Source organism: Excalfactoria chinensis, chromosome 1 (assembly GCF_039878825.1).
Source record: "Excalfactoria chinensis isolate bCotChi1 chromosome 1, bCotChi1.hap2, whole genome shotgun sequence".
Taxonomy (NCBI): domain Eukaryota; kingdom Metazoa; phylum Chordata; class Aves; order Galliformes; family Phasianidae; genus Excalfactoria; species Excalfactoria chinensis.
This window is the reverse complement of record NC_092825.1, coordinates 5,737,239-5,982,267: the sequence shown is the minus strand read 5'-3', so window position 1 is coordinate 5,982,267 and position 245,029 is coordinate 5,737,239. Positions and strand designations below refer to the sequence as shown.

Genomic DNA, 245,029 nt, shown 5'->3' with positions numbered 1-245,029 from the left:
AAGGCTGTACAGGCAGGAAACACGAGTACAAAGAAGAATTCATGTTATTTCCACATAGTTTGGTACATCACACATAGCTTGTCAGAGATGCTAATTTTTAGACCCCATCTTAAGCTGTTTTGGGGACCAATTAATCTTGAAACCCATAAAAGGAACACAAATCCATACCATTTTCAAATTCCTGCAAAGGGCATAGTTGAGTATGCCCATGTTAAAGAACTGCCTTGGTGACACTGGTGAGGGGGCAGAAGTGTAGAGGTGGTGGGCAAACTTAAACAAGATATAAGGGGATGGTATGGAAAATCAATAAAACACCTTGGGGAATAAAAATGGAAACAAACAAACAAGCAGAAAATAGAAGACAGAGAGAGCAGATGTTGTAGAATCATCGTAGAATCACTGAGGTTGGAAAAGACCTCTAAGGTCATTCTATCCAGCCATCAACCCATCCCTACCATGCCCACTGCCATGTTCCTCAGCGCCACATCCACATGTTTCTTGAACATCTCCAGGGACAGTGCCTCCATGGGCAGCCTGTTCCATCTGTGCTCAGGTGAGGAAAACAATTGGTCAGAAACAACACCAAATGAGGCACATTCCTATCAGAAGTTCAGAGATGCTCTACAAATGAGTTACATTTGCTTTTGCAAATACATCAGGGGCTTGAAGAGTGCCAGAGTCTCAGCAGAGTTGGTGCTGATGTTTTCAAGAGGCCACAGAGCAAATGAGTAGCAACAGTAATGAAATACAGAATTAGCTGGGTGATACTGGATGACTAACAACAAAAATAAATGAAATGCAATGCAGGTAATGTAAAAGGACAAGAAAAATTTTCATATCTTTTCACATGAAATGAGATGCTCTACATCCATATTAGGTCCCTTCCAACTCACACGATACTGTGATACTGTGATATTAAAGAGTCCATATTAAAGAGTATTCTGTGACACTGGGTTCAGCCACCCAGCATCATTAGATACAGTCCATCTGTTGGATCATTATTAAATGAAGATAGAGAATTCACATCATATCATTCAATGAAAACACTGGCTGAACACTCAGTTGTAATCAAAAAAGCAGTTGAAGGGGTGGAAATCATTAGGAAGAGAATAAAGGGGAGTGATGGATTCACGGTCCCTGGAGACATTCAAGAAACATGTAGATGTGGCACACAGAGGTACATGGGTTAGTGGGCATGGTGATGGTGGGTTGATGGTTGGACTTAGCAGTCTGGTTGATCTTAGCGGTTGATGGTTGATCTTAGTGGTCTTTTCCAGCCTTTATTATGCTATGATGAGCAACCCTACCCACCAGGACTGCAAGAAGAGATGAACTGAGAGAGAAGGATGACAGAGGATAACAAGGCAGAGGAAATCTTAGGATTTTCTTCTTGGCGTCACCACCACCACCATGCTGCACTTTTTCAGTCACGGGTTAAAATTTTTGTACTGCTCTGCATCCAGGAAGCACTTTATGCCCTCATACATCACAACAGGAAGGACTCATCTGTGTTTCTGTTTGTTTGTTTGTCTGTTTGCTTTTTTTTCCCCTTAATTTAAAGCAGATATCTATAGAACAAAGTGCAGTGAATAAGCTGAGTTATTCTCTCATTAATCACAAGCTACCACTGATGGGAGAATCATATAGTAAAGGCTTTACGGACAGCAGGCAACATTAGCAGCTTTCTCTGATTCTCAACACCAAAACCACTGAGAAAAGAATTAATTCCATATGTTATTCTGTTTGTGTTTTAGCAGAAAAGGTTTTTGGAGAAGAAGAGCACATCAGTGGTTCAGAGCCACATCAGTAAGACTTTTCCTATACACAAGTCTTCTTGCCAAGCTAGGTAATCTCTCATTAATGAGGCAAAGGAGCCCAAACTAATTTCTAAAAGGGGAGAAAAAAAAACAAAAAACATACAAGGAAAACTATGGAGAGTAGATAAAACTGACAAGATATGTCACTCATTCGTACAATAAATCTAAGTAATTGCAAGGAAATTTCATTTTCCTCCCCATTTAACCCCAATTATTTTCATTTAATCATAGAAACATTGCTAGTTCCCTCCAAACCAGACTGCATTGCGTGTGAAACGCCGTTTCCAACATGCACTTGGGTTTAAGCATGTTCCTAATCCCGTAAAACAAACACAGCAAGTGGGACAGTGTGTTCCAGTATACGTGGCTCTGTGCTGGGAGGACTCCTTGGCTTTGGTCGCCTTAGCTGTCTGAGGAATATGGCCAAGTCACACCAGTGGGGATTTCCCAGATGGCACTGGATCTCACACTCAGTGAGGCAGGCAAACGATGCTGTAGTAGAGCAGGAGTGATGGCTCCTTACCAAAGAAACACCTCTTGCTGGGCTGAGATTTGGTGTCTTGGTTGGTTTTCAGTTAAATGGGCTTGGAGGCATCACAGCACTGTTGGGGGTTTCTCCTTATGGCAGAGTCTTAGCAACTACTTTCTGATGTAGTTAGCATTAATTTTGTACAGTGACATTTCTCTTTGGTTTTGTGTCTCAGGAAGAATTCCTTTCCTTTTCACTGAATTTTTCCACAAACAAACAGCTATTTATCACAACAAGTTTGTTGTGGGGAGCAATTGTTTTGCAATTGCAAAATACAACCAGTGAAGTGACATTTTCTTTGGCAAACTCCCATGGTTTGGAGTCATAACAAAATCTGGCAGAAGTCCCTTCATATCCTTATGATCCCTCCCAAACAAAAATCAGCAGGAAGTCTTTGAAATATTTCACTTTTGCAATGCAATGTATTCTCTCAGTAAAACCTTCACAGTGCTTTGTGGCTAAAACTGCAGTGAATGCCCTCACTGAGCCTTCTTGAGCCTCTCTTGGGTCTTCATCCCAACTGGACAACTGAAGTGCCAAAGAAGGCAACACAGACAATTAAAAACTGTCCCAGCTTGTAAGGGACCCACAAGGACCATCAAATCCAACTCTTGGCTCCACACAGGACTACTCAAAAATCAAACCCTATGTCAATGAAACTCACTACTTGGTATGGTATAGTGGTAGGTGTGAGATGCTACAAGTACTGCAGTAGAGAGACTGAGCAAAAGCCAGAGTGTTTAACCTGCTGACATGGTTGAGCACTTGACCTGGCTCACAAAAACCTCATGCTTCTCTGAAAGTATGTCCAAACACCAGGCGTAGCTATAGTGCAATTTCAAAGCTTAACTTGGAATGACACGGAAAAATCTGTTCCTTTAGTAAGAATGGAACCAAGATGTGGTGATAACAGCACAAAACTACTGTAGCTCAAGGAAAATCCTCTAACCAAGAGCAGGGAAAAGCTCTGGGATTTGGTTGGTGCTACACTCACAGATCAGTCCACAAACACTACCAGAAAACTATATGTTAGCTCAGGCAAGAAGGTGTGCAGCTTCCAACACTCTTGACTCATCTGGCTTGCAAGGAAAGCAGTCAGATCCATCAGGCTGATCTGTGGCCGTCCATGTTGGCAGGCACCTGGAATCCCCCTGTGCCCCTTGATGGGCTTTGTTTCGTGATGTTGGAAAACAGTGCAGAAGAACTCCAGTTCTGCATGCAGTACCAAGATCTGAGCCTAAACGGGAACTGAATAGAAAGTTTCCTATAAATGCGAATCTTTCAAAGTGTTATACAGGTATTTGATAATGGCATCCTCTGAAAACAAGATTTATCAACTCCATGCCCTCCTAATCCATTACAGCATGTTGACCAGAATCCTGCCATCTCTGGAAACTGGACTCAGTTTGCGTTTCAGATAGCAGGAACAGTGATGATATTCATTGGTGATACTGCTGACAAACTGATTTTCCCAGGATTTTGGCACATTAAAGGTTTTGGCTCTGCAGAGAAGGACCTTGGGTATACAGGTTGGCCATGAGCTAGCAGTGTGTCCTTGCAACCAATGGTACCTGGGGTGCATTAAAAAAGCCAGCAAGGAAGAGGAGAGGAAGGTGATCCTCTCCCTCTACTCTGACCTGGTGATGCCACATCTGAAATACTGTTATGGGTTCCTGAGCTAAAAAAGAAAGACAGGGAACATCTAGAGAGTCCAGCAGAAGGTGAAGAATACAGGTGAGCTAAACTCAACGCTGCCAGCATCTGCAGCGTATGAAGAGGACTGGCTTCTTTTCTGTGTTTCTAATTGATCTTACAGACTCCTGGGATCTTTTCCTCAAGGGAAGCAGATAAAGAAACAAACAACCTGCAAAGTTTTGGAGGGCCACCAGATACCCATATATCACAGTCTGGGAACAACTTCAGCCTTCCACTGAGTTCTTAAGATGCTCAGAGACCTTTAAGCAAAGCTTTGCATGATGTTTTTCCACTCAGTCAGTTCAAAGCACCAAGACACATATAAGTCACTGAAGGCTACACAATAGTTGAGTGGCAAATCTCACATCTCATCCTTAGCATCAAGAAATCTTTCAACAGCCTCCAATTACTGCAAGTCTCCACACAGCCCCCACACAGAGACTTCCATAGTGACTGCAGAGATCTGGGACTTCTACTGCACAGTCTGACTCTGGAGGCAAATGGGGGAATCCTTCATGGTAGGAGCCTTTGTTATAGCTATGCACAGAGGACAACAAGGGATAAACTTGATAAACTCCCACCTACAGCCCTCTCCCAGTACTCTCCATAAAGGAGGAGCTGGAAACTCATTGCTTTCTCTCAGAGTTTCCTTAAAGGCTAGGCAAACTCTTTGGAGAATGATGAGAACTTACAACACTTCTCTCTTTTCTTTTTCTTTTTTCTTTTTTCTTTTTTCTTTTTTCTTTTTTCTTTTTTCTTTTTTCTTTTTTCTTTTTTCTTTTTTCTTTTTTCTTTTTTCTTTTTTCTTTTTTCTTTTTTCTTTTTTCTTTTTTCTTTTTTCTTTTTTCTTTTTATTACCATTCAGTTCTGTTTATTCTAGCAGATAGGCCATAATCCAAACCCTCACTTTTACAAGACCCTGTCAAAATCCCCCTGTGACATTTACAAGCACCTCCTCTGTCATCTACTCGGCTCCTTCACCCAGTGCACATATTGCTTAGGCTCCAAAGGAAATGTTTTCTTGTGCCAGTGTTTTGCTCAGCTGGGTCAGTGCTGGCTGACACTCTCAGGATTTTCCTCTGCCCGGAGCCTCCTCAGCAGCTGGAAGGTCTCTAAATTGATGGTTGTTCAGTAGGGTAAATCTGCTCCGTAGGTGTGAGGAAAGCAGTGAAAGGGAAGAAAAGCTGTTGTCAGGAGCACTTCATTCCCTTCCTGAAGTGTTCAAAGGAGAGCTACAAAGACGGCAGAAGGTCTGGAGGGCAAGGTGTGTGAGGAGCAGCTGAGGGCCCTGGGTTTGCTCAGCCCAGAGCAGCAGGTTCATAGAATGGCTTTGGGTTGGAAAGGGCCTTGACGATAGTCTATTTTCAATCCATTTTCAATCCTGCCATGGGCAGGGCTGCAACCCAGCAGATCAAGCTGCCCAGGCCTCATCCAACCTGGTCTAGAACACCTGCAGAGATGGGGGCATCCACACCTTCTCTGGGCAGTCTGGAGCCCCAGGTTGCCCCAGCCACCTGCTTATGTCTTGGATGATGTTTCTGTTTCACTTATTTCTCACAGAGAAAAGCAGAGAACCCAAGGACAAAAGGGATTTCATCTTCCATGCCAGTCATACCCCACAGGCAATAGAGAGGATGAGATGCCTGATCTCTGCTTGCTGCCTGAGGACAAATACATGACTGCATTGCAAAGTGATGCTCACTTGAACTGTTCCCATACACTTCCATGGGAACAGAGCAGCTGTTGTGGTTATTTCTTTTTAATATTACTTTTAAGATTATTTCTCAAATACCCTGTTAGCTGGAGACTTGGCCTCAGGAGATAAGGAAAAGGAAATTTCACAGACTGTTGTCAATAAATTATTTTTCCCATTTCTTGATGCCAGGAAAAGCAGCTCCCGCTGGAGAAAAAACATCATGGGCTACATTATCTTCAAATTATTGCTTTTAGATATGTTAGAAATTGCAGAAGTACCAATAGATATAGAGTGTTAGTTAGAAGCTAGCAGCAGTGAAAATATTTTCTGTAGCAGGAGAAAAAAAAGTCTTAAAATTCAGTCTCTCTACTCTTGTCTATATAATGGTGACTCAGGCTAGTTTTGGGTTTACAATCAGTTCTTCCTCACATGCTTAACACGAGGGCTCCATTTCGATCCCCATGAGTACATAGTGAGGACTTAATTCCTGCCTCAAGATCATTTAATTGGATCTGGAACCTGTGCTTCTTGTTTAGAGAGCAGAACAGATCTGATTTATTCCATTCTCAGTAGCTGTATTTATACTTTTCAAACTGAAAGTTCCCTTGCTGGTGCCTCTCTCTGCTGCAGTGCATGGAAAAAAAGTTTCCAAATTGTCTGCAACTGAAAAAAAAAAATACATTTTTCTCTAAATATTTTTTGCTGATTTTTTTATTTTTATTTATTTTTTTACCATCACCATCTCCTGGGCAAGGACCTGGAGTCTAATGAAGATGTTTATATATCAAGCCTATTGTTTTTGCAGAAAACCCACCTAGATTCAGGCACTTTGTAATGAATGGCTAAGAACTCTTCAGCCAAGACTCCTTCAATAGTTCTGCTGGTCTGGTTTTAAGAACCACACTAGTTCTGGCCACTAATAGAATCCACAGCATTGTACCACAGCTAGGTAGTATAGAATCATAGAATGGTTTGTGGTGGAAGGGACTTCAAATACCATTTAGTTTCAATCCCCCTGCTGCAGGCGGGGCTGCTGATCATTACATCAAGTGCTAGATCAGGCTGCCCAGTGCCCCATCCAACCTGACCTTGAACATTTCCAGGGACGAGGCATCCACAGCCCCACTAGGCAGCCTCTTCCAATATGGTGCAATATGATGGCCCAAGTGGCGCCACTTGCTAAAAGCATCTGCCAGGAAGCATTTCAGTAGTTACATTCTCATGCCAGGATGACCATCTTTTGACCGTGTTTGCTACCTGGTCCTATGGAGAAGAAACAATGTCACCCATCTGGAATTGTTCCATGATGGATAGTCTATTCTGGTAAAATGAATAACAATACAAATTTTAAGGAAATAACTAATATAATAACTGGTAGTAAAAACTGATAGTATACATCACAAAAAATATCCACAAAGGTGGAGACAGACAGCAGCCTACGTTAGTGACAGTATCAGCTTTTAATATAAAATAATGGAACCATAGAATCATTAAGGTTGGAAAAGACCGCTAAGATCATCTGGTTCAGCAGTCGGCCCTTCACCACCAGACTCACTAACTACACTCGCTGCCACATCCGCCTTTTTCTTGAACATCTCCAGGGAAAGCGACCCCACCACTTCCTAGGTGAGATACAGCTTGATCTCCCCAAGGCCTACATCCACCTGGACCAAACATCCCAGCACCAGCTCTGAGGAATGTGGCATTGAGGCCTGATGATACCAACACCACAGCAGAGGGACACCTTCTTTCCAAAGCCTGATCCAAGCGCTTACCTTGTGTTTTTATCCAAGAGCAATTTAACATGAAAGGAACAAGCAGGGCGTAGGCAGGACTTGCAGATTCCAGGTGAGTGCATGTAATCAGGTGAAAATCCTAAAGGTGCCAGACCTGGAGGTTAACACACACCAATGTGCTGCAACATGCATGAATGCTTCAGCAGTTTTTATACTCAGTATACCTTAAACAAGCAAAGACAGCAAATACCCAACCTGATGAGGTACAGCCAGAGGCAGAAGACATCAGCACCACTAATGAGATTCTTGACATGTGTCATGAGCCTTCAAAACCTCTGCACAATTACACAGGTGAGTGTACGGAGTAGATAACAAATTGATTGTGGCTTCACGTGGACCTATTTAACCTTAAACACCAGGTGCAGGGCTGCTGTCTTTGCAGTCTTGTGTATTACCCAAGGTCAGGGTGCTTGGGAAGAGATTAACTACCACACATTCTCTTGCATTGAATCTGCATGCTTCACTCCTGCAGGTCTCTTCCTAGCAAAATCATCTTCCTCTTAGCAAAACCGGAACACTACATGTTAGCTTTGCAATAACAACATATCTCCAGATTAGGTGGGTCTGACCTGACTTGAGGGGTTTTTGTACCAGGCTATCTAGGTGCCAGATCCAGCCCTGATTACTGCTGTACTCAGACCACCTGCACCTAATACTAAGCAGTGAGTCAGGGTCTGTGCAGGCTGCAGAAAGGAAAACGTAATCACACTGTTTTAATTAAAGACAATGGAAATTTTCCAGCCACGTTGCTATAGTCCATGCGGAGACAAAAATCCCTCTTCTGCTAAACGGATAAAATAAAATGCATTTTCATGCTGGGGGATCAAGCTGGTCTGAACTTTATATCCTCATCTGTTGTGTGCTTAATTCTCGTCATTTTTAATTAACTGCAGATTTTCTTTGGTTTCACAACTTTATCTTCGGAACAGACTCTTTGTACTCTTTACAGAAACAGTCTTTGGGGTGTATGAATAGGGCTGGTTGAGGGGGTTTGCACTGCTGGTAAGTAATGGTATTTTCTCTGCAGCAGGAACCACCATCAAGTGAGACGTAATGTATGGTCTTCACTGGCAGAGTGGGAGGAAGCAGTGTATTTCCAGCAATAAAACTGCAGGCATTAAGCTGTAAGAAGTTACAGGCAGCCTGGGCAACACAGACCTCATTACTTAGGGGTAGAAATGCAATCCAGTTGCAGCAGCGTGCAGGAAAAAAAAATGCAGGGGAGACATTGCAAAGACCTGTGCAGTATCCAGCAGTTATGGAGGCAGCCACAATGGCCAAGGATGGATATCAGGTCACACTTCAGAGAGACATTGATCCTTCTTGAACTTGAGAAAACAAAAAAGTAATATTGTTAGAAGAAAGTGTGGGGAAAAATACACTCTCTTTAATTATAATTAATGAAAGTGAGGGGATGATACGAACATTTATCGTGATTGAGGATCGATCAGAAAATCTTATGCCCCTTCAGTTTAGCAGCCTAAGATTTGAGCTTCTCTTTCCCAAACAGGGACCAAAATCCCGAGTGTCCAAGGAAAAGATGGAGGCCCACGGGGTTGGTCAGAAAACTGTGCTTGTTAGAAAACTGTGCTTTCCCCAGGGAGGTGGTTGAATCACCATCCCTGGATGTGTTTAAGAGCCATTGGGATACGGTGCTCAGGGATATGATTTAGCAGAGTGTTGTTAGAGTTAGGGAACTATGGTTAGGCTGCGGTTGGACTTGATGATCTTCAAGGTCTTTTCCAACCTGGGTAATTCTATGATTCTATGAATTCTATGATTCTTCTCAGAGTGCATCTAAGTCCTCCACTTATAATGTTCATCAGGACACCAAAAGACCAGAAAAGAGAATGAGAAAATCTTTTGGGGACATGCCAGAAGACCTCAAAAAGCCACAAAGATTTGGAATTCCAGGGCAGGAGAGATTCTCAGGATGCATTCTAGTCATGGGCCACAGTTCAGTTTGGGAATTTTAAGTATTTTCTGAGATATTCTAAACAACTTGCATGAAAAGTCAAAGGAAGTCCAGAAAGCAGGAAATGGAACCCATTTCCATCCATGCCTTTACTGTGGGGATCTTTGCTGCAGTGCTAAGATTTCTCCTTCTGAGGATGTATATTTGTAGGAACATAAAAGGGTACCTCAGACTGACTGAGTTTCAGACCCTGCAGCACAAGTGGCAATTCAGTAGCCATTCCTTTTTTAACTTTCTATGGATTTCATTAAGCAACATGAACAGGCAAAAATCCCTCTAAACAGGCATATTACCAGCCTAATTTACTAGAATTTCACTATAGCAATTAAAGACAGAATGATGCGAAGACCCAATTCAGAACCCAATTAAGACCTAATCAGTAAATCAGTAATTTTAAAACACCTCCTTAAGACCACAAATAATTGTAACAAGTTATAAGGCTGATGCTAAACAAAATTACCGTATTAACATTGCCACGGGAGAATCTAAAGAATGAAATCCTTTCCAGATGATGTCCCAGGCTTGTCTTATTACCATGAAGATGGTAATAAGATGTGATGAGCCCACATATAGGTCCATCAGTGAAGAGCCTCAACTGATGATCACCTAATTCCAATCAGTCCCTGCCATGGGCAGGGGACACTTTCTGGTAGAACATGTTGATTGAAGTCCTGGCCTTGAACACTTTGGGGTGAGGCATCCAACACTTCTCTGGATAACCTGTTTATCCAGCAGCTTCCATTGTTAAGTCACTAAATACAACTTTAGTGGCACAGTTTTTCCCTGGATCAAGGATTTGATTTACTTTGGTGCAGTTTCAAGCTGCGCTGCATCAGTGTAAACAGGAAAGAAAGTTACATTCCAGGTGTTATTTTGAGCAAATGCAAACCTGAAATAGCTCAAGTATAAACACGATATGTGTCTCTTCAGAATTGAAGATACCTAACCAGCTGGCCTCCAGAATAATGAAGCATTTGTTTGAGATTGTGAAGCATTTCTGGTCACTGCTAGTCTGAAAGCTGAGGCAAGGATGTGAACAAAGCACTTGCTTCTGCCCTATAGAATGAAAATGAAAAACATACTAGAGCCTCTATGGCGCCAAAGAAAGCATAAAGCTCGTGAGTTAGATGGGAAGAACAACTTACCTCTCAACTATATTATCAATTTCCTTAAACAAAACACTGCATAGAGAAGGTAAATGGATCATTAATTGACTGTAACTGTATCAGAATCTTGCAGAGGAAAAAAAAAAAAAAAAAAAAGGAAAAAAAAAAGGAAAAAAAAGAAGAAATGTGGAATTCAGGCTAAATAAACAGAGTTTGGATGTCAGGAATTTACCTCAGTGTAATCCAGAAAGCCCAAGTGCCAAACAATCTGGAAGTACTCAGTTTTGGAGTGCTGAGGCAGATGGTCCTTCTTCCCGCTTTTGCAGTTATCAAAAATGGTTGTTATCCCTTTTGAGAGGCTCCACCATACTAAGAACATAAATGTGCTGGGCAGGGCACATAACCACCATAAAGGGTATGGACCCTCTCCTCAAGGGATGTCCAGAGCTGAGAGGAAGCATAATGTGATGGGAACAGCATGAGTCCCTCTCACTATGGCAGCTTACTTGACTTAGGATTGTTGTGGTACAGTGCAAGTTCATATTCTGTCCTCACAGAGTCTCCAAAGGGATCCTTATGAGCCCATATCTCAACACATTATTCTGTCCTTGCACAGGTAAGCTGAGAGGTAAGTGTGTCCAGAAGGAGGAAATTTGGTGTAGGTGTAACTGGACAAAGGGTAGGGCTATCCACACTGCAAGGATGCAAGTGCTGTGGCTGAAAACACTGTGCTGACTGCCTTTTCCTCAGTATCACCCAACTGGGGGGGATCCTGAACCACAAGGGATCCATCCCTGCTCAAGCTGGGTGGTATTCAAAGTTGGTCCTGTGCCCTGCAAAACTCCTTTTGACTGTGAATGAAGACATGTCCATAGCCTAGTGTTGCCCATTAGACCCCAAATTACACTGAGGGACAGTGCTGAAGAGCAAAGGAGTTGAGAAATGGACTTGTTATAGCACAAAGGAAGATAGATGTATGTCATATACCAGACACCCAGTGCATACCAACACTTAGAAAGCCTTCAAAATAGGGACAGACCCCTCCTCTCTGGTATGAACTTAGCTGTGGATCTTGGAAAGGTCTCAAGCATAATGTTTTCTATAGCCTCATCTCTGTCATGCCCCTCTCTCTTCTCTGTACTGACATTTTATCTCATTTGATGCAAGCAGACAAGAATTCACTGTAGCAACAGTGAAGAAAATAAACAAAAGTCAAGTAAATACTGACATGACATCAAGAGGCCATCTTACAGTGTCAGCATTTCAGTGGTCCTGTTGTGATCTTCTGCCCTGTCTCACTGGACACTAGAGAAAGCTTCATGCACACGAAGTGACCACTGTGACTATGGAGGAAGCCATGATTTTAAACCTAAGACACGAGAAATTTTTCCCAAGCTAAAATTTTCTTTTCATGATGAAATCCGGGATTGGCCTTCAGATAACATAAATCTGCTGAATTCAGGAGAAACCAGGAGAGACTGAAGTGCAGCGCTAAATATGGAGGCATCCCTCCATATGTATTAGAGATGACTCAGGCTAGAGATGACTGACCATGGGTCGGTCAGTCTTGCCCAGCCTTCAAACAGTCCTTTCAAAACCAGTGTTCAGAAGCAGTCAGATGTTTCTACTTTTTCTAGTTTGAACTCAGTGTCTTTCAACAGGATTTGCTGATCCTCCTGAATATGTGAATGTATCCCATTCTCTGTCACCATTTTTTCAAAACATGGATATATTTTTCCAAAGATGTACCTTCCCATGAGTGTGTTTTTCCAAAGCCCAAATGGCAGATTGTCTCGTCTTTCCTGGCGCAGTCCAGCATCTAATCCCAGTTCCGTGGCCATAATCACATACCAAAGATTTGAAATAGTAATCACACGGGTTCTGGTGTTTGTTTCTTCCCTGGCAATGATTCTCACCACAGGCTGCATAAACCACAAGGACCTACTTACGTGTGCATCTGTCTCTAACAAGTGCTTCTCCTTTGCACATGGGTACTCTCAGCCCCATACACTTCTCCCTGCGTTGCCATACAGCATCAACTCCAATAGCAATTTCAGGAAAAAACAGACGTCAGATTGACTCTTCTGATTCATTTTCTTAAGGATTGAATTGGGGATGGAAAAAAAAAAAGTTTCACTGTCCACCTTTGGAAATCATCACATAAAACAGTGGAGCCACCATAGAAATTATTTGCTCCCTTTTGTGAACATTGGTTGAACATAGGAGACTCGTGCACTCAAAAACATCACACTTCACATCAGGGAGATTAAACTGGATTTATTGGAGGAAAACAATCATCCCTTTAAATTCTCATTATGATAGAAATCTCGATATGTATACATGATTGTCAAGGCAGAGAACCACTTGCGACGTAGCCCCATTAACAATTTGCAGTATTGCAAACTCATTATGCAGATAAAACTTTTGCGATGCCTTAATACATGCATGGAGTAAATACACATTCTCCCTTCTTTTTGGACATGGATGCTGTTATGAACTTGTATCAATCACAAGACCTGCAATATTAGGCACACTGACATTCCTTGATTAAGATTTAAGCAGTTGTAGAAAACATGCTTGCATTTTCATTAAAAATCGGCCAAGAGATGTTTTGCAGTTGAGGATATTGGGGAGGCACTGCTCTGGACAGACTGGGCTTCTTTTGGTTATTCGCTGACCCAAAACAAATATCTGTATTTAAAAAAGGCCCAAATGGACCAAAATGCTGCTTCTTAACTAGAGGTGAATGAGACATTGCGCTGTCGAGAAACGAGAGTCACAACATATCTCCCACTGAGCCATGACATTCCATGTTCTTCACTTTGAGGGTGAAGCTATGCCTTGACCTGGTAAGAGATAGAATGCACAGCAGCAAGCTGGTCGTGTGGGATGCAGATGAAAGATAGAAAAGCTTAGAGCTGCCCTGAGCATCTTCTACGATCTCCCACCCACTGGGAACCACAGCACATGTCCACTTCCTCATGGAGCCTTGCACCACATGCTGCCATAGCAACCTGAGATAGGGTGACTTACAACTACTGCTCATGATGACTTTTACACTGTAGGCAGCTTCTAGGAGATGGCACAGCATGATAGCTGGGCATCATCCTCAAAGGTAGGCTCAAGCCTTCTTGGTTCTTTCAGTTACCATGGAGTTGTTTGTGACATAACTTCCAAGGAGGGCTACCTTCTCCCTACACCACCAACACAGTGCTTTCTCTGAATCCATTTGGCATGCTGGTATCAGAAGACCACTTCTCAACCTTTCAAGGTGACTGTTTTGAGTTTTGGGAAGATGAACATCTTCCATATGAAAGCAATGACTGTTGAGGAGCTGGAACTATTGACCAGCCAACTCTCAAAAAAAGGACTGGACCAGGTGTGCTAAAAACACCATATGACCATCCTGTGTACTGCTCTGCCATAGAAAGACCAGCACAAATGAAAATGGGTCAATGGTTGAGGGAAGAAAAGGCAAAGCTATGATTTCCATGAAGAAGTACTGCTCCAAACTCCTCTATGGATAAATGGTGCTGCTACATGGAGATGATGAAGGACTGACAGCAAGTATTTAGGTGGTGATACTGGGGAAGATGCTTTGATACTTGATGTTTTGAAAATGATGAGATAATTAGCTCAACTTGCTGCCTTAATTAGTTCAGGCAAATAATCACAGCATCTTGGTCCGCACAATGCAATTCATTCTGCAACAGGCAAGAAAGAAATATCTCATGGGAAGAGAAAAAAATACTAAGAATTGAGTAAACCAGCCAAAGATTTGACTAAGAAAGAGGAACAAAAAGCCCAAACCCAACCCACAACCCTGAAGAGACACACTGACATACTTCTCGGCAGGCCTGAGCATTGACAACCCAGGAAGGTATTTTAGATGCAGATCAAACTTTGTGACATCATATTCAGAGGGACCCTCCCCGACTCCCTGTTTCTAGACGTGTGTACGTGACTGCTGCATAGTTTTAAGCTACTCTGGATGGAGACTCTTCCTGTGCATGCTGTGTACATGCAGAGCATTCCACGGAAAGACAAAATACATTATCAGGTTTTGCAGTATCTTGTTTACAAAACATCAGCTTTTGCATTTACTCAAACTTAACAATGGCTTTCAAGTTACAGGTACACCGAGTCATTTGAAAGCAAAACCTAGAAGAAAACCCATGAAAAAAGGGCTGGATTGAATGTGCATGAAGAAAAGGCTCAGGAAATACAAAAGTAGTGAATAGTAGTTTAATACATGCAGTGCAGTAACATGCATCTATTGGACATTTTGATGTCACCATTAGCTCAGCAGTGTTTTTTCACAGCGCTCGTGAGCATACATGCCCTGATTCCATGCTGGGACATGGAAAAATGTAAGAGCCACTCTTCTGACCTTATAATTTATGAAGAGGAGGAAAAAATAGCTAACTGGACAGTGCAGTGGCCCATTTCAAGGTGGGGAAGGAGTCTCAAAAATCAGCCTGGATAAAGAGTCTCTATCCTTGGCTTTAAACACTATTTACACAGCTTTGACCCAACAGCATGAAGTCAGGCCAAAAAACCTGAACCAGCTCCTGGCTTCCCACCAGTGGGAGCTGTGATCCCTGGGGCTGTAACATGCACACACACACCTGCACAGGGATGGACAGACAGGACCCAGTTTCAGGGAAGGGTGGTGTTGGGGGAAATGAAAGGGGCCGTGTAAAATCGCTGCTGGGCAAGAAGTTAGGGATGAGCAATGTACCAGGGGAAACTGTACAGTGCTTGTGAGCAGGTTCCTCAGTTGTTGCCAATTCATCCTCTGTGCTTGATTTTGATGCTGTTTTCGTTGGATGCAGTCATCTTTGTGTGTGTGTTTCTGCTCTTTGCTTGAATTAGTGTAATTCCTAGCATCAAGTTTCTAGTGCAAATAAGCGTGATAACGAAAGCAAAACTCCCTTCCCATGAATAATTTCAGGGATGCATTCAGGCTCTAGTTCAACCAGATAAACATGCAAGAACAAAAGTAATCTCAGTAAATGGGAACATCCATGGAAGATACCCTGGGGCTTAGTCTAGAAACTGATACTTTGCAAGTATATGAATTCTTCAGGTCTTTAGAAGGAGAAAAAGCAACTCTCTACAGTGTGCATGAACTGACTGGCAAAATCAATCTGGTGTTTTTATGTAGGATTCAACCAGGTAGCACTGCTCATACCTAGAGTTCTTACTCAGTGGGGAGGTTTTAGCAGAGCTTTTTCTATAGCTGATCTCCACATTCACACTGAAGGACAATACCCTCCTTCCTTGTTGATGGCTAAAAGCTGTCTGGATTTCTCTGAGAGCTGTTTTGATAAATTAAGGGTCGTGACTAAGGAGGGGCAGCCATGGGGATGGCTGCAATTTTATCTCTTGAGCTTTGACTTGCAGAGGATATGGAGAGAAAAGCCCGAGGTCAGGGGCTGTGCTGGCTCCCAGGGCTGGTAAATGCTTTGGGCAAGCTCCAAAGCTGCTTGGGGCTAAGCAGGAAGAAACACTGATTATAGAAAAAATACCATCAGTATCCATGGAGGAATGCAGGGAACATGCACAGAGCAAAATCCATTCTAATGCCTACTGCAGATAGAACTACATAAGGATGTCTACCAAGTGGGCAAACAGTCGAATTCTGTGGTTCATTTCCCTATCATTGCTTGGTTTTATTTCAGCACCAAAACAGACACACATGGAGTAGGTCAAATCCTATTTGTCTTTTGGAGCCCACTACTCTACGTTTGCACCTGTACAAAAGCAACCGGAACAAAAAAGAAATCACCAGCAGGGTAACACAGTCTCAGGAAAGCATCACTGCCATGTTTCCCTGTTCCCCTGCTCCAGTGTCCACTCTGTGCTGCACAGGGGGTGATCCATCAGGAAGTTAGGATGCACTGGGAATGAAGTCACATGCAAAATCAGCAGTGTAAGCCCCTGCCACTGCAACACTGACTTTCATCTCACAGAGTTCACGGGAAGCCTGTCTTCACACTTCTTCTGCATGCTAAGGGCCAGCTGAAGGTTTTCTGTATTTTTAGGTATTTTTTTTTTTCCCCAGCAAGAGCAATGCTGTTGGCATCAAAGATGGCCTCCATGACTCTGGAGGTAAAAATCAACAATCAAAGCTGCAAGCAAAGAAAAAGAAGGGGAAGGAGTTGAGGAAAACAAGTTACAAATGAAAAACACATTAGTGCCAGTCAAGTATAGCAGAAAAGAGTAAGAGATGGGCCAGTCCAGGCTGAAGTCCTCATGCAAGGAGTAAATCACACCACATTTAGTAAGACAGCCCATTGTAAAAGAGCCCAGAAGAATTTTTCTACCTACTCTGCATGGCGAGATCTGGATTTGTTTTGAATCTTTTACTTTTGGGCTATTAGCCCCTTCCACACATGCACACACTATTACTGGAGAGATGCTGGACTGTTTGCTGTGCCAGTCTGCTGCCAAAGGACAAATGACTGCAGCCCCAACACTTCTTGTCTGGGAGCTGCTAAGTTATCCTGGTAACCAGATTTGGTCAGGTTAAAACTAAGAAGTTTTAGACAAGGGATACTTTGGGACTCAATTTTGAGTATCTCTGTGCATTTGGCAGACCTGGTCAGGTCTCCAGCTGTGTTTTACTAGTGCAAAAGAAGAGCTTCCCACCACCCAAAACTGTATCATACAGAAACAGTTTTGCCTCTAAGTGCTCATGGTAAGATCCCAGTGGTTAATAACGAGCCTATGAGCATGAGGATAAATTACTTAACCACTCCAGAACATCAGGTACAAAAACCCAATTGCACGTTTGGAAGGAAGAAATGTTCCTGCAGTAGAAAACAAAGAAAGGTTGAGCATGGAGGGCCAGCTGGTGTATGGGAACTCCACAACCGCAGGGTATGGGACAACATGTCTGCTTTCACTCCCATCACTGATCCTTGGTTTGCAGATGGAAATCCATTTGCTTTTCCCTTTTTCTTTCTTTCTTTTTCTTTCTTTTCTTTCTTTCCTGCAAGATACATTTGGATGCTGCATTTTGCACAGTGACTTCAGCAACTACACTTAGCTCAAAGCTCAGGCTTCAGGAGAGAACGTGAAGAGGAAGCATGGAGCCCCAACTGTCTTTGTCCAACCACAACTGGACAAAGACAAGAATACTCTTTAACCAAATCCTGCTTTTGGTTGCACAAGAGTAAATGCAGGGAACTCCACTGACTTCTGATCTGGGGACTGACCATGTACATACATAGAACCGAAACACAGTTGAGCTTATGAAAGCATGTGTGTTCAAAATAGCTCAAATTTGTGTGATAGGAGTCTCTCTCCTAAACTAAGGCTTACTTACTCATTCTGGCAAAATAATAAAGCAGCCTTGGCAAGAGTGAAAATTCTATTTTACCAATTATAGAATCCTTTAGAGTTGGAAGGGACCGAAAACGCTTTATCAGTGGGGCAGGAGTACCTGGTGGCAATGGTCTGGACATGACTTGCAGCAAGGACACCCTCTGCCATTTGGTTTGCCCAAATCTTGGTCAGAGGTTCTCAGAGGGGAAGTTATATGAAGTTTTGCTACCAGAATGTGTCAGCTTTCCTAAAACAAGGACACTGCGTCTTTCTGATTTTGCAGACTGGGCATGTCCATGATTGATCATATGCAATCCAAAGGGCTTTGCTAGTCCCTGCAGGCACTGATAGCTGTCCCAGACATGGAGACTCACTCAAATATGCTACAGTCCTCTGAAAATGTAGAATAGCTTAACAGAAAGGAAACCGGAGCCCTAACAAGTGCCACCAAAAGAGCTGCCTCTTCAAACAGGTTTGGTGCTCATTGCCACCTGCTTTTCCAGCATCTACAACACAAAATATGATGGATGAAATCTCAGTTCTGCAGATCAAAACCAACCAAGTGAAGTTAAAGCAAGATTTTGAAGTCTCAGTGATGAATAAGTATCTTATGGCTTTTCACAGCATGGTCACTATTGCCTGATACATTCAGTCTGTGACTGGCTTCCACAATTTTTTGTTCAGGATAAATGCAAGCATGGTGAATGAGCACAAGGCTTGTGCCTCTGGTAGAGGATGGACCTGTCTGCAGTCATGTGAAGCAGTTGGGTAAACAATGGCAGATTTGCTCTTCTATTTCGAGTTGCTCTAATGTATGACTACACAACATTAATGGTGGCTGTTCCTAGATGATGCACCAGGATTTGTAGCCTAGAAGATGCATGCATTTAGTAATTAAAAATAATTGAAATTGAATTAACTCTTGTATATGAGCTTTATGGAGGGGTGCAAGCATCTCTCCTCTTCAACAGAGAGAAACTGAGATACAGAGAAATTAAAGCCCAAACATTTTCAATCTGGTACCTGATCCTCATTTATGGCTGGTGACCCTGGCAGGTGCTGAGCATCAGCAACAGTGGGCAAAGCTCCATGAAGCTGTGGGTGTTCAGCAGCTGTGGTGCAGGGAGCACGGGCTGGGTGTGCTCCCAGTACAAAGCTGGGCTGGGAGGATGGGAACTAAATGTCCTCCACAAGGGCGGCACAGTGAGTTGGTGGCAGAGGACAACTACTACTCTGGGCCCCAGGTCTTCCTTTTCTTTTGCTCTGCCCAGAATGCACAGTGGAAGGGATTATCAAGGGGGAAACTGCTGGAGTATGAAACTCTGTTGTTTTGTTTGCTCAGCTCCGGGCTGCTCCTCAAAGGCACCGTGTGCCAACATCTCCTCTCAAACAAAAGTACCGCAGGCTCACACCTCTGCAGGAATCAGGCTGGTGGCAACTGAGCTCTGCCCGTGGCTTTCAAGAAGGAGGGGGTAGGGGGGGGAAAGCAGCAGTTTCTTACTCTGAGCAACAGCAGCTCTGCTGAAGCCAGACCGACTTGCAGTCCAGTCTGAGGAGCGAGGAATGGCACAACGTCGCAATCCTCGTGTGCTGCAAAGTCAACGCCAACTCCTACCAACCAAAACAGCATATTCCCCCACAAACTGGGAGGAGGGACATTACTGGAAGTACTTCTTAAAAGAAAAAATATATATAATGCTCAGAAAAGTTTCTCTATTTAAATAATCCAGTTGAGATGTTTGTAGTTAATGGAAAAACAAAAACAAAAACAAAAAAACCCAACAACATTTACTGTTACCTACACTGAGAAAAGAGTAAATCACTGGGGATAAGAATGCGTGTTCATCAGTTAGAACATTGCTAGACTCACATATATATATATATATTTATATATATGTATATATATGTACAGCACCAGAGACTGTTAGATCCATTCCCCCTGGAGTCATTGCAGTTTGTGATAAATGAAATATTTCAGAATTGCAGTATAAAATATGGCCATAAAAAAATCTTCTTTCTTCTAGTCCTTCGTTGAGTATGCGGGGCAGGGCGAGGGGTGGCTCGGAGGAATCCACAGCCCTGTGCCTGCCTTTTCCTGGCCACCTGGGCTCTCACTTGCCCCCTGTGTGCACTGTGGTCACTGTGGTGGGTCTGGGTCTTCGGTCCCCTCCTACCGCTGAAACGCCTGAAGAAGCAGATGAAACAAAACTACAGAGAGTGGATGGAGACATACCTAAAAGGAAAGCCAGAAACACAGTTAGAAATGTTAATTTTGGAGGGGATGTGGGCAAAGTTGCTTTTTGAGCAGGTGGTGTTTCCACAGCATGCTCCAGAGAGGAGGGGACCACAGCTGGAGACAGTGCTCTTTCTGCAGCGATGGGTTGGCTGTGTATATCCACAGGGATCTTCTGCCCCCCTGGCCCACGGCCACCAGCAATTGCACACACATGTCACAATGAATAAACGTCCGGCTTTGCTATGTGTTCAGCCAGACCAAATCCACATTTCTGGGGCTGAAGACAAAGAGTTGTGGGATTAGAAAACCCCTCCAGCATTGTATTTGCTCAAAGTAATTTTTCTCAAAGATGATTAAACTTCTCATCATGGACATCTAGCTAAATGAACAGACTGTGCACCTGGGCTAAAAGCATTTCCCCAGGCATCCTGCAAAGCTACTGATAAAGAAGCATAGTGGGTAAAAGCCATTGGTGAGTTCCTTTAAATTTAGAGGAAACATAAGTTTGTGTGACTTGGACATCATTCTAACAACACCTTATGTTGCTCCAGGCCTTGCCAGTATGTCTCCAGGACTTCCAGTTAAGAGACATAAACTGATATAGTTGAAGTGTCTGGACACAATTTTTTACCCAGAAGCTGCTTTTGAACTAAAGACTTCTCACAGATACTATTTTTTATGAAAAGAATGAGATTTCAGCTAAGTAGAAAAGTTTATAGAATGTGTCCACTTCCAGTCAACCCTCCAGCACAGCTCTAAAAAGCTCAGCGCTCCCTGAAGAACACAAAGAGGGCTGAGTGTTGAATGACTGATTCTAGATTTTGCTATTCCAGCACAACCTTGGCTGCTCCAATGGAAAGCATTCATGACAAGCAATAAAATCTGTCCTCAGCAGAGCTTTCCACTCAGGATGTGCCCCCCTCCCAGAGACCTTGAAGACTCTGCAGGGGAGCTGCTTGGATTTTGTCATCCCATGGGGCTCTGTGTCACTTAGAGCTGAATGGGAACCCAGCAGCACCAAGTGGCACCTAGCTCTGAAAAGATGTAAGCTTGATGTGATGAGAAATACAGTTCATTTTCCAGCCTGGTAAGTAAAGGATGAATTAAAACCATATTAACATATCTCATTCTAGAGTCTGATGTGGCCTCTTGGGTCTTTTTGATGCTTGTTATGACTTTTGCCTCTTTCCTGTGCCTGAAGGTGATGTTTCAGCCTCAGGTATAACTATGCTGAACCTCAGTCACATCCCATTTCCCATCAATACTGACATTTGACAGAGATCTAGACTCTGCAATTAATCTAGACAGCCAAATCACATCTAAATAAAACAAATCAGGCACAGAAGACTGAAAATCAGACCAATGCACTGCAGAAATCCCAACTGATTCACCTAGTCAAGCAGTCTAACCATCCTCATGTATCTTCTTGCCCTGGCCTAACACAGCAAAAGAATCAGGATGCAGCCTGACATAATCTCTCAGGCTAGGGCTGTATTTCATTATCTTCAGTGATGTGAAATTGCTGCATTTGAAACTGTCCAGAGAGCTCATTAAACATATTACAAATAGCATTAGGCAGGATTGTATTTTATAATGGTGTCACAGATGGTTCATGTAACTTGCTGCATGGGATCTTTTCTGTGCAAGAAATCTGACCCCAGAGAAAAACACTGAGGAAGAAGGAGACAGGACAGAGACCTCCAAGGTCTCCTTCTTCCCAGCAGGATGCATTTGGTGGACTGTATCAAATACATCAGTTGCCTCTTAATGTCACTCCCTGCGTTTGCTCCTGACTCTCCTCACCAGTTCCCTGGGGCTCCAACATCTCCTTACTCTTCTCTTTAGTAAACTTTGAGAAAGGAAAAGCTCTTCAGTATTTTCTGGCAAGCTCTTCTGTTGAACTTAACCTGGGATTCCTGGAAATGAATACTTCTCTGCCTTCTATATCTGACATGAAAAAAAAAATCACCTATCAATGCATCTTGTTTTATCCTTCATACACAGGCTGACTTATGCACTGAAAATTATGACTGAACTCTGCCCAGAGACCTTTGGGATGCTGTAGCCATTAAACAGACTTTGATCTCTTCCCTCCTGTTTGATGGACAGATGTTTTCCCATTACTCTCCAGACTACACAGAGCCATTAATTATCACCTTTTGATACTGCTGATCTATCAACTGGATGGACGGACATTAATCACTCATCAGTTATACCAGCAGAAGCTACAGACATAACAAAATTAAGATGCATTTCTCCACTGAAAGGGTTTTCAACATTTTTGCGTTGTCAGCATGTGTTTAAAGTGCTTTGCTACTGGTCAGTGCTGCATCAGTCCTTTGCAGATGCCAGAGGCATGCCAAGAACACAGGAATGCTTTTCTTTTTTGGCAGCAGCCGTAGGGTTTGGCACTGGGCAAAAATAAAAATCTCTATAGATGGACAGAAGGGAATAAAATAAATGCCCTGAAGTCAGAGATTAAATAGGCTTCACTGCAAAGGAAACATTTCTGCCTTCCAAGTGTTGCCTCCCCTGCCATGTCTTCTCTCCTGGCATTCAGAACAAATACACACCCCAAGCATCTGACTCCTTTGTGCAGCCTGAATACCTCCACTGCTGCCTAAAACAAACAGGGCAGGGGCCAGGTCTTGTGACAGTGTGCAGAGCCCGAGCCCTTCTTATACAGCTGAACTGCCCCGTGCAGGAGCTTCACCTGGCTCAAGTTGGGTTGGACTGGAAGGATCAGTCTCCCTCATGGAAAATGAAAAGCAGGACCGTTTTTACAGGAAAAGGTAAAAAGAAAAAAAAAAAAAAAGTTTTACCTCAAAAGTGGAAATCAAACATAAACAGCTGGACTAAACTCTGCCAGCTTTCAGACAAATATACAGCTATTTGCTGAGCAGCATCTGGGTCCTTTTCCCACCTGAAAGTCCTTATTCTGCGTAAGAAAGCTACTCTCCCAGAAACCAGACTGAACTGAAAGTCAGGCTGGATGTGGCTCTGGGCAGCTGGGTTGGCGACCCTGTAAATAGCTGGGGGGTTGAAACTATACGATCATTACGGTCCTTTTCAACCCAGACCATTCTATGATTCCATGATTCTATGATAGATTTGCTCCCATTACTCACAGTCTTTCCTGGTGGTTGCATCGGGCAGCGGTGTGGCAAGGCTGAGTGTGCCGGAGACACTGGCACTTGTGTTGTCCAGGCTGCTGCCGAGGTGTAACCGCCGCATGTGTCGCACAACCGCTGTGGCGTTAAATGCTTGCTGGGGAAAGAAATAAAAGCAAACACACACAAAAGAAGGAAAGAAAAATAAAAATTTGGAGGTAGAAGGGCAATTTCTGCCTTTGTCTTGGTTACTCAACCAAGATGAGTCCATCGTTATCCCAGCTTTTCCTAATTCTTGTTTTCTAAGCTAGAAGTCCTGCTCCCCATCCTTACTCCTTCTAAAACTCAGCTGGGATGTGGCAGCCCACAAGGGAGGCTGTGCTGGACACATCCTTCCTTACAGAGCTCACTGGTGTACAAGTCGCTTCACGTCCTCTCCCCAAGGCTGACCCCATAGCCTTGTAATATATAATCACAGCTGGTGCTTTAGACCTGGTCCCACCTGTTACACTCCTGGATGCAGCACCCTCTATAAACAGCCCTGTGAAGCTATGTTACCTAAGACGGGACAAACTATGGTGCACAAAAAGTTGAACCACAAAAGCAGCTTTATATTGGAGCATTAACGTGCTGAAAGGGCTGTGCAGCTGCTGCGTTAACACGCCTGAGTGTCATCCCTGAAGACGGGTCACTTACTCTCCATTTGCTTTTCGCAAAGTTCTTCCGGATCTGAGCGCTGACAGACTCGTGGATGTTCTTGTTGAGTGCTGTATCACCTGCAATCCTGAAACAGGAAGACATGTTTTAAGGCATCTTTTGCTCTCCTCGAATACTCCTTCTCCTCAACAGATAAGTCAGGTCCAAGGTGCAAGTGCTCCTGCAGACATGCTGACTGCATTCACACGAGGCCTCAAACTTCCCACCACTGTCTCTGCTGGCAGCAGCGATGGAAAATATGGAGCAACAAAAGCAAGCACAGATAAGGCTTGCAGGTCTGGCAGCTACAAAGAGGTACAACCTTTTGTTGGTGTGCGACTGCTTTCTATCACAATTACAGCCCTGGATGAAAACACTACCTTTTTTTTTGTTTCCCCTTTTCATCTAAGGATTTAACATCAACAGGCTGAGACTACTTTTAGCCTCAACCATGCAGTCTCTTCCAGAGCCACTCCAACCTGTCTGATTTTTGTTTGCACTGGAGATTTTCTTGCCACGCTGCAATGTACATAGCCATTCATCATGATTAATGGAGATTTACAGTAAAGCAGATGCATGGACTCTTACTACATTAGCAGTGCCTGCACGAATAGCTTAAGCTGAACAACACTTGACTGAGAAGCTTCATTGATATCTTGAGTAGATTGTCACATCCCAATCTCTGGTAAACATACCTGTTTCAAGAGAATTTTGTTGATTCATTTAACTCACAAGGCACAAGATCTTTTGGAAACATAGGCACATTCATGAATTAATGTTGGGTCATGTGCTAGGGCTATTAATGCTACCTGATGTAGGTGAAGCCAGGAAGCAAAGACTACCTCCTGTATTGTATGTGACATGTTTTATCCCTGGTGTAGAAGTGTTATGTCCATTAGTAACAGAAAATGGTAAGAAATCAAAAGAAATGGGATGTGTCAGACTCAGAACCTCCCAGTCTGGGGACCTCCAATACCAGAATTGGAATCTGGGAGACACGATGGTCATCTAGCCCATTCCGTACCCCAGCTTTGTTGAAGTTACTTGGACAGGTATTCAGCTAACCTATCCTTAAATATTTCCAAAAGATGCAGACTCCTCAGACAACCTATTCCAGTGCCCCACTGACTCTCACAAGACATGGAAACTAGTTTATTCCCTTTGTCTTTGAAGCATCCTTTCACATATTTGAAGACTGATATCATGCCTTCACTCCATCTTCTCTTCTCTAGACTAAACAAACTGATTCCTTCACTGCTTCCTCATAACTCATATTTTCTAATCCTCTGATCTGGTGAGCTTCTCTGGACTTTCTCCAACAAGCCCACATCTTCCTTAGAGGGCGGTCCACAAACTGCTCACTGTTTTCCAACTAAGGCAGCAGAACGGCAGCATTGCTTTGCTTACATACCCCAGCCTGCTGTTTCCATTTATGCATCTCATGAGTTGAAGGCATTTCTTTCATTTTGCCCAGATCGTTTTGAACTGAATCTCTGTTCTTCAAAGGACATGCAGCAATTTCTACTTTCATGTCAACGGCATGCGTAATTAGTGGATCATTCTTCTCCAAGCTGCTCCCCTCTTTCTTGCTGGTAACATGTACTCAAGATGTGAGAGGTGAGAGACACTACTTTCAGAAGGAAAAATGAGGAACTAAAACCTTATTGCCCAAAAAAGGACAGGAAACAGTGCCAGCCTGTTGCAACTGGCCTAATCCATACTGAGTTATTTGAGAGAGTACTGGAGCCAGCAGAAGTGTGATCAGGGTTCCCATTGCTCACCCCCATCTGGGAAGAGCACTTCGCTGACTATCACTGCCACATCACTGCCATCTAAACTAGGCAGAATAGGTGCCACAAACAAAACATGGCTCTCAAATGACACCTGACACCCCCTCCTGGGCCCTGTCTTGTTAGCAAAAAAGCAGAGGTTTTGAGAACTGGAAGACCTTCAGATCTTTCTCTGAAGAGGGCTCCTCCTGATCACTTCTCTCACTGGTAGAGAGGTGGTTGTTCTTGATTTCCATTATGTTCAGTCTGCTGTAAGCCCTTTAGGCAGCATCTATGACGGCTAAGCCTTTTGTTACAGATGCTCTCTAGAAGAGTTTCGTGGTGGGAGAGCACATTTCTAGTCAGAGTCACTCCAAAATGTCAGAAACACTCTGCTCCATCCAAGAATACCTCCTCAGTGGAGGCACGTGCCCTCAACATGCAGTAGCTGGGAGCAGGGGATGTCATAGCACAGATCTGCAGAAGAAAACCAAATCATTTAGCCAGACACTTTGTATGTGAACAACTGTAAGCCAAAGTGTCTGTTCAGTAACTGATCAAAAAGACCAAGCTGCAGAGACATTACTTACATTTGCAAAGAACACTTTTTCCTCCCAGGCTAATGAAGCATTCTTCTTTATGAAGGAGCTTGTTGAGAAGCTCTATAAGCACAGACTGCATTTCCCACTTGCCAAATTTTACTTTGGAAACACAGGCAGAACACAATCCTAGGGGATGATACCCTTGCCAACTATCCCAGATCTTACTTATCATTCTCCACAAGGACCTGCAAATGTATTTTTGCTATATGGAAGTTTTCATCAGGCATGTAGCTCAAATACAAGCCATATACATTTATGTATATATTTAGTTTATGGATCACTTTCTGAAAAATACAGTGATTTCAGTAAGAAGCTGCTGGTCCCAGAAGTTCACAAACTGCCTTCTACTACCACAAACCCTGTGTTGAACATGCAATTCTGATAAGCTCTGAAAAACAGCCTTAGTGCCTGGATGTTTCCCAAGTCAGAGTAACACTTGTTAACCTCACAATGGGGGGGGACAGACACCCTGTGAAGCTCTCAAGCGTTGTATCAGTGAGGATCATTCTATATCCAAGTTCTCTCCAGCAGCATTAGGTCTTTTTATGTTCTGATTTTTTAAACAGCAGTCCTGGGGCTAATTTAGCACAGCAGGAGACGTTCAAACATGTGCTGGAACGTTGAATGCTGTGGCCCAAAACACAGATCCAGATGCCAAAGCTGGCTGTGGGATTGTTCTCCATGAGGTCTCTGAAGAATTATTCTGTTAATAATGCAATGCTGTAATATGAGGACTGTGCATTTATACTGCATTTTGCACTTGGAGAATCTTCAGACTTTCATAAAATACCCAGAGTGCTACTGTGTTTATAGTATAGTTTTACTGATAGACAGCTGAAGGAAACATTAACATCCTTCCTCTGGTGCTGGTTTGCTGTAGTTGTAGTGGTTTACGTATGCAGGCAAGTGAGGTGGGGGTTAGCAGGTAGAAGTCCTGTCTTTTACACAGTCAACATGATGAGTTTTGGACACTCAAACTCACTCTAAGGTGGGTATTGTGAGCATCATCATATGTACACAGAACTGTTCGATCACAAACCTTAATTCCCATACTAAGATGATGCATGAGGTCTAATGAAGTGATTGCTTTTAGGGAATGCTACAATCTCCCTCCTACCTTTCTCTAACTCTCCATATCCAAAGGCTTTAAACCATCTTATTTTTCCTTTCATGATGGAAATACTTTAATATTTTTTCTTCTTTCTTCACCACAGCACATCCTTCTACAGGAATCAGCTCCTCTCTTCCTGAAAAGGAACCATCTGCTCTTTCAGAGATGGTCACACTGATGCTTTTTTAGCCAAATTTGCAGTTAACTTTGAAGTTAGCTATGACAGCACTGAAACTTCTTTGTTTTTAACAACTCTTGACTCAGTAAAAGATATTACTTCTAGTTACCACATTTGCAGAAGAAGAAAACAAAACAAACCTGAACAATGCGTGATCTATTATCAAACAGCATCACCCAGCACTGAGCAAGGAGTCACTACCCCAACAGGTACCCAGTTTTCTCTTGGAGCTCCTATTCTGCATCTGCATCCTGACTGCCCTTTGGGGAGTTTTGTGTTGAAGCTGTTCTTATATCCAAGTTGAAAATCTTTGAATAGTGTGTCAACACAAAGAATTAAACACCAATGACCACAATCAGACTACTCTCCATCACAAATACCTCCACTGAAGCTATCAAGGACAGTGCTTATGAACACCATTGAAAATCTGGTCCTGCAGGTAAAAGGAATCTCATCTAGTGATCATTTATTATTTCATTGTATCCGATTTATTTTAGCTCTCTATTTCTCTAGCAATAGCACTTTTAAACTTTGAAAGGAGCCTCCAAGAAAGAAATAAAGAATGAGTCTACTTTTGGATGGTTCTTTGCATGGCATGCAAGCATATATCTCTTTCATGCCATTTCTCCCCTGCTCATGATAGCAGGCAGAGTCTTTCACCTAGCACTATTTTCTGAACCTTCCTACCCACTGAAAGCAGCCAACTTAAATGCTGTGCTGGCCAAGCAGTGCTTGGAAATGCTCTTGAGTATGATGACAGGAAATGCAGAGTTAGCTGTAATGGATAACACTGAAGGATCATAACTCTTCTGTACATACACACATACACACACGCATGTGTATAAATATGGATACACACATACAATGTCAGTGATGCTCCAAAATAAATAGAGTGTGGGGATGAACTAGATAAGAGTTTGATTTAATGCTGTAAACATCAGCAGTTCTCTTCAGGGAGCCCTTTTCACACTTCAAACAACATTGTCAGAGAACTGAGCTCTTTGTAAACTGTGTTCTTTCCTTGGGTGGAAATTATTATCTGGCTCATGCTCTCTGGCACATAATAAACACTCAGGGTCATGGTCATAATCTGCAAAAGCTTAGTCCTTGCCAAAGCTTTACAGTCTTCAGCGTAGGTGGGGATGAATGTTGGCATGTTCCAGCTGTCCACCCCTCCTCTCCATGTGCAGTGCGGAAAGGTGAAGGCCATGCTCATATCTGCTAACACAGGTGTCACAACATTTTATGTGCCACAGCCTTCTTCCCTCCTATACAGTTGATACAGGGAGGGGATAGAAACATCACCCTTCAATGCAGATGTTCCAACTTGCCTATGATGCCAGAACCAGCTTCAGCACACAGCTCTAAATCCCATTTAAGGTCACTTGGGAAACGCAGGACAAAGCAAATAAATTTATGATACTTCTTTCAGCTCCCACATCAGCTTCTTAACTGCTAGACCTTCTCCTGTCCAGCTGAGGTCTCTTTCCTTCCCCTCTGTGCCCAGGCTGGAGACTGAATTTGGGGCCAGACATGGGGCTGCAGAACCCAGATTGACCCAATGGAGAGTGCAGTGTGGTCCTACAGCTGAAAGAAAAACAACTTCTTGGGTTTCTGCTTCTCACCCTTAATTACGGCAGCCTGAACTGCTGCCTTGAACAGGATGTGGGTCCTGACGTGGCAGTATATTTAATAAATTTAACTGCTGTCATTAATATGAGCTTGGGAAACATTAAGACGTATCAAGCTGCAACAAAATTACCCTGCTCTTCTGTTACCTTTGTTTTCCACGTCCTTTTTGAAAAGTCACAACGGAATAACGAAGCAGAACATTGCACCTTTGCAACACATCATAAACAGTGAAAAGTTCAGTGAAAGATACTCTACGAAACAAATCATTTTTCCAATGGGAAGCATAAGTCACCTGTACGTTAAACTGGAGAAATCTGTATAAACGCACAGCTTGTATAGGCTAGGGTGTAACCATTATACCAACAAGGCTTACATATTGTACTGCTTCTGCTACCATACTTCACTGCAATTATTAGCCTCCTTTTCTGCCAGTTCCAAGTTTAACATACCGTCCTCCTGCCAAGGCCATTTGATTATAAATAGCAAAACATCACGTAAATGCAGGCATGTGGGGAGCAGATACAGCACAGAAAAAATGGGCCATTGGGAAGAAGTGTTTACTTTTTTTAGGGCCTGATCCTGTACAAACATTTAGGCATGTGAACAGCCGGCTATTCTTCAGCAGTTTCCTAAAATTCCAAGAGATTACTAACTTTAAAGGCACAAATGTCATACTTGGAAAGATCCAGTTCTTGAAATTTACTTGATAGAAAGTTTTTGATTGAAACACAGTCACTGAAACTAGTGGAATGTTTTCAAACCAGTTTGTTCTTCGTGAGTATTATATACTGAAACAACACAATCACCCAACAAGGCAGCCATCTCATTCACAGGTATATATTTTTATCATAATTAGATTATAATATCTGCGTTAAGTATTCATGATTTGACAGATTTCTTCCTAACTTTTAGATGACAATAAAGATCTACCACTGCAGGAAAAGATTTCACAGGAGAAAGAAAAGAGAAAGCTGGAAAAGGTCATTACATAGAGCCACTTCACTGTTTATACTGCTCTGCTTCATTCTCTTCTCTGGCAAAGCCAGGAGACTTATGAACTTGCACTAGTTTTCATCACACAATGAAGACAATACTATACAGACACTGCGGAAGGTGAGGTTGCAAGAGGGATATATGCTGAAAAGGTGAGAAGATGGGATGGGATGTCCCCATTGTAATAATCATGATAGTCTGTCTCTGTTGGCTAAATACTTGCACCCGTATCATAGAATGGCCTGGGCTGAAAAGGACCACAATGATCATCCAGTTTCAACCCCCCTGCCAAGTGCAGGGTCACCAGCCACCAGACCAGGCTGCCCAGAGCCACATCCAGCCTGGCCTGAATGCCTCCAGCAACCAAAAGGCAAAAGAACTCAAGCTGGGACTTACTGGAAGTCTATGTCCAGGCTGTGGGAAGGATACCTTTCCTCCTTCAAAGGGGAGGCGAGGATGCCACCGCAACAGATAGCAGCAGATAGCAATGCAGATAGCAGATAGCAACAGATAGCAACAGATAGCATGGCCAGGAACAGTAAAAACTCATGATTTTCTGGCATGAGCAATCTGTGTGGAAAGTGCCTCTTGAGCAATGGATTGGCAAAAGGAGATCCTAGCACTAGCTCTGAAATAACAGATAACATGCGGGTGAGTGTCCTTGACTATCCAAAACCGCAACTGAGTAGTGTTTACCACTGCAGGATCCAAACCCTCCAAAAACCACTGCAACTATCTCCAGAGAGAGCCGTAACAGCAACATTTCTGTTACAGGAAGGTTTCCAGAGCAAGGGGAAATAACACATTGATTCAACTGCTCAAGAACACGATGGGGAAGAGAAAGGCAGACCTGAAGACAGCTCTATGGATATCTTCATGCATTGCTTTTGCTGCAAAACCCTCCTTAAAACACTGGCATGTACTGCCATTGCCATCTGCTGTGGTCTGCAGATCACACAGGGCAGAGGTGGATTTCGGGTAGTATGGGGATAGCACAGTGAGTATTTTAAGCTTCTCCACTTATACACTGCCATTTGTACCTTGAAGGATGGTGCAGGGGAGGCAGCCCTGCAAAAGAACCACTGCCTTGCAAAGTGAGACTGGCAGAGAAAGACCCCCGCCACAGAGATGGAAGAAATCCCTTTCTGGGATTGGTTTTTCAAAGGAAGATTGGATTCTGTAGGAATACCAAACACAGTGGAGCAGTCTGTGAGTTTCCATCGGCTGCTGATCAAAACATGCCAAAAAGAAAGAAAGAAAGAAGGAAAGAAGGAAAGAAAGAAGGAAAGAAAGAAAGAAAGAAAGAAAGAAAGAAAGAAAGAAAGAAAGAAAGAAAGAAAGAAAGAAAGAAAGAAAGAAAGAAAGAGAGAGAGAGAAAGAAAAGAAAGAAAGAAAGAAAGAAAGAAAGAAAGAAAGAAAGAAAGAAAGAAAGAAAGAAAGAAAGAAAGAAAGAAAGAAAGAAAGAAAGAAAGAAAGAAAGACGAAAATACTTCTAATCGTTTTGAATCATTCAGTTCCTTTAGGAGGGCCCAGAAGCTGTGTGTGTTACAAGTGCCACGTTTCTTTGTTACACTCCAGCAACCAACACAGATGAAGCAGGGCCAACAGCTGGATGCTCACACTTTGTGTATTTTGGATCTAGGGCTTTGGAAAATCTGCATCTCAGTTATACAAATGGTCACCTCATTCTCTGCTGGGAGTTGCATTCCCATTGTTTATTCTGTATTTCTAATACTGGCTTTTGTAACTTGTTTAATTTCCTGAGGTTCAGGTTAGTATCATTTGGGATTATATATTTTTTTCATCTTGTAGGATCTGGATTTCACTTGTCAAGTTTTGTTTCTGTCACACAGACAGAACTTATTGATGGGAAACACAATTACTGATGGGCCACTGGATGAAGGGCAGACCCAGGTGTTGACTTCTCCCCATCTCCTATTCTCACTGATGCCAGACACTGACCCAGCTAATATCCACCTGTAAAAAGTTCTTCACTGTCATAGAGAAGCTGAAAAAGAACCTTGGTGGCTTTGGGTTTTGCTTTTTTTTGATGACGATTTATATTTCCTCCCTCCCATCCCAAACTTCTCCTACAACTTTTTAATTGCCTCAATCTTATCTTCAGCCTAATCTGATATCACAGCGACCAACAGCCAGATATCAGTACCTCACTCCTACCATGGAGAAATCAGTGCCTACTTTTATGATCATAACTTACTACTGCTTCTACTGCTTCACAAGTGCCAAATTATTCATTAATGATATGGGTAATTCATCAGGGTATTGGTAAAAAAAACAACAAACTACAACATAAGTAAGCAAGCCAGAATGGTATTTTTCCCTCTGTAAAAACCTTTTGAAGCATTTACCATCTATGTAGTCCCAGGAATGGGGGCAGCAGTGAAATGAGGCCAACCATCGAGTGTCAGAGAGGAGCATGAACACAGGAAGCTGAAACTACTCTGAAAAACACCAGTAGCATCTCTGCCTGTGCTTTTGCTAGCATGCTTTATACCCTCAGCTCCACTACTTGAGGCTGATCACTGGGTGCAGATTGCATCACCAGGATGGTTTTAAGATCCATCAAGCTATTGAGCTAGCCATAGTGACTCAGTGGCTTTTCTTAGGGGGGGCTAAGGACACTCGGGACAAAATTCTTTTCCCTGAGAAATGCACAACTTTAAGCTCTTATTCAGCCAGCACTCCAGCAAATGCGAAAGGAAACAGTATTTGTGGTAATCGTGATGACAAAAAAGCACAGTCTAATGTGCACCTGGGGTGAAAACATCCTGTAATTGACTCCTTTCTCTTGCAGCTGTTGTAACAATCAACAATAATATCTTGACTCATATAAAATAACCCCAACACAGAAGACTTGTGTCTAAAAGCCCATTTCTGGGTGCAGCTGGTAGTGCAGGGTAGCATAAAGCTACTCAGAGTTGATCAAAGGACATGAGCCATCCCTGTTTCAGCCACATAATCCTTAGGTATCGTTGGTCATGTCATCCATGTGCAAAGTTATCACCTCATGTAAAGCACTTCGTGGAGGGCTAAATTACAAACACAGGCAGCCCAAGTCCTGCAGTCACTGCAGAGAAGCTGCAGTGCCAATTGCTGGAGCCAGTGCAGTGTCAGTTTATCCCACTTTATAGTTTCCTGCCTCTCCCATTCAACAAGAGAGGGCAAACAGCATGAAAAACCAGGCCCTTACTGTAAGCACAAAGTGAAGATGCAGGCTATCATCTGTGAAGCACAGGAGAGGATTTCCTACTTCCTGAGGTGCTCTTAAGTGCTCTGATATCACCTTGGCAATGACCAAATGAGCAGGCTGATGCCCATCCATACACCTGCAGAATTTGATCTTTTGCCTATTAGATGTGTTTCCTGGGTAAGGTAATTTCGGTGCATCCCATTGCTGCACTCTGGTCAACGTAACACATTTTCACTAAACCCTTACACAGATACTGAACGGGTTGCTGTAAGAGATTAAAGTCCATCATGTTTTTCCAGGAAAATCTGGAAAATAAAGGCAGGGGTTATTTAGTGGAGACCAGTAAGACACATGGCATAAAAATGTTTCCACCTATGAGCATTAAATGATATCTTCTGTACAGAGTGTTTCACACAGCGGTGACTGTTGCTTACCAAGGATGTCGTGCTGCTTGCTCACAGGTGTATCTTTTATTAGGGTCCTTCTCCATCAAATTCCGAATGAAGTCTTTAGCTATAAAGAAAAAAAAAAATAATAAAGAAAGAATAATTCAAAGCAATAGGTTTGATGCTCAGTTCTTCAGGTTGGTCAGATTCCTCATAGCTACGGAACACATTGCTCAGATTATGCAAAGACTGTGCCTGAGCCAGAAAATGAAACAGTGTCAGGGTCTGCTGTGATAGGACAAGGAGAAATGGTTTCAAACTAAAAAAGGGGAGATTTAGACTGGATAAAAGGAAGAAGTTTTTTATGATAAGAGAGGGGAGGCACTGGCATGGGTTGCCCAGAAGAGTGGTGGATGTCCCATCCCTAAAAACTCTCAAAGTTAGGCTGGATTGGGCACTGCACACCCAATCCAGCTGTAGAATGACCCCTATTCATTGCAAGGGAGTTGGACTTTAATGATTGATATCTAAAAATGTTAATCTTTAAAGGTCTCTTCCAACTCAAAAGTTTCTATGATTCTATGATATTCTTCACAGCTGGTGGGAAGCCACCATTTACTTTTATGAGTTGTCCTTGGTAAAACTGTCATTTAGATCAAGCAGCTCCTTCCCAGATATCTTTTGGGAACTAGCATGGCCTGTTTCCTTTAAGCAGGATGCTTGCAGCTGCCTTGCTCTGAAGGCAAAAGTAGACTTAACATATGAACCAGGCCACCAAGTGCTACCAGAGTCAGAAAATAGCCCTAGCTCTTTTGTCAATTAGTAATAAAGATGTAAACAAAATGACTCAGGACCAATCCAAGCTATTTAATGTTGCTTTGAAGCAATGTGGATAATTTGGAGTGAGCAGAGTTCAAGATGGCTAGCTCTGTGTTCCCTAGTCAGCCAAGCACTTGAGTGGTCTGAATATGGCCATATCTGTTGAAGATGGTGGTAAGTTGAAAGAGAAAGATAAGAAGAAGGTCAGCACTGCAGCAAGAGGAGACTTTCATTGCTCATTCCAAGCAACCATGCATGTGGGCAGTGGTGAGGATATATGATGTATTCAAAAACAAGTTACTGAGGAAAAGGGAGTCTCCTGGGCAAGAAGCAGTTTGTTTATAATTGGTGCTAGAGGACATCATAGCATGGCGTGCATTCAGCAATTTCAGGAGAGAACAGCTGAAGGGGCCCAGCAAAACCAAATATGGCAGGAAAATCTTTGTGCTTCTTTAGGTGATGGGACTTTCTCCCTGGAAATGCAAAGGGGTCTGCCAGCAGACCTCCATATTTTCTCAGAAAACTATTATGGGTTTAAAAAAAAAACACTCATCACATATATTTTAAGCAATCCCACACAGTGATATCTAGACCACAGATGTTAGCAGCATGTAACGTTGTTTTATGAGGAGATAGCAGGATATATAATTAAACTTAAAATGTTTCTTTTTATGTCTTAAGCAGCGCCACAAAGAAATCAGAACCATGTATTTCTAGAGATATCTTCATAGGGTAAAATTTTCCTAAACTTTATTTCTCTTGCTCTGTGAAATGGCAGGCATTTCCAGGTTGGTCAGAGCAAGGAAACTGAGCTTGTGTGACCTCCTGAAGGCCACAGCCCAACAGTGGCTCCCACAGGGTGCAATGCTGGCCATGCCTCTGCAGGTCCAGGCAGTGGGTTAAATGTCTTCCCACTGGGTGAGGAACTGGGTGAGCACAGAGGCAGCTATCTGGGATCAACCACATGGATAGCAGACCCAGTGAGCAAATCTGATTATCATCCTCATTTAGAAGCTATTGATTTCACAGAACTGCAGAATGGCCCTGGTTGGAAGGGGCCTCAAGGATCATGAAGCTCCAACCCCCCCACCACAAGCAGGGCCAGCAACCTCCACATTTAATACCAGACCAGGCTTCCCAGGGCCCCACCAACCTGGCACTGAATGCCTCCAGGGACGGAGGGGATTTCTTGTGTTTCTTTCTGCTGTATGCACTTCATTCTCACTTTGGACCCATAGTGCAGTTTTAGAGCCAAAATAGTTTTTCTATTATTAGTGACACACAAATATCTGCATTTTATTTGGATTTTATAGAGATATTGGAGTACTTTGTCTCCTTGAGACAGTTTTCTGCTATCTTCACTTTTTGTCCCAGACACATTGAATGTGTTCTGGATGAAATGGTACTTCTTAATTTTCTCTCCTGAAAAAATAACATTCTGTAATTACTTAGCTTAAAAAATCCCACACACATTCCCAGTGACTTTCAGATTAAAGAAGGTCCACACACAACAGAGGGTGTACTCTCACACATGATGGAAGATATCTACAACAGGCACTGCTGTGTGCATGCCTTGTTACGGTAAATAAATGAGCTTCTTACCAGACTCAGAGATGTCATCCCAATATGGAGAGTCGAACTCATACTCTGCCTTGAGGATCTGCTCAAAGAGTTTGGAGTCATTTTCATCGTAGAAAGGAGGATACCCACAGAGCCTAATGGAGAAGAAGACAAGTGACACTTAGACCCATCTTTGCCAAGAAGGTGAGAAAGAAGAGGGAGGAGAAACTTGTTTGAGACTTGCCCCATTAGGTTTTCAAGCAAGCAAGTACTACCTTAAGAGCACTGTTCAAGAACATATTAAAAAACACAAACACTTCTGAAGATCAGCACAAATAGGAATTCTTCAAGGAAACCTGGCGCAACTGATGCTACACTGACTCATACAGATATCCTGGCTCCTCTCTGTATGCTTGTGTGTGTGTAGGCAGAATAATAATTGCATGATATAGCCATGAACCCTTCCATCCTCTCCTCTACTTGTGGTAAAGGGAGCTCTCATGGGATGTAAAAGCAGCAGCGTCTATATGGGCTGAATACTGACCTGCTGCTGCACCAGCAGAATCGCTCTTTTTCTCATTACTGCAAGTAATCTTGCTGGCCACATCAAACTGCCTACCTTGACTAAGGTTAGCAGCAGTCCTGGCCTTAGTACTTAGAAAACCAAGCCTCAAGACAAGTAGGACACAGAATGTTATTTGTGTACTTCGAATAAAAAGAATTCAGGAAGCACCCCACTTGTGCTGCAGGAGGCAGGACATTCACTCTGTCAAAGCATGGCTCCTCCAGCCCTGCAAATGCTGGGCATGGGAATGGCACCTCCAGCACTGCACTGAGGAAATACAGCCTCAAAGCTTGTGTTTCAGAGACTCCAGTCTGGGTGATGCTGTATGCTATAGCTTGTTTCTGTCCAAGCAGACACGTCTCCAAGAACATACCTTCTTCAGTTTTAACACCAGTTCTGTAGCATCAGATTTACTCCAGAGGCTGGTCCAAAGTTGTGGTAAACCCATCCTGCTTACTGTTACACAGAGCTTTCTAGTTCTATCTGCACAGAGATGTCTCACTTTCTTGTCTTATCTCTGTTTAGAGTAAAAATTATTTTTTTTCTTCCCTGATAGTGAAATTATCTTTTTTACTACAATTCCCTTAAACCCTGAGTCAGTACACCTCAACAAAGTATTTATCTGGAGAGAGTCAGCTGTTATAAACAGACCAAAGATCTGGCTGAAACATTACACTGCAGCAAAAACAGAGCGAGGGGGGAAAACTGTAAGAAATGAAATACTCAAGTTATTTATAACCCAAAGCCAGCCAGCTGCCCTGGAGGTCATTTGACCCAACTCAACACTTGAGGGTGAAAAGAGCAATGTTTTGTTAGCTCCAAAGAGTCAGTGTGCTTGATAAATAATTTAAATGGGGAGTGAGATGCTGATCTGCGTCAGATCCATATTGATCTGGAAGAATTCTACTGAAATCCGCAGCATTGTAATGAATCCACTGTGGTTTGACTGAATCAGGCATCTCTCTCTTTATCTTTCAAAGCAGATGAGACAGTTCTCATTTGTTTCCCACTGGATGACTGCCACTATCAGAAGCAAGTAAGATGACCTCATGCCAGACAAGAAATTACATTTGAAGTAGCGCCACAGACCTACTTGATGGGCATGTCCTTGTGGATGGGAATTGATGCAGCAATTCCCATAACATGCATAGATGCCTATAATATACTGGAAATGACGTACAAAAGGGCCATTGGAAATGGTATATTTAAACAAAAGCCCCTAAAGCTGCTATCCACATGGATAAAAGATTAAAAAGGGGCAGAAGTGTTCAGGGTGGAGAACAACTCCTCCAAAGGTGCTCAGAGCTGGCCCTGTGCTCCTCATCCCTGAGGAGTCCGTAGGCTCTGTACAAGAAGCCTGACAGCCCTTCATTAACTTCTTGCCTTCCTCAGCACTTTCCTTAGAAGAAAATCAAACTGCTCTGATACAAGCATCTGAAGGTGAGCAGACAGCGCTGTGCATGCCGAGGTGCTGTCAGGCTGCTCCAGAGAGAGAAATAACTCTCTTAAAATGTGCACTGTGCTAATTACCTTGGCAAAGGTACAAGAGCACAAGTTAGGGCTGCTATGATTTATGTATGTGCTTGTGGCAGCAAAACATAGGAGCAAAGTGCTGAGCGGCACAGAGCTGGAGGCTGCAGCACTGCCTGGGGCAGAGCTAAGCCGTACATGTCCTAGCAAGAGCTCCAGCCCTCTCAGAGCCTTCCACTTTCACTAAACACTTCCAGCTCTTCCAAGCCCTTCCATAAGTCTGGTCTGTGAATCTACATGTTTGATTATCTATCCCTGGGATGTCCCCACAGGTTTCAGGAGGGGTCTTCCAGAAGGTGCTGAGTCCCTTATCTCTGGTCCTATGATTACCCTTTGTGTTTCACTCCTAGTCTTCCATCTCTTCAGTGATGAATGAAGAGCTTGAGAAGGGTTAGTTAGTATTCCTAATTGTGGACAGGGACATCCCTGCCTGAGAGAAGGCTGAGCACAGAGAAGGGTCCTGGCTCTGGTGAGGACAATGAGGGGACAGATATTGCACAAAGAAGGACCCAGTGATTTTCCTCCAGGAGAGGAACCACTGAGGACATGGAAGAAGGAAGCAAGCTACGTAGGACTGAGGAGATGGCAAGCAAGAGGAAAACAGGTGGGCGTTCTGCCAGAGGTATGGATTGGGAGCCAAAATATAGAATGTGTTGATGTCCTTTTCTTTGACACCAGGGTTTGGGAAGGCACAGAGGTTTTAGCATAACTTAGAGCCAGCTCGGGCTTTGCAGCAAAGGATGGGAAAGCCCCAGTAAATTAGCTTAACGCACATTTATGTCTGGAGGAAGTTTTGCTGGACTTCCAACTACTGGGCCACCTTCCAAAGCTTATAATAAGTTTTGTTTAATTCTGACAGAATCAAAATCCCACCAAGTTCATTTCCATCTGCTGGGACATTTCTGTGTGGAAAATAAAAATGACCTCACTACCAGAGGTTCTGCTGCATTTCTTTGGATATGCAGAGATACAAAAATAACCCCTCTTGTCTCCAATGTGAAAGAAATCTGCATTGTCCTGGGGGAGTTTCAGTCAGCCTTTAGTTGTCATTATTTTCTTGTAGATTCACCAAATAAAAGATTTTTTTTTTTAAATAATTATTTAGCAATTATATCACATCAGCAACAGATTTAACCTCCTATTCCCAGACTTGTCTTACAAAGGAATGGGATGTAAGGAAGAAAACCACAAGTGGATGCACAAAAGAAAGATATTGCCAAAAGTCATCTCGAGAAGCCATAGTAGAGCACAGTAAGAATGCCAGATGCCTTCTCAACAAGTAGAGCAAGCACATCCATGCACGCTCCCACTGCATATTGTGGATGATACTGAAGGCTAAATAACCCATTTGTGAGGTCAGCGTACAATCTGCAACACAAGAAGCATGGGGTTAGTTTTACAAGCAATTTTTTAGTGAGATCAGAGCAAAGAACTCAGTAAGTGCTCAGAGATCTGAGATATATGGTTCTGAAAGTCACCCAAGTGCTGCTTTTATGGTTAAACAAGAGTATATCTTATTTTGAGGATAAATCTCCATGCCGGCCGATGCTACTGCCCTCATGAAGCTGTGGACAAGGACATATTACCACAGGGAGTAAAAAGTAAACTAAGAAGCAAGCAGTGAAGAGAAATCATTTCAGGCTGTTTTCCTAGTCTTTGAATGTGGTATCCTGAGCAATCCAACATACCCATGTTAATGTCTTCCCTCCACTCATTCTCTTTTCAGTAATTTATCACTCAGTTTCCCAATGAGACTCATGTTTGATGATGAGAGACCGAGATCTCTGACAGTCTTCTCAATGCATGACTGCAGGTCAGCAGTAAAAACTTTTTCTGAAATACCATGCTGTGTGCTGACCATGGCTAATTCTCTTATTCAAACAGCTCACACATGGTTGTATGCACATCTGCTTGAAAATCAAAAGCAACTCAGCACCAAAATAAATAAATAAATAAATAAATAAATAGATAAAAATGTCCAGGCAAGAGTATGACTCAAGATTTATCTCCACACACCCTTGCTTTATAAACAATATTAGGCAACTGGTAATTCCTTTGTCCTACCTATGAACAAAGTCAGAAGAAAATCCAAACCAAAATGCCGAAGCAATGGGATATGTTGAGTATGAATAGGTCATCACAGAATCATAGAATCACAAGGTTGGAAAGGACCTACAAGATCATCCAGTCCAACCATCCTCCCATTACCATTACTACCACAAGCCACTAAACCATCTCTTGTAGCTCCTCATCCAGATGCCTCTTGTACACTGCCAGGGATGGCGACTCTACCACCTCCCTGGGCAGCCAATCCAGTGCCTGACCACTCTCTGAGAGAAAAAGTTTTTCCTTATGTCTGATCTAAACCTCCTCTGGTACAAAAACCTCTTCTGGTAGCAGCTGAGGCAAAGCATTCTGTGGCCCCATGCTCTTTTCCAGCTTTGGAACATGTTTTTCTACTATTTCTTTGCACCAGCTAACTTAATCTGTATCAGGCATGCACACAATCATCTTAGCTTCCCAGGCTTTATAACCTTTCACGTGATTCATGCAGGTCCAAAATCCAGCTACTGGGAGCCCAGGGAGGTCTCCCACTCTTCTCATCTTTTATGTTTTGAAGCTGAACAAATACCAAAACTATCTTGCGATATGTAAAAACCTGAACTCAACAAGGAGGTTATTTCAAACTGAGAAATATTGCAATAATGGAATAACAGGAAATTTCAAGCTGCTAAAATTAGTTCCTGTGAATAATGACTTTTCATGCCAAACAGGTCTTGATAAAAACTCTGCTGGTTCAGCCTCTACAATCTGGATGCCATTAATGAGAAGTATTAGAAACTGGCACTGAAACAAAGGTATTGTTTCCTAAGACATCCTTCACCTTGCCTACTACAGAAACAAATAGCTGTCAAAAGTGTCAGTGCCCCAGGAACTGTTTGTTCTTCCAGTGTCGTAAACTGAAGGCTTTCATATGAGTCTGGGCTTGTGTCTGGAGGCACTCAAGCCACTTCTGATAATAAGAGCTCAAAACATCCTTAATATATGCTTGGCTTCTGTGTTGGATTCCCCTGTGTTCCCATCTTCTTACATGACAACAGTCTGTTCAGAGAGGCTGTGAGAGACGTGGGAGAGGTGTGGAGACAATAAAAGGGTGATGTGCTTGGATTGCCTTATGCATAAATACATCTCCACCTGGTTTGGTGGTGCGGCACTAATCTAGATATTAAACCTGTGCCCATCACTGTGGTGTCAGACACTCAAGAAGTGGTACTTCCTTCCTAATTAGGGAAGAACCTCTCTTTTTCTCTATCTTCAGTGCTCCCCTGAAATTCACTTTCCAACAAAGGCACATCTATTGCTTCTGGCTGTTCCTAGAAGAAAAGGGGAGATCCAGTTCAAGATTAGGACACATAAGTGTGGGCTGTGTTTCTAAGCTCCCATTACAGTCACGAGAGATGATGTAAATGAAGAATAACCCAAAGGCACTATTAAAGCAAATGAAATTCTTCCATGAAGGTGGAGGGCTGGGGATGGGGAAGGGAGTGATTCAGTGCCCTAAGCACAAGCATCTGGTGCTATCCCACGTGGTCCACTGTATCCTGCTTGGCCTCCATCTGCCACTCCAGAAGAAAGGTCTCAGCAGCATGATACATCTGTGAAATCCATGTGTCTGTCCTGGAGCCACCCCACTGTGGCTCTAAATGCAGATTTTAGGTAACTGAACATCACATTCTGATGAAGTGACTGCATCAACACAGGCTTCAGATGTCCACATACGGAGTTCAGTGTCATAGGAGAAGCTCTGGGACAACCATAACACTGAAGCACAGGAAACACCTGTGTCTGACTACCAGTACAGTGCAGGGCTGTGGGGATTGTATCAGTGGCAGTGGCAGCTTGAGTCCAGGTGGGACTTGGTGGATGGCTCAGATATCACTAAGCATCTACGTGAGGGTAGCTGATGGGTCCTGGAGTGCTGCTGATTCTATCAGGAGCTGGAAGAAGCAGCCTGCATGCAAAAACATTCCAGGAGGCAGTTTGATCTCAGACCTAATCCCACCCAAGCAGTATGAGTTACAGCCTGTGAACACATTACCACACTCCTACGGCAACACATCATTGCCGTTAATTTTGACTGTATACAATACAAATCAGGACCTTATTACATGAAGCACTGAAACCCTGCAAAGGTTTCCTTGTCCTGCAAACAGGAATTCATAGGAATTCATTCTTACTGAGATGATTTAAGCCTTCAGGGCTGAGAATTCCTTGTAAAGCAAATGCAAAATTGTCTGAAAAGCCCAGAATGTGTTGATTTTGAAAGCAGAGCAAGAAATGACTGAGGTGGACCTGATAGAAAGAGCAGCCTCACATGATTTATGGAAAAGGTTTAAACCTTTCCCTTATTGAAGATGTTTTCTTTAGCAGGATACAATGTTGCACTGTGCTGTCTCATTCCTCAGCAAAACACATTAGAAGCAGCAAATGAAATCACATCAAATCTGCCAGTAGCAAAAACCTTTGGTGCATGAACCATAGTTGAATGGAACTGAAAAGTTGGAGGAAAGAAAAGATAAATTTATGTCCATGTAGCCAGCTTGCCTATCCTGCAGGCTGTCAGGTGGGCACATATTTTCATAGTGAATATTTGATGTTAAACTGAACCTGGGCAGTAGTCAGGCCTGGAAGTGAGAAAGAGTAGAGTACTGCCTAGTGTCTTCCACCTGCATCCTCCTCTCTCTACATTTTAAAGCTGGTGCTCAGCAAAGAACAATGAAAGCAAAAGGAACAACAATATCTGTCCACTAAAGGGTAACGAGGACCAAAAGTACCAAGAAAATATCTAGGTCTCCCGTTTTCAGATTTGCTTGTGCTAGATAGCCAGTTTGGGTCAACACACTCCACCTTCATCTAAAAGAACATTAGGAAGTGATGTACAAAGCAGTCTTTGAGGTATTTTGGTATGTTTGGCCCCTTCCTTGCCGCTGTCTGGCTGCTTCCTTGCCCCTGCTGGGTTTTGACAAAAAAAAAAGTCAGTGTCAGCACTGTTGATTTTTGCTTTGTTATACAAACATTTTTTGAACCCATCTGCTGATGGTTGCTCCAGGTTAAATCCATCCCCCTGCAAAGTTTTGTACTCAAGTAATGTTCAAATATTCGTGTAGAATGGCAAAGCCATCTATAAGGCTGATGCTTGTAGGCAGAGCTCTTAAATAGAAAAACATACAAGGAAATAAACAAAATGTTCTCATACTATTTTATGTATAAAAGCTATTTTGAGTTATATACAGTTTATGTTCAAGACTAAATGAAAATGTAAAGAATGAAGGTTGCACAGAGTGGGTAACAGAGCAAAGAGGGGCGTCCTGGCACAATTGGACCTACTACATCAAAAAGTTATTCATGTTGACAGGCCAAGAAATGTTTGTATAAGGAAAAAGGGAACAAAACAGGAATGCTTTAATGCTGCATCCTCATTGGAATCTTTTTTCCCTTCAGTTTTGTGTAACTCTGACAGTGGTAAAAAAAAATTAAATGTAAAAATAAAAAGATAAGAAAGGAAAGCATTGGCAGTTCTGGCACGAACAGGACAGGAATGGAATAAGCTCGTCTTCTCCTATGGGGCCCAAAGGTTGGAGATGCTGGAGGTGTTAAAGAAAATGATCCACCATTTTCAGAAGAAATCTCATTTTATATTAAGCTTTGATGAAAATAATTCACTGTACTATGTGAAAAGCTCTTGTTCCCTTGACTGCCTCCTCAAGGAGAGAAGTGCCATGGGTACTTCACTGATGTCCCTTCCAATCCAAGCCATTCTATGATTCTGTGATATCTCAGGATACACCTATAGGCATGATGCTGTGCCCTTTGCAAACTTGTGCAGAGAAGGGAATAGCTTCACTAATATCATGACCTGAAGAAGCCCATACTACTGTACAACATGTAATTCAGTCAGCAGCAGGGATTTTCACTTTTTGAAGGGTTCTCGTTCATTTACTATTGTTTCTGCCTTATGTAACTGGGAGGTATCCAAAGCTCATTTTATCCTGGCTCACCAGCATCAGAGATGAATTTTCTTGGACCAAACAAAGAGGGTGAATATATGGTGGAAGAATATACTGCAGGTTCTTTTAGCTGCCTGCGATTGAAAACCCAGTGGATACTCACAGGATATATGCGATGACCCCGATGGACCAGCAGTCCACGGCTTTGCTGTAGGGTTTCTGGGCCAGCACTTCAGGAGCTGAAATCAAAAAGCCAAACAATCACAGGTTACAAGACCGACCATCCAAATGTTGCTAAGCAGGAGTTGATGGTGCTCCCTGAAAGAAGCAGGACTTCTGAAGGGGAACAAATTCCCTATTTTCTGCCACCAAAGAAAGAAATGAAAAACAAAGATGGAAAAACACATAAAAATTTAAGTGCATCAAGTCCATCAGCTGCCTCCCAGAGGAAGTTTAGGACATTTGGGGCTGAGCTCTGGAGCAGTGCTGAAATGCTCTTTCACCCTGGCAGCTCCAGTGTCTCACTCTGCCAAACAAGGGACTTCAAGAAACAACTTATAAAGTATGAAGTGTCAGGGAAGTGATAAGCTTGGTCTGCAGGAGAGGAAGGAGAGCTGTCACTGTGCTACCACCTGCTGACTAATGAAGCCTCCTGGGTGTAAGGGGATCATTTGTCCTCCTGCCTCTTAGAGTAAGAAACATAAAGCAGCAGGAATTGGACACAGAGAAACAGAGCCCTCTCTTTTTCTGTATTGCTTTCCACTACCATAGCTTGAACTTTGCTAGAAGTGACAGCATGGCCATTTACTGCAACTCTTTGCAAATCTGCTTTCCTTTCTTAGACCACTGAGAGCTGAAAAGGTGTTTTTTGATTGTTATTGTGTTCCTATGCTTTCAGTTGAAAATGCACAAAGCCAGTTTTTAAAAGCCCACGACTCTAATCTTTCCAATGTAAAGAAGCTTTAGCATGTTCAAAGCATTTCCAAAGCAAAACGTCCACAGTAATGCAGCAAATCACCATTTGTGGCATTCCTAAAGCAGACTCACCACGCGGGGTCTTCAAAAGCACATTATTCCCTCTGAATACTCTAGAGTTCAAATGCTCAAGAAAACCCCAAAACCAAACAAAACAAAAACCCTAAAGCAGCAGAGGCTAAATCCCAGCAAATATAATTCTTTGGTATTACACCTTGCTGTGCTAGGAATCTTAACAGCCACAAATTGGTTATTTATAGAACAAAGAAGAAAACTTTGAAGAACACATTAAAACTCAAGCCTCACACTTATTTGCTGTATAATCTTTTGGGGTACTGGTAGGAGTTCTAAGAGCAGTCTTCCCAAGCTAGACAAATCAGTAACACTAAGGTCAAAAGTGACAGCAAGCAATGAAGCAGCAGGCATTAATGAGAAACTGAAAAGTCTTTCTGGTGCTTGGAGCATGTATTTCTGGGCATGGGAGCTTAAAGAAGAGACCAACAGGTCTCTTAAAGAAGAGATCCAACTGACGTGCACAAAGCAGATGAGAGAAAGCATTCAGGTTGCATTTCCAAAAGTAGCGGAAAGGTAGAATGGGTCAAGTTAATGGGTAGACATTGCAGAAAGGAAAATAAAATTCCAAGGGAACATAAGATATAGGTGGTAGGGGGATTATGAAGGCTTTTGAGGATGGGTTTGCTTTAATCTGAAGCACAGTCTCACCCCAATCTTTTTAAATCATCCTACAAACTGGAACTCCTGCATGATGAAGAAATATAAATGATATTTCTTTCTATTCGCATGCTGTTCATCATCATACAATGCTGCCATGTGTGAGTACTACAATACCAATCTGCTGGCATGCCAAAGGATATTTCTCTCCACTGCACATAGCAGGAAGTTCTCCTGACCTGGCAATGTGTGTTTTGCAGAAACCTGCATCCCAATTCCTGAGAAGTCCATTACTCCTTCCAGGACACTGAAATACTGCTGTAGTCTATCAGGTCAAAGGATGAAATGCTCTTACTGCAAAAGGAGATGAAGCTGTACAACAAACAAGGCTTGTAAGACTCAGTTTTCATTTTTGTCCAGTCTCTTGTGACCGAGTTTTGTGAGAAAGGGGTGTCTGTTTTCCCCTGTGCTTTGGTGGTCAGATGTCTTCCATTCCTAAACTTCCAGTATTCTATTCACATATCTCTTCTTCCCTCGACTGTCAGTTCCAGTTTGCACCATTTTCAAGATTGGTAAATATTATACACTGTATATTCCCCAAAGGAAATATTATGCAAATTGCTCCCGAACGCCACAGATACAAGTGAGCTCCTGACGTTATACAGATATGCCACATTAACATAATAGAAAACAAATCTGAGATGAGGGGATGTGAACTAAACAAAGATTCTCTCTCTTAAATATCAAAGCTGCGCTGGAGTGTTTCTTTCTGCTTTACAGGAGAGCAGAGCATTGATAACAGGCAATTGATGCTATAGACAGTGGCTGTGAAGCAGGTAAGGACACTGCAGGATCAAGCCAAAGTAAATATAAGTCTATCACCTCACCTTTGGTAAACTATAATGAAGGAAGACAGGAGCTTTAAATAACTATTTTATGGCCATATTTTTCTTTTCTTTTCTTTTCTTTTCTTTTCTTTTCTTTTCTTTTCTTTTCTTTTCTTTTCTTTTCTTTTCTTTTCTTTTCTTTTCTTTTCTTTTCTTTTCTTTTCTTTTCTTTTCTTTTCTTTTCTCTTCTCTTCTCTTCTCTTCTCTTCTCTTCTCTTCTCTTCTCTTCTCTTCTCTTCTCTTCTCTTCTCTTCTCTTCTCTTCTCTTCTCTTCTTTTCTTTTCTTTTTTTTTTTTCTTTTTCTCCAAAAAACAAACAAGTAATGGAAGCTTAAGCTAAGCATCATCTGTCTGTGATACACAAAAAAGATGGAAATATTTAATGAGCTGAAAAACAAGTGATAGGACCCTTTAGAAATGACAACAGATCAATGCCTGAGAAAGCAGGAGACAATGCAGAAGAAAAACAAGAGCTGTCAGTGTTAAAGGATCAACACAGTTGACTGAAGAAGCAAAACAGCAGCAAGGAGAATGGAAAAGTCAAAACTCACATTTCTGGTGCCAGGAAAACGCATATGAGCAGAAAGAAAAAGGCATTCAGATCTCTCTTTCTGAACCTTGAAGCCAAAGCAACCAGAAGGACACGAAAACCAGTCCTGAATGAGTTATATCTTTCTTTGGATAATGAGGACACTTCACTTCCAGTCCAGACAATCTGCTGGCTTACAGTTTAGGTGCTTATTTGTTTTTTAATAAGTTAAAAATTGATGGGCTTATTTCAAATGCAGGGTTTAAGAAAGAGTTCAGAATAAAAAGATTTGGAAACCTTTCAGAGCACAGTGCCATTACCCCCAGTGGGCGCAGCTCCCAATAAGCTCCCTAAAAATGCAGCTGTTGGATGCCAAAGCCAGCAATCCATGTTCTTGCAAAGGGCTCAGCTGATGCGGATTGCTCCGGTAGTTTAAGCCTGTTGAAGTCATGAGGGTGCCTGCCCTTCATTCCAGTTTCATAGTTAAGAGTGGTTCTCCTTCACTCTCAAGATGTTACTACTCCTACCAGACTTTGCTGTCTCACAGGAACTCAGTCTAATGCTATTTTCTATGGTTTATATGGCTTCCCATGTATGGAGTGCCAGAAAGAACGATGCATTTGATCAAAAGGTGATAGTTTTGATGGCTCCCCATAGGGCTGACAAGTTAGAAGGGTGCTGTAAATGTAGAAGGAATGAAAATATCTAAATACAATTAAAAAAATAAGGGACCTGATTACACTGGGAAGAGAAACAACTCAGCTGTCCTAGCAAATTAGCCTTTCAAAACCCAGGACTAATTATTCAGCTAGTAACTACTCAGGGCCATGCAGACTGGTCTTTTAAGGAAAGATGGGAAAATGTGAAGGAGTTGTGCTAGTGGAAGATGGTAATGAAATTCAAAATGAAAGGTGAGTATTGGGCAGGGTTTGTAAGGGATACTAAAGGGAAGTGCTGTTAGACCCACTGCTTAGGAGTCTTGAGGGTACCACCTTAAGAGGATGGATAGAAAGGAACTCCACACCACTAAGTAGATGCTTGGTTGCTCTAAGAACCTACCCAAGGATAGTGCAAGAGCAGCTTGAGCTCTGCTTCCATCATACAAAATGTCCTCTTCACAGTGCAAACAGGCTGAGACACACAAAACAGCTTCATCAGAAGCCAGAAGCCTGTCTTTTCCACTGACTCCCGGGATTAAAACCACTTGTTCCCTTCTCTCACAAAGTCTTCCAGTGTTCAGCTTGTTCTGGTTGGCCCAGACCTTGAAGTTTGGTACTGTTTCGTAAGGGCAATGGTGTTTTGGTGTAGCCCGGATGGTTTCTTATGGTCCACTTGTCCTTGTGTCATGTTTCTGAGTCAGATATAAGTAGCTCTCATGGGATTTAACACAGCTACAACCACAGCCTAGTGGAGTCCATTTCCCAGAGTTGAGTGACTGCACTGTCACCACTCTGTGCTTTGATCAGAGTAATCATAGAATCATAGAATCATAGAATGACCCGGGTTGGAAGGGACCTCAAGGATCATGTAGTTCCAACCCCCCTGCCTAGCAGGGCCACCAAACATTCCCATGTAATGTCCCAGTAATTCCCATGCTTTATTTTTACTTTATTACTCACATTACTGCCTAAACAACTCCTGGGGTTGCTTTTTGCTAATAAGGATATTCCAAAGGCTTACTGAATATTTTCAAGCATTTTGCTCAAAGGATACCAAGTAAAGTCAAAAGTAAACATGGAAATCTATTGTTTACTTGAGTGCTTCAGTCTTGCACAGGGCTAAGAGAAACACGTGGCTTTGATAAGATCTAGACTTTATACTGGATTTCTGGCAGAGCTGAAAGGTGTGAGATGACCTTTTCTATAGCCATTACAGAGAATAAAACCAGTAAGTAATGGTAGGTGTTCGGGGATCAGTCACAAACCCAGGGTCCAGCCCAATCCTTAAGACAGGGAAATATGACAGAATTTTGCTTGAAGTTGCTTTGGGCCCCAAACAAGAATTTTAAATCTCAGTAGGATTAAGATATTAGCCAGCCACAAACACAGCTAATAATTCAGTGTCTCTGCAAATGGAGATCAGATTGCTGAGACAGACTTTCCAACATATTTTCCAAGCTTTCCAGTTTTTGTAAGCATCTTGTGAGTCTAAGTCCCATCTGCAGAAGTAACCAAAGCTTTTGAGAGATCAAATCTCTCGGTCAGTGAGACCTAGTTTCCAAGCAGCCAAAATCTCTTCAGAGGAATTTGTTGAGTGACTGGAGAGTCACTCACTAAGAGCCCAACTTGACACACCTCAACGACAACTCATTTTCATGCAGTTTTAAACACCTCCTCCATCAAAACCAAGCTTTTATAAATGGTCTCCAAGCAGTCCACATCTGTGATGTTTAAATCAACGTATCACTAATGGCTTATACAGATCTTGCCCATAGTCCCGTAGATCATTCAGAGAATTTGGAAAACACTGCTTCTTCTCCAGTCTAGAAGATGGGTGGGATCCATGCAAACCAATCCACACACCTAATTTACATAGAGTTAAATCACACAAGCCAACTTATTTTACCTCATTTATGTTGTTATCTAGAAGTTGGGTATCTAGTCCCAGCTCATCACCGGGGCTCTCTTTACAGGAAATGGAAAGAGATAAGAGTGGAAAACAGATAAGAAAATGGAAGGTCTTTTCATTAGAAAAGGCTGTGTTATCAGACCTTCTTATCTGCTATAAGTAAACGTTTAGATTTGCATCTTAATAGAAGTACCCCCAGCTAAATCTAATTGGTGAAAATACTCTCACAGTCATCTTTTCAGCATAGGACCAAAAACTTTTGACAAGAATCCTGAAAGAATAAGGTCTCTGAACTGTCGACAGTAATTTAATCTGTAAAGCAGAGCCTTTAAAGCTAAGCCAATGTGTTCATGCGTTACTAGCTATGCACAATGTAGACATCCTCCAATTCAGTAAGCAACAATTTGATTTTCAGAAAGAAAGCTGATATTCCTGAAGAAGCTAAATTATAACTTCACCTTCCTCTATTTGCTGAACTTCTGAACCACACAGAAAGGAATTTGATGTCTCAGATACCATCATTCCTTAGAGCTAAAACTAAAAAAGATTAACTAAACTAAAAAACTGAATCATAGAAAGGCAAAAGTATATATTATTCATGGAAATTAGGCAGAAATGGTATGGGGCCTTGCATATTTGCAAATATGAGGGACAGCAAACCTGAGTTAAGATCATGTCTGGTGCAAAGTCAGAAGCTCATGGAGCACTTTGCACAATGGGATCCAACTGGATCCATTTTATGAGATGAAGTATAAAGAGTAGTTGACATTAAAGATTTCTTAACTGAGTCCTGGTGCCTTTGGCATGTGATATTTGCCTATTTTTTCCCCAGAAATTTAAAAGCAAAATTTGACAAAAGTATTAATTTCTCATTAAATCTTAGAAAATGGGATGATCTATTTATCTTTAAAGAAAACTGTCAGAAATTATGTTGTAAGCTAAGAATCCTTGAGCGTTATTTCAGGGCTGATTAAAATAGCTGGAAGGTAAACAAAAATACTTGGTAGGAGGGTGTGGAGGTTGACTGTATTCGTGTTGTGCCATTAGAGGGAAGATCTGTTGCATTTACTGAGGGCACTGGAGTGAGATTGGAAGGCATGAAAGCTTTAAGATGCAGACAAATTGCAGAGTATGTATGCAGAAGACACTTAATTGGGTGTAACACCAACAGAAAACCATTTGTCAGCATTATTGTGATGAATGGCAACAAAAACATTCACTACCTGGAAAATGTTGTCCAGGCAACCAATTATTAAAAAAAAAAAAAAAAAAAAAAAAAAAAAAAAAAAAAAAAAAGGAATAGAGTAAATATTTAAAGAGATTTTCTTTGTGTGAGAGGTGAAAAACTCCTGTCAGCACTTCTGAAATAAGTGGCCATGACTTCTTGAACAACAGTCAGTAAATCCTGTGTTCAGTGAAGAACCTGAAGGCACTTCTGTAGCTATCAGCATCCAGATCATGAGCAATGAGAGCTCTGAAACATCTGTCCAAATACAACAATTGATAGGATGCCATCCAGAGAGACCTAGTCAGGCTTGAACAGTGGGTTCAGGAGAACTTAGTAGAATCATAGAATTGTTAAGGTTGGAAAAGACCTCTATGAATGATCATAAATCCATAATTCCCACCTGTGAACCCTGTAGACCAAACTAAGAATTAAGATAATGCTGAGGCTTAATCCTCAGGTAATGCCATGTCTTACTGCATGTGCCTTAGGATCCTTGTGCTCCAGTGCCCATCGCAAAGCAGCACTTCCTCCTGTCAAGTAATGTAGAAGATAACCCTGGGATTAAATGCTGGTTGGCAACCATGGACCTATGCAATTTACCTTATGAGGTTCAACATATCCAAGTGCAAGGTCTTGCAGATGGGTGACAGTAACCCCCACTATCAATACAAGCCAGGGGACCAAATTAGTGAGCACAGTCCTGCTGAAGGAGCCTTGGGGGTACTGGTGGACGGCAAGTTGGACATGAGCAATGTGCTCCAACAGCCCAGAAAGCCAATTGCATCCTGGGTTGCATCAACAGAAGTGTGGCCAGCAGGTCGAGAAAGGTGATTCTGGCTTTCTGCTCTGTGCTGGTGAGACCTCATTTGGATCACTGCATCTGGATATAGAGTTCTCAGTACAGGAGAGGCATGGACCTGTTGGAGTGCTCCCAGAGGAGGGCCACAAAAATGATCCAAAAGATGGGACACCTCTCCTATGAGGACAGAGAGCTGGAGCTGTTCAGCCTGCAGAAGAGAAGGTCCTGGGGAGACCTGAGAACAGCCTTTCAGTATCTAAAACAGGGCTATAAGAAAGAAGGGGACAGAAAAAAGATTTTAGCAGGGTTTGTTGTGATAGGACAAGGAGAAATGTTTTCAAAGTAAAAGAGGGGAGATTTAGATTGGACATAAGGACTTTTTTTACAATAAGGATAGTGAGGCACTGGAACAGGTTGCACAGAGAAGTGGTGGATGTCCTGACCCTGGACACATTCAAGGTCAGATTGGATGGGTCTGTGAGCAACCTGATCTAGCTGTAGCTGTTCCTGTTCACTGCAGGGAAGTTGGATCAGATGACCTTTTTAAAGGTTACTTCCAACTCGAAGGTTTCTATGATCATTCCATGATGACAATTCATGTTGCATGTTTTGAGAGCTTCCTTTCGAAAACAGAATTTCTTAAATGGATGAGAAGCTGCGTGAGATGATATAGTGCCAGAGCAGGGTTGCACTCCTTAATTTCTATCAGCACTTCAGCAAACCTAACATTCAAGTTACACGTATCTTGCAGATGTATTTTAGTCAGTGCCCATTTCAGAACGAAACAAAAACTGTTAACTAGAGACAGAAGAGCTGATAATAAAAATTATGAAAATTGCTGTCTAAGCTCAGATCTTGCTAAGGCTTTGGAAAAAAGACTTCCAGTCTGGTGTGATTACACCAGACAGTTATTCAGGCTGTATGGAGGGCATCTTGACTCGTGAACCTATGATCTGATGTCATCTCAATGGTATAAGAAAGACATCGCTTCTTTTTTTTTTCCTGATGTTATCAACATGAAGTGTGCCTGTGTACCATGAAAATGATGCCTGGAAAAAGGTATTCCTGGGATAAATCTGGATCACTGTGTCATAACCTCATAATCTGGGTTCTTATACCAGGATATCATCTGAGGTGAGATGGCAGCTGCAAAGCAAAAGAAGCCTCTCTGTGACCGGTAGAAAACATGTCTGTCCTACTAGATAGAAAATCTATCCTTGGAAAAGACAATATCATTTTAGTTTCATGGATGTAATCACAAGTTAACCCCAGACGTTAATTTTGCCCTCTCACCTGGCTAGCTAGGTAGCATAAGAAGTACTTGCTGGATGTCCCATGCATGAAGTAAACCTTTCAAATAGTGTTTTCTCATGGATCCTGTTATCATCTGCCATGTTTTTCTCATATCCAGTTGCTTTAGCTTTTTTAGAGGGATACTGGTAAATGCACTTCTAATCAGTAGCCTGGTAAAATCACTAACGAATGGATAAAATATTGAGGAATATTTGATAGGTAACAATTTCCTACCACCTAGGAAGGCTCAGGGATCTAAAGAGTTTTTAAATACTTAAACAAGTCAGTAACTTAATGTAATTGCAATATAGGATTACTGAACTTGTTTGGATAAACTTAGCTCTTTCATTTTACTGTCTTCTGCCAAAGGATTCCAGGAAGCACTGTTCTTAGCAATTAAAGTAATATGTTACATTATGTAAAGTGTCTTGGTATTATAGGTGCTTGCACATGCTTGCTTTTGAGTATATTCTTTCTAATTTAGCTACAGGCAGAGGATTTGACAAAAATCCTTTTGCAGAGAAATATAATCATGAAAGCTAATCCCACAACCCCCGAGCTGGATTGCAGGATTGTTATCCAAGGGAGAAGAGCACAGAGGACACAACATCAGCAACTTCTGATATCTCTGGTTCTAACAAACACATGCAAAATCTCCTGTGCACTATGTAGTGAACCTAGAAAATCCTGTATTGCAATTGAGACGATTGAAATGATAGTATAACCAAACCACTTACCAACATAGCCAGGAGTTCCGCAGGCTGTGGACATCACATCTCCTTTACCCTCCATCTTAGACAATCCAAAATCACTGATCATGATTTTTGACTCTTCATCCTGGCTGTAGTAAAGCAAGTTCTCAGGCTAGAAAGAAGAACAAGTAAAGTGGAGTATGAATGTGTCAGCCTAACAACAAGGTTGGTCATTGCTTATATTTAACACAATTCTTAGTCATATCATGTACTAACATTATTTTGTTCCCCTAAATCTTAAAGAGTTGCTCTTACAACCTGTATGGAGAATATCTCCAGACTCCTCTATGGTGGCTACTGGAAGAAGTTGACACCTTGAGCTTTAGGTAACTTATCTGCAGTCATGAATTTCTCCGGCACCTCAAATATGAACTAATCTTCATCTTTTACTTGGGAGATGTGCCCAATATACCATTGTTTCCAAGAGATAAAACAAGGAATCATTTGAAAGCAGATAAATATGGCAAATCCAGGTAGTGTAACATTATTTATTTATTTTTTTAAACAGCTCTAGTCAGAGTTATACAGGAAGAAAGGAAGAAAGGAAGAAAGGAAGAAAGGAAGAAAGGAAGAAAGGAAGAAAGGAAGAAAGGAAGAAAGAAGAAGAAAGAAAGAAAGAAAGAAAGAAAGAAAGAAAGAAAGAAAGAAAGAAAGAAAGAAAGAAAGAAAGAAAGAAAGAAAGAAAGAAAGAAAGAAAGAAAGAGAAAGAAAGAAGGAAAGAAAGAAAAGAAAAAGGGAGGAAGGGAGGAAGGGAGGAAGGGAGGAAGGGAGGAAGGGAGGAAGGAAGGAAGGAAGGAAGGAAGGAAGGAAGGAAGGAAGGAAGGAAGGAAGGAAGGAAGGAAGGAAGGAAGGAAGGAAGGAAGGAAGGAAGGAAGGAAGGAAGGAAGGAAGGAAGGAAGGAAGGAAGGAAGGAAGGAAGGAAGGAAGGAAGGAAGGAAGGGGAAAACAGTAGGCATTAGAGAATTTTTGTATCTTCTCTATTGGGAATCAACTGTTACAAGAGAGAAAATGACTTTAAAATCAACAGAATTATTCAGTGATGTTTTAGCTATGGCTGATTAGGAAAAAATTCTGCGGTACTGAGCACAGCAACTTCTTTATGCTGAAAGAAAACAAGAGTCGTTCCATAAAGCCTTCACACCAAAGTCAGCAGGTTGGAATGTCCAACCAGCTCCTAGATGCCAATCCTCAAATCCTCCATCTAGAAGCTATGAATACCCTACAGCAAAGCTCTTACTAGATGCTGTGAAGAGCCTTTTCCCATTCATAATATCTTGGTTTGCAAAAAGGTCCAGCTAGCACCCTGACAACCCAGCAATAACGATGTGCTATTGCACCACTTGGACCGTGAGGTCTTCATCTGAAAGAGCAATCCAGTGTGGACTTCTTGCCTAGAAACTAGTACAAATGCCTACCCACATACAACACATTTTGTCTATCAGGCTGTTATGTGCCTCAGCTGTGGGCTTCCAGGAAATGATGAGAAGCAGATGGGACCACGCAACATCATTAAATTCCCTGGGACACATCCAATTTTGGATGTGTAAGGAGAAACAGTTGTACTGCAGCAGCTCTGGCATCTGTCCTCCCTTCTTCACCATAAACTCCTACTCTGAGGAAAGAGGTGGATGAAGAAACAATGGAAGATGACATTACCTTCACCCTATTCTGGGGTTCCTGCTCAACCTCAAGCGGACATTAAAGTACTTTGTGTCTGCCTGGTTCCAGCATAAAATCACATAGTGATGGCTTCATCCGTGTGACATGATGACCACAAAGGATTTACAGACTAAGGGAAAACTGTAACTGTAGCTGTGAATCAACTAGATCTGAAGCAAAAGAAGGAAACGGTTCTGTTCATTGAAATAAAAATAACATTCATAGAATCATAGAATTGTTTGGGTTGGAAGAGACCTTTAAGACCATCTAGTTCCAACCCCCTGCTATAGATAAGGACATCTCCCTCTAGACCCAGTTACTCAAAGCTACATTCAGCTTGGCCTTGAGTGCTTCCAGGGAGGGGGCATCTACAGCCTTGCTGGTTCCTGTGTCTCATGGCTCTCACAGTAAAGAATTTATTCCTAATATCTAGTGTAAACCTACACACTCTCCCAGTTCAAAGACATTTCTCCTTGTCCTGTCACTACCTGCCCTTCTGAAAAGTACCTCTTCAGCATTTCTGTAGGCTCTTTTAGGTACCACAAGGCTGCTATAAGGTCCCCCTGGAGCCTTCTTTTCTCCAGGCTGAAGAATCTCAACTCTCTCAGACCATCCTCATAGGGGAGGTGCTCCAGCCCTCTGATCACCTTTGTGGCCTACCTCTGGACCCACTCCAACAGCTTGATATCTTTCTTGTGTTGGGGGCCCCACAATTAGATGCAATAATTCAGGTGGGTTCTCACCAGAGCAGAGTAATGGGGCAGAATCACCTCCTTCAACCTCCTGGTCACATTTGTCTTGATGCAACACAGGATATTGGTTGGTCTTCTGGGCTGCTAGTGAACACCGCTAGCTCATCTTGAATCTTCCCTTAACTGACACTCTCAAATCCTCATTTGGGCTGCTCTCAAATCATTCTCCACCCAGTCTGTAACTGTGCTTGGGATTGCCCTGACCCAGGTGCAGGACTTCACACTTGGTCCTGTTGAACTTCACAAGGTTGGCATGGGCCCACCTCTCAAGCCTCTCCCTCTGGATGTCATGCTTTCCCTCTAGGGAGTCAATTTTACCACTCAGCTTCATATAATCTGCAAACTTGCCGAGGGTGAAAGTGATCTCATTGTCCTTGTCACCTACAAAGATGCTAACACCGGTCCCAGCATTGATCCCTGAGGGATGCCACTCATCACTAGTCTACACTTGGAGACTGAGCCATTGACTGCAATTCCCTGTGTGTGACCATGCAGCCTATTCCTAATCCAGTGAGTGGTCCATGCACCAAATCCATTTTTCTCCAATTTGGCAACCAGGACCAACCTGGCAACCAATTTGGCAACCAATTTGTCATGCGTAACAGAGTCAAACACTTTGCACAAGTCCAGGTTGCTCTTCCATTATTCACTGACACAGTAATTCTATCATAAAAGGCCACGAAGCCACGTTGGTTACCACCAATCACCTCATCTTTATTTTTCATTTGCCTTAATAGGGCTTTAGGGAGGATCTGCTCCATGGTCTTGCCAGAGAGGTGAGATTGACTGGCCTGTAGTTCCCTGGATCTTAATTTTTTTTCTCTTCTTGAAAATGGGGGTTCTGTTTTCACTTTTCCAGTCAGTAGGAACTTTACCAGACTGCCGAGACCTTTCAAAAATAATGGATAGCAGCTTGGGAACTTCATTTGCCAGTTCCCCCAGAACTCATGGATGGATCTCATGGAGTCCTGTGGTCTTGTACACGTTCACATTCTTTAGTTGGTCTCAAACCTGATCTTCTCATACAAAGGACAGATCTTTCTTCTCCCAGTTCTTACCTTCGCTTTCTGCAGCTTGGGCAGTGTGACAAGAGCCCTTGCTGGTGAAGACTGAGGCAAAGAAGCCACTGAGCACCTCAGCTTTCTCCATATCCCTCATGACCAGGTCTGAAATTTTCTTCCAGAGTAGGCTCACATCTTCCTTGGCCTTCCTTTTATCACTGATATACACATAGAATTTCTTCTTGTTCCCCTACATGTCTGTGGTTAGATTTAATTCTGTCTGTGTTTTCGCTTTCCCAACCTGATCCCTGGATGCTTGGATAACTCCTCCCTGGTAGTCCATTCCTGCTTCCACTCCCTATAAGCTTTCTTTTTGTGCTTAAGTAAGTGCAGGAGTTAATGCTTGCTATGCATGCTCTTTTACACCCTAAGGTCTTGAACTCCACTTCATGCTACTCACCAGACCCTTCTCATTGCCTAGCACTTTTTTTTGTGGGTTCCTGTACCACTTAGACAAGGAAGTTGTATCATTAATGTTTTTATCATGATACTTCTTAAGTCCAGTGCTTTAAATGGCCTTTATAATGCCTTTCTGACTGACATGACATTCTAACAATTTCTACTGACTCATCTCAGATCCCTCATTTATTCATCTTTAGCAATGTCAATAAATCCAGCCATTTAAAACTTAAACCTGCTTACAACTTATTTAAAGCAATTCCACTTTTTATAAAGTGAGCTGGTTAATTCAAGAAACATGAACAAGATGGCTCTGTATCAAGCAGAGCTGCTCCATCCTCTCACTCCTTTTGCCAATCCTGGACTTCACTGGATTTCATCTGCTGCCATCTCTTGTTAGTTTCTACTGTGTTATTGATATGAGAGACTTGGAGCACAGATCTGCTTTTCCTGACTACAGCAAGTACTATTTTGGTATCTGAATAACGCATAATTGCAATAAATAATTGTTAGAGATATTTCAAGGGTTGTATTTTTACAGAGAGGATTCTTTCCCAGAGTTTCATTTAGGGGATCACAATTTGAAACTTGCACTTATCTTGATAGCTGGTAACCAAAAAAAAGCCTTATTATATTTTTATTTTAGCCATCATGGTATGTTTGTGCTAATAGATATTTCACAGCAGGTGTTACTCATATACCGAATCTTATGAGTCACTTTAACAACAGATAAGCTACTGACAAATACTTGCAAACAAAAAGACAGAAAAAGAGCTAGTCTTTGCCCCAAAATACTGCTGAGGAAGGATATTTGTTTGATTTAAATTAATCATATCCTTCAATAAACTACTGAAGCAATTTGTAGATTAATCTACTTTCCAATTACAATATGTCATGTTTTATTATGGGAACAGCCCCCACACAGCAAAAAGATTCACGCTGGGAGTAAATAATGCATTAAATTTAGAAGTGCATTCAAAATTAAATATATATCTGTACATCTTTGTGGCTCATGACTCCTTTGATGTTCGTTTAGCCTTTATATATAGTTTGTCCTACTTTGCCAAATCCCAGTATCATTATATGAGGACCGCTCGATGCTACAGCATCAGCACTCAAAGCAACTCCTGTTTCTGCCATCTTTCTCAAAATTAAACCAAAAATGTTGTTTCACTCACCATTTTTTTTTTTTTAGTTTAATTTTTAGCTTTCTTTTGACATTAGTGGGTTGTTTTTTTTCTAATGTCTCCTACTGATTTATTATTTAAGATGGCTAAAGACAGAATGGTTTAGCTGTATAGTATGAAAGACAGGCCTTTCTGCTTATCCTAATGACATTTTAAAATATGAAAAGAAAACAATTCAGAAATGATGCTTGCTTGTTTTCACTTTAATTGTTGTGGTGGTGTGTTGGTTTTGTTGGTTCTTTGTTGTTGTTGTTTTTTAACCAGAAAAGCTGAGGGCTTCTGATATAATAACACGGTGCAGTTGAAAGGATGACTATCTGAAAATCACATCGGCACACAATGTTCCTTAGAAGGATTCTTGCTGTGAAAAAGGTCTCCAGAAACACTGGACTAAATAGCAAGACGGGAAATCATTCAACTCTTCCATACAGTTTATTTCTATTAATAATTTTTAAGTAAGAGTAAATGTAGAGGAGCAAACCTGCAAGATAATGTGCAACAGTAAGCACTTACATCCCAGCTGAGATGAGTTTTTTGTCTTAATGTAATGTTCCAGACTTTAATGAATGACTTCTTTTCCCAAATCATATGTGCAAAACACCTGTTGACTTTAACAGCATTGACTGCAAGAGTTCTTATTAAAATCAATTACAATGGAAGGATATGTAACCCTCAGAGTATCCTTATGGTAAATCCTTACAGAAACATCCATCCCCAGGGGAAGCTGAATTTGCATGCATTACACTTGCCTAATTACACAACCTTCATTAGCGCTGATTGGAAGACAAGATCGAGTTGTGGTCATACCTTGAGGTCCCTGTGGACAATGCCCATTCGGTGCAGGTAGTAGACAGCGTCCAGGACCTGCCGGATCAGGGTGCTGGCATCCTTCTCGGTGTAGAACCCTTTCTCAACAATACGGTCAAAAAGCTCTCCCCCAGATACCCTAGAAAACACAACAGCATGTAGAAACATGAGGATGTGCTTTGTAATATACTTTATATCTCCCCAAAGAATGGTCACGGACATGCAGTATCCACAGGCAGTCCAAACACGTCTGGAGCTCAGGATGCTCTCCCACTGTTCCAATAAGGATTTGCTTCCTCAAAATATAAGGGCAGGTTTCTACCCCAAAGACCAGTGGAGTAGCAAAGGAAAAAAAAGGAGAGGAGAAAACAGAGGAACTTGGGAGGGAAGGGTGAATAAGTAGTGTTGGTGAATTCAGCTTGTCCTTGCCCACAGGTGCCCACTGAAGACTGTGAGGCTTCCTTCTAGCATGAGCCCTTGGAAGTCATTTTGAATTGCAGAACGTGGCCTGGCTTTTGTCCTGGAGGAAAGGCCCTTTATCCATACCTGTGTGAAATGTATATCGTATCACTACTAATATGTATACAGCATTAACAAATTAGCATTTATCCATACATAGAATCATAGGCTAATGGAATGTCCTGAGTAGGAAGACACACACAGGAATCATTGAGTCCAACTCCTGTCTCCACCCCAAATTCAAATCCTACATCTTGAGAGCATTGTGCAAACGTTCCCAGAGCTCTGGCAGCTCAGGGCCATGCTCACTGCCCTGGGCAGCGTGTTCTATACCCACTGCCATCAGAGCAGGACAGTCTCTTCCCTCACCTGGTGCACCCCAGGGTACAGTTGGCCCTTTTGCCTCCAGAGCACACTGCTGACTCAGATTCATTTTGCCATCATCCAGAAGCCTCAGATCCCCTTCTGTGGGGCTGCTCTCCAATATCTCATCCTCCAGGTTGTACATATACCCAGGGTTGCCCCAGATGCAGCATCCAGCACTTGCTCTTGTTGAACTTTATGTGATTGGCCATTACCTGGCCCTCTAATTTGTCAAGATCTCTCTGCAAGACCTATAGAATACATGTATGTTCATTTATCAGTAGCCACAAATCCTTTAATCAAATGAGTCTTACTTGAGCACAGCCTCTGCCTGGCACTGATAGCAGGCAGTTATTGATGAAGGAGAACAGATTATGAGCACAATTAATCACCAGATGACACAGAAGGGAAAAGGATTCCACTACTCAAAGAAGAAAGAAAATAAAACCTTGACATCCCACTATTTAATGTCTTCTATATTATGCTTTTCCTTTGCCCTGCTAGAAATAACACATTATGAACCCAATCTTAAATAAAGAATGGACACATTAAAATTCCCCGGAGGAATATTGGGGGAAACAAAAGAGGAAAGAAATGTCTGAGTAATTGAAATAATAAAACTGTCAGCAAAAAACCTGCCCTACTAGGGTAAATGAAATATTTCCATTTTAACAAGCAAAACCTATTAAAAATAAGATGAATGTGATGCGTTTTTTTCAGCAGGTTGCACTACTTAGCATATCATAAATAGCACTGTAAAACTTTCTTTTAAAAAAAAACAAACCAATAAAGGGAAGTAATAAATGACTGCAGTCATTAAATACATATGGACTGGGAGTTTGCCATTATACAAATAATAGGTAATTCAGCCACAGCCACTCCAGGCAATAATTTGCTTGAATAATGCTATGAAGTCACTTCCTAGGGAAGTCTGGAACCTGAATGAAGGAGAAAATTACCACTAAAAATGAGCGAGTTCAACCTCTAAAATGAAGAACAATCTGGAAAGGAGAAAAAAAAAAAAAGCACTTAACAACAGATAATCCCCCTATTAAGTACTAGGCAAACAAACCGAATAGTCTGCTAAAATACTGACATTAAGCTGAAGTTCTGCTGCAAAGGTGAAGTTCCCCACAACCTGAAGTTCCCCCAGCAGACGGATGGCATTTTCAGCGGGGCTTGATGCCCGCTGCTTGCAGAGAAGGGCCAATGTAGTTATGCCAGGCTGACAGTGGGGCTAGGAAAGCCCTGGTATCATACCAAATTTGAGAGCCTGCAAGTCTCAGCAGAGCAGAGTCACTGCAAGTAGAGGATGCTTCAAGTGCCATCACATAACAGATTGCTCTAAGAGCACATCCTGAACCCCACACAGAAAACCTTGAACTAGAAACCCATCTTACCTAGTTTCATGGAGTCACCGAGGTTGGAAAAGACAACTGGAATCATCTAATCCCAATCATCAGCCCATCCCTGCTATGCCCATTAAGTCATGTCCCTCAGTGCCATATTTACCCTTTTCCTAAACACTTGCAGAGAAGGTGACTCCACCACCTCCCTGGGTTTCTCACAAAAGGAGTTGTACCATGCATACACAGATACATATATACCTACATAGATGGACAGGATGTTGCTACAAGTCCCTCTTAGCCCTACACCCTTTGCATGCCCCATGGCAACATGATGGGCCTTGCCAGAGGAGAACAATCACAATCTGTACCTCACCATTCAGGGAAGACAAATAGTGTTATTGAATCTGGCTTCCATTAGCTGGCTGTCTTTTTATATTTCCTCCACAGCTCTTTTGTTTCCCACGGATTGACTGCACTGAAAATTGGGCCCACGCAGTAATTGATATGACTGAACACAGCACATATCCCAGTGAAAATGCCATGCCTGATGTCTTACTATTTCATGGAGTTGCTTTGGTTGTATTTGAAAGGGATGCTGTAGTAGATACTGATTTATTTCAGGTGTTTTCTGCTCAAAGACTCTCTTTCCATGTTTGGAGAGTATGCTTCTGTACACATTTTTCCATTAAAATGACCAAATTTCCCTCCATCCCAGCCCCCTCTCCATTCTCCTCATGCTTCATTCTTTAATCAAAAGCTTTTCTTAGTAAAATTGAGCTCAGTGGATCTACTGTACCCAGGCTCAATCTGTTTATAATTTCCTTTAAACACGCGGAAAATATTTTCAATCTCTTAAATGATGCATTGCAAACCAGAATGTAACCCAATCTACGACACTATGATGACTCGATGAACCACTGGTGAGCTTGCTTAATCAGAGTGTTAACAGCACCCCAGGTACACGCAGTGAGTTGAGGGACTCATGCTCCCATTTACTTGTGTAGTGACTCTATGCTATGGTGCGCTGGATTTGCATTATATTTGCTCTCACCTATAAAGTCTCCCTTGATGTGGACGAGTATCGTGGTTGGAGCTCACCTCCCAGGGATGCTCTGTAACACAGCGCCCAAAGCCATGGGTGCTCTTTTCCATATGGAGCTTTTGTCCATAGGGCTGTCCTTCAAAATCAAGTTAACTCAGTCATGCCGCTGGGAATGCAGCTCCCTGCATGGTGCCCAAGGACCGCCATGTCAGGAGTAAGCCAGCAAGACGCAGCTGTGGGAGAGCATCTTAGCTCATGGTAGAATTGTGTCCTGTGGTCTAAAGCTACTCTTGATCCCAACCCCTTCTGTCTTGCTGAGACTGGACTTGGCATCCTGTTCTGAACAGATCTGGGCACTTGCAAAGCACTGCTGTAATTTTGTTGCTTCAGCCTTTATTATTATTATGGGATACATTTCTGTTTTTCAGTGGCAGGACTAGCTTTGCAATTTTGAGCAGTGCACAGGAGGTAGGGTTGAAATTGCAAGCAGCAAGAGCAGAATTAGGTCTTTGTCTCGAAGAAATTCAAGACAAAGTTTTCTGAGCAGAAAGAGAGGGGAGGAGGAATTTCTTGCTGCTGGAAGAGGATTGCTCCCATCCTGAGGCTGGCACTGACTCATGTAGCTGGACACACTGTCCCAAACACCAGCACAAGGAACCTTTTTCCCCTGCTGATTTTGATCTTGGTTCCCTACAAACTAAAAATCAAAAGAGGAGGAGCAGCCAAGTGCAGTTACTTAAAAAACAATGAACTCTGCAAACAGCTCAAGTGTCATGCTGAGATCCAGAACACCATTACAACCACCCAGAGACTTGGGCAAAAATCAGCAGAGCAGCTGCCCTTGCATCTTATGTATAGGCAACTGCTGGAACTGCCAATGTATGCTGCTTGCCCACCATGCAGCAACATTCCCATGGTTCACCAGAAGGCATGACAAAAGCCAGGTGCATGGAGAAGGAGATAAGCTGGGCATCCATGTCCCACAGGGGCACCCGGAGCATCTGCCCTGAACTGCATAAATATCAGTACTTCTCACATCTACTACAACTTTCACCTGAAGCTATTTCCTGCAATGAGAAAATGAAAACAATGTTTCTGCTGACTATAAGCACACATCACAGACTATCAAGATGAAGGAGGCCAGAAATACAAATACTTCAATACAACTGCAGGAAATAAAGATAGAAAGCCTCAGATTTGTCTCAATGAAACAACCAGAACATATAGTAATGTTCCACAAGCCCCACCCTGTTAAGCAAGATGTATTACCATTAAAACCCAGAGCTCTGAAGTGGAGGACACAGCCTGATTACATCAAACAAGAGACAGTGCTTGCAATTCCAATGGGGATACATAAATGGCACTCTGCTTCACGGAATCATAGAATCATAAAGGTTGGAAAAGACCTTTAAGATCATCAAGTATAACTGTCAACCCTCACCATGACAGTGTGATGAACCCATCACCACGACATTGTGAACCCTGTTCTCAGGGTTTCCTGAGATAAAAACTTTTGGACATAGGGTTTTGACAAGGAGACCTCAGGTACTAACCATGGAGACAACACAAATCTTTTAGGAAACCCAGACAGGTGCTGGAGTCTACAACAGACTTCTAAGGTTCTCTGGAATGGGATTAACGACAGAAAGTCTGCATAGCTCTAATGGAGGTAAATGAGGGAACAGAGAAAACAGGCCCAGCATCTGTTGTTACATTTCCTTTGCTTGTTTGTGTCTTTGCTTTTCTGTCTGCATTTGGGGATTGTGTCTGTTGTTTATTCTATATTTGGCATTTAAATGTTAGCCGAAATCACCAGCACCGGTTAGGACTGGATTCAAGCAACTTTATGGACGCAAATGGTTTTGTACCTCAAAGGAGCTATGTGGTTATTTGGGCACTGTTGGCTAACACCCTATGCAAATCCCAAAAGATGTCACAGTCCCTATTAGAGAGGAAGGAGAAGCCATCCTAACAATGTCCTAATAATTATTGAGGCTCTTTCCAAACGTTGGTGGCCATCGGTGTCACAAGGCAATTTCAGTATTTTTGTAATTTCTAATTTACAGACGTGTCTGAGGGAGAGTTAAGGGGACATTTCAGCATTAGTCATTTGCCTTCAATTTACGTTAATCCATTTCACCATCAAGTTCATCAAGAAAGAACCAAAGTGACAAATGAAAACAACAAGCACTGCATGTAAGGAGGAATGATGTGATCAAGCTTTTTGTGAAGCAACCAATTCCTTATCAGTGTTACCAGGAAAGCTGAACATGCAAAGTTTCAAAGAAACTCTTCAGCATCAAGCTTTATACCTTATAATTTAAGGCTCCCAAACTCATAAACATAAACCAAGAGCAAAAAAAAAGTATGAAAAAAGTAAAAATAGATAAAAAATCTCATCAAAGCCATTCAGTTTCCAGGTGGTTCTCTATCAAAGTACATGAAGTTCGCCAGGCTCTTCACAACAGCTCAAGCCATGATCTAGCCACTGGTGGACAAATTACTGAAGCCCCATCAGGCTGGGTTAGAAGAACTAGTGCAGATAGGCAAAGATATTCCTAGGGACTCACCAGCATAGTTTATAAATGCAGATCAGGGTTGTGAATGTAAGAAGGATGATCTCTGAAATTGGGAGCGAGAGGGATCTGAGGTCAGTAGGAAAAATAAGTAAAATATGAGCATTACCCAACAACAGTGAATAGCTTACTGGTCAGAAGTTAAACATTCACAGCTTCCTACAATGTAAGTCAGGAAAAGCACATACCTCAGCCTCTGGGCATGAAGCTGGGAGTGTGAGGTGAGATAAGAAAGACCTAAGGGAATGTTTCTAGGAAGTTCTGCCTTTGAGTATTAGTTTTCTCTAATGAAGGAATTCTTATTAATACAAATATTTCCATTTTTTTTAAAATTATTTTGCTTTTAATGGAGGGGTTTTCTGTTTGACTTTAAACTTCCTCTGCATTGTGAAAATGCATGAGAACCAGAAAGCAAACCTTTCTATTTCACCATCTGAAAGGAAAGAGAAATTGGCTGCCCTCATCTCATTGTTCAAACGATGTAATGCATAAAAAGAAAATGGGTAAACAGATTAATAGATTTTAGACCCAGGAAGGAACATTAAGGTTATTCAACCTGACCTCTCACAAATGTAAGTATGTAATTAAAATTCTCCTTGAGGCCATATCCTATGGTGTTAATCAGTCAAGGGTATATATTACTAAAGCAATACTCTGTCCTGAAGAATCTTGCTTTATCCAGTATATATCTCAGAAAACTGCACCAGCTTTCACATTTTCAGCACATCATAAAAATGTTCAGCTTGACTGATGCAAGGACTTTTCCTAAGTGTAGCTTTGAATCATCCCTCCTTAAAATCTAATGGTAACATAAATATATGCTACAAGGCCACCAAAGAAAGGATGCAGGATTAGCTTTAGCTTATTTTTCTAGAATATTCTTGTGTGCATATGGTAGAAAGGAACGGATGAGTGTTGGCATGCTCTCCTTCGACAGCACTATTCAAAACAACATTGTTTTGGAGTTTATTCTGGTGTCAGCTCTTCATCACTTCTACAGTGATGGCTATACCAGAGGCAGTGCCTGTACCAACACTTGCCCATATATTTTCCCTGCACTGTTCAGGATGTGAGCCGGAACATTATCACATACAACGGTGCCAACCAGCAGTCACCTGGAACACTGGTTGGGGGCAGTGGCACAGGGTTCTCCCCACCCTTAGATTCTTTTGCAGAAAACTTTGGGTAGGAGTGATTTGTGAGCTGCAAGATTTTTCTTCACAGAATCTCTACTATGGAGCTCTTTTAAACTCCATGATTTCTTGAGTTGATTGCTATCTTGTGTTATTCAAAATTTTACTCTGCAGTCAAGTACTCAACACTGAGATAAAAATTTCCCCAGTTCCATCAATGGTAATGAGTGGAACAGCACTAAGAGTAGGCAAATGACAAATAACAGGTTTTTAAGACTCTTGTAGTTAAATCTTACTGAACAACAGTTTACAGCAGCCCTCCAAAAGTCATCAGCTGCTATTGCTGTTTATGAAACACGTACCAGTAGCAAAGCAACCTGCATTGATAAACCCTCGTATTACTTAATCCTAAGGAATACTGTAGCAAACTTTGACATCTCTACCACTCCTCTGAGGTATCATATCATCATAGTATCATAGTATCGTGCGAGTTGGAAGGGACCTTAGAGATCATCGAGTCCAACTCCCGGGATTCGAGCCCTCTAGTGTAGCAGAGCGGCAGTTTTACCCCTTGTGCCACAAGGGGGATTCGAACCCGGGCCCTCTGGTGTTGCAAGCGGCGGTCTGCAACCTCTATGAAGGGCAGAAGATGGGGGCAGTGTTAGCAGCTTGATTACACTGGGGTGTGCTCCTTGCCATTTAAGAAAAGGTCTATGGATGTTACATCAGGGGGGTTGGAACCAGATGATATTTGAGGTCCCTTCTAACCCAAGCCATTCTATGACTCTATGATTCCATGAATCCTTATGAATGTTGGATGCAACGTGAGTTTCACTGTTAAAAAAAAAAAAAAAAAAAAAAAGGCATTTAAAGATATTTTGTTAGAATGTGCACAGTATGCACTAAATCAATCAAAAATTCAATGTTGAAGAAGCAATTACTCCTTGCTTCCTGTATTTCCTTATGTAGGATGTCAGTAAATCAGCCCACGCACAATCACCTTGCTCACTGTATGCATATATTCACATGTATGTGATTTTGTTGCCTCAGTCTTTCTCACTTTGCTTCTGAAAAAACAGAAGAGTAGAGCTCTGCAGAAAAACCACATAAAATATGTTTTCCAGTGTCTGGAACAATGTATTTCCTAACTGCCGTCATGTTGCTCAAGTTCTCCATAAAATAAATGGATGGTAAAAATCTGGAGGATATTCCTCACCTGACAGCAATTTAAAAGTAGGTCAGGTTTCAGCACTAATAGGTTGGGTTTGTTTTCCTTTTGACTTGTTTTCCAGTGGAAACCAACCTCAATGTCCTGACAGCATTAACTAGGAGGAACAGACCTAAAAATAATGAGAACCAATCTTACTGAAAATGGATGCCATAAATTATGCAACGTACAGTAAACAATTACGAAATATAAGATGAATGCATTAGGAAGAATTTCTCTAAATACCACAAAAGACCACAGAAAATATACTAGAGCTACTGTCAGCCAGTGCTTAAGCAGTCCAGCTTTTCTGTGAATAACACACAGAAATTTTCTTTCTCACAAGTAAGTCTGCAGGCACACATCATTTGTGGAAAGAGATTATGTTAAAATAGCACTGACTGATACTTGTCTCAGTGCAGAAATTGCTCTGAAGCCCCTTCTACCACGTGTACCTCATGCAAATTCTATTTTTACCTAGTTTTTTTCTATTGGATACATAGACTATGAGTTGTTCCACTGTTCTAGAAGAGCACAACAGAAGAAAATCTAATTTGAAACAAAGAAATGCAGTCAACTGGTCAGGATGCATTGTTGCAAAAATTAACTTTACAAGCAGCGAATCAAAACAATACACAGGAAGCTATATATTAAACCAAAATGACCAGCATAATACAAAATTATATAGGCATTATTTTATCAAGCTGTTAAAACTGTGTTTATGTACATTAAAAAGTTATTAACGTGCTCTTCAGCTTTTGAGAAAGTGTGAAGAAACTTAAATGGTGAATCAATAAAGAAAAACACACGATTCTGGTTGGTTACAATGAAGTGTTAAAAAATCTGCCAGTAACTGAAAGTAATACAAGGAAAACCCCCTACCATTGCACATACACAACTTTGGGGTATACAATAATAAAAATCAGGAAACTAGCTCTTTGAAATGCTCTGTGACCACAAGAAAGCTTGTTTGGAAGAAAATTAAGTGTAAAGAAGAAAATAATTTCTTCCTGTAATACCCACAAGTTCAATGTTTTGCCAAATTTCATCACCCACGTCTACAGAATAAACACCTGTAAGTGAGCTAACACCCTTGGCTCCTTCAGCCAATGCAAAGGAAGAATTTCTATGGTGTGATGCTGCTGAGTTCACACTCTAGGATGTGACAAAAAGAAACGTCCATCTCTGTGTCCATTTGCATAAACCTCAATTTGATGATCTTTAGGGAAAAAAAAGTCCTAAAGATACTTTGGTCGTCTTATCAAGGAAAAGTATAGTCAAAATAGGAAAAGTAGAGAGAAGAAATAACATGGGGCCAGCCTACATCTCCATGAAAAGATAGGACAAATTCACAAAGAGATGACAGAGGAAACAGGATAGAACTCTACCAAACAAAGGAATGGAAGACGAAAAAGAGAAATATCAGGAATTATTTCACAGCATATATGAGAAATGGCAGACCTGGCGGAATTAGCATGTAGCGGACTTAAGGCAGAAACCTTAATCATCAGGGGAGTAATTCTGGAACAGATAAATCTTCGGTATGACCCAATAAAAGAGCATTCATGTTCTTATGTTTGTGCTCATCAAATTAATTATTGAATTATTCAGTCAACTTTGGCCTGAATGTGCATACCTACATTAAGGGAGTCTTTTGATTCACTCATTTAAAATCAAGTATGACAGATTCATAGATTTTAAAGCCATTATGATAATCCAATCTGAACTCAGACAAAACAAAGACAGTACAATTTTTTGCCTTAGACGGCTGGACAAAAGACTATCATTTAGCAGAGTATCCAGGCTTGACTTGGAAGATACCATTAATCCTTTGTCTGCTTTATCCAGCAGTTAATTACACACACTGACTAATTACATTAAGTTTCTTTCCAATTATGATTTCTGATGTGCTGTCACTGGAACTATTTCAACATGGACTAACAGCTCTTTAGACATATTAAAGCAACCTTACTCTTTTTAGGTTTTCCTACTCCTCTCTGATATTTCTGTCCAAAAATGATCTTCAGCAGCTGCTTTCACAGCCTCTGCAAAGTGCTGCTGGGAAGCACAGTGTATACATAGTGATGCTGGTTCTCCATTTGGAAATATACAATACCATGCTGAATATCTTCACTTACATCTGTGTCAGTAATGCTCTGACCATTCCTGGACAGGATACAGAGCAGCACTAAGTATCTGTATTTCAATACTGCACTGAGTATTACTAAATAAAATATATATGTCTGCAATTGCAACTCTCTTCTGAGCATCATTTGTTCAGTCCTACACCTTACTATATACCTCATGATGTTTATCTCACTGCTGTACAATCTAAATACCCCAATTTTCTAGAACAGATAATGAATTTTTCCAATTTTGAGTGAGATTCCAAACTGAATCCATAAACTCCATCTTTATTTGCATCTTGACAGCTGCCTCCTCCCATTAAAACTGTATTTCCAAGCTGTGCCCTTTGCACAGATAAGGCACAGTAGGGGCCAGGAGGACCTGCTGATTTATTGTGGTTTGGTTGGTGGGTGGGCAGCTCAGATATTCTCTCAGAGCCTCGTGGAAAGATTTATGATGCAGATGCACAAGAAATGTTTTCTCAAAAACAAAACAAACAAAAAAGCATCTGGTCCTAATTCCTTGATAGACCTAAAAAAAAAACCCCACTCTGCCAAAAAAAAACCCTTAAGTTGGTCATGTGTGCCACCAGGGAGCTATTTCTGCTCTTCAGTTACTCCAGGGTGAGCTCCTTAAGGAGACTCTTGACCATGGTGTCTCCCACAGGGGATGGCAGAAAGGAAGTGCCGTCAGTGGCTAACAAAGCCTTGGGCAAAACTGGCCAACAAGCAGAAAGGATGGCCTTCAGAATTCTGGGAAACCACCAAGGGAAAACAGCTGTGCATGAAGAAGGAAGGACAGTTATTGGAACAGGCTGCCCAGAGAGGTGCAGTCACCATCTCTGGAGGTTTTGGTTGATGGTTGGATTAGATGATCTTAGTGGTATTTCCAACCTTCATGACTCTATGAATCTGTCAACATCCTGTGCCTGCTCAGTCCATTCTGGCTGCTCAGCACTGCAGACCCAAACCAGATGACATAGCCACAAATTCACTGTTTTTATCCTGTGCAATCGCTGAATTTACTACCTTCTGAAAGTCTACTCCTGTCAGAAAAGCATCTGTTGGAAAATACAGTAGGAGCCCAGTACACAAAAGAGAAAGTTTCCAGAATGTTCTACATAAAACAAATGTGCCCTGGGCTTATTTTAATAATTCTTCAATTATTGCCTTACTGGTGGCTGATTTAGCCCAGGCCATTGAGATGCTTCTAATGGAAATCATCAATTTATCACAGAGATGAATTCCAAGAATCTAATCATACAAATGAAAACAGACACATGTTCGTGCTAACAATGAAGACTCCAGCAACAGAGTGAGGATTTAAATATCTGTTATTTTTAAAGGTAGATGTTTGCTTCTGCTTCTTAATGACTTGGGCTGGCCTGCTTCCAGGCCTTCTGGTTTTTACTGGGACTGTCCCATGGCCTTGGAAGAGACTGTAAATATCCGCTTCTACATTATTGCTCCAAGGCTGCTCTCCATTCTCACACTTCCCAGTTGCCTTGACACAGAAAACAAGAGTGTCTGGCTAGTCTTCATTAATCAACATGAGTGGCCCCACAGTAATTCTATTTTCAAGCCAGGAAAGCAAATCAATGCCAATAAGCAAATCCTTATACTTCATGCTCGATGTTTTAGGAGTTTGTATTACTTTGTTTACTTCCCTAATACGTTTCAATAGGTACATTTGTGGTAAGAGGTAAAATCTGATGGTTGAAAGAAACTAAGCTGTAACTGATAAAAAAAAATAAGCTATGATGGAAAAAAAAACAAACAACAACAAGGTTGTAGGAGCTGCAGAAGAAACATCCAGCACTCAAAGCCCAGTACAGAACAGTTCCAAGCCTCTTCTCTGCCTTACAGCAAGTCCCTGGGCCATCTTCTCAAGATCCAACCACCAGCACAGCACACCAGTGGGGCTGCAGCAGGTCACAGTTGACACGTGTCCATCTCACATAAAAATCCCTCCCTCAGATGCAATGTTCCAAAACCTGCGAAACACCATATCAAAGCAGAGTGGGTGAAGAGTGAGGACCTAAACTACTTCTCCCACCCAGGCAGACAGGGCTATCCCAAAAGCTCAGAAAAGCTTGCTGTTCTCTGTTCTGTTGTGTCCCATGCAGTTCTGCCTTGAACTCTATCTCCTAAGCACCATAAAGAATATAATTCCCTCATATTCCATGTCTCATACTTAAAATGCCTTATAAAATCCCATTCATGAACAAGCTCCAAGCAACAGCAAAAGCACAAGCTGTAAAACTGCATCAACTTCAAATTACAAACATGGAACTGTCCTCTCTGCAAGCCTTGCTGCTTACTCTATGGCAGGCTATGATCCAAGAACATGCTTTCTGCCAGCCATGTTGGCCACAGATCAGGTGTAAGCCAATACATGCAGTTTGGAATCTCTTCCCATCTGTGGGGACACAACTGTGCCAAGGGGGACTGAGCTGCTTCAATAGGATGAGAGGTAATGGCTTTAAGTTGCACTGTGAGAGTTTCAGGTTGGACATTAGGAAAAAATTCCCCTCAGAAACAGTGGTGATATTTGGAACAGGCTGCCTAGTGAGGTGGTGGAGTCACCGTTCCTCACGGTGTTCAAGAAAAGGGCAGATATAACATGGCTTATGATGGGCATGGTAGAGTTGGGTTGATGGTTGGACTGGATGATCTTAGTGGTCTTTTCCAAACTTAACGTTTCTATTATTCTCAGTGCACTTAAGTATCATCACAACAGCTCAGGGCATTTCATATTTCATACTTGCTGTCTACTTAGTTTGGCCAGCATAAGGTCTGATAATGATAATGTAAAGATCTAATAATGTACATTCCTGCTGGAATGCCAGAATAACCACGTCGTATCACGTATTTAGCCATGATTTAAAAAATAGGGCTTAATCTTCCTTCTCTGTTCTGTAGTCATACTCCTAAGTGTCAATCCAGGTTCCTTAGCATCTTTTGCATATACTATAAAGCACAATTTTGTGAAAATTAAATCAAAATTTCCTCCTCCACCCCAAGCCAAAACTAAACAAATTAAAATCAGGAGTTCCTCCATTGTCCCAAGCCAAAACTAAACTAATCATTAGATCAAATCAAATCCAAACAATAATATAGCAAATATAGCTCTCACTGTGCTCCAAGGCTGTGTGATATATAGACAGACCGAGAATGCCAGGAAGCTGAGAGAACAGCTGGATATTTACATTCTTCTTTGCTAATATGGTAGTCAGAGAGCATTACAAAGACAAAATGAAGCAGAGACTGCAACCACAGGTCTCACAAGTCCTGTACAGCAATCCTGAGTGTTCAGTATTCAGCAACAGACATGGACAAACGTTGAGTAAAACAGGCACAGAGGTGCCACTAGGGTTGCACTGATTACAATAATGGAGTTAATGTGGGGCATGACAAGGAAGTAAGTCTGCAGCCTGTGCGACCACAATGAGGGAAGGGACAAGGCATGGCAGTGATAAAATCGACAATTAGTTAATTCGCAGTTAGTAAAATTACTCAATATGGTACAAAGTGTATCTATAGGAAGCTGATCTTGTAGTAGCTACTCTAGTTACTGTCTCATACAGACAAGACTGGGAATCATGGGGCTAAAAACCCAATGCACTAAGCCAGTGCTAATGAATTATGCTGTTTTAGCTTTTAAAGAGCCTTTGCTTCATGCATGCATATTATGCAAGGGAAAGCCTTTTCCACAATTGCCTCCCTGCACCTAGGAGCCTGTGTGATGATGCATGTGTATGAGGGAAAGTGTAACTGCGTAACTTGTTATCTGCAATTCTGAGGCTGAGGAAATCATAACAAAAATCAGGACACTGCATCCCAGGCAATGCCAGGGAAGTTCTGTGTCCCCATGAGCTGATGCAGTCAAATCAATAAACTGCTGTTACGCTGGCCTGAAGGAAAAGACCAAAGAAAAGTGCTGAAAGGCCCAATATCCACCATCTGATGATCTGACCACTTGGCTGATCTTCGAGATGCCTATTAAGAAAGCATCACAGAATCACAGGATGGCTGATGTTGGAAAGGACCTCTGCGTCCATCTGGTCCAACCCCATGACAGTTTTTCACCTCAGTTTCTGTGGGCAGGGAGGTGCAGGATGTACAGGACCACCATGCTACCACATGAACCCAAGAGCATGGCAAGGCAAGAATCACAGAATTATAGGATGGCTTGGGTTTGAAGAGACCTCGAAGATCAACTTATTCCAACCCCCTGCTGTGAGCAGGGCTGCCAACCACTAAACCAGGCACTAGATCAGAGCTCCAAGCCAGAGGCCTGGGCAATTAGCTTTGCTCTGCCACTGATTTCTAGTGTGACCTTGGGCAAGTCACAGAAGGATGAGTCTAAAAAGGGACTTAGGTGCCTCAAGGGGAATGGGGCATCTGTGGTCACACGTGGTTCAAATAATCTGGGTACTTCTGTTCCCAACAGGTCAACATGCAGCTAACCACAAGAATTGATGCTCTTGGGACATGGGGCACAAACTCCATTCCCTGTTCCAACTGGAAGGGAGGAGAGGCGGCTTCAAGCCAATGTCTCCAGCTTCTGGAAAGCACTCCAAACCACAGGGTGTTTTCCATACCTCCATTTGAAAATGTTCCACTTCTCAGAAACTAACTCAAGACTCCCCCAGTGCCGTAACACTTACTCAGCATTGCCACTGCATTATTGATGCTAAAGTCACGGAGCGGTAACAAAGCCCATTAAAATGAATGTCAGTTGTTCTCTTTACTTTATCATGGAGCCAAATTCATTCTATTTAGAAACATGTTAGTCCTGTTGTGCTTTCAGTAATGGTAAAGATGGTAATCTTATCCCATGTCTTCCACTAACTCAGAAATCCCCAAGCCAAGGTTGGTCTTGCAGAGACAGTGCATCCACCCCTCCAGCAGGCAAACAGGTGTACTTACGCGCTGGAAGAAGCTATTCGTTTTTATTCATTTGCTATAGACAGGCATGGAAAATAGATTTCATGCTGATGATTTATAAAGTGCTTTTAGAAAATCTTTAAATATTAAGTTATAACTAGGTACGAACATTCAGAGCCACTGCTGCAAATGCTCTCCTGCTCTCACAGCGTTACTTACATTACTCCAGTTGCAAGAATGCAGCTCCCTGCTCTGGCTGCACAGCCTCATGCCAGGGCTGACCCGTCTCAGCATCACAGATGTCTGTTTTCTATTTGCCTGTGGTATTCCCTGTGCAATATTAAAATGTCATCAATCCAGTCTAACAGGGCAGGGAAAGGCCTTAGTCAACCATTTAACAGCTAAGTAAAACATATGGCAAATGCATAGTGGTCCAGGGACTGCATTAAAAGTTTAAGGGTTCAATTAAGAAGAATCTTTCTGGTGTGTTCTCTGGAGGTTAGGAAAACAGAATTGCCAAATGTTTCCCCCTGGCCTCGTGGATGTTATACACCAGTCTGAACCCCTTGTTAAAGTGCTTTTTGTTAAACTGCCATGCCAGTATGTAAAAGCACCTCTGTATAACACCCAGTTAAAATAAACTACTTCTTGGGTAAGTGGAGTCGACGTTTTTATGATTTAGGTCCTTCTTTACAGTTGTTATCGTTGTGCTGCTCTCATGATTGGGGTCAGCACCTGAACGTTGAAGGTGCCCAATACCCATGGACACATCTGATGTCCCAGTGCTCCCCACACAGAATCCTCAGGCACAAAATCACCTGGACTTGACTTGCGCAACTGACCAAGGCCCTTAGGGAGATACAAAGCCACATGCCAGGATTACAAAGTGCGTTATTGGGATTATTTATTGTGGTTCCTTTCCTCTAGGTCAGTCTGAAGATATAACATGTAAATCAAGTGGCACATCCTGTGCACGCTGATGTCTCTGGATTCAAGCTGGTGAGGGGAGTGGAGCACGAATCTTATGTGGAGTGGTTGAGGGAATTGGGATTGTTCAGTATGGAGAAAAGGAGGCCCAGGGGAAACTTTATTGCTCTGCACAGCTGCCTGAAGGAGGCTGTGGCGAGGTGGAGTCAGCCTCTGTTCCCAGGTAACAGCGATAGAGGCAATGGCCTTAAGTTGCGCCAGGGGAGGATGAGGCTGAGTATTAGGAACAATTTCTGCTCAGAAAGAGTGGTGAGGAATTGGCACAGGCTGCCCAGGGAGGTGGTGGAGTCACCATCCCTGGAGGTGTTCAAGAAAAGGGCAGATGTGGCACTGAGAGACATGGTTAGTGGGCATGGTGGGGATGGATTGACAGCTGGACTCAATGATGTTATTGGTCTTTTCCAACCTTAGTGGATCTACAATTCTATCTGCAGTACAGTGGATGGATAGCACTGCAGTAGAATAATTAACATACACTAAAACATCTCTGCTTGCAAGAACAGTGCTCCCATCTCCTTAGGGTCTCACACAGAAGACTACAGAAGCTGAATCACCTGCTCTGTGACAGTCCAGTGTGTCTTTTGATGGTATGTATGTCCCATTCAGATGCTGTAGACACCTGGCCAAGTGATACTGAAGGAGTAATGGCACTGCAGCTGCAATCGATCGTCCCTGCAGTGCAGGACTCTCCAGAATACAACCTACAGCACCTCTCTTGGCCACCCTGACACCAGAAAGCCGAGTAGCACAAAGCAGGAGGTCAGGCTACAATGCACTATACAGGCAGTGTGCAAAAGAACACGTGGCTGCAGAGCAGACGGCACTAAAACACTCACAATTTCTTGATGCTGTTGTTATTTATAGGCACAAAAATGTAGATCATTTAGAAACTTGGAGGAAGATGCCAAGCCAGATACAGCAGCTGAACCCACTGCTGACAGACAGATGTGGTTTAGGCTATCCCTTCCTGTGGCAGCAGATGTAGCCCTGTAGGGCAGCAGCTCTGGGGCAGGAAGACACAGTTCTCCCAGCACATGGGCCATGCTGGCACATGAGCCACCAACTCATGGTGAGATGGCAAATTTTCATATGCTTATTGAAAATAGCAGTAAGATCAGTGAGGTCTGGATGCAGACAAGAGACACTGGCTCCCCTAACTTCAAACAGGCTTTGAATTTGACCCTATGGCCCTCAGGTGACAGGACATGGGAGAAAGCCATGGTCCCACAAGTGCTCTGCCGTTCCAAGGGGAGCCTATAAAACACACAGCACGTGGTTCAGACCCAAAGTGCCACTGCTGAGAACAGATCATGGCACATGCTGCAAAATCCACTGATGATTCAGCAATCAGTGCTTTATATTAAACAAATAAAACACTCCAGTGTACAAATTCTTCTCACAGCTATGCAAAATTACTTTATGTTTTAGCTTTGGGGCATTGTTTAAAATTCAGCACCGTTTCGAAGGAAAATCGATTTATTGCACCCAAGTGGAGATTTAAGACATCAGGGAGCCACCTGGTGGTTTGATTGCCTCCTAATTAAAACTCATCCCTTGGGCTCTCAACTTCCTCTGATTCTGAGCTAAACTGGCCAACCCACAGCACAAATACAGAGAAACTGGGCATCGAAAGATGTGTGAAAATAAAATGTGTGACAAATTTCAGACAGGATTTTCCCACTCTGTAAATGTGACCTCTCCCAAAGAACAACCAACCAAGCAAAAAAAAAACCAACCCCATGTTTTAAGTAAGTAAATTTATACTGCATTTCTATGTAACCAGTAGGTTTTGTTATGAAGGAAACTTCAACATCTTTCTTCAGGATGTCACATATTTTAGTAAGAGAAAAATATCTGGGAAAGAAAGACAGGAAGGGAGGAAGGAAGGCAGGCAGGAAGGAAGGAAGAAAGGAAGGAAAAAGCAGATTCTGCAGTAAGCCATTCCAGCTGGCTGAAGCGTTGCCCAGTCATTTCTTCTAGGAGGGAATCAAAGTATCAGCACCCACTGATGGGGTAACTACCTGAAAACTGCTATGGAAGGAGAGGAGGTAGCAGTCTGGCACCACCTCCTGGGGCAGGGGTATGAAAACAGCTCCCTAAAGAGTGAAAGTCATCACCATGGTAGCTTTGGAAGTCACTGCATTTCAGCTAAGCATGATTCTGGGTGTCCACGTCTCTCTATGCATTTGGGACATTTCTCCATCCATCCATAGATTTCATGCATTGTTCAGTTTGTTTGTTTGTTTTTCTTTCAGGTTTTATCCCAGAACCTGAACCACTTAGATAAAGATCAGAAAGGGTCAGATTTGATGTTCTTGTTCCATCCCACCTCCAGCACATGATATTCTTCCTCCCCACTTAAACTCATTCATCTCCATACAGTACAGGGCATGTGCTCTGTCCCTAGAGGTTCTCAGGGCCAGGTTGGATGGGGCCCTGGGCAGCCTGACCTGGTCCTTGATCTAGTGGTAGGCAATCCTGCCCATAGCAGTGGGGTTGGAATTAGCTGATCCTCGAGGTCCCTTCCAATTCAACCCATTCTATGACTCTGTGCAGAGGCCACATGCCATATGGAGTTTTTTGGGGAAGAAAAGCCAATTTTACTTCATTGCAAGGGTCTCATCGATACTTGCGAAGGACTTCACTTGGACTATGGAGATGTAGTAATTAGGAGTGAGGAAAGCTGGTGACTAGACAGTATATCCTTCATTGTAGAATGATATTCCCAGAACAAGCAGCAAGAGTCACACTGGAGCCTCAGCAGAGTGATGGTGCACAACTTTATGGAAGGTGGCAAAAGCTGAACCCTGGGATGTCAGGGCTTTCCTACAGCTTAAACAGCATCGTTAACTTGCTTGGGTTTCCCTGAAGGAAAATCCCACAGGTTTCTGATTTCAGCTGGAACAGGTGCCAACACTTCCAGCAACAAACTCAGAGGAGGAGCTCAGAAACACAACAGCAACCTCTGATGTTCTGTAGGAAGGGGAGGACAGACAATGGTTTTATTTTATACTTCTACCACTGTACAATTCACTGCTAACACTTTCATCCCTCATCAGTCAGCATCTCTCCTCCAGTCTTTCTACACATTTCCAGTACTTTCATCATTTGTATTTCTCCGTGATCCCCCCAGGAGGAGCCTCAGCACCACACTAGCAAGCAGAGCTTGAGAGCTGCAAGGAGTGCTTGCAGTTTCCTTCTGTATGCACAGCTGTCTCTTCAGTTACTAACCAGGAAATCTCTCTCTCTCTGTATATATATATATATATATATATATATGTTAAATGACTCTGAAGGAGCATATTGATCAATCTGGAAAGAGTTTCTTGGGATATTTTCTGCAGACTGAGATCCCCGGAGTTGGAGGCACCTGCCATGTCAGCAGCTATAATTGGAGCACTTGATTCTCAAATCCCTGCAGAGGGGATTATTTATTTGGGTAAAGTTTCTTTCTGCTATTTGCCTTATCTACAAAGCTCCAGGGCAATGTACTCATGCCATTTCTCACTGAGCTGTGCACCGCAGCATCCCCACTAACACAGCTGGGAGCATGGACAAATCCTTCCTTACCCATATGCTCAGGTTTTCCAGTCTATATAGGATGGGATGCATTGCACCACCAGCCAGAAGACACCCAGAACCCATAGCTGGGACCAAGATATTAGGTTCCCACCTTGCACACAGCCTTTGTCCTCAGCACAGTCTCTGTTGGCCTCTGGTCTCTGTTCTTGCACAGAAAAATAATCACATTGTATTTCTGTGACTAAAATTTGCTGGTTGTAGCAGCAGTTGCTGGAGGAATGGCTTCTCCGTGCTCTGAGGCTGGTTAATTAGAAATCTATAGGTGGGCATAATGTGAGAAATAGTAGATCTTTTATTTTTCAAGTGTTTAATTATTAATAAATTAATGAGATGGAAACTGAATTGCAAGGAAAAATGGTACTTAGTCTGAAGGAGGTTAATATAAAATCTAAAATACATTCTATTCCAGCTTATTGAGTTTGAGATTGATGTAATAACCTCTAGAGGTTTTATTTCTTCTTACTTTTCCTCTTCCCTTAAATTTATATTCACATTTGCACATAAGGAGTTTCTTTATTCAAATTAAATCTTTTAAGCATTTTCTTTTATGGCATGAGTTTTCCTATTTGAAAAAAAGAGAACTAAAGCATTTACAGAGTGTGGTAAAACCTGAAGATAAACATTACACAGAAATTCTCAATCTTCAGAGAAGAATCAATCCAAGCCCTGTTTTTCCTCACTAAAATACAGAATGTACTCTGCAAATGTTTAGGAGTGAATTCATTATAAGGCCCTTCATTGACTAAGTGTGACCATACCCAATGCTTCTGCAGTAATGCCTGTTTCTGTTCTGATTTTCCTGGCACTAGAAGCAATTTCAAACTGCAGAAGTATGGAAGAAGCTTCAGAATCATTTTGTCCATCTATCTTTCGATAACTTCCTCTGGATTTGCAGGATTGCTCCCAACTTCTCATCGTGTTCAGCTTTGAGTGACAGATCAGTTCACGCTTCATTCAGGGGGTAACCATCTATTGGAACAGTGTTTCATAAAACCACAGAATCATTAAGGTTGGAAAAGACCACTAAGATCATCCAGTCCAACCACCAACCCACCTCCACTGTGCCCACTAACCATGGCCCTCAGTGCCACATCTCCACAGCTCTTGAACTCCTTGAGGGATAATGACTCCACCGCCTCCCTGAGCAGCCTGTGCCAATGCATCACCACTCTTTCTGAGAAGAAATGTTCCCTAATATCCAACCTGAACCTCCCTGGTGCTACTTAAAGCCATTACCTTTAGTGGCTTTAAAATGTTAATAAATAGTTTTCTGTCACTCATCATAAATGTTTCCTTGTCTTTCATTCTTCCCTTGCATTCATTGCATTGCTACCTTCTCTGATACATATGTCCCAAAGCGAGTAACACCACGGAAACCTCAGGTTGGACATTCCTGGGGCAGGCATCTCTTCCCTAGAGTCTTGTACCAAAAGAGACCCTTCTGAAATTCTGCACTTCCTCTGTGAGCCACTGTTGGAATCACCACTGCTACAACATAAGCCATGTGAGGATCTCCTCCTCCTGAGGGTATGTGGAAACCCCACTGCTCGTACCAGTCACACACCTCTCTTTTCTACCAGTGAGAAACATGGAGCTGTTTGTGGACTGCGTGCCACACTTTTAGAATCTAAAGGAATATGTTAAAATTACCATAACTGAATGTCACAGAAAAGATGGACTCCAAGGTTTTCTTTGGAATCTCTTGCTGAACATAAGTTTCTGCAGATGGTATTTGCTTTTCCCTAAAGAAAAAAAAAAAAAAAGGGATCCATCTTTTCCCCCACTTTAGCAAGAGCCTGATTCATAGCTCACCTAGCATACGGAAAAGCTCACAGTGACTTCAAAGGTTCTGAGCAGTATTCCACATGCACACATAAGCTATGAACCCAAATGTCCTTCTAGGCCATAGTTTATCCAACATTGGCTGCCTCCTGATGTCCTTCTCCAGAAATAGGGAGGTTTAAAAAGATCTATACTTGCTGAAGCAAGTTAACCCATCTCCAGAACTGATCTTTAAAACCTGCAGTCAGAATGAATAATCTCAAAAGGACCTGCCCCACGTTCCCAACTGCAGTTCATTACTCTCTTCTATCAGCCTGTATGCATCAGATACCATGCTTCATATATCCCTTGTTAATCATCGCTTGGTCAAACTAAAGTCTCAAGCTCTTTTAAACTCTTCCCTGGCATTCCTGCCAGCCTCTTAAATCATTTCTGTACTTCTTGTCATAGATAGTCTCAATATCCTAATGCTTTTTCAAACATCGTGGGTGATGCATGAAACTCCACATTCCCCTGTCAAGCCCTCAAAATAATCTCTCTATACTTAGAAAAGGAAACACCTCCCTGCTTCAGCCACGGGGAAATGCTGAGCTGTTTATGGGGCACGTACTATCACTTTCAAAACTCACAAGAATATGCATTTCCTTCTTTTGGAGGCACTTATAGGCTCTCTTTACCGGGAAGATATCTTCACAAGACTCAATGGGATCTATTTATACACAAGAATTCTACTCCACTATCAAATACACATCAAACTGGCAAGTGTTTCAAAAATTATTAGGAAAGATGTGGGGAAGGAACAGAACGACTCATGTTTCACTCTTGGAAATCAGCTTGAAATGGATGCTGTAAGTAACATATGCAAATATCATCTTTTGTATGTGACAATTTACTTTAGCCTTTAATTGCTTAACTGAATCACTTTCAAATTGCGCAGTAAAATAAAAGCCTGCAGAAGTCTAAATGTACAATTATAAATACCTTTTCAAACATCTTGAATTTTTCAGACAGTGAATCAAAAAAATACCAGAATGATGCAGTCGTATTTTTACTCATTTTCCTACTTCTGAAATTATAAGCAACAATGAAATCCCTCATAAGAGACATCTTGAGATATTTTGGCATGCTGTTAAACTGAAATTCAATGGCTTGACATGTTATCTTGGCTAATTTGACTTTGAAGTCCTTGCTAATTCTTCTCTGGATTATTGCTCAATATAAGCTTGATTTCAAAGCTCACCATGCTTAGCTTTGCACATCTGAACTAAGAACAATATGAAACACTTTAAGCAGTTCCAGGAGAACTTAGCAAAACTGCTTTTGATCAGAACATTATTTGTGTGTGCTGGTATAGCAACGTGAATGCTGTTGAGTCTATGATATGAAAGCAAAAAAGAAGAGAGGAAGGGAAACTCACTGGATGCTGTGGTGAAGACCTCACTACTCTGCACTTTTCATAAACTCATAGAATGTTTTAGGCTGGAAGGGACATTAAAGGTCATTAAGCTGTAACCTTCTGCCATGGACAGGGATTCCACCCACCCGATGAGGCTGCCCAGGGCCCATCCAACCTGGCCTTGGGCACCTTCAAGGATAAGTCATCCACAGACTGTATCAGTGTCTCACCATTCTCTGAGTAAACATTTTTTCCTAACATCTAACCTAAATCTCCCCTCTTTTAGTTTAAAGCCATTCCTCCTTATCCTATCACTATCAGACCATTGATGCCTCTCCTGCTTGTGAGCTCCCTCCAAGTACTGGAACATCACAGTGGGGTCACCCAGAGCCTTCTCTTCTCCAAGCTAACCAGCCCAACTCCCTCAGTCTTTCTTCATTTGCTCTTAGCAGCTTGACTGTAGTGACTTGGTCCATGCTGAAGGCTGAGCCTCCCAAAGCCCATCTGATGGTGATTGCCAGCCACTAGTGGTAACCAACACAAAGGGTGCTCACCTTGAAAATCAGACTTCATTACACAAGACCAACTATCTCCTGCTTCTGAAAAGCCTTCTAGAATGGAAACCATTGTTCTCTACCACAGCAGAACTGGACCAGTGGTGGAAAAGACAAAGTCCCCACAGAGGGATGGCCTTTTAATATGCAACAAGTGTGCATAGTTACCCAGGTGATACAGATTGAAAAGGAAGGCTACGGATAGTCCTCCTCATCCCTGTCCACTCTATAACCTCAGGCAGTCCTTCAGCTTTTTGGTTCTTAGATTGCAGAGAAGGTCCCGTAGGTTCTCTCCTCCATGTAAGCCCTTTTGTTGATGTGAGTGTGGACTTTCCTCATGTCTCGCCTTTCCCGCCAGCTCTGACTCAGACAGCGTAGGCCTGTGAGCAGCAATGAGAGGCAGATCTGTGACAGTTTCCTCCCAGCATACTCCCTCTTCTCCTCCCTCAGTGCCAAGCAGCTCTTCACACCACCAGGGAAGCACAGGATGCTGCCTTAGCACTGACTCCTACCCACCAGCTGCTACACTTAACTTGGGATCAGCTATGGCCTCTACTGTGCTAGGGTAGCAAGTAGGACTGCCTCTGGGATGGGAGACAAGACCAGCCTCAACACCCCAATCCCAACATAGGCTGGGATGGGAAACACAAAGGTTTCCCAGAGAAGCTGTGGATGCCCCATCCGTGGAACCTTTCAAGGCTCTATTAGATGGGGCCTTGGGCAGTGTGACCTAACGGGTGGCAACTAGCCCATGTCAGGGGCTTGGAATTTGATGGGCTTTAATGTCCTTTCCAACCCAAGCTGTTCTATGATTCTATGGTTCTACAAAGCACTGAATGTCTGAGATCTATGGATCCCCTCTCATCCCCCTCCTGGATCACTGCAACAAAAGGCCTCTCCAGCACCTTCCAACTTCCAACTTCCCATGCTGGTCCAACTCACATCCCCCGTGTCATGCTACAAAAGCACCATCATGGAGGATTCCACCATAGTTATTCACATCCACTGAGACACTCTGAACTGAAAAAAGCCCCTTACCCTCTTTATTTAGCAAACCAATCCAGCCAGAAGGACCATGCAAAATTTTTTACTGTATCAGGTTGATTGCTGCTTATATAGGTTTTATCTAGATGTGGAATCTGGGAATCCTGTTTGCCAAATGTTTGTAGTCCCCTAGCTTATCACAAGCATTTCACTGTCCCATGCAATGCTAAAATTGCTTCAATTACTTACTGCTCTGCTCAGAGGTTAAACTTAGTCTGTTACCGGTGGAAGAGATCCTATCAAAGTTAGCAGAATTCTGGCTGACAACAGCAGCAGTGCGGATGTGAGCATGGGTACACTTCATCTCTGCACTCCATGAGGTTCAGAAACAACTGAGGAAGCCCCAGAGAAGATAGCTGATAGCTACTCCAAAGCTGGGGGATGAAAAGCAGATCTGTGTTGCTCACACCCATCCTCATCCCACTAGTACTGCTTCTCTTCTGCCTTGCTTCAAACCCCTCCGTGCAGCCCTTGAAAATCCCTTTGATGCATCTGGTTCGTACAGTAAAAGTAGGAGGACATTCCTTTTTGAATGAGATTATCTAATGCTCCCAGCTGATTTGATGGTTGGTAATTTTCATCAGTCCATGGCTTAATGCTGTTTTGACAGGAGAGGCAAGCCCTTGCTCAAAGCAACTAAATTCAGGAAACAGATCGAGCCAGAAATCACTGAGTCTACAGGGTTTCAAAATATAATTGCAAACCCTCTTAAAACAGGTAGCAAGTTCTGGATCATTGCAGTCACAAAACAGCCTAACAAAACAACCATTCCATAGTTTATGAGGGAAAAATCTACAATTATGTACATACAGGGCCCCTCTAATGCACCACACCGTGTGTGTGACCACTTGTGCTGCTCACTTAAGAGATGAGATTCCCACTACAGCAATTACTATTAGACTGAATTTACCTACCAAGGTTTTTCTCCTGATCTTTCTGACCACAGCTACATAATTCTCTGACTTGTTTGTAACTCACTTGAGAAGGAGCAGACTTAAAGGGAAACAAAGCAAATGCAGGCAAATGCAGCTCAAAATGGTCCTCAAAATACCCAACGTTGAAATTCACAGTCCTCCAGATCAATTTCAGACATAGTTATTTGATCTGAAGGGTCTGTAGTATCTGTCCTGTATCTATCCTACAACTACAGAAGTGTGTTTGACTTGCAATTACACCAAGTCTTGCCCAGGAAGGTGGTGGAATCACCGTCCCTGGAGGTGTTCAAGAAACACGTAGATGTGGCACTGAAGGACATGGTTAGTGGGCATGGTGGGGATGGGTTGAAGGTCAGACTAGATGATCCTAGGGGTCTTTTCCAACCTTAATGATTTCATTATTCTAAGAGTCTCAACATGGCCTTCATTTATTTCTACACTGCGACATGGCTATAAACAGCTTTCTTGCCAAAATCATACCCAGGGTATTATGAATCTTGACAATCTATGACTCTTTGAATCTATGATCAATGAGTCTGTGGGAGTGAGTCTTTCTTCTTGGACATATACTTCTACATATGTTGTTTTGACTTAATAATATTCACTCTAGAAACAGGGCTATTCACTATGGCTTAGTCTTGTAAAGGACTCATTGAAATGATAAGTGAAATGTTTGAAAAACTGCTGAAGAAAACAAACCCATCAAAATCCCATTTAATTAGCATTAGCAACTGCAGGAATAAATGAATTAAGCTTTTTTTTAAAATTTATTTTCATTTTTCTTTTTTTTTTTTTTCTTTTCTTTTTGCTTTAGGTAAAGATTAAGAATATTAAGAAGAGTTCAATTTAAGGCAGTTTTCAAGTTGCTAAGGATTATGTGAACAATACGAACTATTTTCAGCTCACCACAGAGAGTGAATCAAGTGCAAGAGCCCAACCTTTCAAGACCAGCCCTTCAGATAATTAATCTACAGGAGGCAAGTTGGAATGCCCTGTGAGGCTGACACCATGGCACTGCCTCTTTACAAGAGCCAAGGCAAAGACCTCCCAGACTCCTGAACATGTAATGAAGAGATGGGGCTTATGAGGGAAATACTGTACACGTCATACATATCAGAGGGACACAAAGAGCAAGCAGATCCATCGCACAGTCAGAATGCAAACGCAGTGGTGAACAAAATACCCAACAAAAGAACTTTGGACAAGTCTAATTATGCCTAATTTAGCTGCTGATTCTTTGAGTCTAAACCAGACTATCTCTATTAAAACTTTGATTAAATATTATTTATTATTAACTGTTTAAATTTTCAAAATAAACTCTAAATACATAGTGAAAAGTAAAATGTCACAACCAACTGTGTCTGCTTTCCATCTGTCTGGCCCAGTGCATTTTGCAAGGTGACGTCTTTGGGACTTTTTCTTCACAGGTTTATTAAACAAGACAGAACTGCACCACAGTGTTATGCTATCTACATTCAAGATTCAAGATGAAGGAAAGTAGGACACCTTTTACTTTATGAATTTCTCCAAGAAACATAAATAATGCCACATTCTTTAAAATAGGTCATTACATGAGAAGTAACTGCTTAGAAATAAAATGTGTTTTCCAAAAGCAATGTTAATATTCACATTCTAAAGGGCACCTGCGTGTTCTGACTGAAAATATTTTATACATTCAAAGTTTAAATAGAAGAAAAACAGTACACATTTCCTTTGCTTTGCAAATAGCTGTTCAACAGGACTAGAGCCTGGAGGCATGAAAGTAATTTACTGCCAAGAGGATGTCAACAGCAAAGAGCAAAAAAGAAATGTTGTGCTAATAGCCACATGGCATGGTGCATGTGTGACCAAGGGTGTCTTGAATTCAGAGTCAATTCTGGTGCTGATAATAGTTTCCTTGTTTCTGCTTCCCGTGTCCCGCAGTTGGGAAAGATCAGCACAAGAGGGTCTGGCTGTATAAGGGCTGTAGGATGCTTCTAGAGGTCTTCAATACTTAAAGCTCTCCAATACTTACAGGGGGGTTACAAGAAAGAAGGGAAGATGCTCTTTAATAAGGTGGTGCACCCTGAAAAGGCAAAAGGTAATGGCTTTGAATTAAAGGAGAGAAGATTTCGATTGGTTACAACAAAGAAATTCACCACTTAGAGAGTGGTGAGGCACTGGCACAGACTGCCCAGAGAAGCTGTGGATGCCCCATCACTGTAAGTATTGTAGGTCAGATCAACTGGGGCCCTAGGCAACATAGTCTATTGGAAGGTGTCCCTATCCATCTGGAACCAGATGATTTTTAAATGTCCTATCCAACCCAAACTATCCTGTGATTCTATGATTACAAAGGACTATGTCCTGAAGAAGCCCTTGGAACAGTGATTTGTGCTGCAGGGTACTGAACAGTCGTACCACTGCCAGACCAACAAAGCTCAGTAGATGAACTGGTGTGTGCTTCTCAGATATGGAAAGCCAGACCAGGAGAAATCATCTGAGCACTTTGCTCTGCTTTTCTTCTTTAATGAAGAAATTGCTTTTTTGTGACATTGTTTCATTTTCTTTTCTTTTTTCCTATTTTTTTTTTTTCCAGAGGAATGATTATCCCCAGAAACCCTTTGAAATCAAACTAAACTTCCCTTTAAGCAGTTTCACTGTGCCAAAAGTTGCGCTTTCAGCCACTTGGCACTTGCACGCAAGATTTGTTGGAGGCACTTGCATACCAAAAACTGATATTATTATCTCAAGACATTGCTGAGTTTAATATATTTATCCCTCAACAGCTCTTGTACGTAGCAGAAAGAGCTGCTATTCTCACTTCTCAGATGGGAGCAGAGGCACAGAGGTGATGCTCCCCTGTGTCCATCCATACTTCTGAGAGCACCTGAGCAGATGTAATCAAAAAGGTTACTGTTATCCAGATCTGCATTCATATCTTTTCCCCAGAGTGGGATGAAGATGCCCAACAACAACTTATCAGCAGGTAACTTGCCCTGTAGGGTCAGTGGGTCTGAAGGCATGTATCAAGTCTAAGAGTCTTATGCTCCCAAGGATCTTTTCCTGTAGGTCTCTTTCAGTAATTTTTTGTCTATTGAGTGCAATAAGCATTTCAGATGTAGGGTCAAAGACCAGCTACCTTGTTATTGTAATGCTTCCTGGGCACCCATCACTTTAATCCAGCCCACTGTACCATGTCCTTGCACACAGTGCTCCTTCATCTCCTAATTTGCAATAACCATTTCCACCCACCCGCAACATAAAGAAATGGATATTCAAATTCTGGATACTGCTGTTCAGTCTTTAACCAGCCTGGATTTAAATTGCTTTTTTATAGCTCTCCCTTACTGAAGCTTTTAATGATGCCTGTCTTTGTTGCCCTCCATCACCAATATGATGCATTTGGCTGCATCCACTTCTGCACACAGTAAGTGACTTCCTGGATTTATTTAAGCAGATTTTTTTAATGTTGGGATGTCATATTGCTGCTGTTTTAGATTTCCATGTAGCTATACCATAAGGATAAATAAATCTATGAGATCACGATGGCCATCGCTGATCATACTTCTATACCTACCCACTGTAGGCAGACTAGGTTATGAGCTGTATAGGTTATACTGATCTTGTATAGCACTTAGTACCTGTGGGGAAAAAAATGGAGTTGATCAAGGCATTATTGAACATGTTTTTCAAAATAATCACAGATCCTGGCAAAGGAGCCTGCTGGTTTTCATTCATCCCCACAGGTCCCCTCTGGCGGAAAAGGCCAGAGGCCAGTTTGCACACCCTTATTTCTTGTAACAACTAGCTATAGTAAGAATAGCACTGACGTGAGGGGAAAAAAAATAATACATATTACCCAGAATTAATGAGGAAAGTATTGCCTTTCTGTGGGTGTTGTATTAGGCGAAATATGGGGATATCGGGCTGTCATGCGACAGGCCCTCCCTAATCTCTGGAAGGATCGATGACGTGTACAAGAGAGGCGTACACGAAGAGCGTAGTTTATATAAGTGTGTGTTTGCTTTAAGAAATCGCCATTTTGCCGTTCATCCTCTTGGTGTTACTTCGGTAATTGGTCCAGCTGTGGACTTCTAGGGTCTTAAAGTCTTCATGTGGGCAAGGAAATTAGAAGGCAAAATGGCATGAGACCTCAACATGAATCAATGACAAAGTAAAACAAGAGCCTGGAATTTCAGACCTGTGTGCTCTAACCACAGAAACATGCTCATAAGACTCTGGAGGCAAGCAGCCTCTGGTTCTTGTTGTACATTGTGGGTAAACAGCTAGAATATTTTTCCACAGATAAAAGTGATCTGTCCATTACCCACTCTGCATTGCTGCATCTTTTAGTTCATAGCCCTCTAGTAGAACCACCGCCACCTTTCCAGTTCATCACAAGCAGTCTACTATTCTGTCTGTCCTACTTTTGGTACCACACGGTCCAGCATCTTCTTTTTCCTCCTCCTCTCTCAAGCCACGAGTTGTCTCCTCTGCTCCTGCCCATGCGTCGAAATTCAGAGCCAACAGTGGATGGGTATTGCAATGGTCCTTCAAGATGTTAATAGCAACCTACTAAATGACTACCTTGATCACATTTAAAAGCACTCTACAGAAAAGGGTATTTAGAGCAGATCTAGACCTTCAACTAAATCCACAGATGCTCACTATGCTATATATCTTATATCACTTTATATATTTTTTTAATATTATTTTTCTTTTTTTTTTTTTTTTCTACTCTTTTTTTGTCTGTACTGTTGCATAAATTGTCTTTTTGCATTAAACATTTAAACCATGTAAAAGCTCCAGGCCAAAAAAAAAGAGTGAAAGATAAAATAGTTTTCCCCAGGATATCAGCTTTTAAAAATATATTTCACTTCATCTGGAGCAGTCTGAAGGATTACCTAATCTCCAGCGACAGAAATCTCACCTACATTTCCCTCGCCACCCTTCAAACAAGGCAAGACAGCACCAAGGTGAAGCAGACCCTCCATACAGCACATCCAGCTGTGAAACTGTCTGAAAAGAGCGCATTTAAAAGCTTCTGGCAGAGGGTTTCTAGCCCTGAGAGGCAAAATGTCTGCAGTGCTTTCTGTGGATAGCACTTCCCCATGCTTGCACAGAACCTGACATGAGTCAATGGAAGAGACCCTGGACTGAGATGAGACAAATATTGCTGCAGATAACACTGGTGGAAAATCAGAATGAGGTCATTTTCCTCTCCTCTGTACTTCCTATCCCTAAGTTATGTTTGCACTTCTTGTTGGAGACACTGGGAAGCATCCAGCAATGGAGTGACCACGACCCATAGGACATAACAAGGAGCTTCACCCTGACAGTAGGACTGTTGCTTGGTCCTGGTCCCCTTTTTCTGGGGATGTAAGAGAATCATGGCAGAATTTTAGTGGTAGAAGTCCTAAGGTAGAAATGAATATTTGGATCATTTTTATTTTGTTAACTGACATTTAAGGCAAGAACTTAAACCACAGCTCTTAATAATGCTCTTTGTGTGCTTAATCATGAAATCACAGAATGACTTACATTGGAAGACACCTTAAAGATCATTGAATTTTAACCTCTCTGCTGTGAGCTGGTTGCATCCCATCAGATCAGGCTGCCCAGAGCCTGATCCAACACCTCCAGGAATGGGGCACCCACAACTTCTCTGAGTAACCTGTGCCAGTATCTCCCTCCTTAAGTTGGTCTTAACATATCAACTCTCTTTCAGTTGCTCCCGGGATGGGTTTCTGACTTCTTTTTCCTTGCATTTTTGGAAGAGTTATCTTCTTTCCATGGACATCTAAGGGCTGCACTAATCCAAGGATGGTAGCATTCCTTGGAGTATTATCAATTGGGGATTAAAAAATTAGAACTACAGAGTTCTATTTTCTTCTAACTAAGGAAAATGAAATAGAATAAACACCCATGTCCTCCAATGCATTTTCAGCAATCCAGAACAGAAATCCTCTTACAGTTAGGCCAGGGTCACTCAGATCTAAAAGGAGATTTTGTCTAAGAGAAGAAGGAACAAGGAGACAAAAGGATCTTGGTCTCTGAACAGTTTTCCTTCAATTAAACAGAAAAACAACCTTTACAGGCTGAGAAATAACCATGTGGCATGAATCAGAATAAAATGAGCAGATGTTCTATAAATGCATCAAAGTAAGGCTTCATCGGCTGTAGTATTCTCTTTTTCTACAAAATAATTTAAAAAGTAAAAGTTTGGCTATGGCAGACTGCTTCAGGGGAAAAAAAAAATACCGATTTGTTTTTTTCCACTGAGTAATTTTCCACTGGGGAATGCTGAGAGAAGAAAACCATGGCAAGAACTTTCTTCAGTTCTTTGAAAACAGTTTCTGCAAGAAGAGGTAACCACAGCACTACAAAGAAAGTCAAAACAGGATTTGAGTTAGGAACCAGTATTTCCATTAAAAATTCTGCTTTTTTACATAATCTTGTTTACAGTCCTGGCCCCGGCGTGGCCACGGAAAACTGCATGAATCATGGAATCATAGAATTGCATGAGTTGGAGGGGACCATTAAAGATCATCTAGCCCAGCTTACCTGCAATGAACAGGGATGCCCACAGCTAGATCAGGTGCTCAAAGCCCTGTCCAGCCTGACCTTGAGTGTCTCCAGGGGTGGGGGCATCCACCATCTCTCTGGGCAACCTGTGCCAGTGCTTCACCACCTTATCATAAGCAAATGTTTTCCTTATATACGATTTAAATTTCCCCTCTTTTTGTTTGCAACCATTTCTCCTTGTCGGATCTCCCTGACCTTGAAAAGATGTGCTACGCAGAGTTCTGGGGGCAGGTTTCAAACCAAATGTAAAACAAGAGATTTTCTCTTTCATTGTGAACATAGAATACTTCTGTATGTGATCCTGATGCTCCGTCACTAACTTGCCTGTTGATAAGTCAAGAGAAATAGAACTGCAAGACAGCACAACACCAACTCACTTACAGACCTTGGAACAGAATAACCTATCTGACAATATTACTGAGAAGCTGCAGATGGAATATGAACATGCTTGTAAAATTAGGCATTTTTGGGGCCACAAATCTATTACATGTCTTCTGCTGCACACTGACATTCCTCCAGAAGATAACACAGAGGAAAAAAACAACTTTTAATAACAGTATCACAGTGTAAAAGAACAGGCCTGTGAGTGCTGATTTTCTTTTTGCATCTTGCCCCTATACCACATTACTTCTCTTCAAAGCTTTCCATGCTGTTAAGAAAGCTCTTCTCAGTTTAAAGACGTGCAACCATTCAGTCAGAATGCCTCCATGTGGTATCAAAAAGGGATCCTACTATCCCATAATGAATCCTCATGCTGGGGCATATATGGATTTAACATTTATTACCTACCTTGCTCCAAAGCCCTTTTCTCCCAAAGCCAGCACCAGTTATTTAACTGATTTTAGTGCATGCAGTAAGTGCACTGCAGCGTAAATTACCAGGTACTGAGAGATGCAGAACGAAATGTGCAAGAGCAAATCAGTAACTACGCAAACATCAAGCAACCAGTGATGCAACACGTGGGCAAGGCATGAAAGGAAATGAATCTAAATTGCCACCTGCCTGCTGCTCAGAAAGGCCCCACTGCTGCTCTCAGGGAAGCAGTGGTATTACACAGGGCCGCTGGCAGATATATATTGCTGCTCCATGAACCACCTACGCCAGCTTGAGCTATACAATAGGGGCACAGGCAATTAGGAAGGGAGCTGCTGGGGATCTACTTATGGAAGAGAATTGTACTGATGCTGCCAACAGTTTACTGTTGTAAAAAATACAATCAACTCACATATTTTGCCTTAAAGATTTGGTGTCAGACCTTGCTGGAGACTGGACATAACCCCCAAACAAGTCTTCTGCTGCATGCAGGGTTCATCCCCTTCTTTCAGCAATGTGTTTGCAGTGAGGAGGAGGAATGGCCCAGAGTGAGTACCCTCAGAGAAGACTCCTTCACTGTGTGCACCAGAAAACAGTCACGTATGCCTGTCTGATTTATGAGTCCTCCCAGTCTTCCTGCAACTCTTAGGAATAACTGTTTAGAACAAGGTTTACTGGGAAGTTTGGACAAACCTCTTCTTTTCTTTACTGACAATAGCAGCTTCACAACAATAGATCACATAAAGCAAAGAGACATTTTCTTTGGAACCGTTCACATTTCTATAAAAGCAAACTACATTACAAAGGTGTCTGTTCAAGGAAATGTTTCTCCATTATCTCTCAATTCTCAAGGCTGCAGAGCACTCTCCATACGAAGTAGCACAGTGCTTTGATTCAAGATAAAAAAAAAAATCGTTGTCACATTGCTAATGTGTCAGAGTCCATAGTGGGATCCTTCAGACTAAGCTAACAATAACGAGTGCAAGTTTAGGAGCAAGGACATTGGCATTCTTCTACACATTTTGAAGGTGACTGCCTGTAAACGGCTTTGGAAATCATCGTGAGAAACAGTCCCAAAACAAAGAAGATTCTCACATTTTTTGTCACTCTGTAGGAAGGCTGCATTGATTTGCAGGGATTGTAAAAAGTCCTGTTCCTAGTCGGGGAAGGAAGGAATATAGCGGTTGTTCAGTGCCATTCCAGAGCTGCTTTACTTAGAGAGGACAGAAAGTAGAAGCTAAGAAGCCCTGCCAGGTCCACAAAAAAGCAGAAGAAAAATCGAAGTTAAAGGCAGATAGGACCGTACAATGAGTGTATACTGTGTTTTTGGGATCATACACAGTCCAGACAATTGCAGGTGTATAGAAGTTATTCTGGAGACAACTGTGTGGTCCGTCAGTCCATTACCAACAAATCTGCTCATTTCCTGATCTCTGCCAGCACTGATCTTTGCTATCAGCCACTGGAAAAGGAAAGACACTCCTTCATGTCCAACACTTATCAGTATAACTCAACTGATGCAATAATCTCCAAAGAAAAATATGTGCAATTGATGCTGAATTAATAGTTGCCACCCAGATCCCATGCGCATGATGCAGCTGTTGAGTCAGCAGCTGTTGTGCCATGGGTTGCTTGCCCCCCACCAGCTCAGGCTGCCCAGGGCCCCATCCAACCTGGCCCTGAGCAACTCCAGGGATGGGGCACCCACAGCTCCACTGGAAGCTGTGCCAGCACCTCAGCACACTCTGAGTAAAGAATTTCCACCTAATTATGTAATCTAAATATCCCCTTTAAAACTGTTCCCAAACACTGCAAGCCCGTACATGCCCAAATAGTCAGTGTGATTTCAAAATCTCAAATCCCAGCTCTGCAGTTTGGCACACACCTACAATTTGCCCACATCAAAGGCTGTGATTAACCCAGGATTCATTTTTTCTGAGCTCTTCTCCCAGAATTGTGCTTCATGCACCCAATTGCGTTATGCACACTTAACCCTGTTGCTGCTGTCCCATTTCATTTTAAACTTTGCCCAGCTGCATCCGTCACTGGGGAGCTGCTCCTTATATTGCACTCACAAAACTCTTGTCCATAGAAACACCAAAAAGCCTTTTTTCAATCACAGGACACAGCTAGTCCCATTTCTTGTTCCACTGCAGACTCCCGGAGGCCGTTCTGCCCACATCAGTGATGTGACCCCACAGGGAATGACAAAGTGAAGTTTTGCCCAACTAGAGCCCCTCAATCTCTGCTTAAATGTGTCAAAATCCACACAAAGCTTCCTTAGCACTCACAGTCTCCCTCCCTGGCATGTGTGGAACATCCTTCTTCATGTTGTAGTTCATAGGCAACATTTGCTCAAAAATATATACTAAAAAAAGTAAAATGTGTAAAAATTTACTTGACCAGAAACTGAGAGCAAGGGTTAGCAAGTGTTTTAACCAGTAAAACCTTTGACAGCCAACTACCACATAAATTTACCATCTCGTTCTCATGCAGCATGATGAGGTATCAGCAGCACGATGAGGTATCAGCAGCATGTGTTCAGTCCTTTTGACATAGACCGAGTGTATTTTCAATGTGTGTCAGGGCCCAATTTGCCCCATGTGAGTCAGGACTATAGAATATAAAGAACAGAGTTTATGGGTGCACAGCTGATCTCCCAGTCTGTACCACAGACCAACCAAACCCCTTGGCCAATGTTCATCAACTCCAGTGTTCTCCTTTACTAGAACTGTTTTCCCTTACTACCATTAATGATAATGATAACACACCATCCATGGAAAAGAGTGATGTGAGGGGCTTCTCTTAGCTGCCTGGACAAGAATTTTCTGCAGGTAAAGAACCCAAATGGCTTTTCTAGATCATATCAATTGTGAATGAAGGGATATTTCCTTCTGCCTTATGCATAATGCTTTGCAGGCAAAAAAACAAGTACAGAAATAAATCCCATCTAAGGAATTCAGTGCAGCAGAACTATGTTTTGCTTTAATTAGCATCCTGATGTGATGGTGGCTTGGCATGTGGATTGCTCTTTTGTAACACCGTGTGTCCTTGCTAGACTCCTTAAGGAACCTGGCAAACAAGGCACTTCCCTCAATTGTATCTTGTTTTTCTTGGAGGCTGAATATTTTCATTGTAATGTCACTTGCAAAGCCTGTCCATGCTCCACTGCTCTTGGAGTGTGCGTAAGCACTGATCTTACAAAAAAGAACCAAAAGGAATTCAGCACTTAATCCCAGCTTAGCACTCCACTTGCTTATTTACAAAGCATACAGGTGAGAGGCAAAATCCCAGGTGGTGTGGGTTCCAGTAACAGTAAAAACTTCTGCGCATTTTACTGCAGGTAGTTGCATGCCAGTCCAAGCTGACTCCCAGGCCCTCGCAGGGTTACAACATGCTTATGTGTGGCAGGGGAGAGTTAACAGCAGAAATGGTGCACCGAAACTCTGAATCTGCAAAATACTCTGATGTATGTATAGGGATATCACAGCCTCAAAAGGACCTCATCTGGGGGAAATGCTCTGGCTTCTTCAGCCCATCAGCAACACAGACTGACATGATCTAGGTTAAACAGCCCCTCTACAGAGAACTACTATCGTGCTGCACAGCCACCAAAGAGGCCACTGGTTAGGCTTTAAGTCACTGGGTCCTGAAGACAAAGTTCTCAACTAGAACATATTCCTGCCTCCCTTTCTTCTCAGCTCTGAGGTTTAGTTCTGCTATAAAAATCCTGTGTTCTTCTGAAACACCTCAAAAGTTAGTCCCAGCACTGCAGAGCTTCGTGGGAGCATGCCCCAAGTACTTGACATCAGTAGAAATTTCTCTGGATTTGGCACTCTTCTTGACCAAGGTGGGTGTTTAGTTTTAATCATTACCTAGCCATGTGCCTTCCAAGGCCTGCTGGTGTCACCTTTACAGTCTCATTACCTTCATGAGGAATTAGAGAAATAAGACTTTCAGCCCCAGTTTAAATTGCAACCCAAAAGACATAATTTTATTAGGAAATGCTCCATATCCATAAGGCTGTCCAACAGTGACGTGGATTCCTTGGAGAACGTGTGTCTGGAGACTTTTAGGAACAGGCTGGATGAATTTCATAAGCTTTGGAGGTGCCTGTTAGACCTATTTCCAGCCTGTTTTCCATAAGAAGTGAGGCACATGTGGTCACCGTCTGTCCATTCCAGTTTGTCAAGCCTTAGAAACTTCTGACCCATTGGGCATACTGAGAATCGTAGAATATCCTGAGTTGGAAGGGACTCATAAGGGTTGTCAGAAGACTGGAGATACCAAAAACTTGCAGTTCTTACATATTTAAAGCAAATTGATGAATAAGGGAGAATACAGAAATGAACACTGTTGTTGACTTTTAACACAGCCCGTATCCTTCTGGAGAGTCAACAGCAGAAGCAGTGAGAAACACATCTCCAAAGAGGTGCATGGCCTGTGACTAATGGAAGGTGCGTGCAGGTCTTTGGGAGATCAAACTTTGCTGCTTCGTGCTCTGATGTAGATAAATGATGGAGATGAAGTCAGTGATGAGCATTGGAGACCTGCTCTGACCTGCACAGGCAGCGCCTTCTGAAACACCGCATCCAAACAGTCCCATAACACTTAGATGGAAAATACGTGTTTATGTAAATCAATTTTTACACATGACTTTCTGGCACGTAGAGAATGAATCATCAATATCCAAAGAGGCCGTTTATGGCAATGAAACATTAGTATCTGACAATACAAACTACAGCTGGATATTTCCCTGCACGGGCAAGATAAGGCGAGGCAGATGGCTTAGGTAGGGTAATTCTTACCATGCAGCCCCAGTAGCAACCTATAATTGCTCGTTAATGATGTTTACTGTAATTCATACTATCATCCCAAGATACGCATCAATAAAACTTTCCTTTTTGAAATCATTTTCCCCTATCTTCTCTGGGGAAAAAGAATGACACTTCTTCAAATATTTTGGTGATCATCTTCGTTCTCGGGTTGGAATATCCTGCACTTTGGGGAAACAAATGAAGAAATAATGGGCCAGCCATTTCTAAGGAATAGGATAATGCTTTGAGACTGCACATGAAACTCTGAGCTGTCAGATTCAGATACCTCCAACTCTGGAGTACCTTGCAGTCACAGGGCTGTGACAGATTGAACTGTTTTATGATGGCTCACATACACTGTACATAAAAATAAGGGGATGAAACCAAATCTGGAAATCAGATTTCCACAAGAACATACCAGGAAACACACAGGACATTCACCAACAGCTAAATAACCCCGGGAAATGCTCCCAGAGGGACTTGCAGGAATTAATTGTCAAGTAGACACAGCCAGCCACCTCTTCACCTCCTTTTCTACAAGCTCCAGGACAGATGCTGCTACATATTCCTGCTCTTTGACAGAGTAAATGAGATGCAATATCTATCCTTCAGGATAACCAGCTAACAAGCATAGCTTTCAATAGCAGATGTACCAAAGGGTGAACACATAGGGGTATGAACAGGGGTATGGAGTGATTCCCACACTTTCTCCCACTGTGAGCTATGAGATGCTCAGGGGCTGTGATGTGGATTTTCCACATAACTGCAACAAGTGCTCTGAAGGCTGGTGATGAAAATGCTGCCCATGCAACAAAAAATCTCCCACAGCAATCACGAGTAAGTGCTCACTTAGAAAGTAATGAATCAGGAGAAGGGCATGTGGATTTGAGATCTGCTGTGCCCATGGTACTGCTCTTTGAGTGGTCCTAATATTACTCTATTTTCTATTTGTCTAAATGTGGCTTCTGGGAACCTGCTTGATCACAATCACTTCTAAATTCACACTAAACTCAAATTTTAAACGCACACAACCATTGCCTTGTTTAGGAGAATTATACAAGAATCTCAAGCTAAACCACATAAGGAATCTAATAATATTACACAGGGAAGAGATGCAAACAAATAGATACCTCATGCCATGCAGTGCTTCAGAGCTACTGTATCAATAAGTTGGTGTTACTCTGGAAACAAGATTATTCCTGCATGCATTCTTCCCGACTGAAAGAAAGAAAGGAAGCATGCAGAATTGATTTTAAGTCTTCTAAACTTTGTGGAAATGCAGCCTTGAATCCCAGCTCTTGAAAATCCAGATCAGAAAGGCAGCGCAGATGCAAAGTGCATGGTGATGGGGGATGTGCATGCTGACCTCTTCATTTTGTCATAGCACGAATACAGAATACACCTTGTGCAGATCTCAGTACAGCAGGGCCTTATTTTAATTTGCAGCAGTGAAGAGGGCTGACAACCACAGCCTGGCACAACATGAACAGTCTTCAATAAAATAACCTAATGTGTTTTACTCCATAGCTGAAGCTGACTAAGTGCAGGACATGCACGAGTTTTGTCACACTGGCTTTCTGCATGAGTAGGAGTTTACATTGCTGTTTCTAGATCACACACAAGTATGTGCCCAAATTCAAATAAAATGATCCCATAGTTTTGAAGGATTCCTCATCCTGGCTGAAAAGAGCTCAGGCCCACAGCCCTGATCATTCGAGATGGGGTCCCAGCTTCTGCCTTCAGCCAGACATCCCACCACCATGTGGGCTTTGGTGAAGCAGTGTCCCTTTACAGCAGCTAAATTCTTGGTCCTTGGGAAGTCAATCAGCTCAGTTTAAAAATGCAGCTATGATAAAAAGAATAATTTCCTAGTTAAGTGTTCAATTATAAACAAGTAGAATTTCAACAAAGGAAAATGCTGGGTGCTGCCCCTGGGATGGAGCAATGCTGAAGTGGTCCAGCAGTTGAATTAGATGATCTTCAAAGGTCTCCTCTCCTCTCCTCTCCTCTCCTCTCCTCTCCTCTCCTCTCCTCTCCTCTCCTCTCCTCTCCTCTCCTCTCCTCTCCTCTCCTCTCCTCTCCTCTCCTCTCCTCTCCTCTCCTCTCCTCTCCTCTCCTCTCCTCTCCTCTCCTCTCCTCTCCTCTCCTCTCCTCTCCTCTCCTCTCCTCTCCTCTCCCTTTCTTTCTTTCTGTGCTATGCTATTCCACTCCATTCCACTCCATTCCATTCCATGATAGGTTGACAGTCAGATAAATAAGATGGTCTTAGTGGTATTTTTCAATGCTAATGATTCTATGATTCTGTCTGTACTAACACATTCGGTCTCACCTATGATTACAGCCCTACATTTTAGATAAGCCAATGATATGGACACAAGAAACCTGGAAAAGTGAGGGTTAAACCACAATAAGTTAGGTAGCAATAAACACTGATTTTTCTTCTCCACAGAGATTAAACAAAAATAAGGATTTGTAAATCAACTGGTAATGAAACTGGTACTTCCCACAATCCAGATGGTATGTTGAAATTTGTATGATGCTGAGGTGCCTGTGCAAATCATTTTACAGCATTTTGGGCAGAAATGTAGGACTACAAACACAAACTAAAAATGTACAAGGCTTCATTCTTCCCACACAACCAGCAGGACGGCTACTAATGACATCTGCTTCCCTGGATGTTACCAACAGATCAGGGCCCAGCATGGTCCCCAGTGGCTTCCCGTCAGATATTAAACCCCAGATCTACCTCCATCAGAAGCTCCAAGCTCCCCTGTGGCACATCTGTCTCTTCACAGCAGCGCTTTATCTCTCTGCCCCATCTGTCTGCACTGCTCATGTTTCAGGTAATCTCATCAGTGAAGAAGCGGGAGACCAGAGACAATAAGAAATTTTAACTGCACATCAGGTTGGTTTGGTTCTTTTAAATTGATTTCAGAAAGAAAAAAAGAAAAAAAGAAAGAAAGAAAAAAGAAAAATACCCCAAAGCACTATGATCATCACTTCCTCCTTGCCAGGTGGATGTGGCAAGAGGGCCAGGTCAGCCACAACACATCACATGTCTGATGAGATATTGATCTTCTTAAGCTCAGAGTAGGGAGGAAAAAGGAAGTAGAGTGGCTCTGATGGGAGACACATGAAGGAACAGTGCAGTGAGATGGTCCTACTTCTGAGACAAGCAAGATGCTTTCTTGCAAATCCACCACCCATCCACTCCCTCTCACTGCAGACCTGTTGGGTCACAGGGAGCTACATGGATGGCAATTCAGGGTCATTTCTAGTCCCCTTAACAGAAAATCCCCTGTTAACTTTGCTTTGATTTTGGAAGACTGTTCACAAAAGACTTGAGCTCCCAGTTTCACAGCAATCCAGCCCACCACATCTGAAGGTCCATTTTAACCACCAGCCAAGGATTTTGGACACAAGACAAATACCTCTCAGTTATTCCATCATTTGAGTTAAAAATCAAGATTAGAACAAGAAGAGTTGGCAATTTTGACACAGAAATTTAGTTGGGTTCAGTACTTACAATTGCATGACCAAGTATAAATGGTTTGGGCTCTCATAGATGTCTTCCAGAGCAACTATATTCTCATGCTTGATCCTGGAAAAACAGAAGACAAATAAAAGATGAAGTAGTCTTCTTTTAGAAAGTGGCTGCAAAAGAAAAGAAAGTTATTTTTAGTTAGGCACTAATTGTCAGTGCTTCCATTCATTGTGACAAAATACGATCTTGACTGAAGTAAATAGTTACAAACATTTTACAGCCCAGAAAATGCTCAATAGTTAAGTATCTGGGGCAGTAGAAGCTTGGAGTCTCTCGGTCAGATGAATGGAGATGGTTGCCTGGAGGTTGAATCTCAAGACAGCAGCAAACTGGGTGCAATGGGATGGAGGCAGACTGTAGGTTGGAGGGATTTGTCTCCATGCAGACAGAAGCTGGAGAACAGATAGAACAGACACACAATGGCCCCATGTTCCTATCCACTGAATTTCCCCAGTCCAATGTCACACCAGGTCTGGATGCCCAAATTTCCCTGCAGTTTGCTGCATGCTTTCCATCCAAATGCTCCCACCGTATTCATGAATTTTCTACACCTTCATGATACGGGACCAAGAAATCCTTGAAATCATCACTACAAAAAACTGCCTCCGTCTCCATCGTGCTGCTTTCTTCTCACTGTGAACACAGTTACATAAACACAGAGTTTCTAAAAAGTGACTGCATTTGGTGATCTGCCATGTGGATTTTCTGTGTCTCCTAAGGGGTGAGCCTGCTCTCACACTTCTCCCCAGGGATGGGAACAGGCAGATTGTGCAATGACATAAACCTCACTTCGAAAAGAAACCAGATTTCATACTGCACAGCAGGTGGCTGGAGGGCATGGATCATTCCCACCAAGCCTCCAGGACCTCTGGTTTGTCAAAATGCTGTGTTTAAAGAGAAAAATAATCTCTATAAACACACGTCTAATTAACTACTTAGAGCAATGCCTCTGTGGGTTTGCTACTTAAAAAACAATTTCCAAAAGATACATTTAACTTGTGCAAACTCTAAAGAGACAACAGTACAACCCCAGGGGCAGAATATTAATTACACCAATTACAGACAATTGTTTTAAGAGCAAGAGAAAGCTGGGAAATGCCATGCACAGACTGCTCATCGAACAACATAGAGACACATTCAGAACATAAAAGTGCATAATCAGCACATGCAGAGCTCTCTACAAGTCTCAAGGTTCAAGCAGATTAATTAGGATGCTTAATTATCTGTCAAGACCTCATCCTCAGCATTCCCGAGTGTCCCAGTGTCTGTGTGATGATGATGAGAGCAGAAGGTCCCATGCACATGGCAGGGTCATTCCCCTAGGAACAGAGACTAATCCAGTTTCCTCTGAGTTCACTAGGTAGATTATGACTGACCTGAATTTACACCCATAATCTGCCATCAAAAGTTGCATCCATATAGGGACCTTTATGTAGAGGAAATTTTACATCAACAATAAGTGAGACCAAATGCCATGTGCTACAGGAGGTCAGTGCAACAGATACATGAGTAGGCTCTTCACTAGAAGGTACCCTAGAATTCCAAATGGCATTTCAAGCAAACAGTCACTTTTAATGGAAATTATTCCATGTGTAGGCCCACTCTCCTTTATGCACATACATAGTTGTGCAACTGGCACCATCATAACCAAGAAAGTAGCAATAACACAAATAGTGATACAGGTTTAAAGCCTGTAATGTAGTCTGCGTTACAGTTCTCACTGTGTGCAAATTAATTCTTTGCATTTTTATTTTTTAGATTTCGAGAACATCGTTTTAATTTTATTTATCTGCTGATCTTTGAAATCAGGAGCAGGTCACGAACACTAGGAATTTCTCAGTGAAAGACAGGGGAAGTGAAAAGAGAGCAGATGAAGGAGTGAGACAGGGGATGTGAAACCCAAGAGGGAAAGAAGGCAGTAGATGCTGAATCAACCCATAGGGATGAAGGCATTTGGAAAAAGATGTCCTGGGAAGTGATACCTGCAAACCATTGCTACCAGATGTTGCTGCGTTAGAGGAGTTGGTTGTGATAGGATGGAGACATTCTGATTCTATGATTTACTTCTGCTCTGGCTCAGCCTCCTTAAGGCCAGCAAGGCACGTTCCTGTGTGGAGCCAGGAGTTGGACTCAATTACCCTTATGGGTCCCTTTCTATAACTTGGGATATTGTATCAACCAATAGGCTACTTAAAGGAAAACCAAATCCAAAATTAAAATAAAGAAATAAATAAATCATAATGCTCATTAGAGACAGCTTGGGTGGAAGCCCATGGGTTCAACCAAGGTGCAGGTTCTGCTGGTGAACCCGAACAGCTGCGTGCCTCCCAGCAGAGGTCACTGCAGCCAGCAGCTGTGATGAGATGTACTCCACCTGCAGAAATACATGTGCTCCTTCTCTTACTTTAAAGCATACAAGCGCAATCACCAAGAGATCAGAAACCTTCTTAACTGACTGCTGTTCACTGCAAAAACACTCTGAGACTGAGAAGATTGAGCTGTTTTTTTCTGGTGTCCTATACAAAAAGGAAGAAGATTCCTTAAAACCAGGGTAGCATCCTAACCAATGGGCCATATTATTCCAGACCCCTCTCCTGGAGGGGCAGGGGCACTGTATTGACTACAGCCTTAGTGAATTGTTTCTCAGTTTTAAAAAAGCTCCCAAAATAAACATGAAAACCTGGGTCTGGTTGATATATTTGAGATCAGTTTACATAAATTGTTAAAACAAGGAAACATCCAGCTAAGGACATCTCCCTTTTAACCTGCCCTTCATCTTGATGCTTTCTTCGATTCAGTCTCTCCTTCCTGGCAAATCCCAGGGCTTCTTCCATCTTCTGTGCCTCCATGCTGTGTCCCCATCTCTCCATTTGTGACATGAAAGGAAGGTGTGACCTCACAGCACTGTTGCTATGTTCATTGCTAGAAACATTCTGAGGCCATTCAGTTTCTGGGATTGTTCATTCTGGAGAAGAGGAGGCTCAGGGGAGACCTTATTGCCCTCTACAACTGCATGAAAGGAGGTCGTAGAGAGGTGGGTATCGGCCTCTGATCCTAGGTAGCAGCGATAGAGAGAGAGTGGCCTTCATTTGCACCAGGGGAGGTTCAGGTTGGATGTTAGGAAATATTTCTTCTCAGAAAGAGTGGTAAGGAGTCAAAGTAGAGGAAAATACATCTGGAAGTGAGAATCGGTGAAATTTAAGTATAAAATATATATATATATATATATGAAATATATGAAGAGTATTGATCCTGGTGAGAAACAATGAAAAGAAAGAACGGATTCATCAAAATCACAGCATCACTTGTTTAAAAGCTGTGCAGACAGATGTGAGCCACAAGTCACAGTGCAGATGTAACCAAGTGAAATTATAGAAATTCCCCCCTGGCCTTTTCAGTCTGCTCATAAGCTTCTACGGAGGTGTCAGCAACACAAATGAACAGAGACACTTCTGTACCCGGGCAATGTAACACGTAAACTAATGATCTATAAATTACAGATGAGATAGAATATAAAGATCTGATAATAAATATGTTTTGATAACCCAATGTATAGATAAAAATTTAATAATCAAATAGCTGTTGTGTGTGAATACAGCCTAATGAAGTATAGCATATATAAACCAATAATCTAGTTGCCAGGTATGACGCTGGGGAGCAAACTGAGCCAGGCAACTGAGGACTGTGTGTGACTTTTCCAAGCACAGCAGCTGTGCAAACAAGGGCCTGCAGAGAGTATTTGATCTGCTGCACAGCATCAAGCATGGATAGGTTCCCTTTGTCTGCTGTAGAGCTGTTGTGCAAGAGCCTTACTTGGGGACTTATCATTGTTCCCTGCCTGCTACAGCATCCAGTGCTGCTGAAACACAGAACTGTCATCCTCTGAAGGAGCTGATAACCTGTCCCTAAAACAAGACCTGGCTTGACCAGAAGTGGCATTTAGCCATGGGACCATTCCCACGACCATGCCAAACTGGGTGTTCTGTGATGAGTGATGAGTTCATGGTGTGGAGCTCCACTGGTGCTGAAAATCACCCTTAGAACTTGGCAACACAGCCTCCACATTCTGCCCACTGCCACCAGAAGGGCAGAAGTCCCACAGGGTTAGAACTAGCCCCACTGAGTAAAGATCACTTCAACATTCACCAATAAATAGATTAATGAAATACATGGGGTTGGGTTGAAGGTTGCTATGAAGAATCAAAGGGTTTAAATATGGACAGTGATGTACAATAAGGGAAGCTGAATCCTTTCATGGCTGAGCTTCTGTACATCTCTGCTGGTTCCCCACCATCCCAGAGACCAAGAAAATGAAAGTATATGAGTTGCATATTCCCATGGATCATTAATTAGAGGAGCAATAGGGATGAAAACAGAGGACCTGTTAGCTGCTGAGCTGGCAGAACGGTGTGCTAAAATTCCAAGCTGCAAACGTGTGCAATAAACTATGACTGAATCACTCATACTAGCATCTATCATATGCAACACTGAAAATGAGGATCAGCTAGAAGAATACAGCACATAAACCCTGGGCAAACATGAGAGCCTTTTAAGTAGGGCAGGTTCCCTACGTAACAACTCTTTTTGAGTCAGAGCGTTACAGTTCCAAGCCATGACATTTAATTCTGCACCTCCACGAACAGCACGCGTCAGTGATAAAATGCCACAAGAAAGCACAAATAATTTTGCAAAAGCCAAAAATAACAAACGCCCAAGTCTGTAAGGATTTGTGTCTTTGTGTAATGAAACATCTTTGCAAATAAATGCTCAGTTCTTTCCACAGGTGCCCTGCAGTGGGTTTTTCCAGCAGCACGGTGTTATAGATTTGTCAAGTCCACCGCTGGGCTAAGGGAGTTGTTTAAATAGGATGTGAGGGAATGAGCTCAAGTTGCACCAGAGAGGTTGGATGTTAGGAAGAACTTCTCAGGAAGAGTGGTGAGGCATTGGAACAGGCTCAACAGGAACTACCTTGGGGGTAGGTGGATGGTTGGACTAGACTATCTTAGTGGTCTTTTTCAATGTTAATGAGTCTAGGACTCCATGAAATCAAGGCTCCTGCTCTGGGAGAGAGTGTCAGGATTTGTGATTTGTCCTCTCCATGTGAGGCCACTTACAATTTGGACTTTTGACAACTAAACAGACATGCACGATGGGAGAAGTCAAGTCTCTAGTTCTGTTCCCTCCCTTTCTTATCCCACAGCCCCCAAATGTCCTCCAAGGTGGGTATTTTGCAGATGGATATTCCCCATATAGCTGCACTGATAATCGCATGAGCAGAGTTCAGCATGACACTCCTCCCATCGTCCAGGTTTCCCACCCACGTGGACTTTCTGGTGTGAAAAGAAGAAACGTAAGCTCCAGTCCAGGCTTTTTCATATAGCTGATAGTTACCAGGTCTCTCTCTTCCATAGATTCTCTGGTATCTTATAAAAGTCATAGCAGCCCTACTCCCTCCAACAAGATGCAAACTTTTCTTCATGATGATTTCAGTCTATTCAATCTTTTATACCACCATTGCTTGGTTTGAAAACAGCCTATGGACAGCATTATACAATGACGTCAACCATCCATGAGAAGTGGCCCCAGTATCTGCTTTTCTACCCTACAGCATCTAGATTACTGCCTGGTGTCTTTATTTATTTATTTATTAAGCTCTATTCTTAATTTTCTTATTACAAAGACCAGGAGGAGTTTTATTGGATTTAGTGTTGAATATTCTCTTGCATTAAAAACAAAAGGGAGCTTGTAGTTATGGGCAGAAATAAAGGAATGCTGCTCACTGCGTCTCACAGCCAGATGGCATTTTTGACCTCTTCTGATCTCCTTCCACAACAAAACCTTTTGTTCTCACAACCACTGCCCACCTTGCCTTGCTGGATCTAATGACTAGGCAAGGGAGAGCTAATTCCAGCTCAAGGCCAGATGGTTCCATCCCCATATGCTGAATGCCTGGTCAGATTAACTAAACTTTTGACTGGCAGGCCAAAGAGTTTAACTTAGAGGGCAGATGTGGTCTCCAAACCACAGCCTTCTGACTACACATGGAGGGCATTAATATTTTTCACTATTACCTTTAAGATGTCTATGCTTCTATGGGATTAACTGAAGACAGAAACTGTTATCATACAGTCCTGCCTGCTTTAGAAACCCTGCCAAAAGAGAATGATCCTGGATACCTTGGAATGGAACTCAAAAGCCAATGTGGTGGGATCAATCTGTTCGTAAACCTGCCTTCAGTCATGACAGAAGATGAGACTGTGATAAAGAGCCCCAGTGCTGGTAGGAAGCAGCCAGCAGCCCAGCATTCAGAGGAAGCAGGAGCAGACAGAATTCAGGAGACAGATGCCCACTGAAAAGCCCCTCCCTTAAGAGCATGGTGATGATTTTCAAACTAGTTTTTCAAACTGACTAGTTTAACTAGTTTAACTATTCCACAGTTTTAACACCTCAGTTTGGACTCAATTTTTCTGTATGCCAATAAATGAGCCTGGATGGGATTTGTCCCAGTGCAGTGTCCCAGCACAGAGCTGAGTGTTTCTGGTGCCCGTGGAGCTGCCTTCCACAGGGCTTGCATGAGGGCATCACTGAATGTACAGAGGAAGGAGGGTGGGCATGCAGCAGGCCTTTCTTGCCTAGTGCTGCACTTGTCCCATCTCAAGTGCTACAACATGCCTCATGTGTTTTTGCTGTGATAATGTCAGCTTGGAGACACTTCACAGCTAGAAACCTGAGCTGTGTAATTCAGCAGCTGTAGCACTAACTGGCTGTGACAAAACCCACCCACGTGCACCTCACCACTTCTGATCTGTGCCCTACCTCGTGTCGCACGCCCTAACTGTAATCCTTCTATTTTCACTAGATCCTGTGAGCAGAGGTCTGGCTTCTTTACTGCCCAAGGCATCTACTGATGCTTTTTATGATGGCATCCTTCCTCCTGCACTGAGCTTTGCAGTGCAGCTTGAAGGGACCTTTCACTCAGCTCAAAAAATAGCTTGTTTACCTTCTGGGAAGAGAGTTGTATGAACCTCGCGAGGCCCACAACACATGTATTCTCATTTTGGAGACACTTTCTAGCCATCAAGCATGATGCAAAAGACATGCTTGAGGGTGAAATCCCGAAGCTTTCTGAAACAATAGCTGGCTCCAGCTGTTGTGCTGCTGTGCGTATTAAGCATGCAAGGCGTGAGCCCACAGGGGACTCAGGCTGAGGTTATGGCCTGTTCTGCCTCATCTCCAGATCATAACAAAACTCAGACAAAGGCTGAACATCCCTGGCACAGACATGTGGGTTTTCATTAAGCAACAAATATCCTAAAAAGGCTCTGTGTGCATTATTAGTCAACAGCTGGCTGAACGTGAGCCAGCAGTATGTCCAGGTGGCCAAGAAAGCCAGTGGCATCCTGGCTTGTATCAGACACAGTGCAGTCAACAGGAGAAGAGAGGTGATTGTTCCCCTCTATTTAGCACTGGTGAGCCTGCATCTCAAATGCTGTGTTTTGGGCCCCTCACTACAAGAAAGGCATTGAGGCTCTGGAGTGTGTTCAGAGTTGGAGCAATTAAGCTGTGAAGGGTCTGGAGCACAAGGTCTTATGGGGAGCAGCTGAAGGAACCAGGACTGTTCAGCCAGGAGAAGAGGGTATTCAGAGGAGACCTTACAACTCTACGACTGCCTGAAAGGAGGTTGTGGTGAGGTGGATGTCAGCCTCTTCTCCTGGGTAACAGGGATAGGATGAGAGGCAATGGCTTTAAGTTGTGTTTGGGAGATTCAGGTTGGATATTAGGACAAATTTTTTCTCAGGAAGAGTGGTGAGGCATTGGCACAGCCTTCTGACTGGCCTTCTGACCAGGGAGAGCAGAGAAATCCCCAAGCCAGGGCTATCCCTGATTCCAAGAATATCACGTATTGCCATGAGATGCAGACTGAGCCATCAGAACAAGGGTTTCAAAGCAGATCACAATTGGCAGTAGTCAGAAATGCTTGAAAAGCATGAGTAAAAACCTCCAGACTGTTTAATTTGAAACACATCAAAACAAATATTAATGATGAATTAATCATTAAAGGTGAAAAAGATAGAACTAGTCGCTGCAAGGATTTATCTCAGCCAAAAACAGTGAACCATCTTCTAGCTAGTTGGCATCAGTGCTGTTTTTCCAGTGTGGAGGAGTGTGGATTTACATGTGCAGCCAGGAATTATAGCTGATTGCCACTCCCTTGCCCAGGAGACACGAGACCTATATGCCAATAGAGGGGGTGAGCAGCGCCTGGGCTGGAGTAGTTTGTTCTGCAGGAGTTTCATGCAATGACAGATGAACAAAAGGAGACTAGTTTTGCAAAATCCCTAAAAGAAAGACAGGCAATCTTGGGAGCATGATTTGGCTGCAGGCTGAGCAACTATCCCAATACCTTGTCTCACAAAATTAAAAGCTCTTATTTAGTTTACAGCAAATGAAGTGCTGAATAACAGGTATAATCCTCTTTTCACATCCTCCTGGCTCTTGGATGAGTGCAGTATGTATGCATACATTCAGCTGTACCTGAAACCTGACAACAGATTCTATACTTCCGAAGAAAAAGATCTGCCATCTGTGAAATATCCATTTGACACGGACATGGGGATATTGTTGTCTACTATTATCTCTTTCATTGGTTTGAATATTTATGAACGAGGTGTGAATGTCATACCACCCACACACCTGTGCAGAGAAGAGATAGCAGAGCAGTGACTCCAGGCTGTAGATTGCATAGAATCTTTAGTTATTGGGCTGTCCTAAAAGCTAGTGCGTGTGAATGAGGTGGACCCCTACTGCTAATGACAAAGCCAAGGATTGGCACAATGATGAACGTTGTTTATGTGCTCAGAAGACAGCCATGTAGCCATAAGGACACTTTGGTTCCAAGAACAAAGCAGGGCTGTGCCCTACAGTTATATCCAAAGAGGTCTACTCCTCAAAACTATACTTTTTTAACAAGCAAATCTAAAAAACAAACAGATGACCAAATACAAATAACATTCACATCATACATCCAGATACATGTTTTGCTTCCCTGTGAACTTGATGAATTGCTTGCACACTCAGCTCTGCAAATGGGGCCATCAAGCATTGTTGCTGGGCAGCCTGGTACGTCACAAAACTTTATTGAATCTGTCAGCTTAAGTGTGCATATAATAATAATTAAAGCCCATTGCAGTTCCTTGGTGCCATGCTGGAGGACAGCACTGCCAGATTTGTCTATCTGCAGTTCTTTCCTACGGTGTGAAACAGCAAATGCTCTCTAAAAAGCAGTAGGAGTGTCCATGGGTGCAGAAGGGGACTCTGCTTCTCCTAGCATGTTTGCTTTCAAGTCGTGATCTCACATAGCTGTGTCATTAGGACTGCTGTGCACCAGCTGTGCTGCTTACACCCTGCATACCCAGCTGGCCCCACGACCTCGTGCCCATGGAGCAGTGAAGTTCTACAGCACATGGTGCTGGAGCACAGCTCCCTGCAGGCTCCCATGCAATCCCTAGCTGGCATCTCACCAGCAGTCTGACTCAAACACTCAAACAAATCACATGGCAAACCCATCAGTAGCAACCTGCCAACCACCCCCCCCCCCCCCCCCTTCTCCCCACCAAGCTACTGGGAAGCCAATTTGTTTTATTTATTGAGAAAGACAGAAGGATAAGTAAGTGGCTAGGCAGGTTTCCACATTTCATCACTGCTGTATTAGGACACTCCTACACAGAAGGCTGCTCCCCCAGTTGCCTGTGGGAAGTGCCAATAGCCCTGGGGTGAGTCATATATGCTCTATACCACAAGAAATAAGTGGAAAAGCTCTTCACAGCAGGGGACGGATCTCAGACAACCATCGCACTGCTTTGTGTCCATTACGAGTGACTGTCCTTAATCATGGTGTAGAAAAAGCCAAACTCAAGGGTAGATTTACATCTATCCCCTGGCATCAGTATGAAAGCTGTGGGACTACTCTATGTCCTGGAGTCGCTGCTCTGCTCAGCATGCAATGAGGGAGGATAGCACAGCCCTCTGCAACTGAGCTTGCCATTTCAAATGAATCCTCCCAAATAGTGGAGGCAAAAATAAATCTTCTACTGCTGTTTGGCTTGTTTTGCACCTGGCTGTCAGAAAAGAAGCAGATGGATGGAAGAGAAAGGAAACTTCCAGAGTGCTTTTAAGAACCCAGTGGGCAAATTTAATCATAGTAACCCATCAGCTGGGGCAAATCTTACAGAATCACAAAATTATTTGAGTTGGGAGGGACCCTTAAAGACCATTTGCTCCAACTCCCCTGCAATGAACAGGGACACCTGCAGCTTGATCAGGTTGCTCAGAGGCCCCATCTAGACTGAACTTGAGTGTCTTCAGGGATGGGGCATCCACCACCAATCTGGGCAGTCTTTACCAGTGCCTCACCACCCTTATTGTAAATAACGTCGTTCTCTCCCCTATTTTAATTTGACACCATTTCCCCTTGTACTGTCACAACAGATTCTGCTAAAGTGTCCATACCCTTCTTTCTTACAGCCCCCATTTAGATACCAAAAGGCTGCAATCAGGTGTACATAGTCTTCCCCCTTCAAGAGCCGCAGTTCTTGAAATTCTTAATCAGGCAAGACCACTCTGGAGTCCCACTTGGCTGGTTTCAGATCTTGGCAACATCACCAAGGAGTTAAAGTAGACCTGAACTTGATGTGCCAAATGGCAGAAAAGTTATTTAGCAAGAACGATGCAATTAGCAGAAATTATTGCTAATAAGGATGCATTTGGCTTGTGTATGAGAGCTAATTGTTTTATAACCAGGTGAGAACAGGCCTGCAAAAGCTAATTTCCCCAGTTTTACAAAGGATATGATTAAAGGGATCCAATTAAAAATTAAATAGTGTTGAAGTTCATTTGTTCCTGCTACTTGTCTCACTGTGGTGTACAGGGACCCTCTGTATAAAGTTTCTATTTTCAATAGAGAGAAACCTGGATTCAAATGTCCCCAGAAGTGCCTTTGAGAGTTAGCAGAGCAGGTTGAACCAGGAGTCAGGTCTATACTTCAGCCAGACACCTGGAAACAAGCACTTTAAATTGCAGTTCCCCCTATTGCCCATGGCACAGATGTATGAATTTCAAAAACATCCACTTAGTAAAGGACTAGATTTTTAAAGATTATTAGGCACCTTATGATGCAAGTAACTTCCTACAGTAACTAAGCATCAAAGCACTGCCAAACTACCTCACGAGTATCCTCAGATAGCTAAATATCTTTTAAATGCATCTCCATGTGAGTGCTGAAGGTGGTATAGGCAATGAGCTGGATCCCACGAGTCTTTCCATACTTTGAGCCCTAATAATCACTGCACATGGAACTGATGTTTGCTTTTCTAAGATGTCACTGCAGCACTGTTCTTCTTAGAACATGGAGGGTAACAGTGGCACTGTCTGAAGCAGAATGCAACAAGCAGAACGCTAAAGTCATAATCAGTAACTAATGTTAAACGACCACCAATACCTCCTGCAGAACAAGTCAAACTGTAGAAAAGCAGGCCTAAGGAAAAACATTGCAATGACATATGAATTATTTTTTCCATTATTCTAGGTTTTATCACTGCCCATTGATCCTTTGTAAGCCACGAGGAAGCAGAAAGGGGAACGAACATGATTGGAAAATAAGAACTCATAAATATATTTCAAAGGATAATGACAGCAGATTAATCTTTGTCAATTCCTTGTTTCCATTCACTCGACTCAGAAGACATCAGTTTGAAAAAGTGGGCTGTTCCATGGCATTTAAGAGAATGTTTTCCAACTGACTTATTAACTGCAGTGCTATAGATTTCTAATATTTTATGCAGCCAAGTCACACGTACAAGTCATACACAGTGACTCATTTTTTTTCCTAAGCAATACATCTAATTAATTCAAGGTATTTAGAATGAAAGGTAGCTATTAGATGAAGTCTAAAATAAATGGTACTAAATGCAGTCTTAGAGCTGATGGACACGTGGGGCATTCTGGTAACATCACCCTCTCCTCTATGTGGCACACCACAAAAAACACCAAGTTAATACATTTAAATTGCGTTCTTTTTAAAGTGTGTCTGCCAATAGAGCTTGTCAAAGTGACATAAGAGGACCCCCAAAACAATAAATCTTGCTTAACAAAGGGCACAACAACTGGATGCTGGGCAGAGGGTGTGTTTGGGAAGAAGGCGTTTCCCAGCTCAGCCTTTGCTTGGCTTGTCCCACAAAGAGAAAAGTGGTTATAAAGCAAGGGGTGTGATTTTCTAGCACCCACTCCTGCTCACTGTACGCTTGACTGGGGCAATGCATTAGTTTATGGCACTTCATGAAACAGTCATGGAAGTGACCTCTGTTTTATCATTGCCTCAGCTTTACGTAGCTCCAATAAACATATTGCTTTGTTACAAATCGTCAGTACATTAGCGCTTCATTAATGCTAAGCACTGTAAGTAACAAAACAGTGGGGAAAATAACCGGTGATGTGATTAGCACCGCAAACTGTAGAGGTTAGATGTGCATTTCTAAATCAATGTACACATTCTCACGGGTCTTATAATCTGTGAGCGGGTGATCTCCCAAGAGCTGGATTTGAAATTAAATTTACAGAACGTTTCAGCTCCAGATGTGATACAAATACACGTGCAGATGCTCTTATACAACTCCTAATTTGTGGCGAACCTTAAAACCCAGAATTGCACAGGTCCATGTCAGTTATGTACCTGCTCACGTTTCACACTCTCCTGTAAAATGCTTTTTCCAGATTAACTTTGAATTACTTGAATATCAAAACTTGTTGTCAATCCTGACACATTTCTATTAACACATCCCCTCCTAATCTTTTTATCTTGTTTTATTACTATATCCACCTACTTAGACTTCAGTTGAAATATGACTGCATTACCACATTATTGTGTGTTCTGATGGGATTCTAAAATAACAACCTGTTTGATGCAAATAATTATTTCCTCCAGTCAGGAGGACATTTGTGGGTTTTCAATAGGACTGTAAGAGGGAGGAAGCTACCTGCTGTGTTAATGCCTGCAGCTCTGAGTTTCCATTAACCCCCTAACTTTGTCCATTCTACATTATGAAATCATGACCTAGCGTATGGAATAAAGTACATTTCTCCCCACTCACAGAGCTCTGAAGTGTGGCTGGAAACACTGTTCTCACACTTCAAAATAAAATCCACCTTAGAGCTAGGACCAAAAATAAAAACTTGCAAAGCCAATGGAACCTGTTCAAGAAGTCAGGAGCATTTCAAAGGGATCTGGAGTTGGCATGGAAATGTGCTTGGGCTTCAAACTGGCACTGGTAAACACTATAAAAACACTCTGGAAATGGTTAGGAAAAAAGATCATACATCCACATGTCCAGAATATGTTCTCTTTGGGCTTAAATGTGTCGCTTCACGCCAACTAGCAGGCATGTGGAGAGGCACGAACAGTAGTCAAGAAACCAGCTGGAAACCTGCTGCGATACTGGACACCAAGGAATGTTTACATGTCACCTCATATATCTTTCTGACATTACCATGTGAGACCAGTCAGACAGGATGAGAAGAAGAATGCCAGCTCTTATCCCAAGGACACACTCTTGCACATATCAAAAGTTTGATGTCAGGTTGCCCAAACCTCATGTCCTCATTCACCCTTGGTCTGGTTAGATCACATAGTCACAATCCCATGTACAACCTCCTCTGAGCAATTAAGACCGTGTCAGTCATGTATGTGTTTAATTCACACACAATTGCTGATATATTAATACGGACTGTTCAGTTATACTCTACAAATTCCATACCAGATCCAAGTGGGAAAGGTGAAGATCTATTTCTAAAACGTCATTTTACTTCTGACAGGCATAAATATACTTCTGAGAAGATAATCAGAGTTGTCAAATCTCACAGTACTTAATCTCTCAGCACGAACTGCTAAAACATTACAAAATTAATCTTGCATTAGCCTAATTGTTACTTAGTGCCTTCCACGGTGTTTGCATTTTGGGTTTGTTTTTGCCTCTTATTTTCTCCTCTGGTTTCAGCTGCCTCCTCCCCACCTATTTACTCTTTGTCAGAAGTTTGCCTGAAGGTGGGAAGCTCTCTCCTGCTCTGTGGCACTCTGTGCAGTGCCTGTGGCTGGACTTCGTGCTGGTTGTGCTGTGTAACGACAAGGCTTCCAAGGGCTTGTGCTTCATTCATTTCACCTGAGAGGAACCAGAGTTATGTGCTAAGAGCAAAGTAAGCGAGGAGTCACAGACATGCATATTTCAGTTACTGCAGTCTTCTCTTTGGTCAGCTTCAAATACTGCAGCAAAGCATATCTCTCAGTCCATGTTTCTTACTGCACAATACCTGTTGGCTCTATGACTGGCTATTCCCTGAAATGTAATGCATTTATCTCCATCTTCAAGGACCTTGCTACCCTATCCCTTTCTTAACTAACTCACCGAATGCTCATTCCTCACCTCCAACAAGGAGGTGGTATCCATCAAGAAAAGAACAAGACTTTCAAAAAAGTACCTTTATTCTGCTTGTCCAAAGAAGGGTATCAAAGCTGTGAAGGACCTGGAACACAAGTCTTATGGGGGGCAGCTGAGGGAACTGGGACTGTTCAGTATGGAGAAGAGGAGGAATTGTGACTCTCTACAGCTGCCTGAAAGGAGGTTGGCCTTTTCTCCCAGGCAACAGTGATAAGTTGAGAGGAAATGGCCTTAAGTTGTGCTGTGTAGGTTCAGGTTGGATATTAGGAACAATTTCTTCTCAGAAAGAGTGGTGAGGCATTGGCACAGACTGCCCAGGGAAGTGGTGGAGTCACTATTCCTGGAGGTGTTCAAGAAAAGGGCAGATGTGGCACTGAGGGACACAGCTAGAGGGCATGATGGGGGTGGGCTGATAAATGGACTTAATGATCCTAGTGATCTTTCCAGCTTTAACAATTCCATGATTCTGCTCACTGGTTGCCCACACATTTTGGAGCAGCTCCTTACATTCAGAGTGACCGTTCCTGAAGGCTCCTAAAAGCCTCTGTTAAAAGGGAGAGATTCCAGCACATCTCCCTGATTCCTTGTGCTCTGTCATCTGCCTGCATCAGTCTCTCATGCCACGTTCCCCTGCAGCATGAACAATTTTTGTTCCACGTTTGAACAGCTTCTAGCTATCAGCAACCTGACAGAAACTCAGGCATCACCTCTGTTTAATTCTGGGAAAACCTCCACCCAGCATTTTAACTTTCTGGAAGGCTGCTCCGAGGCTTTTAGCTCTATGGATCATTTCCACAGACTTTGGACCACACTAAAGCAATCTGAGTCCCACTCTGGCTCTCAGTGTTTCCTTTTCCTTCCAAATAACAATGCTACAGTTTGCAGGCGGGATTTGGCCAAAGATCTCTGCAGATAAACAACCTCCACTTCTTTTTCTCTAGAATAGCAACCCACTTGGGAGGAAGAACAAAGATATCTAATGGTCCAAAGAAACTCAACTTCCAGTTGATTAAAGTAGAAATGGCCCTGGAAAGTGGAAAAATTCACCTAGGGAGGGAAGTACAGGCATAGAAATGAGCTGAGACTTCTCTCTTAGCACGCTTTGAGAAGTTTGCTTGCGTATGTGTCTGCTGCTGGGGACATTAGCTAGGAAAAGCATTTCTAAAGGTGGTTAAAGAAAGCCAGAACACAGCCCTCTGGCAAATATGTCTAACTCCTTCCCAGACTAAAACATCTATCCACTTTCTTGTTGCACCACAAAAAAAAAACCAAAAAATGTCAGAAAGAAACTTTAAACATAGAAATGTAAAATTAACTACATAACATCGTGTTTATGAACTGCATTTAATAAGGACAAAAGCAAGATGAACAGCACCTCCATTATGTTTAGCAAAAGGCCTAGACATTTCTAATCTACCTGGTGCGTTACCCAGATGTTGCGGTGATGTTTTGCAGCATACAGCAAGAGAAAAGACAAATATGTGTGCACCCTCTCTGCTCTCTCCAGCCTCTTGACAATATTAATCCTCCATTTCAAACAGGATTAACTTTTCATACTGTTATAAACAGGCTGATGGGGCTGTTTGAGGATGAAGTATTGTAGCTGGGATCAAGACCAACAGCTGAAATCAAGAAGCCATGTTCTTTACTGAGTTTCATATCATGGTCCAGAACCAATGCAAGGCTCCTGCCTCCCTGGCATGACCATCTGCTCCCAGCTATACTGAGAAATCTCACCTACGGTCTGTATTTTTTCAGTTAAATATGTAAGGATTTCCATCTGATTGCCCCTGAATGGAGCATTTCTAAACATCAGTTAATTTAGGACTAAGAGATATTTTAAACTTAACTAACCTTTAAGTATTCAGTATGATTAAATGGACTTTGTGATAAAGAGGATTCCTCCCATGCTGGGTCAGGCCCAGTCTCATCCCTCATCCAATGAGAAAATATCCATCCCTTTAGGGATGCCAGGCTCATGTGTACCTGATAAGATGAAACAACTGCTCTCTGGCATTTGAACTGAGAACAGGCCATTGTCTCACACAACTGTGAGTTTCCACAGACTCTGGCTGATCCACAAAAAAAGCCCCTTCCACATCCCACCAGTACTGTTTGCAAGCTGCTCATGCTAATAGCTAGTAGCATAACCACGCTACGTCCAGTTAGATTTTAATTCAGAAACAACCTTGTTGAAGTCAAAGAACTTAAACCAGCACAAAACAAATGTTAGTAGGAAGAGATTTAGAGCCTAATTCTCCAAACAAACAAGTTATTAGATAACTTGAAGGGAATGGTAGCCAGCATTTCCTAGTGGTAGCATTTATTTTTTGTTTAACTAAAGGTCAGGTATAATAATAAAAATCTGTTGCCTCATTCACTTCAAAGACAGATTTCAGGGCTGGGAACCTGTCCAGATTTAGAAGAAATTAATTCACGTCAACAGCCAGCACACTTTGCCAAGCATTTCTTCTACCTCTCCCTGAGCTGAACACCATTGGCCAAACCCTCTTGCCCAACATTGCCAATGGGCAGACTCCACTGTCAGACAAATGGTCCATCTATGTTTGGCACCTCTCAGAGTCTTTTCCTTTTAAGCCAACTCACCGTTTATTCCCCAGAAGGTCTGTAGAAAGCAAAGGCTGAAGCCTGGATCTAACCGACCTTGCAGTCTTGATGGAGATTTCTTGTCAACACGATTCCCCCAGAAATCTGTTCCCTCACTTCTCCAAGCCAGATCTCTTGGTAGCAGCTTCTGTGGTTCCCATTTCAGTTTTGAGCATTGCTGATCTATTTGGAGCTGAGGAAATCTGTATTTCTCCACTAAGAGCTCCCTCCACTCCCTGTTTATTCTAGGACATTTTCTCCCATAAGGCCTTATCTCTGCCATTGTTCCACGGCCTAATTACTTCCTTTCTGAGAACTTAATTTCATTTATCTCCTTGGAGTCAAACAGGACCGTATCAAATATGTAAACTCAGCTGTGCACAACATTCACACAAACAATGGCTACATCCCTCGGCCTGCATGCAATTCTTGATCTTTCACAAGCAATCACACTAAGAAAAGGGAACACACATTTGTTAAAGTCACTATTTACTGCCAAGACAGGCTACAATATTTTACTGAGCAAATTCAAGTTATTGCTAGCTGGAGCATGCTACAGCTCCTTCTGATGAAACTGAAATATTTTTGGATGAAGAATAAATAACCACCTCAGAAGAGTCTGAACGAAGAAGCCTCTGAATCCTAATGGCAGGAAATTGTTTAAACAAGTGTTTGTTTTCTGAAATTGAAGCAGGCTTTTGGTGGTGAGCTGTACTGATCCAGATAGTGTCATGCAGCTAAGAATGCCATTTTTCTCCTTCTCTGCTCTTGATATCCCCGTGCTTTTTACTGATGATCTGTCTGGGTATTATCTTAAGTGTTGCTACATGTGTCCCATTACTGAACACTTTGATACAACGTGCAGCTGCTGTCAGTGGTAATATCCCATGTGTGATATGAGCTGAGCGTGGACTGATTAGATAAACCAAATCTTTAAATAATGATGGGCTGCAGTGTTTCTGTATGCTGGGGTGTTTTCTATTGGGTTGGTTTTTTTTCAGGTACACTGTTTACCTCTCAGTCTGTGAGGAAGAGTAATTTTTATTATGCAAAATGTGTAATAGAAATGACAGAAAAGCCTTGTGCAAATAAGAGGGAAACAACCTCAAGCTAAATAACCAGGAGATAAGGCAATCTCTTTGACTAACATAATTGATTTTTGATTTAATAATTTCAGATTTTTTTTACAGAAGTGATAGCATAAAGAGCTTTGGGGAATCCTTAGGGAGACTTAAAATAGAGTAATTATATACCTGTCATCTCCAACGTGCTGCATAGAAGATCTGACTTTGTCAGTCAATGCATGAGATAAAAAGTAAACTCAAATGGAAGCTGCTGTCACTACTATCCCATATAAAGAAGAGGAGCGAATGATGTTGCCCAAGGACCATAACTCACTCATCATGACTGCTGGTGAGACTGTAAGGGTAAGGGATGAAAACTTCAAAAGATCTTGTTGAAGTATTCAACAAATGCCAACTTGTCTCATGGTCTATCATTAAAATGGAATTGGATTAATTTCCTTTTCACTCCACAGAAATCAAAGTAACCTATTCCAAAACAAATATGTCATCTTTGAGGTCAATTAAGCTTTGCAAGTCATGACCAGGGGGAGAAGAGAGGATCAAAAGTTGGGCATCCTAATGAAAGTTGACTACAGTCTTAATTACTGTGAGACTTTGGCTTGTCATGCTTGCATATTCTTCAAAGTGTAACTCTTTGATGACTGCCTGTTCTGCATCTCCCTCTTTTCCCTATTTGCAGTTCTTAAGACTCCATAGCAACCTCAGAGATGGGTTCTTCTGTCTGTAACAATATGTCTGTCCATACTACAGGAGACCCCAGTTTAGTCACCAGCTGAACTTACAAGCGCTCACCTACTAAGATACATATGGGGAAAAAAAAAGAAACAATGAAAGCAAAATCATAAAGCAGAGATAAATGAATGAGAAAAAGATGTTTTCTGCAGTTGGGACAGACACTGATCCTTGAGATAGCAATCCTTCCTAAGAAATATCACCCACTATTTCCTTAGATTCGGGATATAGGCAAAGCAGCATGCCAAACATAAAGACAAGTTGTTACAACTTCAAGACAACCTCTTTCACTCCAGTGCCAGTTTGACGTGTCCCACCCCACAGAACTATTTGCTATTACTTCTTACTATGTGAGATCATCTTTAAAACTGTAATTAGGAGATGTGTTTGTTTAGAGCAACGCAAATGACTGCCTTGCTTCAGGGCCTGCTCACCTTGTCACGTTTGCTTGGAACCACACCTTGCTTCAGAATAAAATCATCAGTGAAAAATAGATAGGCCGTGTACAGAATGTAACACTTCCCTCCAACAGGGCTCATGCATCATTTAGTGCTTAACACGTTCCCCTGAAGAGGGAAACATCTCAGACAAGCTTCAGCACTTAACCATTTGAGCACAGGCATCCTACAGCAACAATGTCTTGAGGAAGGTGGGCCCATTTCGAGTTCCCAGAAGGGAAACAAAAGGGCTTGATCACTGCCTCGACTTCCACTTGGCATATTTACCTTGCCTGCCTCTGACCTAAGAGTCGGCTAAGAAACTGGGCTGGCTGCCGAGTTTCATTCTCCCTATGGGTCGATCAAACATCCATGTGCTGCAACACAGCACAGTATTTCAGCCTGTGCCAGTGCCCTGCTCTGTCTACAAGAACAGCTCCTGGTACTAATCTAAAAAGCTCTTACAGTAAATTAAGCTTATACTATCCCAGGGAGCAGCTACATTTCTACCAGACTCAGTTACCTCAGCAATAGCTGTCAGACATTGTATGTTTAACATGCCCAAGGAGAAATGAGGGAAGACATCTCAGAAGTGGAGCCAACACTCTAGGTGATCTTTCTGAAGGAGAGCAGGACAGAATGTGTCTTGGTGCTATCTCGGAGGAGTCATGTTTTGTTTTCCTATAGGAATCGCTATTACAAGACTTTCAACCTGAAGTATTACCACAACCCAAATGATTTCTACAAATTTTGGGTCATCCTGTGTGGATCTGGGAGCTGAACTCAATGATCCTTGTGAGACCCTTAAAGGATGCTCCTCTGGGGCTAACAGTTGCAACAGAGACATTAGCAATCTCACGACAAACAAATGGGTTTGTGATATCATCCACACCACAGTGTACATCACATCAGTTATGGCTTGCACCTTACTTCTCACAGGAGACAGGTTATTTGTGTTAGAGTAACCTCATTGACTCTGACCACAGGAAACAGCAAAAATACATTGGGAGCACTGTGCCCTACACATCTGTCCCTACTGAAATAATTTGGCTTACACAGCATTATCAGAGAGCTGGGCAAGAAGGTGTTAATGTATCTGGTGGGAAGCCACAGCAAGGAAATGGCTTAGCCTTTCCCAAGTCAGAAATACCACATACAAATGAGAGAGATCAGAGTGTTGACTTCTCAGTGGAATATGTCTCCTCAGGCTGTTCTTTTCAAGCAGACCGTACCATGGCAGTAAAGGTCAGCATTGTTTACAGACAAATCTATTTTGTATTACATGGTGCACACTGTGCCCTGCATGAGATGACTTATACACAAAGCCAGCTCTCCTGAGTTGACACAAATCCTCGTGGGCATCTCACTGCAGAACACAGAGGACTGGGAAGTGCTGGTTCAAGTCATGCGCACATGATGTACATGGGGTTAGCCCAGGCATGTCCAATCTGCAGCCCATAGGCTATGTGCAGCCCAACTCATCCTATGGCTGCCCTCTGCCCCGTGCTGTAAGGGCAACAGCTCTTCCCCAGCAAGCAGCCTGGCTCAGCCCAAGGCATGCAACCATCACTCACAACAACTAAACAGCACTCTGCTATCTGGAAGGGAACCAGAGCACAAGGAGGGTGCAGTACAGTCCTAATTCAAGTTATGGTAAATAATTGTATGCATTTCAATACACTGGCTAAAGAAAATCCCATGAACAGTGAAAAACGCACAGTCTTGCCTTCTGTTTTGATAAAGGAATTTGAGAACAGGTTTCAAAATTGCTGAAAAACTCATCAGTTTTGTTGTTTGTATATTTGTAAGTCTATTTTCAGTTGGCATAAATACATTACCTGCAAATTTCCAAAAGGAATGCATAAGGTTTCAGTCAGATATTCAACCCCATAACTGATGATGCCTGGACTTCTATAAGACCTGTCTTACCATAGAAAAACATCCCTCACTTCACAATCCCAGTTTATTCATGTCATTGCTAGTTGGCAGTACGCACATTTGTAAACAACTATTTTCAGTGATGAAGTATTGGAAGAATAAAATACCATCAAAAACATGTGATGAGCATCGCTATGTTCTCAATGGAACTCATTAAGAATTTGCAACCACTTACATAGAACAAGACTGATGCATTAGTTTCACAAAAAAAATGGTCAAATAACCGACTAGTTTCATGGCTTTGTTGTCCTCTTACTGTAGATTTTAAGACAGAAAAGAAAAGATGTTTTGTTACTTATATACATTAACTATGCTACACATTTATATGTGGTCCAAGACAATTCTTCTTGACAGGCAAGCCAGAAGGCTGGACACCCATGGGTTAGCCAGTGACACGCAGGCTTGAAGCCCCATTTTTCTGCAGCCTTATGTGCTTATTGATCCCTGTTTGGTTTTGCTTGGATTCTGGTAGTAAACACAAGTGGAAAATAAATATATTTATTATTTAGAGTAATGGTGCACATGAATTTTGCCTTGTTGGGAAGGGTGGAATACTACAAGTGTAGTGATCCCAAGGAAGAAGCATTTCTGTTTTGTTACATGGCAAGTCATAGAATCACAGCATGGCTTGGGTTGGAAGTGACCTTAAAGATCATCAAGCTCCAGCTCCTAAGTCCTACTGACAGAGCTGTAGAAAAGCTTCTAGTCCCACCATAACAGACACTGGGCAACTTCTTTGATCAGCAGCAATTCCTCAACATTATCCAATTTTAAGAGGAGAAAGTAAGAGGAACACTGCTTACCAACTTGACTGCCTACTCACCAATGCTCCACTTCTGTTTCAATACAAAGAGACGCACAGCACTGCAAAGCAGTTTCTAACTAACCCTTCTCTCCCAACACTGCTTTTAGCTCTAGCTAACAGTGAGTTATTTATGTAACTCAGCAATACTGATGATTTTGCTTCAGAAATGCTATTTCACCTGGGCTCTGCAACAACTCAGCAGGAGTAGGCTCAGGGAAGAGATGCTCTTCTAGCACCCTTCAAAAGCAAAGCTTAGTCTGGAAGAGGCTGAGAGAAGTCTTGTTTGCTCATGCTTTCGCCCCATGCAGGAGGAACAAGCTGCCTCATTGCCTTTTCTTCCTTCTTTTTTTTGTCAGCTTACCTTCACTGTGATTCTTAGGAAAGCCACAGTGCAGGAACAGGCAAAGATTGGTTGTGGTTCCTGCAAGCCTGATGAATAATGCTGTGGGCTCAGGTACTTACAAGGAAAAAAAATACACATAGAGATTTCCTGAAAGCTATATCTAACATTAACTCAGCAACTGCACTGATACTAGAGGTACCCAGAATCATGCTCCATATTAGTTTTAACTTGTCAGGGCTAGCTTCTGCTTTCTCTGGAACTGCTTTTCTGTTTGCTTGTTTTAATTTCCTTTTCATCCCCCCATGCTTCAGAGAAGTGGTTTCCAGCCTGGGGGTGTGCAAAACACTGGGGAAAAAAATTAGAAGTACCTGCCTGTTCAGACAGTTGGAAGCTACTTTCTAGAAAGCCATTTCTAGAAAAAGCTCTTAGAATCATAGAATGGCCTGGGCTGAAAAGGACCATAATGATCATCTAGTTTCAACTTGGGCTTTCACTCTCCTAAATACTCTCCTAAATAAATTGCCCTCAGCAGTCAAGAAGCTGATTCCCCCACCAGAATCCCTCTTTTTGCCCAGTTTCCTGGTACTTCATGTTCTTAACTGTGGGTCTTTATCATATTTCACCCCCACAGCTTCACTGTCCTCCCAGATCAGCTCTCTGTACCTCTCAGTTACTCAAACCTCACAGGAGCACTTACTTAATAAATGAAGATAAAATGCAGCTGAGGTTTATCAACAAATCAAGTGCTCTTTTCAGGATTACACTGCTCTGCAAATGCATTTTTCCTCCTGTCACTCTTCTCATAAATCACAATGTGCCATGAGAACACTTCTAGCTGCAGAATACACATGGGGGAGGACTCCAAGCACCAGCCAGCATCTATAAAGAAGAGCTCTACTCAACTCTGCTTATTTGAAATAGATAGATTACATAAAACAAGCACCCATGTCTGGAGGAAATTAAACTAAGATTTATTTATTTATGTTTAAATACATCAAGAAACACACAGAGAAAAGAAGTCAGGAAGGAAGTTAAATCCAAACAAGTGGGAATTGGAAGGGTGTTTTTAAAATTAGGAGTATAGAAGATGTCTTCACAGTCCCAGTGAATAAAAGGAGGGGAAAAAAAAAGTATATTTCTCTTTTACAAAAGAGTCTTTAATAGGTTTCCAATGTAGTACTAAACATGTTCTGACATGCAATTAGGGTGAGAAATACAAAAATACAATCCATACCAATGAGACCGTAAACTCTGTACTTTTGAGATGCTTCAGGGTGTGCCCAGCCTCTGAGCTGTTGCTTTCAGGGGTGCAGAAAGCCAGGGACCATGCCAGGAGGGATCACAGTGCTAAGGGACTCCCATGACCAGGTCCTGAGAGTTAGGGCTGATTTTTTGGCTTACTGCCCAAAGTAAAGCCCAAAAACAGAGTGGTTGTATCCTACATGGATATAATGGGCATGAATATGGTATAGGAAATTTTATAGCTGAATATCATAACTAACATCCTCAGTCCAGTTTTCAATTGGATCCAGATGTGTGACATAGTCTGTATATGACCCATGACCCAGGTCTTTACAGTTCATAAGACTTCCCTGTATGTAAACTGATGCAAAGCATAACCTTCTACAGTCATCAACATACCCTTTCTACAAAATACTCCACCAGTTTTACTGCTAATACTTTTATCAGCTACGCTAGGAGCTTATTCAGCATTAAAACGAAACAAATCAAATCATGTTCAGAAAGAAGTGGTGTAGGTATTCCCAGCTTGAATAGTTGTTTAACACTCATTTACAGGGAAAAAAAGGTAGTGAAAAACTGCCAGAAATATTGACATTAATCTTCCATTTCAAGAGCAATTCAAAGTGATTCCAAATATAGTTGGTCCTATTAAGAAGACAGCTCTTGGGTAAGAGTGCAAACTGTCACCATAAGAAAGAAAATCAGAAGCATATGCTTTCAATGAAAGAAGGAATTTTAAACCAAGTCAGCAACTCAGAGACACCACAGTAATTCAGAGCCAAGAGGAGAAAACTTCTACGTGCCATTTCCATCTTTTCAGGGTGAAGTTTGGTGGTGAACTCTGTGCCTGGAATTTTCATTTCTAGAAGGAAAACTATTTCATTACCAGCAGCAAAACTGTGGAGGAGAAAACCCCTTTTTGTAAGATGGAGACCACATTCCTGTTATACAAGCATCTTTTTTGATCTCCTTGTTCCAGATCTACAGCTATGTGGAGGGAAGACAGGAAAGAGGACATGGCAAGTCCCTGGTAGGTTCTTCCTCTGCAGGGTGAAGTCAGGACTCAGTCACAGCAGCATACATCAGCTGCAACACCACAAAACACCACTGTACTCATCCATAACCCAGAGGTGGTGGAGAGCTATGTCAATGGGGAAGCCATGTTCCTGTGTTGGCTGAGCTGTGCTGCAGTTGCATGTGCTTGGAGATGGGATAACTACCTTTGGAACAGTAAAGCCACATTGATTTATGAAATACTGGGAAGAAGGAACTGATTATTTGGAGATAGTAGTTTAAGAAACACTGGAAGCAAGAATGGATACTGTGCAGCAACACCTGCTTTGTTATAAGGCCTATGTGCTTGCTGTGGGACTACAGAAAGTAAAAGCCTGAAACCCTGAGCTTAGGGCATCTTTCCACTTTTGCTTTGAGCTGAAATTCTCAAGGGAGACTCAACGAGTCATGTAACCAAGTTCAACAGCTTTGAATTTTCCTATTGACCAGAATAGCATTAGCTCATATTACCCACGTCTATTTGTTAACGACAAGCGCTCATTTACCCAAGCTGATGCCTCGCAGCCTGGATGCAGGCTTTGTGCACCATATAAGGGAAGGACAATGCCTTCAAGATCTAAATGCTGCAGGGCACACAGCAGCTCTACCCGCAAGAAATGTTCTCACGTACCCAAGGAAAACAGAAGGAAAAGTTCATCATAAAGTTTTCTGCTTCCCTCCCAGCAGCCATGCACAGGAAAGCTAAAAGCAGACAGCCATCATAGTTACAGGGAGATTTTATCTTTAGGATGGGAAAAACGAGCATTTCTGTATAAATGCAGATTAAGGCTGCGTGTGGATCATGCCATATTCACATATTTGTTATGAATCACAGGGAGTGTTTAAAAACAAACACAAAGCCCTTTCCCCCTTGTTTGCAGTTAGAAATCCTGTATTGTCCCTTTTAAGAGAAAAGTTGTGAACAGCTGCTGTTTTCTGTTCTAATTACCAAGTTTACAGCAGACATGGGATAACCAGATTGCATTGCTCCACAGCATGTCTCAGCAAAGCATATCATGCCAAATACAGCTTCTGCATGTGGACTCCTCTGCTTTTGGTGGATGGAGGGGGAAAAAAAAGGGTAAACAATGAAAAAATAAGCATACGTTCAAATAGGAGTCAGCTCTTGTGCCCAGTGTCCAGTCCACCATGGCCTGAATCAGCAGAGGATGCACAGACACATATGTGTAAATCCAAAAGGGTCCCTGTTTAATCCCTGGTGCGTCAGTCAAGACAGCAGATATCACAAAGGTATGAAGATATTTGAAGCAGGCTGTTATTCCATTTGGTGGAACCCAAATGGAGTATATATAGAAATTTTGCACTAATCTCAGGAGGAGTCAGTGCTGGCGTGCAAAAGTATACCTGGCATTTGCTTTGCATTTGTTGGTTGTTTCTGACTCAGTGTGGAGCTCTAAAACACCCTAGATTATTTGCTAATGCTTCTTGCTGGTGTTTCAAAAGTTCTGAACAAATTTGGACAACAAAGAAATCAGTTCTGTTAAGACAGCTTAGACACATTCAAAAAGATGGCTTTGCTTCTAAGAATTCACCTGTATCTATTCCCTTGGAGGATAAGAAAAAGCAGTAATAAGAAACTAAAGGAGGTAACAGCACCCCTATTTAATGTAATGCCCAGTAACTTTAATTTGATAAAATATCTGGCCAAGTAAGAGCTGCCATACGTTCTTGGGGAAATGATTTTGTAGTCAAAACAAAAAAGCAAAACAACCCCTACAGTTTTGAGCACTTACAAGGATTAAGAGCTGAGCAAAGTATCCGATAACCAGAGACACAGAAACATGAATGCAAAGAAGAAGAATAGTAGGCTTTACTTTGAAAACTGATTTGATTAATAGGTTTAAAGTCCTGTAGCTGCAGCAGCATGACCCCATAGCATGGCCAGTCTTACCTCAGGGTAAAACAAATCTATTCTGTTTAAGCTGATGTCATATGAATATAAGGTATGTAAAAAAAAAAAAAAAAAAAAAAAAATCTGATACGTAAATTTAATTAATTAATAACAAAACAATCATCTTTTTTTTCCCCTTGGTCAAAAATGAAATCCATAGCTGCATATATCTTATTTTACTTTTTTCTGCAAAACTCCTAGTGAGCACAAACTAAGTGTTGTCTGAGTAAGCATTTTAAGACTGAATCAATATGTGGTACAGATGACAACTGCAGGCTCAGTTGGCAAAATACCAATTAATTTATGCAACTGTCAACCCAGGATGTATTGAAAACACAGAGGCGGCTCCTAGGTTTAACGTGGTGCAGCTGAATATGGCATGGAGTGCAAGTATTTTCCCATTTTCTTTTGGTCAGAGCCAGCTTCTTGTGCCAAACTCTGGTTCCAAACATGCGGAATCATGACCTTAACAAGAGAGAAAATGTAATTATGATGCATCTTCTATAAATGAAAATGGAGGGCAGAATCTTAGAATGGCTTGGGTTCAAAGGGACCTCGGAGCCCACCCATTTTCAATCCCTGCTGAAGGCTGGGTGCCCCCACCAGCTCAGACTGCCCAGGGCCCATCCAACCTGACCTTGAGCACCTTCAGGGATGGGGCACCTACAGCTTCTCTGACAGCTGTGCCAGCATCTCATCACACTCTGAGTAAAGAATTTCTTCCTAATGTTAAAATTAAATCTCCTCTCCTTTAGTTTAAAGCCATTCCCTCTTGTCCTATTGCTATCAGAATGTGTAAAAAGTTGATCTCCCTAATGTTTATAAACTCCCCTCGTGTTTATTGGGAGGCTGCAACAAGGTCTCCCCAGAACCTTCTCTTCTCCAAGCTAAACAAGCCCGACTCCCTCACCCTCTCTTCATAAGAGAGGTGCTCCAACCCTCTGAACAAATTAGTGTCCCCCTTCTTGATCTGCTCCAACAGCTCTGCATCCTTACTGTGCTGGGAGGCTGAGACCTGGACACAGTACTCCCAAATGGGGACACCCGAGGGCAGAGCACAGGGGGACAGTCCCCTCCTTCTCCCTGCTCTGTTGATGTAGCCCAGGATACAGTTGGCCTCGCAGTCTCTAAGAGCACACAGCTGGCTCATGTCCTGCTTTTCATCCACCAGAACCCCAAGTCATTCTCTGTAGGGCTGCTCTGTTCTCTGTCTGTACATGTATCTGGGAGTGACCTGACCCAGTTGCTATACCTTGCACTTAGCCTTGTTAAACCTCGTTAGGCTCTCACGTGTCCTTCTGGTTGGCATCCCTTCCTTCTATTGTGTCATCTACACCGCTCAGCTTGATGTCAGCAAGATTGCTGAGTGTACACTTGATCCTACTCTCCATGCCACTGATAAAGATGTTGAAGAGCACCATTCCCAAGTCAGATGGCTGGGGTATACTACTCATCACTGACCTCCATAGAGCCATTAACCACAACACTCTGGAAGAGAGTTGCCAACTGAGGTGTTTAAATTCACACTGAGTTCATCAACCACAAAATTGACCCAGCAATAACTCTGCTGGTCTTATTCCATATAGTGGAGGCCTAAAATGCAGTGGCTTGTATTCACAAAGCATTCTAGCATGTTCCTAAGAGCAAACAACTGCTTTAGACAAGAAGTGTTTACGAAAACTGTCATTTCTGATAATATTCCTGTTTCTGCCTTCGTGAACTGACATTTTTGGAATACTTGTTTTTTTCCTGCCTGTACATTCTGATCCACTTAGAAATGCATATCTGATGATTTCCTAAGCAAGCAAGATGTGAGCTCAGATGCAGCTGTGTACCTTGAGGAAGATTCCAGCTGGCCGGATGAATCCTACCTTGCATTTACTTGTTTTACTTTATGCAGCACTTTGAAAATTATGCCCTAATTCACCACTCTGAAATGCTCTATGAATTAATGCCATGGATTTTAATAGCAAGAAAATGAGATAGGGGAGTATCCATTGAGGTGCTTGGACTGTGCATGTAAATAACTTACCCATCATTAAAGTACGGCAGTTGTGTGGTTAAGCTAACTGGCTCCAACAGGGCATCACAATTGTTTAATATTTAACACTGAATTCCTCTAGTTAATGTTTCGGGATTAAATTAGAGAAGAGGCAAAACGCAATTTGTTGGTAGCATTTTGACAGTGACATCTTCACTTTGCAAATGCCATGAGGCCTGTAAATAGCCTTTTATACTTCTTCCAAATGAAGAAATGGCTTTCACAGGGAAAAAAAAAAACCATAACAACTTTGTTTCGGATACCAGATGACCTATGAAGAGCCCTATGAAAAAAGCAAGAGGAAGTATTTTTGCTCAGTGGAGCCACTTAGGACATCTTCAGCACCAGCGATTCTTGGAAGATTTGGACTGCAATGAGCTGTGAAAATGCTTTCCCTATTATTACTGCACCACTCAACAACTTGCATCCTCTAAACACAACCCCACATCTACCATGGCATGGGCTGGCCAAACAGTTATGCGTCCTCCTATGCAAGGACTGGATGCTCTTTGAGGCCCTGCTGGAGGCAGGTGCTCACCAATAAGGCAACTCTTCGTTTTGAACATGTGGGAGAGACAGAGACCTTATGTGTCCAGATATAAGGCTGAGTCATTTATCAAACTGTTGGATCTTATTAAACAGACTTTATGCCTCTTAACAATTTGTTCCTTTTAGGTAACAGACAACAGCACAAATAATCAGGAACTTGTATCAACGCACTACGCTTGTAACCATCTTCCTGAATAATAAACACATGAAAACAGGGTACATTTTGTCATCCTTTAACTAAAAGCTTTGAAAGGACCCCAGCTTTGTGCACGCTGCTATGCAGAGGATGGGCTCCGCATAGAGCAGACGCTTGACGCGGCTTACACTGAAAAACGCATTCTGCTAATTTGAAAGCATCTCAGAGTAACTATTTCAGCAGCCGTTTCTTCCAAAGTGTACCAAATAAATTCTCAAGCAGGAGCTCTGAGCTGTGCTGTACGCTTATCCCCCTAGACCTGCCCTCATCTCTTGGGGCCCATCTTTTGAGATGAGTCAGGGCACGGGCTGACCTTGAAGAACAGTTATGCAAGGGATGTTTGCTAAAGCACGGCTCCCCAGAAGGGAGCAAGCTGCTCCGTCATCTGGAAATTAGGCTACAGCTTCTCACGCTGTAGCCTCATTCAAGGAACACAGCAGTCTCTGAGCATGCTGCAGGAGGACAGAGTGAAACACTGAAACCTGCACACCACTGGAAAGCTATTGAGGAACACGTTGCTTGTAGATAAAACAGTGTATGACAAGAGACGATATCACAGATTTTGTTTGTGTCTACTATTTCCTTCCTTATTTCATGCATTTTAGGCTTTTTCAGATGCTGTAATCTGCTTCCCTACATCAACTTATATCTAATCTTGCATGAAATACGATCTGAGCGGTCCTGCCTGCAAAGTCTTCCTCTGCAAAGTTTCCAGCATCTCAGTGATCAAAAATGGTGTCAGCTTTGTTTCAGATTTCACTATGTTTTTTTTTTTTTCCTCTAGTGTGAATTCTGTGCAGCAAAATGAGCTGCTTAGCAAGAAGTCAAGAAGTAGTGCCAAGATAAAGCTATCTTATGCCATACCTATACATATAGGGTCAGATTCACTTTTGCCTGACATCCGAGAAGGGCAACTCATGCTGTTTTCACTTCCTTCATTTGGGTGATGATCTCATGAACCAAAGCTGATGTCAGCCCTGAGTTAAGCCCAAACGACCCTCTACAATGTGTGTCGTAGATTTTGGCTCTTTTCCATGTCTAGCTTGCCTCTCTAGGGGCCATGCCTGCAGTAGTGCCTAGTACTAACTGTGGTCCCATGGGCAGTGCTGAAGTCCACCATGTGCAATACCAACAAATACATCCTTGGGGCAGCCCTGTTCTTTGACCACTGACATCATAATCACAGAATCACAGGATGGCTTGGGTTATAAGGTACCCTTAAGATCATCCAGTTCCGACTCCCTGCCATACACAGGGCTGCCCTCCCAGCTTAGGCTGCCCAGGTCCCCATCCAACCTGGCCTTGAGCACTTCCAGAGATGGAGTACTCACAGCTTCTTTGGGCAGCCTGTGCCAGTGCCTCCCCAACCCCTGGGCAAAGAATTTCTTCCTAACAGCTTACCTAAATCTCGCTTCCACCCAGTATCACTCCCCTACCTGGGGAACCCTGATCTACCCTCAGGATCCCGCTCAGGATGCAGATTTTGGGAAGCCATGGGATCTGCAGCTGGAAGGGCTCAGAGCTCAGGGAGGGCAGACCCAGCCTTCTGTCACGTCAGCACTACTGCAGCGGTGTGTCCAAGCCAGGTTTTAGCTAGTAAATCTATGTAAAAAAGTAGATTTATCTGAAAGTGATTACTTAATATAACAACCAGCTGTCTCTTCGGTTCTTGCTGAGGCAGCCTATCCTCTTACCATTATTCACAGGGTGAGGGGAAAAAAAGGAACAAAACAGCAAGCCTGTTTTGTCTATAGGGTAAGCAAAGCTTCAGAGAAATGATTTTATCTGACAGACAGTTGCCAAGTGTTTGGGGTTTTATTATTAATATTATATTTATTTCTTAACTATTTCATTCATTTCTTTAAAGGAAAAGAACTCCTGCAAGAGGATCTGAGTGTCTCCTCTTCAGTTTGTCTGGCCCTGTGCTCCAGTTGAGTGACCTCTCATAGAAAAATAACTGCCATAGGAGAGCATTGGTGGACACCAGCAGAGACTCTGGATTGGGATACTGGAGTATGGGACGACCCAAGAGTCTGCAAGAGCTTTGTTTTTTGAATCAGAAACATCCAATGGATTGAACAGGAGGTTCTAACCTACAAAGTAACTCAGGAACATTCATCTGAATTAATTAAATGCCTAAATTTGTGTTAAGGTGCATTAAGTTTCTGCATGAACAGTTTTATTCAGAATTAATGTACCTTTTATTTGTAGTTAAATTGCACAGAAGAGTTTAATAAGAGATAACTAATGGGTTTCAAAACTACATGTTGTTTCAGCTTCCCAGATGAAAGGTTCGCCTGGGATGCATAAGCCCTTACAGAAGTAAGAGCTGAGGACAGAAGTTTTAGGAGGAGTTTCTCACCAATGGGCTACTGAAGAGGAGCAAAACATGGAATATAGAATCATATCGATTGGAAAAGACCGCCAAGATCATCTAGTCTGTTCATCAACCCACCCCCACCATGCCCACTAACCATGTCCCACAGCGCCACATCTAACCTTTCCCTGAACACCTCCACCACCTCCCTTGGTAGCCTTTGCCAATGTTTCACCAACTCTGTATGAGAAGAAGTTTTTCCTAATATCCAACCTGAACCTCCCCTGGTACAATTTAAGGCCAGCCTCTCTCATCTTAATTCTGTTACCTGGGAGAAGAGTCTGACCCCACATCCCACAACCTCTTTTCAGAAAGCTCTACAGAGCTATAAGAAACTAACTGAAACAGAGTCTGATTTGCTAGTTAAACAGCATCTGTTTAACAAGACTTTAATTTGTACATGTGGCTGCTAGGAAGTAATCAATACATTTGGGTGCATTGATCCTTTCCTTTGCCTTACCCTGACTCAGCACTGAATCTGTGCAGGTATTACTAGTTAGAAAGTTTCTCTTCAATAAACAGTGGTGTAGCCAAGAAAAAAACAAAAAACAACATATATTTAAAAATAATAGTAATCAGGCATATTTTTCTGTCTGACTCCTACGAGGTTGTTTTGTTCTACTTCTCTAGAGCTCAGACGGGTGCCTTGCTGCATCCCAGCTCTTCACACCACCTACTGCCTGCAGAAACCCGTCTAACAGCCAATTCATCCTTCAGCCTGTTCACACCTGCACAATTACCATACTGGGAAAAAATTGCCACTATTCTACAGCAAACAATGGAAGATATTGCATTTACCCTTCTGCTTAAAAGCAGAAAAGTGTTGCTTTCTGAGCAGGTTATGAAACTCCCCACATTTCAGGTCAGAAGAAGTTTGTGTAACCCGGTGTAGTATTGCTCCTCATGGAGAGCTAGTTCACAGAGCTGGAGTGTTTCCAGAGAATGGCAATGAAGTTGTAAAGGGTCTGGAGCACAGGTCTTCTGAGGAGCAGCTGAGAGAACTGGGACTGTACATCTGGAGAAGAGAAGGACCAGGGGAGACCTTATCAGTTTCTACAACTGCCTGAAAGGAGGCTGTGGTGAGGTGGGGGTCGGCTTCTTCTCCCAAGTTACAGCAATAGGATGAGAGGTAATGGCCTCAAGTTGTAGCAAGAGAGGTTCAGGTTGGATGTTAGGAAACATTTTTTCTCAGAAGAGTGGTGAGCCATTGGCACAGGCTGCCCAGGGAGATGGTTGAATCACTGTTGCTGGAGGTGTTCAAGAAATGTGTAGACATGGCACTGAGGGAGATGGTGAATGGGCATGGTGGGGATGGATCCATCTTTGGACTAGGTAATTTCAGTGGTCTTTTCCAGACTCACTGATTGCATGATTTTTCCCCTGCTGCGAAGCATCCCTTTAGGCCCAAGTTCAGCAAGGTAATCTCAAAGAGTCCACTGATTTCACAGGGATCAATTATCATCCAAAATTAGGCACATGATGAAACACTTTGCTGAGAAGAGGATGAAAGAATTTGTCAGGCTAGAGCTCCTGGATTAGCTGCATGCATCACTCATGCCAGTACTGCACTTAGCAGCGAGCTCCTTCCCACTACGTCCCCGCCCAGAGGAGTCTCTAGGGAATGTTGCCATGGATTTCCAGGGGAAACAAGAGAGTCCATATTGGAAGAACCCTGTTAAGGTTGCTAGGCGTAAATATTGACTTAACGGCTCTTCTGTCTTTTTTTCTTTTTTAAGAACAGATTTGTTGGCCATGGAAAAATAAAATGTTGGAGTGTGCATGATTCACTCTGGCACTGGCACAAACATGCAGATCAGTTGGCTGGCAGTTCGCTCCTCTGTTAGCAGAACATCGCTTCTAAAATGTGTCATTTTGTCTTGGCAGCAATAGTGGCCAAGCCCACAGACAGGGAGCATCCAAGAGATAAAATCTCCTAGCCTACCTTCCATGAACTCTGCATGGGCTCCATCAGCCTTCCCCAGCACAGAGTGTTTGGTTTGCACTTCCAATGGCTTTTTAGGTGAGACACAAAGAAGAGATGGTAGGACATTACAATGGTCTTTGCACTAAAAGCCTAGACCAGAAACTTCCCCTCTTGGACCCACTCTCCTGCTTCTGCTGACATGGGAAAGGAAAGCCAAAGGTTCTGCAGGTAAAAACATCTTGTTCAAAAATTTTTGGCTGTTTCACAGCCAGTAAATATTTAAGACAGGAGACATTTCAGGTCATGCTGGAAGTCAGCAGAAGAAATGAGAAAAGATCCAAGGGTTTTTTACAGAATCGCAGAATCGTAGGGATTGGAAGGGACCTCTGGGGTTCATCAAGTCCAACCCCATGCTATAGCAAGTTACACAGATTTTGGTCATCACATTCCTGCTTTCAATCCTGAATAGAAAAGGCATTATTAAAACATGACTTCAACAGACAGCATCATGCAAACCTTTCTCCATCTTGATTCTGTCAGATCTGGGTGATTTTGGCAGGACTGATGTTGGGACAGACCTCATCCAGAGGGTACAAAGCACATGTGACATTTGTGTGGATCAGTTCTGGACATGGTCAGCACCACCTAGGTTAGTGGGCATGGTGGTGATGGGTTAATGGTTGGACTAGATGATCTTGGTGGTCTTTTCCAACCTTAATGGTTCTATGATTTTAAGACCTCCGACTGTCCCAAAAAAGATGTCTGAAGGGGACACAAAGAGTTCTCTTGCATTTCAGCTTTGCGGGGAGTCCTCTGGGACTTTAATCCCATCAGAGATTAAGCACTCCAAAGACATAATGCAAAAATAGAAAGGGAGAACAGGATGAACAAAAGCACATATTTATATTTGCTTTGCATCCACCCTCTGCAGCTCTGCACAGCCCTCACAGGGAACAGGGACAAATCCCTCTGCCAGGCATCTGCTCACATCCCTTGCAAAAGTGGCCAGTTAGTGCATGGCATGGCATGACATGGCAGCCTGGGGCTCTGGCATCCTACCCACTAATCATACCCACTTGCCATCCCTACTTGGTAGAAAGCTACCAAAAACAAAAGCAGAACATGTAGATACCTTTGGGGCTTAGCAACAGCTGCTCAGAACCCACTTCACCCCTTTCAAATCTATTTCTACTTTTTAGAGGCAGTTAATTAACTGAACAGAGGAACAGGTTGATATCTTCTCAACAGCAGAAAATAACAAACTGGATCTGTCTAAGTGTTTCCTCGCTGGCGCATACAAATTCAGTGCTGCGTCTGCTAGCAAAGATGTCTATTTTCAGAATAAATACAATGACATACAAAGTTTATATTAACAACAGCTTTGTAGGAGACACCAGATTAAAAAAATAAAAATAAGGCAGATCATTCTTATGGCCCTGGTGAGTGTAGGATGAGAGACAAAGTAGAATGAATTGTATGAAATTCAGGAATTTTCTGCCCACAGACCTGGTTTCAGCTGGGGCAAATTGATTTTTCCTTTACAGTGTCTGGTATGATGCTATGCTTTGGCTTTAGGAGAGAAACAGCTCTGGTAACAGACCGATGCTTTAGTTGCTGCTGAGCAGTACTGCAAAGAGCCAAGGATATCTCATACTGTTCTGCCAGTGAAGGGGACTATGGGGACACAAGAAGCTGGGAAGGGACAGGACCAGGACAGCTGATCTGAACTGGCCATAGGGATATTCCCTACCATATAATATCATGAAAAAAACACCTTGAAAAACAGTGCAGAGGTGGCTGGGGGAGCAGCTGCTGCTTGGGGACTGGCTGAGCATCACTTGGTGGGTGGTGAGCAATTGCTTGTGTGTCACTTGTTTTTTTTATATATGTATTGATATATACACACACACACATTATTATCCTTACTTTTTTCACTCTTCTTTTTCTGTCTTAGGAAATAATTTTTATCTCAGCCCACAAGTTCTGTTTTGTTGTTTTTTTTTCTTATTATTCTCTCCCCAGTCCCATTGGAAGCAAATGACTCTGTAGTGCTGAGCAACCTGACAGGTTAAACCACAACACCTACTCCATCCCCTGCTGCTGCAGTGAGAATAGCCCGGCCCAGGTGCTGTGTTCTCTGCTCTTACATGAACATTTGAGTATCATGGGAAAGACCCATATACACAATTAATGTTTCAAGCTACCCAGCATCCATTACTACCTGATCATGGAGATGGCAGTGGTTTGGGTATAATGACAGGTTCGTAGTACTTTCACATAGCAAGCCAGCACACTGCATTTATCACTAAGTGTACATTGTATTGACTTGGAATGGGTCTGGCCACAGGAAAGCTACAGCAACAAGTGCCTGTGCCTGTTTGGAGCCTCACTTCCTTACCTCTACTGAAAAGAATCCTTTCTGCCTACTGGCATGGCCAAGCTTGCCCTTGAGTTTGCTTCTTCATCTTAGGCTGTCTGAGCATTTAGCGCAGAAATATCTAGTCAGTTTTGGATTCAGGATCAGTTTTGCACAGACAAATCACTGTGCTCAGACAATGAGCTATCAGCTTCTACAAGATCAAGAGCTAGGGCAAGAAGCCTCATTGGGGACAGCAGCACAGCTGGCATCAGATTGCTCCAGTCCAATGTAGACTTCTATGTAGCTGAATTACTTTGATTTCAATGAGAAGAAAAGTTGCTTTTAGAAGAATAGAATGGGTTATATGGACCAACCCTAAAGTCACTAATCTTTTTCCATTAATTAGAAAGAAATTCAAAGGTGACAAGTTCAAATCAGGTGAGATGAATCCAGTCTTCAGAGTATAAGATGAGGATGAGGTCAAGCCTCTAATGACTGCAATGACTTCATAGTAGTCATGAGCTGCTTATTATGCCTTAGTTGTGTATTACACTCATGGACAGGAAAGAACTGCACATCATGGACAATTCAAATAGAACACAACTTGCCCAGGGATGTCCCTTCCAGATGCTCTTCTCCATGGTATGGGAGACTATCACCATCACCTACAGCCATCTATAGCATGCTACAAGTTTTATAACAAACAGTGTATAATCTGCACTGAGCACTTGGAAAGAAGAACCCTGCTCTTACACTCCTCAAAGCCAGTGACCCAACTGCTGACATTATTAGCGGGAAAGGGCTTTGCAGGGTATCATAGGTTTTAACTCCAGCCTAACTCCTCTTCAACGTCACTTTGCAGTCATCTGGTCTGGCTTACTATAAGAGAAAATCAGATCTCTCAAAACATTTTCAGCCTCATTTAGACATGGGCATTCTTGCCTGCCTGTGACAGGCTGAACAACCTACCAGTCACAGTTGTCAATCACTGCCCCTGTTCCTTCAGTGCAGGAGCATAAGGGAAGCAAAGAAATAGAAATGAAGGTCTGGTACTTACTTCCTCAGGACTGCAATTTCATTCTCTATGCTGCTTTCCTTCCCCTTCAGTGCCTTCTTGGGAATGCACTTGACTGCAAATAGTTTCCCACTAGCTCTTTCTTCAGCCAAAACAACTTCAGAGAAGGCACCCCTGAAGGAAAAAACGAAAAGAGAAGTTCAGGTTTCAAGCGGTGTCATTTCTTTGGAAGCTGTTAACTGAACTCAGGCAATTGAATCTCTTTCTGGTGGGTTTTGATAGCTGTGCTTGTTAATCACAGCAATACTGTAACAGAAACGCAGTGAAAAATGCTCAAACACACTCAGACATTTACATTCACACAAAATACAAAAGGCTTACCAAGCCCAACAGTATCAATAAAGAACTATAATCCAGCAGAGGTTTGAGCAAAGGCTAAAAATGTGAAAGCACCACTTCCACAGACAGGGCACAGCTCATCAGTGACACACTTTTCCTCTTTCTGAAGTGTTCAGAGGTTGAATTTGAAGTCCCTGGGAGCTAAAGGGACCTCACTGACCACCAGAGGTCAGGGACTCCGCTGTGCTCCTCCCTGGCAACCCTGAGCATCTCCTCACCCCTGACTCAGGCAGGGAGGCAGCAGCAGAATTCCTCTCTGCACTCGGAGTTATTCCACAAAACAAACGGCCTCGTGTAATCGCTAAAGCCAAACAATCGGATTAAATCACAGGTCCAAATGGCCGCCTGAACAGCAGCCTCCCTGCAGTTTCCCCAGAGAGGATTACACAAATAAAGGATAGAGAAACATCATCACACAGCCAGACACTAACTGCTAAGAGTGGGTGGTGCTTTACCTCCATGAGGTTATTCCGTGACAGTATCATTGATTACACTCTTCCTCCAAAGCATCTGCAGCTGACTAAGAGGCCAGGAATACATTACAGCTTCTGCTGTTCTCATACTGCTTTGGAGTATTTGAGCATCACTGGGCACTGAGCAGGATTAGTTCATCACTGTTTTAGCACTGAGGTACTGGGCAAGGCAGAGCATTAGCCTGCTAAGGACCAGCAAATCCCCTTCACTGAAGCACCTGACTTGCCCAAGAAGCACCAGAATGAAACACCTGTCTAACCAGATCCTAAATTAATTCTACCAGCAGAGAATTGTAGAATGGATTAGGTTGGAGGGACATTAAAGCCCACCTAGTTCCAGCCTCTGCTGTGGGCTGGTTGCCCCCCCACCAGCTCAGGCCGCCCAGGGTCCCATCCAACCTTGCCATGAGCACCTCCATGGATGAAACATACACTGGGCAGCCTATGCTGGTGTCTCACCATCAGCAGAAGGATCATATTTTATATATGAAACGCAAAGAGGCAAGACAATACGTTACTCTGTTCTACATAACTCTCTGAGTAGACAGCTAAGGAGCAGGCTAAGCAAATCCACCCCTCCCATCCAGCCTGCTCCTAAAATGTTAATATTTGAACATATTATGCTACCAAACTTTCCCTTCCTTTCATTGTGATCTGATTTTTGGGTGGTCCTGTATGGAGCCTGGAGGTGGACTCAATCCTTCTGAGTCCCTTCCTGCTCGGGATATTCTATGATTCATTCCCCTTGATCATTTCTTGTCTAGATGTTTAGAGATCAACAGAAGTGTTTCCTGGGCAGGCACTTCAATGACCCGTGACCTATGACTTCACCACTACTTCCCAAGTTGCAAAAGAGCTGAATGAATTGAGCCAATGGACAAGTGAAACAGGCAGAAAGAAGAGGATGCTGCTCTGGAAAGAGATGCCTGTTTACATAGAAATACTTTGGCCATTAACAATAACATGGAAAAGAGACAAGAAGTTTAGGAATGGATTAAAAACTACTTTTGCAAATGGACAGTTTGCCTCCACATGGCAGTGACCCTCTGAACAATGAATGCTTTGCCTCATTTTTTGGTAAAAAGGACAAAAGAAGGACCAGACTCATTCATACTACTCTACAGGAGTAACTTTGTTTTCTACTTTGAGTATTATCTGCCATGGCATGCCATAGCATTATAGACTCCAACTTTTGGAGTAGCGAAAATGAAATTTGAGCCACCCAATGTATTTTTGAAGACTATTCTTTGCTTTCCTGTCATCAATGGTCCCAGTTATTTTGTTCATTAAATAGCGCCTTTCTCCTGACCCTCATGCTTGGGACAGTCAAAAGTGGAACGGCAGTAAAATCCTTTTTTCTGAGAAGTCCTAAGTCTCTTCAGTGCTAATTGGCTTTGGATTCAGAAACTCTCAGAGCAGCTCCCAGCTGTGTTTCACGAACTCCTTAAGTCAAGTCCTATCTGCTCAGGCTTTCACTACTTCATGCCAGCCGTATCTTGAACAATCTTTTTGCCTGTAGTTAAATGCTGTGTAAAGAAGCAGCATATTCATACTGGTCATTTACTGCTCACATAGCCCTCTGAATGTCTACAGTACTATAAAACATGGAGCTTCCATTATAATCTGGATTTCATTGCTGTTCTAAGACAACAAAATAAATGAAATCCCTTTATATCCCTCTATGCAATATACCCAGGTTTGGGAAATGTCTGTGTTTCAGCTGGGTTCATCAATTTTTCTGCATTTCTTTTGCCATATACCAGGGCAGCCATGGGGTTGAAAGAAGACTCTGTGAATTTAAATGCAATTTTTTGGGAACTCTGAAATATACTCATGAAAAACAATCCCATATCTCCTTAACAGCCTTTCTCATTAAAGCATGAAATGAGCTGAGCCTCATTTAAAGCATTCACATGCATGCCAGTCCTGTGGCACTGATGGCCCACAGCTCCTGTGGTCACAGACCAAGGGGGAAAAAGGAACTGAAGCAATGGGAGGAAAGAGAAGGAAGAGATGCAGAGAGAGATCAGAAAGTTAAAGAGGTAGGAAAGAGAGGTATAGGATAAGAAGAAAGAAATGGCAGAAGAAAGCATCAGCAAGCAAAGGCAGCAAAGACACTCCTGCAGTCTGCTGGAGTCAAGAGAGAGTCAGAAATAACAGCATATGGATGGACAAGTGATTATCTTAATTTCAAACACAATGTTGAATACACCCACGCTTAATAGTTCAGTTCAGCCCCCCACTGAATCCCTCTTGTCTTATGCATGAATAGATAAACATTAAAGTCAGCAGGATAAGGCTGCTCATTTTCTTTCTAGCAGTATTATGTCCTACAGAAATCCTCCACCTCCTCAAAAGACATTCCCAGAACTACCAACCTGGCAGGCTTGCTAAAGACATTCCCTTAAAAGAATTAATGTGCCCTTTAAAATCAAGATGTTAACAAAAGCAGCAATTTATCTGTGAGAGTGCATTACATTTATTTTATTGAGGGTTAAAATGATTTGCGTTCAAAGTTCTGCCAAAATGTCTGGGGTTAGAAAATGGGGAATTTTTATTCTCCTTCCCCAGCAAAATGTGGGGCAATATTTATTTTTACACTGTGACACAGATTATTTTTTTAAGGGCAGAGAGAAGAGGTTCATTAATTTAAAGTTATGATTTCAAAAGGTATCTGCAGTGGTTGGGATGATCCATGTCCAACAGCCGAGAAATGGCTAATGGCTACCTTTCCAACAGAACTCGGGGCTCAGCCTTTGCCCCTCTGAGCTGGGGCCTTCAAAACCCCTCTAATAGTAAATGAGTAAGAAGATATCACGGTTTTGAGGAAGAGGGGCATCAGTGGAAATGGGTACATGAGAAACTTCTGCAGAAATTAAACCACCCAGTTAACTGCCAAAATTGAAGTGCAGCAACTGTACCCATTTCTGAAAGTTATGACCATGTTATCATTTACCCCAGAGGACCAGCTCTTTTTGAGTTTCTAATTAAGGCACTGGATAATTTTATGATCTAGATCATTTTTATATGAATTAGGGACAGTGTTAAATAAAAAAAAAAAAAATGACTTGACTTGTGAGTTTGAGATAATGGCACATTCTGGAAGGTGGCTGAGACCTTCTGACTCCTCATCCCACACTTACGGACCAAGCAGCATCCTCTGCAATGGCAGTATTTATGGTTCTAATTTTCTTAATCTGTTCTTCATTCAGTTATTTTACTTAATCTAGGTGTACAGATCAGGATTTTGAGATTATCACTGGAATATGAATGGCATTCATAACCAAACAGATTGGATTTTTAGCGGCATGGTGGTGATGGATTGAAAGTTGGAGTAGATGATCTTAGCCTTTTTCGACTTCAATGATTCTGTGATTCTCTGTTAGAAAGCAGAGGCTGCAAGATCACGTTTTCCTGAAGATCAAAGCAAAATAAAGGCTGAACAACTTCTCTTCATTTGTGGGAATAATAATAACTTAGTACGCTTAATTTCATGAATTCAACGTACAACAAATACTGTTGTACTGCAAATCTGTTGACACCCAGCAAAAAAAATAAAAAGAAAATACTGCTGTCACAGAAACACTGACAAATGAAGACAAAGAGTTGATGGAGAGATGAAACTTAATTTTTCCATTTGCAGAGACCTCCATGTTGAGCAGTTTTCCACTGCATTAGCAGGTGCTCGATCACACTAAATCAACAGACATAGTCAGGAAACAGATTTCACATCTTCAGTCTGTGTATAGCTAATGTTCTTAATTGTAGCACAGTTTGCCTTCTGTGTGTACACTGCCCCAGCCAAACCATGGAAAAAATTAGTGAACGCTCATAGTTTGAAAAATATACCACGTCCATCAGGAAGATCACTCTAAGATGGGAGACTAACAAATGAGTGAAACCAATCAAACCAAAAAAGCCATTTCCATAGCATGGCTTTGGTAACCACACATCAATTCTGCACCTCAGCATCCCAGAAAAAAAGCAGTATTGAACTGCCCTAGACAGGGACAGGTATTTAAGGCAAAAATCGTTCCTGGCACTTGTACAGCTTTTCCCATGGCCCTCAAGGACTAACTGTGGGATAAGCTCAGGCTATATGTATAGTCAGCATATACAGAGGAGTTTCTGGTCCCATATGTATGAAAAGGAATTTACAATGAAATGTTCAACAGTTTGGGGATACGTGAATGCAAAGATAACAAAACCAAAGTGTGGAGGGTGTTTTCACACAGCCAAGAACAGAAGAAACTCTTGGGGCTGTTACATGTGGCACAGAAGTCAGATATTGCTACAGGTTCCCAGCAGCTTAATGTAATATAAGTGAAAGTAAACACACAGACTGGTCTGTTTGATACCATCCATTCTTCAGAGGACAAATGTTTTTCCTAGCTATTTTCATCCATCAAACACACTATCCCAACACTGCAACCACTTCTATGGCAACGTTTCGTCCACCTTTGCAAACACAGGACAACCACGATTAACACTGTATTAACGCTGGTGTTTTCAGTCTCACTACTTACTTAACTTCCATCAAACCACCGAGCCAAAACCAGAAATGCTCTTTTCTACCTTGGGGCAAGGTAAGCCTCTTCTGCAACTCAACAGACTGTGTCTGACCCAATATCCCCTCCCCATGGCTGATCCTGACCCAATCCTGCAGCAATGACCCATAGAAGCACCTGGTGTCCCATGCTGAAGCTGCTTTTACAAGTTCTAGATGATAAACAGCACTTTGAACTGTGTCCAAAACACTGCTGATATTACTTGGTGGTCACACAAACAGCAACAAGGGGCAAGGGGCAAAAAATGCTTGTGTTGCACATTCCTGTACAAGCAGCAGCTTTCTGTACCACTGACACGTCTCTCTGCTCCCCAGACCATTGTCCCATGCCAATACTCTCAATACTTTAACCAAGCTAGGACTTTAGGACCGCTGGAGTTAAACATTTATCTGCAGGTTAAGTGGCTACTTACCATAAGCCAAGAGGAGCCTGGGAATTGGCATGCATGGGGACAGACTGTGCGTCCTTTAGCTCAGGACTTCACTTCTCCCACCATCTTGTTGCTCCCCATCTAGTACAGCTTCTGAGGAGCTCCACACCAACACATATCTCTGCTGGGACTCATAGCTATGATCAAACAGAGATGATGGAAGAACTTCCTTACTCAGAGGGTGGTGAGGCACTGGCACTGCTGCCCAGAGAATCTGTAGGTGCCTCATCTCTGGAGACATTCAAGGCCAGGTTGGATGGGGCCCTGGGTGGCCTGATCTGGTGGAGGGCAACCATCCCCATGGCAGGCGGCTTATAACCAAATGATCTTTAAGGTTCCTTCCAAAATAAGCCATTCCATGATTCTACGATCATGCTCCAGGTCAAGCTTCTTCTTTACCCTCCTTATAAACAACCACTTTAGTTTTCTCCCAGCCATTACCACACAACTCAACACAATGGAACAAGCAGCATGAAGCTGTGTGTAGTCACCAAAAGTGCTTGGATTTAACTTCTACTTTCTTGGTAACTATTATCTACAATTACAACGACAGCTTAATGTTTTGACTATTTTTGTCACCAGTCAGCTGCAAGAATATAATGGCAATTTGAGGCTTATCATCATTTCATGGTTTTGCTCCTCAATACTTAAAACTCTCAGAGAAAAGCAAAACAAAACAAAACAAAAACCAACTGGAATTAAGACTGAAAATCCATCATCTACTTAGAGAAGAGAGACTCCTGTGAAGCCATCAAACACCAATTTAAAGTTGCACATGATAAAGCACGAAATTATGGCAATATAGGTAGTTAAGGTAGTTTCCTTCATACCTATGCCTCTTCCTGCGGATCGCCTTCACCAGAACACAACCACCTCCTTTTAATGGTCAGCAATTTTCAGCCATGGAAAAACTGCAGGAAACCATTTAAACTATTTTGATCAGAGCTGGGACAGCTTCCAGCCATGCAGATGAGAAATTCAGCAGTGCTTGTGGCACCGTAACTCCTGCAACAGCAGAATGAAGGCACCAAAGCTCAGGGCCATGGACTAAGAAAAGCTGGTATGCGCAGAGCAGGACAAAGATTTGGTGTCATAAAACTTAAGCTCAAAAGCAAGCAATTCTCATAAAAATCAGAAACTAAGCTAAAAAGAAAGTTTCTGCAGAAACTCTTCCTTTTCTGAGATGAACTAATTTGTTTTGGCTGTCTGGTGTATGCTAATTCAATAGGAAGTTATGCAGTCTGTTCTAAGACAGAGATGCATGGATGCTAAAAAGGGAAACTGGCCCAGCACAGATTCCCAATCATGTTTGTTATAACAGTCCTCTTCTTTCCTGAACTATTTGCTCCTTTCTGGTTAATTCTGACCTCTATTAGAAAAGCTTCCTTTTCTGTCTGCTGTCTTTAAAGGCCTATTACTTATTTTACATTCTCTGTGGCAGTCATGGTAAAGCTATCCAGAATCAAAAACAAAATATATACTTTCTCTTCCTTCTAATACACATTTCACAGTTGTGCTGTTAAGCACTTTATTTTCTCCACTGATGATCACTTTCCAAACATTTAAGCACTTTTTTTTTTCCCCCTTTCATCTTACAAGACAAAAGGAGCTCCTTGTCTCCCAGGGTTCATCTGATGGCAGCATTCTCATAGGGAAATAACCTTTGTTTTTCTAATAATGACCTCAAATCGCTTTTGAAGTGTAAGTGATCTCCATAATGCTTTCTTCTCTTCTGACACTGATATATGCAGGGTTGATTACAACATCTGATTTCTGGAGATCTTTTCTGGCCATATAAGGTGGATTACACCAATTTGAAAAAGCATGTTTCTTCCTCTTCCTCCACATGGAAGCCTAAGAAATGATCTGGCACACCATGGAGATCTCCAAAGAGGCTGGATAAATTTAGGAGCAGATGGATGGCACTGCAGCTTTCATAGCAAAGCAGAGCATAGTTAAGATTAAACTATCAACTTTAGAGGAAGTAACTTAGCAGTTGGGTCTAAACCACATGAAACTCCCAGGAGTTTTACCTAAAGCTGTCTGGACCTTCACAAATCCAAGTTCCAAAAGCATGAGCAGCACTTCTTGTCTTCATGTGCTCTCTCTTAGGCAGAGCCTAAGTCTCAGTTCTGGTGATCTTTCTTGGTAATTAAATGCAATCCATTACATTATTTGGGGTTCTCAAATGCTGTTTTTCAGGAACTGTATGATCCATTCTACAGACAAGGGAGCTGAGGAACAGAAACCACTTGGGCTGATTCTTCTTAAGTAACTAATTCTGTAAAAGCCAAGAACTTTACATAATCTAAAAGTACACCCTTTACTCAACAGAGGACAATCTCCAACAGATAATTACATCCCATTCGGAAATATGTTGAGGGAAGCATGCTTTGATCATGCTTAAGTCCTTTCCACCGACAGTCCCAGTCTCCATTTGGCTCTGAGCAATCATCATCTGAGATGCCCAGAGACTGGTGCCATGATGCCCACTAAGGAGCTGCAATGTCAGCCACAGGATATATAGTCTTACTTCAAGGGAAAGTTGAGCTTGACCACTCAGAATTAAACTCTGGCCTCATCTACATGGATATTGATGACATCTGAACTATTTCCCCATGGCTCCATGGCTCACATGACAGACAAGAGATGGTCAATACAGCAGCGCTGTCAGCTTGTTTTGGGGTAACTAACAGTGGTCACACGAAACATCTCTCAGTCTTCACTGAGAGCAGTGGGAACCTTGGGGAAGAGGTCTTAACTGAGATGTCTTAACCATCCTCCCTAATGTACAAGACCTGAGTATGCAGAATAATCAAAATCAAAGCTAGGATTAGGACTTGTAAGACTTCTGTACCCATGAACAGAGCACAATTCCTGCCTATTTCAAGGACAAATTTAGATTAGTTAATCAGATCATGTAACCAAGGCACATCTCCTAGGATCTGCCTCTTCCAGACTAATCACGTGGACCCAACCTACAGCCCCCAACTAGAACACTCCCCACAAGCACAATGAGATGCCGCTGAAAGAAGAGACCACAAAGTTCAGAGCTGTCACATGCACAGCTGAACAGTTCTCATTGTGTATGAGCCCTTCTGTGCCTCTATGAAACTTTAATTGGCTTGTTCTCATCCTGTTGTTAACTATCCAGCCGGTCTTGCGTATGTAACTGTTTTAAATATTTGGACTAAAAATGATGTGTATTTTGTATCCTTGCCCACTCCAAATGGTAGCTTAGAGTTTAAAAATAAAGAATTAGAGAGAGATGGGGAGAGAGAGACAACTCAATACAATGGAATACAAATTGTTTAGTAGGAACAATAGATAGGAAAAGCCACTGCACGATAAAAAGATCTCTATCTGAAACCTTATTTTCAATGGCCACCTTTTAAAATTCCACAAGAGTGCTTGCTTGCCTTCTTCCCAGCCTCTTGACATGTGGTTTCATGTCTGAGCTGAAGAATGTTAAGAAATCATAGTGAACTAGTTTGCCTAGTAACCAGCAAGCTTGAAAACAAACATTTTGGCAAAGATTATTCGAGCATAATTGTATGCAGAAGTTACCAGGCACTTCTGAAACTCGCAGATACTTCTGCTAAAAGAATTGCCACACACTTTCCACACGTGCAATACTCAGTCCTGTTTATCCAAACCTCAGTTCAAAAATAGGTTTTTCCTTTTAGATTCAGTTCATGAGGAATTTCTCCATCGTTTAAGGTGCTGTGTAGAGACTACTGACAAAACAGGTGCAGCATCAGCAAGTTTTTCTTCCCCTAAACCTATTATCATGTGCCTCTGCTCTGATCTGAAGGGGCATTTTTCATGTCAAGGCATTGCAATGCAACTGGCAAAAAGGCAATTCCCCAAGTGATCTAAGCAAGAAGAAGCTTGCACCAGCTTCTACCAGAAGACTGTATCAGAAGGCAAAGAGATCCACCAGCGTGGCAGACAGCAAAAAGAGGTGGAAGCCATCAGTCACTGAGATCTCTGTCACATAATCCATAAAAGACTTTAGATTCTACTAGTAAGGAGGTGAAGACTGAAGGCTTCTGGGTCTGCCTATGCAAGCTGTGGCTACAGAGCTTCAGTTGACTCATCAAAGGTGTAATAAACTGCCCGTGGCTTCAGCTCACAGCACTAACACTTGCCCATGCAGGGATACACATGCCTCTTTTCATATCTTCTTTTCCAGTGAGCAACAGCACAAAAAAAACCAAACATCTTGGTGCCCCAACCAGTTCACCAGCACTGACAAGAGCACACTGTTGCATATGGGTGACCTTCTGTGTTGGAAAACTTCAGCAGAAACAACCTGACAGCAACTCTGATTCCCTTTATCTGAAATGTAATCACAGCGCATCATAGCCCCATAACACAAAGAGGGGTTTCCTAGGAGATGGCTGCCACGCTCCCTACCTTATTCTAAAAATGATATTTCTAAGAACCCATTTCCATTTCAGGCTGACACATCACACACAGACCATGCTCCTGAGTCACTGTATGGGGCCAGGCATCCCAGATCAGACCTCTGAGCAGGTCCCAGCAGAACCAAACCTACCCTATGAGATGTATGAGGGTGGGGAAAAGGGAACATAGCTCCGCAAAGCTGACACAAATAAATTCATTGCTTCTTTGGAAGCTGTTTTGTAGTTATAAAGATGAATCAAGAGGAAGAGGTATGATGATTACACCTCCCAGATGACATGCTCACTGGTGGGTGAAAGTCCAAAAGGATCATGCAAGAGCACTGCAGAGTGGCAAGGAATAGTGGGATAAAAGGAATCTCTCTCCTGGTGCAGTTTAAAGAATATCTGGGAGCCAATTCCCCATACAGATTAAAAGATTATCAAAAGAAAGAAAGAAATCCAGAACTTTGGTCTTCAGGGACAATTCTGATTACCATCATTGAAAGGACTTTCCAGGGAAGGGAAGGTTGAACACCCGATTCTTCCAGTACATGCACAAATTGTTTTTGGGGGTCTTTTTAGGTACAGATCAAAATGAGACAGTGCCTGTCCCCAGTATGATCAGATGGAAGAAGAACTATGAGTAAATAAGCTTTGAGCCCTTTAAAACGTGAGTGGTTGAGAAGATATATGTGAAACTGTCAGAGTAGCAGGAAAAGCATGATACTTCCTTGGGGAAAACAGTTTTGCTTTCTGCTATGACTAAGAATTTAATTTGATTCTAAATCTTTTGGATCTCTTTAAAACAAAGCCTTTTCCTCATCAAAATGTTTCCATTTCCAAGCAAATGAGAAGTCATTCCAAGCAAATGGAGACTTGAGAATCTAAATTGTGAAGTCACTTACTTGTTTATGAAATGTCCTTTCTCATAGAACCAAAGAACCATAGAATGGCTTAAGCTGGAAGGGATCTTAAAGATTGTTCAACTCCAACCCCTGCCATGGGCTGGGTGCCCCCACCAGCTCAGGCTGCCCAGAGCCACATCCAACCTGGCCTTGAGTACGTCCAAGGATGGAGTATCCACACCTTCTCCAGGCAAACCTTTTCCTGGTTAAAGGAAGACATAATGAACTCTCAACAGGGTCTGACCAACCAAGGCTCTTTTTTGTTCCTCCCCCAGTAATAGTCATTAACAGATATAGTGTAAGAAATGGAACTTATGTAGCAGAAATGCCTTCCTCCAGTGTATTTCCGAAGCTTCCAGCAGTCAGCAATCCAAAAAGGAATCTCTTTTCAGGTGACAGTTGCACTGACCCATAACAAATTAGCTACCTAAACTCTACTGCTCTGTATAATTCAGTTTATCAAGCCCATCTACACATTGAATTTCACAGCCTCCTGTAGGTTGAGCTTTGCTGTTTGGGCACAGATTATAGGAGAAAACAGTTATTTTCATTTGTTCATTTTACATTTTCTGTCAAATAATTTCTTTCCCTAACTCCCTATTAAAGGACATTTTAAAGATGTTAAGCAGCAAACTGCTCTCCCGTGTCATGTAGTGGGTGTTTTATCACAAAAATACTGAGCAGTTTTTAAACCAAGACTAGAGATCTGTGCTAAAAATGATCAACAAAGAAAAGGGTTTGCAGAACTGGATTCCCCTTTGCTTTCCACAGCAAGAAACTCAATGTATTGTAAGACATACATGTAATAAAACAAAACTCTTCGGAAGAAAGAGATACATCTCTGTGCTTAATCTTCATTGCAGTGTTTTATTTGGAAAGGAGAACTATAAAAATGAGGAAACCTGTTAGCAAGAAGGAAGAAGCTCTTAGGAGGCAGAGACAGAGAGTTAACACTTGCAGGAGGCATAAGGGCTGTTTCAAAACATCAACACTCGAAGTTCAGAACAAATCTACACTCTGTGTAAAAAAAACAAACAAACCACAACTTGAGAAACAGAGAAGTCTGATAGACCAAGCATCTGGGCAAGAGGAACTATGAGAAGACAGCATCCCCAAAATCAGAAACTGTCCAAATGAGGAAATAGAACAGATTCTAAGTTCCAGTGGCTATAGACTAAAAACATCAAAAGGCAGAAAAAAGCATTTGAAAAGTGAGTTGCCAGAGGCAGAAAATTCAGTAAAGACTTTTTTGCACATATCAGAAGGCAGAACTGTACCAAATGTTGTACTGAGGGACGTGGTTTAGTGGTAGGTTGATGGTTGAACTGTATGATCCTGGAGGTCTTTCCAACCTCGGTGATTCTGTGATTCTGTCACTGGTGCATGAGGAAGCAATCAAATGTAAGAAGCATGAAATAACCCACACAGCAGCAGTAAAGCAAATGACTTTTGGGGTGAATCTGTGCTCTCTGCAGAGAGGTCTGGGGAGGTTGTTATGCTGAGGGAGGAGTGCGCCAACACAAGCACTCTGAGCAGCTTAGCTATTATCAGACAAAAGCTTGTTGCATGGATAAAGAACAGGTGAAAAGACAGAAAAGAGCAATGAACAAATGGCAAGTCCCTTAAATATTCAGTGTTAAGGATGACTAAGAAAGCAGTTCACCACCCCAAAAGCTGTGCACTGTTGTGATGCTCACTGCATGTGGGACATGGCAGAATCGGGGCAGGAGGCAGAACTGACTGCAGGTATAAAACAGCTCTGTTATAAGAGATTGGTGAATGAACTGGAACTCTTCAGCTTCTTCAAAAAGGGATATCTCACTGAGTGCTAAAGGCATATTCAAAGCATTGTAACAATCACACTGTTGTTAAATGCTGACCTATAGTTTTCACCCCACACATCTGGCACTGGCTGCAGGGATGGGACACCAGAAGAGCTGCATTTTTGCCCTGACACTGTACAGCTGCTTCTATGGTCTATTACTGCTGTAGAGTCAGCAGCAGCTGACAGCAGGTCACATAACAAATGGACATGTAGAATACTGGGGAATCAAGTCCAGCACTGACATCAGTATAGGAATGTCTTTAGGGTTAACTGATGGCAAAAACAAGGAGAAGTGCATGTTCAGTTTCAATGAGACCACTTCCACCTAAGCAGCCTAGTCTGGATGTCTAGTAATAAATACCATCACCGACTACAGGGGAATTAATGCAGAAGAAATATACCATGAGATGTCCAGAGAGAACACAGCTCTGCAAGATTATCACATACCTATGGAGGGAAGAGCCTTTGTGATCTTATTGGACTGATCTCTCTGCAATAAATATAACCTCTCTCTTTCTCTAATCTGGCTTTAAATTAAACACATGGTGCATCTTTTACTGGCAGTGCAGATAAAAGTGGTCTCTGCAGAATTAGAGGAGAAATGACACTAATTAAAATAAAGGTCACATCCCAAGACTTAGTTACAACATCCTGGATGACCTGCAACAATTCTCCTTTGTGTCCCTTCAGTTAGAATAGCCCAAAACTTCAAAATTCCTCATGCATTATTCCTTGCAACATCCCTACAGGATTAGGCAGCTCTGTCACTGGCCATGAAATGCATGGGAAATTGGGCAGAGAGGGAGTAAAGCAGGTTCTCTCAGCACAACACCCACTGCTTAACTGGAAGAGCATCTTACATGCTAACAGATGGCAGCAGACCTGTTTTCACCATAGACCACTTGACTTAACTCTCCCTTCCTCCTGTATTCCAGGCTGCTCTCCCAAAATCACATCATTCAAAGTATGGGCAAAAGCATAGTTCTTCCCCTGAAGAGCAATCCAACAAAAATCCTGCTGTCTCTGACAGCTTGACATGAAACCTTAAAGCTTCCAAAGTGTTTCCTGCTTTCTACATCACACACTACTACATCTGCAGTAATCCAGACACATCATCAACTCACTAAGTCGGACAGTTAAATAAACTTGCTTACTGGGTCCCACGCCTGAGAGAGAATCCAGTTTCCTAACTTTAGCAGTGTAAATACACAATGGGTGAGCTGCCATCAGAGGCTTTATAAGGAAGGAAATCTTTTCACTTTGTTGACAAAAGCTTCAGAGTAGCTTTTATTACAGTTGAACATTAGCAGGTGTTCATATTTAACTTGTTTTTGTGGGATTTTTTAAGCCTGAGATGCATATAGTGATTGAGAATTACTGTTTATTCATTTTTGTGTAATAGGAGAAGCAGCATTTCATCTGTCTCATCCATATTTAATAGCTCCAGGCACAACAACCACAAAAGGTCTACTTCTCTCCCACTAGGGAAAATATTATTATTACTATTACTAGTACCATGACTACATCTGTATTCTGAAATTATTCATCCCCAGCTTTCTATACCACTTCTATTTCCCAATCTAAATGATTCTATGTTTCTATGAAAGCTACACATTCACCCCTCCTGCTGTTATAAGGAAGGTGGCTTAGAAAGGTATCTGCTGACCTTGGATGTCCACTCCTTTCCCCAGGATGAGCTCAGTCATGTGCATTTTCACACTTCCTATTCTTGATGCACATAAAGGAAGTGGTGGGGTATGGTCCTGATCCATATTTCACCCATGCCTAGAGCAGACCCTTGCTAACATCATTTAGCCCAACCATTGACCCAATTCCCACTATGCACACTGTGTCCCTCAGTGCCACTATGTGCCACATCTACCCTTTCCTTGAATAACTCCAGCGACAGTGACCCCACCATGTCCCTGGGCAGTCTGTTCCAATGCCTTCTCTCAGAAAGTTCAGGACCTATGATGCCCTTGTTTCCAACATCTACAATGCCTCCCCCATTCCAGCTGCCTCCCAGGTGACTCCATGCAATTACATTTCTAATTGTACCACAATGGTGCTCCCTCTGGGTTGGCACGCTGCTGTTTAATTTACAAACATCTATTTGGAAGCATAATGCAGTGAAAAATTACTCACATCAGACAAAGAGCAGTTCTCACTTATGAATAGGTAAGGAAGTAGCAACAATAATTAAGTACTAAACAAAGAGAGAAGATGAAGGAATGCAGGCAACCCTTTAATGCAACCTTTCCAAATTTTACACGCATTTGATTTTCATCCATTTAAATGGAAGGGAATGGGTAGCTGAGTGGCAGGTGTAATATCAGATATGACATCACAGAGAGTCTTCCTGTCTGGGAACTTATTTAATATTTCAATCTCAATTAAAAAATGGAATTAAGTTGACATTTAAAAGCCTAAACAAAACACTTCAAGTGAAGCTCTTTAAAAAGCGTCTCTGAAAGCTGTTTCTTACTCTATGAGCCTGTTCATTCTTTGCATTCTTAATAACACTTCCAAGCAAAAAAATAAAATACAACAAAATTGGGATTCATTGATTTTTACCCCAGAGCACCATCTGGGGAGATGGGGAAGGAGAAGCTACAGGGTGTACCCTTGGTTCTGGCAGTAGAGCCACATGAGCTATAATCACTAGTCAGCTATGGAGATCCCAGACTGTACTTCTAATAATTTCACTGCACAAACACAATCAACAACAACAGAACCTCATCAGATTTCAAGCTTTGTTTTGTCCAGTGTCTCTCTACATACAATGAGTAATTCTGCTAGGCGCTCACCCATATACTGTAAAGCACCAATGGAAACCACCCCAGCATGCAACTGCCCAGCAAAAATAAGCCATGGTGCTGGTCACACACACTCAGTCAAATAGTTAAATTGAACAGAGCAAGAGAAACAAGGCTGGTGGGGGCATCTTCTGTTTTGTCCATCTACTGTGGAAAATAGTGGCACTTGTGGTTGAGAAGAGGAGCTGCTACTCTGGGACAAATCAAAGGGCAGTCGAGGAAATATCCCCTGGCTCTTAACAAGCATAAGCATTAAAGAAAAAGAAAAAAGAAAAAGAAAGAAAGTATGTAAAGACCCTTCACCTGATTCACTCTCCTGGTTTCCCACAGTCAGTCAAGCAACCTGCTATGTCTCTGCAGAGATAAGCAATGCAAGGGAGTAGGCCTCTTCTCCCAGGTAACTAGTGATAGAACAAGAGGTGATGGCCTCAAGTTGTAGCAGGGGAAGAGCATCACCACAGGGCTATGACAGAACATCAGACCTGGGAAAGCTTCTTCCTGGCATGTTACATAGATACTGGCTTGTTCCTTCACGGTGGACCATTCTATTCTTTGAAAACCTTTGGACTGCTCTAATCCCTGCTAACATTCTGCTTTACATCGTGCCAGGAGGGACACAGTGTAGAACATGCTAGCACCACAAATGATTGACTTGGCTGACTCCATTGCTTCAAATTCTTCCAGGTTTTAATAGCTACCAACTACTATATCATTTTTGTCTGTGCACAAGCAATGCCAGTTTGCCCACTGGAGAGCTTGTTCTCCGAAAGAGTCTTCTCATTGATGCCACCTTATGATCAGTGAATCCAATTTTAGGCCCAAGCTCTGGATTCCAACATCAGCAGGAGACTCATTAATTGTTTAGGATGGGAAGCCCCAGCATGAATTCAAACTGCTTCCATAGAAGCAGGACTTGAAAGATCAGCCGTCTTAACCACCCCCTGAAACTGCCCAAGAGTGGGACACAAAAGCTCACTGAAGGTGGAAGCTGTCTCTGACCACAGAAGGGGGTAAAAATCAGATGAACTTTCAGAACCCTTTCAACCCAAACCATTATGTGGTTCTATGATTTTCCCTGCATCAAAGGCTCGGGGTAAAGTTCCTAATTTCATCTGCTTCTGGGGAGCCAAGTTCAAGTTCCCACACTGATTCTTGCTGTGCAGAGAAGACATTTCTTATTTTTTTCATCCCCTTTCTGTGTGCGATTAGAGATGGGCCCAGGAGACCCGGGTCTGCTGGTGAGAACTTCCCCTTTGATCAACTGAGAGAACTGTGAGAGTTTGTGCTTAAAGCCCTGCAGTCCGGCACATCCTCATTAGAGATAATCCTAAAATCCATGGTTTGAGTGAAAATGTGAGCTTTTCAAGTGCTTGGAAGGAGAACGGGAGAGTTTCTTGTTTTAGTAACACTATTTAACCTGTCGTATCTTATACCAACAACTGAGGTCAGGTTCTGCTTTTCTTTCCCTTATTTCCGGATGAAGAAAGTAGAAAGAGTAGTTTAAAAAAAAAAAGGCAAAATCTCCAGTGGAACACAGGTCAAATTCAGTTTGTTGCCTATGTTTCCCATGGGAAAATCTGCCAAAGAAAATTTAAAGTAAATCCAAGAGGCAAATGTAATGATCTCTACATGATTAATTTTTTTTCTGGCTATAATTTCCTCATACAGAAGGAGAAAGAGAGATCATATATCTCTGTGTTCCACAGATCCATCAGAAAGGAATGTTTCAGGCTCCCTTCCCTGTTCTTTCTCCCTTTTATTGTATGATTAGACTGCGGTGCCTCTCAATGCAGAGCTGCAGAGTTGACTCACTGAGGCTCCTTTTTCTGCTCCCCAATCTCAATGAATTATTTAAAAGGGCACTGCCAAGTTGGAGGGAAGACATCTTCAAAAATAAAATACTTTTTCTTGCCTAAGTTCCAAATGGCACCTTAAACTATATATTTCAGAGGGGGGAATGATCAAATTTGTAAGGGACTCATTTTCTTATCATTAATAATGTCCTTGGTTTTCTTTCAGGCATATTTCAGGCCAGACAACCTGAATTCATCATCAGCTTCAAGACAACTTCACTCTCTGCTTTTTATGCACTCGCAGTAATGATATTGCCAAGTCTCATACGTTTTTCCTCACAATACCTTTGGGTATTTGTAGGCTTTTTTCCTATTTTTTCAACATCTGAGCTTGCTAGGATGTGAGTAATGCTGTGGCTCAGCTTTCATTTTTATTTTGTTTTCTTTTGGTATCTGTTAGCCTTCGTAGTTACAGGGAACTGTTTGACTGCCTGGCCCAAATAAATCCAAAAGGCTCAAAACAAAGAATGCTATTGTATTTTTTTACACAATCATGTTATTTTTATGAAGATTTTTGGACAATAGACTTAAACTTGACTTGTCTAGAGGGTTAGCACTAGCATCCAGATTTCTTTCATGACGCAGCTCCTTATAGTCAAAACGTAAGTGCAAAATGTCCACAGCTTATGATCTGGCTCCTTTTCCTTTCCTTTTCACCCTGGGCTTGAGGAGATACCATCAGTCAAAGCAGTGCAAGCAACAATGGTAAGATCTTTCCCAACTGATCACAGCCTTAAGCCATGTGTGTCCATTACCAGAGCAACTAGATGATACCAGATAAGAAAAAATACATGAAATCTAATACAGTGCATACAACAGTAAGTTCTCAGCAATTCTGTGGTATGAAATGAGCAAAACCACAATACTGATATTCAATTCACTATCAATATTTGAAGAGCTCACTGAAATTCAAAGCCTCTGAAAAAAGGTGGGGTTCTGTCACCATCATTAATTCATCAGTTATAAGAAAGATGCTTAATATGCATCTCGGCACTGTGCACTGGCAAAGACAGAGATTTCTAAAAGCTAGCATGATTGGTCGGTATATCTATATAATACTCTTGTAAGAATGTGTGTGGTTAAAAGTACCTGACTTGAACTGAAACAAAAAAGATGGAAAGATGGAAAGATGGAAAGATGGAAAGATGGAAAGATGGAAAGATGGAAAGATAAGGAAGGAAGGAAGGAAGGAAGGAAGGAAGGAAGGAAGGAAGGAAGGAAGGAAGGAAGGAAGGAAGGAAGGAAGGAAGGAAGGAAGGAAGGAAGGAAGGAAGGAAGGAAGGAAGGAAGGAAGGAAGGAAGGAAGGGAGGGAGGGAGGGAGGGAGGGAGGGAGGGAGGGAGGGAGGGAGGGAGGGAGGGAGGGAGGGAGGGAGGGAGGGAGGGAGGGAGGGAGGGAGGGAGGGAGGGAGGCAACATAGAACACACTGTTAGAATTTCTGTTGAAATCTTGTTATAAAATCCAGCAGTGCATCACCTTTCCAGCAGAGCAATTCTCACAAGACATGGGGATTTAAAAATTAAAAAAAAGGACACTATTTTATCAACCTACCTCCAGGGCATCTTTACACCAAGGTTTTTATTCAACTTTCAGCTTGAGATATTGTTTTCAATAGCTGACTGAAAGATAAGGATATTAAATATACATTGTAGTGCAGTTAATTCCAAAATTGCTCCACAGTGCACGTCAGGCAGTACCCAGGAAGACATCCAAGTACTGCTTGTGCCAGACTTGACCCTGACTGTGTAAGCAGGGCTAAAACTTGAACCACACAGGGCAGGAATTATTTTCTTCATTTCTACTGCAAAATTGATGCAGTAGAGAACAATCAACACACACACACACACACACAAAAATATCTTCAACCAGGTTCCATCCACACTGACTTGAGGAAGTTTAAGCAATAATGTGGGCTCCAGGTTTGGAAATAGGGAGAGGAGAGAAGTTGTGTATATTTTAAAAAGCTTTGTTTCTTGGAAATATGAATTTCAAATTTAGTTGATGAGTGAACAGAAAACTCAATGTAATTGTTCATGGAAACGTGATGCCAGTGCTACCCAATTGCTCCTGCTGGAAGAAAACAGCTCGACTGAGGCTCTCTCCCGAAGCTTAGTGTGACAACACACCTCCTGCAAGGACTAGTAAAATACTACTCAAGCAAAATGAGGGCTCTGACAAAACTAGAACTCGAGCATTTCAGACCCCAGAATAATGCACTGTCCCTCCGTGAGATGTTTTCAGTATCAGCAATGTGGCAGAAAGGCTGACAAATTGTTTCTTCCAAGAGGTGGTTCACAGAGCAAACTGCAGATTTTATTCAGTTAAGGCAATTAATCCCTGGAATGTGAACCTACCACTGGGCTCTGGGGATGCTTGCCTCTCTAATGGGAGGTAGAGCCTCCCATTAGAGCAGAGCTAGGGTTGCAGAATGGTTGAAGTTGGAAAGGACTTCTTATGATCATCTAGCCCAACAACACTAACAAAACAACCTGCTAGGATAGGTTGTCCAAAATCATGTCCAAGTTGGATTTTGAATGTCTTCATGGATGGAGACCTAAGACCTCCGGGCAACCTGTTCCATTGTTTGACTACCCTCCACAATACACAGCATCTTCCCACCTTCAGGATAACAAAACAGTTGTTTTTTTCCATGGAATCTGAATCAGTCCTCCTTGTCACATGGACTAGGCAAGTGCAGACAAAATCATCTGTTCCATAAAACTGGAAGAGTAAATAGAGACTGCACTGAAGTCAGGGTCAAAATACTTATTGACTTTGAAGGCCCAAGATTTTCACACAGTTCTTATACCCTAAATTAATAAACACAAATATGCAGTTGGTCCATTTGTTCACATCACTGGTCACAATTCATAGAATCATAGAATGGCTTGGGTTGGAAAGGACCTCAAAGATTAGGTTCTAAACCATCTGCCACAGGCAGGGTTGACAACTGCTAGATCAAGTACTAGATTGGATTGCCCAGGGCTCCACATCCATCCTGGCCTTAAATACCTCCAGGGACAGGGTGTCCACAACCTCCTTAGTAAAACAAACAAATCCATCTTTTCTAGAATGAGTATCTGTCTCTTCTCGTCCCATCTTTATACACACATCCCTCTACCACCTGTTTCCTGGTCTTATCATACCTGGCCCTTTTTAATTACAAGATCTGTACAGTCTAAGGATCTTCAATTTGATTTTTCTTCAGAACAGAATGTGAACTAAAGCTACACACAAATTACTGAGAAAAACATACGAGCGCTAAGCACTTGAAAAATGGGTAGGCATACAAAATAAAATGATTCTTTAGAGAATGACTGGCTACTGACTGGATAAATCCTGTCATTGTTCAAGTTAATAAAACAAATCTCTTGACAGGTGTTAAGATAATTTTTAGCAACATTACAAAGGCGTCACTACAGCTAGTGTTATTCAAAGCTTGATTAGTTATGAGAACAGGCTTATGGGTCTAAATCAAAGCTGCTAACTGAAGCTGGGGGTGAAATTGATGTTAGTAACTAGAAAAAATAACACCCTTTAATTCCAAAGAAAACTCTATGTAAGGAAGAGGGCACACAGGCTGGAAGATGAGATAATGTAAGTGACTCTCACGTGCTTTCTGGTCTAGCTGAAACTGTGACCCCTTCGACAGAAAGAGGAGCCCTTGGCACGTGCTCCAGCTGCAGAGAGGTGGGACTGGTGCTGCTGTCCCCCATCAGCTAGTGACAGCAGCTGGCTGTGAGCCTGCTCCTCCCTAGTTGCACTTGTGCAGTAAGTCACAGTTATTTTAATGCATTTATTCTGCAATGTCTGGATACAGTGCTCTTATGCTCTGGGGGAGTAAGAGCTACATTTTCTAGGTACTATGGCAGCAGAAATAAAATAGCACGTAATAAAACAGGCAACAATAAGAAGAAGGAAATAAACAAGAAAGAAGCATTGTCTGAACCATAGGCAGCACAGAGGAGTTCTGTGCATTATTTAGAAGCTGATTCTCTTTGCTTTATTTATGAGTGAACCTTATTTCCTTCTTTTCAGATGTTTATATTTCTCCCCTTGGAGAATCCACTCTTGAAATGAAGTTTCACTTCCCACAGTTCTTAGAAACAGTCACAGATGTGAACATGCCCATGAAGCAGAAACCAGGTCCTGTGCACATCCATGGCTGGAGACAAAGGTTCTGTGACCAAGTTTGTGTATTGGTTTATACTCATTTGCCCCACTGAATGGATGAGCTGTGGTGTTTTGGAAAAATCACGAACCAATGAGACATTCCAGAGGTCTTTTTTTTTACAATGCAGGACTCCATTTGAAGCTCAGTGAAGCTCATAAATCCACATGCTAGAAGATACGCACAGAAGTCTAACCTGTTGGATCATCTAGCCATTCATGTGGCTGAGCGCATAAGTGGGCCCCAGTTAATTTTAGAAGCCATTTTTGGACCAAAAAATATTCTTTAAATCTCAAGCATTTAACCAAAGGAAAATTCAAGTCCACATACTTGCTCACCCAACGATTCACGGGCTGATTCAGTATGATGCTATGATGTGGAACACCGATAACAAAAACCATAAAGCCACAACACCTACATTATTCCCTCCTTTCTGTAAAGATGCATTACTCTAAAACACAAATGGAAAAAACATGTTGATGTAACTTGAGTTTGTACTGAGTGATATAATTAGTTACTTCTCAGTAAATGTTAAAAGATTTGGAGAATCACGAGTTTATTCAGCTGTCAAAGGGAAACCACTGCTTCCTGTTACATCTCCAAAAATTACAGCAGCTAGCATTACTTCCTAAACACATTTGCTCTGATTTAAGTAGACAGATTAAATAATTAAGCAGAATTAGTAATAACATTGAATCTGAGCAGAATAAGGAACTACAGGTGCTCTTTGCAGGTCACGTCTGCTCTGATCTCAGGATTTCCATGACATCCAAAATCCTTATGTGAGTGTGCATGCAATGTACCTTGAGATATGTTATCATGTATGGGAAACAAAACCTAGCAAGAAAAAGGAGAGAATGCCTATAAGTAACAGGCTAAAGAAGAGGCAAAGGCAAACACCCTATATTTGTGATGTATCACATGGCGATGCACACAGAAACAGGACTTTGGAAATGGAATTGCCATATCCTCAGGCTAACTGTAACCACTAAACTAAAAAAGCAATATGTATGCAAAGCCCCAGACTAGCAGATGAGGAACTGGAATTATCAGCCCCACTGGTTTGTGTACATCCCATTTCATAAACAGCTGTTTAAGGAAGATAAAACTGTACTTAGGTTTTAACAACACACTGAAATATCATATGTATGATTCCTCCAGAGTAATGAAAGTCCATTCCTCTTACAAAATATACTATATGTCTCAGAATTCACTTATAATGAGATAACTGGAAAGGAAGAAATACAAACATGAGCGCAGCTGCAAGAGACAGAATGAAGGAAAAGAAAGAAGCTATAAATGATCAGCCTTAAATGGGGCAAACAGACTCAGGAAGTGGGGCTCATTCTGAGAAACACCATCTAGGTAAATAAACAGACTAAAAATCAGAATGTCAGAAAGACAAATCACAAAGTACTCCATTTTCCAATGCACAGAATCATCTCAGCATGGCTAAGAAAAGTGATGTACTCATTAATGAATATAGATATACAGGCCACAGGTCACCTGCACAGCAGGTCATCAGACCTCACCCCTGAATCAGCCCGACACTTAAGAAAATGTGTTTTTCAGGGCATGCCTGATCAGGGCATTAATTATTTACTTCGCGTCCAATGATGAATGATCATGTCAAAATCTATTTGCTGTTTCTGTTCTAGATTTGTCCAGCTCCAGCATCACAAGAAGTTGCCTGGAAGAAGTGCCTCCTAGACTGAAGAATCCTCTTCTATTCATTGCACACCTCTGAAAAACTCTCATGGAGCTCTCCAGACCTCATCCTGGACAATGCATACAAAGTGATGGGGACATGTAATCCTGGAGGTGGTAGATTTGCCCCACAGACATTCCTATCCTCTGAAACAAACTAAGTTAACAAACATGGCTCTTCTAGTCACGTACTGTAAACAGATCTCCTACCACGACAGCCAAAGAGACCAGGAATTAAAAGATTTCAAAGCCAAATATTGAAGATAAAGGGGAAAGCATCTATTGAAGTATTTGGTCAAACTTGAGACCAATTAACGGACTCTTCCTACAGTCTTACACAAGTTTAAAATTAAAAAAGCTATTATAAGCAGACAGACTTAGAGTAAAATTGATGCTATTGTTCTCCCATCCTGATTACAGAATGAGTACAGTCTACTGAAAGTCCAGAAAAACCCTAAAGTCATCACTATAATAATATGATTTCAACAGATCACTGGAAGAATGGCTCATCAAATCAGTACAATAAAGAAATGCATTCAATAGTTGCACAAATTATTTGCTTTCAAAAAAACAAGGGCAGTGAGAGAAACAGTTCTAGTAAAAAATACTTCTTGTGTCAACATTCATAGAAATCTAACTTCACAAGCTGGTCTTCTTTCAATGTAACTTTAAAAGACAGAAATTAGACTGTTGGCTGCCCAAAAGAGCAGAAAGGAATTCTGCAGATTTGTTTTGCTGGTGGTGTTTTCTAACGTGTGTGTGTACACATGTATGTTGATCATAGCATCATAGAAGCTCTAAAGCTTCTATACATATATGCATATATAACAGCAGGGCTAGTTCTTGCAAAATTCAGTCATACACTTTCATTTGGATACAACAAAAAACTTGATGCATCCTATTCGCAGATGAGTTGTGACTGACTAGATTTGTAAATATTATGTTTACTTTAACAAGTGAGATTCAACCACTTCTTTTTCACAAAAGCATAAAACATAAAGGCTGTCATTAAGTAGAATCACTCTTCACCCATTTGACAATATATTTGTTACCAGCAGTTGGTGAGGGAAGGTAGCAATGATTCATATCTCGGCACCTCCGGTCTTCTGAACCCTGGGACACTGCTCAAGTGCAAGCAACAAACCAGGCACACATGAAAAAAACACCTCTTTAACTTCTGCCTCAGATCCTCCATCTGGAAAGCAGGACACCCAATGCAGACTATCTATCTTAATTGTACTCAAGTAGAAATAGAAACTATTACTATTATTACTATTCACTTGCTTTAGACACTTTCTCATTGCCTGTCTTTATCATTTATCTGGTTTTGGATCTACTGTTTTTGTTGAAGAGTTGATTATACTATAATTGAAGCAAGTATATTAATCTTACAATACGCCTAATTGCATTAATTTCAGATGTGTCCCTTAAGTATGATTTACATTTTAAAAGATGCAGAAGACTCTCTTCTATTGTCTTCTTTAATAAGATTTGGTCTCTGAGACTTTTTTTCTTTTTAATTAATGTACTTAGTGCTCTGTGTGAATTTTCTTCTAGGAACTCTCCACTGGAACCCTTTAAGTCAACAACAGTGAAGCATTAAGTCAATAAAACACTACCTAAAATGTAAAACATTAAATAAAACCATAATTATCAGTTCTTTGATTTTCTCTCAAGTTTTTTTCTCCATATAACTCAACACGGTTTTTGAAAGAAGGCAAATATTATTCCATTTAATTGATGGAAAAACAAAGGCGTACACAGACCAAACATCCCATGTGAATAGCAGTCTATACCAAATCCTAAATATAACAAGTACAGTGAGTCCTGTTTCCTATGCACAGAGAAAGGAGTCAGCCTGACCAGTGCTTGTGCTTGAACTGCTGCAGCTACAACTGTCTTAAAGGAGAAACAAAGCAAAGGAAGACTGATGGCTCAAAGCTACATTCCATGAAGAAGTGCTCTATTTTTGCCTAAATGAGACAGCTCCCCATCTTTCCCTTTCCCAAATGTTAAAACAGACCTCAAGCTTTTATGAGAGCCCGCTTAAAAACTCACTTTTATTTCTGCTTGTATATTGCTTAGCTCAGTGGGAGCACAGGAGTGAAGACTCGTTCATGCCTGAGGTAACAGGGCTGCATGATAAAAATAATAATATATACCAATTTCACCTTTTTAGCCCCTAACATCCTCAGCACATTATTTCTTGAAGCTATTCAATAACTGTTAATAAGTGACAGACTCTTCAAGCCATTAAAATTATATAACTTTCAAATCTGACAGATTGAAGTATTGTTCTTCCCACCACCTTATTACTTTTAGTAACTACTTCCAAACCAACTGCCTATGTGGGCACAGTCAGGGAGTCAGTTCAGTTAAATAATTCTTCCAATACACTCCTTCAGAAACACTAACTCATCAAGACTTATCAGGGCAACATTTTTTAGTGGTGAATTTATGAGATTCTGGCTGGATTTATTCTATGGCGACTGCAGACCTGAGATCTCACTCTTCCACCAGAGAAATTCCATGGATAATGTTCAGAACATAACAGATCTGAAGTATTTCCAACAAGATGGAGAAAACATTCCCACTATGGCTCAGCAATATCTGATCTCAATGTCATCTAGCAGATAACAAAATTCACTTCACCTTGTGTAGATGGTATGGATTACAAAGTGACTTTAATAACTCAAGATGCTGTTGGTATCAACGAAAAGTAACATAGCCATTGAACAAGCATGAAGGAGATGCTGACAGCTCCAAGAGGAACAGCTCTATTTCACAACCCTTTATCTCACCATAATTAATTTTGAAGCAAGCTATCATTCTCTCTAACACTTCTGTACAACTCCAAGCTCAGATAATGCAACCTCAGGAGCCTACCAAGGGAAAAAGTTAAATAAGCTCTCCTGGGTCAAATTCCTCATAACATGTGATTTGATTACATGGGAAAGATGCCCTAGTCTGTTAAAAAAAGCTTGTCTAGAGTTGTTCTAGCTGTTCCAATTCTAGTTTCTAAGTAGATGCTGCCAAATCGACATAAAGCCAGCTTCGATGTCTTTACTTAACATTGGTAAACAGAGTAGTAGCAAAGCAAACAGACAACTCCAATTAATCCTATCTTAAGGTCAGTTTTCACATAGGATTTTGTTTCAGTCTGCTTTTGAAATGAATGTGGGTTAACTTTTATCATTCTATGTGCTTTAAAATTTGGAAGGAAACTGTAAAGCCTCACTGCAAGCCTTGGACCATATTCACCACATTGCTAACACTACGTTTTTCCAATTTACCATAACTTTCTGATGAGTTGAGTGGGTATGCCAGGTTCTTCAGGGATACGATTCCTACAAATTCATGAGCTTACACCTACTATGTGATTCATTCCACTGCCTTCATCTCTCTTGTCAGGTCTGTTGTGACCCCCAGCAGTGATCAGTCTGTTTCAGGAGCTCCAACAGCTTAAGGTCAGTTTTTAATCTAATTGTTCTTGTTGCTGCTTTTTCTCTTACTGTAAGAATAACTATTTCCAAGATTGCGCTAACAAAAGTTGGTGGAAGGAAAATAAAAAACAGGAAGATGGATAACAGCACAGCTCAGAATGCTCACGTGCTACACAAAATATGCACAAGCCCTGGTTCCACTGCAGCTCTGACCACTCATCCTTCCAAGTCTGACCCTATTAAAGACCTGATTACCCAAAAGCACCCACTGCTGCCAATTTTCATGGAGAATTTGGGTGCTTGATTTAATTCCAGTATAGAAAACCAGAAACACAAATCAGAAGAAATCCCATCAATGAATATTCAGCTTTGAAGAAGATACCAATGTTTCTCCATTACCAATAACCTGAATGTGATAAAACCATGAAGAATGGCTGCAGGAGCTGGGAAAAAGGTGTCTCCTTCTCCTTTGTTTCCCACCAAGCAGTAGCTTGTATGGTACTGGACAGAATTTACAAGGAGATAAACCACTATCTAAAGCTTGGAAAAGTTAAGACCTCCTGTTTTGAAAGGCAGCATCTACAGTTACAGAGGCTGTGTCTCAAAAAGCACTTATTGGCTATGGGAAAGACAGAAAACAAACAAACAAACAAAAAACACCCAACAATGTTAACCTGGTGTCTGATAACCCTTTTTATTTTCTACATTCCTACACATCTAACAAGTACAAGCATGTACATCCAGCTTCCTGAAGTCATTATCTTTAACAGATTGTGCTCTGTCAGAATTAGCAAAGCACTCAGGGATGAGTGCAGCCAAGTCCCCAAAAATATCACAGATACAAGGGACATATGGGGCAATGCCTTCTCTTTGCATGTAAATGAATAAAGAAGGAAAAAACAAACAAACAAAAAAGGATGTTTTACATGCTTTTTCTCTCATCTTCTTTAAATGTGAACTAGAGAACAGAATTCAAATTTATACATACCCTCTTGTAAACAAATAAAAGTCAGTGTGTTCTTATGCAAGATCTGTACTATGGAATTGCTTTCTTGGCCAACTGTAAGGCCTTATCAGTTTGGCAGAACCCTCTGATATACTTCGGACACGTGCTCCGGCTAAAATATGCCATGGGATGCTGATAGCTCACTCAGTCCCAGCATGTAAAGCATTCTCCATGCCTCTGACACTCTACCAATGCCATCCTCTTGACGACAGATGTCTGTTCTGTTACTCTGCTTAAAAAAAAAAGTCCCATCTTCCAACACACTTCTTTGGTACACTCACTGGGAAAATTAAACCATCAAGATTCATTGTGTTCACACAAGAAAAATGAATCTATTACAAACAACCGTGTATGTTTCTGTTAGATTATATTAGCATTAGGAAATAGCATGGAGTAAAGATTAAGAGAGTGGTCTGAAGAACTGAAACCTACAGCCTAGTTTTGATTCATGTGTGTTTTGCTGAGTGATGCTGACCCTGCTGACTGTTTCCCCCTCTGCAGAACATGAATAAATGAACAGTTTCCTTCACAAACCCTTTGGAGATCAGGAAATGAAAAGAATTAGATAAAAGCTGTGCTGTTATGGAACTTTCCTGCTTTCCTTGATCTGAAATACTTTTCATTCACAAGTCATTACAGGATTTGGCTTGGAGGGGAGAACCATCTGAGCCCGTCTGCAGGATATAGCCCAAAGGCACAATATCAGATATCAGCTTGTAAAAGAAAAAGTGGTTTCTGAGGGGATGTAAGTACAGCAGAGAGATGTACTTTGTTAACACAAAACACAGTAATATAGCTCTGATTTGCAGCTGAGAAAGTCTGCTGTAAATGATCACAGTATAATCTTTTTTCATCCCACTTTCAAGAAATGAAACATCACGCAGTGCCTCTTCGCAATGGTGGATGCTCAGTGCTTATGAAGCACATTGCCTTAAGCTGGAAATCACCACGCTGGGAAGTGAAGGATAGTCTCGTAGTTGAACAGCTCCACATCCTATTGGGTTCCAGTCCCAGCAAGACCTCAGCAGTTCACCTTTAATCTGACATCCAAAGCTCTCTGGGACACTTTGACAGCTATTTACAACACTTCATTTTCATTTCATGTGTCCCTCCATGCACTCCTTTAATTTGGGTTCAATTTGCAAGCAATATATACAAGCCTGAATGAGCATTAACACTCTTGACTAAAAATATCTCATATTCACTGTATTTCTGTCAAGTACATCTATTTACGTTGTCCCTAGAAAGATGAAGAGTAATAGTAAGATACTGAATAATATGATTCATTTTCCTGTTATTAAATGTAATTAAATGTAGGGCTAGCCAAAAAGGGAAATGAATGCAACTATGAAATTAATCAGCAAAGCTTCTGAAGTAAATGGATAGGTAATCGCACAACAGCACTAACCCAAGCTTAGGAATACCTTCCATAAAACTTTTTTTTATGGAAACAAAACAGATCCTTCTTGATAATTTTTCTCATTTCTAAACATTTCAACTCTATCCAGGGAAGAAAAGCATGCTGGACTTTGAACAAACTTCTGGGAAAAAAGAAAAAACAACAACAAAAAAACAACAAACAATCCAACCAAAAACTGAGGTTTAGAAACCACTCATCATTTTTATTACCAAGAAGTAAAATAGTTTTTCACCTGAAAGGGCTTATGCCACTGTGACAAAATTATCCTTAATATAACCCCAAATGAGAAACCAAACCCTGCAGAAACAAACTGTGCTACATTCTTCTCCCTGCACAACCCCACATAAGTAGATTTCCCATTGGGAACTATGCTGGGACACGGGCACGGGGTGCTGGCTGTCACAAGAGCTGCACATGCAAACCCCCATCAGCACCTCCTGGCATGCAAAAAGAGACACCAGAGCCTGGATTACCGCAGATGGCCATGCAGGTTTGATATGGCCGTGGCCATTAGACATCAGCTTGCAAACTCCCGCTCTCTGCACAAAATGCCACTCTGGTGACACCCATCTCTGCAGAAGTGCTAACAAAGGGGGGATTGAAAGCCCAAGCAAAGAAATGCCAGAGCACAGGGCTCCTGAGTGCACAGCTGCTACTTATCATCAGTCCTAGCTGTCCCAGGGCTTTCCACATCCATGCAAAGGAGGCAACATTGGCTATTAAAAGTACAGGTCTCTGAGACTGCTACAAGCCAAACACCATTTTTTTTTTCTCTGACAAAAACTTGTGGCTGGGGCAGACCTGGGCTCTGCTTCCATTTTAAAAGCAACATCTCAGAGCTGACGATCCCCACATGCAGGGCCCAAACCTCCCTGCTGTGCCAAAACTCCCTGTGGCTTTTTATTGCTGTTCTTTGCTTCCATCAGTCTTTCCCTTTAAAAGCATCATTTCCCATCACTGCAATATCTCAGTCCCAAAACAAAATTACAATAACTCTGATTCCTAATGACAAGGCCCATGAGTGGGCTGGTTTCTTCGATCCTTCCCCTGAGGAAGGAAGCTGAGCTGGAGCCAAAAGCACAGCCCCAAATAGAACTCTCACACATTGCTGAGCCTTGCACTGGAAGCACACAGGCTGACTAGGATGGTGGAAAGGGAAGCTTTTCCATAGACTTCATACAAGACGGCTATTCAGGTCCAGCAGTAGCATTCAGGTAAACCAATAGGGAAGTGAATCTTACTTTGAGGCTGTTATTGCTAAACAAAGCTTACCTGCTGCACCACTGCTAGTTAGACACAGGCTATGCAAAAAGCAAGGTTACAGCAAAGTCTGCATCCCTGTAATCAGACCCCACCTGCCTCACCTATAGTAGGAGTGGGGCCATGCAAGTTGCTATAAAGGCAGTTCAAGAGCATCCAACCCAGCCCTGGTCTCATCAGTGTGACTGAAGGATCTCTTGTATGCAGGTACAAGACTCCTACAAGGAGAGCTTGCTCCATCACTCATGATGAGGAGCCTTTAATTGGGTACCACAAATCCAGCCCCATTATTGATCCTCCAAGAAAGCACCAGCCAGTTCCTAGAGACTGAAAACACCCCAGGTCAAAATTATAGAATCATAGAATTATAGAAGCATTGAGGTTGAAAAAGACATCTAAGGTCATCCAGTCCAACCATCAACCCAACATCACCATGCCCTCTAGCCACATCCCTCAGTGCCACATCTACACATTTCTTGAACACCTCCAGAGATGGTGACTCCACCACCTCTCTGGGCAGCCGGTGCCAATGCTCCATCACTTCTGCTGAACCAGAAGATACTCCATTGAGCACTATTAGCCACATCTAAGCTCAGCTGGTACAATAGAAGCTGCAGTTCAGATCTGAAGGCAAACTTTTTTTCCAGGTCTCAGCCTTTGGGGGCTGATCCAGCACAACAGCATCCTCTAATCACACCCAGAAACATGGAACTTTCACACAACAGTCCAACCGGGAACCAGAGTACAGAGCACCCCTCAATCCTGCTCAGGTTTCAGCTGTCTCAGCCAGGAATTGCCACACTCTTGGAGCCCAAGCACCCCACATTGCAAGGCCTGTTAAATAAAGACAATACGGATAAGAAAGTGAGAATATTCTGGTGTGAAAATACACACCAACAGCAAACTATCCTATGTTCATAAATATACAGACTATCAACAGACATGGAAAGTTAGGCATCTATAATAAAACAATATACTTCCAAATGCTCATTAGCAAAGCAATCATATAGAACACATACTTGGAAGATTATTTAAATCATTTCAAAATATTCCTCTGCATTGCACCAAAGCCTTCAGCCATCTCTCCACTCTCTATCCTGTTATGGGCTTTACTGTGTGGGGATTTGTGGCTCCAGACTTGTTTTCCACATAGTCAGCTTCCAAGCTCATTTCCCAGAGAAGATTTTCAGGTTGGAAGTGATTTCTTGAGGAACCCCAGCCCAAGCAGCAGATCTCCTTTGCTCTCATGCCCTGCAAATTGCAAAGCTGGGACAGTTGACTCTACAAGCAGCCAAGCTCTGGCACTGCAATATATCTCTGCAATATATCTCTGCATCCACGGGGCATTCTCTGGGAGACTAGAACAAAATCATGGAATCATTATGGTTGGAAAAGACGGCTAAGATCATCCAGTCTAACTGCCAGCCCACCTCCACCAAGCCCACTTACCCACATCCCTCAGTGCCACACCAACCCTGTTCTTTAACACCTCCAGGGACATTTATGACAGTGCTACCACGGGAGCAAGCCTGTCTCAAGAACAATACCTGTAGGCTCCCAGGTCATTCCTAAATGATAGCAGAGGGAGAGAAGGAACAGACAAATTCAAGTGGGCAGTTTGTGCTCAGCTGTAGGTTTTGTTCTCTGCAACACCTGGAATGGAGAATATGAGGGATGCCTAACTGTCATGAAATATCTGCAGTGGGGATCAGGTTTAGGCTCAGGAGAGATGGATTTGCTCCACACCATTCTCCCTTGCTGCTGTTTCAGGAAGGAAAGAAGTGAAAGCAGAAATTCTCAGTTACTCAACTGAATGTTGACAAAGCTGTGAAATCCTGAACCTTAGAAGGTCAGAAACCAAGCAGTGAATAGAAAGATGTCAAACAGTATTATTTGCCTATACTTGTGACTTGAGTTTTCCTGAAGAGTTCTGTGTTAACTAAAAATCATTATTCCTTTCCCTTTCCCCCCAGTAAAAACAATCCCTAAAGGAGGAAGTAAGAACTCTGAAGTTTGCAGTCACTGGCACTTCACAATGAAGCTGCGCACACCGAGTGAGCATCAGAAGAGACATTTAGAGGTGATTCATACCAAGCATGGAAATCTCTTTTTAAAATAACCCAGAAAGACTTTTCTGGGACACTTTCCCTGAACAAGGCCCTGTTCTTCTGGCACTCTGAAGCTCTGCACTTAAAAATCACCATTCACCCTGAAACATAGGTCCCAAACTATAGCACTTAGTGCTTAAAGTGCATGACAAGCAGAATAGGGGTGACTAAGTATCAGAGTGATCCAAGAAACACAGTCTAACCTTTTATATCACCTCAAATACCATTGAACTCACACCTTCTGGCAAAAATATTATCATGCTGCTGGGCATTCCTAGAGCAGCCACCAGCTCAGCTGGCCCAAAAGTGAGTCCCTTGACTTCAGCATTAGGCTGTGTGGGATTGTTATAAGAGACTACCTCAAAATAAATCTTATGAGGGGCTGCAGACCACTGGAAATACTCAGATGAATTACTGGTTCAGAATGAGTGGCTGCCAAGAGAGGTTGGGCAGTCTGCAGCCTCTAAGACTCAACTGGAGCAAGCCTGGAAGCAAACCATTCTGACCTCATAACTGACCCTGCTGCAAGCAGGAGGCTGGATAAGAGGTAAGGGATCTTCCCACCTGTGCTGCCCATGATTATAACATGGAGGTTGAGATTCGGTTCTTTCAAGTGGAGATGTCTAGAGGTGGGAATATAGATTATGCCATGGAGAAAGATATTCAAGAATCAGTCCATCGCACCTTAAGGACAATGGAATCAGCCACAGGGAGTGCCCCTCTCTCCCCACTGACCACATGAATATGACTAATCCAGGTTCAGACAACCCCCTGAGATGTCTACAGTAGGTGAAAAAAGATTACCAGAGCACTCACAACACAAGCTGCGAAGTTTCCTAAGCACCACAAAAGTTGTGCTACACTCTTAATCCCTCTTTATGAAATGGAAATGCTTGAGCGTCAGAGAGAGAGTTCACCTGGCAACCTGTGTGGAAGGGATACTGGTCCCAGTCCCTAACGTGTGGATTATCTTCCTTTTTTTGTTCTGATTTGAATCCAGTGAATATCTAATACAAAATTCATAAACAGAAGAAGGGGACAGATTTGCTCCCACTGTATTTCACCTGGCTTATTATTTATAAGCAGGGTATGCCTTTCCTCACATCAATAACTTCCATTCACACAAGCAGCTCCTCTGAAGGAAGGATTTACATGAGAATCAGCCTAGTGGGAACAGGATCCTAAAATACTGCTCTTCCACCCCAGAGACATTCCTGCCCAGGTGCTTTATGAAATACCACAAGTGTTACAGAAACAAATGGATAATTATACTACATAGCAACTCCTGGGATACAAGATGGGAAAACAGAGGCTGGGAAATATTTTCTCTATCTGCTTTTGGCATTCAGTTACTGTGTGATAAGAGAATTCACTTATCCACCTTCTGCCTATTATGACTGCAAGCTCTTTGGGGTGGGGACAGTATCCTACTATGAAACCAAAGAAAGAAAAGAAAGCGAGAAGGAAGAAGAAAAGGAGGAAGGAAAGGAAGAGAAGGAAGGAAAGGAAGGATGTAGGTGGATGGCTGAACTAGAAGATCATAGAGGTCTTTTCCAGCCTTAATGATTCTATAATTCCAAGGAGAGAAAGGGGAGAGGAGAGGAGAGGAGAGGAGAGGAGAGGAGAGGAGAGGAGAGGAGAGGAGAGGAGAGGAGAGGAGAGGAGAGGAGAGGAGAGGAGAGGAGAGGAGAGGAGAGGAGAGGAGAGGAGAGGAGAGGAGAGGAGAGGAGAGGAGAGGAGAGGAGAGGAGAGGAGAGATTAAGTAGTATTCTAGGATACAAAATAAAAGCAAACCAAACAGCCCCAGCTAAGCTCTGCTCAGCTGCTGACAACTGACAGCATTACAAGTTGGCAAGATAAGAATCTGCTCGGCACACATTTTACTCTTTCAAGTCCCACATTTCTGTGTTGATTTTTTCTAAACAACCGACACTACTCCTTCCTCACTAAAAGGTAACAACTGGGTGCCAAAAATGATCTGCCTATGCAAATGCTATGTATCTTTTCTTCCCCCCGTCCTCCTCCTTCTCTGTTCAAATATTTGTTCATCAGACTTCAGCACAGAAAGCTGGGAGTGTGCCATGCTGCCCTTCTAATATTTTATAGAGTACTGCATTTATTTGCAATTATATTCTCCCAGTAAAAAAATAGGCTGTTTCAATAAATCTTCCTTCACTGAAATATTCTGTTCTAGCTAGCTGTTTACTGTGTAATTTTTGTAATAAATTATTCTCGCTTGCAACATAAGCACTGTTGCTTTCATAATACATTAAAAATGCATATTCCTTCTGCAGAAGTACCTTCACAATCTGCTCACCTTTCATTTTCTCCATACTTTACTGCAAACAGATGTCACTGAAGGTGGCTGATAGACAGGCTGCACCATACACTGACCTAGCAGCTTGAATGATCATGTCTGAACTTTGTGTCTGCGGACAATCCTTTACTCTCCTCAAGACTTCTTTGGGACTGAACACCAGCAGCTCAGCTACAGTGTCTCAGTCTGAGCATGTTTCCTCATTTACTGTTACATCACAGAATCATAGAATTCAAGCATCATGAAGTTCCGACCCCCCTGCCACAGGCAGGGCCACCAACCTCCTTATATAACACTAGACCAAATTAGGTCCACATCAATGTTTCAGGCTAATGGTAAGATGTAAGTCATAGGATGTTTAAGGTAATTTGTATAGCCTGCCTAATGCTGAAGCTCTACGTAACATCCCATGTGCCACCCATACCGGGAGAAGCAAAGCAATCTGTTTCTATCATTTCCAGATAGAAAAACCCAGAGCACATTTTCTTTTAGCAGGAGCTGAGAAATGAAACGTGCCTGCTGACCACTGGGCTTTCAGTCAGACCTACTCCAGTCACAAAGCACATCGAGACACTTTTGCTGTTTGGGTGTGCCCCCATGAATTATGCTTTTGCTTCATTGCGAAGTCTGAGTATGAGACGGGTTTGGGCTAAAAGTCATGCAAAGTGATTAATGCAACATTATTATGTCCACTTTGCAGCTGCTTTCCCTCAAAGTTTCCCTCATTTCTGGCTCAATCTTAAGTAACCTACAAGTTAAAATCTTTAAAAATCCTTTCTAGTACTTCTTGTTTTCTCCACTTTCATTGTCCAGTCCTTCCTGGTCTTCCCTATATGGGAGCCATCTCTGCCCCCAGATAAATGCTTTATGAATTGATTCTCTTTGTCCCTAAAGCTATCCCTTGGCAGTAAGAAAATCCAGATCCCAACATCTTGTGACAAGCAACCAGGATAAAACATTTTGCTTAGCAGTATGGACTGTACAGGGAACGTGCTCCCTATCCAAGAGGAGATGAAAGGATGAACCACGGCTCAAATCATGACACAAATCTTGTTTTCAATTTTGCTCTTCCAGAGCATTTTCCTATGGATCACAAAATCATTTTATAACAAGACAACTGGCTTTAGATGCAATTAGATGGTAACCAGAGGCTTAGGAAATTGAAATCACTTAACACTTGACGTGTAAGATCAATTCTGGGAACAGCATTCAGGGTTTACTAACACTGCCTTAGATCTTACTGCCCTCTTAAAAGCAGAGACCTCCTTGGAAACAAAATACTAAGCTTAATCATAAGGTTACTCTGTGTTATGATAAAGGAAAAGGCACTTCTCAGGGAAATCTTGGGGTTAATTTGTTACATGGACCTTCTCTGTTATGTTTTCCTTGGCAAAGGATCAGTGAGCTCATTAATTTCTATATCTAACTAAGTTTCCATTTGAAAGTACTATAAAGAAGAAACAACCAGATGCTCATGCCAAAAAGTAAACATTAAAGGGAATGATAACATAAATGGTCCCCTTTCAAATTGATTCAGATGCAACAGATCACAACAGACAAAACCAAATGCTCTTAAAATAAAAGATGAAGACCTCCTTACACTCTGCTTCAAGTAAGTATTTAAGCTAATGAGACCTAGGAAATCAATGAGCAGATATTGAACTGCTTTCTAGCCAGGCTTTGGACAGATTCTGGTAAACAAATACAAACCTAAAAATAAATTAATGGGGAAAAGCTTTCAGGAAATTTCACGTTTATAAGCAGAAAGGGGGTAAAAAAAGGTGGGAAAAGGTACTGTAAAGGTAATTAAGGTAAAGGTAACCTTAATGATTCTGTGACTCTATGATCAGTATGCTAAACACATTCACATTAAATCTATGTGCTATACACCATCTTTTTGGCTCATGTCATCTGCAGATGAGGACACTGCAGAGGGGAACTCAGAAAGTGATTGCACCTAAGTGCAGGGCAGAGCTTGTAAATGTTGCTGATTCCTCACACTCCAAAGCCTGCTCAATATTCCCCTTTGCTTTATTGTATATAACTAGAGGTTCCAGTTGAGTGGCTTTGGCGTTTTAGAAAGAAACACGTGAAATCTCTTTTAGAGAAAATATAAATGCTATTACAGGAAAAAATATATATATTAAAAAACAAAAACAAAAAACCCTATCAATAGTCTCCATTTTGCTACATTTTTCCTTTTGCTGAGAGTTTGGACACCTCTGAGCTGTACCACATGTTCCCAGTGTTACCAGTGCCACAACATCAGAGTATCAAATAAGCACATAATCATAACATGGCTTGAGTTGGAAGGGAACTCAAAGTCCATTCAGCTCCAATCCTTGCCATGGGCTGGTTGCCCTCCACCAGATAAGGCTGCCCAGGGCACCATCCAACCTGGCCTTGAGCACCCCCAGGGATGGGGGCACCCACAGTTCTTCTGGACAGCTGTGCCAGTGCCTCACCATCCTGTGAATAAAGAATTGCATCCTAACATTTAACCTAAATACCCCTTCTTAGTTTCGATTCACATCCTGGGAAAATCCTACATGCAACAGTACTGATCTCTGGGAAGGATTCCTTGCAGCAGATATAGGGATGGAAGTGGATGATGCATTCAACCAGAAGGGAAGGAACAGAGGCTCCAGGAGTGGCCCCAGTTCCTGCACTTTGAGGGAGCACTGGCCAGGGTAACATGGCCCCCCTCCTGTGCCCTTCTGCTTTTCCTCCAAGCAGAAGTAACTTCCTTTCTGTGCCTCATTTGATGCCAGAGATCAGTTTGTCTCCAAACTGCTTGCCTGTTGCCACACTTGCTGTTCTGGTTTTTAATAAACTACTGTTCTGCAGGCAGTTTTGGAGAATCAGATAGAGAACAAAGAGACTACCAAAGCAACAATAAAAATGCAGATGGAGAAAACGTTATAATGAATAATATTAGATTGGCCCTAAATTCAGAATTGGTGTCTCCACAGCTTATAAAAAGTCCATTACTGTGTGCTTATTTCCAAGCTGTGAGGCATTCAGTGTAACCCTTTCCATGACAAAATAAACATCCTCAGAAAACAGCTACTTTAAGACCAAGAATTGCCAGTAGCAGCAGGTGAAATCTCCTTTCAAATAAAAAGGTGTTGCAATGCTAGCAGACATTCATTTTGCTTGTATGTTGGAAGGGCATATTGGTACACGATACCCAAATGAATGCTACTGTGACTTAGAAAAGGGAATCGGGTGACTTCACAAGGAGATGGAATTGTATTAATTTCTAAGTTCCTCCACTGTTCCTCAGTTGCCCCTCCAGTAGCCACACAGATACTAGAAATGCAGTATGTTGGTGCTGTCACAATGTCAAGTTTTACTTGCAACTTTATTTTTTCACAGAACGACATACAATTTAATTGCATCAGCCCAAATATGCCCTTCATCGAACCATTAAAAATACCTTTAGATCAAAGCCATTTGTGTGATGGATGAGCCACCGGCAAATGCAAAACCAACACACACCTGAGTTGATTGTGCCATGGGGGTCCAACCCCATGCTATCCCTACAGCTACTACTGTCACAACATACTCTGCTGAAGAATTTGTCTCCTTCTTTCTTACAGCCCCCCAGCTTTAGATACCGAAGAGCTTGGCTGCACACTGCTTCTTTAAAAATAAATAAATAAAATAAAATAAAATAAAATAAAATAAAATAAAATAAAATAAAATAAAATAAAATAAAATAAAATAAAATAAAAATCTTCAAGACAGTTAAATGAAAGAGTTTTAAGGAAAAAAAGAGTGACAGGATAAACTGTTGGCAGGACACAAGCCCAGTTTTATTGCCTGATTTTTGTTTTGGCAGCTGCATGTCCCAGGGACGCCTATTTAGAGACAGATTTTACTTAAAGCTTCTGTGCTGCTGAATGAAGAAGAAACAGGAACAAAAACATGTCTTGTGGACACATACTGATTTAGAACCCCAGAGGAAGTGAGCCTCTTTGTGCAGCTCCCAAGCTTGTGTTGTTTGATTTCTTTTTAGGACTGGATTCATCATTTGATCCTTTTAACTAAAGAAACATAATAAACACAACGTTGTGTTCTTTTCATTTTTCCAAAAAGCAGTAAAAACAAATGTCAAAACTGTAAAACAGTGAAAATGTAAGCAGAGAGATTTTAGGTCAGGAGCAGATAACTCTGGGTTTGCAATTTTCTGGATGAAAGCTACATCATACAGGCTATATCCCAACATTTTCCCTGTGGCCATACACCATACAAGCTCCACTGAAGCAGTGTCCTCACCTGGCAGCCATGCCTATTTACTAGTGGCACCAGCTCTTCATTCGGGACATCTAGGCTGTGGTGAATCACCAAACCAGTAAAAACCTCTACCAGCAAGAAAACATCATCAACAGTGACATAAACCTGAATCATTTAATTAGTTATGAACACAAACAGCCTTACTGCACTCAGAAGAAGTGTTTCTGGGCAGAAAATGACTTCTTGAAGTACAACTCACCAAAATGCAGGATGTGGACTTTGCACACCCAGTGACCGTTTTGAAGATCAAAGCAGCAGTGAGGCAGAGGGAGTCTGAGCCATACACTGTTTGCCTCATATACACTTTCAAAGTATTATGCAGTGTCATTAAGTGGTGTAATAATTTGGAGTCCAACCATGCATTTTTGTGGTTGAAGTGAAAGTATGCTTAATAGTGCCATTACATCTAAAAAGTAGATCCTATCACTAATCACATCCATGGAGTGGCAAGTACAAAAATCTTCATAGACTAATATTAAGAACAAATTATTTCTCTGGTAGATTTCCTCCTTATTCAAAACACAGCTGTGTAAAATATAATAGGCAGACCTCACATCTTCCTGTGCCTTCCATAATACCAGGATTATCACCAGCAAGCCCATAAACAGCAAAAACCTTCTGAGTAACAACAGAGGCCAACTTGCCTTCGTGCCATACAGAAATGTTCCCACTTCACCCCAAATTCAATGATACTATGATGATGATGATACAACTGCTATGATTCAAATGAGAAAGGATTCAGCTCTGTTGGAGTGTGAAGACTGTGATCAACCATCATAATGCTGCACAAACAAGTTAATAGGTGACTCATGGATAGGGTCTTTAGTCATGCCCCAAGTATCTGCTATCTGCTTAATTTTCCTATTTGGCTGAGGTTGTTGGAAGCCATAGGATAAACCTAGGTGAAGACCTTGGCAAATGCTTACCCAAGGCTAAAGGTCATCTGGACTGGCCAGCGTTATATGGCTACCAAACCCTACTGAACTGGCTACCAAATATCTGTCAAAGGAGGATGATCTTAGCTGGTGAATGAGACCTACAGTCATATCACAGACCATGTTACCTAATCCCAGCTTCTACCAAGTGCCCAGACTTCCCTACCAGGACTTTCAAACCAAAATGAGGAGAAACTGGCTCCAGTCCACCTGTTCCTGCCAACTTCTCCCATCCCATGCTTCTCATTAACCCAAGACAGACATAGATTTGGCTTTAGCCTACCCAGAAGCCATTTTCTCCAGCCCCATCAGTGAAACACTGTAAAATACAAAACTACCCAAAAGTTTGGTCTGCAACCAAGGAAATGTTAAAATATTCCTCCAAGCCATTTCTGACTCACATGTATTATTTCAAGAGCACTGTGGTGCCCCGAGAGTCAAGTGCAGTGGTCTCACTTCATCCCAGACAGAGAGAGAATGGCTTTAATAGCAACTTATTCCTTGATCCAGTTCCTCTCCCTTTGGCTCTCTTTTCTCCACTTTCTTCTTTCATACTCCTATTATAGTAATAGTGAAATGCAACCAACATTTGTCCTTTTTTCCAGACAGCCTTTAAGAGAGAAAAAGCCTTTGTATGATTAACACTTGCTGTCCCTGGCTCCAGCCCCACACACTGACTCTCCTCTCTGTGGGCAGAGATCTGCTGCAGCTGTTTAGCTGGTATCCTCTGGGTTGTACCAGGAAATGCTTTTTGTGTTGCTAACACAACTTCAGAAAAGTTCATAAAATTGGTATTCTTTAATGCCGGGCAAGAACACTGAGTGATTTTCTTCCTAGTATTTTGCTAGCTAGCCCCACCTCTCCCCCTCAATTGCTTTCATGTCCCCTCAGTTCTGCAGAGGATTAGTTGGGAAAAGTGAATAAACTCTGGAAATAGAAACAGATCCAACTGAGATCAGGACGCTCTGCACCTCGTTGTGCTACAGCTTCATCAAGCTGTGGCCCGGTCAGGCAGCCATCACAAGACCAGGGCAGTCCATACAGGAAGGCAGGATACAGACGCTTAGGTGTGCAAAACAAGACTGGGTTTGGGTACCAAAAGTGAAGTATATTTCCTTCATAAAAATGAAGGAAACATTTCAAAACAATCTGTTTTCTCATCATTTTCACTGCTGATTTCTATCACAAGTAAATGCATGGCCTTGATGTGAAGATACACATTTTTTACCAAACCCAGATAAATGTTTTTGAGGCTTAACTGTTTGGAGTCTACAATGTGTTCAGAGATTGTTAAAACAATGAAGCTTCAAACCTTTGGAAAGAAAGCACCTTGTTAAAATATATTTGTGTTTGAAGCATAGAATCATTAAGATTGGAAAAGACTACTAACATCATCTAGTCCAACCATCAACCCATCCCCACTATGCCCATCATGCTCATGTCCCTCAGTGCCAGATCTGCCCTTTTCTTGAACACCTCCAGGAATGGTGACTCCACTCCAACCCACAGCAGCCTGTTCCAGTGCCTCACCACTCTTTCTGAGCAGAATTTTTCCTTTATATCCAACCTGAAAACACTAGCCTCATATATCTTCACATTAGTTATAAAGCAACACAAAGGGATGATAAAGCATGTGGACAAGAGCATACACAACAAATATTTCAAAGCACGCAGCTGAGGATGACTGGAGGGTTAAGTAATCAAATGGACAGGTCACATTTCCAAAATGTGAAAATTCAATTTGTGGGTACTGATGTCCAGGCAAGTCTGGTTCATTCCATTCCCCAGTGCTTAGATGCTAGGAAATGTCTTTAAGAGCCTGTCCAGAAAATACCTGCTTATTTCAGAGCCATTTTAACCACAAGAGTTTATTTCTCCAGTTTGAGAACAAATTAACAACACACTGACTCCACAAAGATGCTCAGGGCTTCACTGAGAGCCTCCCCCATTTGGCCTCCTGTATTATTTCCATAGGCACATTTTAGCAAGTATAAAGGAGGATGCAGTCGGGGCATATTCAATGAGCAGGAAACTTCCACCTTGGGTATAGTAAGGCTTCTGAACTTATAAAAAAATACAGAGGTAAATTTAGTTCCTGTCTCTGTCCTGTGCCAAGCTCTGAGGTCTCTGCTTGCAGTGAGCTGCATCCATAAGAGGCAGAAGCCCAAGAATGGCCAAAATGTGCAGGAGTGTTGGGGGAGCAGCTGACAGCTCCTGGCAGTCTCTGCAGAGCGGGCTGGAAAGGCTGCTGATGGGGTGTCAATAAAATGCTGTGACACTGAGCAGCACGCTGGTGCACAGAGTGGCAGCTGGAGGACAGCCTGAGGGTAAAGGCTGGAGGAGTGGTGATCAAAACAAGATAGAAACACAGCATCCTTCAGCTACGTGAAGTTTCCAAGGAAGCAAGGAATGCCAGGTCTGTGTTAAATAGCTGGTAAAAACTCATCAGCTGTGCTCACACTGGAGACAGCATGCCCTCTGAGCTCACAGAAGAGCTGCTTCACATTTACCAGCCCATCCAGCCTCTAGTCCACAGCAGGTGGTCCACAGCACGTCACCAAGAGATGCTTGTTTCCTACACTATCTGTGGCTTCCATCTGCTCCTGAGATACGTACAGCCCTAAACCAGCCAGCACTGTCACAAACCCAGCCTCACAACACAACAGAGAGAAACAACAGCAAATAGGAGTCCTTTCATATCTGGGGCTTGCCACCGATCTTCAAATAATTTGGGCTGCGAGGAAACCCTGGATGTCTCCAGTCTAGCCAACTATGCAAAGCACATCTAGATCCCCCAGCCACACTGACAACCTCCACAAGGGCTGAGCACTCATGGTAAAAAGTTTTCTTGCATTTACTTGGAATTTCCCATCTCATAACTTGTGCCTTATTGCTGCAAAGCTCTGAGTAGACTGGGAGTCCATCTTCTCTGTGTGCTACCAAGACAGCAAAAAAGGTCCTCCCTGAGACATCTCCAGGCTGAACAAACCTAGTCTTCTCAGCCTCTCCTGTGATGGGCTCCAGTCAACATATCGCTTTGGTGGCCCTCAATGTCTTTGAGTTAATCAGTGTTTCATGGGGACAAAGGCATCTGTGAAGCCTCAAAATGGTGTTTTCTTAGGGCAACAGTGAGGAATGTAATTTCCCCAAAAAAGCCTTTTTTCTTTTTTATTTACTGCAACCTTCACTCTATCAGGTATTGAAGTGAATGATTTTCTGCCCCTCCTTCAGGATACACGTACACTGTGTTGAGTCATGACTTTCAAAGGTAAACAGTGAAAAATCACAGAATCATAAAGATTGGAAAGAACTCTTGAGATCATCTGGTCCAACTGTCCACATACTATCAATATTGCTCACTATACCATGCCCCTATATACTAAAGCTACCGTTTTCTTGAACATCTCCTTGATGGTGATTCTGCCACCTATCTAGGCAGCCTGTTCTAGTGCCTGACCACTCTTCTGGAGAAGTTTTTCCTAATATCCAACCTGAACCTCCCTTGGCACAACTTGAGACCATTCCCTCTCACCCTATTGCTGTAAACCAAGAGAAGAGGCCAACCCCTGTCTCGACACAGCTACAAATGCTGACTGTGTGCAAGGCAGCTGTCAAAACATAGTGCAATAAAAGATCCCCATTGCTCAGAACAGCAGCAGCATGTCTCTAAAGCCTGCATAGGCTGCCAGTGACAATTCACACAGCACATTAGGCAATGGGAGGACTTGCTGTGTCAGGAGGACATGATGAAAGTTGATGCTGCTCTCCAGAAACTAATGTGTCTTCATTTGCTGCACAAATGATAAAGGGATGCCATTATTGGAAATGAATATTTTCTTTTTTTGGAGCTTGGTGATTAGCACAAGTAATTATTCAGAGATATCGGTTGTTTTATTACAGCAAGCTTGAGAGTGGTGGTTGTTCATATAGGGAGAATGAAGGGCGAGACAACTGTGCTGTGCATCATGTAATTACCACAGCAGGGCCAGGCCTGCTCTGTTGATGAAAAGCTCCACGGGAATTCCAAAATATGCTCAGTCAGTGTTTACTTACTACTTGCATCACTGCAGTCTTTCTTAATCATTAGAAGAAAAAGAACAACCATGAGAATAATCCACGACATCCACTCACTATTTTATGTATGGCCACTAATTTGATCTGAATGTTAACTTCTTATTTCTTTCCATTTCCTATATATGAGCAAATCTAAACAAGCTGAATATTAGCGGAGTACTTGGCTCAAAAATTATACTGGGGGCAATGGAAATGTTCAGAAAACAAAAGGTAATATTCATTCTAAGAGTAAATTTCACCGGAGCTTGTTATGCTTAGATATATTTGATATTATATTTAATGACTCAGGTCCTTGATTTTGAGACCATATGTAAGGATCATCACAGGGCTGAACTCAGGACTTCTTGCATGTGCAAAGGCAGAACAAATAGGTACTTTGTTCTCCCTTTTGCTATTATTTTCTTTGGCTAACTGTCTGCTTCACTGGGCTAGTTATTAATATTCAGTTTCCTTGCCATAGGCATTCCACCCTGCCCATTTCTCCTCCAAAGCTACTATAAAAGGATTTAATTTAGAACACAGTCTTGAGCCCTATGTAACGATCCAAAGATTTTAGGGAACAGAAGTCTGACAAAGCTCAAAGGGTTTCGTTCAATGGGATACTGACTTCCAGAGCAAGGCTGACTTCACAACATGCTGTCCTCAAGCACTCGTACCCATCCCAGTGATCTCTCTCCCAGACTGGTGCAGAGATAATGTCAGCCACTACCACCCTCTGCTACAGAGATTTGGCTCTTTTTCAGGAGTGTCTGCAGTGTTAGCTCTGCCTTGTTGCGTCAGCCAAAAAAGTAGTCACCAAATACGTGTCTGCTGACTTCTCTGTGCATCCTATGTAACCTGTATAACTGACCTTCTATTCCTTTCCCTGAGATTTGTCTGCTCTTGTTTTGTTTTCCATCATTTCCTAAGAAAGAGCAACTATACGCTATTTATTTCCCTGCTGCAATTATTAGTCTGTTGTAAATTACTGGCACAGGGCTAACCCATTGCTACACTGCAATTTAAAACACAAGGATGCTCTTAGTTTGCATTACCCTCTGAGTAGGAGTAAATTTTACTTTCTTAAACCCATGCTGGGTTGTAGAAATCCCTTCTCTGTTTTACCTAATGTAAAACTAAAGAATTTCGCCGTGTGCTTTGTTCTTTTTCTACAAGATATGCCATCATGAAGTCCTGTGTAATTAACAAACCCTGATCCTCAGTTAATATAAGAGCACACAGCTTTATATGCGTACGCTTCACCAGTTCTGGCTTTGGCAGTTTGCTTCTGCAAGCTGCAATCTCTGTAATACCGTCACAGCTCATAAATACAAGAGATGAGACTCCTTGTTGACCCACACGTTGTGACATGTCACCAGTGCTCCTTGCCACTGCTGCTCCCATTACTTTGATGTATATTTCTCATCATATCATAAATAACACAAAAATTATACAGAATTGGAGGTGCCAGAGAATCATCACAGTTAAAAAACTCAATAATTCTTTAATCCATTCAGACACCGTATTGAAAAAAATACTGTAGCAAGAATGAATTTAAAGAGAAGGCAGGAAAATATATTCCAATTGGGCAACATCTTACGCTGCAATAATATTCTCCTTAATACATCTGGACAAATGTTTTTCAGAAGACAGATGATGTCTAAATGTTCTTTCTAGATAATTCCTTGTGTGCTTTCAGTTTTCTGGAGATAATTAGTCACTGTAACAGCAGCGTTTAGACTTTTAAACACGCATTTTTTTTCACTAAAAAATAATCCAGTCAGGCTGGTAATGCGATAACCCTTCTCTGATTAATTAAATTTTCAGCGTGAGGTATTCTATAAAAGTACACCCAGAGACAGAGTGCAACACCAAGCACTCTTGTAGCTAATGCTGTCTTTGCAGATTTACATTCTATTATTAAGGCTGCTGCACGCTGTCTGTGATTCCTGAGCTAAAATCTTCACCTTTGCATTATGAGAAGCCTACATTCAGACTTTATATACACACAAATCCCAGTCATCAGTGTGGCCATCTCCAGAAACAGATTTGACCTTCCTAATCCATTTCAAAAAAGCCAGGAATTAAACAAAGAGTGTATCTAACCTGATCAACAGAAAGCACGATATCAGACTGTATTCCTCTACTTAATGTAAAAGACAATTCAGGAACTCCTGAGGATTCAGCTGGAATGAAGGCTTTTATCAACTCACTAGGTAGAAGCATAGTTTGGGGTAACTCATCTATGGAAACATAGAAAGGTTTGGGTTGGAAGGGATGCAGCCTAAATTATGTGCATGTTGGCTCCTATTCAGTTTTTCACCCACCAAGTACCCTTATGTTCTTCTCTGGAGGGATGCTCTCAGTCCTTTCATCACCCAGTCTGTAGCAGGAGTGGGGACTGCCTAGACCCACAAGCAGAATCTTAGTGTATTTCATGAGATTCACATGGTTCCACACTTCAGGACAATCAAGGTTCCTCTGGATGGTATCCCTTACATCTAGTGCCCCACCTGCACTACTCAGCTTGGTATCAACTTGCTGGAGGTGCACTCTATCCCAGTTTCTACATCACTGATAAAGTTATTTAACAGTAGTAGTGCCTTGAGGAATGCCATTCATTAATGGATTCCATTTAGTCATTTATCTATTGACTGTTTGCTGGATGCAGCCATCCAGCCAATTCCTTATCCATCGAACAGTCCATCCAATTCAAAGGCAAGAACGTTGCTGAGGATTGCATTAAAGGCCCTACAGAAGTTCAGGTAGAAGATATCAGTTGCTATTTCCTCGCCCATTGATGTTGTCTAAGTGTAGTTTAATGTTGCCTGATTTTACAGAGTTCCTGTGTCTAAACGTGTGTCTATAATTATTTTGGGTCAACGATATAGTATCATGTACACAGACCTTTTGGTTCTATTGGTTTTAACAGGCACATGGCAGAGTCTGATCCTGATTAACCACTGGGTATCAAGGGCTTAGGTTCACAGATTATCTGGTGCTGCATCATGGCTCACTGCATTTGGAAGATAAACTGTCTTCACACCTTTCTAACCTCAGCATTCACCGTACAAAACTGTTTTCTAGCTGGAATTGTAAGCTCTTATGAAACATCTTTACACCTTCCATCAGGGATCTTCAGATAAATTAATTCATTCAAGCTGATAATACTCCTGTGAGATAAGTGATGTTGTAATCCCCATTTTATCAGCACAGAAATAGAGGCAATGAACAGTCATACTTCTGGGACAAGAGAACGCAAGGAATCATTGTGAGAAACAGCAATAAATCTAATATCTTCTGACAACCAATCTGTGCCTTCAACCTTAATAAAGTCTACCATGCAGCCAAAAGAAAGGAGACTGGTTTCATTCTGATAACTCCTGCTTGTTTCACATGCTGGAGCTGCAGGACCATGTTTATTTTGTACCCACACAATATGCAAACCTGATTGCTCAGCCTCCTGCAACACGCCAATGCTAAAGAGCACCTCCTGCCAACTGCGACTGGCATGCTATTTCTATTAATCATCCATATATGCCACTTGAGCAAGATGGAGTATTCTATTTATATGAAGTATTGCACTGGAAATTCCCCATTTTCTCTGGGGCCGACCATCTATTCTGACAACATTTATACAGAATCTTGTCTGTTTGGCTTTTTTTGGTAAACAATTAGATTATATCTTTTGTTGCCCTATTCATTAGAAGTATGTGGAAGGGAGTCTGCAGTTTCCTTGCTGTGCAAACAAACGCTTCTATTAGAAAAGCTGCACAAAAAAAAGACTGAGATGTGAAACAGCAAGAAAGGATTGCCCCATCAATAATCCACTGCTGAGATCCTGTCTTATGACCCTGTAAGCAAACCAGCCTTGGGTGCTGGTGAGACCAGTAGCTCTGTGCCACTCATGTCTGTGGTGCAGACAAGCCCCTAGAGCGTATGACTCATCAGTGCCCACTCCAGCATGGAGTCTACAGTGCCAGGGCCCCCAGGTGCGTCGGTGTTCTTGCAAGTGTGAAAACCTCGATGAAGGGAAAATCTCTGCACCAACAAGGAATATTCCTGGTTGGCTTCCAATGCAAACCCAGCACTTGCAGCTTGGTCTCACAACACCAAGGTTTGGATCTCTTTCAGTACAGTTGTTATGCCAACGGTGGCATAAAGGTGTGGACGGCCTGATGGTTGGACTGGATTAGATGTTCTCAGTGGTCTTTCCAACCTTAATGACTCTATGAAAAGCAGCAGAAGTGGTCCATGCTTGCATGCACTGCAGTGGAGGGATACACATAATGAACAGGCTGGTGTATTCAGGGTACAGTGAGTTTGTGATTGACTCCTTTCTCTGTTATACACAAGTGGATATAAGTAACAAAAACCTTCAAGGTCTTCCCCAGGTGTTCGGCTGACATGTCCACGTTATGAGCACTTGGGTTTGCACCTCCAACAACAGAGCAAAATATCAGCTGAGTCTACAGCACTGCCAATAATCATCAATAACATATCTAACAAGCCATTATATAAATTCCCTTACTTTCTGCAAATGGATAATTACAAAACTGGAGAGTGGCTTCATAGTTGAGGCTGCAGAGACCTCCACTTGGAAGGACACGGCCTCTTGGTTCCTTAGTAATTTTATAATAAAACCCCAGAGATGTTAGTTTGAAACGAATACAAGGCAGGAAATGCAGAAGGGTTTTGCTCCAACAGCCAATTTCTCTGAATTTTGCATGAGTCAAGCAAGAATAACTGGTCCAGAATTTGTAACACCAGAGAATTCTATCTGTGCTGCATGACAGCCAGCGAGCCCCTCTGCAGAGCACAGGAGGGATGACCAGCCACCTTTTCCCCACAAGTCCATGTTGCTGGTAGGGAAAGATGCTAACTGCAACATCAGCTACAGCAGCAATTTTTGCAGCACAGACGCCCGGCTACTACTAGCATAGTTGTGACCTCCAAATTGTCACACAAAAGCCATCAGCCTGTCCCTTGTTGATGCAGGGGTTGGTGCAATGATTTGTAGACAAGAGGTTCAATACTGCAATCTCAGGCTCACTTCGACTCTCCCCACTGTCCCATGGGTGCATCAATAAAACAAATGAACTGCGCTTCAGTGAATCAGCACAAACGTGCTCAGCAAAGCAGCAGTGTGAAGCTCAGAGAGCAAAATGCACAGCTAAGGATGCTAACAGTTCAGCCTGGTTACTCTGAAAGCAGGCTTTGTGGGTGTTAAGAAATGGGTGCCGGAACCACTGAACATGGTGATGACAAAAAATAACCCAGCATACTTTAAGTGTTCGTGCTTGATTTTGGGAAGAACAGAATTTTTGTGTGTAAGATCTACTGCCAAAAAAAAAAAGCTAAAAGCCAAACAACTGAACAACCTGGTACATTCCTTGTGTGGAGTCATGAATCTCACATAGGTTCCACAGCATCCCCTTGACCGCTGCAGCCCACCAGTAGTGGCAACTGTGGCCTCTATGGAAAGCTTGCCCAAAGAAAGTCACAGAGGGAGACTTCATGTGATCTTTGGCTTTAAATCAGCGTTCTTCAAAGATGTTCAAATCCCACTGAAAACACAACCAAAATAAAGCTGAAAATTACCAGCTGCTGAACGATTCCAGTCTGGAGATTCCTCCATGACTAAAGGAGGGAAAATGTTGTTCACTACCAGCTTACGGATCTCACAAACACTGGGGTGAGTGCTCAGGAGCCCAAGAAGAGAATTACCCCTGAGCAAAAAATTAAACACAAATAGCTATTCAGACCACGCCAGGAGGACTGTATGAGTTTGTGATGCTGGTGTGTTTAACTGTTATAGTGAAGCAAGAGCTGGCTCCTGCTGAGTACTGGCAAAGCCCCCTCCCTGGCATCCAACTGTACTGCCAGAGCTCAGTGCAGAGGTTTCCATCTCCACTCCCAGGGGACACGAGAGTGAGAGGAGGCATACAGCTGGGATGGAGCAGGGAACGGGCACACTTAGTCCCTGCCCTGCAGATGGAGAGTGTTTTCTTTTTCAGTATATCTGTAAAGTCTGTTATGAATTGTGATTTTTGTTGTTGTTGTTGTTCTTTTGCAATTGCATTCTGTACTTAATAAAAAAAATAGAACTTCTCAATAATGTGATGGGGCTCATTAGCAGATGTTGTAATGTCTTGCAGCACCTCAGGTGTGACAAGGGTTGGCAGAAGGCTTGCTGTCCACAGAACCTTGCCCAGGAGCCCAAGCATGCGAACACACACTGAGATGGTCTAACCAATCCATCAGGAAGCTACTAACCACTTACTAACCAGCTAGGTTAGAAAAGACCTTCAGTATCAAGTACAGTCATCAGCCTGACCTACTGAGTCCTATCACTAAACCATGTCCTGTATCACAGTATTGGCTTCAGCCCAGCTATCCAGCCTGTCCAGATTCCTCTGTAGGGCCTTCCTACCCCCAGGCAGATTAACGCTTCCTCCCAGCTTGGTGTCATCTGCAAACTTACTGAGGATGCACTCAATCCCCTCATTCAGGTCATCAATAAAGACATCAGAGAGGACAGGCCCCAGTACCAACCCCTAAGGAACATCACTCATGACCACTCATGGCCAGCTGGATTTCATTCCATTCAACACCAACCTCTGAGCCCAGCTAGTTCTTTACCCAGCAAATAGTGTACCTGTACAAGCCAGCTCTCTCAGCACACTCAGGTGGATTCCACTCAGCCCCATGGACTGTGACAGTTTTATTCTGCTCCCCATCCCAGACTTCCAGGTCTTGGGGTAAAGCACCTTGAGTATAACTGGCCTGACTTCTAAAAACAGATGTAAAGAAGGCATTGAGAACCTTGGCCGTTTCCTTATTCTTAGTGGTCACATTCCCCACCACATCCAGTAAAGGATGGGGATTCTCCTTAGCCCTCCTAATTATTGTTAGTATATCTGTAAAAAAGACATTTGTTTTCTTTTACTGCAGTGGTCAGGTTGAGTTCAAACTTAGCTTTTGCCTTTCTAATCTTCTCCCTGCATATCCTAACAACTTCTTTCTACTTTCCCCAAGTTGCCCATATTTTTTTCCACAGGAGGCAATTACTGCAGCCCACTCCCATTCAGCGTGAATTTCATCAGGGAAAAAAAACAAACTGGGCTACCATCCGGGATCTTCACATCCCATTAAGTCACAAATGAGATATTTAGTGGAATAAAATATACTTCTTGGGAAGTTCATGTCTCAAGGGGAAAGAGGAGGAACCCTGTGGGGTGAGAGCTGGATAGCGGGAAGACCTATCACTGTTTGAGGTCTGGTGGGAAACTTATCCTGTTACAGAGGGTTAAGCAGCCTGTGTTCAGCTCTTTCTGCTGCAAGCCCTTGTGCCGTGCAGTGCACCAACTGCAGTAAGAGCAGGAGCAGTTTCAAGGACTTGAATCTGGACAGGCAGGTTTAAACTCAGTAAAATTGACTTTGGACTGTAGATTGAAGATAAATGAGTTCTCTTTGGCACAACGCAAGTTGTAAGATTCTATTGCTTTCCCCCAGGGAAGCATTAGGATCCCCCTCCAAAATGAATTTAGACTGCTTTGGACAAAGCAATGGAGAATATTTTACAGGGAACAATCTTGTGGGTGGAAGGGATGATCTCATAGGTCTTTTCCATCCGTGATTTCCAGGATTTTTTCTGCTTCTGACATAAAACCCCAAAATAGCAACATTAGTCTAGGTCAAGATAACACAGAAACCATGTGTTTGTTTTACATTTGGCTATGAATAGATGTGCAACACAGTGGTTGTATGAGTTGTTCCTGGATACTGCCCTGGGACTTGGGCTTTACACTGGGCTGCAGGGACATTCAACATGGTGACCATGTGATAGAATCATAAAATGGTGTGAGTTGGAAGGGATCTCAAAGATCATCTAGTTCCAATCCTTCTGCTGCAGGCAGAGTTGCTAACCACTAAATCAGTCACTAGACCAGGTTTCCCAGGAACCCATTCAACCTGGCCTTGAACATTTCCAGGGTGTACATACAAATACCAAGATATATGCTGCCCAACAATCAGGAATACTCCTTCATGTTGCCATGTTGTCTCCTTTTATGACTGCACTTAGCATTTCTGACAGTCATGAGAAAGCATGGGCATGTACATATATAATATGCATACACCTTAGGGATCCAATCATGCCACTAGCCTGTTCCCACACCCAGTCCTGGAGGGTTTTCTATGAGATTCTAAATAATGTCATAAGCAACACTGTGGGAGATATGAGCACGTCTGATAGCTTCATCAAGCTCAGCCTCATGTATGACAGCTTCACCTCTCCTCTCAGCCAGCTTGCAGAATTTGCCCCCACATAACAGGATATCCACATCCTTGCAAGAGCACAGACAAGGAGAGGTGACTTATTAAACCACAGAAGCCTAATCCACGCTTAGCTTACCATAAATTCTTTGACTTCACAGCATCTCACATCATTTACCCTCGAAACGATGACCACCTCAGTTTTCCCATCTCAAAACAAGAGCAGTGATATTGTGATATTTGTCCCCACCGTGCACTGCAGCTTAATGAAGGCACATCTTCAGAGCACTCAGAAATCACTGCCTCACAGCAGATAATGGGAGACACTGGAGAGCCGTGCCCTGCTGGATTGCACATTGCAGGTCATTAACTAATCCCCACAGTATGTACCAATAACTCTTACAATTATAAAAGGAGTTACAGATACATCAAGGGAAAACCAGACCCCTCGGGGATCAGCAACTGCTGTCTCACTGCAGTCTGGTGGCTATTACAAATGACAAACATTAGAGAGGATTGAGGCAGATCAAACAAACTCAGCCTTCGAATGCAGCCACCGAGAAAGCCCAGAGAGTTTTCTAAGATCCTGAGCTGCCCCTAACACACACAAATGAGAAAAGCTGTTTATTGAAATCATTAACCCATGTAAAACATGACAAAACCGCACTTTCCATCTGCCTTCAGTTGAGTAGTTATTACTGGGTGAAGTCAGACAGCACCAGGATTGCCCATCCTGTGATTTCTGGTCCTTTCTGAACGCTCCAGCTCCTGGAGCCAGCAATTACCCAAGGGTTTGGAGTGGGATGGAGGGAAAAGGACCTGTGGTGCTGGAGGAAAAACATAACTTTAAAGCATAGAAATCTAAGCTTCATCATCCAGAAAGTTAGCTGGAATATGAAACAAACAAACAAACAAACAAAAACAGTTTTATTTCCAATCTTGTGATTTGAAGGCATGATTCTGAATATGCAGGACAGCTATGAAGAATGCACTCTTTCTTGAATAAAACTACTTTTCTTCCTTGTTCTGTCTTACCAGAAAAATCTCTCTCTGCAGTCCAACATGTTTTGCTCCAGGCTTTCAGTCTGGATCCTATGTTCAAGAGGGCTCACAGCTGAGTTCTGCTCACTGTGCATCCTTTATCATTACATCTAAGCGTGGTTTTGCCTCCTATAGACAGCAGGGGAATCACCACTGCAGAGATATGGGGCTCATTTTCCTATCGGCTGCTTTGCATTTCAACAGCCCACATACATAATATTACATTTCCAGATGGTGCTGACCCACTGGTCAGCTGGTCTGAGGTTCAACAGTGTCACCCCACTCCTGAATGTATGGATACAAGAGATGCCAGCACCACCAGCACCCAGGTGCCAGCACCTGTGGCAGATGAGGGTAACACATAACCAGACCCAACCGCAGCTTTGCCCTGGGTTGTCAACCAGTGACAGCCAGCAGATGCTACGTGCCACAGCAGATCCTGCCTTTGAGTCATCCCTGTACTTTACATACAACATAGGGGCTGATGCAAATCTATGTAACCGCACACCAGCCAACTTTAGTCACCCTGTTGTTATGCACACACAGGCATATCCCCACACACATGCCACAAACCCTGTTGCGTGCTTCTGAAAACCAACGTGGCTCTGGAAGCCAGAATGCGAATGGATTCCAGGCAGACAAGGCACAAACCCCACAAAAGCTGCAACAGCATCCCCGATCTTCTTGGTCCCCAGAGAATGGGGAACAGGTTACCCCATCCCCATCATGTGAGCAGGACACAAATGATTTTTCCTAGGGACGAGAGGGTTAAATCCAGCAGAAAAAAGCTGGATCCAAACACATTCCCCAGATTGTTTTGAGGACTGAGAGGAAAACAAGTATTCCTCTGAGAAAGGCCGCCAATTTGTCTCCCTGTTTGCTAAATGACCTCTGCGAGAGATCTTAATCTGTCTTTTAATAGGTTCTGCAAAGCAATCTCATCTGTGGTGACCAAGGCCATGCTTGAGGGGGAATCTGAACCCATCTCCTGCAGAGAAGTCCCTGGAGATCCTCCGCCTTTGGAAGCACTGCTGTCTTTTCATTTATGAAATTAATCCATCCTCGGAGACTGAAGCTTATCAACCATTGCTCAGGTGAAGGCCTGCCAGACCCACAGCCACAGTTCAGCAAGGGAAACACTCAGCAAAGCAAAACACTCAGAAATATTGAGCAATGGGACTCCGGGACTTTTCTGTGTGGCCATATTCCACCCCAACTCCAGGACTCAGGAGATACCAGTACTTTCCCCAGCCCTGAGTGCACTGCATCATTTGCATTGCAGAAAACAGCACAGTTACCTTCCTTTTTCTAAAAAGGGCAGAAAATATTTTTCTTCCAAAATCCTACGTAACACTTCCTCTACTGGATGCACATTTCAAGCTCCTTGCTTAGTGCAAATCTGTATATTTCCACGGGGAACAGGAGCGTTGCGTTGGCTGGCACCGGCTTCTTCTATCTCAGGGAAACCAAGTTTGGATAATAATAATTTGCTTATCTTTAATTTCCTTGTTTTTCCACTGGATGATGAAGTTGTTTGTTTGTTTGTTTTATCTCCTGCCACAACCTACAGATGAACGGGGCAGTGTGAATCACATGCCTCTAGTGCAGTGGGTTGGATCTCTGCACTGGAAAAAGCAAGTTCTGTACACACCCTTGGAATTCAAATCCAGACCTTATCATCATGTTTCCAGCTCTGTCACTATTTGTGGTCCCTCTGTAGCCTTGAAAGTCTATAAGTAAAACCATGAAGTCCCATCAATATATCATGTCCCTTAGTGTCACATCCACATGTCTCTTAACTCCAGGGATGGAGACTTGACCACGTCCCTGGGCAGTTTGGTACAATGCTTGACTTTCTCAATGAAGAAATTCTTTCTGATAACCTCCCCTGGATCAACCTGAGACCATTTATTCACATCCTATCTCTCGCCACCTAAGAGACAGGCACACTTCTAGCTGCAGCCTCCTTTCAGGAAAGACTGATGAGATCTTTCCTCAGTCTCCTCCACTAGTGTTGCTGGCCATACTTGTTTTGATGTAGACCAGGAGCCAAGAGCCTTCTTGGACACCTGGGCACACTTCTGGCTGACGTGCAGCCGGCTGCAACCAGCACCCCCAGGTACTTTGCTGCTCAGCAGCATTCCAGACACTTAAGTTACCCTCCCACTTTGTCCCTACCCACTACACCTATTCTTGGCACCAGGGCACCAAGACATAAAGCAACTGAGGTTTTCGATAACCACCATGAGATTTCAAAGTATAAATTCTATAGATTAATGTTGTTGCCCCTAACACAGCTGAAATCTTCAGTCCCTCTGTGCTTTTACTCCCAGTGTCCAAATGAATTCATGGTGGAGCCACTACCAGTTTCCAAGTTACCCAAGGCCTGAGCCTGAAATGTAACAACAGAACTACCTCCAAAATAAAGTTAGATGAGCACGGAGCACCCACAGTGGAAGAATACATAAATAGACCCTGTCACACATTTATTTCAGGATGGTGACAGTCCTCTGTTGTTTAAGATGCGGTTACAAAGCAGAGTGCTGCAGTGGACGAGCACTGACTGCATCCCCTGCTGTTGAGGCTGAGCTTGCAGCTCTCCATGGAGATGTGGTGGGGCAGTCTCTGCAGACTTGGGGTTGTTAAAATGAGAATAGCTCCCACTGAGAGCAAAGGATGACATCCCCAACGACAAAGGCAAACTATCCTCCTTCTCTCTGAGCCAAACAGTTATCCTGGATTTGATGCATGCTGTCTTCTTTAGGCTCTCGTCTATATGGCTGTTTCCCAAAATAGACTAGTCATGATGCATTCCTGAGAGTGGGGCCCTGGTGTTATTTCCACCACAGTACATGGAGTGCCTTCCACAGCATCCATCCACCTGACACAGACAGCTTGACCCATGGAGGCTACACAGGACAAGCCAAAACAGAGCATCACTGTCCTGCTGTGCAAGGAGCGGCTGGGTCCAAGCATGGCCATGCCAGAGCCACCAGCAAACTGACAGGGAACTCTCTCTGCTGTGTTTCTGTGTGCAGACCCCAGGGGAGAAGGAACGTCAAAGCAAACAAGAGCCTCATGAGGTCAAAGTTGTGGAGTCTTTCTGCAACAACTTAATCCTATGGTAAAGCAAAAGGAAACACTGCAATTGCATGACTCACTGGTTTATTACAAGCAAGCTGACTGGTGCAGAAGGGCTTCCACCAAAAAACAGACAGCTGACAAAGGTCTGCAGGCAGCCAGATACTGCAGACCTGGCACTCAGGGTCAGTCACACCAGACAGGTTACAGGGAGTCACGAGGCCTCCCACCCTCTTACTGGAGCTGACAGCATCGCGTTCAGACTCTGCTGGCCTCTAATGATATCCTCCCACCTCAGCACTTCAGCCCTCCTGGGGACTGAGGGCTGCCAGTACAAATGGCTGCAAACTGAAGGGGAGGAAAGTAATAAAAACAATGGGGAAGCCAAAGGAAAATACTGAATTTCCTGGACACTTTCCATTCCCAGCTGCTTGGTCCCATGGACTCCAAGTCCTCCAACTGAACCCAGAGAAAGACAAGTGGGAAATGAGATGTCTCTCAACTGGGAAAGACATGTCAAAACATTGTAAAGCTGATGAAAATTCACCCACACTCACTTCTGTTATCTCATGTAGCTGTTGGCCAAAGACCTCCACAATGACCCAACTAGCATCATGCCAGCAATGGACATGGCAACAGTGTGCTGCCATTCTCCTCCTTTACATCACAAGCAACAACCCAGAGTATCTGCCATGTCCACAGCCACAAAGAAAAGGACTCTTTCATAGCTCAGTCACACTTGAACACTGTCCCCAGCTAATGACTGTGGACAATACTTCTTACTGTTCATCTCCATCCCCTTCCCAGCCTGGCTCCTAAACTGCAACAGAGCCCACAGTCCTCTCCTTGCCGCTTGCTATTGAAGCACTCAATTAAGAACTTTCTTGTCAGAAAATTGCTTTCCTATCTGTATTAAAATTAGTTTGAGGGTGGGTGGATTTATAATGCTTGTGACATTAGGCAGAATTCTTATGTTTGCTTTTCAGATCTGACTGAAAATCAAAATAGTTTGTTTTAGGAGCCTCTGGAGAAACCAGTCAGCATGGCATCAAAATCTCAATTTACTTAAGAACACATTAATTTGTTCCTCTACTTCACAACCACATATACATGCTGAAGTCCAGCATGGGGATGAATAGCCCTAGATGCCCACCATATTGGCTTCTACAAAAGTACTACAATCACCTCTGTAATGCATACCATCCCCAACCCCACCCGTCACACACCTCCCCCCCAGTCCCATACTAGGGCTCTCCAGTCTCCTGTCCATGAACTTCTTTCTTGCTCCACCCTTTCCACACACCCCTTCCACTGTACCTGGGGTACTGATTTACCTTCACACTACCCTGAATGTTCTGTCCTTCTCATACCCATAACCTTTCTCCCACCACTTCCATTCTCACTTCCTTCCCGTCCTTTAGGAAAATGAGGATGACAGTATTTTAATTTGCATGGGACCGTTGTGTAAAGTAAAGCAGATGAGAAGGCAAATTGTGCTGCAAGGCATCAGTAGCTGCCATAATCACGTAGTCATTGGATTTTTAGATAAAGACTGGCTGCAGGCCAGCCACAGATCACAGAAGCTGCATGCATCTGCCCATTCACTCCTTTTCGAATGTTTTCCTTTAAAATCAATAGACTTCTGCACACTTAAAAGACGACTTCAGCTAAGAACAAAGTAGACACAACTTCAGAACTGCTGCAGGAGACAGCAGTTAAAAATACTGTTAAAATCTAAAGATTTTAATCCAGCACCTGATCATTTCAACATACCTCCAACTTGTCCTCTCCTTTCCCTGCTGAAGTCCCAGCCTATGCAGTTTCTTCTCACAAAGCGCTGCTCCACTCTTTGGTAATTTTAGCTGCCTATCTCCAGGTCTTCTCTACCTCCATTCATAACCACACATTTTCCCTTAATGGATTGTCTCACACTGGGGGTCACGTGCCACTTTTCTGACACAGTCACTTTCATGAGGTCTTTCTGAAGCCTCTTATCATCTCCATGGCATTTGACTACCTATAGAGGCTTCTTCAAATTCCATGTTTACATCTGACCTATCACATTCTATAGGCTTTCCCTTTCCCTTTATTGGAACAAGCTTTCCATTTCCCAGGTGCCACCTTTCGGACCATGTTACACTTCTTAACATTTCTGCTAAGCCCACAGGAATTCTGTGTAGGTTTCTTGCTTTTTCAAGCCATTTCTTTCATTGTCTGCCTCATATTTACCTTCTCCCTCTCTTGAAATCAAATCTCCACATACGGGATTTATATGGCCCACCTTTTCCTGCTGTGATATTAAGCCTAATTGTAATGCACTTGCTACCAGTGAGCTCACCCCACTAATGCCTCTTGGACCATGGCCTGAGCACCACTCCAGGCCAAATCCAGAATAGTATCTTGTCTTACAGGATCTAGGATTAATTGTTCTGGGAAGCAACTGTTTACTTCATCCAAAACTTTCTCACTGCATCTCATTTGGATGAGACACTTACCCAATCTGTGTACGGGTAGTTGAAATCTCCTTCTATTAATACCTGTCCCAAATTGGCAGCTTCTTTAATCTCACTTAATATTTCCTGATTGCGGAGAGGGGGACAGCAGTGCAATCTAAGTACCATACTTATTATTAGAGTCAGGATTTTCACCCACAAGGATACTACAGGGCTCCTCTTTTCCCATAAGGCTTGTACAGTGCTGCATTTTGTATTAACCTTCACTTGCACTGTCACTCCTCCACCTATACATCCCACTCCAGCACTCATAATAATGATAGCTTGGCAACAGTGTATCCCACTAATTATCTCCTCTCACTTGGTCCCTGAGGTACCCAGTATGTCATGATTGTCTCTTGACATGGAGCACTCACTCCCCTAACATTTTTTCAGGCTTCCATCACGAGGGTACAAACACTTGTACTTTTTATCTTCACTCCAGCACCTGATGCTGTTGCAATGTCACTCAGCTGCTTTTGCACTCAGTGCAAAAGCCTTTCCCATTTACTTCAGTTTTGTTCTGTGCAACCCGGCTGGACTCCCCAAATGCACACTGAGCATCAAACACATCCACCTCATGGGCTGCATCTGTCTAAGTTAGGCACTTCTCTGCACTTTCTTCCAGCCTCTCCCACCTCCCCTTTTGAACACTCCTCTATGATCTTCTTCTTGTACCAGCAACCTGGCTCTGAATCTTAATCTGTTTCAACCAAGATGTAGCCCAGCAACAAGTTCTTCCCATCACCAAAAATTGACCAATTTCTGAAAAACCAAAGCATAGACTACCTATTCCTCTCCTGCAACCAGCAGGAACTCACACAGACACCCTTGTGCCCTACAGACATACCCCCATGGCAGCCTTCTCAGATATCAAAAATACAGCTCCCTTGACAACTGATAACATTTGTTATCATCTTCTTCTCCCAACCCCAAGAGATCCCCTATGTTATCAGTGCTTTGCTAGTGCAGGAAGATACCCACGTGGAGGGGAAGTGACACTAGCAGAGAATTTTGCTCCCCCAAAGTCTTCTGCAGTGATAAAAAGTGACACACCAACATCTTCTTCTCATCTCTCATGCCCTGTAATTGAAACACTCCGGGGCTTTAACAGTTTCTTACAATACTATATACCTTCTTCTCTTTAGAAACCGTTATAGGTAGGATACAGGACTGAAATCCCAAGGCTTAGATCTTAATTTACATCTAGACCCAACAGAAGAGCCATGCTGCCTAATTCAAAGCCAAGTCTGGATTCATATATATATATATATATATTCCCTCAAAGCTTGGGCACATTTGAAATCATTATTTTTACTTAACACATTTATCCAGTAAGGGCTACCCACAGTTGCCAGATGTGGTAAAAAGCAATAGCTCTGTATTTGGCTTTGCTTTAAGTTTATAAAGTTGTAAAATATACCATAATTAAAGAATAGAAATGGTTTCAAACTAAAAGAGGAGAGACTTGGGTTTGATATAAAAAAAAAAGGTTATATTTTTAAGAAAAGGGCAGGGAAGCACTGGGACAAAGTTGCCCAGAGATGTGGATGCCCCATCCCTGGAGACACTCAAGGTCAGGCTGGATGGAGCTCTGAGCATCTGATGTAGCTGTAGGTGTCCTTGTTCCTTGCAGGGGAGTTGGACCAGATGACCTTTAAGGGTCCCTTCTAATTCAAGCGATCCTGTGATCCTATGAATCAGCTTGATTTCCAAGTCCAGTCTAAGTGATCAGCAGCACCATAAGTTACTGTGTCTGGAGACTGAAAACCAAGGCTCCTAGTAGTAATCTGCTCACCCATAACTTTAGGACAGAATCTACCGCATGTTTGAGTTTGGCCTACAATGAAAGAAATCTCTCTGACATGAAACTAAATTAGAAACACAGAAAAAATCTAGCATTATCCCACCAGAAAACCCAGCACATGTGAGTGAGAGTGAGCTATGACATCCCCCAGCTCCTTTCCAAGATGCTCTTCTGAACCACCGGGATAGTTCAATGTAAAAGGAAAACCTAACTGAAGGGAAATTGTCCAAAAGTCTGGGCATCGTTGACAGACTCTTTCAAAGAAACGCAGCAACACAGGAGCTACAAGACTTAAACCATCCAAACTGTCAGCAGCTCTTCTCCTCGCAGTACTTTTGTCACCCATCATGAATCCACACAGACGTAAACCCTCACAGTACAAAGCGTTCTTGGTTCTCTCTTAACAGTCATTGATAAGAAGGGTTTTCTATAATTCTGCTCAACAAGTGGCTCTATAAGGTACGAGTGAGGAGGTAGAGAAACATTCCAATAAACAACGCAGAGTGCTCCGTGTTTGATGAGGTGCATCTACAGCTAAAATATCTGCAGGAATTCCAACGAGACAGGAGAGGGACACTCAGATAAACTATCATGAAGTGCTTCAGGGAGGAAAACTACAACCTGCACAAGTCGCCAGCAAGTGACAGACCTCAATAGACAAGTCATTAATGTCCCCAGTGACTGTCTCTGCCTATTAGTATAAGCTGCATTAGGGAGAAGAGAGCTGCAGGGAAGTCACAGAGATTAACTAAAAATAGTCAAAGAGACACAGAGGAACAGTCTTGTTCTAAACTCTTTATGCAACTTAAGGTAAAACCAACCCAGATGACCAGACAAGCCATGTGTGAAATAATTCAGTAGCCCCTCATCACAAAGGGGAATGAACTCCATGGCTGCAAACACCCAGTAACTCATGTACCCATCCTGCAGGGAACCAGCTGGGGAAAAGACTCTCATCTCATTCTAGCCCAATTTATACAGGAACTTATCTGTTTATTTAGAGAATCATCCATTGGTTTCAGTGGGGGAGGGAGGTTAAAGCTTTATTTGTGATTTTCTAAAACCACTTGCTTTTAATTCGCTGCCTAATCCTCAGGAGGCATGTAAACCAGACATTTTTTAACATAGAAATAAAAGAGGCTATTCAATTACATTCAGGCCGTGTTGAAAACAAATTGGAACAGTACTAAAGAGCAGATACTGCCAAATGAAAGAAATTTCTTCCAAGGGCAAGGCTACCAGTTAAACAAAACCCACAAAGCAGCCAAGGTCTACTCACACAGGTACCTTCCCTTGTTTTCCATATGCCATGCTCCTAAAAAGCACATCCTTCTTGCACATGCTGTGTATGCATGAACTACAATATGTTCAGTGAGTACAAACACATTTCCACTCGTGGCAAGAGACCACATACAAGTGGAAAACACTGATCAGCTAAAAGCATCTGCTGGATTAAAACTCATCCGATCAGATATAAAGCATGAGCTAATTAATTATATGTCCAACTTGATAGTGCTGTATGATATTACCGCGCATTTATACTGATAATAAGGCTAAACAGAGTTACAGCTAATGAGTATACATTTTTTGAAGGTCACATTCAGAGCATAAGCTAGTCTTTGAAGCATGAGAAATCCAAAAGGGTACATAATTAAGTATGTGTGGGGGATCACAACACACATCTGTTTTCTGTGTCTCCCTCCACAGCATTTGGTGGAGGTCAAAGGGAAGAGGAGAGACCATGCTACTGATGCTGTATTAACAATCAGATTAGTACAAAAAGAACAACAGAAGTCATTAGGGAATTGTATGCCGTGGCCAAGTCCTCACCTAGCTGTCTTCTATCACTTGCTCATGCATACTTATGCAATTTTCTACTACAGCTACATACTTCATCACATCTTTAAACATCTTTAATCTCAGTTTAAAAGGGCAAATTGAAGAGAATGGCACTAGGGAGAAAATCTTTCCTAGAAAAGTCCACACTTACTGCTCTTCTGAAAGCCCCAGCTGCTGCCTCTGCTGCTCAAGTCAACATGTCATCCCAAGCCAGCTGTCACACTTTGGCTTTCTGCATGGAAATGACAGCTTTTCCCATTCTTTCTGATTTGGTCTTTGTCATCTTGGGCAGAAGAGGCATGTGTCTCATCAAGGAGCACTTGGCAAGGGAGCACATCTTATCAACTCAAAACGCGTGGCACCGGATGGTGAAATAATCAGTACAAAAAGAATGAGGAGCAGGAATAGGGCCCCAAGCTCTTCATTTGTATATGCGCTGAGCCTGTTCTGTGATGGGAACAGGAATGATTCATTTCCAGTGATCCTGGAAAATGAGAATCCTGTGCCCTCCTCAGTGGGACTGGGTATCACAGGAGTTGAAGCCACCCTTCTTTGGCTTTGCTTCTGCACCCTCTGTTTCACCATTTCTGTTTGCCAGGGCAGCACTTTTGCAGCCACTGGCCATGCTCTGCTCTCACTTACACCACTGTAAAAAGCTATAATAAAAAAATTTAATTAAAGGCAATAAGCCACAGTGAGATTAGGTGCTGCTTTGGACAACAGCCTAATGGAGGGCAGATTTTGGCTGTGGTGCAGTTGGAAACCTGGTGACACACGACTCACTGCTCCTCAGGGGTTTTCTACAGCCAAACTCAACACAACACTCCCATACCCCATCTTGACCATCCCTATCCAACCCAAATGCAGTCATGCTCCCACCAAGCACCCATGGCAGTGTGCACATGCTTCCTGGCTCACTAAATCCCCACTGAATTAAATAGTAGATTAAAATTCCTTTGGGCACGCTCAAATCTGGTACTTAACAGTATCAAAGTGAGCCTGCCTAGCTGGATGTGTTTGTATTGTTGACAAAAAGGACTTTCCAGCAAGATTTGCAACTAGATAGTTCCATTAATTTGAATGAGTCCCTTGACATAAAGCTCCCCTGCTGACATCTGCATCCCACAGAAACAGGAAAACATGACGTTGACAAGTTGCATTCATAACAAGTAGCTTCCAAAACATGTTAAATCCCTAAAACCAAGCTCATATAAACATAGCCGCAAGCATTAAGCAACCAAGAAAGAAAATACAATGACATCACAGTTCCAGCTCTGGCTCCTATGCCACCTCCTATCTCTTCCTCCATCTCTGCCCCAGATCAGCCCACTCACTGGTTGGTTATCGCTGTAAGAAATGATGGGCAGCAGACAGCCATTAGTCATCCAAGAAGTCCGTTTTCCACCGTGAATTTTCACCCTTTTATCTTCAGCTCTCACAAGCCTGAAATTGACTCCCAGCCACATTTCATTCCTTTGAGAGAAGCCTGCATGGGAATGTCTTGGTTGTGCCTATAGGGGTCTGCAAGACAGCACCCAAACACTGTTGATCTCTGGAAGGGGAGGATTATACCTCATGTTGGGGTCTTGGTGCTCTTAGAGTAGTAGGCTGGGGGATGCTTGTGCAAAACATGGGCATCATGGGTGAGTGGGCGTCATGGGTGAAGGAAGCACCACTGATGGGGAATAAAAGCACTTTGGAGCACCCGAAGGAACTTCACATCTTTTTGCTTCATCATCCGTTGAAAAAGCAGCCCAGCCAACTGAGGGAGATGGCCAGCAAAAAGCTGCAGTCTGGACTTAAAAACTACTCAAGCTGTAGCTTTAGTTATAGACAAGAGAGTAAATTTTCCCCTTTGTCTGGCTACATGTATCCTTGCCTATATGGAATCACATTGTAGAGTCACTCTAGTGGAGTCTACAAGAGATCAGACTACCCTGATTTCTACAGTTAGGGGGCTTGGAACTAGATGATCTTAAAGGTGCCTTCAATCCAAACCATTAAATGATTCTATTATAAGAAATGGCTAAAAAGAAACAGGAGAGTTGGCCAACACATCTGGCAGAGGTCTAAGCAGCAACAATTTATGCATCTATAGGTGTTATTGATAGTTATAGCCAGTTGCTGCAAGCACTGTGTTCATATAATTCCTGTTTGGGTTTCTTACTTATTATTACAAACAATCTTCTAATTACCTATTGGCCCACTGCAAGTTACCTGTAAATGGAAGCATAACACAAATGACTCAATTTATGGCAAGGCACTTCTTCTGCACAGTTCCCTCTTGCTGACAATAGCAGCACTTGCCAAGGATTTTTAAAGGGGATTTCAAAGCAGTCTTGGAAAGAAGAATAGCCTGTTCTTCATCCTCAAATGAAAAAAAAAAAATAAAAATTGATGTGCAAAACAGTTGTGCTGTAAAAAAATTATTGTAATGACCACAACATTCATTAGGCCATATGGTTTGGAGGACATCAGAACTAATTAATTCTAAGTTTCAGTTTGGGGGGGGAAAAACCTATCCCTTTTAAAAGAAACATTTACATCTTGCAATATTCAAGAAGGTTTAAAAAAGATTTAACAAGCCAATTAAATATTTAATTTCAAAAACAATTTTTACCCAATCTAAAACTAAACAAAAATCCCATCTGGGGGAGTCTGGGCTACCTACCCTGCCCAAATCCATTGTTCACAGCTCTAACTTTAGGTTACTGTCTCTCTGAGTTTCCCCTGCAGATCACTTTTCAGTCTGGAAATTTTGTGTAAGTACGAAGAGAGAATCGACAACATGTGCAAAACTTTCAGGACATCCAAAATGTCAGAAGTCTTGGTCAGCATACACACTGCTCACATGCATTCATAAAAGTCAACACAACAATTTCATGCAACGTGTACAATCCCAATTCCAGACAAGAGTAGTAAATCCATTCCAGCCCAGGTGTGGAGGATGATATTCCAAATAGACACTTCCCAGGTGGAAATAGCTGTGCTTTAATGTGTTATATAGGGTCTGTGTAAGGCCTTTCAGGGAGAAAACGGAGTTGGTTGGAGCCATCAGCATTGCTCTTCATTTACTTAGTTTTAAAGCAAGCATTTATTTCTATTACTGATTCTCCTTTTGCAGGACATGTTGCATTAGAATCATTAAAAATGAGGTTTGCCTTCTGGTCAGGAGAGGCAGCGCCACCTCTCCTGGATGTGTTCCTGGGCACCCTGCTCTGGTTGTTCCTGTTTGAGCAGAGGTTGGATCAGATAGACTCAGAAATCCCCTCCAACCTCAGCCACGCTGTAGTTCTATGAAAGTCAATGGGGCATCAGCTCCTTCCACCAACTGCTAAACATGGAACAAAGAACTCCCAGGTTTCAACATAATAAGCAAGAAGTAATTTTCAGCAGATTGTACGCACTGACACAAAACAACATCCAAATCACATTTCAGTAGAAATACCAACTGAGATAAAGAGCAGGCATGTGTGCTAAAAGCCTATAAGCAGGATGCACATACACACACACACACACACACACAAACCAACTCAAAACTCCAAATGATAGCAGCTATTTTCAAGTGAATGTAGAGTTAATGCTTAATGATCGTAGATGCTACTTTTGTAGAGCAGAAGATCACAAAGGTTTCCTAATGAGCACAAACCAGGGATGAAATTCTCAAACCAGGGGTTTTCCAGGAAAACAGACAAAGTGATGCTAGTGAGGGTGTGTGCGGTTTTACTTTTTCTTTGCAAGAGTTTATCTGAAGATGGCCAACATCAAAGAAATGTCTGCTTCCTCTCAAAGCCAGGGAGAGATAATAGTTCTACCACCACCCTCAGAGGACTGAAAAAGATTGTATTAAGTTTCCAGAGATAACTGGGTATTTGGCAAGTGAACTGAAAAAGAGGAAAGCATAAAAATGGATCCTACCGAAATCATTTTTACTTTTGTCAGTATTATTTAACAGAAGAATTTACATAATTAATTATTTTTCTTTTGGTCCCTTTATCCACCTGATTCCACTTTACTGACTGACACACTGCAGCAGTCTCTCAGGTAAGATATAAAGATTTATAATACCAATAGAACTGTGCACAGTAAAAGACCTGAACCTCTCTGAGAAAGAAGAAGCTGCCATACCTGTCATGCTCTCAGACAAACAGGTGTAGTTCGTAGAAAGGACCCAATCCTACAAAGCCAGACTGGCATTAACTTACTTGACTAGTGGTAGTCCCAGCAATATGCTGCAAGTTCAGAAACATGAAAGTCAAGACAGTTTTCTCATGAGCAAATACAGAAAAATCACATAACCTGTATTTTCAAGCTGGCTGTTGATTCTGGTGTCCCAGTTTGAGGTACCTTTGGCCTAATTTCAGATGAGTTAATCACCTGCAGCTGTGCACCAAGACTATTAAATGTTTGCTCTCACCTGTGAGACCATGAAGTCACAAGAAAGAAATTTTAGAACAGTTTTTATATTACAGTGTTTGCTCAGCTCATACCTCATCAAACCAGCACATCAGCTCCCCAAACACTGATGAAATGAGGATCTACTTGGAGGTTTTCAAGAAGGTAGAGGTTGCACTGAGGGACATTGTTCAGTAGGCATGGTGGGGATGGGTTGATGGTAGGACTAGATGATCTTACTGCTCTTTTCCAACGACAATGATTCTATAATTCAACTTGGGCTGGTTTCATGTGATCCATATGGTGCTTAGTCATGCAGGACTCCTTTTCTCCACTCATCTTGGGACCCAGATGTCAGTATTCAGCAATGCTACTGAGCAATCTGTAGATATAATATACCCATATGCCTTTTAATGCTGTATCAGACCCTCTCTACTATCCCTCTCAACTTTCAGCTCCTGTAGGCTACCCATCTCCAGCACATCCAATCATCATGTGGCTGTTTCAGATACCTTATGACATCTCAAATGGCGCTGAATTCAGACAGCTACTCCCAATATTTATCAGTGCAGTGAATTCCACACAGCCTCTTTGTCGCCTTTAAAATTGTTGTGATTCCTAGTTAACAGCAGATTAATCTCAAAAAGAGTCATGGATTTATAGAATCATTAAGGTTGGAAAGACAAATAAGATAACCCAGTTGAATCATTAATCCACACCTGTAACTGCTCTATACTATGTTCCTTAATACCAAATCTATACATTTCTTGAATACCTGAAGAGACAGTGACTCCACCACGTCCCTGGGCAGCCTGTGCCAAAACCTCAACACTCCTTCTAAGTATTTTTTCCTAACATACAGCCTGAACCTCTCCTGGCACAGCTTAAAGCCATTACCTCTCATCCTATCTTGGTTTCTGCAGATTCTGTGGTGTGCAAGGTGAAGAAATAATGTGTCATTTCCCATATTTCTCTGAAATCATTTTGAAGGACCACTAAGTTTTACACATTTCACCTAAAAGCACACTCATTGGAGATAAAACCCAAATTCCATGCAAGAATATTTTCTTGTTCGAGGCCCAGTTCGTTTCCTTGGGTTATTCTTTCTGCTATAGTCCTCAGAGAAGCTAAAACTCTCCAAAGACACAATACAATGCATTTCTTCTGCATGTGTCAGAGCAAAGTTAGTATTCTGAGCTTTCAGAATTTATTTTTAAGGATTGCTTCATGAAGTGGGAACCTGTTAGTACGATGAGGGGTTTTTTTTAATGCATTTTAAAAGGCATTTCATGAAGGCTGGTGTTCCCTTATAGTGATTTTGATGCCATCAAGAAAAGTATTCATGGTTTCAACAGCATGCTAAGCTAAATATTTTTCTCCCCTCTCACTCTGCCAAGATACTTCTGTAGCAATGGTGTACAAAATGACTTAAAAGGGCTCTGGTTCATGCTGGTTGTGGTTCAGTGCTGAGTGGGTGCAGCCGTACCCTCTGTGACCCCCCACAGCTGCTTCTACAACACCATCCCTACGGCTCAGGCTGCAAGGTGAGCTCTGGTTCAAGGCTTCTATCTTACAAAGCTTTTTCAGCTGCTGATATGAGCTCAAAGTGGGATTACAAACCTGGTCCCTCCTTTTATTAAGAAATGTAGAGAAACACAGAGAACAGCTACTCAGGGGGCTCTTGGTTCTCCTACGAACCTTTCAGCAGTCCATACCTATCAGAAAAGCAATTAAGTGCTTAATATTTTGGCTCCTGCTGAAGTTCCTTTGATTTCACACTTCTAATAAGACCTCAGCATTTGTCTGGGGACGAGCATCCCTGGCAGTATGCATAAGCAAATTAATCATGCTGAGCAGGGTGAAGTTCTACCAAATGTTATAGTGAACTGTCACCTCAAATCTCTAAGGAGATATTCCCATCTAGAACTTCTCTACACTCTGTGAAAGAGATATCATTGCTGGTGCAGCAGTGGAACTGCTCTATAAAAAGTAAAAAAGCCGTACTAACACAATCTGAATATATCTTGCTCTGAGCAACCTTGGCCTAGCTGTAGGTGTCCCTGTTCATTGCAGGAGAGCTGGACTAGATGACTTCTAAAGGTCCCTTCCAACTCAAACAATTCTGTGATTCTCTGGTTCTATGAATGGAAAGACACGATTATTGGAACTTTAACTGAGGATGATACCAGTGGTTTGTTCACTCAATCCTTGTTCAATGCATTACTTAATAATACGTACTTTCTTGAGCATGGCTGCTCTCTTTCACATGGCTCAGCTGAGCATCCTTTTCCCACCGGGCTCCTTGCTTATAGCTGCTACAGGGTGAAGGCTGAGACCTACAGCTCTTCAGCTTCCTGAAAGCTTATGGGAAATCTGACAGGACATCTATCAGCTGGCACTGCTTTTCAAAGTGGAAAAAAACAGTGTTTAACCTTCCAACTATATAACTTTGCATAATAAAACTGTTCAGACTTGGAGATTTTTCTGATGAGTGCCAAAAGCTTTCCGATGGCAGGCTTCATCAGCAGATCTAAATCACACTGCTTAAATGAAAGCCTGCTTTCCAATTTATGCACTAACTCTACCTGCTCCTAGAACCAGAGAAAAAACTGAATGCGCTCTGCCTACAAAAAGGCTTTTCTATAGCAGTAATGCTGCGGTGACTGGAAATACAATTATACTCCTGCTGCATCTTGCAGGTACCAATTTTTCCCCCACAAAGACATGGAAATGAAGACATTACTCCAATTGCTTTAAAAGTTCTTTGAAGGTGTTCCAAAAAGCTTATGCCTTCAGGGTCACCATGGCTACATACCGTGTTGACTGCAGCAACTGAAGTGATTTTTCAAGAGGCACAACAATTGCTAGACAAGAAAAAGCATAATTAACAGATAACTAACAGATCTGTTATGATACCAACATATCTTCAATAGAAGACTACATTGTCTTATGGCTGAAGGACTCTTCAGAGCAGCACAAACCTTTATTTACTGCTTTGCAAATCCCATTCTGTTGGCAGCGTGGTGAGAAAACCACCCTCATTTTCTTTTTCTCCCATTTATAACCTGGCTTGCACACGAGGGGAAAATTGACTCACAACTTTACAGCTACTTCCAGTCATCTCCCTGATGTCTGTCTGACAGCAAATCTCTGCTGCAAAACCCATCAGCAGGCAAGATTTGGGAGCTAAGAGACATTTCTGGAATGTTTTGTGCCCTGCCAGAATTCCAGCACATTAAGAAATTACAGAAATCTCAGAAAATGACACACGTTTCAGCAGAGTTTTCTCTTTTGTCCCATTTCAGTGTTTTTGAAAAGGGGTTGTCAGTGTTATTTTTAGGAAAGGGAGCAGGTTCCTGCATGTCCAACAAAAAGCATCATCTGCAAAATGCCAGCATTGCAGCCCAGTTCCCAACACACTCAAATATAACTTAGGACAACGGGGGAGATTCATACCATATTACTATAACAAAAACAACACCTTGCATAGTACATTTTGAGAGATTCACACACCAAGCTTTAATCAGTTAGATCTCCAAGTGAGTTAAAATAGGTTGGTGACTGCTTGGCAGACTGAAAAACCAGGCCAGAAAGATACTGCAACTTTTCCAAGGACATAAAAAAGCCCAGTCTTACAGTCAGAAATGAAATCCAAGTCTCCTGAGTAATTACTGCTGGTTGGACTAGACAATCTTAGTGGTCTTTGCAACCTTAATGATTCTATGACTTTATGATTATCTTGTGCTCTTCCACCCAGTAAATGCCTTTACCTCTAGCCTGCATCGTCTCCAAAGCTCATGACTTTAAAAAAAAACAATTCTTGAAATTGGACCGTCTGTGGGTACCAACATGGTGGTATCAATATGGTGGGCCAACAAGGATGCTGAGCCTGAAAGAACAGGTTGGCAAAGTAAAATGAGAACCTGTGCTTTACCCTCAGGAGCTCTAGTACACATCCATAGCCAGGAAGAATCACATATTTAAGTCCTCTCTTAAATCATTCCCTAATGAATCATCATATTCATCATTGTGTAGGTGTGGTACATCGGGACATAGGACTAGAGGGGATGGTTTCAAGCTGCGGCAGGGGAGATTCAGGCTGGACATTAGAAAGTATAACTTCTCAGAAAGGGTGGTCAGGCACTGCAATGGACTGACCAGGGAGGTGATGGAATCACCGACCCTGGGGGTGTTCAAGGAAAGACTGGATGTTGTGTTGAGGGACATGGTTTAGTGGGAGCTGTTGGTAATAGGTGAGCGGTTTGACTAGATGATCTTTTAGGTCTTTTCCAACGTTGGTGATTCTATGGTTTAGAGGACAATATTGGTAGTGGCAGGTGGATGGCTAGACTAGATGATCTTAGAGGCCTTTTCCAATCTTAACAATTAATTCCATGATTTCATGATTTTCCTGCTTGCATCCTCAAGACTTTTAATCCTGTGTCTGCCTGATAATGCTTTTTCTGTTTCATATCAAAACACTCAGCCATCAACCTTACTGTTATAGTAAGTGATGTTTAAAGATGACTTAATTGTTCATTAGGCAGAGTTTTGTGTCAAGGCTTCAGTGTATAAAGTTTACTCCACATCCCTCAAGAGCAGCCAAATATAAACTCAAAGGCTGCTTTTTTCCCTTCCTGGGAGCTCTGACATGTTTATAGGTATACCAACAATAAATCAAGAGAAATCAGCATGGTTACAGGGCTCAGTTTTGCCCGAAACACCTTTTGGAATTGATTATATTTATCTAAATATTAAAATACATAGATATCTGGCCTTACAATGTTTAAACTGTACTTTCATTTATTTAAGGGGGGGGGAAATGGCATAGTACTGTGCTGAAAATCTAATTTGTCCTTACGGACTGCAATACACTTAAGTATTCAGCAAGAGCCATAGCAGAAACAGATGCCAGCAGATGGCATTATCCTGCACAAAAAATCAATTAAGGACATTTACAATATGTCAAAAGTGCAATTACAAAAACAAAGAGTAGACCTGTACATCTGTTTGTTAATGAAGCCATAAGTATCTGACGGTTAGCCAACAAACCACAAGATAAAGACTGAGGAGCTGCAGCAACACAAATAATACAGAAGGAAATACCGTACGTATTCAGATTCTTCAGCAGTCGTTGGAAAATACATGATGTTGAGCAGAAACTGAGTATCTAGATACTGGGAGTCCATATGTTATGTATAAAGATAGCAAAAATAGAAGCGTGTAAGAATTCTTCGGTATCACAGATTTTTTTTAAGGACTTCGATTTGCACAGAAATTGTAGTAAGGGGAATCATATGGTAATGATAAGTTAAGAAATACTCTTTTCTTCCATAACACGATCTTCTGATATATTTTAAAGGCTGCTGGGAACCTTGTCACCTTGCCTGAAGTAAAAGGAATAGCGTTTGCAATTCACTAAAAGCTGATAACAGCATCTCTGGTAAGAACTCGGTGACAGTGGTAGAGGTATAATGAGCCATGCAGCCAGATACATCAATAGCATCTTGTAAACACTATAGAACACATATGGACAAATGGAATTCCCAGAGCTATTTGTATGGGGAAAGAAATCTTACATCCTTAAGCTCCCTTTAGAAAAGATGAGAGCTGCAAAAAGTTTTCCATGAAGAAAAAATAATCTTTTTTGTGTCAGTTGCACAACACTTTGCTACCCAAGCTCACTGAAAGGCAAAGACTGCAGTAAGGGTTAAGACCAGAAAACGCCTACAGACCGGAGACTCAGATGATCTGAAAGAAGCCAGTTGCACTGAACACCCACTTAGCAGCAAAACACAGACTCAAGGAGTCACGAAGGAATTGAAGTTGGCAAGGACACCTGGGTCCATCTGGCCCAACCCCTTCTCAAGCAGGGACACCCAGAGCTGGGTGCCCAGGACCTCATCCAAGCAGCACCAAGAGGAGACTCCACAGCCTCTCTGGGCAATATAGACTCATAGCATCATTAAGGTTGGAGAAGACCTCTACAATCAACCAGTCCAACTGTCTAGATGCCATTAATATTGCCCACTACACCATGTCCCTCAGTACCACATCTGCACACTTCTTGAACGATGTTATATCACCTTGCTTCTCCCTTCCTCCTAATCTTTTCAATTCCGACAAAAGTGCTGTGCTGACAGTCCAGAAAGCATAATCCTTCATTTTATTAATGCTCTCCCAGCCTGGCTTCCCCCGCATTACCTTTCTACAGCACCGGAACACAGCCAGCACTCACAGCAGACACCCCATTCTGCTGCTGAGGATGGCATTTCATGTCCCAGTCCCTATTATCTGTTCTTAGTAGTGGGTTTCTGCAGATACTCGTGGCTACGAATAGAGATGGATCTGTCCCTGTTCCCATTCACTGCAACATGACGAAGGTCTGGTATTAAAATAGACTATCATATCTCAATTCAGTATACTACACTTCCTTAGCTCCTAGGGAACTCACACCAAATGTCTGCTGCTTTTGCTGCCAAACAAATAAAATATTCAAAAAGATTTACATTAAGCGTTAATAAGGGCTGAGAGCCAGGCTGCTTTAAGGACCGAGGAAAAATACAGCCTTAGCACTGAGCGAAAAGCATACTCACACTGTATACCAAAGCAATGCATCATTCATTTTTACCGTGGCCCAGACGACAGTATCATTAGGCTGGAGGTGAATAAGTGACAAATGATCTGGTGAACGTCACTGCGGACCGTGCAGGACTTCATCCCAGCACTCCTGAAAGCAGAAGACTGGGTAGGAATTGATAAGATAAAGGACATAAAGCTTGGAGAATGACTTTCCTGGGTAAAAAAAGAAAAACCAGCAAAAACAACCCACTGCGTATTTATATTCATCTGCTTTGTAAATTGATTTTGTCACGTTACCTTGTCAAACCATTGAATAAACCACATAATTGCTTAAGCTTCACTGATGGAGACGTGACAGATTATTCCAAGCATTGTGATTCTTTGTTCTCATATATCTCATTAAGAAATTATGATTCCATTTACAGCTCTTAAGTCAAATTCAGCAGCTGCTGACACATGGATTTGACCTGGCACCCAGCAATTGTTTATTGCTCTATTAGATATTGTTCCTGGTGAATTATCTCTCACAAACCATCTGAGATTGATGATTTTTTAACAACGTAAGACAGCAGAAAAATGCATCTGCATTCTTTGCTGATTTATAGCTTCTATGGAATGAAAAGGAAGTAAAACTTCTTGTACTTTGTATTTGTCCCCTATCTCTTTGCTTTCTTTTTGGAAGAGTCTTTTTAACACCTATCATTTCAATAAGTAAATTCGTATCACATCTGGGCTAGAAGGAGATGCAAACTGCCCCACAGGACAGACACATCTCCTTCCTGTTCCTGCCTGGAACTGCAACCTGCTTCTCTCCAGCAGTGTAGTTTCATATTGCCTTTTGAAACCTGTGTGTAAGGAGCATAAAATGCTGCTTTCCAGCTTGCTGCTGAGTAATATGGGCCTTTCTGGACTCCCAGTAGAAAACCTCCAAGCTGTGCACATCAAAGGCAAAATTTTACAGTCACTTCACGCTGCTACAAATGATTTAAGAGAATATCAGAAGCAAAACAGGCCTGGTGTGCTTTTGTGTGCTACCCCCTGACTTCAAGGGAATCTACTGGAAGAGCTAAACTGATGCACAGAGACCTCTAGGAAGACATTCTTCAAAGGAAAAGCTTGTTTTTAAATAGTGTTTTTACTATCAGCTTCCCTCCCTTCTATACTTTACACTTAGAGTTGAGGTACCAGAACTCCAAAGCCACTGTTGTGTCACCAGTGACATGGCTTAAATAATAGAGAAAAGGGAGTTGATTGCAGAAACTAATGCACCTGACATCATAATCACGCAATCATGGAATGGCTTAGGTTGGAGGGGACCTTAAAGCCCACCCAGTCCCAACCCCTGCTGTGGGCTGAGTGCTTCCCACCAGCACAGGCTGCCCAGGGCCCCATCCAACCTGGCCTTGAATATCTCCAGGGATGGGACACCCACAGTTTCCCTAGGCAGCAGTGCCAGTGTCTCATTGATCTCTGTATATAGACATTAGTGAGTTTCTAACCAACGTGACTTTGCCAGCCCTAACCGTGCTGTAGAGAGGACAGTGGTGCAGAGTGAGTTAAACATGGTCAACGATGCACCAACCAGGCCATCCACAGAGCTGAATGACATCAGAGATACACACCTGCTAAAACCATGTACAGCATTTGTTGGTTCATCCACGTGCTACAATCAAGTTTGCACCCAGAAAGCTCTAACAGACTCCAGATGCTACACACATAGAGAAATGAGAGTAGTGTGAAGGACGTATTCTCTAAACAAGACCTCAGCTATGCTGTCTTCCAGCTGTGCATCCCAGCTGTGTACACCTGTAGGATGTGACCATGGCACCAGGAAGGTACCATCACCCTCACTTCTTTCTTGGCTGTGCTCATGAGCTACATGAATGCTGGGACTCCAAGCAGTTCTTGTTATAAAAGCCTGGGCAAAGCAAGCATTACTTCTTCCAATATTTAAGATGACCTACTAGAAGAGCCTCAGAAGCGTCAAGAAGACACTCCACAAACAAATGCATTTAGAAACCAGCTAAAGCCAGTTTGTATCCAAGTAGAAACTTACCCTCATCTCTACAGATTCTTGTACTGAATTTACAGATGGGCTCCATCAGATATAAGCAGGCATGAGTCTTCTCCTGCCTTCACCTCAATGTAACCCCAACAAGAAGCACAATTCAGTCTGCAGATTAACCATGTTCCACAATGCTCTTAAACAGTTTGCACCAAACGGCACAGTTCATTTGCTGTGCATTTATTAATGAAGCCAAACAATATGATGTGCAGCAAGAAATCGGCACTGTCTATCACTATGTATCACTGCACATCACTACATAAATAGCATTTTAATATGTGTATGTATATCACTCTGTCTATCTGTATGTGTATAAAAGGCTCCAACACCTTCATCGTAACTACAATGTAGAGATGCAACAGCTGAAGCAGCTGGCAATGTTAGTGGTCCTTGATTGACAACAACGAAGCATCAGTCCCATATTACAAGCTACTCTCTATGAAGAACCTGCAGTCATTAATTTTTGCATTGGTGTAGCTCGTGAAGAAGCACATTCAGCTAGTTGTCTGTGAATGTCAATTAGGCTTAAAACTACCTCACTTTAGAAATATCTGTCTTGGCATTTACCCATAGCTGAACTCTCAATGCTATGCTTTCCCCTAAACTTCTCCCTTTTGGCTTTCCCCCAGTGCAGCTTCATTCGCGTGCAGAGCGACTATGCTCTCATATTCCTGATATTCTCCTTCAACAGTGTCATAAGGGCACCAGCTTGCTTTCTGAGTACAAACTGTCTCAGCTGTCACTCAGGAAGCCTGGCATCAATTGATTTTCTTTCAAATAAAATACAAGATTCATCACACATACACACACACCCAAAAAAAGAACCACCATTCAATAGCCTTGCATATAAAACCCCGATGGTTTTTTCAAGGTCCCTCTCTTAAGAAAGTAAGATTTATGTCTGTGATATAAATTACACTCATATGGCTTCTGCCAGGAAAATTAGGAAGTTAAATTACTTCAGATATACCTTAATGTACTAAGAGCACCAGTCTTCCTGCAGCAGAATCATAGAGTAACAGAATATACCAAGTCGGAAGAGACCCAAAGGATTATCAAGTCCAAATCCTAACAACCTGTATATCCTGAACACGCACGTTTTTAAGAACCTGTTGGGTTTAATTTCAACTCAATTCAGCTCCTTTTTTCAGCTCATTCTACATTTCCACCCTCCTAATCATACAGCATCCTGCTTGGGGAATAAAAAACAAAACGTAATCGGTAAGTTAAGCCTGTGGCACAACACAGCTCCTTTGTTCTGATGTTTGGGAAAATTTCCTCTCAGGAAGAGTGGTGAGGCATTGGCACAGGCTGCCCAGGGAGGGCACGGAGTCACTGGCACTGGGGGTGTTCAAGGAAAGGGCAGATGTGACACCGAGGGATGCAGTTTAGTGTGTATGGCGGGGATGGGTTGATGGCTAGGCTGGACGATATTAATGGCCTTTCCACCCTAATGATTCTATGATTTATTCCTCTTTTGCCCCAGTATCTGGGTAATTCAACCAGGCTATTTTATCCCATATATGTTTTTACCTAAGCATCATTCCATGGCTTGTCAAACAACTCAAGTAACGTGCTGCATGCTATTTGCTTCCCTATTTTCTCCCTGTAGGAAGTTGTACACATGCAGCACCCTTCTAGGATACCCCTTCACGTGCTCATTTTATTGTTCTTTTTTATATTTGAGAGCAGTCTGTGGGGAAGCTTGTTTGCTCTACAATTCAAGTTGCTGTGTAATTATGCTAGAAAAGGTCTATCAGAACACAGTGGTTTGGAATGAGAGGAGAAAGTGGTGGCTTCGCAGTCATCATCAGCCCATGGAAAAGATTGATGGTGTCAGATTTTCTGCTCAAATATACTGCCTCTTGAGCACCCTACAGCAGGAAATCCCTTTAAGGCAGAGGTGTGAGGCTCATGGTGATCCCAGAGCTTTAAATAGTCTTTTGGATATCTCAGGCCTCAGCTACAAAATGTCCTCAAGGAAAAAAGACGCAGCCTTTGTCTTTGTTTCAGGTACTCTTCAGTTTTCAGTATAAAAGTTTCCCTCTTTTGAACCCTTCCCCATCACAAAGGAAATGGCATGACCATAGAAATGAGTCTGGGTTTGGTGCCTGACTCCCTCCTGGGCCTGTAATGCATACAAGTGGCAAAAAAATGACTGAAAAAAAAATAATAATAGAATAATTAAGGTTAGAAAAGACCACTAGGATCATTTAGTCCAACCATCAACCCATCACCAACATGCCCAAGCAGCCTGTGGGAAATGCCACTGCCAAGAGCCAGCACACACACTGGAGTGATCTCATATTGCCCCCAAAACAGACAGGTCTTCTGCAGCTCTTTAAAATTCAGTTCCTCCACGCATCTGTGAAACAACACAGCAATAAAGTACCTGTGCATGTTCAGTGCCTGCTACAAACCTTGGCTAGCGAAAATTCATTATTTGTGATGGTCCTGGGTGATTCACAAGCAAAGCAATACATTGTGAAGAAGCTCTGCTGATAGAAGCCAAAAGAAGCAAGACAATCCATTGCGTAAGGCTGAGGTTAAGGCTCACATTCAGCTCCACGTCTTACAAGTGATGCAGTGCCTCATTGAAAGCAAAGTCATGTTAGCATTTTGTCTTATTTATTTGGATTTTAAGTTCTTCTGGATATGAGCCCTCTTTTACTCTTGTTTGTAGTATTTCTATCACAACTGAGTCTGACCTCTTTTGAGGCCAGTAGAAGTCATAGCAATAAAATATATGTATAGATATTTTTGAACCTTCATATTTTTCTTGTTAGTGTCTAAACCTAAAATATAGCCTGGCTTTTCAGTCTTTGCAAACCTGCCAAATCAAACATGAGTGGCTCCACTCACTTATGTTGTACTACCCCAAGAAACAGCCATGTATGTGACCCATCATGCAGCTGGCAGGAGCCAGAAGGCCACATTCCTCAAAAGCACGTTCCATCAAGTTTCAAATATACTCCTCAGCTAAAACACCAACGCTAAAGAGAAGCTTCACAGCATGGAATGGTACTGGGTCATCATCCAAAGTATGACACCTGCCGTGACTGAGAAAGCCTTAGAACCACAGAATCATTTGAGTTGGAAGGGGCCCTTAAAGGTCATCTGATCCAGCTCCCCTGCAATGAACAGGGACACTTAGAGCTAGATCAGGGCACTCAGAGCCCCATCCAACCTGACCTTAAATATCTCCGAGGGTGGGAGAACTTCCTTGGTTGGAAGCTCCAAGGAAAACCTGCAAACCTTCACACCTCCCTGCTGACAACAGGGGAGGCTAATCCTTCTTACATATGATGTAAGTAACTGGCTCTCCTCAAAAGAAACACAGAAACTAAGGACATCTCAGACCCCTCATTTTCTGTATCTCCTGACCTTGCTCCACTCCCATCATGTATGGGTGAGGTTCCTAGGGCTTGTGTTCTGACAACTGAGCATCCAAGGTTACTCCCAAACTTCTGGCACTGAGGCTTGAAAAACCTATCTTCAGATACCCAGCCCAAATCAGGGAGAGCATTACGCGTATAACCCATGGCAAACAGAAGGGGTGCAAATACAAAGGGTATGGGGGTATGGAGGCTGCTGTGCTTCACCCTCTTTCTGCTTATGGTAAATTCTCACCTTCATTTTCATCATTAAATGGGCCTTCCTTTTGTCCTTCCTGGAAGCCAGAATGAGACTGGAACTGTTGAGTGGAGCTCAAATTGGGAATGTATGACAACACAAATAAAAATGAAAAGAAACCCTCAATACAGCTGAGCTGCTTTCTCTCACTCACTTCTTCCCCCTTTGTGCCTTGAAAAAGGTACCACCATCCCTGTGCTTCTGTAGTCCATTAGTCCAAAGCTGCTGGTATTTTTGATTACAGTGTATGAAGGAAAAGGGAAGCCAAACCAGTGACCTGTTGTTACAGAGGATCTCCAGCCCTGTGCTCAGCTGCTCTGCACACACCAGAATTGAGAGAGTTTCTCTTAGCAAAGTCAGTGTTATAGATACACACGCACATATACATACATATACATACATACATATATATATATAAATAACAGCTTTTTAATTCAGCCAAGAAAAATCTGCCAGAAAGCATTATTTTAACCTCACACAATCTGTTTGGTGAGTAATTCTGGCACAAAACTCCACACACAGCTTTCAACATGAAAACATCAGCAAACGGACATGAGAAGTTTATTAACATTCTGTTATTTATGGTTTTCTTCTTAAAAAAAAATGATTGACACAACACTCTGCGGAAAATTATAGGAACCGCCAAGTCAGATAACACAGCAGCACATCAGCGCTGAGATTTGATAGAAAGGTTTTAGGGAACAGCATGATTGCTATAAAAGAGAAATATTCTGACTGCTGAGCTATTTGCCATTCCAGAACAGCCCAATCACACACATATGTTTGCAAATTATTGCTATTTTTCTTAATTATTATTTACAGAAAAGCACTGAAATGCAAGGTGCCTTCAATTCCAACCAAAATGACAGATTGCTGCCCCAAGGAACTTTTTCTCCCCATCTTTCATTCATTACCTGTTTACTAACAGCACCTCTTTAGTCCCAACTTGTTTTCGTGCTATCTGAAATGACTATAAAATTAGGTCCTATTAAGTTACCATGAATATAAACTGTGACTCACCACTTAAGTGAATGTCATTACTGGCAATAAGTTCAGAACCTATTATAGATGCTTGCTATTGTCAGGCAAACCAAAACAATACAACTTTATTCAGTATTAATTGCATCCTTCAATGCTTGAAAAGATTAAATAACTCCAACCAATATTCTGCACATAGTACACAGAAACACGTGCAAGGGGCAATGGAAATAATTGAGGTCAGACACAGAAGTAGTGAAAGAAAGAAGCAAAAAGGAAGGAAAAATGGGTAAGGAGATATTTCATCTCCTGTGTTAAAGCAGATGGAGGGTGAAGGAAGCAGACAAGCTCCTCCAGATGGTGGAGAAGAAGGCTCTCACACCCACTGTGTTGTGACTGTGTTGGGAAGAATAAACTCGGGATAAAGGATTACTATAGGATTCCATAGGCCTAGGTTCAGCCCATGTGCCCTGACAGGTCTCCAGTCCCTCTAAGTTTTGTTTCTTGCATGTTTAGGATGTCAGATGGCTCTATGGCCAGCAAAAGATACCAGTATCAATAACACAAAGGCTGCTCCAAAAGTAATGCCTCCTGTTTCATTATGTTGGCCAACGACATCAGAGCTGGATGTTGGTAGTCAGGCAGTAGAGTCTGAACCTTCTCAAATATACTCCATTACATTTTGCTGCCACGTGACAGATGGCAGAGAAGGCGTGTCACTGAATTCCTCTGTGCAGAAAAAATGGGACCCCCTATCATTCATTGATGGCTGCTGAACATTTATGGAGTGGATGTGAGCACAGCGAGGTAGTAGGTCTCTGCAGTGAGAACAGTGACTTGAATGGGAAGTCCAGATGGCCAAAGACAGCTGTGACACGGCAAAATGACAAGCGTCTCAATCAGCTCATCCTTGCAAATCAGCTAATAGTGGTGGCTGTGTTGAAAAATAGTGCTTTGCAGCTGAGAACTTGCTTTATCCAACAGCGTTGCCATGCTCTTTGCATCTGTTGTAGTCTCCATGGAAATAAATAGAGACATTACTTTCAGAGCAACCAATATATTAGACATGGGCCAGGCAAGGACCATGATGCTGTGCAAAAGCCAATAAAAGCCAAAAAAGCTCCAGCACTCGATTCTAACCCTACCCAAACAACACAGCAAACTGGGTGCCCCACAATAACATGTCTTCCTGAAAGCTATAAAGTATTTCAGAATCTTGGAAATGGACCCTTATGTTACTCTGCTGCCCCAATAAGCATCCACTACCCAAAACACACCCACAAAGCACCCTGGGAGAGTTGTCAGAAATCCCTTCTCACTGACGGCAGCAGACTTTTCTGCAGCCCTCTCCATCTGCCTTTAAATCAGTTGGCCATCTTGCTTTCCTTTTTCTCCCATTTCAATTTCAGCTGAGCGTTCAAACCTGCTATTTTCTGTAATGTTTAAAGAGACACCAACAATCTACATCACAAAATACTACAATTCACACTGCAAATAGCGGGACTAGTAATTTTTATGCTTCTGGGAGCACTGGATAGTAAAACTATATCACATGATAGCAGTGACAATTCCTTAGGTTAAAACAAATATGCCAGCCCACAGGAGCCATCTCAGTATTTTCTGCTTCCTCTACGAAATAAAATATCCTATCTGTCCCACAGTGTTCAGTTAAACATTCAGACCTGGATCCCAGCTATTGTTCCTCCTGGAGATGTGACCCATTTCTTAGCAGTCGTTACCATGAACTCCATGAGCAGTTGTTGGTAAGATTTGCAGATTTACAGATTTGAAGGGACCACGAAACATCCTCCTCTGTACCATCTTGGGCAAGAGGCTGAGAGCTCTCAGATGACAAAAGGATTTCTCCTAGCAACTCATCCTGGAGGAGATGAGAGCCACTTGCCTTCGTAGTTGCATGAATCAGAGAATCATTAAGTTTGGATAAGATCACTACAATCATCCAGTCCAGCCATCAATTCATCCCCCACCATGCCTAATCGCCACATCCCTCTGTGCCACATCCACTCTTCTTTTTAACACCTTCAGGGACAGTGACCCCACCACCTCCCTGGGCAACCACTTCTTCTTAGAAGAAATTGTTCTTAATGTCCATCCTGAATCTCTCCTGGTGCAATTTGAGGTCATTACCTCTCATCCTATTGCTGTTACCCGAGAGCAGAAGCTGACTCCCACCTCACCACAACCTCCTTGCAGGAAGTTGTAGAGAACATAAGGTCTCCCCCAAATCTCCTCTTCTCCAGATGAACAATCCCAGCTCTCTCACCCCCTTTGAGACTCTGTATTTTCTCCCCTTAAGACATTTTTCACTGTGAAACATTTTCTTAATGTAGTTAAAAACTAGGAAAATACTGAACTGAGAAAACAATGAAACAGTCACTGCTGCCACTCCAGGGTGTCATAAAAAAGAGGCAGAAGTCGCTCGTAATGTCAGCACAGACATGGAAATCAGACAAACACTCTTCCATCTTCACAGGGGGTATAGAGACAAAGCACAAATAGCAAGATGTTTAAATCCTGATAATCTCCAAAATCAAAAAAGAAAAACAATTGGGTAACTTGCATGATGCCTGAAGTTAAAGAGCTAAGCAGTGATGATTTGTTGTATTGAACACACTGACATTAATTATGATAATTGGTATTTTTGATATTTAGCTGATAAGATGGGAAGATCCTAGAATCATAGAACCATAGCATGGCTTGTGTTGGACCTCACAGATCAGTTACAACCCCCTGCAATGGGTAGGGTTTCCAACTTCTAGATCAAGCACTAGGATCTTTGAATAGACACAACCAGACCTTGAGCCTAAGGGTATTCTCAGCATCTCCCTTCTACACAACAACTCTAATACATGGAGAACCTCTACCACCAGGACTGCAGAGCTGAATGGCTGGCCTGAGTTAGGAACAAAGGATACATATCACCTCCAATGTCCTTGTTCTCTATGAAGCTCTGAGCATGCAAAGCAGATGGGACCATGAGGCAGACCTGCTCATGGAAGCCTATGTGTCAGTGTGGGACTATGTGGGGAAAACATGATGCAGGATGTGAGGGAACAAAATTTAAGAAGACTGAGCACGATTGCTTGTGACAGAGCATGTGTGAATGAGAAGAAATAGATGTGAGGGCAGGACTGAACAACTGTGCTTCACATCAGGAACAAGCACCTATGGATGCATGTAAGAGACACGAGAGCATCAGGAGTTCAGCAGGTGATGTAAGAATACGGAACCGACTCAAGACAGTGAGACCTGAATAGTAGAGATAACAGTAGAGCCTCTGAAAAAACACAACAAAACCAAAAAACAGAACCACCTACAGTTTTCTCTGAACTATGCTTTAGAAAAGTACTGAAGACATCATCACAGCGTGCTTGTCTTCCCACCCACCTATTACTACCTTATGACTCTATCCATGCAGCTCCCTATGTTATCATTACTGAGCTGTAAGGACTTCACTGTAGTATACTCATGGACAACACCAGCATTTCCACAGTTACTAAAGCAGAGCCTTCCTAAGCAAGATAACTTCATCGTTACTCCAATGTCACTAAGCCCTGGTGACATATATTAGAAAAGTGAGGTCAATCCGGTTAGATGGACTAAACGATCAGCTGACGGATAACAGTAATACTACTTCTCAAAATGTCAATATCTTACTTTTGAAATGCCTTGCATACAATGTCAGTTCAACACAGAGAGAAAACAGTATTTCAGTGACCATTCATCTTCTTATCAGATTCCCGCTCTTGTGAAACTTGGAATCTCCTAAGGGCCAGGGCAGCAATCCCGCTCTCCAGGCAGGCCTGGGAACTGAGCTGAGCTACAGCAGGTGAAACTGTTGACATTTAAGAAGAATTTCCTGTACAGACTGCAGAGTGGAACCATATTTTATGAGCATATCATCCACGTGTTTCTTCTGTTACATTTTCACGCATAATACTGCCAATGTAGTTCATTGGCATTCTGATACCCAAGAGATGAGAATCATAAATGCACATCTACTGTTTCTCAACCTTCCCACCTTTATTTTTCTGCTTCCTGCCTCTTTTTAGTTCCACCTCTGCTTGCTTTGCCCCTCCTCACTCTTTTTTCTAATGTCTATCTTAATAGAATCATTGAATCATCAAGGACAATACCACTAGGACCATCCAAGCCCAACCATCAACCCATCCCCACCATACCCACTAACCACGTCCCTCTGTGCCCCACAGTCCCTTTGAGGTGACAAAACCTTTTCCTCCATCTCCTACTCCTACTTCCACCAAGGAAGCTGAAGTGTACCTGCAAAAGTCTCTTCCCATTTCCCAAGGGAAAATAAAACAAAGCTGTGCTTACGGGGGGCTGCACAGCCCTGGGGTTGGGTACCACCTGAGCCGATAACGTCTTCAGGAAACCCCTACGGCCATCAGCACTGGGCAAAGCAAGTAGCCCAGACCTCAGCCACTGAAATAAATGATTCTTCAGCTGCAAAAGGCCTCTTTCCTACACCCAGAGATGATGTTCAGTTTGGGATGCCTATTTCAGTAGCAATATGGACAGACGTGATCTACAGGGACATGTAAATAATTGATGCCTGCCATAATTCCACTCTAGAAGAGAACTGGGTATTCATTAGAGGTTCCTTGAAGCACAAATGATTTCATGATTAAGCAAGTTAAGATCTTTTTTAATAATTACAGCAGTCTTATCTCTCCTCATGCTGAAGATCTGAAGAAAACCTTTTATACAAAGGAAAGGCTCCATTCAGAGAACAAACCGTTATCAGAGTACACACACAGATTAAACGCTCACATATCAATGCTCTTGACATAAAACATTTTTAAAGTTTCTCTTTCACTTTTTTGCCCCAGTTTGGGCGGCTTGGTTCTCTTTTTACTGTCACTAATTTCATCTCACTGAGTTCCAACTGCTGCACGGGTTCCAGGAAAAAGGGCTGCTTTGTTGCTCCGGCATTCCAAGATGGAAGGAGGCAGAGTGATGCCCAACACAGCACTGACACCAATCTGATGCCCCTCACTGAGCCTCCAGCTCCTCGCCCCCAAGCCCCATCCGTGCTACACTAAAACCTATTAAATGATGGATCGACCACAGCATGTCCGACACGGTTCAGCATCACTGTGCAGAAGGGAGAAAGGCAGATTTTATCCCTGCTGCTAAGTAATGCCAGAGGAAAGCGTCTGAATTCAGATGCTCTAAAGGTATTTAGACTTTAGCTTAATTCCTACTTTTCTTTTTTTTTTCCCCTACCAATAAATCCATGTTTGTCCTATCGTTTGAGCTCCCGTGTATCCATTGCTGGAGTCAATGAGCACAGCTCCATTGGCTTCAGTGGAGACTGAAGTCCTATAATGATTTGCACAGGAATGGCCTAATTTTTTTAACAGGCTTCCCAGCCTGGTAAGTGGCAGCAGCACAGGGAAGAGCCACACGTGCTGCACAGGGGAACACAGAACCACCACCCACTTTCAGACCCCCAGCTGCTCTCTGCAGCTTGGGAAGCAAAGCCAGAAGGCGACCGATGTGTGGGCTGCAAAGTGCACATACACTCAGAATTAACATGCCCACGACACAGAAAAGAGCAGCTCCGTTTTCTTTATACAGGACCAGTTATTTGGATTCTCTGAAACTTTCTAGGCAGGTTGCTCAATTTAAAGAACAACAAATCAAAGAAGTCCTATCGTGAGGGATGAGGGCCTTGCTGACCAAGCTTTGATGCTGAGATGGTGTTTAATAGCAGGAGGCACTCAATGGCTGTGGTTACTGTATCACATTTGCAACAGCCATCCCAACAGGCACAGCTATGAACTGGAATCACCTGTACCACCCTCGGGACCTACAACTGCTCCTATACTTACAGTGGGATTTGGACCAAGTCCACAGTATTAACTGCTTCTAGACCTCTTTAGCGGCACAAGTCAGCCCTGATTGATGGCTTTTTTTATACCTCAAGTAGGAAAATAACATGATGTTGTATAATGGAAAGTGTAGAAAACTGTCCTGTCACAGAATCATAGAACAGCTTGGGTTGGAAGGGACCTCAAATCCCCCTCCAGCCCCAACCCCCTGCCATGAGCTGGGTGCTCCCCACCAGCTCAGGCTGCCCAGGGCCCATCCAACCCAGCCTTGAGCACCTCCAGGGATGTGGCACCCACAGCTTCTCTGGCAAACGAATGAATTTCCCAGCTCTAAGAGCTTCCTCCTCCAAGCCCTTTTGCTCCATAAGGGAACCACACACCAGAGGTGACGCGCAGGGACACATCTCTCGCAGCACAAAATTCTGACAGCAAAACTCAATGAAAGTGACAAGAACATCCCACAGCACTCAGCCCTTGCACTGCATTCCGCATCTTCAAAGCTCTGGACAGACATTCGTGCCATTGGCTAAGGCAGCATTTTGCCAAGCTCTACACTATGTGATCATCACAGTGCAGCTGGGTGGCCCACATCCACACCAAGCGAGCAGCCTGGTTCTCACCTGCAGATCGTTGGAGGTAATCAGTGAGCCCAGGAACCAGAAATACTGTTTGTAGAGAGCCCTCCCTTGGAAGCAGAAAGAAACTAAACTATTTTCAGCTGAAACTTCAGCTGTGCTTTGGAAGTGGCATGAAGGGTACAGAGTGTAGAGTCACTCAAAGTTGCCATGAAAGTCATTGGGGCACAGACACAAACAGCACTCCCCACACAACAGAACTTTAATGGCCAGTACAACACTCGGCAAGCAAAAACACAACAAAAAGAAAACTCCACTCAGCCAAAAAAGCAGCATCCTGCACCCTGCTCCCATCCACCATCTGCGCATGTTTATTCTGAGCCTTCGGAGGAAAAAAAAAAACACAACAAAAACAACTCAAGCGTTTTTCTAATCTTTCTGCCCCGCCGCTATAAATAACAGGAATAAACCCCAACAACAGTTCAGCGTCGCAGCGAAACGCATCCAATCCACTCCGATTATTTCTGCCCGTCCGCCGGCGAATAGAAGCGGCCATCGGCGCCAGGGCGCAGCGTGCGAGTCAGAGCGCGTTTATTTACACCTCCTCATTCTATCAATATTTCAAACCACGGCTTTTCTCTTTTCCTTTTTCCCTTCTTCTTTTTTCCCTCCCCTTCTTTTTTCTTTCTTTCGTTTCTTTGCCCTTTTTTCCCCCCCTTTTTTTTCCCCTGCCCCGTTGCCATCCTTCCACTCCGCCGCCCAACGCACGGCTCTGCTTCTCCCCGCGTTTCCATCCCACCCCGACTCCCCACCCGTGCCGAGATGCTCGCAGCGCTCACCCGCGCCGATCCCGCTGCGCACCCCGCGCAAATCCCGCACCGCGCAGCCCCAATTCTCCCCGCGCATCCCCGCCACTTACGTCCCCAGCGTCTCCTTGAACTCGAAGATCTTCTTGATGTCCTCCGCCTGCTTCTTCCAAGAGCCGCCGCCGTCTCCGTTCTCCCGGGCCATGGCCGCTCCACGCAACCCCGCGGATGCCCGCCGGCTCCGCGCCGCCGTGCGGCTTTTGCTTTCTCTTCTACCTCGGCGGCAGCTGCTGCTGTTTCTTTTCTTTCTTTCTTTTTTTTTTCTCTTTTCCTCCTCCTCCTCCTCACACTTCCTGCCCTCCGCCGCTTTTATTTCCTCCGCGCTCGGGCACGCTCCTCGAGTGCCACTTTTCCTGGGCTATTTCGTCCCAACTTTCTCTGCCTTCCCTCCCTGTCCCCTCCTCCGTGTCCTCAGCTCTCGTCCACGTCCCCCCCCCACTTCCTTCCGCACCCTCGAGCGCAGCGCTCTTCGGGGTCACTTTTGTCCTCACCGACAGGGACACCCCGGGGGGAAAAATCCTTTTTTTTTCCCCCCCCTTTTTTTTTTTTCTTCTTTTCCCTTCCTTTCTTTTTGTCTTTTTCCTTTTCCCCCTTCCTTTCTCTTTTTATCTTTTTTTTTTTTAATCTTTTTTTTCTTTTTTTTTTTTTTTCTCTTTATAGGATCATCGATTCTCTCCCCTCACCCGCACGGATTCCCCCCCCCCTCGCCCCCCGTGGGACGCTCAGAGCCCTCCGGGTGCGGTGCGGTGCGGCCCCGGCGGCAGCGGCTGTGCGCGGTTGTTATGGCAATGGGAGGAGGAGGAGGAGGAGGAGGAGAAGAAGAAGGAGGACGAGGAGGAGGAGGCAGCCCCGCCGCCGCTGTGCTGCCTGGCGCTGCCCCTCCTGACTGAATGACTGAAGATAATTCGCATTGCACCAAAACCGCTCACGTCAAACGGGAGGGGAGGGAAAGCCAAGGGGGAAAAAAAAAATTAAAAGGGAAAGCAGGGGAAAAAAAAAGAAGCCTCACGCTGTGCGGTGCGGTCGGGCGCTGCGCGGTTGGTGGTGCCCACCCTGCCCCGTAAAAGTGAGGGCGCAAAAGGGGCGCAGCGCCCACATTGCGCGGAGCGACGCGGGGCTGCGGGCCGGGATCCCCCGGCGTGACAGCGCAGAAATCTCCGCTCAGAGGAAACGGCCGAGGGATGCGCACAGCGCGCATCGCAGGGCGCTGCTGGTGGTGGGTAAGGAACCAAAAAGTGCATTTCTTCCCCCTGACTGGGAGCTGAAGGCGAGGTCTTTGCTGGCGGCAGGTGCAGGAGAGTCAGAAACCTCAAACTCTGATCATCGAATGAGGCACGTGAAAATGAATTCTAACAAGGCTCAATAACACGGGCTTACAAAAAGATACGAACGCGCACAAAATTACTTCAAATACATTCTTGGATCCCTAAAATCCAACTTTGGAAGCCGATTTTCCTAGTTCATATGAAGAATTTACAAGCTTCCCCTGGATCTGTGCCCCTCCCCGTGCCAATGGGACTTGCGGTGGCTGTGGGAAGGCATAAAAGTGGGAAAAGCGCTTAGCAGGTTGGGGTGTCCGGGCAATGCTACCCTCTGCTGGGCAGAACCAGGCGTGTGCCAGCTCCTGTATTTCTTAGTGCGCTCTTTTAATTCAATTGCTATCACATCGGCAGCCTAAAACTTTTGGGGTTCCCCACAGCGGATGCCTACGTGTTGTGCTTTAGGCAGATGAGACTTTCCTTCTGCTCCTGACATCCCCTGCCTTTTCCTGTCTGTAGGGATTCCCTGCCTTGTGTGCTCCTTCCTTCCATGCAGTCATGTCACCAGCAGTTCCCAAACTGGTCATAGAAGCATAGAACTACAGAATCATTATGGTTGGAAAAGACCACTGAGATCATCCAGAGCGACCACCAACCCACCCCCACCATGCCCACTAACCATGGCCCTCAGTGCCACATCTACGCATTTCTGTAACACCTCCAGGGGCAGTGACTCCACCACCTCCCTGGGCAGCCTGTGCCAATGCCTCACCACTCTTTCTTCCTAATATCCAGCCTGGTGCAATTTGAGTCCATTCCTTCTCATCCTATCACAGTTGACTGGGAGAAGAGGCTGACTCCCACCTCATCACAACCTCCATTCAGGCAATTGCAGAGAGGGATAAGGTCTCCCCTGAGCCTCCTCTTACCCAGATGAACAATCCCAGCTCCTTCAGCCACTCCTCTTAAGACTCATACTCCAGACCCCTCACAGCTTCACTGCTCTGCTCAATAAGGATATTAAACAGGTCCCAATACTGACTCCTGGTGCACACCTGCAAGTTGATATATTGAGAAACGAGACACGTCATTGACCCAAAAAGATGCAGCCAACACCAGTAGGAGATTTTTCCTTCAACCCACGTGGTGTTTCCCATCTTTTTTGCAAGCAAATAAATCACTGCTTGTCAGAAGTGCCATGCAGTGATGTAGGTTGAGTTTTGCTTGAATGGCGCTGCTGACTATAACCTCCTGTCTTCAGGAGATAATGGAGAGAATCTGAGGCCACAGAGGGCAAGTGCAATCATCTGCCCTGATCTGCAGCTTGACCGAGGCCAAAGAACTCCATCAGAACAGAGGACTGGTACCATAATTTACACTGGAGACAAGCCATCCACTGCTGCTACTTCTGAAGTTGGCTTGGTCCGCTCCGCATCACGCTGAAATCTTACCACACAGACAGCATTGTTCGCTTTGCTTTTCAGCAGACAAAAGTTTGGCTTAAAATTACTCCAATTCCTGCCCACACTTCAATCCCTAAGCATAAGGGCCATGTCAGCCTGCAAATCCTCTCCCGATTTAGCCCGCACCTTTGACATCGTGTGAATGTGCTCTTTTTTTGTGTGCATGATAAAACCACTCATATTCGAAATAACTGATAATGTATAAATTCCTGGAGCTGTTATGGCTTTAATGAGGAGTGTACGAGATGCCGCCACCAGGCAGGGAGCACTGCTCAATAGGACCATAACGGCCCCTTAGAGTCAGCACGGTGTCAGGCTGGATTTAGGGAGTCTGTAATCTCACTTGACTGACGAGCTCCTGCAGAGGCATTGTGGAGCGCTGAGTTATTTGAAGAATGGGTATTTTTTAAGGAAGACAAGAAAAAAAAGGAAAATCTTATATGAAAACTTCTCTCTTTGAGGGCCTTGTACAGCAGGGTATGCTGCAGTGAAGCGGCTCTGTATGGCAGAAGCTGGTATTCAGTCACTCACAACTAGATTGCAAGAACTTCAATGGAGTGGTAAAGCAGACAGAAATACAAGAATAAGAATTGCTGATGAGACATCGGCTCAGCAAAAGCTCACACCCTTACAGTGGAGTTCCATTTCTTTCTATAAAGCCTCCTATGGAAACTCTGGGAATTCAGGGGAATGCTGAAAATAAACTTTTATGTGAGATATTTCGTTTCTAAATAAAAACGACCTTATTTTTGGAGTGGTATTCAAAATTACATTTTTTACCTCTTCATATTGCATAAATTCCATATGGTTGCACACAGCCACATTTGTTTGGGGCCCTTAGTGTGGCGCAGTTCCATAATGAACATTAATAGAGTCACACCCACATTACACACATGTATATGTACGCACTATAGGCGCAAAGTCATTTGGTGCTGGTCAGGCTTCACTCACATGGATGCTGTTAGTAATGATGCCATGAACAGGTGTAGGGCTCAGCAAGTAACTCATAAAATTATTGAATCATGTGATTCTATTCTCAGAGCATCCCCAGTGCTTCCCGGTCTCCAGAACGAGCCTAAGACACAAGAAAATCCCAGAGCAAAACATCTTCCAGACTGGCAATATGGGTTCCTATCTTAATTATAGTAGTGCCAGGTCTGACTAGCACAATAAGCATTCCCTCCAAAACAGCTATTTATACATCTATACTTACAGCTCTTCTTGGCATTTTCAGGTTAGATATCAGGAAACATTTCTCCTCAGAACGAGTGGTGAGGCACTGGTACAGGCTGCCAAGGAATGGTGGGGTTGTCAGCCACGGCGGTGCTTAAGAAATGTGCGGATGTGGCACTAAAGACCATGGTCAATGGGCACGGTGGGGATGGCCTGATGGTTGGACTGGATGATCCCAGGAGTCTTTTCCAACCTTAATGATTCTGTGACTCGATTTGCAGTGATGGGAATGGTGTAGATTCAGTCCCTTTTGGTAAGTGGGAGGAAATCCTCGTGGGAATTACGCTGAATCATAAAAAAAAAATAAATAAATTAACTCACGACAAGAAGTGCTTATTTAAACAAGGGAGAAAACGGCTTATTTCAAATGAGAAATTTAAATGTTTATTCATATGAGAAGACAGTTTGTTTAAAGAAATAATGGTTCCGTGCTAGCTCTTTCCTCAGGACAGTTATTAAAAAGCGCTGGTTTGAAGGTGCACTGTGGTAGAGGATCTGGGGTTTCTGGTTTTCATTGTGGGTGGAACTTGTGGCTGGGTGTTAATGTTTGCCAGGCTTCTTTTGACACCGCAAATTCAAGATACAAAGCTACAAGCTCAGCTCTAAGCGTGTCCACAACAGCATGCTTTTCCAAGGCTGACCGTGCTGCAACCCATAGAATCATATAATCACAGGATCTTTAAGGTTGGAAAAGTCAGCTAAGATCACCCAGTCCAGCTGTCAACCCAACACCGCCATGCCCACTAAACTGTGCCACCAGCAAAACTCCTCTGAGCTTGTCATGGAATTTATGTCGACTTCAGGGCTGTATGGGAAAAGAATGCATGTAAAGGAAAAAAAGAAGAAAGGAAAAACAAAACAACCTGAGGCTGCTGCAGGTCTCAGATACATGGTGTTTTGTGTTCTTGTCCTTAAACCACCTCTAGGCACTTTAAAGCCTGAGATCAGTTTAAGCTCTTTAAGATGACCTAAGGCTCTTGCTCATCCTAGCAGCTAAAGCACTGCCCCAAAAGCATGCCACTGCAAAGGAGAGGAGATGGTAGGTGCTTTGCTGTCTGCTGTTTTTCTCATGGGGCGGTGGGAGCTTAATTTGGTGAAGGGTTTTTAACTATCTCTATAAAGCAGAATAAGCAAGTGCTGATCCAGACGTGAATTCCCAGCCTTCAGTCAGTTGACTGAAGACCATCTGGTGCCTTTCTAAGCCCCTGGGTGCTTTTATTACTCAGAAGGTTCAGAGATATCAGCCAACTTTTCTTCCTTGGTTTTATTCTCATCTGTATGAATGGAGGAAACTGGAGGATGAAAATCTTGACAAGATGATGTGAAGGCGGCTTGTTAGACTATGGAAAGATTGGGATTTAAGAGAGTAACAGGCAGGCTGAACATCTCATTTTAAGTCTGCCATGCCATGTGTGTATCACAATAAATCTTTAAACTCAGGATTGTAAATCACGGTCATACAACATTATAATGAGGGGGGAAAATCCACAATCATTACCAAAGCAGAAGCAAGAAAGAGTGATTATGTTGGTAAAGATGGCAATGATCCAAGTTGTGGTCTCGACAAGAAATGCTGCTTCTTCTAGATGGTTTGGCTTTGCACGCTTGTGTTTTGGAGGGAGAAATAAATCAGGACATTCCACCTATAAAGTTTCTATTGAAAGCACACTAGGTGACAAGGCAAAAATACCAAAAAATAAAGAAGTTGTTCAAATCGTTTCAATTCTGCATCCTGTTCCAGTTTAATTTGGAGTGGATTTCTCCCTTACTATGAAGAGTTCAACATAGGGAAGTCATTCATATGGCAAAGCTCGTAAGAGTCTGCCCAAATTCCTGATGCCCTGTAGGGATGAACGTGTGCTCAAAGACAGGCACAAGTCAATGGAAGTCATGCTTTGTACTCATCAGTAGTCATAAAATGCCAAGAGGCCTGGAAGATCTGATCCCTAGTATTGCAAATTGAGCACCCAAAATTAGCAAACATGTTTGATTATTTTGGTCTTAATCTCCTCGTGCCTCGGTCACACCAGCTGGTGATATTGCAGGAGCGCTGTGAAGATAAACGCAGTGATATTGATCAGATGCTGAAGCACTACAGAGAAGCTCACAAGGAAATTAATGTTGGCCTCAGCATGTGGTTCAAATAGCACGTTAATGTGGCCTGGAGCAGCTCACTGCATTAAAATAACCACAAACCATAGGTGATCGGATAATTAAAGGACAAATCGCACAGCATGTCCACAAAGGCCCACGGCGTGGCTGGGTGGGCTGTTTGATCTGATCTGATACCCAGATCCAGCCAAATAATGATGCTGTAGGGGCTACAGAATAGAAGTTTTCAATAAACAAGGAGGCAGAGAAGAGGCCCAGCTGTTTCTCCCCAGAGAGACAGAACTCAAAACCCAACCACTAGTGGGCACCACTAGTTTAGCTGCCCACCATGCTGATCTCTCATCTGATGGATATAGCCATAGAGGAACTGGGCTTGTAGACCTCTAAGAGCCACATAGAGGCCAAATCCAATCTGCAATGAAGCAAGCAGCTTTACTGACATCACAGAGGAACCTCTCTTTCCTCTCAGCTCATGCTTGCACTGGGCCTGTGTTTGCCCTGAGGACAGATAGCAGTTCCTCAGCCTCATGCAGTATTACTGTTATGGTGTACACTAAGTTTTCATGTTCTCGAGCCTGACACATGTGTCTGAGCCACCTGAATGTTGCACAGACACCATTCATTGCACTGGGACAGCCCAGAGCCCTCCCAGCTAAAGGAAAGGACTTAGTGTGGGTGTCTCCTCTCCTTCCATCAAGGAGAAACTCTGTCAGCCTCCAGCACCATCTCAGCACACTGATGGAGTCAAATAAGTGAAAAGTGGAGAAAAAAGAAATTAAATGACACAGGCAGAGGAAGAAGAGATAGAAAGCCATTCACTTGCCTGTGAAAGTAATCACTTTTTTCATTTAAGCAGAACACTCAGCTATCTTTTATATTGTTATTGGTAAAGTCCTCTTAGAAACTGGAAATTAATATTTTTTTTATCATCTCCTCATTTTCTCTCCTTCCCATTTGGAGAGCATTTCTGTTTTCCTGTGTTTCTCTCAGAACTGAAATTAACTTGGCTCGTTTTGTTCTTTTCTTCCACAGACATTAACACTGCTGAATAATGAAGGGAAAAGCAGCTTCGTTAATTAACCACAGCCACTGCATTAAGTCCAGGCAGACACTGTGCTCGCGTGTAAGGAAAGGCACTGTGCCATTGGACGATCGGCGCATGAGACAGTATCTGGAGCTGCCCAAACTCATTCCAGATCAGAGCTGAAGTGTTTTAGTTCCTATCAACGGGCAGATTCTCCATCATAATTTCTTACTTAGGGCTGCTTTCCTTGGTTTCCCACTATGTGTTTCTAACCACTATGCTATTCCAGGTTAAAAAAAACGACTGTATTTGTTTTCAAAGGTGCAGAGATACACATTTGGAGCAGGCTCTCCATTCTGGTTTTCTACAGAATCTTGCTGCTTTTATGATATGTGGGCAGAGATTGTCCCCTTGGCCTTTTGCTTCAAGTGTTGGTCACCAGAAGAAAAGCAACTACCCTGGAGCTGACAATGAAAACAAGTACATTTCTAGCTCTTTTATCTCCCACAAGGAGTTCTGTGAGGATAGAGGGAAGCCTCATTGCCAACAGGGAGATCTGCTGGGGAATATTTTCTTCATCTTTCCTCTTGTAAAGCCTTTCGTAAGGACCAGCCTCGCTGGCTAACTGGGTATCATGTTAGGAAGAAGCTAGTACAGCCAGATCTTGTATTTATTCACCCCATTTCCCTCTGCACCACCTTATTTGTGCCCGACATGAGGCAAGCTTTGTCTGTTAGCACCAGTTCCTTGGCCACAGGGTTGTGTTGCAGAGATGGTAATAGAGAGGAGAAGGAAACATTGATGGGTTTTTCCTATCTCTTCCCAACCCTCAATTTCTTGCTTAGCAGTCCATGGGAAGGTAGAGACATCCAAACCCAGGGAGAGATCCACCAAAACCTCATGGTTTGGGTTGGAAGAAAAGTGAAAGAGTAACCAGAACCTACTGGAGAAATGGGACACACCTGTGTGGAAGGGAAATGAAGACTTCCTTCAGCATGAGCTTGCACAAGTCCAAATTTTTGTTCTTTTACATAAAACATGCTCTTGCCATGGGTGTAGGCCACGTCCTAGTGCTTCCTGACACTCAAACCCCAAACTCAGTGCATGCTTTAGTGAAAGCATGGAGCTTTTCTCATTCCATGGAAGGCCAGCAGGACTGCCCTGGGCTTTGCTCTGTGTTCAGCCCTTCTGCATAGAGGGTCAACATCAGAACTCAAAGCTACTTGTTGAGTGGATAGAGGGCAATGCAAGAGGCAATCCTGATCAGAAGACCACTCTTTGCTTACAGAGCCCCAGGCAAAGATGTGGTCTGTGGCATTGGGATGATCTGTTGGATCTAGGCTTATCTCATTCTGCAGTCAGCAAACAAGTCATGGAGTTGAACTAAAGTTGTCCACTGGCTGAATCAGTGATGTCTCTTTGTAAGCTACCCTCCATTTACACAACAAAATGAATTACCAGTTGAGATGCCAAGCAAAGAAACGGTTCAATTTTGCAATTATAGCCTTGACAGAAATACCATTCACTGCCAGAGACAAAAGCAAAAGTTGCCAGTGTTTAGCAAAAGCTGATGTGTTTTGGAAAGTTTTAATGGATTTCCCAACTTCCAAGCCACCAGCACCAGCTGGTGTCATTCTTCTAGCTGTCCAAATCTGTGTCTACTGAGATGTGAGCAGACTGGGAGGAGAACTCCAGAAGATGAGTTATGTGGATTGGTTAAGAGAAGGCGGAACCTTGTTTTTCAGAGCTCTATAGCTCTATCTATAGCTCAGCTGGGGAAATGCGTGTTCATCTAACTGATACAAAAGCCAAAGCCCCCCAAAGGTTGCTACAGAACATTTAATCAAAAAGCTGTTTCTAAGCCTTGAACCGCAATGCAGATGGCTTTCTCCAATGGAACTGAACTTCATTTTGCATTCTTTGAAAACTAAAGTTCATTTTAGGCACAATCTCTTAATTAAATTTGCTTAGAAAGCAAGTATAGCCAGACTGCTTTACCGAACCCTGTTCCTTTCATTCAGCAGTAATGATTTTCCCCAGCACACTGAACCCCCACCAGCATGGAGCTGCCAAATCCATTCCCAGCTCTCTGCTCTTTGCTTCACTCTCCTCTTGCACCTGCACAGGGCTGGGAGCAGTGACTGCCGTGGTCAGTTTACTCTGCAAACACATTATCCCCATACAGGTGCCCAAAAGAGTCTCCTCGCCTTGATTTTGTAGCAATTCCTATTAGAACATGGAAAACTCTGTCCTATTTGCCATCATAGCTCTTGTCTCATTTTATCCTTGCTTCATGCTTTTTGATAAGCAGCAGAATCCTCATTGTAGAGGTGAAGATAAGCAGTTGGACTGAACAACCACATCACTGATGTTTTGATCAGGTTGCATCTCACTGCAGCTCCTGCACCTTCTCACAGACCTTCACCTCAACAAATGTCAGCCTCCAGAATTAGGTTGATGTCTCTAACTAAAACAAAAGCCTGGTGTGAGAAACTGCTGAGAAGTTTAGCTGTGCTGACCCCACCATTGCCCCAAAGGTATTTCCAAGTGAAATTCAACCTGTCTTCCCACCAACTCACCATGTACATAACTGACAACTTCCAGTTGCAGCCTCCTTCCTTCCACTCCCAAAATGAACTGTGGTTTTTGGCTTTTATCTGCACATTGCATCTCCCAGAACATCCACTTGCTGCCCTTCTCAGCAGCTTGTTCACTATTTCTTCCCTTGGGGCACATCTCAAGTGGGGCTGCACAGCATTGGGCTATGTTTGTGTGCTCCCAGCTGTTCTCTGATAAGATCTAATCAGCACTCTGCAGACAGGAAAACACCATCTGGCTTGAGGTTTTACACTGTGCACCATCGTCTTCCTCTCTAAGCACTTACTTCCTTGTAGTTTCAATAACATTGTCCTTAGTGAACTCCATGGAGTTTGGCACTTCTTTCCATGTCACAGTTCTCCTTGTGGCAGGGCTCCCAGCTCATGCTGGAATTAAATTAAATTATTCAATTAAATGAATGATATATATATATATTTTTTTCCATGAGTTGCAGTTCCCATAGCATCAGTGCCTCTCATCTCCTGAGAAAGCTTATGCTGTGCTTAATGTGTTCTCGTTAAGAAAAATAAAGATAGTATTTGCAACAGCATTTTGACTGTATGCTGGATGAACCCATTCCATCCAGGATGAACTTTGGATGCTGAATATCCAGCTGCTGGCTGTAGATGTCAGGGTAAACCTGCCAGGAATACATGTGCAATCCCAATGACATTGCAATTATTTGTATGCTTAAAGAAATGAGAGGAGAGTGATGATGTCTGCAAGCACAGCTCTCATATAAGCTGCTGTGGTCAAATTCTTCTTGTTTCAGGACCAGTGATGCACTAAACTGCAGTGTGCAGACCCTTGGTAATGTCATACCTCCTTACCCAGCTGATCACGCACACCATGGGCCTGGTGTACTACTTTTTACAGCCTTATTTAGCCCTAACTAAGTACCTGTGCCAAGGTCAAGTAGTAAGGAGCTGACAGAAAGGTTCTGGAAAAGGAACCTTATCACAGATAGCCATGGGTCTATGAATGGATGACACTAATGAGAACAAAACCCTGCAATTAGGTTGAACTCATCCTGCTCTTGTGCAGCTGCTTCCACCCTTTGCTGACTCCTCTTGTTCCTGCAAAGGCAAACAGACCAACATCATCAAGCATTGCAGGGACTGCCTGGAAAGATTCAGACCTCTTGGAGATAGTGCACACACCACACCATGTGCACTGACCCTTAGACTTTGGTTGCACTCACTGAGCAGTCAAGGCCATTGCCCTCCTGCATATGTAGTTACATGGAGCACTCATGATGTAGACAAAGGCCAAGAAAAACCACAACACATCTGCAGTTTTGCCTACAAGCCAAGGACCTGAATTCATCTCACCTATTCAAATGCATACACCAAACCTGGTCTTGCTGTCAGGCTTAGGTCCAACCAACTTGCTCCTACACCCACAAGTGGGATGGAGATGCCCCTTGCTCAGCATCCACTGAATAGCGAAGCCAGAGTTTGTGGTGGTGGAGATGACACACCCATCTTCAGACTCACACTATTCTATGGTTCTATGACTAAGATTCTATCATTCTATGACTTCTAAGACAGGGGAAAGACTCTTTAGCAGAGTCTGTTGTGGTAGGACAAGGGGAAATGGTTTCAAATTAAAAGAGGGGAGATTTAGGTTGGATATAAGGAAGAAGTTTTTTACAGTAAGAGTGCTGAGGCACTAAAACAAGTTGCCTGGAGAGAAGGTAAATGCCCCATCCCTGGAGAAACTCAAGGTCAGGCTGAACAGGGCTCAAAGCAACCTGATCTGGCTGTAGGTGTCCCTGTTCATTGCAGAAGAGTTGGACCGGATAGCCTTAAAGGATGAAAGGATTCTATGATTCTATCATGCTTCCACCCTCTGGCCTGCTGTGGTCAGGGCAGGTTGACCTGATGGAGAGCTCAGGCAGTACCATTGTCAGGTGGTCTCAGATTATCAAAGCAAAGCAGATCTACCAAAGGCAATGAATTGAAAATCACAGCATGAAAGAGAGCACACCTAAGCCAGACCCTCTGCTAACACCTAAGCAGTACTGCCTTTTCCTTCAAGCCTCCATTATTCACATAAAGAGGTGGATGGGAAGAAATCTGTTTGACCCAGCCTCTCCAATCCTTAATTGATGTGCCAAATGGGAAAATGAAGCTTTCAGCAGGTTATTATAAAAAAAAATAATAATAATAATAAAAAAAAGACCTGCTTTATTGAATGAAAAGCACTGCACTAGGAATGCCTGCTGTTCTGGAAGGGGCAACGTTGTTCTTGCTGCCACGTGTCCTGTTAGAGTGCCTTGACCCGGGTCTCCCTGTACCCTGGGCTGCTTCGTGTTTGCCAGGGGTTGTTCAGACAAACAGCTCTCTTCCAGGAACCAGCCACACCAATAAGCCTGTAGCAGCCACATCCATGATGATTTCATAGAATCACAGAATATTAAGGTTAGAAAAGACCACTAAGATCATCCAGTCCAACCACCAACACACCCAGCTCTGGCTCTATTTTCCATTTTACCTCACAGAACAACAATTCCTCCGCCCTCCAGTTCCATGCAACTTCTCCCTCTAATAAAGCCATCTTTATGCTGTATCCTATGGAAGGAAATGGGTATTTCCTCTTCTTTCTTCTTTTTGTTTCACCACTCCCCCATTCACCTCCATGTTACCCTGAGAAAAATAGCAACAAAAAGCCTCCTCCCTCTGGGGAGTCTGGTCTCAGGTGGAAAAGCCAGGGCATGAAGGGCATGCAGGTGTTTAAGCAACGGGAATGTTTTCCTTTCAGGAAGCAAATTTTATCCAAAGCCCCATAGAGTTGTCACTGTCAGGGAGAAATGGGTGCAAGTTCTGCTGATATGGAGACAGGCCTCATAGGGATCAGTGTGAGATCCTTTCTTTGTGAGGACACAGGGTAGGAGAAGGGGCTAAAAATCTTAGATACAGAAAGATTCATTAGCAACTGACTTTTTCATGTTGGTTTTTCTTTTCTTTTTCTTTCTTTTTTTTTTTTTTCTGTTGTCTTGCCAACTTCTCCTTAAGTTGAATTCATGGGGTTTATTCAGTTGGATTTGATCTTGAATCAGAATCATAGAGTCCTTAGAGTTGGAAGGGACCTTTAAAGGTCATCTAGTCTGGTCCACCTGCAGTGAACAGGGAGATGCACAGCTAACATCCTTTCCAACCTCAGAGATTCTACAGTGCTGTGATTTATGGCATTAAAGGGGCATTTGCTTCCCTAAAGCAAGGCAGCAAGCACAACAGGTGGTTTAATCCTAAGGAACTTCACATCAAACTTTGGTAAACACATTCAAGTTGCATGGAACGGTTCCCAGCATGGGCACTCAGTGTACGGAAAAACATGAAGGTGGCACCTCTGTGGAGGTCATCCATCATCCCTATGGAAGGCCAGTTTGAAGCCAGCACAGTGTGTCCCTGATAGCAATTCGTGGGAGAGTTCAATGCTCATTGAAAATACAGCTATTTCCAATGTGGCTTGGGGGTTCTCCTACAAGAGCAATGACCTAAAAAGAGGGAAATTGCTGAGATATCCAGAAGGTAAATTGGCAGTGCATTCTGGCTATAGGCAACGTACAGAAACAAGAGATGGTCTGTGAAACATAATTACTAAAAAGGTGCTATCTGTAAGACAGGAGTCAGCATCTCTTCCATCTTGGGACACCCAGCCATGGTGCAGGCTTTCCTCTTTGCATCCCATCTGTACAGCGCTGCATGAACAGGAGCTGCACTGCAGCAAGGGGCTTGGACAGAGAGAGGGAAGGAGAAGTAAAAACAGAACCAACAGAAAACAACCTATCTGTAGGCTACATCCATCCCACTGAAACCCTGTCACACTGAAAATCTGCCAAAGCCCATCTGCCATGAGGTTCCCTCATACTTGTACTTATCTCAATGTGACCCTCAAGCAGCTCCTGACAAATCCCTGCCATTTTCCACCTGTTTTTCCCCCTTCCCTAGCAGCAAATTTTTCACCATGGTGAGTCTCTTTGATCACGTTGTTTCCAGCCTTGGCAAAATGAGTGCAAAGCTCAACTACGCAATGATCACTTTTCCTCCCGCATTGCCCTGCCTGAGAGAGATGCTCCCTGAAGCATTCCACAAAGCATCATGGTAGCAGCGTTCAAATCCTGCCTTCTTTGCTGCAATAGCTTCAAGAAACATCATCCTAATTTTGATGCTTCTGTGCTGAAACAGAATCATAAATGTTGGAAAGACCACTAAGATCATCCAGTCCAACCATCAACCCTCCACCATACCCACTAACCATATCCCTCAGTGCCACATCTACATGTTTCTTGAACACCTCCATGGACAAGTGATTCCTCCACCTCCCTGGGCAGCCTGTGCCAATTCCTCACCACTCTGATGATGCTGTTCTCTCTGGATTGCTTCATTCCCCCCACACTGAGCCAGCTGTGCATATCCTGGCAACTCTTTAAGGTTCAAAGAAAAAAATACATCACTTTTTTGACCAGCTCTTAAAAGAAGGAAGGAAATCAGGGGCAAAGGGATTTCTCTGCAAGGCAGGTGGCATTACATGTAAAAGATTATAACTATTTATGTTATTATTATTATTATTATTATTAATTTTACCTAGGCAAATTGAAAGCATGAGTGAACTGCTGCTGGAACACCCTGTCCATGTCCTTGGCATCCAAGGCACATCTCTGTGCAGCCCTGGGCTGCATCAGCATGGCCCAAAGCAGCACTGAGATAAGCATGGGTTCATCAAAGCCGCACTGCCTGCAACCTCCCCACTGCCGTGCAGCAAATCCTAAAGGAGTCACAGAGCTTGCACAGCAAAAGGCAGTTGCTCAGACAGCACACAGCCTAAGCTGTGCCGATTCATATCAGCATAAAACCTGTCTCTTTTCTCTTGTTTGAATGCAGAAGGTATGTACTGAGAACTACACGTGTTCCTACTTTTGTATCTGAAGTCAAAGGGCAACCATTCTTGTCTGGGGAGAAAGCCTGAAGGCCGGCGAGCAGCTCTCAGTGCACAAAATCACTCCTTGTTCTTCCAACCATCAGAAAACATCGCTTCTTCTCCCTTCCCTTGGCACAACTGAAAACCTGAATTAATTGCTTGTTACCCACATGCCCCATCAAAAAGATGAAAAGCTCTTTTGCCCAGCTCTTGCCACAGGGACAATACAACACCAAAACCCCACAGCTGTGCTGCCCATGCATTCATCAGAGCACGCTGCAGGAAAGCCTTTCTGCTGGTGCAGCGTGCACAGCCACATGCCTGCAGCCCCAGGTGTTCTTTGCCCAACTGGGAACAATATTTCTTTCTGCCTCCCATTATGTATATAGAAGCTTTCTCAGGAATTATGATGCTTTATCACCCCAAGGACTGTAACTGAAGCAGGAGTGAGACAGGAATATCCATTATATTAGATGCTACTTAACTGACAGCCTTTATAAAAGGAGTCATTGGATTCTAAGTATCTAAAACCTGTGAGTGCTTTTGTGATTTAGCCCTTAATTCACAGAGAAAAGCAGCACAACTGGTGCAACGGCACAACATCGTGGTGTTTATATTAATTCCTATCATGCAGACAAAGATCACAGCCAGCTGAGAAGTTCTGCGCTGTTGTTAAAGCCGCATCCCTCAGCTGGCTGTGCACTGCTGCAAGCACGTCCTCTCATCCTCCTGTACCATCATTCCAGCTGCTGGAGAAACAGTAAGCACACAAAGCCATCACAGCCTGCCCTAAGCCCCAGCTCCAGGGCACCTTCCTGTGCCTCAAACCCTATTTCTTGCAGAGCGCTCTGTTGTCATCCCTCTTGGTGGCTTGCATTGGCAGGTCCCATAAAAGCAAGTGAGAGCATTGCTTAGCAATAATGCTTCAGGTAGTTCTGCACAGGAGTGGTGCTCGGGACCCACCACAATCTGGCTCTGTACATTCAGCACAGCTTCACTGAGTGAAGGAGTATTTCAGGTTCAGATGGACTTCTGTGCTGCAGACCACCACAAAACATCTGTGCAGGCCCACGGGTGCCTTTCTTCTTCAGCTTTAATGGGTTTTCACAAGGATTATTAGCTTTTGTGCTTCCTTAAATGAATTGGCAAGCCCTAATGAGCTATGAATGCAATTTAATAAAGCTGACATTTGGAGGACGGAAATAGTGCTGTGGAAGGAAATGAATGAAGCCAGGAGGAGGGACGAAGGAGGGCAGAGAAATGTGTGGCCTCACAGCATGAAACAGACAAGGCTGTACTTATGGAAGCTTGCAGAGCCTTCAGTCATACGTCAGAAAGGCCCCAAAAGGAGCATCAGTTTCCCTGAGCTTGCTTTAGGCAACTACACAGAGCTGTGCTAAGTATCCCCAAATATACTACAGACTTAAGGGCTCCCAAGCATGCTCCAAGACCTGGAACAGGGATGGTGTAGGTGTGTTTCTCAAACGTGCTCAGTACTGAAGCCAAGGGGAAGCAGACTGTGCCAAGAGAGGGGATTCCCTTCATAACTGCTTGATGCCCTTGCTTGGATGTGAGCAGCTGCAGCACTCAGCCTATACCTGCTATGTGCTTCTGTTGGAATGACTGACCCCTTTGAGATACCCCAGATTCCAGGGTCCTCCACTGCAGAGCAATCTCAGACTCAGGTAGCATTTAGGCCAGCCTACAGACAAGACAGCCCCAGCCAGGAGCTCCAGCAACACTTCTGAAAGAGGCAGAAAGAGGGCTAAAATACTTCCTCTTTGTGTATTTTCTCTGGCAAGCCCCTTCCTACACAGGACAGCCTGGTGGGATGGAGCTAATTGCTGAGCTATTACCTGTTACCTGAGTAACCAGTATTACCGCTCAGAGTATTACCACTGTTACTTGAGTATTAGGTTTACTGGTTCCTTCCGCTTCTTCTCTCATCTCTCTCTAAAGCAGAAGTTGGATCCGTGTACACCTCATCTGCCTGATCAAGCACAAATAGAATCATAGAATCAAAAAGGTTGGAAAACAGCACTAAGCTCATCTAGTGCACCTGTGGTCCCATCCCCACCATGCTCACTAACCACGTCCCTCAGTGCCACATCTACATGTTTCTTGAACACCTCTAGGGATGGTGACTCCACCCAACCCCTGGGCAGCCCGTGCCGATGCCTCATCACTCTTTCAGACAAGAAATTACTCCTAATACCCAACCTGAACCACCCCTGGCAAAACATAAGATGCTGCTCCATAACTCAAATGAATCCCCCTGGTCCCATCCTATTACATTGGGTTTGGCTTTGAATACTGAACCAGGAACAATCTTTGTAGCTCATTTTCCCTGATCTCAAGGACGGGTCAGTTCCTGGCATCTCCAGGCAGGCTGATGCCATCTTGAAGAGAGCCTCTCCAGCTATTGGAAGTAAATCAGATGATGGCAACTTTAACACCAGGCAGCACAGGGTCATGCTAATCTGCTCCCTCCTTCCCTCACTCTCAGAGGAGGTGTGAGGTTTCTGCAGAGGTTTCAGAAACACCAGTGAGGGAACCTGCAATCTCCGTTTCCCCAGATTCCTCTATTCAAGCAATAAGCTGTTGCATAAGCATGCAGAAAGCAAAACATACATGTTCACAAAGCATCTCCACCCACACACCCATACAGCACAGCAACAACACTCACAATGGAATGAAAAATCGCCTTTCGTCACCCCAGAGACACATAATTACAAGTATATTGGTAATGGGGAATGTTTTCTTTCTCCTTTTTATATATATTTTTATAGCAAAGCCTCAGACCTGGCATGGTATATTTCTGCTCAAGTTTGCACTTGACATGCAAGGAGTCTCAGCATTAGAAGGCTCAGCTCAAAATCTACAAATCCACCAGTAGAAAGTGCATGGTGTCACTGTCTGTAACAGGTTACAGCTTAAAGGAAACCCTGTGTTTAACCTAGGGGCAAATATTGGTTGGATCAAGATGATTGTCTCCCTCCTGAACCCTCCTTTTTAACCCCAGTGTTCCATGCTAGTAATTGCCCATCCTTATTTTCTATTCCTCCTGAGCAGTCCCTTCCAAACCTAATAATAAATAACATTTGAATTTCAAACAAAGTTTACTGAAATCAGATCTTGGACAGAATTCAGCATTAAGTCACTTGGAATCCAAAATCATTATCTTAATTTTCCCTAAAAGTATTATATTTGGTTTTGCCAACAGGCGCTATTAGGTAAATATTTACCAACAAAATGCAGATTCCTTTTGGATGGGCCTGAAAAAATTCATCCAAAAGGAAGATTAAAAAATTATAGGCTAGGAGCCAAACTCTACAAAATGTTCTCTAGAGGGAGAAATCAGCTTTCTCTCTGCTGTTGCCATGTGTTAGTAACTCACGTTAAGAGTCTTTTGTGTTTCTGATTAATTAGTTTAACTTGAAGATGCCCTTCACTTTACTGATGACAGAATTGATATCTGAATCAGCAGCGTTGACTCTAACGAGGAGAAAACACGTGTTGGATCTATGAATGGAAACATTTGTAGGAAGTATGCAGCCAGGATTATCTTGTTTAACAAGCTGTTGGAGGCTGGTAGAAAACTTGGTAAAATATTATGGGCCATGCACACAGACCTGAGGGCGGCGTGATGGATGCGACTCCATCCAGACACATCTCCATTGAGATGCAAAATGCAACACAACTTGTTGTGTGAATTCTTGACTGGTGCAGGGCTCGTATGATCACTGTCTGTCTGTCCCCACTTGTGGCCCAGCAGCTATTTTCTACCAGCTCTGACAGCTAAAAAAATCAAAGATGTGAAATAATGGCATGTTTTGTGAAGAACAATGATTGGATAGAGGAAAGAAAATCTGAAGTTCTTTCTCTTATAGGCTGTAGCTGTTATCTGTTCTGTTTGTCCTTCTGGCTGACCAGACAGCACGAGAGCTGTTGAGCCCATGAACAGCTCAAAATTATTATAATTAACCAGTTCAAGCTGAAGGCTGTCTCCTGCCTTGCCAGTGGCTGAGGACCATAAGAGGCTGAAAAAGAACAGATGTCCATGTAGGGGATATAAATCCTTTGGAAACAATACTTTGTGAGCCCTACCATTCACAGAAACATTTATTGTATTTAGCCGCAGAAAACCAGTGTTTCTTCTTGTTCCACAGCAGCCTCTTCAGGCCTGAATCTCGGTGTAACATCACATCTGACATCAAGCCTCCTCCCCTTCCCAGCCTCAAGGAAGACTGAAGAACACCTGAGGTAGCTTTTGTTGCTGGAGGACATCCCTACAGTGGGCACAGAGCACGAGGGACAGCCTCAGGGAA

At 42.6% G+C, this 245,029-nt stretch overlaps 1 protein-coding gene across 1 annotated transcript; it reads right to left on the bottom strand.

Moving 5' to 3' along the window:
- Window positions 1–12,871: 12,871 nt before the first annotated feature.
- Window positions 12,872–226,641, bottom strand: CAMK1D (calcium/calmodulin dependent protein kinase ID). The gene is made up of 11 exons (XM_072328983.1): window positions 226,143–226,641; window positions 138,229–138,360; window positions 101,068–101,142; window positions 59,920–60,058; window positions 54,040–54,166; window positions 44,516–44,591; window positions 36,292–36,404; window positions 33,919–33,997; window positions 23,989–24,076; window positions 23,311–23,449; window positions 12,872–20,179 (listed from the first exon to the last, which is right to left on the bottom strand). The coding sequence occupies exons 1-11, from the start codon at window positions 226,232–226,234 to the stop codon at window positions 20,058–20,060; spliced, it is 1,182 nt and encodes a 393-aa protein (XP_072185084.1). The 5' UTR covers window positions 226,235–226,641; the 3' UTR covers window positions 12,872–20,057.
- Window positions 226,642–245,029: the final 18,388 nt, after the last annotated feature.

What these genes read in the sequence shown, in the direction of transcription:
- CAMK1D (XM_072328983.1), bottom strand. Translation starts at nt 226,234, where the DNA reads ATGGCCCGGGAGAACGGAGACGGCGGCGGCTCTTGGAAGAAGCAGGCG. An exon ending in GAAATTGCAGTCCTGAGGAA is followed by an intron (nt 101,143 to 138,228) that starts GTAAGTACCAGA and finishes CTGTTTTTCCAG; the next exon opens with GATCAAGCATGAGAATATAG. An exon ending in TGCAACCACCAGGAAAGACT is followed by an intron (nt 20,180 to 23,310) that starts GTGAGTAATGGG and finishes CTTTCCTTTTAG; the next exon opens with GTATGTCTCCATCCACTCTC.